Below are 288,358 nucleotides of genomic sequence, written 5' to 3'. Positions count from 1 at the left end.
AATCCTCAATCTTCATTCCTCAATCCTCAATCCTCAATCCTCAATCCTCATTCTTCAATCCTCAATACCCAATCCTCAATCTTCAATCCTCAATACTCAATCCTCAATTCTCAATCCTCAATCCTCGGTCCTCAGACCTCAAACATCAATACTCAACCCTCAGTCCTCGTCCTCAATCCACAACCCTCAATCCTCAATCCTCAATCTTCAATCATCAATATACAATCTTCTGTCCTCAATCGTCAATACTCAATTATCAATCCTCAATCCTCAATGTTCAATCCGCGATACCCAATCCTCAAAGTTCAATCCTCAATCCTCAATTCTCAACCCTCAATCCTCAGTCCTCAGTCCTCAAACCTCAATCCTCAACCCTCAGCACTCATCCTCAATCCTCAATCCTCAATCCTCAATCCTCAATCTTCAATCCACAATACTCAATCTTCAATCCTCAATCCTCAGCCCTCAAACCTCAATTCTGAATCCTCAATCCTGAATCCTCAATCTTCGGCCCTCAGTCCTCAACAATCAGTTGTCAATCCTCAATCCTCAATAGAATATCCTTAATTCACAGTTTTCAATACTCAATACTCAATCTGCAATCTTCAAACCTCTATCCACAAACATCAATTCTCATCACTCAACCCTCAACACTCAGTCCTCAATATTCAATCCTCAATTCTCAATCCTCAATCCTCAATCGTCAATCGTGAATCCTCAATACTCAATATTCAATCCTCAATCCTCAATCCTCTATCCTCAATCCTCATTCTTCAATCCTCAACACCCAATCCTCAATCCTCAATCCTCAACTCTCAATCCCCAATCCTCAATCTTCAATCCTCATTCTTCAATCGTCAATACCCAATACTCAATCTTCAATCCTCAGTCGTCAATCCTCAGTTCTCAATCCTCAATCCTCAATTCTCAATCCTCAATCCTCGGTCCTCAGACCTCAAAGATCAATACTCAACCCTCAGTCCTCGTCCTCAATCCACAACCCTCAATCCTCAATCCTCAACCTTCAATCATCAATATACAATCTTCAGTCCTCAATCCTCAATACTCAATTATCAATCCTCAATCCTCACTGTTCAATCCGCGATACCCAATCCTCAAAGTTCAATCCTCAATGCTCAATCCTCAATTCTCAACCCTCAATCCTCAGTCCTCAGTTCTCATACCTCAATCCTCAACCCTCAGCCCTCATCCTCAATCCTCAACCCTCAATCCTCAATCTTCAATCCTCAATCCTCAACCCTCAATACTCAATCTTCAATCCTCAATCCTCAGTCATCAAACCTCAATTCTGAATCCTCAATCCTGAATCCTCAACCTTCAATCCTCGATACCCAATCCTCAATCTTCAATCCTCAATCCTCAATCCTCAATCCTCAATCCACAATCCTCAATCTTCAATCCTCAATACTCAATCTTCAATCCTCAATCCTCAATCCTCAATCCTCAATCCTCAATGCTCAATCATCAATCCTCAATCTTCAATCCTCAATACTCAATGTGCAATCCTCAATCCTCAATCCGGAATCCTCAATCCTCATTCTTCAATCCTCAATACCGTATCCTCAATCTTCAATCCTCAATCCTGAATCCTCAATTCTCAATCCTGAATTCCCAATCCTCATGCTTCAAACATGAATACTCAACGCTCAGTCCTCGTCCTCAATCCACAACCGTCAATCCTCAATCTTCAATCATCAATATTCAATCCTCAATACTCAATCCGCGATCCTCAATCCTCATCCCTCAATCCTCAATGTTCAATGCTCAATACCCAATCCTCAATCTTCAATCCTCAATCCTCAATCCTCAATCCTCAAACCTCAATACTCAGTCCTCAAATCTCAATCCTGAATCCTCAATCCTGAATCTTAATTCTTCGGCCCTCAGTCCTCAACAATGAGTTGTCAATCCTCAATCCTCAATAGAATATCCTCAGTTCCGTGTTTTCAATACGCAATACTCAATCTGCAATCTTCAAGTCTCTATCCACAAACATTAATTCTCATCACTCAACCCTCAGCACTCAGTACCCTGTACTCAATCTTCAATCCTCAATCCTCAACCCTCAATCCTCAATCCTCAATCTTCAATCCTCAATACTCAATCTTCAATCCTCAATCCTCAATCCTCAATCCTCAATCTTCATTCCTCAATCCTCAATCCTCAATCCTCAATCCTCATTCTTCAATCCTCAATACCCTATCCTCAATCTTCAATCCTCAATACTCCATCCTCAATTCTCAATCCTCAATCCTCGGTCCTCAGACCTCAAACATCAATACTCAACCCTCAGTCCTCGTCCTCAATCCACAACCCTCAGTCCTCAACCCTCAATCTTCAATCATCAATATACAATCTTCAGTCCTCAATCGTCAATACTCAATTATCAATCCTCAATCCTCAATGTTCAATCCGCGATACCCAATCCTCAAAGTTCAATCCTCAACACTCAATCCTCAATCCTCAATCCTCAATCCTCAATCCTCAATCCTCAATCCTCAATCCTCAGTCCCCAAACCTCGATCATCAATCTTCAATCCTCAATCCTCAATCCTCAATCCTCAATCCTCAATCCTCAATCCTCAATCCTCAATCCTCAATCCTCAGTCCCCAAACCTCAATCATCAATCTTCAACCCTCAATACTCAATCTTCAATCCTCAATACTCAATCTTCAATCCTCAATCCTCAATCCTCAATCCTCAATCCTCATTCCTCAATCCTCAATCCTCAATCCTCAGTCCTCATTCTTCAATCCTCAATACCCAATCCTCTATCTTCAATCCTCAATTCTCAATCCTCAATTCTCAATCCTCAATCCTCGGTCCTCAGACCTCAAACATCAATACTCAACCCTCTGTCCTCGTCCTCAATCCACAACCCTCAATCCTCAATCATCAATCTTCAATCATCAATATACAATCTTCAGTCCTCAATCGTCAATACTCAATTATCAATCCTCAATCCTCAATGTTCAATCCGCGATACCCAATCCTCAAAGTTCAATCCTCAATACTCAATCCTCAATCCTCAATCCTCAATCCTCAATCCTCAATCCTCAATCCTCAATCCTCAGTCCTCAAACCTCAATCCTGAATCCTCAATCCTGAATCCTCAATCTTCGGCCCACAGTCCTCAACAATGGGTTGTCAATCCTCAATCCTCAATAGAATATCCTCAGTTCAGAGGTTTCAATACGCAATACTCAATCTGCAATCTTCAAACCTCTATCCACAAACATCAATTCTCATCACTCAACCCTCAACACTCAGTACTCAATGTTCAATCCTCAATCCTCAATCCTCAATCCTCAATCGTCAATCTTCAATCCTCAATACTCTATCCCCAATTCTCAATCCTCAATCCTCAGTCCTCAGTCCTCAAACCTCAATCCTCAACCCTCAGCCCTCATCGTCAATCCTCAAACCTCAACCCTCAATCCTCAATCTTCAATCCTCAGTAGTCAATATCCAATCCTCAATCCTCAACTCTCAATCCTCAATCCTCAATCCTCGATCCTCAATCCTCAATCCTCAATCGTCAATCTCCAATCCTGAATATTCAACCTTCAATCCCCAATCCTCAATCTTCAATCCTCAATCCTCTATCCTCAATTTTCAATAGTCAATCCTCAATCTTCAATCCTCATTCTTCAATCCTCAATACCCAATACTCAATCTTCAATCCTCAATCCTCAATCCTGAATTCTCAATCCTCAATCCTTAGTCCTCTATCCTCAAACCTCAATCCTCAACCCTCAGCCCTCATCGTCAATCCCCAATCCTCAATCCTCAATCCTCAATCCTCAATCCTCAATCCTCAATCCTCAATCCTCAATCCTCAATACTCAATCCTCAATCCTCAATCCTCAATCGTCAGCATTCAATCCTCAATACTCAATCTTCAATACACAATCCTCAATCCTCAATACTCATTCCTCAATCCTCATTCTTCAATCCTCAATACCCAATCCTCAATCTTCAATCCTCAATCCTCAATCTTCAATCCTCAATACTCCATCTTCAATCCTCAATCCTCAGTCCTCAAACCTCAATTATGAATCCTCAATCCTGAACCCTCTATCTTCGGCCCTCAGACCTCAACAATCAATTGTCAATCCTCAATCCTCAATAGAATATCCTCAGTTCTGAGTTTTCAATACGCAATACTCAATCTGCAATCTTCAAACCTCTATCCACAAACATCAATTCTCATCACTCAACCCTCAACACTCAGTACTCAATGTTCAATCCTCAATCCTCAATCCTCAATCCTCAATCGTCAATCTTCAATCCTCAGTCCCAAATCCTCAATCTTCAATCTTCAATCCTCAATACTCAATCTTCAATCCTCTATCCTCAGTCCTCAAACCTCAATTCTGAATCCTCAATCCTGAATTCTCAATCTACGGCCCTCAGTCCTCAACAATCAGTTGTCAATCCTCAATACTCAATAGAATATCCTCAATTCACAGTTTTCAATACTCAATACTCAATCTGCGATATTCAAACCTCTATCCACAGACATCAATTCTCATCACTCAACCCTCAACACTCAGTCCTCAGTATTCAATCCTCAATCCTCAATCCTTAATCCTCATTCTTCAATCCTCAATAAGCAATCCTCAATCTTCAATCCTCAATCCTCAATCCTCAATTCTCAATAGTCAATCCTCAATCTTCTATCCTCATTCTTCAATCCTCCATACCCAATACTCAACCTTCAATCCTCAATCCTCAATCCTCAATTCTCAATCTTCAATCCTTAGTCCTCAATCCTCAAACCTCAATCCTCAACCCTCAGCCCTCATCGTCAATCCCCAATCCTCAATCCTCAATCCTCAATCCTCAATCCTCGATCCTCAATCTTCAATCCTCAGTCCCAAATCCTCAATCTTCAATCCTCAATCCTCAACCCTCAATCTTCAATCCTCAATCCTCAATTCTCGATCCTCAATACTCAATCCTCAGTCGTCAATGTCCAATCCTGAATACTCAATCTTCAATCCTCAATCCTCAATTCTCAATCCCCAACACTCAATCCTCAATCCTCAATCCTCAATCCTCATACTTCGATCCTCAATACCCAATCCTCAATCTTCGATCCTCAGTCCTCAATCTTCAATCATCAATATTCAATCTTCAATCCTCAATCCTCAATCCTCAATCCTTAATCCTCAGCCCTCAATGTTCAATCCGCAATACCCAATCTTCAATCTTCAATCCTCAATCCTCAATCCTCAATCTTCAATATTCAATCCTCAATTCTCAGTCCTCAAACCTCAATCCTGAATCCGCAATCCTGAATCCTCAATCTTCAGCCCTCAGTCCTCAACAATCAGTTATCAATCCTCAATCCTCAATAGCATATCATCAATTCACAGCTTTCAATACTCAATACTCAAACTGCAATCTTCAAATCTCTATCCACAAACATCAATTCTCATCACTCAACCCTCAACACTGAGTCCCCAATCCTAAATCTCCAATCCTCAATCCTCAATCCTCAATCCTCAGTCCTCAAACCTCATTCCTGAATCCTCAATCCTGAATCCTCAACCTTCAGCCCTGAGTCCTAACAGTCAGTTGTCAGTCCTCAATCCTCAATAGAACATCCTCAATTCACAGTTTTCAATACTCAATACTCAATCTGCAATCTTCAGATCTCTATACACAAACGTCAATTCTCATCACTCAACCCTCTATACTCAGTCCCCAATCCTCAATCTTCAAACCTCAACCCTCAATCCTCAATCCTCAATCCTCAATCCTCAGTCCTCAAACCTCAATCTTCAATCCTCAATACTCAATCTTCAATCCTCAATCCTCAATTCTCAATCCTGAATCCTCAATCTTCAATCCTCAATCCCCAATCCGCAATCTTCAATCCTCAATCCTCAATCCTCAATCCTTAATCCTCAATCTGCAATCCTCTATACTCAATCTTCAATCCTCAATCCTCAATCCTCAATACTCAATCCTCAATCCTCAATCCTCGATACTGAATCTGCAATCCTCAATCCTCAATCCTCAATCCTCAATACTCATTCTTCAATCCTCAATACCGAATCCTCAATCTTCAGTCCTCAATCCTCAATCCTCAATTCTCAATCCTGAATCCTCAGTCCTCATACTTCAAACATCAATACTCGACCCTCAGTCCTCGTCCTCAATCCACAACCCTCAATCCTCAATCCACAATCTTCAATTATCAATATTCAGTCTTCAATCCTCAATCCTCAATCCTCAATCCTCATCCCTCAATCCTCAATGTTCAATTCTCAATACCCAATCCTCAGTCTTCAATCCTCCATCCTCAATCCTCAATCCTCAATCGTCAATCCTCGATCCTCAATCTTCAATCCTCAGTCCCAAATCCTCAACCTTCAATCCTCAATCCTCAACCCTCAATCTTCAATCCTCAATACTCAAACTTCAATCCTCAATCCTCAATCCTCAATCGTCAGTCTTCAATCCTCAATTCTCAATCTTCAATCCTCAATCCTCAATCCTCAATCCTCAACCCTCATTCTTCAATCCTCAATACCCAGTCCTCAATCTCCAATTCTCGATCCTCAATCCTAAATTCTCAATCCACAATCCTCAGTCCTCAGTCCTCAAACCTCAATCCTCAACCATCTAGCACTCATCCTAAATCCTCAATGCTCATTCCTCAATCCTCAATCTTCAATCCACAATCCTCAATCTTCAATCCTCAATACTCAATCTTCAATCCTCAATCCTCAGTCCCCAAACCTCAATTCTGAATCCTCAATCCCGAATTCTCAGTCTACGGCCCTCAGTCCTCAACAGTCAGCTGTCAATCCTCAATACTGAATAGAATATCCTCAATTCACAGTTTTCAATACTCAATACTCAATCTGCAATCTTCAAACCTCTACCCACAAACATCAATTCTCATCACTCAACCCTCAACACTCAGTCCTCAATATTCAATCCTCAATTCTGAATCCTCAATCCTCAATGGTCAATCGTCAATCCTCAATACTCAATATTCAATCCTCAATCCTCAATCCTCAATCCTCAATCCTCATTCTTCAATCCTCAATACCCAATACTCAATCATCAATCCTCAATCCTCAATCCTCAACTCTCAATCCCCAATCCTCAATCTTCAATCCTCATTCTTCAATCGTCAATACCCAATACACAATCTTCAATCCTCAGTCCTCAATCCACAATCCTGAATCCTCAATCCTCAGTCCTCAGTCCTCAACAATCAGATGTCAATCCTCAATCCTCAATAGAATATCATCATTTCACAGTTTTCAATACTCAATACTCAACCTGCAATCTTCAAATCTCTATCCACAAACATCAATTCTCATCACTCAACCCTCAATACTCAGTCCCCAATCCTCAATCTTCAAACCTCAATGTTCAATCCGCGATACCCAATCCTCAATGTTCAATCCTCAATACTCAATCCTCAATCCTCAATCCCCAATCCTCAATCCACAATCCTCAACCTTCATTCCTCAATACTGAATCTTCAATCCTCAGTCTTCAATCCTCAATCCTCAATCCTCATTCTTCAATCCTCAATACCCAATCCTCAATCTTCTATCCTCAATCCTCAATCCTCAATTCTCAATCCTCAATGCTCGATCCTCAGATCTCAAAAATCAATACTCAACCCTCAATCGTCAGTCTTCATTCCTCAATACTCAATCTTCAATCCTCAATCCTCTATCCTCAATCCTCAATACTCATTCTTCAATCCTCAATACCCAGTGCTCAATCATCAATCCTCAATCCTCAATCCTCAATTCTCAATCCTCAATCCTCAGTCCTCAGTCCTCAAACCTCAATCCTCAATCCTCAGCCCTCATCCTCAATCCTCAATCCTCAATCTTCAATCCTCAGTGCTCAATCCTCAATACTCAACCTTCAATCCTCAATACTCAGTCCTCAAACCTCAATTCTGAATCCTCAATCCTATATCCTCAATCTTCAATCCTCAATCCCCAATCCTCAATCTTCAATCCTCAATCCTCAACCCCAATCCTCAATCCTCAATCTTCAATCCCCATTACTCAATCTTCAATCCTCAATCCTCAATCCTCAATCCTCAATCCTCAATACTCAATGCTCAATCCTCAATCTTCGATCGTCAATACTCAATCTGCAATCCTCAATCCTCAATCCTCAATCCTCAATCCTCGTTCTTCAATCCTCAATACCGAATCCTCAATCTTCAATCCTCAATCCTCAATCATCAATCCTGAATCCTCAATCCTCATACTTCAAACATCAATACTCAAACCTCAGTCCTCGACCTCAATCCACAACCCTCAATCCTCAATCCTCAATCTTCAATCCTCAATCCTCAATCCTCAATACTCAATCTTCAATCCTCAATCCTCAGTCCTCAAACCTCAATTCTGAATCCTCTGTCCTGAATCCTCAATCTTCAATCCTCAATAACCAATCCTCAATCTTCAATCCTCAATCCTCAATCCTCAATCCTCATTCCCCATCCCTCAATTCTCAATGTTCAATCCTCAATACCCAATCCTCAGTCTTCAATCCTCCATCCTCAATCCTCAATCCTCAATCGTCAATCCTCGATCCTCAATCTTCAATCCTCAGTCCCAAATCCTCAACCTTCAATCCTCAATCCTCAACCCTCAATCTTCAATCCTCAATACTCAAACTTCAATCCTCAATCCTCAATCCTCAATCGTCAGTCTTCAATCCTCAATTTCCAATCTTCAATCCTCAATCCTCAATCCTCAATCCTCAACCCTCATTCTTCAATCCTCAATACCCAATCCTCAATCTCCAATTCTCGATCCTCAATCCTCAATTCTCAATCCACAATCCTCAGTCCTCAGTCCTCAAACCTCAATCCTCAACCCTCTAGCACTCATCCTCAATCCTCAATCCTCATTCCTCAATCCTCAATCTTCAATCCACAATCCTCAATCTTCAATCCTCAATAGTCAATCTTCAATCCTCAATCCTCAGTCCTCAAACCTCAATTCTGAATCCTCAATCCTGAATTCTCAGTCTACGGACCTCAGTCCTCAACAATCAGCTGTCAATCCTCAATACTGAATAGAATATCCTCAATTCACAGTTTTCAATACTCAATACTCAATCTGCAATCTTCAAACCTCTACCCACAAACATCAATTCTCATCACTCAACCCTCAACACTCAGTCCTCAATATTCAATCCTCAATTCTCAATCCTCAATCCTCAATGGTCAATCGTCAATCCTCAATACTCAATATTCAATCCTCAATCCTCAATCCTCAATCCTCAATCCTCATTCTTCAATCCTCAATACCCAATACTCAATCATCAATCCTCAATCCTCAATCCTCAACTCTCAATCCCCAATCCTCAATCTTCAATCCTCATTCTTCAATCGTCAATACCCAATACACAATCTTCAATCCTCAGTCCTCAATCCTCAATCCTGAATCCTCAACCCTCAGTCCTCAGTCCTCAACAATCAGATGTCAATCCTCAATCCTCAATAGAATATCATCATTTCACAGTTTTCAATACTCAATACTCAACCTGCAATCTTCAAATCTTTATCCACAAACATCAATTCTCATCACTCAACCCTCAATACTCAGTCCCCAATCCTCAATCTTCAAACCTCAATGTTCAATCCGCGATACCCTATCCTCAATGTTCAATCCTCAATACTCAATCCTCAATCCTCAATCCTCGATCCTCAATCCTCAATCCTCAATCCTCAGCCCCCAAACCTCAATCCTCAATCTTCAATCCTCAATACTCAATCTTCAATCCTCAATACTCAACCTTCAGACATCAGACCTCAACAATCAGTCGTCAATCCTCAATCCTCAATAGAATATCCTCAATTCACAGTTTTCAATACTCACTACTCAATCTGCAATCTTCAGATCTCTACCCACAAACAACGATTCTCATCACTCAACCCTCAATACTCAGACCCCAACCCTCAATCTTCAAACCTAAATCCTCAATCCTCTACCATCAATCCTCAATTTTCAATCCTCAATACCCAATCTTCAATCCTCAGTCATCGATACTCCATCCTCAATCCTCAATCCTCAATCGTCAATCTCCAATCCTGAATACTCAACCTTCAATCCTCAATCCTCAATCCTCAATCTTCAATCCCCAATCCTCAGTCTACAATCCTCAATACCCAATCCTCAATCTTCAATCCTCAATCCTCAATCCTCAATTCTCAATCCTCAATCCTCAGTCCTCAGTCCTCAAACCTCAATCCTCGAACCTCAGACCTCATCGTCAATCCTCAATCGTCAATCCTCAATATTCAATCCTCAATACTCAATTTTCAATCCTCAATCCTCAATTCGCAATCCTCAATACTCAATTCTCAATCGTCAATTCTCAATCCCCAATCCTCAATCTTCAATCCTCAATCCTCAACCCTCAATCCTCAATCCTCAATCTTCAATCCTCAATACTCAATCTTCAATCCTCAATCCTCAATCCTCAATCCCCAATCCTCAATCCACAATCCTCAACCTTCATTCCTCAATACTGAATCTTCAATCCTCAGTCTTCAATCCTCAATCCTCAATCCTCATTCTTCAATCCTCAATACCCAATCCTCAATCTTCTATCCTCAATCCTCAATCCTCAATTCTCAATCCTCAATGCTCGATCCTCAGATCTCAAACATCAATACTCAACCCTCAATCGTCAGTCTTCATTCCTCAATACTCAATCTTCAATCCTCAATCCTCTATCCTCAATCCTCAATCCTCATTCTTCAATCCTCAATACCCAATGCTCAATCATCAATCCTCAATCCTCAATCCTCAATTCTCAATCCTCAATCCTCAGTCCTCAGTCCTCAAACCTCAATCCTCAATCCTCAGCCCTCATCCTCAATCCTCAATCCTCAATCTTCAGTCCTAAGTGCTCAATCCTCAATACTCAACCTTCAATCCTCAATACTCAGTCCTCAAACCTCAATTCTGAATCCTCAATCCTATATCCTCAATCTTCAATCCTCAATCCCCAATCCTCAATCTTCAATCCTCAATCCTCAACCCCAATCCTCAATCCTCAATCTTCAATCCCCATTACTCAATCTTCAATCCTCAATCCTCAATCCTCAATCCTCAATCCTCAATACTCAATGCTCAATCCTCAATCTTCGATCGTCAATACTCAATCTGCAATCCTCAATCCTCAATCCTCAATCCTCAATCCTCGTTCTTCAATCCTCAATACCGAATCCTCAATCTTCAATCCTCAATCCTCAATCATCAATCCTGAATCCTCAATCCTCATACTTCAAACATCAATACTCAAACCTCAGTCCTCGACCTCAATCCACAACCCTCAATCCTCAATCCTCAATCTTCAATCCTCAATCCTCAATCCTCAATACTCAATCTTCAATCCTCAATCCTCAGTCCTCAAACCTCAATTCTGAATCCTCTGTCCTGAATCCTCAATCTTCAATCCTCAATAACCAATCCTCAATCTTCAATCCTCAATCCTCATTCTTCAATCCTCAATACCCAATCCTCAATCTCCAATTCTCGATCCTCAATCCTCAATTCTCAATCCACAATCCTCAGTCCTCAGTCCTCAAACCTCAATCCTCAACCCTCTAGCACTCATCCTCAATCCTCAATCCTCATTCCTCAATCCTCAATCTTCAATCCACAATCCTCAATCTTCAATCCTCAATACTCAATCTTCAATCCTCAATCCTCAGTCCTCAAACCTCAATTCTGAATCCTCAATCCTGAATTCTCAGTCTACGGCCCTCAGTCCTCAACAATCAGCTGTCAATCCTCAATACTGAATAGAATATCCTCAATTCACAGTTTTCAATACTCAATACTCAATCTGCAATCTTCAAACCTCTACCCACAAACATCAATTCTCATCACTCAACCCTCAACACTCAGTCCTCAATATTCAATCCTCAATTCTCAATCCTCAATCCTCAATGGTCAATCGTCAATCCTCAATACTCAATATTCAATCCTCAATCCTCAATCCTCAATCCTCAATCCTCATTCTTCAATCCTCAATACCCAATACTCAATCATCAATCCTCAATCCTCAATCCTCAACTCTCAATCCCCAATCCTCAATCTTCAATCCTCATTCTTCAATCGTCAATACCCAATACACAATCTTCAATCCTCAGTCCTCAATCCTCAATCCTGAATCCTCAACCCTCAGTCCTCAGTCCTCAACAATCAGATGTCAATCCTCAATCCTCAATAGAATATCATCATTTCACAGTTTTCAATACTCAATACTCAACCTGCAATCTTCAAATCTTTATCCACAAACATCAATTCTCATCACTCAACCCTCAATACTCAGTCCCCAATCCTCAATCTTCAAACCTCAATGTTCAATCCGCGATACCCTATCCTCAATGTTCAATCCTCAATACTCAATCCTCAATCCTCAATCCTCGATCCTCAATCCTCAATCCTCAATCCTCAGCCCCCAAACCTCAATCCTCAATCTTCAATCCTCAATACTCAATCTTCAATCCTCAATACTCAACCTTCAGACATCAGACCTCAACAATCAGTCGTCAATCCTCAATCCTCAATAGAATATCCTCAATTCACAGTTTTCAATACTCACTACTCAATCTGCAATCTTCAGATCTCTACCCACAAACAACGATTCTCATCACTCAACCCTCAATACTCAGACCCCAACCCTCAATCTTCAAACCTAAATCCTCAATCCTCTACCATCAATCCTCAATTTTCAATCCTCAATACCCAATCTTCAATCCTCAGTCATCGATACTCCATCCTCAATCCTCAATCCTCAATCGTCAATCTCCAATCCTGAATACTCAACCTTCAATCCTCAATCCTCAATCCTCAATCTTCAATCCCCAATCCTCAGTCTACAATCCTCAATACCCAATCCTCAATCTTCAATCCTCAATCCTCAATCCTCAATTCTCAATCCTCAATCCTCAGTCCTCAGTCCTCAAACCTCAATCCTCGAACCTCAGACCTCATCGTCAATCCTCAATCGTCAATCCTCAATATTCAATCCTCAATACTCAATTTTCAATCCTCAATCCTCAATTCGCAATCCTCAATACTCAATTCTCAATCGTCAATTCTCAATCCCCAATCCTCAATCTTCAATCCTCAATCCTCAACCCTCAATCCTCAATCCTCAATCTTCAATCCTCAATACTCAATCTTCAATCCTCAATCCTCAATCCTCAATCCCCAATCCTCAATCCACAATCCTCAACCTTCATTCCTCAATACTGAATCTTCAATCCTCAGTCTTCAATCCTCAATCCTCAATCCTCATTCTTCAATCCTCAATACCCAATCCTCAATCTTCTATCCTCAATCCTCAATCCTCAATTCTCAATCCTCAATGCTCGATCCTCAGATCTCAAACATCAATACTCAACCCTCAATCGTCAGTCTTCATTCCTCAATACTCAATCTTCAATCCTCAATCCTCTATCCTCAATCCTCAATCCTCATTCTTCAATCCTCAATACCCAATGCTCAATCATCAATCCTCAATCCTCAATCCTCAATTCTCAATCCTCAATCCTCAGTCCTCAGTCCTCAAACCTCAATCCTCAATCCTCAGCCCTCATCCTCAATCCTCAATCCTCAATCTTCAGTCCTAAGTGCTCAATCCTCAATACTCAACCTTCAATCCTCAATACTCAGTCCTCAAACCTCAATTCTGAATCCTCAATCCTATATCCTCAATCTTCAATCCTCAATCCCCAATCCTCAATCTTCAATCCTCAATCCTCAACCCCAATCCTCAATCCTCAATCTTCAATCCCCATTACTCAATCTTCAATCCTCAATCCTCAATCCTCAATCCTCAATCCTCAATACTCAATGCTCAATCCTCAATCTTCGATCGTCAATACTCAATCTGCAATCCTCAATCCTTAATCCTCAATCCTCAATCCTCGTTCTTCAATCCTCAATACCGAATCCTCAATCTTCAATCCTCAATCCTCAATCATCAATCCTGAATCCTCAATCCTCATACTTCAAACATCAATACTCAAACCTCAGTCCTCGACCTCAATCCACAACCCTCAATCCTCAATCCTCAAGCTTCAATCCTCAATCCTCAATCCTCAATACTCAATCTTCAATCCTCAATCCTCAGTCCTCAAACCTCAATTCTGAATCCCCTGCCTGAATCCTCAATCTTCAATCCTCAATAACCAATCCTCAATCTTCAATCCTCAATCCTCAATCCTCAATTCTCGATCCTCAATCCTCAATCCTCAATCGTCAATTCTCAATCCTCAATCCTCAGTCCTCAGTCCTCGATACACAATCTTCAATTCTCAATCCTCAGCCATCAATCCTCAAACCTCATTCTTCAATCCTCAATACCCAATCCTCAATCTTCAATCCTCAATCCTAAATCCTCAATTCTCAAACCTCAATCCTCAGTCCTCGGTCCTCAAACTTCAATCCTCAACCCTGAGCCCTCATCCTGAATCCTCAATCCTCAATCTTCAATCCTCAATCCTCAGTCCTCAAACCTCAATTCTGAATGCTCAATCCTGAATCCTCAATCTTCAATCATCAATCCTCAATACACAATCCTCAATCCTCAATCTTCATTCCTCAATACTCAATCCTCAATCCTCAATCCTCATTCTTCAATCCTCAATACCCAATCCTCAATCTTCAGTCCTCAGTCCTCAATGCTCAATTCTCAATCCTCAATCCTCAGTCCTCAGTCCTCAAACCTCAATCCTCAACCCTCAGCCCTCATCGTCAATCCTCAATCCTCAATCCTCAATCTTCAATCCTCAATACTCAATTTTCAATCCTCAATCCTCAATTCTCAATCCTCAATACTCAATTCTCAATCGTGAATTCTCAATCCCCAATCCTCAATCTTCAATCCTCAATCCTCAATCCTCAATCCTCAATCCTCAATCTTCAATCCTCAATACTCAATCATCAATCCTCAATCCTCAATCCTCAATCCCCAATCCTCAATCCTCAATCCTCAACCTTCATTCCTCAATACTCAATCTTCAATCCTCAGTCCTCAATCCTCAATCCTCAATCCTCATTCTTCAATCCTCAATACCCAATCCTCAATCTTCAATCCTCAATCCTCAATCCTCAATTCTCAATCCTCAATGCTCGATCCTCAGACCTCAAACATCAATACTCAACCCTCAATCGTCAGCCTTTATTCCTCAATACTCAATCTTCAATCCTCAATCCTCAAGCCTCAATCCTCAATCCTCATTCTTCAATCCTCAATAACCAATGCTCAATCATCAATCCTCAATCCTCAATCCTCAATTCTCTATCCTCAATTCTCAGTCCTCAGTCCTCAAACCTCAATCCTCAATCCTCAGCCCTCACCCTCAATCCTCAATCCTCAATCTTCAATCCTCAATCCTCAATCCTCAATACTCAATCTTCAATCCTCAATACTCAGTCCTCAAACCTCAATTCTGAATCCTCAATCCTAAATCCTCAATCTTCAATCCTCAATCCCCAATCCTCAATCTTCAATCCTCAATCCTCATTCCTCAATCCTCAATCCTCAATATTCAATCGTCAATACTCAATCTTCAATCAACAACGTGCTACGGCTATGGCTATGTCTGCTATGGTTATTGCTATAGCTACTACGGCTATGGCTATGGCTGCTAAGACTATGGCTATGGCTACCGCTGCTGTGGCTATGGCTATGTATGCTATGGCTACGGCTATGGCTACGGCTATGGCTGATATGGCTATGTCTATCGCTTGTATGGCTATGGCTACGTCTCCTATGGCTATCGCTATGCGTGCTATGGCTATGGCTATGGCTGCTATGGTTATGGCTATAGCTGCTATGGCTATGGCTCTGGCTGCTATAGCAATGGCTATGGCTGCTTTGGGTATGGCTATAGCTGCTATGGCTATGGCTATGGCTGCTATGGCTATGGCTATGGCTGCTCTGGCTATGGCTGTGGCCATGTCTGCTAGGGCTATGGCTATGGCTGCTATGGCTATGGCTACGGCTGCAATGGCTATCGCTATGACGGCTATGGCTATGGCTACGGCTGCTATGGCTATGGCTATGGCTGCAATAGCTTTGGCTGTGGCTACTATGGCTATGGCTATGGCTATGGCTCCTATGGATATGGCTATGGCTGCTATGGCCGTGGCGATGGCTGCTGTGGCTATGGCTATAACTGCTATGGCTATGGCATTGGCTACTGTGGCTATGGCTATGTTTATGGCTGCTGTGGCTGTGGCTACGGCTGCTGTGGCTGTCGTTATGCGTGCTATGGCTATGGCTATGGCTGCTCTGGCTATGGTTATGGCTGCTATGGCTATCGCTATTTGTGCTACGCCTATGGCTATGTCTGCTATGGTTATTGCTATAGCTACTACGGCTATGGCTATGGCTGCTGAGACCATGGCTATGGCTACCGCTGCTGTGGCTATGGCTATAGCTGCTATGGCTATGGCTCTGGCTGCTATGGCTATGGCTATGGCTATGACTGCTATAGCTATGGCTATGGCAACGGCTGCTATGGCTATGGCTATGGCGGCTATGGCAATGGCTACGGCTGCTCTGGCTATGGCTATGGCCATGGCTGCTATGCCTATGGCAATGGCTATGGCTGCTATGGCTATGGCTGCTATAGCTGCTATGGCTATGGCATTGGCTATGGCTCCTATGGATACGGCTATGGCTGCTATGGCCACGGCTATGGCTGCTATGGCTATGGCTATGGCTGCTTTGGCTATGGCTACAACTGCTATAGCTACGGCTCAGGCTGCTATGGCTATGCCTGCTATGTCTGTGGCTATGGCTGCTGTGGCTATGGCTGCTATAGCTATGGCTATGGCTGCTAATGCTATGACTATGGCTGCGGCTGCTATGGCTATGAGTATGTCTGCTATGGCGGTGGCTATGGCTATGGCTGCTATAGCTATGGCTATGGCTATGGCTGCTATGGCTATGACTATGTCTGCTATGGCGGTGGCTATGGCTATGGCTGCTATGGCTATGTCTATGGTTGCTATGGCTATGGCTGTGGCTATTGCTGCAATGGATACAGCTATGGCTCCTATGGCTATGGCTATGGCTGCTATGGCTATGGCTTTGGCTGCTATGGCTATGGCTATGGCTGCCGTGACTATGGCGATCTCTATGGCAGCAATAGCTTTGGCTGTGGCTGCAATGGCTATGGCTGTGGCTGCTATGGCTGCTATGGCCATGGCTATTACTGCTATGTCTATGGCTGCTATGGCTATGACTGTGGCTGCATTAGCTTTGGCTGTGGCTGTGTCTGCTATGGCTATGGCTATGGCTATGTCTATGGCTGCGGCTGCCATGGCTATGGCTATGTCTGGTATGGCTGTGGCTATGGCTGTGGCTGCTATAGCTATGGCTATGGCAACGGCTGCTATGGCTATGGCTATGGCGGCTATGGCAATGGCTACGGCTGCTCTGGCTATGGCTATGGCCATGGCTGCTATGCCTATGGCAATGGCTATGGCTGCTATGGCTATGGCTGCTATAGCTGCTATGGCTATGGCTTTGGCTATGGCACCTATGGATATGGCTATGGCTGCTATGGCCATGGCTATGACTGCTATGGCTATGGCTATGGCTGCTTTGGCTATGGCTACAGCTGCTATAGCTACTGCTCTGGCTGCTATGGCTATGTCTATGGTTGCTATGGCTATGGCTGTGGCTATTGCTGCAATGGATATAGCTATGGCTCCTATGGCTATGGCTATGGCTGCTACGTCTATGGCCGGTATAGCTATGCGTATGGCTGCTACCGCTATGGCTATAACTGCTATGGCTATGGCTTTGACAAAGGCTGCTATGGCTATGTCTATGGCTGCTATGACTATGGCTGCTATGGCTATGGCTATGGCTGCTATGACTGTGGCTATGGATATGGCTGCTGTGGCTAATGCTATGGCGGCTATGGCTATGGCTACTATGGCTATGACTATGGGTGCTATGGCTATGGCTACGGCTGCTATGGCTATCGCTATGCGTGCTATGGCTGTGGCTATGGCTGCTATGGCTTTGGCTATGGCTATGGCTGCTATGGGTATGGCTATGGCTGCTCTGGCTATGGCTAGGGCCATGGCTGCTGTGGCTATGGCTATGGATGCTATGGCTATGGCTACGGCTGCTATGGCTATCGCTATGACTGCCTTGGCTATGGCTATGGCTGCTTTGGGTATGGCTATAGCTGCTATGGCTATGGCTCTGGCTGCTTTGGGTATGGCTATAGCTGCTACGGCTATGACAATGGCTGCTACGGCTATGGCTACGGCTGCTATGGCTATGGCTACGGCTGCTGTGGCAGTCGCTATGCGTGCTATGGCTATGGCTATGGCTGCTATGGCTATAGCTATGGCTGCTATGGCTTCTATGGCTATTGCTAGTGCTGCTATGGCTATGGCTATGGATATGGATATGGCTATGCCTGCGATGGCTACGGCTATGGCTGCTATGGCTATGGCTACTGCTGCTATGGCTATGGCTGTGGCTGCTATGGCTATGGCTACGGCTGCTATGGCTATGGCTGCGCCTGCTATGGCTATCGCTATGAGTGCTATTGCTATGGCTATGGCTGCTATGGCTATGACTATGGCTGCTATGGCTGCTATGGCTATGGCTATTGCTGGTATGGGTATTGCTATGGCTATGGCTATGACTGCTATGTCTATGGCTATGGCTGCTAGGGCTGCTATGGCTATGACTATTGCTGCTATGGATATGGCTATGACTATGGCTGATATGGCTATGGCTATGGCTGCTATGGCCATGGCTATTACTGCTATGTCTATGGCTGCAATGGCTATGACTATGGCTGCATTAGCTTTGACTGTGGCTATGTCTGCTATGGCTATGGCTATGGCTATGGCTGTGGCTATTGCTGCTATGGATATAGCTATGGCTCCTATGGCTATGGCTATGGCTGCTACGTCTATAGCTGGTATAGCAATGCGTATGGCTGCTACGGCTATCGCTATAACTGCTATGGCTATGGCATTGGCTGCTCTGGCTATGGCTATGGATATGGCTGCTATGTCTATGGCTATGACTGATATGGCTATGACCATGTCTGGTATGGCTCCTATGGCTATGGCTATGGCTATGGCTACTATGGTTATGGCTATAGCTGCTATGGCTATGGCTCTGGCTGCTATGGCAATGGCTATGGCTGCTTTGGGTATGGCTATAGCTGCTATGGCTATTCCTATGGCTGCTATGGCTATGGCTATGGCTGCTCTGGCTATGGCTATGGCCATGTCTGCTTGGGCTATGGCTATGGCTGCTATGGCTATGGCTACGGCTGCTATGGCTACCGCTATGACTGCTATGGCTATGGCTATGGCTGCTATGGCTATGGCTATGGCTGCAATAGCTTTGGCAATGGCTGCTTCTGGTATGGCTATAGCTGCTATGGCTATGGCTCCGGCTGCTATGGCTATTTCTATGACTGCTATTGCTATGGCTGCAATGGCTATGGCTATGGCTACGGCTGCTATGGCTATGGCTATGGCTGCAATGTCCATGGCAATGGCTGCTATGTCTATGGCTGGTATAGCTATGCCTATGGCTGCTACGGCTATGGCTATAACTGCTGTGGCAATGGCATTGGCTGCTTTGGCTATGGCTATGGCTATGTCTGCTCTGGCTATGGCTATGTCTTCCCTGGCTATGGCTATGGCTGCTGTGGCTATGGCTATGGCTATGGCAATGGCTGCTATTGCTATGGCTATGGCTGCTGTGGATATGGCTATGGCTATGACAGTGGCTGCTATGGCTATGGCTACGGCTGCTATGGCTATCGCTATGACTGCTGTGGCTATGGCTATGGCTGCTATGGCTATGGCTATGGCTGCAATAGCTTTGGCAGTGGCTTCTATGGCTATGGCTATGGCTGCTATGTCTATGGCTATGACTGCTATGACTATGGCTATGGCTATGGCTGCTATGGCTATGGCCATGGCTGGTATGGCTATGGCCTTGGCTACGGTTATGGCTGATATGGCCGCTATGGCTATGGCTATGCATGCTATTGCTATCGCTAATGCTGCAAAGGCAATGGCTATGGCTACGGCTATGGCTGTGGCTGCTATGGCTATGGCTATGGCTGCTCTGGCTATGGCTGTGGCCATGGCTGCTAGGGCTACGGCTATGGCTGCTATGGCTATGGCTACGGCTGCTATGGCTATGGCTGCGGCTGCTATGGCTATCGCTATGCGTGCTATTGCTATGGCTATCGCTGCTATGGCTATGGCTATGGCTGCTATGGCTATGGCTATGGCTGCTTTGGATATGGCTGCTATAGCTATGGCTATGGCTGATATGGCTATGGCTATAGCTGCTATGGCTATGGGTATGGATGCTTTGGCTATGGCTATGGCTGATATGGCTATGGCTATGGCTGCTATGGCTATGGCTACGGCAGCTATGGCTGTCGCTATGCGTGCTATGGCTATGGCTATGGCTGCTATGGCTATGGCTATGGATACTTTGGCTATGGCTAAAGCTGCTATGGGTATGACTATAGCTGCTATTGCTATGGCTATGGCTGCTATGGCTATGGCTATGGCTGCTATGGCTATGGCGATGGCTGCTATGCCTATGGCTATGGCAGCTATGACTATGGCTATGGATGCTATGGCAATGGCTACGGATGCTTTGGCTATGGCTATGGATGACATGGCTATGGCTGCGGCTGCTATGGCTATCGCTATGCTTGCTACTGCTATGGCTATGGCTATGGCTCTTGCTGCTATGGCTACTGCTATGGCTATGGCTATGACTGCTTCGGATATGGCTACAGCTGCTATAGCTACGGCTCTGGCTGCTATGGCTATGCCTGCTATGGCTGTGGCTATGGCTGCTGTGGCTATGGCTGCTATAGCTATGGCTATGGCTGCTAATGCTATGACTATGGCAGCGGCTGCTATGGCTATGGCTATGTCTGCTATGGCTGTGGCTATGACTATGGCTGCTATAGTTATGGCTATGGCAGTGGCTGCTATGGCTATGGCTGCGGCTGCTATGGCTATCGCTATGCGTGCTATTGCTATGGCTATCGCTGCTATGGCTATGGCTATGGCTGCTATGGCTATGGCTATGGCTGCTTTGGATATGGCTGCTATAGCTATAGCTATGGCAGATATGGCTGTGGCTATAGCTGCTATGGCTATGGGTATGGATGCTTTGGCTATGGCTATGGCTGCTATGGCTATGGCTATGGCCATGTCTGCTTGGGCTATGGCTATGGCTGCTATGGCTATGGCTACGGCTGCTATGGCTACCGCTATGACTGCTATGGCTATGGCTATGGGTGCTATGGCTATGGCTATGGCTGCAATAGCTTTGGCAATGGCTGCTTCTGGTATGGCTATAGCTGCTATGGCTATGGCTCCGGCTGCTATGGCTATTTCTATGACTGCTATTGCTATGGCTGCAATGGCTATGGCTATGGCTACGGCTGCTATGGCTATGGCTATGGCTGCAATGTCCATGGCAATGGCTGCTATGTCTATGGCTGGTATAGCTATGCCTATGGCTGCTACGGCTATGGCTATAACTGCTGTGGCAATGGCATTGGCTGCTTTGGCTATGGCTATGGCTATGTCTGCTCTGGCTATGGCTATGTCTTCCCTGGCTATGGCTATGGCTGCTGTGGCTATGGCTATGGCTATGGCAATGGCTGCTATTGCTATGGCTATGGCTGCTGTGGATATGGCTATGGCTATGACAGTGGCTGCTATGGCTATGGCTACGGCTGCTATGGCTATCGCTATGACTGCTGTGGCTATGGCTATGGCTGCTATGGCTATGGCTATGGCTGCAATAGCTTTGGCAGTGGCTTCTATGGCTATGGCTATGGCTGCTATGGCTATGGCTATGACTGCTATGACTATGGCTATGGCTATGGCTGCTATGGCTATGGCCATGGCTGGTATGGCTATGGCCTTGGCTACGGTTATGGCTGATATGGCCGCTATGGCTATGGCTATGCATGCTATTGCTATCGCTAATGCTGCAAAGGCAATGGCTATGGCTACGGCTATGGCTGTGGCTGCTATGGCTATGGCTATGGCTGCTCTGGCTATGGCTGTGGCCATGACTGCTAGGGCTACGGCTATGGCTGCTATGGCTATGGCTACGGCTGCTATGGCTATGGCTGCGGCTGCTATGGCTATCGCTATGCGTGCTATTGCTATGGCTATCGCTGCTATGGCTATGGCTATGGCTGCTATGGCTATGGCTATGGCTGCTTTGGATATGGCTGCTATAGCTATGGCTATGGCTGATATGGCTATGGCTATAGCTGCTATGGCTATGGGTATGGATGCTTTGGCTATGGCTATGGCTGATATGGCTATGGCTATGGCTGCTATGGCTATGGCTACGGCAGCTATGGCTGTCGCTATGCGTGCTATGGCTATGGCTATGGCTGCTATGGCTATGGCTATGGATACTTTGGCTATGGCTAAAGCTGCTATGGGTATGACTATAGCTGCTATTGCTATGGCTATGGCTGCTATGGCTATGGCTATGGCTGCTATGGCTATGGCGATGGCTGCTATGCCTATGGCTATGGCAGCTATGACTATGGCTATGGATGCTATGGCAATGGCTACGGATGCTTTGGCTATGGCTATGGATGACATGGCTATGGCTGCGGCTGCTATGGCTATCGCTATGCTTGCTACTGCTATGGCTATGGCTATGGCTCTTGCTGCTATGGCTACTGCTATGGCTATGGCTATTGCTGCTATGGTTACTGCTAAGGCTACGGCTATGGCTGCTATGGCCATGGCTATGGCTATGTCTCCTATGGATATGGCTATGGCTGCTATGGCCATGGCTATGGCTGCTATGGCTATGGCTATGACTGCTTCGGATATGGCTACAGCTGCTATAGCTACGGCTCTGGCTGCTATGGCTATGCCTGCTATGGCTGTGGCTATGGCTGCTGTGGCTATGGCTGCTATAGCTATGGCTATGGCTGCTAATGCTATGACTATGGCAGCGGCTGCTATGGCTATGGCTATGTCTGCTATGGCTGTGGCTATGACTATGGCTGCTATAGTTATGGCTATGGCAGTGGCTGCTATGGCTATGGCGGCGGCTGCTATGGCTATCGCTATGCGTGCTATTGCTATGGCTATCGCTGCTATGGCTATGGCTATGGCTGCTATGGCTATGGCTATGGCTGCTTTGGATATGGCTGCTATAGCTATGGCTATGGCTGATATGGCTGTGGCTATAGCTGCTATGGCTATGGGTATGGATGCTTTGGCTATGGCTATGGCTGCTATGGCTATGGCTACGGCTGCTATGGCTATCGCTATGACTGCTGTGGCTATGACTATGGCTGCTATGGATATGGCTATAGCTGCAATAGCTTTGGCAGTGGCTTCTATGGCTATGGCTATGGCTGCTATGGCTATGGCTATGACTGCTATGACTATGGCTATGGCTGTGGCTGCTATGGCTATGGCCATGGCTGGTATGGCTATGGCCTTGGCTACGGTTATGGCTGATATGGCCGCTATGGCTATGGCTATGCCTGCTATTGCTATCGCTAATGCTGCAATGGCAATGGCTATGGCTACGGCTATGGCTGTGGCTGCTATGGCTATGGCTATGGCTGCTCTGGCTATGGCTGTGGCCATGGCTGCTAGGGCTACGGCTATGGCTGCTATGGCTATGGCTACGGCTGCTATGGCTATGGCTGCGGCTGCTATGGCTATCGCTATGCGTGCTATTGCTATGGCTATCGCTGCTATGGCTATGGCTATGGCTGCTATGGCTATGGCTATGGCTGCTTTGGATATGGCTGCTATAGCTATGGCTATGGCTGATATGGCTATGGCTATAGCTGCTATGGCTATGGGTATGGATGCTTTGGCTATGGCTATGGCTGATATGGCTATGGCTATGGCTGCTATGGCTATGGCTACGGCAGCTATGGCTGTCGCTATGCGTGCTATGGCTATAGCTATGGCTGCTATGGCTATGGCTATGGATACTTTGGCTATGGCTAAAGCTGCTATGGCTATGACTATAGCTGCTATTGCTATGGCTATGGCTGCTATGGCTATGGCTATGGCTGCTATGGCTGTGGCGATGGCTGCTATGCCTATGGCTATGGCTGCTATGACTATGGCTATGGATGCTATGGCAATGGCTACGGATGCTTTGGCTATGGCTATGGATGACATGGCTATGGCTGCGGCTGCTATGGCTATCGCTATGCTTGCCACTGCTATGGCTATGGCTGCTATGGCTACTGCTATGGCTATGGCTATTGCTGCTATGGTTACTGCTAAGGCTACGGCTATGGCTGCTATGGCCATGGCTATGGCTGCTATGGCTATGGCTATGGCTGCTATGGCTGCCACGGCTATGGCTGTTGCTGCTAAGGCTATGGCTATGGCTATGGCTGTGGCTATGGCTGCTATGGCTATGGCTATTGCTGCTATGGCTATGGCTATGGCTGCTATGGCTGCTATGGCTATGGCTATGGCTGCTTTGGGTATGGCTATAGCTGGCAATGGCTATGGCTATGGCTGCTATGGCTATGGCTATGGCTGCTCTGGCTATGGCTGTGGCCATGGCTGCTAGGGCTACGGCTATGGCTGCTATGGCTATGGCTACGGCTGCTATTTCTGCTATGGCTATGGCTATGGCTATGGCTACTATGGTTATGGCTATAGCTGCTATGGCTATGGCTCTGGCTGCTATGGCAATGGCTATGGCTGCTTTGGGTATGGCTATAGCTGCTATGGCTATGGATATGGCTGCTATGGCTATGGCTCTGGCTGCTCTGGCTATGGCTGTGGCCATGGCTGCTGGGGCTATGGCTATGGCTGCTATGGCTATGGCTACGGCTGCTATTGCTGTCGCTATGACGGCTGTGGCTATGGCTACGGCTGCTATGGCTATGGCTATGGCTGCAATAGCTTTGGCTGTGGCTATTATCGCTATGGCTATGGCTTTGGCTACTATGGTTATGGCTATTGCTATGGCTGCTATGGCTGTGGCTATGGCTACTATAGCTATGGCTATGGCTATGGCTGCTATGGCTATGGCAATGTCAGCCATGGCTCTGGCTTTGGCTATGGCTGGTACAGCTATAGTTATGGCTATGGCTGCTATGGCTATGGCTATGCCCATGGCTGCTGTGGCTATGGCTATGGCTACTATGGCTATGGCCATGACTGCTCTGGCTGCTATGGCTATGGCTATTGTTGCTACGGCTATGGCTATGGCTATGGCTGCTAGGGCTATGGCTATGGCTGCTATGGCTATGGCTACGGCTGCTATGGCTGCCGCTATGACGGCTGTGGCTATGGCTACGGCTGCTATGGCTATGGCTATGGCTGCTTTGGATATGGCTGCTATAGCTATGGCTATGGCTGATATGGGTGTGGCTATAGCTGCTATGGCTATGGGTATGGATGCTTTGGCTATGGCTATGGCTGCTATGGCTATGGCTATGGCCATGTCTGCTTGGGCTATGGCTATGGCTGCTATGGCTATGGCTACGGCTGCTATGGCTACCGCTATGACTGCTATGGCTATGGCTATGGCTGCTATGGCTATGGCTATGGCTGCAATAGCTTTGGCAATGGCTGCTTCTGGTATGGCTATAGCTGCTATGGCTATGGCTCCGGCTGCTATGGCTATTTCTATGACTGCTATTGCTATGGCTGCAATGGCTATGGCTATGGCTACGGCTGCTATGGCTATGGCTATGGCTGCAATGTCCATGGCAATGGCTGCTATGTCTATGGCTGGTATAGCTATGCCTATGGCTGCTACGGCTATGGCTATAACTGCTGTGGCAATGGCATTGGCTGCTTTGGCTATGGCTATGGCTATGTCTGCTCTGGCTATGGCTATGTCTTCCCTGGCTATGGCTATGGCTGCTGTGGCTATGGCTATGGCTATGGCAATGGCTGCTATTGCTATGGCTATGGCTGCTGTGGATATGGCTATGGCTATGACAGTGGCTGCTATGGCTATGGCTACGGCTGCTATGGCTATCGCTATGACTGCTGTGGCTATGGCTATGGCTGCTATGGCTATGGCTATGGCTGCAATAGCTTTGGCAGTGGCTTCTATGGCTATGGCTATGGCTGCTATGGCTATGGCTATGACTGCTATGACTATGGCTATGGCTATGGCTGCTATGGCTATGGCCATGGCTGGTATGGCTATGGCCTTGGCTACGGTTATGGCTGATATGGCCGCTATGGCTATGGCTATGCATGCTATTGCTATCGCTAATGCTGCAAAGGCAATGGCTATGGCTACGGCTATGGCTGTGGCTGCTATGGCTATGGCTATGGCTGCTCTGGCTATGGCTGTGGCCATGGCTGCTAGGGCTACGGCTATGGCTGCTATGGCTATGGCTACGGCTGCTATGGCTATGGCTGCGGCTGCTATGGCTATCGCTATGCGTGCTATTGCTATGGCTATCGCTGCTATGGCTATGGCTATGGCTGCTATGGCTATGGCTATGGCTGCTTTGGATATGGCTGCTATAGCTATGGCTATGGCTGATATGGCTATGGCTATAGCTGCTATGGCTATGGGTATGGATGCTTTGGCTATGGCTATGGCTGATATGGCTATGGCTATGGCTGCTATGGCTATGGCTACGGCAGCTATGGCTGTCGCTATGCGTGCTATGGCTATGGCTATGGCTGCTATGGCTATGGCTATGGATACTTTGGCTATGGCTAAAGCTGCTATGGGTATGACTATAGCTGCTATTGCTATGGCTATGGCTGCTATGGCTATGGCTATGGCTGCTATGGCTATGGCGATGGCTGCTATGCCTATGGCTATGGCAGCTATGACTATGGCTATGGATGCTATGGCAATGGCTACGGATGCTTTGGCTATGGCTATGGATGACATGGCTATGGCTGCGGCTGCTATGGCTATCGCTATGCTTGCTACTGCTATGGCTATGGCTATGGCTCTTGCTGCTATGGCTACTGCTATGGCTATGGCTATTGCTGCTATGGTTACTGCTAAGGCTACGGCTATGGCTGCTATGGCCATGGCTATGGCTATGTCTCCTATGGATATGGCTATGGCTGCTATGGCCATGGCTATGGCTGCTATGGCTATGGCTATGACTGCTTCGGATATGGCTACAGCTGCTATAGCTACGGCTCTGGCTGCTATGGCTATGCCTGCTATGGCTGTGGCTATGGCTGCTGTGGCTATGGCTGCTATAGCTATGGCTATGGCTGCTAATGCTATGACTATGGCAGCGGCTGCTATGGCTATGGCTATGTCTGCTATGGCTGTGGCTATGACTATGGCTGCTATAGTTATGGCTATGGCAGTGGCTGCTATGGCTATGGCTGCGGCTGCTATGGCTATCGCTATGCGTGCTATTGCTATGGCTATCGCTGCTATGGCTATGGCTATGGCTGCTATGGCTATGGCTATGGCTGCTTTGGATATGGCTGCTATAGCTATGGCTATGGCTGATATGGCTGTGGCTATAGCTGCTATGGCTATGGGTATGGATGCTTTGGCTATGGCTATGGCTGCTATGGCTATGGCTACGGCTGCTATGGCTATCGCTATGACTGCTGTGGCTATGACTATGGCTGCTATGGATATGGCTATAGCTGCAATAGCTTTGGCAGTGGCTTCTATGGCTATGGCTATGGCTGCTATGGCTATGGCTATGGCTGCTGTGGATATGGCTATGGCTATGACAGTGGCTGCTATGGCTATGGCTACGGCTGCTATGGCTATCGCTATGACTGCTGTGGCTATGGCTATGGCTGCTATGGCTATGGCTATGGCTGCAATAGCTTTGGCAGTGGCTTCTATGGCTATGGCTATGGCTGCTATGGCTATGGCTATGACTGCTTTGGATATGGCTGCTATAGCTATGGCTATGGCTGATATGGCTATGGCTATAGCTGCTATGGCTATGGGTATGGATGCTTTGGCTATGGCTATGGCTGCTATGGCTGCCACGGCTATGGCTGTTGCTGCTAAGGCTATGGCTATGGCTATGGCTGTGGCTATGGCTGCTATGGCTATGGCTATTGCTGCTATGGCTATGGCTATGGCTGCTATGGCTGCTATGGCTATGGCTATGGCTGCTTTGGGTATGGCTATAGCTGGCAATGGCTATGGCTATGGCTGCTATGGCTATGGCTATGGCTGCTCTGGCTATGGCTGTGGCCATGGCTGCTAGGGCTACGGCTATGGCTGCTATGGCTATGGCTACGGCTGCTATGGCTGCTATGGCTATGGCTATGGCTATGGCTACTATGGTTATGGCTATAGCTGCTATGGCTATGGCTCTGGCTGCTATGGCAATGGCTATGGCTGCTTTGGGTATGGCTATAGCTGCTATGGCTATGGATATGGCTGCTATGGCAATGGCTCTGGCTGCTCTGGCTATGGCTGTGGCCATGGCTGCTGGGGCTATGGCTATGGCTGCTATGGCTATGGCTACGGCTGCTATTGCTGTCGCTATGACGGCTGTGGCTATGGCTACGGCTGCTATGGCTATGGCTATGGCTGCAATAGCTTTGGCTGTGGCTATTATCGCTATGGCTATGGCTATGGCTACTATGGTTATGGCTATTGCTATGGCTGCTATGGCTGTGGCTATGGCTACTATAGCTATGGCTATGGCTATGGCTGCTATGGCTATGGCAATGTCAGCCATGGCTCTGGCTTTGGCTATGGCTGGTACAGCTATAGTTATGGCTATGGCTGCTATGGCTATGGCTATGCCCATGGCTGCTGTGGCTATGGCTATGGCTACTATGGCTATGGCCATGACTGCTCTGGCTGCTATGGCTATGGCTATTGTTGCTACGGCTATGGCTATGGCTATGGCTGCTAGGGCTATGGCTATGGCTGCTATGGCTATGGCTACGGCTGCTATGGCTGCCGCTATGACGGCTGTGGCTATGGCTACGGCTGCTATGGCTATGGCTGCAATAGCTTTGGCTGTGGCTACTATCGCTGTGGCTATGGCTATGGCTACTATGGTTATGGCTATTGCTATGGCTGCTATGGCTGTGGCTATGGCTACTATGGCTATGGCTATGGCTACGGCTGCTATGGCTATGGCTATTGCTGCTATGGCTATGGCAATGTCTGCCGTGGCTCTGGCTTTGGCTATGGCTGGTACAGCTATAGCTATGGCTATGGCTGCTATGGCTATGGCTATGCCCATGGCTGCTGTGGCTATGGCTATGGCTACTATGGCTATGGCCATGACTGCTCTGGCTGCTATGGCTATGGCTATTGTCGCTACGGCTATGGCTATGGCTATGGCTGCTAGGGCTGTGGCTATGGCTGCTATGGCTATGGCTACTGCTGCTATGGCTGTCGCTATGACGGCTGTGGCTATGGCTACGGCTGCTATGGTTATGGCTATGGCTGCAATAGCTTTGGCTGTGGCTACTATCGCTATGGCTATGGCTATGGCTACTATGGTTATGGCTATTGCTATGGCTGCTATGGCTGTGGCTATGGCTACTATGGCTATGGCTATGGCTATGGCTGCTATGGGTATGGCTATGGCTGCTATGGCTATGGCAATGTCTGCCATGGCTCTGGCTTTGGCTATGGCTGGTACAGCTATAGCTATGGCTATGGCTGCTATGGCTATGGCTATGCCCATGGCTGCTGTGGCTATAGCTATGGCTACTATGGCTATGGCCATGACTGCTCTGCCTGCTATGGCTATGGCTATTGTTGCTACGGCTATGGCTATGGCTATGGCTATGGCTGCTATGGCTATGGCTATGGCTGCTATGGCTATGGCTACGGCTGCTATGGTTGTCGCTATGACGGCTGTGGCTATGGCTACGGCTGCTATGGCTATGGCTATGGCTGCAATAGCTTTGGCTGTGGCTACTATCGCTATAGCTATGGCTATGGCTACTATGGTTATGGCTATTGCTATGGCTGCTATGGCTGTGGCTATGGCTACTATGGCTATGGCTGTGGCTATGGCTGCTATGGCTATGGCTATGGCTGCTATGGCTATGGCAATGTCTGCCTTGGCTCTGGCTTTGGCTATGGCTGGTACAGCTATAGCTATGGCTATGGCTGCTATGGCTATGGCTATGCCCATGGCAGCTGTGGCTATGGCTATGGCTACTATGGCTATGTCCATGACTGTTCTGGCTGCTATGGCTATGGCTATTGTTGCTACGGCTATGGCTATGGCTATGGCTATGGCTGCTATGTCTATGGCTATGACTGGTATGGCTATGACCATGTCTGGTATGGCTCCTATGGCTATGGCTATGGCTATGGCTACTATGGTTATGGCTATAGCTGCTATGGCTATGGCTATGGCTGCTCTGGCTACGGCTATGGCCATGTCTGCTTGGGCTATGGCTATGGCTGCTATGGCTATGGCTACGGCTGCTATGGCTACCGCTATGACTGCTATGGCTATGGCTATGGCTGCTATGGCTATGGCTATGGCTGCAATAGCTTTTGCAATGGCTGCTTCGGGTATGGCTATAGCTGCTATGGCTATGGCTCCGGCTGCAATGGCTATTTCTATGACTGCTATTGCTATGGCTGCAATGGCTATGGCTATGGCTACGGCTGCTATGGCTATGGCTATGGCTGCAATGTCCATGGCAATGGCTGCTATGTCTATGGCTGGTGTAGCTATGCCTATGGCTGCTACGGCTATGGCTATAACTGCTGTGGCAATGGCATTGGCTGCTTTGGCTATGGCTATGGCTATGTCTGCTCTGGCTATGGCTATGTCTTCCCTGGCTATGGCTATGGCTGCTGTGGCTATGGCTATGGCTATGGCAATGGCTGCTATTGCTATGGCTATGGCTGCTGTGGATATGGCTATGGCTATGACAGTGGCTGCTATGGCTATGGCTACGGCTGCTATGGCTATCGCTATGACTGCTGTGGCTATGGCTATGGCTGCTATGGCTATGGCTATGACTGCTATGACTATGGCTATGGCTATGGCTGCTATGGCTATGGCCACGGCTGGTATGGCTATGGCCTTGGCTACGGTTATGGCTGATATGGCCGCTATGGCTATGGCTATGCCTGCTATTGCTATCGCTAATGCTGCAATGGCAATGGCTATGGCTACGGCTATGGCTGTGGCTGCTATGGCTATGGCTATGGCTGCTCTGGCTATGGCTGTGGCCATGGCTGCTAGGGCTACGGCTATGGCTGCTATGGCTATGGCTACGGCTGCTATGGCTATGGCTGCGGCTGCTATGGCTATCGCTATGCGTGCTATTGCTATGGCTATCGCTGCTATGGCTGTGGCTATGACTGCTATGGCTATGGCTATGGCTGCTTTGGATATGGCTGCTATAGCTATGGCTATGGCTGCTCTGGCTATGGCTGTGGCCATGGCTGCTAGGGCTACGGCTATGGCTGCTATGGCTATGGCTATGGATACTTTGGCTATGGCTAAAGCTGCTATGGCTATGACTATAGCTGCTATTGCAATGGCTATGGCTGCTATGGCTATGGCTATGGCTGCTATGGCTATGGCGATGGCTGCTATGCCTATGGCTATGGCTGCTATGACTATGGCTATGGATGCTATGGCAATGGCTACGGATGCTTTGGCTATGGCTATGGATGACATGGCTATGGCTGCGGCTGCTATGGCTATCGCTATGCTTGCTACTGCTATGGCTATGGCTGCTATGGTGACTGCTATGCCTATGGCTATTGCTGCTATGGTTCCTGCTAAGGCTACGGCTATGGCTGCTATGGCCATGGCTATGGCTGCTATGGCTATGGCTATGGCTGCTATGGCTGCCATGGCTATGGCTGTTGCTGCTAAGGCTATGGCTATGGCTATGGCTGTGGCTATGGCTTCTATGGCTATGGCTATGGCTGCTATGGCTATGGCTATGGCTGCTATGGCTGCTATGGCTATGGCTATGGCTGCTTTGGGTATGGCTATAGCTGCAATGGCTATGGCTATGGCTGCTATGGCTATGGCTATGGCTGCTCTGGCTATGGCTGTGGCCATGGCTGCTAGGGCTACGGCTATGGCTGCTATGGCTATGGCTACGGCTGCTATGGCTATGGCTGCGGCTGCTATGGCTATCGCTATGCGTGCTATTGCTATGGCTATCGCTGCTATGGCTATGGCTATGGCTGCTATGGCTATGGCTATGGCTGCTTTGGATATGGCTGCTATAGCTATGGCTATGGCTGATATGGCTATGGCTATAGCTGCTATGGCTATGGGTATGGATGCTTTGGCTATGGCTATGGCTGATATGGCTATGGCTATGGCTGCTATGGCTATGGCTACGGCAGCTATGGCTGTCGCTATGCGTGCTATGGCTATGGCTATGGCTGCTATGGCTATGGCTATGGATACTTTGGCTATGGCTAAAGCTGCTATGGCTATGACTATAGCTGCTATTGCTATGGCTATGGCTGCTATGGCTATGGCTATGGCTGCTATGGCTATGGCGATGGCTGCTATGCCTATGGCTATGGCAGCTATGACTATGGCTATGGATGCTATGGCAATGGCTACGGATACTTTGGCTATGGCTATGGATGACATGGCTATGGCTGCGGCTGCTATGGCTATCGCTATGCTTGCTACTGCTATGGCTATGGCTGCTATGGCTATGGCTATGGCTGCTATGGCTGCTATGGCTATGGCTATTGCTGCTATAGCTACTGCTATGGCTATGGCTCTTGCTGCTATGGCTACTGCTATGGCTATGGCTATTGCTGCTATGGTTACTGCCAAGGCTACGGCTATGGCTGCTATGGCCATGGCTATGGCTGCTGGGGCTGCTATGGCGATGAATATTGTTGCTATGGCTATGGCTATGGCTATGGCTATGGCTATGTCTCCTATGGATATGGCTATGGCTGCTATGGCCATGGCTATGGCTGCTATGGCTATAGCTATGACTGCTTTGGCTATGGCTACAGCTGCTATAGCTACGGCTCTGGCTGCTATGGCTATGCCTGCTATGGCTGTGGCTATGGCTGCTATGGCAATGGCTACGGATGCTTTGGCTATGGCTATGGATGACATGGCTATGGCTGCGGCTGCTATGGCTATCGCTATGCTTGCTACTGCTATGGCTATGGCTGCTATGGCTATGGCTATGGCTGCTATGGCTGCTATGGCTATGGCTATTGCTGCTATAGCTACTGCTATGGCTATGGCTCTTGCTGCTATGGCTACTGCTATGGCTATGGCTATTGCTGCTATGGTTACTGCTAAGGCTACGGCTATGGCTGCTATGGCCATGGCTATGGCTGCTGGGGCTGCTATGGCGATGAATATTGTTGCTATGGCTATGGCTATGGCTATGGCTATGGCTATGTCTCCTATGGATATGGCTATGGCTGCTATGGCCATGGCTATGGCTGCTATGGCTATGGCTATGACTGCTTTGGCTATGGCTACAGCTGCTATAGCTACGGCTCTGGCTGCTATGGCTATGCCTGCTATGGCTGTGGCTATGGCAGCTGTGGCTATGGCTGCTATAGCTATGGCTATGGCTGCTAATGCTATGACTATGGCTGCGGCTGCTATGGTTATGGCTATGTCTGCTATGGCTACCGCTATGACTGCTATGGCTATGGCTATGGCTGCTATGGCTATGGCTATGGCTGCAATAGCTTTGGCAATGGCTGCTTCGGGTATGGCTATAGCTGCTATGGCTATGGCTCCGGCTGCTATGGCTATTTCTATGACTGCTATTGCTATGGCTGCAATGGCTATGGCTATGGCTACGGCTGCTATGGCTATGGCTATGGCTGCAATGTCCATGGCAATGGCTGCTATGTCTATGGCTGGTATAGCTATGCCTATGGCTGCTACGGCTATGGCTATAACTGCTGTGGCAATGGCATTGGCTGCTTTGGCTATGGCTATGGCTATGTCTGCTCTGGCTATGGCTGTGTCTTCCCTGGCTATGGCTATGGCTGCTGTGGCTATGGCTATGGCTAGGGCAATGGCTGCTATTGCTATGACTATGGCTGCTGTGGATATGGCTATGGCTATGGCAGTGGCTGCTATGGCTATGGCTGCGGCTGCTATGGCTATCGCTATGCGTGCTATTGCTATGGCTATCGCTGCTATGGCTATGGCTATGGCTGCTACGGCTATGGCTATGGCTGCTTTGGATATGGCTGCTATAGCTATGGCTATGGCTGATATGGCTATGGCTATAGCTGCTATGGCTATGGGTATGGATGCTTTGGCTATGGCTATGGCTGATATGGCTATGGCGATGGCTGCTATGCCTATGGCTATGGCAGCTATGACTATGGCTATGGATGCTATGGCAATGGCTACGGATGCTTTGGCTATGGCTATGGATGACATGGCTATGGCTGCGGCTGCTATGGCTATCGCTATGCTTGCTACTGCTATGGCTATGGCTGCTATGGCTACTGCTATGGCTATGGCTATTGCTGCTATGGTTACTGCTAAGGCTACGGCTATGGCTGCTATGGCCATGGCTATGGCTGCTATGGCTATGGCTATGGCTGCTATGGCTGCCATGGCTATGGCTGTTGCTGCTAAGGCTATGGCTATGGCTATGGCTGTGGCTATGGCTTCTATGGCTATGGCTATGGCTGCTATGGCTATGGCTATGGCTGCTATGGCTGCTATGGCTATGGCTATGGCTGCTTTGGGTATGGCTATAGCTGCAATGGCTATGGCTCTGGCTGCTATGGCTATGGCTATGGCTGCTCTGGCTATGGCTGTGGCCATGGCTGCTAGGGCTACGGCTATGGCTGCTATGGCGATGGCTACGGCTGCTATGGCTATGGCTGCGGCTGCTATGGCTATCGCTATGCGTGCTATTACTATGGCTATCGCTGCTATGGCTATGGCTATGGCTGCTATGGCTATGGCTATGGCTGCTTTGGATATGGCTGCTATAGCTATGGCTATGGCTGATATGGCTATGGCTATAGCTGCTATGGCTATGGGTATGGATGCTTTGGCTATGGCTATGGCTGATATGGCTATGGCTATGGCTGCTATGGCTATGGCTACGGCAGCTATGGCTGTCGCTATGCGTGCTATGGCTATGGCTATGGCTGCTATGGCTATGGCTATGGATACTTTGGCTATGGCTAAAGCTGCTATGGCTATGACTATAGCTGCTATTGCTATGGCTATGGCTGCTATGGCTATGGCTATGGCTGCTATGGCTATGCCTGCTATGGCTGTGGCTATGGCTGCTGTGGCTATGGCTGTGTCTTCCCTGGCTATGGCTATGGCTGCTATGGCTATGGCTATGGCTGCTATGGCTATGGCTTTGGCTGCTATGGCTATGGCTACGGCTGCTATGGCTACCGCTATGACTGCTATGGCTATGGCTATGGCTGCTATGGCTATGGCTATGGCTGCAATAGCTTTGGCAATGGCTGCTTCGGGTATGGCTATAGCTGCTATGGCTATGGCTCCGGCTGCTATGGCTATTTCAATGACTGCTATTGCTATGGCTGCAATGGCTATGGCTATGGCTACGGCTGCTATGGCTATGGCTATGGCTGCAATGTCCATGGCAATGGCTGCTATGTCTATGGCTGGTATAGCTATGCCTATGGCTGCTACGGCTATGGCTATAACTGCTGTGGCAATGGCATTGGCTGCTTTGGCTATGGCTATGGCTATGTCTGCTCTGGCTATGGCTATGTCTTCCCTGGCTATGGCTATGGCTGCTGTGGCTATGGCTATGGCTATGGCAATGGCTGCTATTGCTATGGCTATGGCTGCTGTGGATATGGCTATGGCTATGGCAGTGGCTGCTATGGCTATGGCTACGGCTGCTATGGCTATCGCTATGGCTGCTGTGGCTATGGCTATGGCTGCTATGGCTATGGCTATGGCTGCAATAGCTTTGGCAGTGGCTTCTATGGCTATGGCTATGGCTGCTATGGCTATGGCTACGGCTGCTATTGCTGTCGCTATGACGGCTGTGGCTATGGCTACGGCTGCTATGGCTATGGCTATGGCTGCAATAGCTTTGGCTGTGGCTATTATCGCTATGGCTATGGCTATGGCTACTATGGTTATGGCTATTGCTATGGCTGCTATGGCTGTGGCTATGGCTACTATAGCTATGGCTATGGCTATGGCTGCTATGGCTATGGCAATGTCAGCCATGGCTCTGGCTTTGGCTATGGCTGGTACAGCTATAGTTATGGCTATGGCTGCTATGGCTATGGCTATGCCCATGGCTGCTGTGGCTATGGCTATGGCTACTATGGCTATGGCCATGACTGCTCTGGCTGCTATGGCTATGGCTATTGTTGCTACGGCTATGGCTATGGCTATGGCTGCTAGGGCTATGGCTATGGCTGCTATGGCTATGGCTACGGCTGCTATGGCTGCCGCTATGACGGCTGTGGCTATGGCTACGGCTGCTATGGCTATGGCTGCAATAGCTTTGGCTGTGGCTACTATCGCTGTGGCTATGGCTATGGCTACTATGGTTATGGCTATTGCTATGGCTGCTATGGCTGTGGCTATGGCTACTATGGCTATGGCTATGGCTACGGCTGCTATGGCTATGGCTATTGCTGCTATGGCTATGGCAATGTCTGCCGTGGCTCTGGCTTTGGCTATGGCTGGTACAGCTATAGCTATGGCTATGGCTGCTATGGCTATGGCTATGCCCATGGCTGCTGTGGCTATGGCTATGGCTACTATGGCTATGGCCATGACTGCTCTGGCTGCTATGGCTATGGCTATTGTCGCTACGGCTATGGCTATGGCTATGGCTGCTAGGGCTGTGGCTATGGCTGCTATGGCTATGGCTACTGCTGCTATGGCTGTCGCTATGACGGCTGTGGCTATGGCTACGGCTGCTATGGTTATGGCTATGGCTGCAATAGCTTTGGCTGTGGCTACTATCGCTATGGCTATGGCTATGGCTACTATGGTTATGGCTATTGCTATGGCTGCTATGGCTGTGGCTATGGCTACTATGGCTATGGCTATGGCTATGGCTGCTATGGCTATGGCTATGGCTGCTATGGCTATGGCAATGTCTGCCATGGCTCTGGCTTTGGCTATGGCTGGTACAGCTATAGCTATGGCTATGGCTGCTATGGCTATGGCTATGCCCATGGCTGCTGTGGCTATAGCTATGGCTACTATGGCTATGGCCATGACTGCTCTGCCTGCTATGGCTATGGCTATTGTTGCTACGGCTATGGCTATGGCTATGGCTATGGCTGCTATGGCTATGGCTATGGCTGCTATGGCTATGGCTACGGCTGCTATGGTTGTCGCTATGACGGCTGTGGCTATGGCTACGGCTGCTATGGCTATGGCTATGGCTGCAATAGCTTTGGCTGTGGCTACTATCGCTATAGCTATGGCTATGGCTACTATGGTTATGGCTATTGCTATGGCTGCTATGGCTGTGGCTATGGCTACTGTGGCTATGGCTGTGGCTATGGCTGCTATGGCTATGGCTATGGCTGCTATGGCTATGGCAATGTCTGCCTTGGCTCTGGCTTTGGCTATGGCTGGTACAGCTATAGCTATGGCTATGGCTGCTATGGCTATGGCTATGCCCATGGCTGCTGTGGCTATGGCTATGGCTACTATGGCTATGTCCATGACTGTTCTGGCTGCTATGGCTATGGCTATTGTTGCTACGGCTATGGCTATGGCTATGGCTATGGCTGCTATGTCTATGGCTATGACTGATATGGCTATGACCATGTCTGGTATGGCTCCTATGGCTATGGCTATGGCTATGGCTACTATGGTTATGGCTATAGCTGCCATGGCTATGGCTATGGCTGCTCTGGCTACGGCTATGGCCATGTCTGCTTGGGCTATGGCTATGGCTGCTATGGCTATGGCTACGGCTGCTATGGCTACCGCTATGACTGCTATGGCTATGGCTATGGCTGCTATGGCTATGGCTATGGCTGCAATAGCTTTTGCAATGGCTGCTTCGGGTATGGCTATAGCTGCTATGGCTATGGCTCCGGCTGCTATGGCTATTTCTATGACTGCTATTGCTATGGCTGCAATGGCTATGGCTATGGCTACGGCTGCTATGGCTATGGCTATGGCTGCAATGTCCATGGCAATGGCTGCTATGTCTATGGCTGGTGTAGCTATGCCCATGGCTGCTACGGCTATGGCTATAACTGCTGTGGCAATGGCATTGGCTGCTTTGGCTATGGCTATGGCTATGTCTGCTCTGGCTATGGCTATGTCTTCCCTGGCTATGGCTATGGCTGCTGTGGCTATGGCTATGGCTGCTATGGCTATGGCTATGACTGCTATGACTATGGCTATGGCTATGGCTGCTATGGCTATGGCCATGGCTGGTATGGCTATGGCTATGGCAATGGCTGCTATTGCTATGGCTATGGCTGCTGTGGATATGGCTATGGCTATGACAGTGGCTGCTATGGCTATGGCTACGGCTGCTATGGCTATCGCTATGACTGCTGTGGCTATGGCTATGGCTGCTATGGCTATGGCTATGACTGCTATGACTATGGCTATGGCTATGGCTGCTATGGCTATGGCCATGGCTGGTATGGCTATGGCCTTGGCTACGGTTATGGCTGATATGGCCGCTATGGCTATGGCTATGCCTGCTATTGCTATCGCTAATGCTGCAATGGCAATGGCTATGGCTACGGCTATGGCTATGACTGCTATGGCTATGGCTATGGCTGCTTTGGATATGGCTGCTATAGCTATGGCTATGGCTGCTCTGGCTATGGCTGTGGCCATGGCTGCTAGGGCTACGGCTATGGCTGCTATGGCTATGGCTATGGATACTTTGGCTATGGCTAAAGCTGCTATGGCTATGACTATAGCTGCTATTGCTATGGCTATGGCTGCTATGGCTATGGCTATGGCTGCTATGGCTATGGCGATGGCTGCTATGCCTATGGCTATGGCTGCTATGACTATGGCTATGGATGCTATGGCAATGGCTACGGATGCTTTGGCTATGGCTATGGATGACATGGCTATGGCTGCGGCTGCTATGGCTATCGCTATGCTTGCTACTGCTATGGCTATGGCTGCTATGGTTACTGCTATGCCTATAGCTATTGCTGCTATGGTTCCTGCTAAGGCTACGGCTATGGCTGCTATGGCCATGGCTATGGCTGCTATGGCTATGGCTATGGCTACTATGGCTGCCATGGCTATGGCTGTTGCTGCTAAGGCTATGGCTATGGCTATGGCTGTGGCTATGGCTTCTATGGCTATGGCTATGGCTGCTATGGCTATGGCTATGGCTGCTTTGGGTATGGCTATAGCTGCAATGGCTATGGCTATGGCTGCTATGGCTATGGCTATGGCTGCTCTGGCTATGGCTGTGGCCATGGCTGCTAGGGCTACGGCTATGGCTGCTATGGCTATGGTTACGGCTGCTATGGCTATGGCTGCGGCTGCTATGGCTATCGCTATGCGTGCTATTGCTATGGCTATCGCTGCTATGGCTATGGCTATGGCTGCTATGGCTATGGCTATGGCTGCTTTGGATATGGCTGCTATAGCTATGGCTATGGCTGATATGGCTATGGCTATAGCTGCTATGGCTATGGGTATGGATGCTTTGGCTATGGCTATGGCTGATATGGCTATGGCTATGGCTGCTATGGCTATGGCTACGGCAGCTATGGCTGTCGCTATGCGTGCTATGGCTATGGCTATGGCTGCTATGGCTATGGCTATGGATACTTTGGCTATGGCTAAAGCTGCTATGGCTATGACTATAGCTGCTATTGCTATGGCTATGGCTGCTATGGCTATGGCTATGGCTGCTATGGCTATGGCGATGGCTGCTATGCCTATGGCTATGGCAGCTATGACTATGGCTATGGATGCTATGGCAATGGCTACGGATACTTTGGCTATGGCTATGGATGACATGGCTATGGCTGCGGCTGCTATGGCTATCGCTATGCTTGCTACTGCTATGGCTATGGCTGCTATGGCTATGGCTATGGCTGCTATGGCTGCTATGGCTATGGCTATTGCTGCTATAGCTACTGCTATGGCTATGGCTCTTGCTGCTATGGCTACTGCTATGGCTATGGCTATTGCTGCTATGGTTACTGCCAAGGCTACGGCTATGGCTGCTATGGCCATGGCTATGGCTGCTGGGGCTGCTATGGCGATGAATATTGTTGCTATGGCTATGGCTATGGCTATGGCTATGGCTATGTCTCCTATGGATATGGCTATGGCTGCTATGGCCATGGCTATGGCTGCTATGGCTATAGCTATGACTGCTTTGGCTATGGCTACAGCTGCTATAGCTACGGCTCTGGCTGCTATGGCTATGCCTGCTATGGCTGTGGCTATGGCTGCTATGGCAATGGCTACGGATGCTTTGGCTATGGCTATGGATGACATGGCTATGGCTGCGGCTGCTATGGCTATCGCTATGCTTGCTACTGCTATGGCTATGGCTGCTATGGCTATGGCTATGGCTGCTATGGCTGCTATGGCTATGGCTATTGCTGCTATAGCTACTGCTATGGCTATGGCTCTTGCTGCTATGGCTACTGCTATGGCTATGGCTATTGCTGCTATGGTTACTGCTAAGGCTACGGCTATGGCTGCTATGGCCATGGCTATGGCTGCTGGGGCTGCTATGGCGATGAATATTGTTGCTATGGCTATGGCTATGGCTATGGCTATGGCTATGTCTCCTATGGATATGGCTATGGCTGCTATGGCCATGGCTATGGCTGCTATGGCTATGGCTATGACTGCTTTGGCTATGGCTACAGCTGCTATAGCTACGGCTCTGGCTGCTATGGCTATGCCTGCTATGGCTGTGGCTATGGCAGCTGTGGCTATGGCTGCTATAGCTATGGCTATGGCTGCTAATGCTATGACTATGGCTGCGGCTGCTATGGTTATGGCTATGTCTGCTATGGCTGTGGCTATGACTATGGCTGCTATAGTTATGGCTATGGCTATGGCTGCTATGGCTATGGCTGGTACAGCTATAGCTATGGCTATGGCTGCTATGGCTATGGCTATGCCCATGGCTGCTGTGGCTATGGCTATGGCTACTATGGCTATGGCTATGACTGCTCTGGCTGCTATGGCTATGGCTATTGTTGCTACGGCTATGGCTATGGCTATGGCTATGGCTGCTATGGCTATGGCTTTGGCTGCTATGGCTATGGCTACGGCTGCTATGGCTACCGCTATGACTGCTATGGCTATGGCTATGGCTGCTATGGCTATGGCTATGGCTGCAATAGCTTTGGCAATGACTGCTTCGGGTATGGCTATAGCTGCTATGGCTATGGCTCCGGCTGCTATGGCTATTTCTATGACTGCTATTGCTATGGCTGCAATGGCTATGGCTATGGCTACGGCTGCTATGGCTATGGCTATGGCTGCAATGTCCATGGCAATGGCTGCTATGTCTATGGCTGGTATAGCTATGCCTATGGCTGCTACGGCTATGGCTATAACTGCTGTGGCAATGGCATTGGCTGCTTTGGCTATGGCTATGGCTATGTCTGCTCTGGCTATGGCTGTGTCTTCCCTGGCTATGGCTATGGCTGCTGTGGCTATGGCTATGGCTAGGGCAATGGCTGCTATTGCTATGACTATGGCTGCTGTGGATATGGCTATGGCTATGGCAGTGGCTGCTATGGCTATGGCTGCGGCTGCTATGGCTATCGCTATGCGTGCTATTGCTATGGCTATCGCTGCTATGGCTATGGCTATGGCTGCTATGGCTATGGCTATGGCTGCTTTGGATATGGCTGCTATAGCTATGGCTATGGCTGATATGGCTATGGCTATAGCTGCTATGGCTATGGGTATGGATGCTTTGGCTATGGCTATGGCTGATATGGCTATGGCGATGGCTGCTATGCCTATGGCTATGGCAGCTATGACTATGGCTATGGATGCTATGGCAATGGCTACGGATGCTTTGGCTATGGCTATGGATGACATGGCTATGGCTGCGGCTGCTATGGCTATCGCTATGCTTGCTACTGCTATGGCTATGGCTGCTATGGCTACTGCTATGGCTATGGCTATTGCTGCTATGGTTACTGCTAAGGCTACGGCTATGGCTGCTATGGCCATGGCTATGGCTGCTATGGCTATGGCTATGGCTGCTATGGCTGCCATGGCTATGGCTGTTGCTGCTAAGGCTATGGCTATGGCTATGGCTGTGGCTATGGCTTCTATGGCTATGGCTATGGCTGCTATGGCTATGGCTATGGCTGCTATGGCTGCTATGGCTATGGCTATGGCTGCTTTGGGTATGGCTATAGCTGCAATGGCTATGGCTATGGCTGCTATGGCTATGGCTATGGCTGCTCTGGCTATGGCTGTGGCCATGGCTGCTAGGGCTACGGCTATGGCTGCTATGGCGATGGCTACGGCTGCTATGGCTATGGCTGCGGCTGCTATGGCTATCGCTATGCGTGCTATTACTATGGCTATCGCTGCTATGGCTATGGCTATGGCTGCTATGGCTATGGCTATGGCTGCTTTGGATATGGCTGCTATAGCTATGGCTATGGCTGATATGGCTATGGCTATAGCTGCTATGGCTATGGGTATGGATGCTTTGGCTATGGCTATGGCTGATATGGCTATGGCTATGGCTGCTATGGCTATGGCTACGGCAGCTATGGCTGTCGCTATGCGTGCTATGGCTATGGCTATGGCTGCTATGGCTATGGCTATGGATACTTTGGCTATGGCTAAAGCTGCTATGGCTATGACTATAGCTGCTATTGCTATGGCTATGGCTGCTATGGCTATGGCTATGGCTGCTATGGCTATGCCTGCTATGGCTGTGGCTATGGCTGCTGTGGCTATGGCTGTGTCTTCCCTGGCTATGGCTATGGCTGCTATGGCTATGGCTATGGCTGCTATGGCTATGGCTTTGGCTGCTATGGCTATGGCTACGGCTGCTATGGCTACCGCTATGACTGCTATGGCTATGGCTATGGCTGCTATGGCTATGGCTATGGCTGCAATAGCTTTGGCAATGGCTGCTTCGGGTATGGCTATAGCTGCTATGGCTATGGCTCCGGCTGCTATGGCTATTTCAATGACTGCTATTGCTATGGCTGCAATGGCTATGGCTATGGCTACGGCTGCTATGGCTATGGCTATGGCTGCAATGTCCATGGCAATGGCTGCTATGTCTATGGCTGGTATAGCTATGCCTATGGCTGCTACGGCTATGGCTATAACTGCTGTGGCAATGGCATTGGCTGCTTTGGCTATGGCTATGGCTATGTCTGCTCTGGCTATGGCTATGTCTTCCCTGGCTATGGCTATGGCTGCTGTGGCTATGGCTATGGCTATGGCAATGGCTGCTATTGCTATGGCTATGGCTGCTGTGGATATGGCTATGGCTATGGCAGTGGCTGCTATGGCTATGGCTACGGCTGCTATGGCTATCGCTATGGCTGCTGTGGCTATGGCTATGGCTGCTATGGCTATGGCTATGGCTGCAATAGCTTTGGCAGTGGCTTCTATGGCTATGGCTATGGCTGCTATGGCTATGGCAATGTCAGCCATGGCTCTGGCTTTGGCTATGGCTGGTACAGCTATAGTTATGGCTATGGCTGCTATGGCTATGGCTATGCCCATGGCTGCTGTGGCTATGGCTATGGCTACTATGGCTATGGCCATGACTGCTCTGGCTGCTATGGCTATGGCTATTGTTGCTACGGCTATGGCTATGGCTATGGCTGCTAGGGCTATGGCTATGGCTGCTATGGCTATGGCTACGGCTGCTATGGCTGCCGCTATGACGGCTGTGGCTATGGCTACGGCTGCTATGGCTATGGCTGCAATAGCTTTGGCTGTGGCTACTATCGCTGTGGCTATGGCTATGGCTACTATGGTTATGGCTATTGCTATGGCTGCTATGGCTGTGGCTATGGCTTCTATGGCTATGGCTATGGCTACGGCTGCTATGGCTATGGCTATTGCTGCTATGGCTATGGCAATGTCTGCCGTGGCTCTGGCTTTGGCTATGGCTGGTACAGCTATAGCTATGGCTATGGCTGCTATGGCTATGGCTATGCCCATGGCTGCTGTGGCTATGGCTATGGCTACTATGGCTATGGCCATGACTGCTCTGGCTGCTATGGCTATGGCTATTGTCGCTACGGCTATGGCTATGGCTATGGCTGCTAGGGCTGTGGCTATGGCTGCTATGGCTATGGCTACTGCTGCTATGGCTGTCGCTATGACGGCTGTGGCTATGGCTACGGCTGCTATGGTTATGGCTATGGCTGCAATAGCTTTGGCTGTGGCTACTATCGCTATGGCTATGGCTATGGCTACTATGGTTATGGCTATTGCTATGGCTGCTATGGCTGTGGCTATGGCTACTATGGCTATGGCTATGGCTATGGCTGCTATGGCTATGGCTATGGCTGCTATGGCTATGGCAATGTCTGCCATGGCTCTGGCTTTGGCTATGGCTGGTACAGCTATAGCTATGGCTATGGCTGCTATGGCTATGGCTATGCCCATGGCTGCTGTGGCTATAGCTATGGCTACTATGGCTATGGCCATGACTGCTCTGCCTGCTATGGCTATGGCTATTGTTGCTACGGCTATGGCTATGGCTATGGCTATGGCTGCTATGGCTATGGCTATGGCTGCTATGGCTATGGCTACGGCTGCTATGGTTGTCGCTATGACGGCTGTGGCTATGGCTACGGCTGCTATGGCTATGGCTATGGCTGCAATAGCTTTGGCTGTGGCTACTATCGCTATAGCTATGGCTATGGCTACTATGGTTATGGCTATTGCTATGGCTGCTATGGCTGTGGCTATGGCTACTGTGGCTATGGCTGTGGCTATGGCTGCTATGGCTATGGCTATGGCTGCTATGGCTATGGCAATGTCTGCCTTGGCTCTGGCTTTGGCTATGGCTGGTACAGCTATAGCTATGGCTATGGCTGCTATGGCTATGGCTATGCCCATGGCTGCTGTGGCTATGGCTATGGCTACTATGGCTATGTCCATGACTGTTCTGGCTGCTATGGCTATGGCTATTGTTGCTACGGCTATGGCTATGGCTATGGCTATGGCTGCTATGTCTATGGCTATGACTGATATGGCTATGACCATGTCTGGTATGGCTCCTATGGCTATGGCTATGGCTATGGCTACTATGGTTATGGCTATAGCTGCCATGGCTATGGCTATGGCTGCTCTGGCTACGGCTATGGCCATGTCTGCTTGGGCTATGGCTATGGCTGCTATGGCTATGGCTACGGCTGCTATGGCTACCGCTATGACTGCTATGGCTATGGCTATGGCTGCTATGGCTATGGCTATGGCTGCAATAGCTTTTGCAATGGCTGCTTCGGGTATGGCTATAGCTGCTATGGCTATGGCTCCGGCTGCTATGGCTATTTCTATGACTGCTATTGCTATGGCTGCAATGGCTATGGCTATGCCTACGGCTGCTATGGCTATGGCTATGGCTGCAATGTCCATGGCAATGGCTGCTATGTCTATGGCTGGTGTAGCTATGCCTATGGCTGCTACGGCTATGGCTATAACTGCTGTGGCAATGGCATTGGCTGCTTTGGCTATGGCTATGGCTATGTCTGCTCTGGCTATGGCTATGTCTTCCCTGGCTATGGCTATGGCTGCTGTGGCTATGGCTATGGCTGCTATGGCTATGGCTATGACTGCTATGACTATGGCTATGGCTATGGCTGCTATGGCTATGGCCATGGCTGGTATGGCTATGGCTATGGCAATGGCTGCTATTGCTATGGCTATGGCTGCTGTGGATATGGCTATGGCTATGACAGTGGCTGCTATGGCTATGGCTACGGCTGCTATGGCTATCGCTATGACTGCTGTGGCTATGGCTATGGCTGCTATGGCTATGGCTATGACTGCTATGACTATGGCTATGGCTATGGCTGCTATGGCTATGGCCATGGCTGGTATGGCTATGGCCTTGGCTACGGTTATGGCTGATATGGCCGCTATGGCTATGGCTATGCCTGCTATTGCTATCGCTAATGCTGCAATGACAATGGCTATGGCTACGGCTATGGCTATGACTGCTATGGCTATGGCTATGGCTGCTTTGGATATGGCTGCTATAGCCATGGCTATGGCTGCTCTGGCTATGGCTGTGGCCATGGCTGCTAGGGCTACGGCTATGGCTGCTATGGCTATGGCTATGGATACTTTGGCTATGGCTAAAGCTGCTATGGCTATGACTATAGCTGCTATTGCTATGGCTATGGCTGCTATGGCTATGGCTATGGCTGCTATGGCTATGGCGATGGCTGCTATGCCTATGGCTATGGCTGCTATGACTATGGCTATGGATGCTATGGCAATGGCTACGGATGCTTTGGCTATGGCTATGGATGACATGGCTATGGCTGCGGCTGCTATGGCTATCGCTATGCTTGCTACTGCTATGGCTATGGCTGCTATGGTTACTGCTATGCCTATAGCTATTGCTGCTATGGTTCCTGCTAAGGCTACGGCTATGGCTGCTATGGCCATGGCTATGGCTGCTATGGCTATGGCTATGGCTACTATGGCTGCCATGGCTATGGCTGTTGCTGCTAAGGCTATGGCTATGGCTATGGCTGTGGCTATGGCTTCTATGGCTATGACTATGGCTGCTATGGCTATGGCTATGGCTGCTTTGGGTATGGCTATAGCTGCAATGGCTATGGCTATGGCTGCTATGGCTATGGCTATGGCTGCTCTGGCTATGGCTGTGGCCATGGCTGCTAGGGCTACGGCTATGGCTGCTATGGCTATGGCTACGGCTGCTATGGCTATGGCTGCGGCTGCTATGGCTATCGCTATGCGTGCTATTGCTATGGCTATCGCTGCTATGGCTATGGCTATGGCTGCTATGGCTATGGCTATGGCTGCTTTGGATATGGCTGCTATAGCTATGGCTATGGCTGATATGGCTATGGCTATAGCTGCTATGGCTATGGGTATGGATGCTTTGGCTATGGCTATGGCTGATATGGCTATGGCTATGGCTGCTATGGCTATGGCTACGGCAGCTATGGCTGTCGCTATGCGTGCTATGGCTATGGCTATGGCTGCTATGGCTATGGCTATGGATACTTTGGCTATGGCTAAAGCTGCTATGGCTATGACTATAGCTGCTATTGCTATGGCTATGGCTGCTATGGCTATGGCTATGGCTGCTATGGCTATGGCGATGGCTGCTATGCCTATGGCTATGGCAGCTATGACTATGGCTATGGATGCTATGGCAATGGCTACGGATACTTTGGCTATGGCTATGGATGACATGGCTATGGCTGCGGCTGCTATGGCTATCGGTATGCTTGCTACTGCTATGGCTATGGCTGCTATGGCTATGGCTATGGCTGCTATGGCTGCTATGGCTATGGCTATTGCTGCTATAGCTACTGCTATGGCTATGGCTCTTGCTGCTATGGCTACTGCTATGGCTATGGCTATTGCTGCTATGGTTACTGCTAAGGCTACGGCTATGGCTGCTATGGCCATGGCTATGGCTGCTGGGGCTGCTATGGCGATGAATATTGTTGCTATGGCTATGGCTATGGCTATGGCTATGGCTATGTCTCCTATGGATATGGCTATGGCTGCTATGGCCATGGCTATGGCTGCTATGGCTATGGCTATGACTGCTTTGGCTATGGCTACAGCTGCTATAGCTACGGCTCTGGCTGCTATGGCTATGCCTGCTATGGCTGTGGCTATGGCTGCTATGGCAATGGCTACGGATGCTTTGGCTATGGCTATGGATGACATGGCTATGGCTGCGGCTGCTATGGCTATCGCTATGCTTGCTACTGCTATGGCTATGGCTGCTATGGCTACTGCTATGGCTATGGCTATTGCTGCTATGGTTACTGCTAAGGCTACGGCTATGGCTGCTATGGCCATGGCTATGGCTGCTATGGCTATGGCTATGGCTGCTATGGCTGCCATGGCTATGGCTGTTGCTGCTAAGGCTATGGCTATGGCTATGGCTGTGGCTATGGCTTCTATGGCTATGGCTATGGCTGCTATGGCTATGGCTATGGCTGCTATGGCTGCTATGGCTATGGCTATGGCTGCTTTGGGTATGGCTATAGCTGCAATGGCTATGGCTATGGCTGCTATGGCTATGGCTATGGCTGCTCTGGCTATGGCTGTGGCCATGGCTGCTAGGGCTACGGCTATGGCTGCTATGGCTATGGCTACGGCTGCTATGGCTATGGCTGCGGCTGCTATGGCTATCGCTATGCGTGCTATTGCTATGGCTATCGCTGCTATGGCTATGGCTATGGCTGCTATGGCTATGGCTATGGCTGCTTTGGATATGGCTGCTATAGCTATGGCTATGGCTGATATGGCTATGGCTATAGCTGCTATGGCTATGGGTATGGATGCTTTGGCTATGGCTATGGCTGATATGGCTATGGCTATGGCTGCTATGGCTATGGCTACGGCAGCTATGGCTGTCGCTATGCGTGCTATGGCTATGGCTATGGCTGCTATGGCTATGGCTATGGATACTTTGGCTATGGCTAAAGCTGCTATGGCTATGACTATAGCTGCTATTGCTATGGCTATGGCTGCTATGGCTATGGCTATGGCTGCTATGGCTATGCCTATTATGGCTGTGGCTATGGCTGCTGTGGCTATGGCTGTGTCTTCCCTGGCTATGGCTATGGCTGCTATGGCTATGGCTATGGCTGCTATGGCTATGGCTTTGGCTGCTATGGCTATGGCTACGGCTGCTATGGCTACCGCTATGACTGCTATGGCTATGGCTATGGCTGCTATGGCTATGGCTATGGCTGCAATAGCTTTGGCAATGGCTGCTTCGGGTATGGCTATAGCTGCTATGGCTATGGCTCCGGCTGCTATGGCTATTTCAATGACTGCTATTGCTATGGCTGCAATGGCTATGGCTATGGCTACGGCTGCTATGGCTATGGCTATGGCTGCAATGTCCATGGCAATGGCTGCTATGTCTATGGCTGGTATAGCTATGCCTATGGCTGCTACGGCTATGGCTATAACTGCTGTGGCAATGGCATTGGCTGCTTTGGCTATGGCTATGGCTATGTCTGCTCTGGCTATGGCTATGTCTTCCCTGGCTATGGCTATGGCTGCTGTGGCTATGGCTATGGCTGCTATGGCTATGGCTATGACTGCTATGACTATGGCTATGGCTATGGCTGCTATGGCTATGGCCATGGCTGGTATGGCTATGGCTATGGCAATGGCTGCTATTGCTATGGCTATGGCTGCTGTGGATATGGCTATGGCTATGACAGTGGCTGCTATGGCTATGGCTACGGCTGCTATGGCTATCGCTATGACTGCTGTGGCTATGGCTATGGCTGCTATGGCTATGGCTATGACTGCTATGACTATGGCTATGGCTATGGCTGCTATGGCTATGGCCATGGCTGGTATGGCTATGGCCTTGGCTACGGTTATGGCTGATATGGCCGCTATGGCTATGGCTATGCCTGCTATTGCTATCGCTAATGCTGCAATGGCAATGGCTATGGCTACGGCTATGGCTATGACTGCTATGGCTATGGCTATGGCTGCTTTGGATATGGCTGCTATAGCTATGGCTATGGCTGCTCTGGCTATGGCTGTGGCCATGGCTGCTAGGGCTACGGCTATGGCTGCTATGGCTATGGCTATGGATACTTTGGCTATGGCTAAAGCTGCTATGGCTATGACTATAGCTGCTATTGCTATGGCTATGGCTGCTATGGCTATGGCTATGGCTGCTATGGCTATGGCGATGGCTGCTATGCCTATGGCTATGGCTGCTATGACTATGGCTATGGATGCTATGGCAATGGCTACGGATGCTTTGGCTATGGCTATGGATGACATGGCTATGGCTGCGGCTGCTATGGCTATCGCTATGCTTGCTACTGCTATGGCTATGGCTGCTATGGTTACTGCTATGCCTATAGCTATTGCTGCTATGGTTCCTGCTAAGGCTACGGCTATGGCTGCTATGGCCATGGCTATGGCTGCTATGGCTATGGCTATGGCTACTATGGCTGCCATGGCTATGGCTGTTGCTGCTAAGGCTATGGCTATGGCTATGGCTGTGGCTATGGCTTCTATGGCTATGGCTATGGCTGCTATGGCTATGGCTATGGCTGCTTTGGGTATGGCTATAGCTGCAATGGCTATGGCTATGGCTGCTATGGCTATGGCTATGGCTGCTCTGGCTATGGCTGTGGCCATGGCTGCTAGGGCTACGGCTATGGCTGCTATGGCTATGACTACGGCTGCTATGGCTATGGCTGCGGCTGCTATGGCTATCGCTATGCGTGCTATTGCTATGGCTATCGCTGCTATGGCTATGGCTATGGCTGCTATGGCTATGGCTATGGCTGCTTTGGATATGGCTGCTATAGCTATGGCTATGGCTGATATGGCTATGGCTATAGCTGCTATGGCTATGGGTATGGATGCTTTGGCTATGGCTATGGCTGATATGGCTATGGCTATGGCTGCTATGGCTATGGCTACGGCAGCTATGGCTGTCGCTATGCGTGCTATGGCTATGGCTATGGCTGCTATGGCTATGGCTATGGATACTTTGGCTATGGCTAAAGCTGCTATGTCTATGACTATAGCTGCTATTGCTATGGCTATGGCTGCTATGGCTATGGCTATGGCTGCTATGGCTATGGCGATGGCTGCTATGCCTATGGCTATGGCAGCTATGACTATGGCTATGGATGCTATGGCAATGGCTACGGATACTTTGGCTATGGCTATGGATGACATGGCTATGGCTGCGGCTGCTATGGCTATCGCTATGCTTGCTACTGCTATGGCTATGGCTGCTATGGCTATGGCTATGGCTGCTATGGCTGCTATGGCTATGGCTATTGCTGCTATAGCTACTGCTATGGCTATGGCTCTTGCTGCTATGGCTACTGCTATGGCTATGGCTATTGCTGCTATGGTTACTGCTAAGGCTACGGCTATGGCTGCTATGGCCATGGCTATGGCTGCTGGGGCTGCTATGGCGATGAATATTGTTGCTATGGCTATGGCTATGGCTATGGCTATGGCTATGTCTCCTATGGATATGGCTATGGCTGCTATGGCCATGGCTATGGCTGCTATGGCTATGGCTATGACTGCTTTGGCTATGGCTACAGCTGCTATAGCTACGGCTCTGGCTGCTATGGCTATGCCTGCTATGGCTGCGGCTATGGCTGCTATGGCAATGGCTACGGATGCTTTGGCTATGGCTATGGATGACATGGCTATGGCTGCGGCTGCTATGGCTATCGCTATGCTTGCTACTGCTATGGCTATGGCTGCTATGGCTACTGCTATGGCTATGGCTATTGCTGCTATGGTTACTGCTAAGGCTACGGCTATGGCTGCTATGGCCATGGCTATGGCTGCTATGGCTATGGCTATGGCTGCTATGGCTGCCATGGCTATGGCTGTTGCTGCTAAGGCTATGGCTATGGCTATGGCTGTGGCTATGGCTTCTATGGCTATGGCTATGGCTGCTATGGCTATGGCTATGGCTGCTATGGCTGCTATGGCTATGGCTATGGCTGCTTTGGGTATGGCTATAGCTGCAATGGCTATGGCTATGGCTGCTATGGCTATGGCTATGGCTGCTCTGGCTATGGCTGTGGCCATGGCTGCTAGGGCTACGGCTATGGCTGCTATGGCTATGGCTACGGCTGCTATGGCTATGGCTGCGGCTGCTATGGCTATCGCTATGCGTGCTATTGCTATGGCTATCGCTGCTATGGCTATGGCTATGGCTGCTATGGCTATGGCTATGGCTGCTTTGGATATGGCTGCTATAGCTATGGCTATGGCTGATATGGCTATGGCTATAGCTGCTATGGCTATGGGTATGGATGCTTTGGCTATGGCTATGGCTGATATGGCTATGGCTATGGCTGCTATGGCTATGGCTACGGCAGCTATGGCTGTCGCTATGCGTGCTATGGCTATGGCTATGGCTGCTATGGCTATGGCTATGGATACTTTGGCTATGGCTAAAGCTGCTATGGCTATGACTATAGCTGCTATTGCTATGGCTATGGCTGCTATGGCTATGGCTATGGCTGCTATGGCTATGCCTATTATGGCTGTGGCTATGGCTGCTGTGGCTATGGCTGTGTCTTCCCTGGCTATGGCTATGGCTGCTATGGCTATGGCTATGGCTGCTATGGCTATGGCTTTGGCTGCTATGGCTATGGCTACGGCTGCTATGGCTACCGCTATGACTGCTATGGCTATGGCTATGGCTGCTATGGCTATGGCTATGGCTGCAATAGCTTTGGCAATGGCTGCTTCGGGTATGGCTATAGCTGCTATGGCTATGGCTCCGGCTGCTATGGCTATTTCAATGACTGCTATTGCTATGGCTGCAATGGCTATGGCTATGGCTACGGCTGCTATGGCTATGGCTATGGCTGCAATGTCCATGGCAATGGCTGCTATGTCTATGGCTGGTATAGCTATGCCTATGGCTGCTACGGCTGTGGCTATAACTGCTGTGGCAATGGCATTGGCTGCTTTGGCTATGGCTATGGCTATGTCTGCTCTGGCTATGGCTATGTCTTCCCTGGCTATGGCTATGGCTGCTGTGGCTATGGCTATGGCTATGGCAATGGCTGCTATTGCTATGGCTATGGCTGCTGTGGATATGGCTATGGCTATGGCAGTGGCTGCTATGGCTATGGCTACGGCTGCTATGGCTATCGCTATGGCTGCTGTGGCTATGGCTATGGCTGCTATGGCTATGGCTATGGCTGCAATAGCTTTGGCAGTGGCTTCTATGGCTATGGCTATGGCTGCTATGGCTATGGCTATGACTGCTATGACTATGGCTATGGCTATGGCTGCTATGGCTATGGCCATGGCTGGTATGGCTATGGCCTTGGCTACGGTTATGGCTGATATGGCCGCTATGGCTATGGCTATGCCTGCTATTGCTATCGCTAATGCTGCAATGGCAATGGCTATGGCTACGGCTATGGCTGTGGCTGCTATGGCTATGGCTATGGCTGCTCTGGCTATGGCTGTGGCCATGGCTGCTAGGGCTACGGCTATGGCTGCTATGGCTATGGCTACGGCTGCTATGGCAATGGCTGCGGCTGCTATGGCTATCGCTATGCGTGCTATTGCTATGGCTATCGCTGCTATGGCTATGGCTATGGCTGCTATGGCTATGGCTATGGCTGCTTTGGATATGGCTGCTATAGCTATGGCTATGGCTGATATGGCTATGGCTATAGCTGCTATGGCTATGGGTATGGATGCTTTGGCTATGGCTATGGCTGATATGGCTATGGCTATGGCTGCTATGGCTATGGCTACGGCAGCTATGGCTGTCGCTATGCGTGCTATGGCTATAGCTATGGCTGCTATGGCTATGGCTATGGATACTTTGGCTATGGCTAAAGCTGCTATGGCTATGACTATAGCTGCTATGGCTATGGGTATGGATGCTTTGGCTAGGCTATGGCTGATATGGCTATGGCGATGGCTGCTATGCCTATGGCTATGGCAGCTATGACTATGGCTATGGATGCTATGGCAATGGCTACGGATGCTTTGGCTATGGCTATGGATGACATGGCTATGGCTGCGGCTGCTATGGCTATCGCTATGCTTGCTACTGCTATGGCTATGGCTGCTATGGCTACTGCTATGGCTATGGCTATTGCTGCTATGGTTACTGCTAAGGCTACGGCTATGGCTGCTATGGCCATGGCTATGGCTGCTATGGCTATGGCTATGGCTGCTATGGCTGCCATGGCTATGGCTGTTGCTGCTAAGGCTATGGCTATGGCTATGGCTGTGGCTATGGCTTCTATGGCTATGGCTATGGCTGCTATGGCTATGGCTATGGCTGCTATGGCTGCTATGGCTATGGCTATGGCTGCTTTGGGTATGGCTATAGCTGCAATGGCTATGGCTATGGCTGCTATGGCTATGGCTATGGCTGCTCTGGCTATGGCTGTGGCCATGGCTGCTAGGGCTACGGCTATGGCTGCTATGGCTATGGCTACGGCTGCTATGGCTATGGCTGCGGCTGCTATGGCTATCGCTATGCGTGCTATTGCTATGGCTATCGCTGCTATGGCTATGGCTATGGCTGCTATGGCTATGGCTATGGCTGCTTTGGATATGGCTGCTATAGCTATGGCTATGGCTGATATGGCTATGGCTATAGCTGCTATGGCTATGGGTATGGATGCTTTGGCTATGGCTATGGCTGATATGGCTATGGCTATGGCTGCTTTGGATATGGCTGCTATAGCTATGGCTATGGCTGATATGGCTATGGCTATAGCTGCTATGGCTATGGGTATGGATGCTTTGGCTATGGCTATGGCTGATATGGCTATGGCTATGGCTGCTATGGCTATGGCTACGGCAGCTATGGCTGTCGCTATGCGTGCTATGGCTATAGCTATGGCTGCTATGGCTATGGCTATGGATACTTTGGCTATGGCTAAAGCTGCTATGGCTATGACTATAGCTGCTATTGCTATGGCTATGGCTGCTATGGCTATGGCTATGGCTGCTATGGCTATGGCGATGGCTGCTATGCCTATGGCTATGGCTGCTATGACTATGGCTATGGATGCTATGGCAATGGCTACGGATGCTTTGGCTATGGCTATGGATGACATGGCTATGGCTGCGGCTGCTATGGCTATCGCTATGCGTGCTATTGCTATGGCTATAGCTGCTATGGCTATGGCTCTGGCTGCTATGGCAATGGCTATGGCTGCTTTGGGTATGGCTATAGCTGCTATGGCTATGGATATGGCTGCTATGGCTATGGCTCTGGCTGCTCTGGCTATGGCTGTGGCCATGGCTGCTGGGGCTATGGCTATGGCTGCTATGGCTATGGCTACGGCTGCTATTGCTGTCGCTATGACGGCTGTGGCTATGGCTACGGCTGCTATGGCTATGGCTATGGCTGCAATAGCTTTGGCTGTGGCTATTATCGCTATGGCTATGGCTATGGCTACTATGATTATGGCTATTGCTATGGCTGCTATGGCTGTGGCTATGGCTACTATAGCTATGGCTATGGCTATGGCTGCTATGGCTATGGCAATGTCAGCCATGGCTCTGGCTTTGGCTATGGCTGGTACAGCTATAGTTATGGCTATGGCTGCTATGGCTATGGCTATGCCCATGGCTGCTGTGGCTATGGCTATGGCTACTATGGCTATGGCCATGACTGCTCTGGCTGCTATGGCTATGGCTATTGTTGCTACGGCTATGGCTATGGCTATGGCTGCTAGGGCTATGGCTATGGCTGCTATGGCTATGGCTACGGCTGCTATGGCTGCCGCTATGACGGCTGTGGCTATGGCTACGGCTGCTATGGCTATGGCTGCAATAGCTTTGGCTGTGGCTACTATCGCTGTGGCTATGGCTATGGCTACTATGGTTATGGCTATTGCTATGGCTGCTATGGCTGTGGCTATGGCTACTATGGCTATGGCTATGGCTACGGCTGCTATGGCTATGGCTATTGCTGCTATGGCTATGGCAATGTCTGCCGTGGCTCTGGCTTTGGCTATGGCTGGTACAGCTATAGCTATGGCTATGGCTGCTATGGCTATGGCTATGCCCATGGCTGCTGTGGCTATGGCTATGGCTACTATGGCTATGGCCATGACTGCTCTGGCTGCTATGGCTATGGCTATTGTCGCTACGGCTATGGCTATGGCTATGGCTGCTAGGGCTGTGGCTATGGCTACTATGGTTATGGCTATTGCTATGGCTGCTATGGCTGTGGCTATGGCTACTATGGCTATGGCTATGGCTATGGCTGCTATGGCTATGGCTATGGCTGCTATGGCTATGGCAATGTCTGCCATGGCTCTGGCTTTGGCTATGGCTGGTACAGCTATAGCTATGGCTATGGCTGCTATGGCTATGGCTATGCCCATGGCTGCTGTGGCTATGGCTATGGCTACTATGGCTATGGCCATGACTGCTCTGGCTGCTATGGCTATGGCTATTGTTGCTACGGCTATGGCTATGGCTATGGCTGCTAGGGCTATGGCTATGGCTGCTATGGCTATGGCTACGGCTGCAATGGCTGCCGCTATGACGGCTGTGGCTATGGCTACGGCTGCTATGGCTATGGCTGCAATAGCTTTGGCTGTGGCTACTATCGCTGTGGCTATGGCTATGGCTACTATGGTTATGGCTATTGCTATGGCTGCTATGGCTGTGGCTATGGCTACTATGGCTATGGCTGTGGCTATGGCTGCTATGGCTATGGCTATGGCTGCTATGGCTATGGCAATGTCTGCCTTGGCTCTGGCTTTGGCTATGGCTGGTACAGCTATAGCTATGGCTATGGCTGCTATGGCTATGGCTATGCCCATGGCTGCTGTGGCTATGGCTATGGCTACTATGGCTATGTCCATGACTGTTCTGGCTGCTATGGCTATGGCTATTGTTGCTACGGCTATGGCTATGGCTATGGCTATGGCTGCTATGGCTATGGCTATGGCTGCTATGGCTATGGCTATGGCTGGTGTGACTATGGCGATGGCTATGGCAGCAATAGCTTTGGCTGTGGCTACAATGGCTATGGCTGTGGCTGCTATGGCTGCTATGGCCATGGCTATTACTGCTATGTCTATGGCTGCAATGGCTATGACTATGGCTGCATTAGCTTTGACTGTGGCTATGTCTGCTATGGCTATGGCTATGGCTATGGCTGTGGCTATTGCTGCTATGGATATAGCTATGGCTCCTATGGCTATGGCTATGGCTGCTACGTCTATAGCTGGTATAGCAATGCGTATCGCTGCTACGGCTATCGCTATAACTGCTATGGCTATGGCATTGGCTGCTCTGGCTATGGCTATGGATATGGCTGCTATGTCTATGGCTATGACTGATATGGCTATGACCATGTCTGGTATGGCTCCTATGGCTATGGCTATGGCTATGGCTACTATGGTTATGGCTATAGCTGCTATGGCTATGGCTATGGCTGCTCTGGCTACGGCTATGGCCATGTCTGCTTGGGCTATGGCTATGGCTGCTATGGCTATGGCTACGGCTGCTATGGCTACCGCTATGACTGCTATGGCTATGGCTATGGCTGCTATGGCTATGGCTATGGCTGCAATAGCTTTTGCAATGGCTGCTTCGGGTATGGCTATAGCTGCTATGGCTATGGCTCCGGCTGCTATGGCTATTTCTATGACTGCTATTGCTATGGCTGCAATGGCTATGGCTATGGCTACGGCTGCTATGGCTATGGCTATGGCTGCAATGTCCATGGCAATGGCTGCTATGTCTATGGCTGGTGTAGCTATGCCTATGGCTGCTACGGCTATGGCTATAACTGCTGTGGCAATGGCATTGGCTGCTTTGGCTATGGCTATGGCTATGTCTGCTCTGGCTATGGCTATGTCTTCCCTGGCTATGGCTATGGCTGCTGTGGCTATGGCTATGGCTATGGCAATGGCTGCTATTGCTATGGCTATGGCTGCTGTGGATATGGCTATGGCTATGACAGTGGCTGCTATGGCTATGGCTACGGCTGCTATGGCTATCGCTATGACTGCTGTGGCTATGGCTATGGCTGCTATGGCTATGGCTATGACTGCTATGACTATGGCTATGGCTATGGCTGCTATGGCTATGGCCATGGCTGGTATGGCTATGGCCTTGGCTACGGTTATGGCTGATATGGCCGCTATGGCTATGGCTATGCCTGCTATTGCTATCGCTAATGCTGCAATGGCAATGGCTATGGCTACGGCTATGGCTGTGGCTGCTATGGCTATGGCTATGGCTGCTCTGGCTATGGCTGTGGCCATGGCTGCTAGGGCTACGGCTATGGCTGCTATGGCTATGGCTACGGCTGCTATGGCTATGGCTGCGGCTGCTATGGCTATCGCTATGCGTGCTATTGCTATGGCTATCGCTGCTATGGCTATGGCTATGACTGCTATGGCTATGGCTATGGCTGCTTTGGATATGGCTGCTATAGCTATGGCTATGGCTGCTCTGGCTATGGCTGTGGCCATGGCTGCTAGGGCTACGGCTATGGCTGCTATGGCTACGGCTATGGATACTTTGGCTATGGCTAAAGCTGCTATGGCTATGACTATAGCTGCTATTGCTATGGCTATGGCTGCTATGGCTATGGCTATGGCTGCTATGGCTATGGCGATGGCTGCTATGCCTATGGCTATGGCTGCTATGACTATGGCTATGGATGCTATGGCAATGGCTACGGATGCTTTGGCTATGGCTATGGATGACATGGCTATGGCTGCGGCTGCTATGGCTATCGCTATGCTTGCTACTGCTATGGCTATGGCTGCTATGGTTACTGCTATGCCTATGGCTATTGCTGCTATGGTTCCTGCTAAGGCTACGGCTATGGCTGCTATGGCCATGGCTATGGCTGCTATGGCTATGGCTATGGCTGCTATGGCTGCCATGGCTATGGCTGTTGCTGCTAAGGCTATGGCTATGGCTATGGCTGTGGCTATGGCTTCTATGGCTATGGCTATGGCTGCTATGGCTATGGCTATGGCTGCTATGGCTGCTATGGCTATGGCTATGGCTGCTTTGGGTATGGCTATAGCTGCAATGGCTATGGCTATGGCTGCTATGGCTATGGCTATGGCTGCTCTGGCTATGGCTGTGGCCATGGCTGCTAGGGCTACGGCTATGGCTGCTATGGCTATGGCTACGGCTGCTATGGCTATGGCTGCGGCTGCTATGGCTATCGCTATGCGTGCTATTGCTATGGCTATCGCTGCTATGGCTATGGCTATGGCTGCTATGGCTATGGCTATGGCTGCTTTGGATATGGCTGCTATAGCTATGGCTATGGCTGATATGGCTATGGCTATAGCTGCTATGGCTATGGGTATGGATGCTTTGGCTATGGCTATGGCTGATATGGCTATGGCTATGGCTGCTATGGCTATGGCTACGGCAGCTATGGCTGTCGCTATGCGTGCTATGGCTATGGCTATGGCTGCTATGGCTATGGCTATGGATACTTTGGCTATGGCTAAAGCTGCTATGGCTATGACTATAGCTGCTATTGCTATGGCTATGGCTGCTATGGCTATGGCTATGGCTGCTATGGCTATGCCTGCTATGGCTGTGGCTATTGCTGCTGTGGCTATGGCTGTGTCTTCCCTGGCTATGGCTATGGCTGCTATGGCTATGGCTATGGCTGCTATGGCTATGGCTTTGGCTGCTATGGCTATGGCTACGGCTGCTATGGCTACCGCTATGACTGCTATGGCTATGGCTATGGCTGCTATGGCTATGGCTATGGCTGCAATAGCTTTGGCAATGGCTGCTTCGGGTATGGCTATAGCTGCTATGGCTATGGCTCCGGCTGCTATGGCTATTTCTATGACTGCTATTGCTATGGCTGCAATGGCTATGGCTATGGCTACGGCTGCTATGGCTATGGCTATGGCTGCAATGTCCATGGCAATGGCTGCTATGTCTATGGCTGGTATAGCTATGCCTATGGCTGCTACGGCTATGGCTATAACTGCTGTGGCAATGGCATTGGCTGCTTTGGCTATGGCTATGGCTATGTCTGCTCTGGCTATGGCTATGTCTTCCCTGGCTATGGCTATGGCTGCTGTGGCTATGGCTATGGCTATGGCAATGGCTGCTATTGCTATGGCTATGGCTGCTGTGGATATGGCTATGGCTATGGCAGTGGCTGCTATGGCTATGGCTACGGCTGCTATGGCTATCGCTATGGCTGCTGTGGCTATGGCTATGGCTGCTATGGCTATGGCTATGGCTGCAATAGCTTTGGCAGTGGCTTCTATGGCTATGGCTATGGCTGCTATGGCTATGGCTATGACTGCTATGACTATGGCTATGGCTATGGCTGCTATGGCTATGGCCATGGCTGGTATGGCTATGGCCTTGGCTACGGTTATGGCTGATATGGCCGCTATGGCTATGGCTATGCCTGCTATTGCTATCGCTAATGCTGCAATGGCAATGGCTATGGCTACGGCTATGGCTGTGGCTGCTATGGCTATGGCTATGGCTGCTCTGGCTATGGCTGTGGCCATGGCTGCTAGGGCTACGGCTATGGCTGCTATGGCTATGGCTACGGCTGCTATGGCTATGGCTGCGGCTGCTATGGCTATCGCTATGCGTGCTATTGCTATGGCTATCGCTGCTATGGCTATGGCTATGGCTGCTATGGCTATGGCTATGGCTGCTTTGGATATGGCTGCTATAGCTATGGCTATGGCTGATATGGCTATGGCTATAGCTGCTATGGCTATGGGTATGGATGCTTTGGCTATGGCTATGGCTGATATGGCTATGGCTATGGCTGCTATGGCTATGGCTACGGCAGCTATGGCTGTCGCTGTGCGTGCTATGGCTATAGCTATGGCTGCTATGGCTATGGCTATGGATACTTTGGCTATGGCTAAAGCTGCTATGGCTATGACTATAGCTGCTATTGCTATGGCTATGGCTGCTATGGCTATGGCTATGGCTGCTATGGCTATGGCGATGGCTGCTATGCCTATGGCTATGGCTGCTATGACTATGGCTATGGATGCTATGGCAATGGCTACGGATTCTTTGGCTATGGCTATGGATGACATGGCTATGGCTGCGGCTGCTATGGCTATCGCTATGCTTGCTACTGCTATGGCTATGGCTGCTACGGCTACTGCTATGGCTATGGCTATTGCTGCTATGGTTACTGCTAAGGCTACGGCTATGGCTGCTATGGCCATGGCTATGGCTGCTATGGCTATGGCTATGGCTGCTATGGCTGCCATGGCTATGGCTGTTGCTGCTAAGGCTATGGCTATGGCTATGGCTGTGGCTATGGCTTCTATGGCTATGGCTATGGCTGCTATGGCTATGGCTATGGCTGCTATGCCTGCTATGGCTATGGCTATGGCTGCTTTGGGTATGGCTATAGCTGCAATGGCTATGGCTACGGCTGCTATGGCTATGGCTATGGCTGCTCTGGCTATGGCTGTGGCCACGGCTGCCAGGGCTACGGCTATGGCTGCTATGGCTATGGCTACGGCTGCTATGGCTATGGCTGCGGCTGCTATGGCTATCGCTATGCGTGCTATTGCTATGGCTATCGCTGCTATGGATATGGCTATGGCTGCTATGGCTATGGCTATGGCTGCTTTGGATATGGCTGCTATAGCTATGGCTATGGCTGATATGGCTATGGCTATAGCTGCTATGGCTATGGGTATGGATGCTTTGGCTATGGCTATGGCTGATATGGCTATGGCTATGGCTGCTATGGCTATGGCTACGGCAGCTATGGCTGTCGCTATGCGTGCTATGGCTATGGCTATGGCTGCTATGGCTATGGCTATGGATACTTTGGCTATGGCTAAAGCTGCTATGGCTATGACTATAGCTGCTATTGCTATGGCTATGGCTGCTATGGCTATGGCTATGGCTGCTATGGCTATGGCGATGGCTGCTATGCGTATGGCTATGGCAGCTATGACTATGGCTATGGATGCTATGGCAATGGCTACGGATGCTTTGGCTATGGCTATGGATGACATGGCTATGGCTGCGGCTGCTATGGCTATCGCTATGCTTGCTACTGCTATGGCTATGGCTGCTATGGCTATGGCTATGGCTGCTATGGCTGCTATGGCTATGGCTATTGCTGCTATAGCTACTGCTATGGCTATGGCTCTTGCTGCTATGGCTACTGCTATGGCTATGGCTATTGCTGCTATGGTTACTGCTAAGGCTACGGCTATGGCTGCTATGGCCATGGCTATGGCTGCTGGGGCTGCTATGGCGATGAATATTGTTGCTATGGCTATGGCTATGGCTATGGCTATGGCTATGTCTCCTATGGATATGGCTATGGCTGCTATGGCCATGGCTATGGCTGCTATGGCTATGGCTATGACTGCTTTGGCTATGGCTACAGCTGCTATAGCTACGGCTCTGGCTGCTATGGCTATGTCTGCTATGGCTGTGGCTATGACTATGGCTGCTATAGTTATGGCTATGGCTATGGCTGCTATGGCTATGGCTGGTACAGCTATAGCTATGTCTATGGCTGCTATGGCTATGGCTATGCCCATGGCTGCTGTGGCTATGGCTATGGCTACTATGGCTATGGCTATGACTGCTCTGGCTGCTATGGCTATGGCTATTGTTGCTACGGCTATGGCTATGGCTATGGCTATGGCTGCTATGGCTATGGCTTTGGCTGCTATGGCTATGGCTATGGCTGCTGTGACTATGGCGATGGCTATGGCTACTATGGTTATGACTATAGCTGCTATGGCTATGGCTCTGGCTGCTATGGCAATGGCTATGGCTGCTTTGGGTATGGCTATAGCTGCTATGGCTATGGCTATGGCTGCTATGGCTATGGCTATGGCTGCTCTGGCTATGGCTGTTGCCATGGCTGCTAGGGCTATGGCTATGGCTGCTATGGCTATGACTACGGCTGCAATGGCTATCGCTATGACGGCTATGGCTATGGCTACGGCTGCTATGGCTATGGCTATGGCTGCTGTGACTATGGCGATGGCTATGGCAGCAATAGCTTTGGATGTGGCACCAATGGCTATGGCTGTGGCTGCTATAGCAGCTATGGCCTTGGCTATTACTGCTATGTCTATGGCTGCAATGGCTATGACTATGGCTTCATTAGCTTTGGCTGTGGCTATGTCTGCTATGGCTATGGCTATGGCTATGGGTATGGCTATTATGGCTATGGCTATAGCTGCTATGGCTATGGCTCCGGCTGCTATGGCTATGGCTATTGCTATGCCTGGGTATGGATACAGCTGCTATGGTTATGGCTCTGGCTGCTATGGCTATGGCTATGGCTGCGGCTGCTATGGCTATGGCTATGTCTGCTATGGCTGTGGCTCTGGCTATGGCTGCTATAGCTATGGCTATGGATATGTCTGCTATGGCTATGGCTATGGCGGCTATGGCTATGGCTACGTCAGCTATGGCTATTGTTATGGCTGCAATGGCTACGGCTATGGCTGCTATGGCTATGGCAATGGCTATGACTGCTATGGCTATGGCTGCTATGGCTGCTATGGCTACACGTATGGCTATGGCTCCTATGGATATGGCTATGGCTGCTATGGCCATGGCTATGGCTGCTATGGCTATGGCTATGGCTGCTTTGGCTATGGCTACAGCTACTATAGCTACGGCTCTGGCTGCTATGGCTATGCCTGCTATGGCTGTGGCTATGGCTGCTGTGGCTATGGCTGCTACAGCTATGGCTATGGCTGCTAATGCTATGACTATTGCTGCTATGGCTATGGCTATGGCTATGTCTGCTCTGGCTATGGCTATGGCTGCTATGGCTACGGCTATGGCTGCTGTAGCCGCTATGGCTATGGCTATGCCTGCTATTTCTGTCGCTAATGCTGCAATGGCAATGGCAATGGCTACGGCTATGGCTATGGCTGCTATGGCTATGGCTATGGCTGGTCTGGCTATGGCTATTGCCATGGCTGCTATGGCTATGGCTATGGCTGCTATGGCTCCTATGGCTATGGCTATGGCTGTGGCTACTATGGTTATGGCTACAGCTGCTATGGCTATGGCTCTGGCTGCTATGGCAATGACTATGGCTGCTTTGGGTATGGCTATAGCCGCTATGGCTATTCCTATGGCTGCTATGACTATGGCTATGGCCATGGCTGCTAGGGCTTTGGCTATGGCTGATATGGCTATGTCTATCGCTGGTATGGCTATGGCTACGGCTCCTATGGCTATCGCTATGCGTGCTATGGCTATGGCTATGGCTGCTATGGCTATGGCTATGTCTGCTATGGCTATGGGTATGGCTGCTATGAATATGGCTATTGATGCCATGGCTATGGCTATGGCTGCTCTGGCTATGGTAATGGCTGCTATGGCTATCGCTATGCGTGCTACGGCTATGGCTATGTCTGCTATGGTTATTGCTATAGCTACTACGGCTATGGCTATGGCTTCTAAGGCTATGGCTATGGCTACCGCTGCTGTGGCTATGGCTATGGATGCTATGGCTACGGCTATGGCTACGGCTATGGCTGATATGGCCGCTATGGCTATGGCTATGCCTGCTATTGCTATCGCTAATGCTGCAATGGCAATGGCTATGGCTACGGCTATGGCTATGACTGCTATGGCTATGGCAATGGCTGCTCTGGCTATGGCTATGGCCATGGCTGCTATGGCTATGGCTATGGCTGCTATGGCTATCGCTATGCGTGCTATGGCTATGGCTATGGCTGCTATGGCTATGGCTATGGCTGCTATGGCTGCTATGGCTATGGCTATGGCTATGGCTACTATGGTTATGGCTATAGCTGCTATGGCTATGTCTCTGGCTGCTATGGCAATGGCTATGTCTGCTTTGGGTATGGCTATAGCTGCTATGGCTATGGCAATGGCTGCTATGGGTGTGGCTACGGCTGCTCTGGCTATGGCTATTGCCATGGCTGCTATGGCTATGGCTATGGCTGCTATGGCTCCTATGGCTATGGCTATGGCTGTGGCTACTATGGCTATGGCTACAGCTGCTATGGCTACGGCTCTGGCTGCTATGGCAATGACTATGGCTGCTTTGGGTATGGCTATAGCCGCTATGGCTATTCCTAGGGCTGCTATGACTATGGCTATGGCCATGGCTGCTAGGGCTTTGGCTATGGCTGATATGGCTATGTCTATCGCTGGTATGGCTATGGCTACGGCTCCTATGGCTAGCGCTATGCGTGCTATGGCTATGGCTATGGCTGCTATGGCTATGGCTATGTCTGCTATGGCTATGGGTATGGCTGCTATGAATATGGCTATTGATGCCATGGCTATGGCTATGGCTGCTCTGGCTATGGTAATGGCTGCTATGGCTATCGTTATGCGTGCTACGGCTATGGCTATGTCTGCTATGGTTATTGCTATAGCTACTACGGCTATGGCTATGGCTGCTAAGGCTATGGCTATGGCTACCGCTGCTGTGGCTATGGCTATGGATGCTATGGCTACGGCTATGGCTACGGCTATGGCTGATATGGCCGCTATGGCTATGGCTATGCCTGCTATTGCTATCGCTAATGCTGCAATGGCAATGGCTATGGCTACGGCTATGGCTATGACTGCTATGGCTATGGCAATGGCTGCTCTGGCTATGGCTATGGCCATGGCTGCTATGGCTATGGCTATGGCTGCTATGGCTATCGCTATGCGTGCTATGGCTATGGCTATGGCTGCTATGGCTATGGCTATGGCTGCTATGGCTGCTATGGCTATGGCTATGGCTATGGCTACTATGGTTATGGCTATAGCTGCTATGGCTATGTCTCTGGCTGCTATGGCAATGGCTATGTCTGCTTTGGGTATGGCTATAGCTGCTATGGCTATGGCAATGGCTGCTATGGGTGTGGCTACGGCTGCTCTGGCTATGGCTATTGCCATGGCTGCTATGGCTATGGCTATGGCTGCTATGGCTCCTATGGCTATGGCTATGGCTGTGGCTACTATGGTTATGGCTACAGCTGCTATGGCTACGGCTCTGGCTGCTATGGCAATGACTATGGCTGCTTTGGGTATGGCTATAGCCGCTATGGCTATTCCTAGGGCTGCTATGACTATGGCTATGGCCATGGCTGCTATGGCTATGGCTATGTCTGCTATGGCTATGGGTATGGCTGCTATGAATATGGCTATTGATGCCATGGCTATGGCTATGGCTGCTCTGGCTATGGTAATGGCTGCTATGGCTATCGCTATGCGTGCTACGGCTATGGCTATGTCTGCTATGGTTATTGCTATGGCTGCTATGGCTATGGCTATGGCTGCTATGGCTATGGCTATGTCTGCTATGGCTATGGGTATGGCTGCTATGAATATGGCTATTGATGCCATGGCTATGGCTATGACTGCTATGGCTATGGCAATGGCTGCTCTGGCTATGGCTATGGCCATGGCTGCTATGGCTATGGCTATGGCTGCTATGGCTATCGCTATGCGTGCTATGGCTATGGCTATGGCTGCTATGGCTATGGCTATGGCTGCTATGGCTGCTATGGCTATGGCTATGGCTATGGCTACTATGGTTATGGCTATAGCTGCTATGGCTATGTCTCTGGCTGCTATGGCAATGGCTATGTCTGCTTTGGGTATGGCTATAGCTGCTATGGCTATGGCAATGGCTGCTATGGGTGTGGCTACGGCTGCTCTGGCTATGGCTGTGGCCATGGCTGCTAGGGCTATGGCTATGGCTGCTATGGCTATGGCTACGGCTGCAATGGCTGTCGCTATGACGGCTATGGCTGTGGCTACGGCTGCTATGGCTATGGCTATGGCTTCAATAGCTTTGGCTGTGGCTACTATGGCTATGGCTATGGCTATGGCTACTATGGTTATGGCTATTGCTATGGCTGCTATGGCTGTGGCTATGGCTACTATGGCTATGGCTATGGCTATGGCTGCTATGGCTATGTCTATGGCTGCTTTGGGTATGGCTATAGCAGCTATGGCTATGGCTATGGCTTCTATGGCTATGGCTATGGCTGCTATGGCTATGGCTATGACTGCTATGACTATGGCTATGGCTATGGCTGCTATGGCTATGGCTATGGCTATGTCTGCTATGGCTGGTATGGCTATGAATATCGCTGCTATAGCTTTGGCTGTGGCTACTATGCCTGTGGCTTTTGTTGCTATGGCTATGGCCATGACTGGTATGGCTATGGCCATGGCTACGGCTATGGCTGATATGGCCGCTATGGCTATGGCTATGCCTGCTATTGCAATCGCTAATGCTGCAATGGCAACGGCTATGGCTACGGCTATGGCTATGGCTGCTATGGCTATGGCAATGGCTGCTCTGGCTATGGCTATGGCCATGGCTGCTATGGCTATGGCTATGGCTGCTATGGCTATGGCTATGTCTATGTCTGCTATGGCTGCTATGGCTATTAATATCGCTGCTATATCTTTGGCTGTGGCTACTATGGCTATGGCTATAGTTGTTATGGCTATGGCTATGGCTATGGCTGCTATGGATGCTATGGCTATGGCTATGGCTGCTATGGCTATGGCTATGGCTGCTATGGCTGCCATGGCTATGGCTATTGCTGCTAAGGCTATGGCTATGGCTATGGCTGTGGCTATGGCTTCTATGGCTATGGCTATGGCTGCTAAGGCTATGGCTATGGCTGCTATGGCTGCTATGGCTATGGCTATGGCTGCTTTGGGTATGGCTATAGCTGCAATGGCTATGGCTATGGCTGCTATGGCTATGGCTATGGCTGCTCTGGCTATGGCTGTGGCCATGGCTGCTAGGGCTACGGCTATGGCTGCTATGGCTATGGCTACGGCTGCTATGGCTATGGCTGCGGCTGCTATGGCTATCGCTATGCGTGCTATTGCTATGGCTATCGCTGCTATGGCTATGGCTATGGCTGCTATGGCTATGGCTATAGCTGCTTTGGATATGGCTGCTATAGTTATGGCTATGGCTGATATGGCTATGGCTATAGCTGCTATGGCTATGGGTATGGATGCTTTGGCTATGGCTATGGCTGATATGGCTATGGCTATGGCTGCTATGGCTATGGCCACGGCAGCTATGGCGGTCGCTATGCGTGCTATGGCTATGGCTATGGCTGCTATGGCTATGGCTATGGATACTTTGGCTATGGCTAAAGCTGCTATGGCTATGACTATAGCTGCTATTGCTATGGCTATGGCTGCTATGGCTATGGCTATGGCTGCTATGGCTATGGCGATGGCTGCTATGCCTATGGCTATGGCAGCTATGACTATGGCTATGGATGCTATGGCAATGGCTACGGATGCTTTGGCTATGGCTATGGATGACATGGCTATGGCTGCGGCTGCTATGGCTATCGCTATGCTTGCTACTGCTATGGCTATGGCTGCTATGGCTATGGCTATGGCTGCTATGGCTGCTATGGCTATGGCTATTGCTGCTATGGTTACTGCTAAGGCTACGGCTATGGCTGCTATGACCATGGCTATGGCTGCTATGGCTATGGCTATGGCTGCTATGGCTGCCATGGCTATGGCTGTTGCTGCTAAGGCTATGGCTATGGCTATGGCTGTGGCTATGGCTTCTATGGCTATGGCTATTGCTGCTATGGCTATGGCTATGGCTGCTATGGCTGCTATGGCTATGGCTATGGCTGGTTTGGGTATGGCTATAGCTGCAATGGCTATGGCTATGGCTGCTATGGCTATGGCTATGGCTGCTCTGGCTATGGCTGTGGCCATGGCTGCTAGGGCTACGGCTATGGCTGCTATGGCTATGGCTACGGCTGCTATGGCTGCTATGGCTATGGCTATGGCTATGGCTACTATGGTTATGGCTATAGCTGCTATGGCTATGGCTCTGGCTGCTATGGCAATGGCTATGGCTGCTTTGGGTATGGCTATAGCTGCTATGGCTATGGATATGGCTGCTATGGCTGTGGCTCTGGCTGCTCTGGCTATGGCTGTGGCCATGGCTGCTGGGGCTATGGCTATGGCTGCTATGGCTATGGCTACGGCTGCTATTGCTGTCGCTATGACGGCTGTGGCTATGGCTACGGCTGCTATGGCTATGGCTATGGCTATGGCTACTATGGTTATGGCTATTGCTATGGCTGCTATGGCTGTGGCTATGGCTACTATAGCTATGGCTATGGCTATGGCTGCTATGGCTATGGCAATGGCTGCTCTGGCTATGGCTATGGCCATGGCTGCTATGGCTATGGCTATGGCTGCTATGGCTATGGCTATGCCCATGGCTGCTGTGGCTATGGCTATGGCTACTATGGCTATGGCCATGACTGCTCTGGCTGCTATGGCTATGGCTATTGTTGCTACGGCTATGGCTATGGCTATGGCTGCTAGGGCTATGGCTATGGCTGCTATGGCTATGGCTACGGCTGCTATGGCTGCCGCTATGACGGCTGTGGCTATGGCTACGGCTGCTATTGCTATGGCTGCAATAGCTTTGGCTGTGGCTACTATCGCTGTGGCTATGGCTATGGCTACTATGGTTATGGCTATTGCTATGGCTGCTATGGCTGTGGCTATGGCTACTATGGCTATGGCTATGGCTACGGCTGCTATGGCTATGGCTATTGCTGCTATGGCTATGGCAATGTCTGCCGTGGCTCTGGCTTTGGCTATGGCTGGTACAGCTATAGCTATGGCTATGGCTGCTATGGCTATGGCTATGCCCATGGCTGCTGTGGCTATGGCTATGGCTACTATGGCTATGGCCATGACTGCTCTGGCTGCTATGGCTATGGCTATTGTCGCTACGGCTATGGCTATGGCTATGGCTGCTAGGGCTGTGGCTATGGCTGCTATGGCTATGGCTACGGCTGCTATGGCTGTCGCTATGACGGCTGTGGCTATGGCTACGGCTGCTATGGCTATGGCTATGGCTGCTTTGGGTATGGCTATAGCTGCAATGGCTATGGCTACGGCTGCTATGGCTATGGCTATGGCTGCTCTGGCTATGGCTGTGGCCACGGCTGCCAGGGCTACGGCTATGGCTGCTATGGCTATGGCTACGGCTGCTATGGCTATGGCTGCGGCTGCTATGGCTATCGCTATGCGTGCTATTGCTATGGCTATCGCTGCTATGGCTATGGCTATGGCTGCTATGGCTATGGCTATGGCTGCTTTGGATATGGCTGCTATAGCTATGGCTATGGCTGATATGGCTATGGCTATAGCTGCTATGTCTGTGGGTATGGATGCTTTGGCTATGGCTATGGCTGATATGGCTATGGCTATGGCTGCTATGGCTATGGCTACGGCAGCTATGGCTGTCGCTATGCGTGCTATGGCTATGGCTATGGCTGCTATGGCTATGGCTATGGATACTTTGGCTATGGCTAAAGCTGGTATGGCTATGACTATAGCTGCTGTTGCTATGGCTATGGCTGCTATGGCCATGGCTATGGTTGCTATGGCTATGGCGATGGCTGCTATGCCTATGGCTATGGCAGCTATGACTATGGCTATGGATGCTATGGCAATGGCTACGGATGCTTTGGCTACGGCTATGGATGACATGGCTATGGCTGCGGCTGCTATGGCTATCGCTATGCTTGCTACTGCTATGGCTATGGCTGCTATGGCTATGGCTATGGCTGCTATGGCTGCTATGGCTATGGCTATTGCTGCTATAGCTACTGCTATGGCTATGGCTCTTGCTGCTATGGCTACTGCTATGGCTATGGCTGCTATAGTTATGGCTCTGGCTATGGCTGCTATGGCTATGGCTGGTACAGCTATGGCTATGCCTATGGCTGCTATGGCTATGGCTATGCCCATGGCTGCTGTGGCTATGGCTATGGCTACTATGGCTATGGCTATGACTGCTCTGGCTGCTATGGCTATGGCTATTGTTGCTACGGCTATGGCTATGGCTATGGCTATGGCTGCTATGGCTATGGCTTTGGCTGCTATGGCTACGGATATGGCTGCTGTGACTATGGCGATGGCTATGGCTACTATGGTTATGACTATAGCTGCTATGGCTATGGCTCTGGCTGCTATGGCAATGGCTATGGCTGCTTTGGGTATGGCTATAGCTGCTATGGCTATGGCTATGGCTGCTATGGCTATGGCTATGGCTGCTCTGGCTATGGCTGTGGCCATGGCTGCTAGGGCTATGGCTATGGCTGCTATGGCTATGACTACGGCTGCAATGGCTATCGCTATGACGGCTATGGCTATGGCTACGGCTGCTATGGCTATGGCTATGGCTGCTGTGACTATGGCGATGGCTATGGCAGCAATAGCTTTGGATGTGGCTCCAATGGCTATGGCTGTGGCTGCTATAGCAGCTATGGCCTTGGCTATTACTGCTATGTCTATGGCTGCAATGGCTATGACTATGGCTTCATTAGCTTTGGCTGTGGCTATGTCTGCTATGGCTATGGCTATGGCTATGGCTATGGCTATTATGGCTATGGCTATAGCTGCTATGGCTATGGCTCCGGCTGCTATGGCTATGGCTATTGCTATGCCTGGGTATGGATACAGCTGCTATGGTTATGGCTCTGGCTGCTATGGCTATGGCTATGGCTGCGGCTGCTATGGCTATGGCTATGTCTGCTATGGCTGTGGCTCTGGCTATGGCTGCTATAGCTATGGCTATGGATATGTCTGCTATGGCTATGGCTATGGCGGCTATGGCTATGGCTACGTCAGCTATGGCTATTGTTATGGCTGCAATGGCTACGGCTATGGCTGCTATGGCTATGGCAATGGCTATGACTGCTATGGCTATGGCTGCTATGGCTGCTATGGCTACACGTATGGCTATGGCTCCTATGGATATGGCTATGGCTGCTATGGCCATGGCTATGGCTGCTATGGCTATGGCTATGGCTGCTTTGGCTATGGCTACAGCTACTATAGCTACGGCTCTGGCTGCTATGGCTATGCCTGCTATGGCTGTGGCTATGGCTGCTGTGGCTATGGCTGCTACAGCTATGGCTATGGCTGCTAATGCTATGACTATTGCTGCTATGGCTATGGCTATGGCTATGTCTGCTCTGGCTATGGCTATGGCTGCTATGGCTACGGCTATGGCTGCTATAGCCGCTATGGCTATGGCTATGCCTGCTATTTCTGTCGCTAATGCTGCAATGGCAATGGCAATGGCTACGGCTATGGCTATGGCTGCTATGGCTATGGCTATGGCTGGTCTGGCTATGGCTATTGCCATGGCTGCTATGGCTATGGCTATGGCTGCTAGGGCTCCTATGGCTATGGCTATGGCTGTGGCTACTATGGTTATGGCTACAGCTGCTATGGCTATGGCTCTGGCTGCTATGGCAATGACTATGGCTGCTTTGGGTATGGCTATAGCCGCTATGGCTATTCCTATGGCTGCTATGACTATGGCTATGGCCATGGCTGCTAGGGCTTTGGCTATGGCTGATATGGCTATGTCTATCGCTGGTATGGCTATGCCTACGGCTCCTATGGCTATCGCTATGCGTGCTATGGCTATGGCTATGGCTGCTATGGCTATGGCTATGTCTGCTATGGCTATGGGTATGGCTGCTATGAATATGGCTATTGATGCCATGGCTATGGCTATGGCTGCTCTGGCTATGGTAATGGCTGCTATGGCTATCGCTATGCGTGCTACGGCTATGGCTATGTCTGCTATGGTTATTGCTGTAGCTACTACGGCTATGGCTATGGCTGCTAAGGCTATGGCTATGGCTACCGCTGCTGTGGCTATGGCTATGGATGCTATGGCTACGGCTATGGCTACGGCTATGGCTGATATGGCCGCTATGGCTATGGCTATGCCTGCTATTGCTATCGCTAATGCTGCAATGGCAATGGCTATGGCTACGGCTATGGCTATGACTGCTATGGCTATGGCAATGGCTGCTCTGGCTATGGCTATGGCCATGGCTGCTATGGCTATGGCTATGGCTGCTATGGCTATCGCTATGCGTGCTATGGCTATGGCTATGGCTGCTATGGCTATGGCTATGGCTGCTATGGCTGCTATGGCTATGGCTATGGCTATGGCTACTATGGTTATGGCTATAGCTGCTATGGCTATGTCTCTGGCTGCTATGGCAATGGCTATGTCTGCTTTGGGTATGGCTATAGCTGCTATGGCTATGGCAATGGCTGCTATGGGTGTGGCTACGGCTGCTCTGGCTATGGCTGTGGCCATGGCTGCTAGGGCTATGGCTATGGCTGCTATGGCTATGGCTGTGGCCATGGCTGCTAGGGCTATGGCTATGGCTGCTATGGCTATGGCTACGGCTGCAATGGCTATCGCTATGACGGCTATGGCTGTGGCTACGGCTGCTATGGCTATGGCTATGGCTTCAATAGCTTTGGCTGTGGCTACTATGGCTATGGCTATGGCTATGGCTACTATGGTTATGGCTATTGCTATGGCTGCTATGGCTGTGGCTATGGCTACTATGGCTATGGCTATGGCTATGGCTGCTATGGCTATGTCTATGTCTGCTTTGGGTATGGCTATAGCTGCTATGGCTATGGCTATGGCTTCTATGGCTATGGCTATGGCTGCTATGGCTATGGCTATGACTGCTATGACTATGGCTATGGCTATGGCTGCTATGGCTATGGCTATGGCTATGTCTGCTATGGCTGGTATGGCTATGAATATCGCTGCTATAGCTTTGGCTGTGGCTACTATGCCTGTGACTTTTGTTGCTATGGCTATGGCCATGTCTGGTATGGCTATGGCCATGGCTACGGCTATGGCTGATATGGCCGCTATGGCTATGGCTATGCCTGCTATTGCAATCGCTAATGCTGCAATGGCAACGGCTATGGCTACGGCTATGGCTATGGCTGCTATGGCTATGGCAATGGCTGCTCTGGCTATGGCTATGGCCATGGCTGCTATGGCTATGGCTATGGCTGCTATGGCTATGGCTATGTCTATGTCTGCTATGGCTGCTATGGCTATTAATATCGCTGCTATATCTTTGGCTGTGGCTACTATGGCTATGGCTATAGTTGCTATGGCTATGGCTATGGCTATGGCTGATATGGCTGCTATGGCTATGGCTATGGCTGCTATGGCTATGGCTATGGCTGCTATGGCTGCCATGGCTATGGCTATTGCTGCTAAGGCTATGGCTATGGCTATGGCTGTGGCTATGGCTTCTATGGCTATGGCTATGGCTGCTAAGGCTATGGCTATGGCTGCTATGGCTGCTATGGCTATGGCTATGGCTGCTTTGGGTATGGCTATAGCTGCAATGGCTATGGCTATGGCTGCTATGGCTATGGCTATGGCTGCTCTGGCTATGGCTGTGGCCATGGCTGCTAGGGCTACGGCTATGGCTGCTATGGCTATGGCTACGGCTGCTATGGCTATGGCTGCGGCTGCTATGGCTATCGCTATGCGTGCTATTGCTATGGCTATCGCTGCTATGGCTATGGCTATGGCTGCTATGGCTATGGCTATGGCTGCTTTGGATATGGCTGCTATAGTTATGGCTATGGATGATATGGCTATGGCTATAGCTGCTATGGCTATGGGTATGGATGCTTTGGCTATGGCTATGGCTGATATGGCTATGGCTATGGCTGCTATGGCTATGGCTACGGCAGCTATGGCGGTCGCTATGCGTGCTATGGCTATGGCTATGGCTGCTATGGCTATGGCGATGGCTGCTATGCCTATGGCTATGGCAGCTATGACTATGGCTATGGATGCTATGGCAATGGCTACGGATGCTTTGGCTATGGCTATGGATGACATGGCTATGGCTGCGGCTGCTATGGCTATCGCTATGCTTGCTACTGCTATGGCTATGGCTGCTATGGCTATGGCTATGGCTGCTATGGCTGCTATGGCTATGGCTATTGCTGCTATGGTTACTGCTAAGGCTACGGCTATGGCTGCTATGGCCATGGCTATGGCTGCTATGGCTATGGCTATGGCTGCTATGGCTGCCATGGCTATGGCTGTTGCTGCTAAGGCTATGGCTGTGGCTATGGCTTCTATGGCTATGGCTATTGCTGCTATGGCTATGGCTATGGCTGCTATGGCTGCTATGGCTATGGCTATGGCTGCTTTGGGTATGGCTATAGCTGCAATGGCTATGGCTATGGCTGCTATGGCTATGGCTATGGCTGCTCTGGCTATGGCTGTGGCCATGGCTGCTAGGGCTACGGCTATGGCTGCTATGGCTATGGCTACGGCTGCTATGGCTGCTATGGCTATGGCTATGGCTATGGCTACTATGGTTATGGCTATAGCTGCTATGGCTATGGCTCTGGCTGCTATGGCAATGGCTATGGCTGCTTTGGGTATGGCTATAGCTGCTATGGCTATGGATATGGCTGCTATGGCTATGGCTCTGGCTGCTCCGGCTATGGCTGTGGCCATGGCTGCTGGGGCTATGGCTATGGCTGCTATGGCTATGGCTACGGCTGCTATTGCTGTCGCTATGACGGCTGTGGCTATGGCTACGGCTGCTATGGCTATGGCTATGGCTGCAATAGCTTTGGCTGTGGCTACTATCGCTATGGCTATGGCTATGGCTACTATGGTTATGGCTATTGCTATGGCTGCTATGGCTGTGGCTATGGCTACTATAGCTATGGCTATGGCTATGGCTGCTATGGCTATGGCAATGTCAGCCATGGCTCTGGCTTTGGCTATGGCTGGTACAGCTATAGCTATGGCTATGGCTGCTATGGCTATGGCTATGCCCATGGCTGCTGTGGCTATGGCTATGGCTACTATGGCTATGGCCATGACTGCTCTGGCTGCTATGGCTATGGCTATTGTTGCTACGGCTATGGCTATGGCTATGGCTGCTAGGGCTATGGCTATGGCTACGGCTGCTATGGCTGCCGCTATGACGGCTGTGGCTATGGCTACGGCTGCTATTGCTATGGCTGCAATAGCTTTGGCTGTGGCTACTATCGCTGTGGCTATGGCTATGGCTACTATGGTTATGGCTATTGCTATGGCTGCTATGGCTGTGGCTATGGCTACTATGGCTATGGCTATGGCTACGGCTGCTATGGCTATGGCTATTGCTGCTATGGCTATGGCAATGTCTGCCGTGGCTCTGGCTTTGGCTATGTCTGGTACAGCTATAGCTATGGCTATGGCTGCTATGGCTATGGCTATGCCCATGGCTGCTGTGGCTATGGCTATGGCTACTATGGCTATGGCCATGACTGCTCTTGCTGCTATGGCTATGGCTATTGTCGCTATGGCTATGGCTATGGCTATGGCTGCTATGGCTATGGCTATGGCTGCTATGGCTATGGCTACGGCTGCTATGGTTGTCGCTATGACGGCTGTGGCTATGGCTACGGCTGCTATGGCTATGGCTATGGCTGCAATAGCTTTGGCTGTGGCTACTATCGCTATAGCTATGGCTATGGCTACTATGGTCATGGCTATTGCTATGGCTGCTATGGCTGTGGCTATGGCTAATATGGCTATGGCTGTGGCTATGGCTGCTATGGCTATGGCTATGGCTGCTATGGCTATGGCAATGTCTGCCTTGGCTCTGGCTTTGGCTATGGCTGGTACAGCTATAGCTATGGCTATGGCTGCTATGGCTATGGCTATGCCCATGGCTGCTCTGGCTATGGCTATGGCTACTATGGCTATGTCCATGACTGCTCTGGCTGCTATGGCTATGGCTATTGTTGCTACGGCTATGGCTATGGCTATGGCTATGGCTGCTATGGCTATGGCTATGGCTGCTATGGCTATGGCTATGGCAGCTATGACTATGGCTATGGATGCTATGGCAATGGCTACGGATGCTTTGGCTATGGCTATGGATGACATGGCTATGGCTGCGGCTGCTATGGCTATCGCTATGCTTGCTACTGCTATGGCTATGGCTGCTATGGCTACTGCTATGGCTATGGCTATTGCTGCTATGGTTCCTGCTAAGGCTACGGCTATGGCTGCTATGGCCATGGCTATGGCTGCTATGGCTATGGCTATGGCTGCTATGGCTGCCATGGCTATGGCTGTTGCTGCTAAGGCTATGGCTATGGCTATGGCTGTGGCTATGGCTTCTATGGCTATGGCTATGGCTGCTATGGCTATGGCTATGGCTGCTATGGCTGCTATGGCTATGGCTATGGCCGCTTTGGGTATGGCTATAGCTGCAATGGCTATGGCTATGGCTGCTATGGCTATGGCTATGGCTGCTCTGGCTATGGCTGTGGCCATGGCTGCTAGGGCTACGGCTATGGCTGCTATGGCTATGGCTACGGCTGCTATGGCTATGGCTGCGGCTGCTATGGCTATCGCTATGCGTGCTATTGCTATGGCTATCGCTGCTATGGCTATGGCTATGGCTGCTATGGCTATGGCTATGGCTGCTATGGCTACTGCTATGGCTATGGCTATTGCTGCTATGGTTACTGCTAAGGCTACGGCTATGGCTGCTATGGCCATGGCTATGGCTGCTATGGCTATGGCTATGGATACTTTGGCTATGGCTAAAGCTGGTATGGCTATGACTATAGCTGCTATTGCTATGGCTATGGCTGCTATGGCTATGGCTATGGTTGCTATGGCTATGGCGATGGCTGCTATGCCTATGGCTATGGCAGCTATGACTATGGCTATGGATGCTATGGCAATGGCTACGGATGCTTTGGCTACGGCTATGGATGACATGGCTATGGCTGCGGCTGCTATGGCTATCGCTATGCTTGCTACTGCTATGGCTATGGCTGCTATGGCTATGGCTATGGCTGCTATGGCTGCTATGGCTATGGCTATTGCTGCTATAGCTACTGCTATGGCTATGGCTCTTGCTGCTATGGCTACTGCTATGGCTATGGCTATTGCTGCTATGGTTACTGCTAAGGCTACGGCTATGGCTGCTATGGCCATGGCTATGGCTGCTGGGGCTGCTATGGCGATGAATATTGCTGCTATGGCTATGGCTATGGCTATGGCTATGGTTATGTCTCCTATGGATATGGCTATGGCTGCTATGGCCATGGCTATGGCTGCTATGGCTATGGCTATGACTGCTTTGGCTATGGCTACAGCTGCTATAGCTACGGCTCTGGCTGCTATGGCTATGTCTGCTATGGCTGTGGCTATGACTATGGCTGCTATAGTTATGGCTATGGCTATGGCTGCTATGGCTATGGCTGGTACAGCTATAGCTATGTCTATAGCTGCTATGGTTATGGCTATGCCCATGGCTGCTGTGGCTATGGCTATGGCTACTATGGCTATGGCTATGACTGCTCTGGCTGCTATGGCTATGGCTATTGTTGCTACGGCTATGGCTATGGCTATGGCTATGGCTGCTATGGCTATGGCTTTGGCTGCTATGGCTATGGCTATGGCTGCTGTGACTATGGCGATGGCTATGGCTACTATGGTTATGACTATAGCTGCTATGGCTATGGCTCTGGCTGCTATGGCAATGGCTATGGCTGCTTTGGGTATGGCTATAGCTGCTATGGCTATGGCTATGGCTGCTATGGCTATGGCTATGGCTGCTCTGGCTATGGCTGTGGCCATGGCTGCTAGGGCTATGGCTATGGCTGCTATGGCTATGACTACGGCTGCAATGGCTATCGCTATGACGGCTATGGCTATGGCTGCGGCTGCTATGGCTATGGCTATGGCTGCTGTGACTATGGCGATGGCTATGGCAGCAATAGCTTTGGATGTGGCTCCAATGGCTATGGCTGTGGCTGCTATAGCAGCTATGGCCTTGGCTATTACTGCTATGTCTATGGCTGCAATGGCTATGACTATGGCTTCATTAGCTTTGGCTGTGGCTATGTCTGCTATGGCTATGGCTATGGCTATGGCTATGGCTATTATGGCTATGGCTATAGCTGCTATGGCTATGGCTCCGGCTGCTATGGCTATGGCTATTGCTATGCCTGGGTATGGATACAGCTGCTATGGTTATGGCTCTGGCTGCTATGGCTATGGCTATGGCTGCGGCTGCTATGGCTATGGCTATGTCTGCTATGGCTGTGGCTCTGGCTATGGCTGCTATAGCTATGGCTATGGATATGTCTGCTATGGCTATGGCTATGGCGGCTATGGCTATGGCTACGTCAGCTATGGCTATTGTTATGGCTGCAATGGCTACGGCTATGGCTGCTATGGCTATGGCAATGGCTATGGCTGCTATGGCTATGGCTGCTATGGCTGCTATGGCTATGCGTATGGCTATGGCTCCTATGGATATGGCTATGGCTGCTATGGCCATTGCTATGGCTGCTATGGCTATGGCTATGGCTGCTTTGGCTATGGCTACAGCTACTATAGCTACGGCTCTGGCTGCTATGGCTATGCCTGCTATGGCTGTGGCTATGGCTGCTGTGGCTATGGCTGCTACAGCTATGGCTATGGCTGCTAATGCTATGACTACTGCTGCTATGGCTATGGCTATGGCTATGTCTGCTCTGGCTATGGCTATGGCTGCTATGGCTGCGGCTATGGCTGCTATAGCCGCTATGGCTATGGCTATGCCTGCTATTTCTGTCGCTAATGCTGCAATGGCAATGGCAATGGCTACGGCTATGGCTATGGCTGCTATGGCTATGGCTATGGCTGGTCTGGCTATGGCTATTGCCATGGCTGCTATGGCTATGGCTATGGCTGCTATGGCTCCTATGGCTATGGCTATGGCTGTGGCTACTATGGTTATGGCTACAGCTGCTATGGCTATGGCTCTGGCTGCTATGGCAATGACTATGGCTGCTTTGGGTATGGCTATAGCCGCTATGGCTATTCCTATGGCTGCTATGACTATGGCTATGGCCATGGCTGCTAGGGCTTTGGCTATGGCTGATATGGCTATGTCTATCGCTGGTATGGCTATGGCTACGGCTCCTATGGCTATCGCTATGCGTGCTATGGCTATGGCTATGGCTGCTATGGCTATGGCTATGTCTGCTATGGCTATGGGTATGGCTGCTATGAATATGGCTATTGATGCCATGGCTATGGCTATGGCTGCTCTGGCTATGGTAATGGCTGCTATGGCTATCGCTATGCGTGCTACGGCTATGGCTATGTCTGCTATGGTTATTGCTATAGCTACTACGGCTATGGCTATGGCTGCTAAGGCTATGGCTATGGCTACCGCTGCTGTGGCTATGGCTATGGATGCTATGGCTACGGCTATGGCTACGGCTATGGCTGATATGGCCGCTATGGCTATGGCTATGCCTGCTATTGCTATCGCTAATGCTGCAATGGCAATGGCTATGGCTACGGCTATGGCTATGACTGCTATGGCTATGGCAATGGCTGCTCTGGCTATGGCTATGGCCATGGCTGCTATGGCTATGGCTATGGCTGCTATGGCTATCGCTATGCGTGCTATGGCTATGGCTATGGCTGCTATGGCTATGGCTATGGCTGCTATGGCTGCTATGGCTATGGCTATGGCTATGGCTACTATGGTTATGGCTATAGCTGCTATGGCTATGTCTCTGGCTGCTATGGCAATGGCTATGGCTGCTTTGGGTATGGCTATAGCTGCTATGGCTATGGCAATGGCTGCTATGGCTGTGGCTACGGCTGCTCTGGCTATGGCTGTGGCCATGGCTGCTAGGGCTATGGCTATGGCTGCTATGGCTATGGCTACGGCTGCAGTGGCTATCGCTATGACGGCTATGGCTGTGGCTACGGCTGCTATGGCTATGGCTATGGCTTCAGTAGCTTTGGCTGTGGCTACTATGGCTATGGCTATGGCTATGGCTACTATGGTTATGGCTATTGCTATGGCTGCTATGGCTGTTGGTATGGCTACTATCGCTATGGATATGGCTATGGCTGCTATGGCTATGGCTATGGCTGCTTTGGGTATGGCTATAGCTGCTATGGCTATGGCTATGGCTTCTATGGCTATGGCTATGGCTGCTATGGCTATGGCTATGACTGCTATGACTATGGCTATGGCTATGGCTGCTATGGCTAAGGCTATGGCTATGTCTGCTATGGCTGGTATGGCTATGAATATCACTGCTATAGCTTTGGCTGTGGCTACTATGCCTGTGGCTTTTGTTGCTATGGCTATGGCCATGACTGGTATGGCTATGGCCATGGCTACGGCTATGGCTGATATGGCCGCTATGGCTATGGCTATGCCTGCTATTGCAATCGCTAATGCTGCAATGGCAACGGCTATGGCTACGGCTATGGCTATGGCTGCTATGGCTATGGCAATGGCTGCTCTGGCTATGGCTATGGCCATGGCTGCTATGGCTGTGGCTATGGCTGCTATGGCTATGGCTATGTCTATGTCCTCTATGGCTGCTATGGCTATTAATATCGCTGCTATATCTTTGGCTGTGGCTACTATGGCTATGGCTATAGTTGCTATGGCTATGGCTATGGCTATGGCTGCTATGGCTGGTATGGCTATGGCTATGGCTGCTATGGCTATGGCTATGGCTGCTATGGCTGCCATGGCTTTGGCTATTGCTGCTAAGGCTATGGCTATGGCTATGGCTGTGGCTATGGCTTCTATGGCTATGGCTATGGCTGCTATGGCTATGGCTATGGCTGCTATGGCTGCTATGGCTATGGCTATGGCTGCTTTGGGTATGGCTATAGCTGCAATGGCTATGGCTATGGCTGCTATGGCTATGGCTATGGCTGCTCTGGCTATGGCTGTGGCCATGGCTGCTATGGCTATGGCTATGACTGCTATGACTATGGCTATGGCTATGGCTGCTATGGCTATGGCTATGGCTATGGCTATGGCTATGTCTGCTATGGCTGGTATGGCTATGAATATCGCTGCTATAGCTTTGGCTGTGGCTACTATGCCTGTGGCTTTTGTTGCTATGGCTATGGCCATGACTGGTATGGATATGGCCATGGCTACGGCTATGGCTGATATGGCCGCTATGGCTATGGCTATGCCTGCTATTGCAATCGCTAATGCTGCAATGGCAACGGCTATGGCTACGGCTATGGCTATGGCTGCTATGGCTATGGCAATGGCTGCTCTGGCTATGGCTATGGCCATGGCTGCTATGGCTGTGGCTATGGCTGCTATGGCTATGGCTATGTCTATGTCTGCTATGGCTGCTATGGCTATTAATATCGCTGCTATATCTTTGGCTATGGCTGCTATGGCCATGGCTATGGCTGCTATGGCTATGGCTATGACTGCTTTGGCTATGGCTACAGCTGCTATAGCTACGGCTCTGGCTGCTATGGCTATGCCTGCTATGGCTGTGGCTATGGCTGCTGTGGCCATGGCTGCTATAGCTATGGCTATGGCTGCTAATGCTATGACTATGGCTGCGGCTGCTATGGCTATGGCTATGTCTGCTATGGCTGTGGCTATGACTATGGCTGCTATAGTTATGGCTATGGCTATGGCTGCTATGGCTATGGCTGGTACAGCTATAGCTATGGCTATGGCTGCTATGGCTATGTCTATGCCCATGGCTGCTGTGGCTATGGCTATGGCTACTATGCCTATGGCTATGACTGCTCTGGCTGCAATGGCTATGGCTATTGTTGCTACTGCTATGGCTATGGCTATGGCTATGGCTGCTATGGCTATGGCTATGGCTGCTATGGCTGCCATGGCTTTGGCTATTGCTGCTAAGGCTATGGCTATGGCTATGGCTATGGCTATGGCTGCTATGGCTATGGCTATGGCTGCTCTGGCTATGGCTGTGGCCATGGCTGCTAGGGCTATGGCTATGGCTGCTATGGCTATGACTACGGCTGCAATGGCTATCGCTATGACGGCTATGGCTATGGCTACGGCTGCTATGGCTATGGCTATGGCTGCTGTGACTATGGCGATGGCTATGGCAGCAATAGCTTTGGATATGGCTCCAATGGCTATGGCTGTGGCTGCTATGGCAGCTATGGCCATGGCTATTACTGCTATGTCTATGGCTGCAATGGCTATGACCATGGCTTCATTAGCTTTGGCTGTGGCTATGTCTGCTATGGCTATGGCTATGGCTATGGCTATGGCTATTATGGCTATGGCTATAGCTGCTATGGCTATGGCTCTGGCTGCTACGGCTATGGCTATGGCTGCGGCTGCTATGGCTATGGCTATGTCTGCTATGGATGTGGCTCTGGCTATGGCTGCTATAGCTATGGCTATGGATATGTCTGCTATGGCTATGGCTATGGCGGCTATGGCTATGGCTACGTCTGCTATGGCTATTGTTATGGCTGCAATGGCTACGTCTATGGCTGCTATGGCTATGGCAATGGCTATGGCTGCTATGTCTATGGCTGCTATGGCTGCTATGGCTATGCCTATGGCTATGGCTCCTATGGATATGGCTATGGCTGCTATGGCCATGGCTATGGCTGCTATGGCTATGGCTATGGCTGCTTTGGCTATGGCTACAGCTACTATAGCTACGGCTCTGGCTGCTATGGCTATGCCTGCTATGGCTGTGGCTATGGCTGCTGTGGCTATGGCTGCTACAGCTATGGCTATGGCTGCTAATGCTATGACTATTGCTGCTATGGCTATGGCTATGGCTATGTCTGCTCTGGCTATGGCTATGGCTGCTATGGCTACGGCTATGGCTGCTATAGCCGCTATGGCTATGGCTATGCCTGCTATTTCTGTCGCTAATGCTGCAATGGCAATGGCAATGGCTACGGCTATGGCTATGGCTGCTATGGCTATGGCTATGTCTGGACTGGCTATGGCTGTTGCCATGGCTGCTATGGCTTTGGCTATGGCTGCTATGGCTCCTATGGCTATGGCTATGGCTGTGGCTACTATGGTTATGGCTACAGCTGCTATGGCTATGGCTCTGGCTGCTATGGCAATGACTATGGCTGCTTTGGGTATGGCTATAGCCGCTATGGCTATTCCTATGGCTGCTATGACTATGGGTATGGCCATGGCTGCTAGGGCTTTGGCTATGGCTGATATGGCTATGTCTATCGCTGGTATGGCTATGGCTACGGCTCCTATGGCTATCGCTATGCGTGCTATGGCTATGGCTATGGCTGCTATGGCTATGGTTATGTCTGCTATGGCTATGGGTGTGGCTGCTATGAATATGGCTATTGATGCCATGGCTATGGCTATGGCTGCTCTGGCTATGGTAATGGCTGCTATGGCTATCGCTATGCGTGCTACGGCTATGGCTATGTCTGCTATGGTTATTGCTATAGCTACTACGGCTATGGCTATGGCTGCTAAGGCTATGGATATGGCTACCGCTGCTGTGGCTATGGCTATGGATGCTATGGTCACGGCTATGGCTACGGCTATGGCTGATATGGCCGCTATGGCTATGGCTATGCCTGGTATTGCTATCGCTAATGCTGCACTGGCAATGGCTATGGCTACGGCTATGGCTATGACTGCTATGGCTATGGCAATGGCTGCTCTGGCTATGGCTATGGCCATGGCTGCTATGGCTATGGCTATGGCTGCTATGGCTATCGCTATGCGTGCTATCGCTATGGCTATGGCTGCTATGGCTATGGCTATGGCTGCTATGGCTATGGCTATGACTGCTATGACTATGGCTATGGCTATGGCTGCTATGGCTATGGCTACGGCTGCTATGGCTATGGCTATGGCTGCAATCGCTTTGGCTGTGGCTACTATGGCAATGGCTATGGCTATGGCTACTATGGTTATGGCTATTGCTATGGCTGCTATGGCTGTGGCTATGGCTACTATGGCTATGGCTATGGCTATGGCTATGGCTATGGCTATGGCTACGGCTGCGGCTGCTATGGCTATGGCTATGTCTGCTATGGCTGTGGCTATGGCTATGGCTGCTATAGCTATGCCTATGGCTATGGCTGCTGTGGCTATGGCTATGCCGGCTATGGCTGTGGCTACGGCAGCTCTGGCCATGGCTATGGCCATGGCTGCTATGGCTATGGCAATGGCTATGGCTGCTATGGCTATGGCTGCTATAGCTGCTATGGCTATGGCTGTGGCTATGGCTCCTATGGATATGGCTATGGCTGCTATGGCCATGGCTATGACTGCTATGGCTATGGCTATGGCTGCTTTGGCTATGGCTACAGCTGCTGTAGCTACGGCTCTGGCTGCTATGGCTATGCCTGCTATGGCTGTGGCTATGGCTGCTAAGGCTATGGCTATGGCTACCGCTGCTGTGGCTATGGCTATGGATGCTATGGCTACGGCTATGGCTACGGCTATGGCTGATATGGCTATGTCTATCGCTGCTATGGTTATGGCTACGGCTGCTATGGCTATCGCTATGCGTGCTATGGCTATGGCTATGGCTGCTATGGCTATGGCTATGGCTGCAATAGCTTTGGCTACGGCTGCTTTGGGTACGGCTATAGCTGCTTTGGCTATGGCTCTGGCTGCTATGGCTATGGCTCTGGCTGCTATGGCTATGACTGCTATGGCTATGGCTATGGCTATGGCTGCTATGTCTATGGCTATGACTGCTATGGCTATGGCCATGGCTGGTACAGCTATAGCTATGGCCATGGCTGCTATGGCTATGGCTATGCCCATGGCTGCTGTGGCTATGGCTATGGCTACTATGGCTATGGCTATGGCTGCTATGGCTGCCATGGCTATGGCTATTGCTGCTAAGGCTGTGGCTATGGCTATGTCTATGGCTATGGCTTCTATCGCTATTGCTATGGCTGCTATCGCTATGGCTATGACTGCTATGACTATGGCTATGGCTATGGCTAATATGGCTATGGCTATGGCTATGCCTGCTATGGCTGCTTTGGCTATGAATATCGCTGCTATAGCTTTGGCTGTGGCTACTATGGCTGTGGCTATTGTTGCTATGGCAATGGCCATGGCTGGTATGGCTATGGCCATGGCTACGGCTATGGCTGATATGGACGCTATGGCTATGGCTATGCCTGCTATTGCTATCGCTATTGCTGCAATGGCAATGGCTATGGCTGCTCTGTCTATGGCTATGGCCATGGCTGCTATTGCTATGGCTATGGCTGCTATGGCTATCGCTATGCGTGCTATGGCTATGGCTATGGCTGCTATGGCTATGGCTATGGCTGCTATGGCTGCTATGGCTATGGCTATGGCTATGGCTACTATGGTTATGGCTACAGCTGCTATGGCTATGGCTCTGGCTGCTATGGCAATGGCTATGGCTGCTTTGGGTATGGCTATAGCTGCTATGGCTGTGGCTATGGCTGCTATGGCTATGGCTATGGCTGCTCTGGCTATGGCTGTGGCCATGGCTGCTATGGCTATGGCTCTGGCTGCTATGGCTATGCCTACGGCTGCAATGGCTATCGCTATGACGGCTATGGCTATGGTTACGGCTGCTATGGCTATGGCTATGGCTGCAATAGCTTTGGCTGTGGCTACTATGGCTATGGCTATGGCTATGGCTACTATGGCTATAGCTATTGCTACGGCTGCTATGGCTGTGGCTATGGCTACTATGGCTATGGCTATGGCTACGGTTGCTATGGCTATGGCTATGGCTGCTACGGCTATGGCAATGTCTGCTATGGCTGTGGCTTTGTTTTGGCTGGTACAGCTATACCTATGGCTATGTCTACTATGGCTATGGCTATGCCCATGGCTGCTGTGGCTATGGCTATGGCTGCTATGGCTATGGCTATGACTGCTCCGGCTGCTATGGCTATGGCTATTGTTGCTACGGCTAGGCTATGGCTATGGCTATGGCTCCTATGGATATGGATATGGCTGCTATGGCTATGGCTATGGCTACGGCTGCTATGGCTATGGCTATGGCTGCAATGTCCATGGCAATGGCTGCTATGTCTATGGCTGGTATAGCTATGCCTTTGGCTGCTACGGCTATCGCTATAACTGCTATGGCTGTGGCATTGGCTGCTGTTGCTATGGCTATGGCTATGTCTGCTCTGGCTATGGCTATCGCTGCTGTTACTATGGCTATGGCTATGAAATGGCTGCTATGGCTATGGCTATGGCTGCTGTGGCTATGGCTATGGCTATGACAATGGCTTCTATGGCTATGGCTATGGCTGCTATGTCTATGGCTGCTATGGCTATGGCTATCGCTCCTATGGCTGTGGCTATGCCTATGGCTGCTGTGGCTGATGCTATGGCTGCTATGGCTATGGCTATGTCTACTATGGCTATGACTATGGCTGCTATGGCTATGGCTATGTCTGCTATGGCTATGGGTATGGCTGCTATGAATATGGCTATTGCTGCCATGGATATGGCTATGGCTGCTCTGGCTATGGTTATGGCTGCTATGGCTAACGCTATGCGTGTTACGGCTATGGCTATGTCTGCTATGGTTATTGCTATAGCTACTACGGCTATGGTTATGGCTGCTAAGACTATGGCAATGGCTACCGCTGCTGTGGCTATGGCTATGGATGCTATGGCTACGGCTATGGCTACGGCTATGGCTGATATGGCTATGTCTATCGCTGCTAAGGCTATGGCTATGGCTATGGCTATGACTATGGCTTCTATGGCTATGGCCATGGCTGCTATGGCTATGGCTATGGCTGCTATGGCTATGGCTATGTCTATGTCTGCTATGGCTGCTATGGCTATTAATATCGCTGCTATATCTTTGGCTGTGGCTACTATGGCTATGGCTATTGTTGCTATGGCTATGGCTATGGCTATGGCTGCTATGGCTGCTATGGCTATGGCTATGGCTGCTATGGCTATGGCTATGGATGCTATGGCTGCCATGGCTATGGCTATTGCTGCTAAGGCTATGGCTATGGCTATGGCTGTGGCTATGGCTTCTATGGCTATGGCTATGGCTGCTATGGCTATGGCTATGGCTGCTATGGCTGCTATGGCTATGGCTATGGCTGCTTTGGGTATGGCTATAGCTGCAATGGCTATGGCTATGGCTGCTATGGCTATGGCTATGGCTGCTCTGGCTATGGCTGTGGCCATGGCAGCTAGGGCTACGGCTATGGCTGCTATGGCTATGGCTACGGCTGCTATGGCTATGGCTGCGGCTGCTATGGCTATCGCTATGCGTGCTATTGCTATGGCTATCGCTGCTATGGCTATGGCTATGGCTGCTATGGCTATGGCTATGGCTGCTTTGGATATGGCTAAAGCTGCTATGGCTATGACTATAGCTGCTATTGCTATGGCTATGGCTGCTATGGCTATGGCTATGGCTGCTATGGCTATGGCGATGGCTGCTATGCCTATGGCTATGGCTGCTATGACTATGGCTATGGATGCTATGGCAATGGCTACGGATGCTTTGGCTATGGCTATGGATGACATGGCTATGGCTGCGGCTGCTATGGCTATCGCTATGCTTGCTACTGCTATGGCTATGGCTGCTATGGCTATGGCTATGGCTGCTATGGCTGCTATGGCTATGGCTATTGCTGCTATAGCTACTGCTATGGCTATGGCTCTTGCTGCTATGGCTACTGCTATGGCTATGGCTATTGCTGCTATGGTTACTGCTAAGGCTACGGCTATGGCTGCTATGGCCATGGCTATGGCTGCTATGGCTATGGCTATGGCTGCTATGGCTGCCATGGCTATGGCTATTGCTGCTAAGGCTATGGCTATGGCTATGGCTGTGGCTATGGCTTCTATGTCTATGGCTATGGCTGCTATGGCTATGGCTATGGCTATGGCTGCTATAGCTATGCCTATGGCTATGGCTGCTGTGGCTATGGCTATGCCGGCTATGGCTATGGCTACGGCAGCTCTGGCCATGGCTATGGCCATGGCTGCTATGGCTATGGCAACGGCTATGGCTGCTATGGCTATGGCTATGGCTGCTATGGCTGCCATGGCTATGGCTATTGCTGCTAAGGCTATGGCTATGGCTATGGCTGTGGCTATGGCTGCTATGGCCATGGCTATGACTGCTATGGCTATGGCTATGGCTGCTTTGGCTATGGCTACAGCTGCTATAGCTACGGCTCTGGCTGCTATGGCTATGCCTGCTATGGCTGTGGCTATGGCTGCTAAGGCTATGGCTATGGCTACCGCTGCTGTGGCTATGGCTATGGATGCTATGGCTACGGCTATGGCTACGGCTATGGCTGATATGGCTATGTCTACCGCTGCTATGGTTATGGCTACGGCTGCTGTGGCTATCGCTATGCGTGCTATGGCTATGGCTATGGCTGCTATGGCTATGGCTATGGCTGCTATGGCTGCTATGGCTATGGCTATGTCTATGTCTGCTATGGCTGCTATGGCTATGAATATCGCTGCTATAGCTTTGGCTGTGGCTACTATGGCTATGGCTATAGTTGCTATGGCTATGGCTATGGCTATGGCTGCTATGGCTGCTATGGCTATGGCTATGGCTGCTATGGCTATGGCTATGGCTGCTATGGCTGCCATGGCTATGGCTATTGCTGCTAAGGCTATGGCTATGGCTATGGCTATGGCTATGGCTTCTATGGCTATGGCTATGGCTGCTATGGCTATGGCTATGACTGCTATGACTATGGCTATGGCTATGGCTGCTATGGCTATGGCTATGGCTATGTCTGCTATGGCTGCTATGGCTATGAATATCGCTCCTATAGCTTTGGCTGTGGCTACTATGCCTGTGGCTATAGCTGCTATGGCTTTGGCTCCGGCTGCTATGGCTATGGCTCTGGCTGCTATGGCTATGGCTGCTATGGCTATGGCTACGGCTACGGCTGCTATGGCTATGGCTATGGCTGCAATGTCCATGGCAATGGCTGCTATGTATATGGCTGGTATAGCTATGCCTATGGCTGCTACGGCTATGCCTGTGGCTGCTATGGCTGCCATGGCTATGGCCATGGCTGCTATGGCTATGGTTATGGCTGCTATGACTATGGCTATGGCTATGGCTGCTATGGCTATGGCTATGGCTGCAATTGCTTTGGCTACGGCTGCTTTGGGTACGGCTATAGCTGCTTTGGCTATGGCTCTGGCTGCTATGGCTATGGCTCTGGCTGCTATGGCTATGGCTGCTATGGCTATGGCTATGGCTGCTATGTCTATGGCTATGACTGCTATGGCTATGGCCATGGCTGGTATGGCTGTGGCTTTGGCTATGGCTGGTTTAGCTATAGCTATGGCCATGGCTGGTACAGCTATAGCTATGGCCATGGCTGCTATGGCTATGGCTATGCCCATGGCTGCTGTGGCTATGGTTATGGCTACTATGGCTATGGCTATGGCTGCTATGGCTGCCATGGCTATGGCTATTGCTGCTAAGGCTGTGGCTATGGCTATGTCTATGGCTATGGCTTCTATCGCTATTGCTATGGCTGCTATGGCTATGGCTATGACTGCTATGACTATGGCTATGGCTATGGCTAATATGGCTATGGCTATGGCTATGTCTGCTATGGCTGCTATGGCTATGAATATCGCTGCTATAGCTTTGGCTGTGGCTACTATGGCTGTGGCTATTGTTGCTATGGCAATGGCCATGGCTGGTATGGCTATGGCCATGGCTACGGCTATGGCTGATATGGACGCTATGGCTATGGCTATGCCTGCTATTGCTATCGCTATTGCTGCAATGGCAATGGCTATGGCTGCTCTGTCTATGGCTATGGCCATGGCTGCTATGGCTATGGCTATGGCTGCTATGGCTATCGCTATGCGTGCTATGGCTATGGCTATGGCTGCTATGGCTATGGCTATGGCTGCTATGGCTGCTATGGCTATGGCTATGGCTATGGCTACTATGGTTATGGCTACAGCTGCTATGGATATGGCTCTGGCTGCTATGGCAATGGCTATGGCTGCTTTGGGTATGGCTATAGCTGCTATGGCTGTGGCTATGGCTGCTATGGCAATGGCCATGGCTGGTATGGCTATGGCCATGGCTACGGCTATGGCTGATATGGCCGCTATGGCTATGGCTATGCCTGCTATTGCTATCGCTAATGCTGCAATGGCAATGGCTATGGCTGCTCTGGCTATGGCTATGGCCATGGCTGCTATGGCTATGGCTATGGCTGCTATGGCTATGGCTATGGCTGCTATGGCTGCTATGGTTTTGGCTATTGTTGCTAAGGCTATGGCTATGGCTATGGCTATGGCTTCTATGGCTATGGCTATGGCTGCTATGGCTATGGCTATGGCTGCCATGACTATGGCTATGGCTATGGCTGCTATGGCTGTGGCTATGGCTATGTCTGCTATGGCTGCTATGGCTATGAATATCGCTGCTATAGCTTAGGCTGTGGCTACTATGGCTGTGGCTATAGTTGCTATGGCTATGGCTATGGCTATAGTTGCTATGGCTGCTACGGCTATGACTATGGTTGCTATGGCTATGGCTATGTCTGCTATGGCTGTGGCTATGGCTATGGCTGCTATAGCTATGGCTATGGCTATGGCTGCTACGGCTATGGCTACGGCTGCTATGGCTATGGCTACGGCTGCTATGGCAGTCGCTATATGTGCTATGGCTATGGCTATGGCTGCTATGGTTACAGCTATGGCTGCTATCGCTGCTATGGCTATTGTTATTGCTGCTATGGCTATGGCTATGGCTATGGATATGGCTATGCCTGCGATGGCTACGGCTATGGCTGCTATGGCTATGGCTACGGCTGCTTTGGCTATGGCTACGGCTGCTATGGCTATGGCTGCGCCTGCTATGGCTATCGCTATGCGTGCTATTGCTATGGCTATGGATGCTATGGCAATGGCTATGGATGCTTTGGCTATGGCCATGGATGACATGGCTATGGCTGCTGCTGCTATGGCTATCGCTGTGCGTGCTATTGCTATGGCTATGGCTGCTATGGCTATGGCTATTGCTGCTATGGCTATGGCGATGGCTGCTATGCCTATGGCTATGGATGCTTTGGCTATGGCTATGGATGACATGGCTATGGCTGCTGCTGCTATGGCTATCGCTATGCGTGCTATTGCTATGGCTATGGCTGCTATGGCTATGTCTATGGCTGCTATGGCTGTGGCTATGGCTATGGCTGCTGTGGCTATGGCATTGGCTATGGCTCGTATGGCTATGGCTATGGCTGCTATGGCTATGCCTATGGCTGCTATGGTAATGGCTGCTATAGTTATGGCTATGGCTGCTAATGCTTTGGCTACGGCTATGGCTCCTATGGATAAGGCTACGGCTGCAATGGCTATCGCTATGACGGCTATGGCTATGGCTACGGCTGCTATGGCTATGGCTATGGCTGCAATAGCTTTGGCTGTGGCTACTATGGCTATGGCTATGGCTATTGTTACTATGGTTATGGCTATTGCTATGGCTGCTATGGCTGTGGCTATGGCTACTATGGCTATGGCTATGGCTATGGCTATGGCTATGGCTACGGCTGCTATGGCTATGGCTATGGCTGCAATAGCTTTGGCTGTGGCTACTATGGCTATGGCTATGGCTATTGTTACTATGGTTATGGCTATTGCTATGACTGCTATGGCTGTGGCTATGGCTACTATGGCTATGGCTATGGCTATGGCTATGGCTATGGCTATGGCTACGGCTGCGGCTGCTATGGCTATGGCTATGTCTGCTATGGCTATGGCTATGGCTGCTATGGCTATGGCTATGTCTGCTATGGCTGCTATGGCTATGGCTATGGCTGCTCTGGCTATGGCTATGGCCATGGCTGCTATGGCTATGGCTATGGCTGCTATGGCTATCGCTATGCGTGCTATGGCTATGGCTATGGCTGCTACGGCTATGGCTATGGCTGCTATGGCTATGGCTATGACTGCTATGTCTATGGCTATGACTGCTATGGCTATGGCCATGGCTGGTATGGCTGTGGCTTTGGCTATGGCTGGTACAGCTATAGCTATGGCCATGGCTGGTACAGCTATAGCTATGGCCATCGCTGCTATGGCTATGGCTATGCCGATGGCTGCTGTGGCTATGGCTATGGCTACTATGGCTATGGCTATGGCTGCTATGGCTGCCATGGCTATGGCTATTGCTGCTAAGGCTGTGGCTATGGCTATGTCTATGGCTATGGCTTCTATCGCTATGGCTATGGCTGCTATGGTTATGGCTATGACTGCTATGACTATGGCTATGGCTATGGCTAATATGGCTCTGGTTATGGCTATGTCTGCTATGGCTGCTATGGCAATGAATATCGCTGCTATAGCTTTGGCTGTGGCTACTATGGCTGTGGCTATTGTTGCTATGGCAATGGCCATGGCTGGTATGGCTATGGCCATGGCTACGGCTATGGCTGATATGGCCGCTATGGCTATGGCTATGCCTGCTATTGCTATCGCTAATGCTGCAATGGCAATGGCTATGGCTGCTCTGGCTATGGCTATGGCCATGGCTGCTATGGCTATGGCTATGGCCGCTATGGCTATGGCTATGCCTGCTATTGCTATCGCTAATGCTGCAATGGCAATGGCTATGGCTGCTCTGGCTATGGCTATGGCCATGGCTGCTATGGCTATGGCTATGGCTGCTATGGCTATGCCTATGGCTGCTGTGGCTGATGCTATGGCTGCTATGGCTATGGCTATGTCTACTATGGCTATGACTATGGCTGCTATGGCTATGGCTATATCTGCTATGGCTACGGGTATGGCTGCTATGAATATGGCTATTGCTGCCATGGCTATGGCTATGTCTGCTCTGGCTATGGTTATGGATGCTATGGCTATCGCTATGCGTGCTACGGCTATGGCTATGTCTGCTGTGGTTATTGCTATAGCTACTACAGCTATGGCTATGGCTGCTAAGACTATGGCTATGGCTACCGCTGCTGTGGCTATGGCTATGGATGCTATGGCTACGGCTATGGCTACGGCTATGGCTACTATGGTTATGGCTATTGCTATGACTGCTATGGCTGTGCTTATGGCTACTATGGCTATGGCTATGGCTATGGCTATGGCTATGGCTATGGCTACGGCTGCGGCTGCTATGGCTATGGCTATGGCTGCTATGGCTATGGCTATGGCTATGGCTGCTATGGCTGCTATGGCTATGAATATCGCTGCTATAGCTTTAGCTGTGGCTACTGTGGCTGTGGCTATTGTTGCTATGGCTATGGCCATGGCTGGTATGGCTATGGCCATGGCTACGGCTATGGCTGATATGGCTGCTATGGCTATCGCTATGCGTGCTATGGCTATGGCTATGGCTGCTACGCCTATGGCTATGGCTGCTATGGCTGCTATGGCTATGGCTATGGCTGCTTTGGGTATGGCTATAGCTGCTATGGCTATGGCTATGGCTGCTATGGCTATGGCTATGGCTGCTCTGGCTATGGCTGTGGCCATGGCTGCTAGGGCTATGGCTATGGCTGCTATGGCTATGGCTACGGCTGCAATGGCTATCGCTATGACGGCTATGGCTATCGCTACGGCTGCTATGGCTATGGCTATGGCTGCAATAGCTTTGGCTGTGGCTACTATGGCTATGGCTATGGCTATGGCTACTATGGTTATGGCTATTGCTATCACTGCTATGGCTGTGGCTATGGCTACTATGGCTACGGCTATGGCTATGGCTATGGCTATGGCTATGGCTACGGCTGCGGCGGCTATGGCTATGGCTATGTCTGCTATGGCTGTGGCTATGGCTATGGCTGCTATAGCTATGGCAATGGCTATGGCTGATATGGCTATGGCTGCTATAGCTGCTATGGCTATGGTTGTGGCTATGGCTCCTATGGATATGGCTATGGCTGCTGTGGCCATGGCTATGGCTGCTATGGATATGGCTATGGCTGCTTTGGCTATGGCTACAGCTGCTATAGCTACGGCTCCGGCTGCAATGGTTATGCCTGCTATGGCTGTGGCTATGGCTGCTAAGGCTATGGGTATGGCTACCGCTGCTGTGGCTATGGCTATGGATGCTATGGCTACGGCTATGGCTACGGCTATGGCTGATATGGCTATGCCTATCGCTGCTATGGCTATGGCTACGGCTGCTATGGCTATCGCTATGCGTGCTATGGCTATGGCTATGGCTGCTATGGCTATGGCTATGTCTGCTATGGCTGTGGCTATGGCTATGGCTGCTATAGCTATGGCTATGTCTATGGCTGCTATGGCTATGGCTATGGCGGCTATGGCTAAGGCTACGGCTGCTATGGCTATTGTTATGGCTGCAATGGCTACGGCTATGGCTGCTATGGCTATGGCAATGGCTATGGCTGCTATGGCTGCTATGGCTATGGCTATGGCTATGGCTCCTATGGATATGGCTATGGCTGCTATGGCTATGGCTATGGCTACGGCTGCTATGGCTATGGCTATGGCTGCAATGTCCATGGCAATGGCTGCTATGTCTATGGCTGGTATAGCTATGCCTTTGGCAGCTACGGCTATCGCTATAACTGCTATGGCTGTGGCATTGGCTGCTGTGGCTATGGCTATGGCTATGTCTGCTCTGGCTATGGCTATCGCTGCTGTTACTATGGCTATGGCTATGAAATGGCTGCTATGGCTATGGCTATGGCTGCTGTGGCTATGGCTATGGCTATGACAATGGCTTCTATGGCTATGGCTATGGCTGCTATGTCTATGGCTGCTATGGCTATGGCTATCGCTGCTATGGCTGTGGCTATGCCTATGGCTGCTGTGGCTGATGCTATGGCTGCTATGGCTATGGCTATGTCTACTATGGCTATGACTATGGCTGCTATGGCTATGGCTATGTCTGCTATGGCTATGGGTATGGCTGCTATGAATATGGCTATTGCTGCCATGGCTATGGCTATGGCTGCTCTGGCTATGGTTATGGCTGCTATGGCTAACGCTATGCGTGCTACGTCTATGGCTATGTCTGCTATGGTTATTGCTATAGCTACTACGGCTATGGCTATGGCTGCTAAGACTATGGCAATGGCTACGGCTGCTATGGCTATCGCTATGCGTGCTATGGCTGTGGCTATGGCTGCTATGGCTTTGGCTATGGCTATGGCTGCTATGGGTATGGCTATGGCTGCTCTGGCTATGGCTAGGGCCATGGCTGCTGTGGCTATGGCTATGGATGCTATGGCTATGGCTACGGCTGCTATGGCTATCGCTATGACTGCCTTGGCTATGGCTATGGCTGCTTTGGGTATGGCTATAGCTGCTATGGCTATGGCTCTGGCTGCTTTGGGTATGGCTATAGCTGCTGTGGCTATGACTATGGCTGCTAAGGCTATGGCTATGGCTATGGCTCCTATGGCTACGGCCACGGTTGCTATGGCTGTCGCTATGCGTGCTATGGCTACGGCTATGGCTGCTATGGCTATGACTACGGCTTCTATGGCTGCTACGGCTATGGCTATATCTGCTAAGGCTATGGCATTGGCTGCTGTGGCTATGGCTATGGCTATGACAATGGCTGCAATGGCTATGGCTATGGCTGCCATGTCTATGGCTGGTATTGCTATGCCTATGGCTGCTACGGCTATGGCTATAACTGCTATGGCTATGGCATTGGCTACTGTGGCTATAGCTTTGGTTATGGCTGCTGTGGCTGTGGCTACAGCTGCTGTGGCTGTCGTTATGCGTGCTGTGGCTATGGCTATGGCTGCAATGGCTATGGCTATGGCTATGGCTACGGCTGCGGCGGCTATGGCTATGGCTATGTCTGCTATGGCTGTGGCTATGGCTATGGCTGCTATAGCTATGGCAATGGCTATGGCTGATATGGCTATGGCTGCTATAGCTGCTATGGCTATGGTTGTGGCTATGGCTCCTATGGATATGGCTATGGCTGCTGTGGCCATGGCTATGGCTGCTATGGATATGGCTATGGCTGCTTTGGCTATGGCTACAGCTGCTATAGCTACGGCTCCGGCTGCAATGGTTATGCCTGCTATGGCTGTGGCTATGGCTGCTAAGGCAATGGCTATGGCTACCGCTGCTGTGGCTATGGCTATGGATGCTATGGCTACGGCTATGGCTACGGCTATGGCTGATATGGCTATGCCTATCGCTGCTATGGCTATGGCTACGGCTGCTATGGCTATCGCTATGCGTGCTATGGCTATGGCTATGGCTGCTATGGCTATGGCTATGTCTGCTATGGCTGTGGCTATGGCTATGGCTGCTATAGCTATGGCTATGTCTATGGCTGCTATGGCTATGGCTATGGCGGCTATGGCTAAGGCTACGGCTGCTATGGCTATTGTTATGGCTGCAATGGCTACGGCTATGGCTGCTATGGCTATGGCAATGGCTATGGCTGCTATGGCTGCTATGGCTATGGCTATGGCTATGGCTCCTATGGATATGGCTATGGCTGCTATGGCTATGGCTATGGCTACGGCTGCTATGGCTATGGCTATGGCTGCAATGTCCATGGCAATGGCTGCTATGTCTATGGCTGGTATAGCTATGCCTTTGGCAGCTACGGCTATCGCTATAACTGCTATGGCTGTGGCATTGGCTGCTGTGGCTATGGCTATGGCTATGTCTGCTCTGGCTATGGCTATCGCTGCTGTTACTATGGCTATGGCTATGAAATGGCTGCTATGGCTATGGCTATGGCTGCTGTGGCTATGGCTATGGCTATGACAATGGCTTCTATGGCTATGGCTATGGCTGCTATGTCTATGGCTGCTATGGCTATGGCTATCGCTGCTATGGCTGTGGCTATGCCTATGGCTGCTGTGGCTGTCGTTATGCGTGCTGTGGCTATGGCTATGGCTGCAATGGCTATGGCTATGGCTGCTATAGCTCTGGCTATTGCTGGTATGGCAATGGCTATGGCTATGGCTGATATGGCTATGGCTGCTATGGCTATGGCTATGGCTGCTATGGCTGTGGCTATGGCTACTATGGCTATGGCTATGGCTATGGCTGCTATGGCTATGGCTATGGCTGCTCTGGCTATGGCTAGGGCCATGGCTGCTATGGCTATGGCTATGGATGCTATGGCTATGGCTACGGCTGCTATGGCTATCGCTATGACTGCTATGTCTACGGCTATGGCTGCTATGGCTATGGCTATGGCTTCTATGGCTGCTGCGGCTATGGCTATATCTGCTAAGGCTATGACATTGGCTGCTGCGGCTATGGCTATGGCTATGACAATGGCTGCAGTGCCTACGGCTATGGCTGGTACGTCTATGGCTGGTATAGCTATGCGTATGGCTGCTACGGCTATGGCTATAGCTGCTATGGCTATGGCATTGCCTGCTGTGGCTATGGCTATGGCTATGGCAATGGCTGCTATGGCTATGGCTATGGCTGCTATGTCTATGGCTGGTATTGCTATGCCTATTGCTGCTACGGCTATGGCTATAACTGCTATTGCTATGGCATTGGCTACTCTGGCTATGGCTATGTTTATGGCTGCTGTGGCTGTGGCTACGGCTGCTGTGGCTGTCGTTATGCGTGCTGTGGCTATGGCTATGGCTGCAATGGCTATGGCTATGGCTGCTAGGGCTCTGGCTATTGCTGCTATGGCAATGGCTATGGCTATGGCTGATATGGCTATGGCTGTGGCTGTTATAGCTATGGCCACGGTTGCTATGGCTGTCGCTATGCGTGCTATGGCTATGTCTATGGCTGCTATGGCTATGGCTATGGCTATGGCTGCTATGGATATAGCTATGGCTGCTATGGCTCAGGCAATGGCTACGGCTGCTATGGCTATCGCTGTGGCTGCTATGGCTATGGCTGCTATGGCTATGGCTATGTCTGCTATGGCTGTGGCTATGGCTATGGCTGCTATAGCTATGGCTATGTCTATGGCTGCTATGGCTATGGCTATGGCGGCTATGGCTAAGGCTACGGCTGCTGTGGCTATTGTTATGGCTGCAATGGCTACGGCTATGGCTGCTATGGCTATGGCAATGGCTATGGCTGCTATGGCTGCTATGGCTATGGCTATGGCTATGGCTCCTATGGATATGGCTATGGCTGCTATGGCTATGGCTATGGCTACGGCTGCTATGGCTATGGCTATGGCTGCAATGTCCATGGCAATGGCTGCTATGTCTATGGCTGGTATAGCTATGCCTTTGGCAGCTACGGCTATCGCTATAACTGCTATGGCTGTGGCATTGGCTGCTGTGGCTATGGCTATGGCTATGTCTGCTCTGGCTATGGCTATCGCTGCTGTTACTATGGCTATGGCTATGAAATGGCTGCTATGGCTATGGCTATGGCTGCTGTGGCTATGGCTATGGCTATGACAATGGCTTCTATGGCTATGGCTATGGCTGCTATGTCTATGGCTGCTATGGCTATGGCTATCGCTGCTATGGCTGTGGCTATGCCTATGGCTGCTGTGGCTGATGCTATGGCTGCTATGGCTATGGCTATGTCTACTATGGCTATGACTATGGCTGCTATGGCTATGGCTATGTCTGCTATGGCTATGGGTATGGCTGCTATGAATATGGCTATTGCTGCCATGGCTATGGCTATGGCTGCTCTGGCTATGGTTATGGCTGCTATGGCTAACGCTATGCGTGCTACGTCTATGGCTATGTCTGCTATGGTTATTGCTATAGCTACTACGGCTATGGCTATGGCTGCTAAGACTATGGCAATGGCTACGGCTGCTATGGCTATCGCTATGCGTGCTATGGCTGTGGCTATGGCTGCTATGGCTTTGGCTATGGCTATGGCTGCTATGGGTATGGCTATGGCTGCTCTGGCTATGGCTAGGGCCATGGCTGCTGTGGCTATGGCTATGGATGCTATGGCTATGGCTACGGCTGCTATGGCTATCGCTATGACTGCCTTGGCTATGGCTATGGCTGCTTTGGGTATGGCTATAGCTGCTATGGCTATGGCTCTGGCTGCTTTGGGTATGGCTATAGCTGCTGTGGCTATGACTATGGCTGCTAAGGCTATGGCTATGGCTATGGCTCCTATGGCTACGGCCACGGTTGCTATGGCTGTCGCTATGCGTGCTATGGCTACGGCTATGGCTGCTATGGCTATGACTACGGCTTCTATGGCTGCTACGGCTATGGCTATATCTGCTAAGGCTATGGCATTGGCTGCTGTGGCTATGGCTATGGCTATGACAATGGCTGCAATGGCTATGGCTATGGCTGCCATGTCTATGGCTGGTATTGCTATGCCTATGGCTGCTACGGCTATGGCTATAACTGCTATGGCTATGGCATTGGCTACTGTGGCTATAGCTTTGGTTATGGCTGCTGTGGCTGTGGCTACAGCTGCTGTGGCTGTCGTTATGCGTGCTGTGGCTATGGCTATGGCTGCAATGGCTATGGCTATGGCTGCTATAGCTCTGGCTATTGCTGGTATGGCAATGGCTATGGCTATGGCTGATATGGCTATGGCTGCTATGGCTAGGGCTATGGCTGCTATGGCTGTGGCTATGGCTACTATGGCTATGGCTATGGCTATGGCTATGGCTGCTATGGCTATGGCTATGGCTGCTCTGGCTATGGCTAGGGCCATGGCTGCTATGGCTATGGCTATGGATGCTATGGCTATGGCTACGGCTGCTATGGCTATCGCTATGACTGCTATGGCTACGGCTATGGCTGCTATGGCTATGGCTATGGCTTCTATGGCTGCTGCGGCTATGGCTATATCTGCTAAGGCTATGACATTGGCTGCTGCGGCTATGGCTATGGCTATGACAATGGCTGCAGTGCCTACGGCTATGGCTGGTACGTCTATGGCTGGTATAGCTATGCGTATGGCTGCTACGGCTATGGCTATAGCTGCTATGGCTATGGCATTGCCTGCTGTGGCTATGGCTATGGCTATGGCAATGGCTGCTATGGCTATGGCTATGGCTGCTATGTCTATGGCTGGTATTGCTATGCCTATTGCTGCTACGGCTATGGCTATAACTGCTATTGCTATGCCATTGGCTACTCTGGCTATGGCTATGTTTATGGCTGCTGTGGCTGTGGCTACGGCTGCTGTGGCTGTCGTTATGCGTGCTGTGGCTATGGCTATGGCTGCAATGGCTATGGCTATGGCTGCTAGGGCTCTGGCTATTGCTGCTATGGCAATGGCTATATCTATGGCTGATATGGCTATGGCTGTGGCTGTTATGGCTATGGCCACGGTTGCTATGGCTGTCGCTATGCGTGCTATGGCTATGTCTATGGCTGCTATGGCTATGGCTATGGCTATGGCTGCTATGGATATAGCTATGGCTGCTATGGCTCAGGCAATGGCTACGGCTGCTATGGCTATCGCTGTGGCTGCTATGGCTATGGCTATGTCTGCTATGGCTATGGCTATGGCTGCTTTGGCTATGGCTGCTATAGCTATGGCTATGGCTGATATGGCTATTGTTATGGCTGCAATGGCTACGGCTATGGCTGCTATGGCTATGGCAATGGCTATGGCTGCTATGACTGCTATGGCTACGGCTATGGCTGCTCTGGCTATGGCTATGGCTATGGCTATGGCTATGGCTATTATGGCTATGACTATAGCTGCTATGGCTATGGCTCCGGCTGCTATGCATATGGCTATTGCTATGCCTGGGTATGGATATAGCAGCTATGGTTATGGCTCTGGCTGCTATGGCTATGGCTATGGCTGCGGCTGCTATGGCTATGGCTATGTCTGCTATGGCTGTGGCTATGGCTATGGCTGCTATGGCTATGGCTATGTCTATGGCTGCTATGGCTATGGCTATGGCGGCTATGGCTATGGCTACGGCTGCTATGGCTATTGTTATGGCTGCAATGGCTACGGCTATGGCTGCTATGGCTATGGCAATGGCTATGGCTGCTATGACTGCTATGGCTACGGCTATGGCTATGGCTCCTATGGATATGGCTATGTCTGCTATGGCTATGGCTATGGCTACGGCTGCTATGGCTATGGCTATGGCTACGGCTGCCAAGGCTATCGCTGTGGCTGCTATGGCTATGGCTATGTCTGCTATGGCTATGGCTATGGCTGCTATGGCTGCTATGGCTATGGCTATGTCTGCTATGGCTGCTATGGCTATGAATATCGCTGCTATAGCTTTGGCTGTGGCTACTATGGCTGTGGCTATTGTTGCTATCGCTATGGCCATGGCTGGTATGGCTATGGCCATGGCTACGGTTGCCATGGCTATCGCTGTGGCTGCTATGGCTATGGCTATGCCTGCTATGGCTATGGCTATGGCTGCTATGGCTATTACTATAGCTGCTAAGGCTATGGCTAAGGCTATGGCTCCTATTGATATGGCTATGGCTGCTATGGCCGTGGCGATGGCTGCTGTGGCTATGGCTATGGCTGCTATGGCTATGGCTATGGCTGCTACGGCTATGACAATGGCTGCTACGGCTATGGCTACGGCTGCTATGGCTATGGCTACGGCTGCTGTGGCAGTCGCTATGCGTGCTATGTCTATGGCTATGGCTGCTAGGGCTGCTATGGCTATGACTATTGCTGCTATGGATATGGCTATGACTATGGCTGATATGGCTATGGCTATGGCTGCTATGGCCATGGCTATTACTGCTATGTCTATGGCTGCAATGGCTATGACTATGGCTGCATTAGCTTTGACTGTGGCTATGTCTGCTATGGCTATGGCTATGGCTATGGCTGTGGCTATTGCTGCTATGGATATAGCTATGGCTCCTATGGCTATGGCTATGGCTGCTACGTCTATAGCTGGTATAGCAATGCGTATGGCTGCTACGGCTATCGCTATAACTGCTATGGCTATGGCATTGGCTGCTCTGGCTATGGCTATGGATATGGCTGCTATGTCTATGGCTATGACTAATATGGCTATGACCATGTCTGGTATGGCTCCTATGGCTATGGCTATGGCTATGGCTACTATGGTTATGGCTATAGCTGCTATGGCTATGGCTCTGGCTGCTATGGCAATGGCTATGGCTGCTTTGGGTATGGCTATAGCTGCTATGGCTATTCCTATGGCTGCTATGGCTATGGCTATGGCTGCTCTGGCTATGGCTATGGCCATGTCTGCTTGGGCTATGGCTATGGCTGCTATGGCTATGGCTACGGCTGCTATGGCTACCGCTATGACTGCTATGGCTATGGCTATGGCTGCTATGGCTATGGCTATGGCTGCAATAGCTTTGGCAATGGCTGCTTCTGGTATGGCTATAGCTGCTATGGCTATGGCTCCGGCTGCTATGGCTATTTCTATGACTGCTATTGCTATGGCTGCAATGGCTATGGCTATGGCTACGGCTGCTGTGGCAATGGCATTGGCTGCTTTGGCTATGGCTATGGCTATGTCTGCTCTGGCTATGGCTATGTCTTCCCTGGCTATGGCTATGGCTGCTGTGGCTATGGCTATGGCTATGGCAATGGCTGCTATTGCTATGGCTATGGCTGCTGTGGATATGGCTATGGCTATGACAGTGGCTGCTATGGCTATGGCTACGGCTGCTATGGCTATCGCTATGACTGCTGTGGCTATGGCTGTGGCTGCTATGGCTATGGCTATGGCTGCAATAGCTTTGGCAGTGGCTTCTATGGCTATGGCTATGGCTGCTATGGCTATGGCTATGACTGCTATGACTATGGCTATGGCTATGGCTGCTATGGCTATGGCCATGGCTGGTATGGCTATGGCCTTGGCTACGGTTATGGCTGATATGGCCGCTATGGCTATGGCTATGCATGCTATTGCTATCGCTAATGCTGCAAAGGCAATGGCTATGGCTACGGCTATGGCTGTGGCTGCTATGGCTATGGCTATGGCTGCTCTGGCTATGGCTGTGGCCATGGCTGCTAGGGCTACGGCTATGGCTGCTATGGCTATGGCTACGGCTGCTATGGCTATGGCTGCGGCTGCTATGGCTATCGCTATGCGTGCTATTGCTATGGCTATCGCTGCTATGGCTATGGCTATGGCTGCTATGGCTATGGCTATGGCTGCTTTGGATATGGCTGCTATAGCTATGGCTATGGCTGATATGGCTATGGCTATAGCTGCTATGGCTATGGGTATGGATGCTTTGGCTATGGCTATGGCTGATATGGCTATGGCTATGGCTGCTATGGCTATGGCTACGGCAGCTATGGCTGTCGCTATGCGTGCTATGGCTATGGCTATGGCTGCTATGGCTATGGCTATGGATACTTTGGCTATGGCTAAAGCTGCTATGGGTATGACTATAGCTGCTATTGCTATGGCTATGGCTGCTATGGCTATGGCTATGGCTGCTATGGCTATGGCGATGGCTGCTATGCCTATGGCTATGGCAGCTATGACTATGGCTATGGATGCTATGGCAATGGCTACGGATGCTTTGGCTATGGCTATGGATGACATGGCTATGGCTGCGGCTGCTATGGCTATCGCTATGCTTGCTACTGCTATGGCTATGGCTATGGCTCTTGCTGCTATGGCTACTGCTATGGCTATGGCTATTGCTGCTATGGTTACTGCTAAGGCTACGGCTATGGCTGCTATGGCCATGGCTATGGCTATGTCTCCTATGGATATGGCTATGGCTGCTATGGCCATGGCTATGGCTGCTATGGCTATGGCTATGACTGCTTTGGCTATGGCTACAGCTGCTATAGCTACGGCTCTGGCTGCTATGGCTATGCCTGCTATGGCTGTGGCTATGGCTGCTGTGGCTATGGCTGCTATAGCTATGGCTATGGCTGCTAATGCTATGACTATGGCAGCGGCTGCTATGGCTATGGCTATGTCTGCTATGGCTGTGGCTATGACTATGGCTGCTATAGTTATGGCTATGGCAGTGGCTGCTATGGCTATGGCTGCGGCTGCTATGGCTATCGCTATGCGTGCTATTGCTATGGCTATCGCTGCTATGGCTATGGCTATGGCTGCTATGGCTATGGCTATGGCTGCTTTGGATATGGCTGCTATAGCTATGGCTATGGCTGATATGGCTGTGGCTATAGCTGCTATGGCTATGGGTATGGATGCTTTGGCTATGGCTATGGCTGCTATGGCTATGGCTACGGCTGCTATGGCTATCGCTATGACTGCTGTGGCTATGACTATGGCTGCTATGGATATGGCTATAGCTGCAATAGCTTTGGCAGTGGCTTCTATGGCTATGGCTATGGCTGCTATGGCTATGGCTATGACTGCTATCACTATGGCTATGGCTATGGCTGCTATGGCTATGGCCATGGCTGGTATGGCTATGGCCTTGGCTACGGTTATGGCTGATATGGCCGCTATGGCTATGGCTATGCCTGCTATTGCTATCGCTAATGCTGCAATGGCAATGGCTATGGCTACGGCTATGGCTGTGGCTTCTATGGCTATGGCTATGGCTGCTCTGGCTATGGCTGTGGCCATGGCTGCTAGGGCTACGGCTATGGCTGCTATGGCTATGGCTACGGCTGCTATGGCTATGGCTGCGGCTGCTATGGCTATCGCTATGCGTGCTATTGCTATGGCTATCGCTGCTATGGCTATGGCTATGGCTGCTATGGCTATGGCTATGGCTGCTTTGGATATGGCTGCTATAGCTATGGCTATGGCTGATATGGCTATGGCTATAGCTGCTATGGCTATGGGTATGGATGCTTTGGCTATGGCTATGGCTGATATGGCTATGGCTATGGCTGCTATGGCTATGGCTACGGCAGCTATGGCTGTCACTATGCGTGCTATGGCTATAGCTATGGCTGCTATGGCTATGGCTATGGATACTTTGGCTATGGCTAAAGCTGCTATGGCTATGACTATAGTTGCTATTGCTATGGCTATGGCTGCTATGGCTATGGCTATGGCTGCTATGGCTATGGCGATGGCTGCTATGCCTATGGCTATGGCTGCTATGACTATGGCTATGGATGCTATGGCAATGGCTACGGATGCTTTGGCTATGGCTATGGATGACATGGCTATGGCTGCGGCTGCTATGGCTATCGCTATGCTTGCTACTGCTATGGCTATGGCTGCTATGGCTACTGCTATGGCTATGGCTATTGCTGCTATGGTTACTGCTAAGGCTACGGCTATGGCTGCTATGGCCATGGCTATGGCTGCTATGGCTATGGCTATGGCTGCTATGGCTGCCACGGCTATGGCTGTTGCTGCTAAGGCTATGGCTATGGCTATGGCTGTGGCTATGGCTGCTATGGCTATGGCTATTGCTGCTATGGCTATGGCTATGGCTGCTATGGCTGCTATGGCTATGGCTATGGCTGCTTTGGGTATGGCTATAGCTGGCAATGGCTATGGCTATGGCTGCTATGGCTATGGCTATGGCTGCTCTGGCTATGGCTGTGGCCATGGCTGCTAGGGCTACGGCTATGGCTGCTATGGCTATGGCTACGGCTGCTATGGCTGCTATGGCTATGGCTATGGCTATGGCTACTATGGTTATGGCTATAGCTGCTATGGCTATGGCTCTGGCTGCTATGGCAATGGCTATGGCTGCTTTGGGTATGGCTATAGCTGCTATGGCTATGGATATGGCTGCTATGGCTATGGCTCTGGCTGCTCTGGCTATGGCTGTGGCCATGGCTGCTGGGGCTATGGCTATGGCTGCTATGGCTATGGCTACGGCTGCTATTGCTGTCGCTATGACGGCTGTGGCTATGGCTACGGCTGCTATGGCTATGGCTATGGCTGCAATAGCTTTGGCTGTGGCTATTATCGCTATGGCTATGGCTATGGCTACTATGGTTATGGCTATTGCTATGGCTGCTATGGCTGTGGCTATGGCTACTATAGCTATGGCTATGGCTATGGCTGCTATGGCTCTGGGTATGGATGCTTTGGCTATGGCTATGGCTGATATGGCTATGGCTATGGCTGCTATGGCTATGGCTACGGCAGCTATGGCTGTCGCTATGCGTGCTATGGCTATGGCTATGGCTGCTATGGCTATGGCTATGGATACTTTGGCTATGGCTAAAGCTGCTATGGCTATGACTATAGCTGCTATTGCTATGGCTATGGCTGCTATGGCTATGGCTATGGCTGCTATGGCTATGCCTGCTATGGCTGTGGCTATGGCTGCTGTGGCTATGGCTGTGTCTTCCCTGGCTATGGCTATGGCTGCTATGGCTATGGCTATGGCTGCTATGGCTATGGCTTTGGCTGCTATGGCTATGGCTACGGCTGCTATGGCTACCGCTATGACTGCTATGGCTATGGCTATGGCTGCTATGGCTATGGCTATGGCTGCAATAGCTTTGGCAATGGCTGCTTCGGGTATGGCTATAACTGCTATGGCTATGGCTCCGGCTGCTATGGCTATTTCTATGACTGCTATTGCTATGGCTGCAATGGCTATGGCTATGGCTACGGCTGCTATGGCTATGGCTATGGCTGCAATGTCCATGGCAATGGCTGCTATGTCTATGGCTGGTATAGCTATGCCTATGGCTGCTACGGCTATGGCTATAACTGCTGTGGCAATGGCATTGGCTGCTTTGGCTATGGCTATGGCTATGTCTGCTCTGGCTATGGCTATGTCTTCCCTGGCTATGGCTATGGCTGCTGTGGCTATGGCTATGGCTATGGCAATGGCTGCTATTGCTATGTCTATGGCTGCTGTGGATATGGCTATGGCTATGGCAGTGGCTGCTATGGCTATGGCTACGGCTGCTATGGCTATCGCTATGGCTGCTGTGGCTATGGCTATGGCTGCTATGGCTATGGCTATGGCTGCAATAGCTTTGGCAGTGGCTTCTATGGCTATGGCTATGGCTGCTATGGCTATGGCTATGACTGCTATGACTATGGCTATGGCTATGGCTGCTATGGCTATGGCCATGGCTGGTATGGCTATGGCCTTGGCTACGGTTATGGCTGATATGGCCGCTATGGCTATGGCTATGCCTGCTATTGCTATCGCTAATGCTGCAATGGCAATGGCTATGGCTACGGCTATGGCTGTGGCTGCTATGGCTATGGCTATGGCTGCTCTGGCTATGGCTGTGGCCATGGCTGCTAGGGCTACGGCTATGGCTGCTATGGCTATGGCTACGGCTGCTATGGCTATGGCTGCGGCTGCTATGGCTATCGCTATGCGTGCTATTGCTATGGCTATCGCTGCTATGGCTATGGCTATGGCTGCTATGGCTATGGCTATGGCTGCTTTGGATATGGCTGCTATAGCTATGGCTATGGCTGATATGGCTATGGCTATAGCTGCTATGGCTATGGGTATGGATGCTTTGGCTATGGCTATGGCTGATATGGCTATGGCTATGGCTGCTATGGCTATGGCTACGGCAGCTATGGCTGTCGCTATGCGTGCTATGGCTATAGCTATGGCTGCTATGGCTATGGCTATGGATACTTTGGCTATGGCTAAAGCTGCTATGGCTATGACTATAGCTGCTATTGCTATGGCTATGGCTGCTATGGCTATGGCTATGGCTGCTATGGCTATGGCGATGGCTGCTATGCCTATGGCTATGGCTGCTATGACTATGGCTATGGATGCTATGGCAATGGCTACGGATTCTTTGGCTATGGCTATGGATGACATGGCTATGGCTGCGGCTGCTATGGCTATCGCTATGCTTGCTACTGCTATGGCTATGGCTGCTATGGCTACTGCTATGGCTATGGCTATTGCTGCTATGGTTACTGCTAAGGCTACGGCTATGGCTGCTATGGCCATGGCTATGGCTGCTATGGCTATGGCTATGGCTGCTATGGCTGCCATGGCTATGGCTGTTGCTGCTAAGGCTATGGCTATGGCTATGGCTGTGGCTATGGCTTCTATGGCTATGGCTATGGCTGCTATGGCTATGGCTATGGCTGCTATGCCTGCTATGGCTATGGCTATGGCTGCTTTGGGTATGGCTATAGCTGCAATGGCTATGGCTATGGCTGCTATGGCTATGGCTATGGCTGCTCTGGCTATGGCTGTGGCCACGGCTGCCAGGGCTACGGCTATGGCTGCTATGGCTATGGCTACGGCTGCTATGGCTATGGCTGCGGCTGCTATGGCTATCGCTATGCGTGCTATTGCTATGGCTATCGCTGCTATGTCTATGGCTATGGCTGCTATGGCTATGGCTATGGCTGCTTTGGATATGGCTGCTATAGCTATGGCTATGGCTGATATGGCTATGGCTATAGCTGCTATGGCTATGGGTATGGATGCTTTGGCTATGGCTATGGCTGATATGGCTATGGCTATGGCTGCTATGGCTATGGCTACGGCAGCTATGGCTGTCGCTATGCGTGCTATGGCTATGGCTATGGCTGCTATGGCTATGGCTATGGATACTTTGGCTATGGCTAAAGCTGGTATGGCTATGACTATAGCTGCTATTGCTATGGCTATGGCTGCTATGGCTATGGCTATGGTTGCTATGGCTATGGCGATGGCTGCTATGCCTATGGCTATGGCAGCTATGACTATGGCTATGGATGCTATGGCAATGGCTACGGATGCTTTGGCTACGGCTATGGATGACATGGCTATGGCTGCGGCTGCTATGGCTATCGCTATGCTTGCTACTGCTATGGCTATGGCTGCTATGGCTATGGCTATGGCTGCTATGGCTGCTATGGCTATGGCTATTGCTGCTATAGCTACTGCTATGGCTATGGCTCTTGCTGCTATGGCTACTGCTATGGTTATGGCTATAGCTGCTATGGCTATGGCTCTGGCTGCTATGGCAATGGCTATGACTGCTTTGGGTATGGCTATAGCTGCTATGGCTATTCCTATGGCTGCTATGGCTATGGCTATGGCTGCTCTGGCTACGGCTATGGCCATGTCTGCTTGGGCTATGGCTATGGCTGCTATGGCTATGGCTACGGCTGCTATGGCTACCGCTATGACTGCTATGGCTATGGCTATGGCTGCTATGGCTATGGCTATGGTTGCAATAGCTTTGGCAATGGCTGCTTCGGGTATGGCTATAGCTGCTATGGCTATGGCTCCGGCTGCTATGGCTATTTCTATGACTGCTATTGCTATGGCTGCAATGGCTATGGCTATGGCTACGGCTGCTATGGCTATGGCTATGGCTGCAATGTCCATGGCAATGGCTGCTATGTCTATGGCTGGTGTAGCTATGCCTATGGCTGCTACGGCTATGGCTATAACTGCTGTGGCAATGGCATTGGCTGCTTTGGCTATGGCTATGGCTATGTCTGCTCTGGCTATGGCTATGTCTTCCCTGGCTATGGCTATGGCTGCTGTGGCTATGGCTATGGCTATGGCAATGGCTGCTATTGCTATGGCTATGGCTGCTGTGGATATGGCTATGGCTATGACAGTGGCTGCTATGGCTATGGCTGCGGCTGCTATGGCTATCGCTATGACTGCTGTGGCTATGGCTATGGCTGCTATGGCTATGGCTATGACTGCTATGACTATGGCTATGGCTATGGCTGCTATGGCTATGGCCATGGCTGGTATGGCTATGGCCTTGGCTACGGTTATGGCTGATATGGCCGCTATGGCTATGGCTATGCCTGCTATTGCTATCGCTAATGCTGCAATGGCAATGGCTATGGCTACGGCTATGGCTGTGGCTGCTAAGGCTATGGCTATGGCTGCTCTGGCTATGGCTGTGGCCATGGCTGCTAGGGCTACGGCTATGGCTGCTATGGCTATGGCTACGGCTGCTATGGCTATGGCTGCGGCTGCTGTGGCTATCGCTATGCGTGCTATTGCTATGGCTATCGCTGCTATGGCTATGGCTATGGCTGCTATGGCTATGGCTATGGCTGCTTTGGATATGGCAGCTATAGCTATGGCTATGGCTGATATGGCTATGGCTATAGCTGCTATGGCTATGGGTATGGATGCTTTGGCTATGGCTATGTCTGCTCTGGCTATGGCTATGTCTTCCCTGGCTATGGCTATGGCTGCTGTGGCTATGGCTATGGCTATGGCAATGGCTGCTATTGCTATGGCTATGGCTGCTGTGGATATGGCTATGGCTATGACAGTGGCTGCTATGGCTATGGGTATGGATGCTTTGGCTATGGCTATGGCTGATATGGCTATGGCTATGGCTGCTATGGCTATGGCTACGGCAGCTATGGCTGTCGCTATGCGTGCTATGGCTATAGCTATGGCTGCTATGGCTATGGCTATGGATACTTTGGCTATGGCTAAAGCTGCTATGGCTATGACTATAGCTGCTATTGCTATGGCTATGGCTGCTATGGCTATGGCTATGGCTGCTATGGCTATGGCGATGGCTGCTATGCCTATGGCTATGGCTGCTATGACTATGGCTATGGATGCTATGGCAATGGCCACGGATTCTTTGGCTATGGCTATGGATGACATGGCTATGGCTGCGGCTGCTATGGCTATCGCTATGCTTGCTACTGCTATGGCTATGGCTGCTATGGCTACTGCTATGGCTATGGCTATTGCTGCTATGGTTACTGCTAAGGCTACGGCTATGGCTGCTATGGCCATGGCTATGGCTGCTATGGCTATGGCTATGGCTGCTATGGCTGCCATGGCTATGGCTGTTGCTGCTAAGGCTATGGCTATGGCTATGGCTGTGGCTATGGCTTCTATGGCTATGGCTATGGCTGCTATGGCTATGGCTATGGCTGCTATGCCTGCTATGGCTATGGCTATGGCTGCTTTGGGTATGGCTATAGCTGCAATGGCTATGGCTACGGCTGCTATGGCTATGGCTATGGCTGCTCTGGCTATGGCTGTGGCCACGGCTGCCAGGGCTACGGCTATGGCTGCTATGGCTATGGCTACGGCTGCTATGGCTATGGCTGCGGCTGCTATGGCTATCGCTATGCGTGCTATTGCTATGGCTATCGCTGCTATGGATATGGCTATGGCTGCTATGGCTATGGCTATGGCTGCTTTGGATATGGCTGCTATAGCTATGGCTATGGCTTATATGGCTATGGCTATAGCTGCTATGGCTATGGGTATGGATGCTTTGGCTATGGCTATGGCTGATATGGCTATGGCTATGGCTGCTATGGCTATGGCTACGGCAGCTATGGCTGTCGCTATGCGTGCTATGGCTATGGCTATGGCTGCTATGGCTATGGCTATGGATACTTTGGCTATGGCTAAAGCTGCTATGGCTATGACTATAGCTGCTATTGCTATGGCTATGGCTGCTATGGCTATGGCTATGGCTGCTATGGCTATGGCGATGGCTGCTATGCGTATGGCTATGGCAGCTATGACTATGGCTATGGATGCTATGGCAATGGCTACGGATGCTTTGGCTATGGCAATGGATGACATGGCTATGGCTGCGGCTGCTATGGCTATCGCTATGCTTGCTACTGCTATGGCTATGGCTGCTATGGCTATGGCTATGGCTGCTATGGCTGCTATGGCTATGGCTATTGCTGCTATAGCTACTGCTATGGCTATGGCTCTTGCTGCTATGGCTACTGCTATGGCTATGGCTATTGCTGCTATGGTTACTGCTAAGGCTACGGCTATGGCTGCTATGGCCATGGCTATGGCTGCTGGGGCTGCTATGACGATGAATATTGTTGCTATGGCTATGGCTATGGCTATGGCTATGGCTATGTCTCCTATGGATATGGCTATGGCTGCTATGGCCATGGCTATGGCTGCTATGGCTATGGCTATGACTGCTTTGGCTATGGCTACAGCTGCTATAGCTACGGCTCTGGCTGCTATGGCTATGTCTGCTATGGCTGTGGCTATGACTATGGCTGCTATAGTTATGGCTATGGCTATGGCTGCTATGGCTATGGCTGGTACAGCTATAGCTATGTCTATGGCTGCTATGGCTATGGCTATGCCCATGGCTGCTGTGGCTATGGCTATGGCTACTATGGCTATGGCTATGACTGCTCTGGCTGCTATGGCTATGGCTATTGTTGCTACGGCTATGGCTATGGCTATGGCTATGGCTGCTATGGCTATGGCTTTGGCTGCTATGGCTATGGCTATGGCTGCTGTGACTATGGCGATGGCTATGGCTACTATGGTTATGACTATAGCTGCTATGGCTATGGCTCTGGCTGCTATGGCAATGGCTATGGCTGCTTTGGGTATGGCTATAGCTGCTATGGCTATGGCTATGGCTGCTATGGCTATGGCTATGGCTGCTCTGGCTATGGCTGTGGCCATGGCTGCTAGGGCTATGGCTATGGCTGCTATGGCTATGACTACGGCTGCAATGGCTATCGCTATGACGGCTATGGCTATGGCTACGGCTGCTATGGCTATGGCTATGGCTGCTGTGACTATGGCGATGGCTATGGCAGCAATAGCTTTGGATGTGGCTCCAATGGCTATGGCTGTGGCTGCTATAGCAGCTATGGCCTTGGCTATTACTGCTATGTCTATGGCTGCAATGGCTATGACTATGGCTTCATTAGCTTTGGCTGTGGCTATGTCTGCTATGGCTATGGCTATGGCTATGGCTATGGCTATTATGGCTATGGCTATAGCTGCTATGGCTATGGCTCCGGCTGCTATGGCTATGGCTATTGCTATGCCTGGGTATGGATACAGCTGCTATGGTTATGGCTCTGGCTGCTATGGCTATGGCTATGGCTGCGGCTGCTATGGCTATGGCTATGTCTGCTATGGCTGTGGCTCTGGCTATGGCTGCTATAGCTATGGCTATGGATATGTCTGCTATGGCTATGGCTATGGCGGCTATGGCTATGGCTACGTCAGCTATGGCTATTGTTATGGCTGCAATGGCTACGGCTATGGCTGCTATGGCTATGGCAATGGCTATGACTGCTATGGCTATGGCTGCTATGGCTGCTATGGCTACACGTATGGCTATGGCTCCTATGGATATGGCTATGGCTGCTATGGCCATGGCTATGGCTGCTATGGCTATGGCTATGGCTGCTTTGGCTATGGCTACAGCTACTATAGCTACGGCTCTGGCTGCTATGGCTATGCCTGCTATGGCTGTGGCTATGGCTGCTGTGGCTATGGCTGCTACAGCTATGGCTATGGCTGCTAATGCTATGACTATTGCTGCTATGGCTATGGCTATGGCTATGTCTGCTCTGGCTATGGCTATGGCTGCTATGGCTACGGCTATGGCTGCTATAGCCGCTATGGCTATGGCTATGCCTGCTATTTCTGTCGCTAATGCTGCAATGGCAATGGCAATGGCTACGGCTATGGCTATGGCTGCTATGGCTATGGCTATGGCTGGTCTGGCTATGGCTATTGCCATGGCTGCTATGGCTATGGCTATGGCTGCTATGGCTCCTATGGCTATGGCTATGGCTGTGGCTACTATGGTTATGGCTACAGCTGCTATGGCTATGGCTCTGGCTGCTATGGCAATGACTATGGCTGCTTTGGGTATGGCTATAGCCGCTATGGCTATTCCTATGGCTGCTATGACTATGGCTATGGCCATGGCTGCTAGGGCTTTGGCTATGGCTGATATGGCTATGTCTATCGCTGGTATGGCTATGGCTACGGCTCCTATGGCTATCGCTATGCGTGCTATGGCTATGGCTATGGCTGCTATGGCTATGGCTATGTCTGCTATGGCTATGGGTATGGCTGCTATGAATATGGCTATTGATGCCATGGCTATGGCTATGGCTGCTCTGGCTATGGTAATGGCTGCTATGGCTATCGCTATGCGTGCTACGGCTATGGCTATGTCTGCTATGGTTATTGCTATAGCTACTACGGCTATGGCTATGGCTGCTAAGGCTATGGCTATGGCTACCGCTGCTGTGGCTATGGCTATGGATGCTATGGCTACGGCTATGGCTACGGCTATGGCTGATATGGCCGCTATGGCTATGGCTATGCCTGCTATTGCTATCGCTAATGCTGCAATGGCAATGGCTATGGCTACGGCTATGGCTATGACTGCTATGGCTATGGCAATGGCTGCTCTGGCTATGGCTATGGCCATGGCTGCTATGGCTATGGCTATGGCTGCTATGGCTATCGCTATGCGTGCTATGGCTATGGCTATGGCTGCTATGGCTATGGCTATGGCTGCTATGGCTGCTATGGCTATGGCTATGGCTATGGCTACTATGGTTATGGCTATAGCTGCTATGGCTATGGGTATGGATGCTTTGGCTATGGCTATGGCTGATATGGCTATGGCTATGGCTGCTATGGCTATGGCTACGGCAGCTATGGCTGTCGCTATGCGTGCTATGGCTATAGCTATGGCTGCTATGGCTATGGCTATGGATACTTTGGCTATGGCTAAAGCTGCTATGGCTATGACTATAGCTGCTATTGCTATGGCTATGGCTGCTATGGCTATGGCTATGGCTGCTATGGCTATGGCGATGGCTGCTATGCCTATGGCTATGGCAGCTATGACTATGGCTATGGATGCTATGGCAATGGCTACGGATGCTTTGGCTATGGCTATGGATGACATGGCTATGGCTGCGGCTGCTATGGCTATCGCTATGCTTGCTACTGCTATGGCTATGGCTATGGCTCTTGCTGCTATGGCTACTGCTATGGCTATGGCTATTGCTGCTATGGTTACTGCTAAGGCTACGGCTATGGCTGCTATGGCCATGGCTATGGCTATGTCTCCTATGGATATGGCTATGGCTGCTATGGCCATGGCTATGGCTGCTATGGCTATGGCTATGACTGCTTTGGCTATGGCTACAGCTGCTATAGCTACGGCTCTGGCTGCTATGGCTATGCCTGCTATGGCTGTGGCTATGGCTGCTGTGGCTATGGCTGCTATAGCTATGGCTATGGCTGCTAATGCTATGACTATGGCAGCGGCTGCTATGGCTATGGCTATGTCTGCTATGGCTGTGGCTATGACTATGGCTGCTATAGTTATGGCTATGGCAGTGGCTGCTATGGCTATGGCTGCGGCTGCTATGGCTATCGCTATGCGTGCTATTGCTATGGCTATCGCTGCTATGGCTATGGCTATGGCTGCTATGGCTATGGCTATGGCTGCTTTGGATATGGCTGCTATAGCTATGGCTATGGCTGATATGGCTGTGGCTATAGCTGCTATGGCTATGGGTATGGATGCTTTGGCTATGGCTATGGCTGCTATGGCTATGGCTACGGCTGCTATGGCTATCGCTATGACTGCTGTGGCTATGACTATGGCTGCTATGGATATGGCTATAGCTGCAATAGCTTTGGCAGTGGCTTCTATGGCTATGGCTATGGCTGCTATGGCTATGGCTATGACTGCTATCACTATGGCTATGGCTATGGCTGCTATGGCTATGGCCATGGCTGGTATGGCTATGGCCTTGGCTACGGTTATGGCTGATATGGCCGCTATGGCTATGGCTATGCCTGCTATTGCTATCGCTAATGCTGCAATGGCAATGGCTATGGCTACGGCTATGGCTGTGGCTTCTATGGCTATGGCTATGGCTGCTCTGGCTATGGCTGTGGCCATGGCTGCTAGGGCTACGGCTATGGCTGCTATGGCTATGGCTACGGCTGCTATGGCTATGGCTGCGGCTGCTATGGCTATCGCTATGCGTGCTATTGCTATGGCTATCGCTGCTATGGCTATGGCTATGGCTGCTATGGCTATGGCTATGGCTGCTTTGGATATGGCTGCTATAGCTATGGCTATGGCTGATATGGCTATGGCTATAGCTGCTATGGCTATGGGTATGGATGCTTTGGCTATGGCTATGGCTGATATGGCTATGGCTATGGCTGCTATGGCTATGGCTACGGCAGCTATGGCTGTCACTATGCGTGCTATGGCTATAGCTATGGCTGCTATGGCTATGGCTATGGATACTTTGGCTATGGCTAAAGCTGCTATGGCTATGACTATAGTTGCTATTGCTATGGCTATGGCTGCTATGGCTATGGCTATGGCTGCTATGGCTATGGCGATGGCTGCTATGCCTATGGCTATGGCTGCTATGACTATGGCTATGGATGCTATGGCAATGGCTACGGATGCTTTGGCTATGGCTATGGATGACATGGCTATGGCTGCGGCTGCTATGGCTATCGCTATGCTTGCTACTGCTATGGCTATGGCTGCTATGGCTACTGCTATGGCTATGGCTATTGCTGCTATGGTTACTGCTAAGGCTACGGCTATGGCTGCTATGGCCAAGGCTATGGCTGCTATGGCTATGGCTATGGCTGCTATGGCTGCCACGGCTATGGCTGTTGCTGCTAAGGCTATGGCTATGGCTATGGCTGTGGCTATGGCTGCTATGGCTATGGCTATTGCTGCTATGGCTATGGCTATGGCTGCTATGGCTGCTATGGCTATGGCTATGGCTGCTTTGGGTATGGCTATAGCTGGCAATGGCTATGGCTATGGCTGCTATGGCTATGGCTATGGCTGCTCTGGCTATGGCTGTGGCCATGGCTGCTAGGGCTACGGCTATGGCTGCTATGGCTATGGCTACGGCTGCTATGGCTGCTATGGCTATGGCTATGGCTATGGCTACTATGGTTATGGCTATAGCTGCTATGGCTATGGCTCTGGCTGCTATGGCAATGGCTATGGCTGCTTTGGGTATGGCTATAGCTGCTATGGCTATGGATATGGCTGCTATGGCTATGGCTCTGGCTGCTCTGGCTATGGCTGTGGCCATGGCTGCTGGGGCTATGGCTATGGCTGCTATGGCTATGGCTACGGCTGCTATTGCTGTCGCTATGACGGCTGTGGCTATGGCTACGGCTGCTATGGCTATGGCTATGGCTGCAATAGCTTTGGCTGTGGCTATTATCGCTATGGCTATGGCTATGGCTACTATGGTTATGGCTATTGCTATGGCTGCTATGGCTGTGGCTATGGCTACTATAGCTATGGCTATGGCTATGGCTGCTATGGCTCTGGGTATGGATGCTTTGGCTATGGCTATGGCTGATATGGCTATGGCTATGGCTGCTATGGCTATGGCTACGGCAGCTATGGCTGTCGCTATGCGTGCTATGGCTATGGCTATGGCTGCTATGGCTATGGCTATGGATACTTTGGCTATGGCTAAAGCTGCTATGGCTATGACTATAGCTGCTATTGCTATGGCTATGGCTGCTATGGCTATGGCTATGGCTGCTATGGCTATGCCTGCTATGGCTGTGGCTATGGCTGCTGTGGCTATGGCTGTGTCTTCCCTGGCTATGGCTATGGCTGCTATGGCTATGGCTATGGCTGCTATGGCTATGGCTTTGGCTGCTATGGCTATGGCTACGGCTGCTATGGCTACCGCTATGACTGCTATGGCTATGGCTATGGCTGCTATGGCTATGGCTATGGCTGCAATAGCTTTGGCAATGGCTGCTTCGGGTATGGCTATAGCTGCTATGGCTATGGCTCCGGCTGCTATGGCTATTTCTATGACTGCTATTGCTATGGCTGCAATGGCTATGGCTATGGCTACGGCTGCTATGGCTATGGCTATGGCTGCAATGTCCATGGCAATGGCTGCTATGTCTATGGCTGGTATAGCTATGCCTATGGCTGCTACGGCTATGGCTATAACTGCTGTGGCAATGGCATTGGCTGCTTTGGCTATGGCTATGGCTATGTCTGCTCTGGCTATGGCTATGTCTTCCCTGGCTATGGCTATGGCTGCTGTGGCTATGGCTATGGCTATGGCAATGGCTGCTATTGCTATGTCTATGGCTGCTGTGGATATGGCTATGGCTATGGCAGTGGCTGCTATGGCTATGGCTACGGCTGCTATGGCTATCGCTATGGCTGCTGTGGCTATGGCTATGGCTGCTATGGCTATGGCTATGGCTGCAATAGCTTTGGCAGTGGCTTCTATGGCTATGGCTATGGCTGCTATGGCTATGGCTATGACTGCTATGACTATGGCTATGGCTATGGCTGCTATGGCTATGGCCATGGCTGGTATGGCTATGGCCTTGGCTACGGTTATGGCTGATATGGCCGCTATGGCTATGGCTATGCCTGCTATTGCTATCGCTAATGCTGCAATGGCAATGGCTATGGCTACGGCTATGGCTGTGGCTGCTATGGCTATGGCTATGGCTGCTCTGGCTATGGCTGTGGCCATGGCTGCTAGGGCTACGGCTATGGCTGCTATGGCTATGGCTACGGCTGCTATGGCTATGGCTGCGGCTGCTATGGCTATCGCTATGCGTGCTATTGCTATGGCTATCGCTGCTATGGCTATGGCTATGGCTGCTATGGCTAGCTATGGCTATGGCTGCTTTGGATATGGCTGCTATAGCTATGGCTATGGCTGATATGGCTATGGCTATAGCTGCTATGGCTATGGGTATGGATGCTTTGGCTATGGCTATGGCTGATATGGCTATGGCTATGGCTGCTATGGCTATGGCTACGGCAGCTATGGCTGTCGCTATGCGTGCTATGGCTATAGCTATGGCTGCTTATGGCTATGGCTATGGATACTTTGGCTATGGCTAAAGCTGCTATGGCTATGACTATAGCTGCTATTGCTATGGCTATGGCTGCTATGGCTATGGCTATGGCTGCTATGGCTATGGCGATGGCTGCTATGCCTATGGCTATGGCTGCTATGACTATGGCTATGGATGCTATGGCAATGGCTACGGATTCTTTGGCTATGGCTATGGATGACATGGCTATGGCTGCGGCTGCTATGGCTATCGCTATGCTTGCTACTGCTATGGCTATGGCTGCTATGGCTACTGCTATGGCTATGGCTATTGCTGCTATGGTTACTGCTAAGGCTACGGCTATGGCTGCTATGGCCATGGCTATGGCTGCTATGGCTATGGCTATGGCTGCTATGGCTGCCATGGCTATGGCTGTTGCTGCTAAGGCTATGGCTATGGCTATGGCTGTGGCTATGGCTTCTATGGCTATGGCTATGGCTGCTATGGCTATGGCTATGGCTGCTATGCCTGCTATGGCTATGGCTATGGCTGCTTTGGGTATGGCTATAGCTGCAATGGCTATGGCTATGGCTGCTATGGCTATGGCTATGGCTGCTCTGGCTATGGCTGTGGCCACGGCTGCCAGGGCTACGGCTATGGCTGCTATGGCTATGGCTACGGCTGCTATGGCTATGGCTGCGGCTGCTATGGCTATCGCTATGCGTGCTATTGCTATGGCTATCGCTGCTATGTCTATGGCTATGGCTGCTATGGCTATGGCTATGGCTGCTTTGGATATGGCTGCTATAGCTATGGCTATGGCTGATATGGCTATGGCTATAGCTGCTATGGCTATGGGTATGGATGCTTTGGCTATGGCTATGGCTGATATGGCTATGGCTATGGCTGCTATGGCTATGGCTACGGCAGCTATGGCTGTCGCTATGCGTGCTATGGCTATGGCTATGGCTGCTATGGCTATGGCTATGGATACTTTGGCTATGGCTAAAGCTGGTATGGCTATGACTATAGCTGCTATTGCTATGGCTATGGCTGCTATGGCTATGGCTATGGTTGCTATGGCTATGGCGATGGCTGCTATGCCTATGGCTATGGCAGCTATGACTATGGCTATGGATGCTATGGCAATGGCTACGGATGCTTTGGCTACGGCTATGGATGACATGGCTATGGCTGCGGCTGCTATGGCTATCGCTATGCTTGCTACTGCTATGGCTATGGCTGCTATGGCTATGGCTATGGCTGCTATGGCTGCTATGGCTATGGCTATTGCTGCTATAGCTACTGCTATGGCTATGGCTCTTGCTGCTATGGCTACTGCTATGGTTATGGCTATAGCTGCTATGGCTATGGCTCTGGCTGCTATGGCAATGGCTATGACTGCTTTGGGTATGGCTATAGCTGCTATGGCTATTCCTATGGCTGCTATGGCTATGGCTATGGCTGCTCTGGCTACGGCTATGGCCATGTCTGCTTGGGCTATGGCTATGGCTGCTATGGCTATGGCTACGGCTGCTATGGCTACCGCTATGACTGCTATGGCTATGGCTATGGCTGCTATGGCTATGGCTATGGCTGCAATAGCTTTGGCAATGGCTGCTTCGGGTATGGCTATAGCTGCTATGGCTATGGCTCCGGCTGCTATGGCTATTTCTATGACTGCTATTGCTATGGCTGCAATGGCTATGGCTATGGCTACGGCTGCTATGGCTATGGCTATGGCTGCAATGTCCATGGCAATGGCTGCTATGTCTATGGCTGGTGTAGCTATGCCTATGGCTGCTACGGCTATGGCTATAACTGCTGTGGCAATGGCATTGGCTGCTTTGGCTATGGCTATGGCTATGTCTGCTCTGGCTATGGCTATGTCTTCCCTGGCTATGGCTATGGCTGCTGTGGCTATGGCTATGGCTATGGCAATGGCTGCTATTGCTATGGCTATGGCTGCTATGGATATGGCTATGGCTATGACAGTGGCTGCTATGGCTATGGCTACGGCTGCTATGGCTATCGCTATGACTGCTGTGGCTATGGCTATGGCTGCTATGGCTATGGCTATGACTGCTATGACTATGGCTATGGCTATGGCTGCTATGGCTATGGCCATGGCTGGTATGGCTATGGCCTTGGCTACGGTTATGGCTGATATGGCCGCTATGGCTATGGCTATGCCTGCTATTGCTATCGCTAATGCTGCAATGGCAATGGCTATGGCTACGGCTATGGCTGTGGCTGCTATGGCTATGGCTATGGCTGCTCTGGCTATGGCTGTGGCCATGGCTGCTAGGGCTACGGCTATGGCTGCTATGGCTATGGCTACGGCTGCTATGGCTATGGCTGCGGCTGCTGTGGCTATCGCTATGCGTGCTATTGCTATGGCTATCGCTGCTATGGCTATGGCTATGGCTGCTATGGCTATGGCTATGGCTGCTTTGGATATGGCAGCTATAGCTATGGCTATGGCTGATATGGCTATGGCTATAGCTGCTATGGCTATGGGTATGGATGCTTTGGCTATGGCTATGGCTGATATGGCTATGGCGATGGCTGCTTATGCCTATGGCTATGGCAGCTATGACTATGGCTATGGATGCTATGGCAATGGCTACGGATGCTTTGGCTATGGCTATGGATGACATGGCTATGGCTGCGGCTGCTATGGCTATCGCTATGCTTGCTACTGCTATGGCTATGGCTGCTATGGCTACTGCTATGGCTATGGCTATTGCTGCTATGGTTACTGCTAAGGCTACGGCTATGGCTGCTATGGCCATGGCTATGGCTGCTATGGCTATGGCTATGGCTGCTATGGCTGCCATGGCTATGGCTGTTGCTGCTAAGGCTATGGCTATGGGCTATGGCTGTGGCTATGACTTCTATGGCTATGGCTATGGCTGCGATGGCTATGGCTATGGCTGCTATGGCTGCTATGGCTATGGCTATGGCTGCTTTGGGTATGGCTATAGCTGCAATGGCTATGGCTATGGCTGCTATGGCTATGGCTATGGCTGCTCTGGCTATGGCTGTGGCCATGGCTGCTAGGGCTACGGCTATGGCTGCTATGGCTATGGCTACGGCTGCTATGGCTATGGCTGCGGCTGTTATGGCTATCGCTATGCGTGCTATTGCTATGGCTATCGCTGCTATGGCTATGGCTATGGCTGCTATGGCTATGGCTATGGCTGCTTTGGATATGGCTGCTATAGCTATGGCTATGGCTGATATGGCTATGGCTATAGCTGCTATGGCTATGGGTATGGATGCTTTGGCTATGGCTATGGCTGATATGGCTATGGCTATGGCTGCTTTGGATATGGCTGCTATAGCTATGGCTATGGCTGATATGGCTATGGCTATAGCTGCTATGGCTATGGGTATGGATGATTTGGCTATGGCTATGGCTGATATGGCTATGGCTATGGCTGCTATGGCTATGGCTACGGCAGCTATGGCTGTCGCTATGCGTGCTATGGCTATAGCTATGGCTGCTATGGCTATGGCTATGGATACTTTGGCTATGGCTAAAGCTGCTATGGCTATGACTATAGCTGCTATTGCTATGGCTATGGCTGCTATGGCTATGGCTATGGCTGCTATGGCTATGGCGATGGCTGCTATGCCTATGGCTATGGCTGCTATGACTATGGCTATGGATGCTATGGCAATGGCCACGGATTCTTTGGCTATGGCTATGGATGACATGGCTATGGCTGCGGCTGCTATGGCTATCGCTATGCTTGCTACTGCTATGGCTATGGCTGCTATGGCTACTGCTATGGCTATGGCTATTGCTGCTATGGTTACTGCTAAGGCTACGGCTATGGCTGCTATGGCCATGGCTATGGCTGCTATGGCTATGGCTATGGCTGCTATGGCTGCCATGGCTATGGCTGTTGCTGCTAAGGCTATGGCTATGGCTATGGCTGTGGCTATGGCTTCTATGGCTATGGCTATGGCTGCTATGGATATGGCTATGGCTGCTATGCCTGCTATGGCTATGGCTATGGCTGCTTTGGGTATGGCTATAGCTGCAATGGCTATGGCTACGGCTGCTATGGCTATGGCTATGGCTGCTCTGGCTATGGCTGTGGCCACGGCTGCCAGGGCTACGGCTATGGCTGCTATGGCTATGGCTACGGCTGCTATGGCTATGGCTGCGGCTGCTATGGCTATCGCTATGCGTGCTATTGCTATGGCTATCGCTGCTATGGATATGGCTATGGCTGCTATGGCTATGGCTATGGCTGCTTTGGATATGGCTGCTATAGCTATGGCTATGGCTTATATGGCTATGGCTATAGCTGCTATGGCTATGGGTATGGATGCTTTGGCTATGGCTATGGCTGATATGGCTATGGCTATGGCTGCTATGGCTATGGCTACGGCAGCTATGGCTGTCGCTATGCGTGCTATGGCTATGGCTATGGCTGCTATGGCTATGGCTATGGATACTTTGGCTATGGCTAAAGCTGCTATGGCTATGACTATAGCTGCTATTGCTATGGCTATGGCTGCTATGGCTATGGCTATGGCTGCTATGGCTATGGCGATGGCTGCTATGCGTATGGCTATGGCAGCTATGACTATGGCTATGGATGCTATGGCAATGGCTACGGATGCTTTGGCTATGGCAATGGATGACATGGCTATGGCTGCGGCTGCTATAGCTATCGCTATGCTTGCTACTGCTATGGCTATGGCTGCTATGGCTATGGCTATGGCTGCTATGGCTGCTATGGCTATGGCTATTGCTGCTATAGCTACTGCTATGGCTATGGCTCTTGCTGCTATGGCTACTGCTATGGCTATGGCTATTGCTGCTATGGTTACTGCTAAGGCTACGGCTATGGCTGCTATGGCCATGGCTATGGCTGCTGGGGCTGCTATGACGATGAATATTGTTGCTATGGCTATGGCTATGGCTATGGCTATGGCTATGTCTCCTATGGATATGGCTATGGCTGCTATGGCCATGGCTATGGCTGCTATGGCTATGGCTATGACTGCTTTGGCTATGGCTACAGCTGCTATAGCTACGGCTCTGGCTGCTATGGCTATGTCTGCTATGGCTGTGGCTATGACTATGGCTGCTATAGTTATGGCTATGGCTATGGCTGCTATGGCTATGGCTGGTACAGCTATAGCTATGTCTATGGCTGCTATGGCTATGGCTATGCCCATGGCTGCTGTGGCTATGGCTATGGCTACTATGGCTATGGCTATGACTGCTCTGGCTGCTATGGCTATGGCTATTGTTGCTACGGCTATGGCTATGGCTATGGCTATGGCTGCTATGGCTATGGCTTTGGCTGCTATGGCTATGGCTATGGCTGCTGTGACTATGGCGATGGCTATGGCTACTATGGTTATGACTATAGCTGCTATGGCTATGGCTCTGGCTGCTATGGCAATGGCTATGGCTGCTTTGGGTATGGCTATAGCTGCTATGGCTATGGCTATGGCTGCTATGGCTATGGCTATGGCTGCTCTGGCTATGGCTGTGGCCATGGCTGCTAGGGCTATGGCTATGGCTGCTATGGCTATGACTACGGCTGCAATGGCTATCGCTATGACGGCTATGGCTATGGCTACGGCTGCTATGGCTATGGCTATGGCTGCTGTGACTATGGCGATGGCTATGGCAGCAATAGCTTTGGATGTGGCTCCAATGGCTATGGCTGTGGCTGCTATAGCAGCTATGGCCTTGGCTATTACTGCTATGTCTATGGCTGCAATGGCTATGACTATGGCTTCATTAGCTTTGGCTGTGGCTATGTCTGCTATGGCTATGGCTATGGCTATGGCTATGGCTATTATGGCTATGGCTATAGCTGCTATGGCTATGGCTCCGGCTGCTATGGCTATGGCTATTGCTATGCCTGGGTATGGATACAGCTGCTATGGTTATGGCTCTGGCTGCTATGGCTATGGCTATGGCTGCGGCTGCTATGGCTATGGCTATGTCTGCTATGGCTGTGGCTCTGGCTATGGCTGCTATAGCTATGGCTATGGATATGTCTGCTATGGCTATGGCTATGGCAGCTATGGCTATGGCTACGTCTGCTATGGCTATTGTTATGGCTGCAATGGCTACGGCTATGGCTGCTATGGCTATGGCAATGGCTATGACTGCTATGGCTATGGCTGCTATGGCTGCTATGGCTACACGTATGGCTATGGCTCCTATGGATATGGCTATGGCTGCTATGGCCATGGCTATGGCTGCTATGGCTATGGCTATGGCTGCTTTGGCTATGGCTACAGCTACTATAGCTACGGCTCTGGCTGCTATGGCTATGCCTGCTATGGCTGTGGCTATGGCTGCTGTGGCTATGGCTGCTACAGCTATGGCTATGGCTGCTAATGCTATGACTATTGCTGCTATGGCTATGGCTATGGCTATGTCTGCTCTGGCTATGGCTATGGCTGCTATGGCTACGGCTATGGCTGCTATAGCCGCTATGGCTATGGCTATGCCTGCTATTTCTGTCGCTAATGCTGCAATGGCAATGGCAATGGCTACGGCTATGGCTATGGCTGCTATGGCTCCTATGGCTATGGCTATGGCTGTGGCTACTATGGTTATGGCTACAGCTGCTATGGCTATGGCTCTGGCTGCTATGGCAATGACTATGGCTGCTTTGGGTATGGCTATAGCCGCTATGGCTATTCCTATGGCTGCTATGACTATGGCTATGGCCATGGCTGCTAGGGCTTTGGCTATGGCTGATATGGCTATGTCTATCGCTGGTATGGCTATGGCTACGGCTCCTATGGCTATCGCTATGCGTGCTATGGCTATGGCTATGGCTGCTATGGCTATGGCTATGTCTGCTATGGCTATGGGTATGGCTGCTATGAATATGGCTATTGATGCCATGGCTATGGCTATGGCTGCTCTGGCTATGGTAATGGCTGCTATGGCTATCGCTATGCGTGCTACGGCTATGGCTATGTCTGCTATGGTTATTGCTATAGCTACTACGGCTATGGCTATGGCTGCTAAGGCTATGGCTATGGCTACCGCTGCTGTGGCTATGGCTATGGATGCTATGGCTACGGCTATGGCTACGGCTATGGCTGATATGGCCGCTATGGCTATGGCTATGCCTGCTATTGCTATCGCTAATGCTGCAATGGCAATGGCTATGGCTACGGCTATGGCTATGACTGCTATGGCTATGGCAATGGCTGCTCTGGCTATGGCTATGGCCATGGCTGCTATGGCTATGGCTATGGCTGCTATGGCTATCGCTATGCGTGCTATGGCTATGGCTATGGCTGCTATGGCTATGGCTATGGCTGCTATGGCTGCTATGGCTATGGCTATGGCTATGGCTACTATGGTTATGGCTATAGCTGCTATGGCTATGGGTATGGATGCTTTGGCTATGGCTATGGCTGATATGGCTATGGCTATGGCTGCTATGGCTATGGCTACGGCAGCTATGGCTGTCGCTATGCGTGCTATGGCTATAGCTATGGCTGCTATGGCTATGGCTATGGATACTTTGGCTATGGCTAAAGCTGCTATGGCTATGACTATAGCTGCTATTGCTATGGCTATGGCTGCTATGGCTATGGCTATGGCTGCTATGGCTATGGCGATGGCTGCTATGCCTATGGCTATGGCTGCTATGACTATGGCTATGGATGCTATGGCAATGGCTACGGATTCTTTGGCTATGGCTATGGATGACATGGCTATGGCTGCGGCTGCTATGGCTATCGCTATGCTTGCTACTGCTATGGCTATGGCTGCTATGGCTACTGCTATGGCTATGGCTATTGCTGCTATGGTTACTGCTAAGGCTACGGCTATGGCTGCTATGGCCATGGCTATGGCTGCTATGGCTATGGCTATGGCTGCTATGGCTGCCATGGCTATGGCTGTTGCTGCTAAGGCTATGGCTATGGCTATGGCTGTGGCTATGGCTTCTATGGCTATGGCTATGGCTGCTATGGCTATGGCTATGGCTGCTATGCCTGCTATGGCTATGGCTACGGCTGCTTTGGGTATGGCTATAGCTGCAATGGCTATGGCTACGGCTGCTATGGCTATGGCTATGGCTGCTCTGGCTATGGCTGTGGCCACGGCTGCCAGGGCTACGGCTATGGCTGCTATGGCTATGGCTACGGCTGCTATGGCTATGGCTGCGGCTGCTATGGCTATCGCTATGCGTGCTATTGCTATGGCTATCGCTGCTATGGATATGGCTATGGCTGCTATGGCTATGGCTATGGCTGCTTTGGATATGGCTGCTATAGCTATGGCTATGGCTGATATGGCTATGGCTATAGCTGCTATGGCTATGGGTATGGATGCTTTGGCTATGGTTATGGCTGATATGGCTATGGCTATGGCTGCTATGGCTATGGCTATGGCTATGGCTATGGCTGCTATGGCTATGGCTTTGGCTGCTATGGCTATGGCTATGGCTGCTGTGACTATGGCGATGGCTATGGCTACTATGGTTATGACTATAGCTGCTATGGCTATGGCTCTGGCTGCTATGGCAATGGCTATGGCTGCTTTGGGTATGGCTATAGCTGCTATGGCTATGGCTATGGCTGCTATGGCTATGGCTATGGCTGCTCTGGCTATGGCTGCGGCCATGGCTGCTAGGGCTATGGCTATGGCTGCTATGGCTATGACTACGGCTGCAATGGCTATCGCTATGACGGCTATGGCTATGGCTACGGCTGCTATGGCTATGGCTATGGCTGCTGTGACTATGGCGATGGCTATGGCAGCAATAGCTTTGGATGTGGCTCCAATGGCTATGGCTGTGGCTGCTATAGCAGCTATGGCCTTGGCTATTACTGCTATGTCTATGGCTGCAATGGCTATGACTATGGCTTCATTAGCTTTGGCTGTGGCTATGTCTGCTATGGCTATGGCTATGGCTATGGCTATGGCTATTATGGCTATGGCTATAGCTGCTATGGCTATGGCTCCGGCTGCTATGGCTATGGCTATTGCTATGCCTGGGTATGGATACAGCTGCTATGGTTATGGCTCTGGCTGCTATGGCTATGGCTATGGCTGCGGCTGCTATGGCTATGGCTATGTCTGCTATGGCTGTGGCTCTGGCTATGGCTGCTAAAGCTATGGCTATGGATATGTCTGCTATGGCTATGGCTATGGCGGCTATGGCTATGGCTACGTCAGCTATGGCTATTGTTATGGCTGCAATGGCTACGGCTATGGCTGCTATGGCTATGGCAATGGCTATGACTGCTATGGCTATGGCTGCTATGGCTGCTATGGCTACACGTATGGCTATGGCTCCTATGGATATGGCTATGGCTGCTATGGCCATGGCTATGGCTGCTATGGCTATGGCTATGGCTGCTTTGGCTATGGCTACAGCTACTATAGCTACGGCTCTGGCTGCTATGGCTATGCCTGCTATGGCTGTGGCTATGGCTGCTGTGGCTATGGCTGCTACAGCTGTGGCTATGGCTGCTAATGCTATGACTATTGCTGCTATGGCTATGGCTATGGCTATGTCTGCTCTGGCTATGGCTATGGCTGCTATGGCTACGGCTATGGCTGCTATAGCCGCTATGGCTATGGCTATGCCTGCTATTTCTGTCGCTAATGCTGCAATGGCAATGGCAATGGCTACGGCTATGGCTATGGCTGCTATGGCTATGGCTATGGCTGGTCTGGCTATGGCTATTGCCATGGCTGCTATGGCTATGGCTATGGCTGCTATGGCTCCTATGGCTATGGCTATGGCTGTGGCTACTATGGTTATGGCTACAGCTGCTATGGCTATGGCTCTGGCTGCTATGGCAATGACTATGGCTGCTTTGGGTATGGCTATAGCCGCTATGGCTATTCCTATGGCTGCTATGACTATGGCTATGGCCATGGCTGCTAGGGCTTTGGCTATGGCTGATATGGCTATGTCTATCGCTGGTATGGCTATGGCTACGGCTCCTATGGCTATCGCTATGCGTGCTATGGCTATGGCTATGGCTGCTATGGCTATGGCTATGTCTGCTATGGCTATGGGTATGGCTGCTATGAATATGGCTATTGATGCCATGGCTATGGCTATGGCTGCTCTGGCTATGGTAATGGCTGCTATGGCTATCGCTATGCGTGCTACGGCTATGGCTATGTCTGCTATGGTTATTGCTATAGCTACTACGGCTATGGCTATGGCTGCTAAGGCTATGGCTATGGCTACCGCTGCTGTGGCTATGGCTATGGATGCTATGGCTACGGCTATGGCTACGGCTATGTCTGATATGGCCGCTATGGCTATGGCTATGCCTGCTATTGCTATCGCTAATGCTGCAATGGCAATGGCTATGGCTACGGCTATGGCTATGACTCCTATGGCTATGGCAATGGCTGCTCTGGCTATGGCTATGGCCATGGCTGCTATGGCTATGGCTATGGCTGCTATGGCTATCGCTATGCGTGCTATGGCTATGGCTATGGCTGCTATGGCTATGGCTATGGCTGCTATGGCTGCTATGGCTATGGCTATGGCTATGGCTACTATGGTTATGGCTATAGCTGCTATGGCTATGTCTCTGGCTGCTATGGCAATGGCTATGTCTGCTTTGGGTATGGCTATAGCTGCTATGGCTATGGCAATGGCTGCTATGGGTGTGGCTACGGCTGCTCTGGCTATGGCTATTGCCATGGCTGCTATGGCTATGGCTATGGCTGCTATGGCTCCTATGGCTATGGCTATGGCTGTGGCTACTATGGTTATGGCTACAGCTGCTATGGCTATGGCTCTGGCTGCTATGGCAATGACTATGGCTGCTTTGGGTATGGCTATAGCCGCTATGGCTATTCCTAGGGCTGCTATGACTATGGCTATGGCCATGGCTGCTAGGGCTTTGGCTATGGCTGATATGGCTATGTCTATCGCTGGTATGGCTATGGCTACGGCTCCTATGGCTAGCGCTATGCGTGCTATGGCTATGGCTATGGCTGCTATGGCTATGGCTATGTCTGCTATGGCTATGGGTATGGCTGCTATGAATATGGCTATTGATGCCATGGCTATGGCTATGGCTGCTATGGCTATGGCTATGGCTGCTCTGGCTATGGCTGTGGCCACGGCTGCCAGGGCTACGGCTATGGCTGCTATGGCTATGGCTACGGCTGCTATGGCTATGGCTGCGGCTGCTATGGCTATCGCTATGCGTGCTATTGCTATGGCTATCGCTGCTATGGCTATGGCTATGGCTGCTATGGCTATGGCTATGGCTGCTTTGGATATGGCTGCTATAGCTATGGCTATGGCTGATATGGCTATGGCTATAGCTGCTATGGCTGTGGGTATGGATGCTTTGGCTATGGCTATGGCTGATATGGCTATGGCTATGGCTGCTATGGCTATGGCTACGGCAGCTATGGCTGTCGCTATGCGTGCTATGGCTATGGCTATGGCTGCTATGGCTATGGCTATGGATACTTTGGCTATGGCTAAAGCTGGTATGGCTATGACTATAGCTGCTGTTGCTATGGCTATGGCTGCTATGGCCATGGCTATGGTTGCTATGGCTATGGCGATGGCTGCTATGCCTATGGCTATGGCAGCTATGACTATGGCTATGGATGCTATGGCAATGGCTACGGATGCTTTGGCTACGGCTATGGATGACATGGCTATGGCTGCGGCTGCTATGGCTATCGCTATGCTTGCTACTGCTATGGCTATGGCTGCTATAGCTATGGCTATGGCTGCTATGGCTGCTATGGCTATGGCTATTGCTGCTATAGCTACTGCTATGGCTATGGCTCTTGCTGCTATGGCTACTGCTATGGCTATGGCTATTGCTGCTATGGTTACTGCTAAGGCTACGGCTATGGCTGCTATGGCCATGGCTATGGCTGCTGGGGCTGCTATGGCGATGAATATTGTTGCTATGGCTATGGCTATGGCTATGGCTATGGCTATGTCTCCTATGGATATGGCTATGGCTGCTATGGCCATGGCTATGGCTGCTATGGCTATGGCTATGACTGCTTTGGCTATGGCTACAGCTGCTATAGCTACGGCTCTGGCTGCTATGGCTATGTCTGCTATGGCTGTGGCTATGACTATGGCTGCTATAGTTATGGCTATGGCTATGGCTGCTATGGCTATGGCTGGTACAGCTATAGCTATGTCTATGGCTGCTATGGCTATGGCTATGCCCATGGCTGCTGTGGCTATGGCTATGGCTACTATGGCTATGGCTATGACTGCTCTGGCTGCTATGGCTATGGCTATTGTTGCTACGGCTATGGCTATGGCTATGGCTATGGCTGCTATGGCTATGGCTTTGGCTGCTATGGCTATGGCTATGGCTGCTGTGACTATGGCGATGGCTATGGCTACTATGGTTATGACTATAGCTGCTATGGCTATGGCTCTGGCTGCTATGGCAATGGCTATGGCTGCTTTGGGTATGGCTATAGCTGCTATGGCTATGGCTATGGCTGCTATGGCTATGGCTATGGCTGCTCTGGCTATGGCTGTGGCCATGGCTGCTAGGGCTATGGCTATGGCTGCTATGGCTATGACTACGGCTGCAATGGCTATCGCTATGACGGCTATGGCTATGGCTACGGCTGCTATGGCTATGGCTATGGCTGCTGTGACTATGGCGATGGCTATGGCAGCAATAGCTTTGGATGTGGCTCCAATGGCTATGGCTGTGGCTGCTATAGCAGCTATGGCCTTGGCTATTACTGCTATGTCTATGGCTGCAATGGCTATGACTATGGCTTCATTAGCTTTGGCTGTGGCTATGTCTGCTATGGCTATGGCTATGGCTATGGCTATGGCTATTATGGCTATGGCTATAGCTGCTATGGCTATGGCTCCGGCTGCTATGGCTATGGCTATTGCTATGCCTGGGTATGGATACAGCTGCTATGGTTATGGCTCTGGCTGCTATGGCTATGGCTATGGCTGCGGCTGCTATGGCTATGGCTATGTCTGCTATGGCTGTGGCTCTGGCTATGGCTGCTATAGCTATGGCTATGGATATGTCTGCTATGGCTATGGCTATGGCGGCTATGGCTATGGCTACGTCAGCTATGGCTATTGTTATGGCTGCAATGGCTACGGCTATGGCTGCTATGGCTATGGCAATGGCTATGACTGCTATGGCTATGGCTGCTATGGCTGCTATGGCTACACGTATGGCTATGGCTCCTATGGATATGGCTATGGCTGCTATGGCCATGGCTATGGCTGCTATGGCTATGGCTATGGCTGCTTTGGCTATGGCTACAGCTACTATAGCTACGGCTCTGGCTGCTATGGCTATGCCTGCTATGGCTGTGGCTATGGCTGCTGTGGCTATGGCTGCTACAGCTGTGGCTATGGCTGCTAATGCTATGACTATTGCTGCTATGGCTATGGCTATTGCTATGTCTGCTCTGGCTATGGCTATGGCTGCTATGGCTATGGCTATGGCTGCTATGGCTCCTATGGCTATGGCTATGGCTGTGGCTACTATGGTTATGGCTACAGCTGCTATGGCTATGGCTCTGGCTGCTATGGCAATGACTATGGCTGCTTTGGGTATGGCTATAGCCGCTATGGCTATTCCTATGGCTGCTATGACTATGGCTATGGCCATGGCTGCTAGGGCTTTGGCTATGGCTGATATGGCTGTGTCTATCGCTGGTATGGCTATGGCTACGGCTCCTATGGCTATCGCTATGCGTGCTATGGCTATGGCTATGGCTGCTATGGCTATGGCTATGTCTGCTATGGCTATGGGTATGGCTGCTATGAATATGGCTATTGATGCCATGGCTATGGCTATGGCTGCTCTGGCTATGGTAATGGCTGCTATGGCTATCGCTATGCGTGCTACGGCTATGGCTATGTCTGCTATGGTTATTGCTATAGCTACTACGGCTATGGCTATGGCTGCTAAGGCTATGGCTATGGCTACCGCTGCTGTGGCTATGGCTATGGATGCTATGGCTACGGCTATGGCTACGGCTATGGCTGATATGGCCGCTATGGCTATGGCTATGCCTGCTATTGCTATCGCTAATGCTGCAATGGCAATGGCTATGGCTACGGCTATGGCTATGACTGCTATGGCTATGGCAATGGCTGCTCTGGCTATGGCTATGGCCATGGCTGCTATGGCTATGGCTATGGCTGCTATGGCTATCGCTATGCGTGCTATGGCTATGGCTATGGCTGCTATGGCTATGGCTATGGCTGCTATGGCTGCTATGGCTATGGCTATGGCTATGGCTACTATGGTTATGGCTATAGCTGCTATGGCTATGTCTCTGGCTGCTATGGCAATGGCTATGTCTGCTTTGGGTATGGCTATAGCTGCTATGGCTATGGCAATGGCTGCTATGGGTGTGGCTACGGCTGCTCTGGCTATGGCTGTGGCCATGGCTGCTAGGGTATGGCTATGGCTGCTATGGCTATGGCTACGGCTGCAATGGCTATCGCTATGACGGCTATGGCTGTGGCTACGGCTGCTATGGCTATGGCTATGGCTTCAATAGCTTTGGCTGTGGCTACTATGGCTATGGCTATGGCTATGGCTACTATGGTTATGGCTATTGCTATGGCTGCTATGGCTGTGGCTATGGCTACTATGGCTATGGCTATGGCTATGGCTGCTATGGCTATGTCTATGGCTGCTTTGGGTATGGCTATAGCTGCTATGGCTATGGCTATGGCTTCTATGGCTATGGCTATGGCTGCTATGGCTATGGCTATGACTGCTATGACTATGGCTATGGCTATGGCTGCTATGGCTATGGCTATGGCTATGTCTGCTATGGCTGGTATGGCTATGAATATCGCTGCTATAGCTTTGGCTGTGGCTACTATGCCTGTGACTTTTGTTGCTATGGCTATGGCCATGTCTGGTATGGCTATGGCCATGGCTACGGCTATGGCTGATATGGCCGCTATGGCTATGGCTATGCCTGCTATTGCAATCGCTAATGCTGCAATGGCAACGGCTATGGCTACGGCTATGGCTATGGCTGCTATGGCTATGGCAATGGCTGCTCTGGCTATGGATATGGCCATGGCTGCTATGGCTATGGCTAAGGCTGCTATGGCTATGGCTATGTCTATGTCTGCTATGGCTGCTATGGCTATTAATATCGCTGCTATATCTTTGGCTGTGGCTACTATGGCTATGGCTATAGTTGCTATGACTATGGCTATGGCTATGGCTGCTATGGCTGCTATGGCTATGGCTATGGCTGCTATGGCTATGGCTATGGCTGCTATGGCTGCCATGGCTATGGCTATTGCTGCTAAGGCTATGGCTATGGCTATGGCTGTGGCTATGGCTTCTATGGCTATGGCTATGGCTGCTAAGGCTATGGCTATGGCTGCTATGGCTGCTATGGCTATGGCTATGGCTGCTTTGGGTATGGCTATAGCTGCAATGGCTATGGCTATGGCTGCTATGGCTATGGCTATGGCTGCTCTGGCTATGGCTGTGGCCATGGCTGCTAGGGCTACGGCTATGGCTGCTATGGCTATGGCTACGGCTGCTATGGCTATGGCTGCGGCTGCTATGGCTATCGCTATGCGTGCTATTGCTATGGCTATCGCTGCTGTGGCTATGGCTATGGCTGCTATGGCTATGGCTATGGCTGCTTTGGATATGGCTGCTATAGTTATGGCTATGGATGATATGGCTATGGCTATAGCTGCTATGGCTACGGCTATGGCTGCTATGGCCATGGCTATGGCTGCTATGGCTATGGCTATGGCTGCTATGGCTGCCATGGCTATGGCTGTTGCTGCTAAGGCTATGGCTATGGCTATGGCTGTGGCTATGGCTTCTACGGCTATGGCTATTGCTGCTATGGCTATGGCTATGGCTGCTATGGCTGCTATGGCTATGGCTATGGCTGCTTTGGGTATGGCTATAGCTGCAATGGCTATGGCTATGGCTGCTATGGCTATGGCTATGGCTGCTCTGGCTATGGCTGTGGCCATGGCTGCTAGGGCTACGGCTATGGCTGCTATGGCTATGGCTACGGCTGCTATGGCTGCTATGGCTATGGCTATGGCTATGGCTACTATGGTTATGGCTATAGCTGCTATGGCTATGGCTCTGGCTGCTATGGCAATGGCTATGGCTGCTATGGCTGCCATGGCTATGGCTGTTGCTGCTAAGGCTATGGCTATGGCTATGGCTGTGGCTATGGCTTCTACGGCTATGGCTATTGCTGCTATGGCTATGGCTATGGCTGCTATGGCTGCTATGGCTATGGCTCTGGCTGCTCTGGCTATGGCTGTGGCCATGGCTGCTGGGGCTATGGCTATGGCTGCTATGGCTATGGCTACGGCTGCTATTGCTGTCGCTATGACGGCTGTGGCTATGGCTACGGCTGCTATGGCTATGGCTATGGCTGCAATAGCTTTGGCTGTGGCTACTATCGCTATGGCTATGGCTATGGCTACTATGGTTATGGCTATTGCTATGGCTGCTATGGCTGTGGCTATGGCTACTATAGCTATGGCTATGGCTATGGCTGCTATGGCTATGGCAATGTCAGCCATGGCTCTGGCTTTGGCTATGGCTGGTACAGCTATAGCTATGGCTATGGCTGCTATGGCTATGGCTATGCCCATGGCTGCTGTGGCTATGGCTATGGCTACTATGGCTATGGCCATGACTGCTATGGCTGCTATGGCTATGGCTATTGTTGCTACGGCTATGGCTATGGCTATGGCTGCTAGGGCTATGGCTATGGCTACGGCTGCTATGGCTGCCGCTATGACGGCTGTGGCTATGGCTACGGCTGCTATTGCTATGGCTGCAATAGCTTTGGCTGTGGCTACTATCGCTGTGGCTATGGCTATGGCTACGGCTGCTATGGTTGTCGCTATGACGGCTGTGGCTATGGCTACGGCTGCTATGGCTATGGCTATGGCTGCAATAGCTTTGGCTGTGGCTACTATCGCTATAGCTATGGCTATGGCTACTATGGTCATGGCTATTGCTATGGCTGCTATGGCTGTGGCTATGGCTACTATGACTATGGCTGTGGCTATGGCTGCTATGGCTATGGCTATGGCTGCTATGGCTATGGCAATGTCTGCCTTGGCTCTGGCTTTGGCTATGGCTGGTACAGCTATAGCTATGGCTATGGCTGCTATGGCTATGGCTATGCCCATGGCTGCTCTGGCTATGGCTATGGCTACTATGGCTATGTCCATGACTGCTCTGGCTGCTATGGCTATGGCTATTGTTGCTACGGCTATGGCTATGGCTATGGCTGTGGCTGCTATGGCTATGGCTATGGCTGCTATGGCTATGGCTATGGCTGGTGTGACTATGGCGATGGCTATGGCAGCAATAGCTTTGGCTGTGGCTACAATGGCTACGGCTGTGGCTGCTATGGCTGCTATGGCCATGGCTATTACTGCTATGTCTATGGCTGCAATGGCTATGACTATGGCTGCATTAGCTTTGACTGTGTCTATGTCTGCTATGGCTATGGCTATGGCTATGGCTGTGGCTATTGCTGCTATGGATATAGCTATGGCTCCTATGGCTATGGCTATGGCTGCTACGTCTATAGCTGGTATAGCAATGCGTATCGCTGCTACGGCTATCGCTATAACTGCTATGGCTATGGCATTGGCTGCTCTGGCTATGGCTATGGATATGGCTGCTATGTCTATGGCTATGACTGATATGGCTATGACCATGTCTGGTATGGCTCCTATGGCTATGGCTATGGCGATTGGTGCTATGCCTATGGCTATGGCAGCTATGACTATGGCTATGGATGCTATGGCAATGGCTACGGATGCTTTGGCTATGGCTATGGATGACATGGCTATGGCTGCGGCTGCTATGGCTATCGCTATGCTTGCTACTGCTATGGCTATGGCTGCTATGGCTATGGCTATGGCTGCTATGGCTGCTATGGCTATGGCTATTGCTGCTATGGTTACTGCTAAGGCTACGGCTATGGCTGGTATGGCCATGGCTATGGCTGCTCTGGCTATGGCTGTGGCCATGGCTGCTAGGGCTACGGCTATGTCTGCTATGGCTATGGCTACGGCTGCTATGGCTGCTATGGCTATGGCTATGGCTATGGCTACTATGGTTATGGCTATAGCTGCTATGGCTATGGCTCTGGCTGCTATGGCAATGGCTATGGCTGCTTTGGGTATGGCTATAGCTGCTATGGCTATGGATATGGCTGCTATGGCTATGGCTCTGGCTGCTCTGGCTATGGCTGTGGCCATGGCTGCTGGGGCTATGGCTATGGCTGCTATGGCTATGGCTACGGCTGCTATTGCTGTCGCTATGACGGCTGTGGCTATGGCTACGGCTGCTATGGCTATGGCTATGGCTGCAGTAGCTTTGGCTGTGGCTACTATCGCTATGGCTATGGCTATGGCTACTATGGTTATGGCTATTGCTATGGCTGCTATGGCTGTGGCTATGGCTACTATAGCTATGGCTATGGCTATTGCTGCTATGGCTATGGCAATGTCTGCCGTGGCTCTGGCTTTGGCTATGGCTGGTACAGCTATAGCTATGGCTATGGCTGCTATGGCTATGGCTATGCCCATGGCTGCTGTGGCTATGGCTATGGCTACTATGGCTATGGCCATGACTGCTCTGGCTGCTATGGCTATGGCTATTGTCGCTACGGCTATGGCTATGGCTATGGCTGCTAGGGCTGTGGCTATGGCTGCTATGGCTATGGCTACGGCTGCTATGGCTGTCGCTATGACGGCTGTGGCTATGGCTACGGCTGCTATGGTTATGGCTATGGCTGCAATAGCTTTGGCTGTGGCTACTATCGCTATGGCTATGGCTATGGCTACTATGGTTATGGCTATTGCTATGGCTGCTATGGCTGTGGCTATGGCTACTATGGCTATGGCTATGGCTATGGCTGCTATGGCTATGGCTATGGCTGCTATGGCTATGGCAATGTCTGCCATGGCTCTGGCTTTGGCTATGGCTGGTACAGCTATAGCTATGGCTATGGCTGCTATGGCTATGGCTATGCCCATGGCTGCTGTGGCTATAGCTATGGCTACTATGGCTATGGCCATGACTGCTCTGCCTGCTATGGCTATGGCTATTGTTGCTACGGCTATGGCTATGGCTATGGCTATGGCTGCTATGGCTATGGCTATGGCTGCTATGGCTATGGCTACGGCTGCTATGGTTGTCGCTATGACGGCTGTGGCTATGGCTACGGCTGCTATGGCTATGGCTATGGCTGCAATAGCTTTGGCTGTGGCTACTATCGCTATAGCTATGGCTATGGCTACTATGGTTATGGCTATTGCTATGGCTGCTATGGCTGTGGCTATGGCTACTATAGCTATGGCTGTGGCTATGGCTGCTATGGCTATGGCTATGGCTGCTATGGCTATGGCAATGTCTGCCTTGGCTCTGGCTTTGGCTATGGCTGGTACAGCTATAGCTATGGCTATGGCTGCTATGGCTATGGCTATGCCCATGGCTGCTGTGGCTATGGCTATGGCTACTATGGCTATGTCCATGACTGCTCTGGCTGCTATGGCTATGGCTATGGCTATGGCTGCTATGGCTATGGCTATGGCTGCTATGGCTATGGCTATGGCTGGTGTGACTATGGCGATGGCTATGGCAGCAATAGCTTTGGCTGTGGCTACAATGGCTATGGCTGTGGCTGCTATGGCTGCTATGGCCATGGCTATTACTGCTATGTCTATGGCTGCAATGGCTATGACTATGGCTGCATTAGCTTTGACTGTGGCTATGTCTGCTATGGCTATGGCTATGGCTATGCCTGTGGCTATTGCTGCTATGGATATAGCTATGGCTCCTATGGCTATGGCTATGGCTGCTACGTCTATAGCTGGTATAGCAATGCGTATCGCTGCTACGGCTATCGCTATAACTGCTATGGCTATGGCATTGGCTGCTCTGGCTATGGCTATGGATATGGCTGCTATGCCTATGGCTATGACTGATATGGCTATGACCATGTCTGGTATGGCTCCTATGGCTATGGCTATGGCTATGGCTACTATGGTTATGGCTATAGCTGCTATGGCTATGGCTCTGGCTGCTATGGCAATGGCTATGACTGCTTTGGGTATGGCTATAGCTGCTATGGCTATTCCTATGGCTGCTATGGCTATGGCTATGGCTGCTCTGGCTACGGCTATGGCCATGTCTGCTTGGGCTATGGCTATGGCTGCTATGGCTATGGCTACGGCTGCTATGGCTACCGCTATGACTGCTATGGCTATGGCTATGGCTGCTATGGCTATGGCTATGGCTGCAATAGCTTTGGCAATGGCTGCTTCGGGTATGGCTATAGCTGCTATGGCTATGGCTCCGGCTGCTATGGCTATTTCTATGACTGCTATTGCTATGGCTGCAATGGCTATGGCTATGGCTACGGCTGCTATGGCTATGGCTATGGCTGCAATGTCCATGGCAATGGCTGCTATGTCTATGGCTGGTATAGCTATGCCTATGGCTGCTACGGCTATGGCTATAACTGCTGTTGCAATGGCATTGGCTGCTTTGGCTATGGCTATGGCTATGTCTGCTCTGGCTATGGCTATGTCTTCCCTGGCTATGGCTATGGCTGCTGTGGCTATGGCTAAAGCTGCTATGGCTATGACTATAGCTGCTATTGCTATGGCTATGGCTGCTATGGCTATGGCTATGGCTGCTATGGCTATGGCGATGGCTGCTATGCCTATGTCTATGGCTGCTATGACTATGGCTATGGATGCTATGGCAATGGCTACGGATGCTTTGGCTATGGCTATGGATGACATGGCTATGGCTGCGGCTGCTATGGCTATCGCTATGCTTGCTACTGCTATGGCTATGGCTGCTATGGCTACTGCTATGGCTATGGCTATTGCTGCTATGGTTCCTGCTAAGGCTACGGCTATGGCTGCTATGGCCATGGCTATGGCTGCTATGGCTATGGCTATGGCTGCTATGACTGCCATGGCTATGGCTGTTGCTGCTAAGGCTATGGCTATGGCTATGGCTGTGGCTATGGCTTCTATGGCTATGGCTATGGCTGCTATGGCTATGGCTATGGCTGCTATGGCTGCTATGGCTATGGCTATGGCTGCTTTGGGTATGGCTATAGCTGCAATGGCTATGGCTATGGCTGCTATGGCTATGGCTATGACTGCTATGACTATGGCTATGGCTATGGCTGCTATGGCTATGGCTATGGCTATGTCTGCTATGGCTGGTATGGCTATGAATATCGCTGCTATAGCTTTGGCTGTGGCTACTATGCCTGTGGCTTTTGTTGCTATGGCTATGGCCATGACTGGTATGGCTATGGCCATGGCTACGGCTATGGCTGATATGGCCGCTATGGCTATGGCTATGCCTGCTATTGCAATCGCTAATGCTGCAATGGCAACGGCTATGGCTACGGCTATGGCTATGGCTGCTATGGCTATGGCAATGGCTGCTCTGGCTATGGCTATGGCCATGGCTGCTATGGCTATGGCTATGGCTGCTATGGCTATGGCTATGTCTATGTCTGCTATGGCTGCTATGGCTATTAATATCGCTGCTATATCTTTGGCTGTGGCTACTATGGCTATGGCTATAGTTGCTATGGCTATGGCTATGGCTATGGCTGCTATGGCTGCTATGGCTATGGCTATGGCTGCTATGGCTATGGCTATGGCTGCTATGGCTGCCATGGCTATGGCTATTGCTGCTAAGGTTATGGCTATGGCTATGGCTGTGGCTATGGCTTCTATGGCTATGGCTATGGCTGCTAAGGCTATGGCTATGGCTGCTATGGCTGCTATGGCTATGGCTATGGCTGCTTTGGGTATGGCTATAGCTGCAATGGCTATGGCTATGGCTGCTATGGCTATGGCTATGGCTGCTCTGGCTATGGCTGTGGCCATGGCTGCTAGGGCTACGGCTATGGCTGCTATGGCTATGGCTACGGCTGCTATGGCTATGGCTGCGGCTGCTATGGCTATCGCTATGCGTGCTATTGCTATGGCTATCGCTGCTATGGCTATGGCTATGGCTGCTATGCCTATGGCTATGGCAGCTATGACTATGGCTATGGATGCTATGGCAATGGCTACGGATGCTTTGGCTATGGCTATGGATGACATGGCTATGGCTGCGGCTGCTATGGCTATGGCTGGTATGGCTATGAATATCGCTGCTATAGCTTTGGCTGTGGCTACTATGCCTGTGGCTTTTGTTGCTATGGCTATGGCCATGACTGGTATGGCTATGGCCATGGCTACGGCTATGGCTGATATGGCCGCTATGGCTATGGCTATGCCTGCTATTGCAATCGCTAATGCTGCAATGGCAACGGCTATGGCTACGGCTATGGCTATGGCTGCTATGGCTATGGCAATGGCTGCTCTGGCTATGGCTATGGCCATGGCTGCTATGGCTATGGCTATGGCTGCTATGGCTATGGCTATGTCTATGTCTGCTATGGCTGCTATGGCTATTAATATCGCTGCTATATCTTTGGCTGTGGCTACTATGGCTATGGCTATAGTTGCTATGGCTATGGCTATGGCTATGGCTGCTATGGCTGCTATGGCTATGGCTATGGCTGCTATGGCTATGGCTATGGCTGCTATGGCTGCCATGGCTATGGCTATTGCTGCTAAGGTTATGGCTATGGCTATGGCTGTGGCTATGGCTTCTATGGCTATGGCTATGGCTGCTAAGGCTATGGCTATGGCTGCTATGGCTGCTATGGCTATGGCTATGGCTGCTTTGGGTATGGCTATAGCTGCAATGGCTATGGCTATGGCTGCTATGGCTATGGCTATGGCTGCTCTGGCTATGGCTGTGGCCATGGCTGCTAGGGCTACGGCTATGGCTGCTATGGCTATGGCTACGGCTGCTATGGCTATGGCTGCGGCTGCTATGGCTATCGCTATGCGTGCTATTGCTATGGCTATCGCTGCTATGGCTATGGCTATGGCTGCTATGGCTATGGCTATGGCTGCTTTGGATATGGCTGCTATAGTTATGGCTATGGCTGATATGGCTATGGCTATAGCTGCTATGGCTATGGGTATGGATGCTTTGGCTATGGCTATGGCTGATATGGCTATGGCTATGGCTGCTATGGCTATGGCTACGGCAGCTATGGCGGTCGCTATGCGTGCTATGGCTATGGCTATGGCTGCTATGGCTATGGCTATGGATACTTTGGCTATGGTTAAAGCTGCTATGGCTATGACTATAGCTGCTATTGCTATGGCTATGGCTGCTATGGCTATGGCTATGGCTGCTATGGCTATGGCGATGGCTGCTATGCCTATGGCTATGGCAGCTATGACTATGGCTATGGATGCTATGGCAATGGCTACGGATGCTTTGGCTATGGCTATGGATGACATGGCTATGGCTGCGGCTGCTATGGCTATGGCTGCTATGGCTATGGCTATGGCTGCTATGGCTGCTATGGCTATGGCTATTGCTGCTATGGTTACTGCTAAGGCTACGGCTATGGCTGCTATGGCCATGGCTATGGCTGCTATGGCTATGGCTATGGCTGCTATGGCTGCCTTGGCTATGGCTGTTGCTGCTAAGGCTATGGCTATGGCTATGGCTGTGGCTATGGCTTCTATGGCTATGGCTATTGCTGCTATGGCTATGGCTATGGCTGCTATGGCTGCTATGGCTATGGCTATGGCTGCTTTGGGTATGGCTATAGCTGCAATGGCTATGGCTATGGCTGCTATGGCTATGGCTATGGCTGCTCTGGCTATGGCTGTGGCCATGGCTGCTAGGGCTACGGCTATGGCTGCTATGGCTATGGCTACGGCTGCTATGGCTGCTATGGCTATGGCTATGGCTATGGCTACTATGGTTATGGCTATAGCTGCTATGGCTATGGCTCTGGCTGCTATGGCAATGGCTATGGCTGCTTTGGGTATGGCTATAGCTGCTATGGCTATGGATATGGCTGCTATGGCTATGGCTCTGGCTGCTCTGGCTATGGCTGTGGCCATGGCTGCTGGGGCTATGGCTATGGCTGCTATGGCTATGGCTACGGCTGCTATTGCTGTCGCTATGACGGCTGTGGCTATGGCTACGGCTAATATGGCTATGGCTATGGCTGCAATAGCTTTGGCTGTGGCTACTATCGCTATGGCTATGGCTATGGCTACTATGGTTATGGCTATTGCTATGGCTGCTATGGCTGTGGCTATGGCTACTATAGCTATGGCTATGGCTATGGCTGCTATGGCTATGGCAATGTCAGCCATGGCTCTGGCTTTGGCTATGGCTGGTACAGCTATAGCTATGGCTATGGCTGCTATGGCTATGGCTATGCCCATGGCTGCTGTGGCTATGGCTATGGCTACTATGGCTATGGCCATGACTGCTCTGGCTGCTATGGCTATGGCTATTGTTGCTACGGCTATGGCTATGGCTATGGCTGCTAGGGCTATGGCTATGGCTGCTATGGCTATGGCTACGGCTGCTATGGCTGCCGCTATGACGGCTGTGGCTATGGCTACGGCTGCTATGGCTATGGCTGCAATAGCTTTGGCTGTGGCTACTATCGCTGTGGCTATGGCTATGGCTACTATGGTTATGGCTATTGCTATGGCTGCTATGGCTGTGGCTATGGCTACTATGGCTATGGCTATGGCTACGGCTGCTATGGCTATGGCTATTGCTGCTATGGCTATGGCAATGTCTGCCGTGGCTCTGGCTTTGGCTATGGCTGGTACAGCTATAGCTATGGCTATGGCTGCTATGGCTATGGCTATGCCCATGGCTGCTGTGGCTATGGCTATGGCTACTATGGCTATGGCCATGACTGCTCTGGCTGCTATGGCTATGGCTATTGTCGCTACGGCTATGGCTATGGCTATGGCTGCTAGGGCTGTGGCTATGGCTGCTATGGCTATGGCTACGGCTGCTATGGCTGTCGCTATGACGGCTGTGGCTATGGCTACGGCTGCTATGGTTATGGCTATGGCTGCAATAGCTTTGGCTGTGGCTACTATCGCTATGGCTATGGCTATGGCTACTATGGTTATGGCTATTGCTATGGCTGCTATGGCTGTGGCTATGGCTACTATGGCTATGGCTATGGCTATGGCTGCTATGGCTATGGCTATGGCTGCTATGGCTATGGCAATGTCTGCCATGGCTCTGGCTTTGGCTATGGCTGGTACAGCTATAGCTATGGCTATGGCTGCTATGGCTATGGCTATGCCCATGGCTGCTGTTGCTATAGCTATGGCTACTATGGCTATGGCCATGACTGCTCTGCCTGCTATGGCTATGGCTATTGTTGCTACGGCTATGGCTATGGCTGTGGCTATGGCTACTATGGCTATGGCTGTGGCTATGGCTGCTATGGCTATGGCTATGGCTGCTATGGCTATGGCAATGTCTGCCTTGGCTCTGGCTTTGGCTATGGCTGGTACAGCTATAGCTATGGCTATGGCTGCTATGGCTATGGCTATGCCCATGGCTGCTGTGGCTATGGCTATGGCTACTATGGCTATGTCCATGACTGCTCTGGCTGCTATGGCTATGGCTATTGTTGCTACGGCTATGGCTATGGCTATGGCTATGGCTGCTATGGCTATGGCTATGGCTGCTATGGCTATGGCTATGGCTGGTGTGACTATGGCGATGGCTATGGCAGCAATAGCTTTGGCTGTGGCTACAATGGCTATGGCTGTGGCTGCTATGGCTGCTATGGCCATGGCAATTACTGCTATGTCTATGGCTGCAATGGCTATGACTATGGCTGCATTAGCTTTGACTGTGGCTATGTCTGCTATGGCTATGGCTATGGCTATGGCTGTGGCTATTGCTGCTATGGATATAGCTATGGCTCCTATGGCTATGGCTATGGCTGCTACGTCTATAGCTGGTATAGCAATGCGTATCGCTGCTACGGCTATCGCTATAACTGCTATGGCTATGGCATTGGCTGCTCTGGCTATGGCTATGGATATGGCTGCTATGTCTATGGCTATGACTGATATGGCTATGACCATGTCTGGTATGGCTCCTATGGCTATGGCTATGGCGATGGCTGCTATGCCTATGGCTATGGCAGCTATGACTATGGCTATGGATGCTATGGCAATGGCTACGGATGCTTTGGCTATGGCTATGGATGACATGGCTATGGCTGCGGCTGCTATGGCTATCGCTATGCTTGCTACTGCTATGGCTATGGCTGCTATGGCTATGGCTATGGCTGCTATGGCTGCTATGGCTATGGCTATTGCTGCTATGGTTACTGCTAAGGCTACGGCTATGGCTGCTATGGCCATGGCTATGGCTGCTCTGGCTATGGCTGTGGCCATGGCTGCTAGGGCTACGGCTATGGCTGCTATGGCTATGGCTACGGCTGCTATGGCTGCTATGGCTATGGCTATGGCTATGGCTACTATGGTTATGGCTATAGCTGCTATGGCTATGGCTCTGGCTGCTATGGCAATGGCTATGGCTGCTTTGGGTATGGCTATAGCTGCTATGGCTATGGATATGGCTGCTATGGCTATGGCTCTGGCTGCTCTGGCTATGGCTGTGGCCATGGCTGCTGGGGCTATGGCTATGGCTGCTATGGCTATGGCTACGGCTGCTATTGCTGTCGCTATGACGGCTGTGGCTATGGCTACGGCTGCTATAGCTATGGCTATGGCTGCAATAGCTTTGGCTGTGGCTACTATCGCTATGGCTATGGCTATGGCTACTATGGTTATGGCTATTGCTATGGCTGCTATGGCTGTGGCTATGGCTACTATAGCTATGGCTATGGCTATTGCTGCTATGGCTATGGCAATGTCTGCCGTGGCTCTGGCTTTGGCTATGGCTGGTACAGCTATAGCTATGGCTATGGCTGCTATGGCTATGGCTATGCCCATGGCTGCTGTGGCTATGGCTATGGCTACTATGGCTATGGCCATGACTGCTCTGGTTGCTATGGCTATGGCTATTGTCGCTACGGCTATGGCTATGGCTATGGCTGCTAGGGCTGTGGCTATGGCTGCTATGGCTATGGCTACGGCTGCTATGGCTGTCGCTATGACGGCTGTGGCTATGGCTACGGCTGCTATGGTTATGGCTATGGCTGCAATAGCTTTGGCTGTGGCTACTATCGCTACGGCTATGGCTATGGCTACTATGGTTATGGCTATTGCTATGGCTGCTATGGCTGTGGCTATGGCTACTATGGCTATGGCTATGGCTATGGCTGCTATGGCTATGGCTATGGCTGCTATGGATATGGCAATGTCTGCCATGGCTCTGGCTTTGGCTATGGCTGGTACAGCTATAGCTATGGCTATGGCTGCTATGGCTATGGTTATGCCCATGGCTGCTGTGGCTATAGCTATGGCTACTATGGCTATGGCCATGACTGCTCTGCCTGCTATGGCTATGGCTATTGTTGCTACGGCTATGGCTATGGCTATGGCTATGGCTGCTATGGCTATGGCTATGGCTGCTATGGATATGGCTACGGCTGCTATGGTTGTCGCTATGACGGCTGTGGCTATGGCTACGGCTGCTATGGCTATGGCTATGGCTGCAATAGCTTTGGCTGTGGCTACTATCGCTATAGCTATGGCTATGGCTACTATGGTTATGGCTATTGCTATGGCTGCTATGGCTGTGGCTATGGCTACTATGGCTATGGCTGTGGCTATGGCTGCTATGGCTATGGCTATGGCTGCTATGGCTATGGCAATGTCTGCCTTGGCTCTGGCTTTGGCTATGGCTGGTACAGCTATAGCTATGGCTATGGCTGCTATGGCTATGGCTATGGCTGCTCTGGCTATGGCTGTGGCCATGGCTGCTAGGGCTACGGCTATGGCTGCTATGGCTATGGCTACGGCTGCTATGGCTATGGCTGCGGCTGCTATGGCTACCGCTATGCGTGCTATTGCTATGGCTATCGCTGCTATGGCTATGGCTATGGCTGTTATGGCTATGGCTATGGCTGCTTTGGATATGGCTGCTATAGCTATGGCTATGGCTGCTCTGGCTATGGCTGTGGCCATGGCTGCTAGGGCTACGGCTATGGCTGCTATGGCTATGGCTATGGATACTTTGGCTATGGCTAAAGCTGCTATGGCTATGACTATAGCTGCTATTGCTATGGCTATGGCTGTTATGGCTATGGCTATGGCTGCTATGGCTATGGCGATGGCTGCTATGCCTATGGCTATGGCTGCTATGACTATGGCTATGGATGCTATGGCAATGGCTACGGATGCTTTGGCTATGGCTATGGATGACATGGCTATGGCTGCGGCTGCTATGGCTATCGCTATGCTTGCTACTGCTATGGCTATGGCTGCTATGGCTACTGCTATGGCTATGGCTATTGCTGCTATGGTTCCTGCTAAGGCTACGGCTATGGCTGCTATGGCCATGGCTATGGCTGCTATGGCTATGGCTATGGCTGCTATAGCTGCCATGGCTATGGCTGTTGCTGCTAAGGCTATGGCTATGGCTATGGCTGTGGCTATGGCTTCTATGGCTATGGCTATGGCTGCTATGGCTATGGCTATGGCTGCTATGGCTGCTATGGCTATGGCTATGGCTGCTTTGGGTATGGCTATAGCTGCAATGGCTATGGCTATGGCTGCTATGGCTATGGCTATAGCTGCTCTGGCTATGGCTGTGGCCATGGCTGCTAGGGCTACGGCTATGGCTGCTATGGCTATGGCTACGGCTGCTATGGCTATGGCTGCGGCTGCTATGGCTATCGCTATGCGTGCTATTGCTATGGCTATCGCTGCTATGGCTATGGCTATGGCTGCTATGGCTATGGCTATGGCTGCTTTGGATATGGCTGCTATAGCTATGGCTATGGCTGATATGGCTATGGCTATAGCTGCTATGGCTATGGGTATGGATGCTTTGGCTATGGCTATGGCTGATATGGCTATGGCTATGGCTGCTATGGCTATGGCTACGTCAGCTATGGCTGTCGCTATGCATGCTATGGCTATGGCTATGGCTGCTATGGCTATGGCTATGGATACTTTGGCTATGGCTAAAGCTGCTATAGCTATGACTATAGCTGCTATTGCTATGGCTATGGCTGCTATGGCTATGGCTATGGCTGCTATGGCTATGGCGATGGCTGCTATGCCTATGGCTATGGCAGCTATGACTATGGCTATGGATGCTATGGCAATGGCTACGGATGCTTTGGCTATGGCTATGGATGACATGGCTATGGCTGCGGCTGCTATGGCTATCGCTATGCTTGCTACTGCTATGGCTATGGCTGCTATGGCTATGGCTATGGCTGCTATGGCTGCTATGGCTATGGCTATTGCTGCTATAGCTACTGCTATGGCTATGGCTCTTGCTGCTATGGCTACTGCTATGGCTATGGCTATTGCTGCTATGGTTACTGCTAAGGCTACGGCTATGGCTGCTATGGCCATGGCTATGGCTCCTGGGGCTGCTATGGCGATGAATATTGTTGCTATGGCTATGGCTATGGCTATGGCTATGGCTATGTCTCCTATGGATATGGCTATGGCTGCTATGGCCATGGCTATGGCTGCTATGGCTATGGCTATGCCTGCTTTGGCTATGGCTACAGCTGCTATAGCTACGGCTCTGGCTGCTATGGCTATGCCTGCTATGGCTGTGGCTATGGCTGCTATGGCAATGGCTACGGATGCTTTGGCTATGGCTATGGATGACATGGCTATGGCTGCGGCTGCTATGGCTATCGCTATGCTTGCTACTGCTATGGCTATGGCTGCTATGGCTATGGCTATGGCTGCTATGGCTGCTATGGCTATGGCTATGGCTGCTATGGCTATGGCTATGGCTGCTTTGGATATGGCTGCTATAGCTATGGCTATGGCTGCTCTGGCTATGGCTGTGGCCATGGCTGCTAGGGCTACGGCTATGGCTGCTATGGCTATGGCTATGGATACTTTGGCTATGGCTAAAGCTGCTATGGCTATGACTATAGCTGCTATTGCTATGGCTATGGCTGCTATGGCTATGGCTATGGCTGCTATGGCTATGGCGATGGCTGCTATGCCTATGTCTATGGCTGCTATGACTATGGCTATGGATGCTATGGCAATGGCTACGGATGCTTTGGCTATGGCTATGGATGACATGGCTATGGCTGCGGCTGCTATGGTTATCGCTATGCTTGCTACTGCTATGGCTATGGCTGCTATGGCTACTGCTATGGCTATGGCTATTGCTGCTATGGTTCCTGCTAAGGCTACGGCTATGGCTGCTATGGCCATGGCTATGGCTGCTATGGCTATGGCTATGGCTGCTATGGCTGCCATGGCTATGGCTGTTGCTGCTAAGGCTATGGCTATGGCTATGGCTGTGGCTATGGCTTCTATGGCTATGGCTATGGCTGCTATGGCTATGGCTATGGCTGCTATGGCTGCTATGGCTATGGCTATGGCTGCTTTGGGTATGGCTATAGCTGCAATGGCTATGGCTATGGCTGCTATGGCTATGGCTATGACTGCTATGACTATGGCTATGGCTATGGCTGCTATGGCTATGGCTATGGCTATGTCTGCTATGGCTGGTATGGCTATGAATATCGCTGCTATAGCTTTGGCTGTGGCTACTATGCCTGTGGCTTTTGTTGCTATGGCTATGGCCATGACTGGTATGGCTATGGCCATGGCTACGGCTATGGCTGATATGGCCGCTATGGCTATGGCTATGCCTGCTATTGCAATCGCTAATGCTGCAATGGCAACGGCTATGGCTACGGCTATGGCTATGGCTGCTATGGCTATGGCAATGGCTGCTCTGGCTATGGCTATGGCCATGGCTGCTATGGCTATGGCTATGGCTGCTATGGCTATGGCTATGTCTATGTCTGCTATGGCTGCTATGGCTATTAATATCGCTGCTATATCTTTGGCTGTGGCTACTATGGCTATGGCTATAGTTGCTATGGCTATGGCTATGGCTATGGCTGCTATGGCTGCTATGGCTATGGCTATGGCTGCTATGGCTATGGCTATGGCTGCTATGGCTGCCATGGCTATGGCTATTGCTGCTAAGGTTATGGCTATGGCTATGGCTGTGGCTATGGCTTCTATGGCTATGGCTATGGCTGCTAAGGCTATGGCTATGGCTGCTATGGCTGCTATGGCTATGGCTATGGCTGCTTTGGGTATGGCTATAGCTGCAATGGCTATGGCTATGGCTGCTATGGCTATGGCTATGGCTGCTCTGGCTATGGCTGTGGCCATGGCTGCTAGGGCTACGGCTATGGCTGCTATGGCTATGGCTACGGCTGCTATGGCTATGGCTGCGGCTGCTATGGCTATCGCTATGCGTGCTATTGCTATGGCTATCGCTGCTATGGCTATGGCTATGGCTGCTATGGCTATGGCTATGGCTGTTTTGGATATGGCTGCTATAGTTATGGCTATGGCTGATATGGCTATGGCTATAGCTGCTATGGCTATGGGTATGGATGCTTTGGCTATGGCTATGGCTGATATGGCTATGGCTATGGCTGCTATGGCTATGGCTACGGCAGCTATGGCGGTCGCTATGCGTGCTATGGCTATGGCTATGGCTGCTATGGCTATGGCTATGGATACTTTGGCTATGGCTAAAGCTGCTATGGCTATGACTATAGCTGCTATTGCTATGGCTATGGCTGCTATGGCTATGGCTATGGCTGCTATGGCTATGGCGATGGCTGCTATGCCTATGGCTATGGCAGCTATGACTATGGCTATGGATGCTATGGCAATGGCTACGGATGCTTTGGCTATGGCTATGGATGACATGGCTATGGCTGCGGCTGCTATGGCTATCGCTATGCTTGCTACTGCTATGGCTATGGCTGCTATGGCTATGGCTATGGCTGCTATGGCTGCTATGGCTATGGCTATTGCTGCTATGGTTACTGCTAAGGCTACGGCTATGGCTGCTATGGCCATGGCTATGGCTGCTATGGCTATGGCTATGGCTGCTGTGGCTGCCATGGCTATGGCTGTTGCTGCTAAGGCTATGGCTATGGCTATGGCTGTGGCTATGGCTTCTATGGCTATGGCTATTGCTGCTATGGCTATGGCTATGGCTGCTATGGCTGCTATGGCTATGGCTATGGCTGCTTTGGGTATGGCTATAGCTGCAATGGCTATGGCTATGGCTGCTATGGCTATGGCTATGGCTGCTCTGGCTATGGCTGTGGCCATGGCTGCTAGGGCTACGGCTATGGCTGCTATGGCTATGGCTACGGCTGCTATGGCTGCTATGGCTATGGCTATGGCTATGGCTACTATGGTTATGGCTATAGCTGCTATGGCTATGGCTCTGGCTGCTATGGCAATGGCTATGGCTGCTTTGGGTATGGCTATAGCTGCTATGGCTATGGATATGGCTGCTATGGCTATGGCTCTGGCTGCTCTGGCTATGGCTGTGGCCATGGCTGCTGGGGCTATGGCTATGGCTGCTATGGCTATGGCTACGGCTGCTATTGCTGTCGCTATGACGGCTGTGGCTATGGCTACGGCTGCTATGGCTATGGCTATGGCTGCAATAGCTTTGGCTGTGGCTACTATCGCTATGGCTATGGCTATGGCTACTATGGTTATGGCTATTGCTATGGCTGCTATGGCTGTGGCTATGGCTACTATAGCTATGGCTATGGCTATTGCTGCTATGGCTATGGCAATGTCTGCCGTGGCTCTGGCTTTGGCTATGGCTGGTACAGCTATAGCTATGGCTATGGCTGCTATGGCTATGGCTATGCCCATGGCTGCTGTGGCTATGGCTATGGCTACTATGGCTATGGCCATGACTGCTCTGGCTGCTATGGCTATGGCTATTGTCGCTACGGCTATGGCTATGGCTATGGCTGCTAGGGCTGTGGCTATGGCTGCTATGGCTATGGCTACGGCTGCTATGGCTGTCGCTATGACGGCTGTGGCTATGGCTACGGCTGCTATGGTTATGGCTATGGCTGCAATAGCTTTGGCTGTGGCTACTATCGCTATGGCTATGGCTATGGCTACTATGGTTATGGCTATTGCTATGGCTGCTATGGCTGTGGCTATGGCTACTATGGCTATGGCTATGGCTATGGCTGCTATGGCTATGGCTATGGCTGCTATGGCTATGGCAATGTCTGCCATGGCTCTGGCTTTGGCTATGGCTGGTACAGCTATAGCTATGGCTATGGCTGCTATGGCTATGGCTATGCCCATGGCTGCTGTTGCTATAGCTATGGCTACTATGGCTATGGCCATGACTGCTCTGCCTGCTATGGCTATGGCTATTGTTGCTACGGCTATGGCAATGGCTATGGCTATGGCTGCTATGGCTATGGCTATGGCTGCTATGGCTATGGCTACGGCTGCTATGGTTGTCGCTATGACGGCTGTGGCTATGGCTACGGCTGCTATGGCTATGGCTATGGCTGCAATAGCTTTGGCTGTGGCTACTATCGCTATAGCTATGGCTATGGCTACTATGGTCATGGCTATTGCTATGACTGCTATGGCTGTGGCTATGGCTACTATGGCTATGGCTGTGGCTATGGCTGCTATGGCTATGGCTATGGCTGCTATGGCTATGGCAATGTCTGCCTTGGCTCTGGCTTTGGCTATGGCTGGTACAGCTATAGCTATGGCTATGGCTGCTATGGCTATGGCTATGCCCATGGCTGCTGTGGCTATGGCTATGGCTACTATGGCTATGTCCATGACTGCTCTGGCTGCTATGGCTATGGCTATTGTTGCTACGGCTATGGCTATGGCTATGGCTATGGCTGCTATGGCTATGGCTATGGCTGCTATGGCTATGGCTATGGCTGGTGTGACTATGGCGATGGCTATGGCAGCAATAGCTTTGGCTGTGGCTACAATGGCTATGGCTGTGGCTGCTATGGCTGCTATGGCCATGGCAATTACTGCTATGTCTATGGCTGCTATGGCTATGGCTATGGCTGCTCTGGCTATGGCTGTGGCCATGGCTGCTAGGGCTACGGCTATGGCTGCTATGGCTATGGCTACGGCTGCTATGGCTATGGCTGCGGCTGCTATGGCTATCGCTATGCGTGCTATTGCTATGGCTATCGCTGCTATGGCTATGGCTATGGCTGCTATGGCTATGGCTATGGCTGCTTTGGATATGGCTGCTATAGTTATGGCTATGGCTGATATGGCTATGGCTATAGCTGCTATGGCTATGGGTATGGATGCTTTGGCTATGGCTATGGCTGATATGGCTATGGCTATGGCTGCTATGGCTATGGCTACGGCAGCTATGGCGGTCGCTATGCGTGCTATGGCTATGGCTATGGCTGCTATGGCTATGGCTATGGATACTTTGGCTATGGTTAAAGCTGCTATGGCTATGACTATAGCTGCTATTGCTATGGCTATGGCTGCTATGGCTATGGCTATGGCTGCTATGGCTATGGCGATGGCTGCTATGCCTATGGCTATGGCAGCTATGACTATGGCTATGGATGCTATGGCAATGGCTACGGATGCTTTGGCTATGGCTATGGATGACATGGCTATGGCTGCGGCTGCTATGGCTATGGCTGCTATGGCTATGGCTATGGCTGCTATGGCTGCTATGGCTATGGCTATTGCTGCTATGGTTACTGCTAAGGCTACGGCTATGGCTGCTATGGCCATGGCTATGGCTGCTATGGCTATGGCTATGGCTGCTATGGCTGCCTTGGCTATGGCTGTTGCTGCTAAGGCTATGGCTATGGCTATGGCTGTGGCTATGGCTTCTATGGCTATGGCTATTGCTGCTATGGCTATGGCTATGGCTGCTATGGCTGCTATGGCTATGGCTATGGCTGCTTTGGGTATGGCTATAGCTGCAATGGCTATGGCTATGGCTGCTATGGCTATGGCTATGGCTGCTCTGGCTATGGCTGTGGCCATGGCTGCTAGGGCTACGGCTATGGCTGCTATGGCTATGGCTACGGCTGCTATGGCTGCTATGGCTATGGCTATGGCTATGGCTACTATGGTTATGGCTATAGCTGCTATGGCTATGGCTCTGGCTGCTATGGCAATGGCTATGGCTGCTTTGGGTATGGCTATAGCTGCTATGGCTATGGATATGGCTGCTATGGCTATGGCTCTGGCTGCTCTGGCTATGGCTGTGGCCATGGCTGCTGGGGCTATGGCTATGGCTGCTATGGCTATGGCTACGGCTGCTATTGCAGTCGCTATGACGGCTGTGGCTATGGCTACGGCTAATATGGCTATGGCTATGGCTGCAATAGCTTTGGCTGTGGCTACTATCGCTATGGCTATGGCTATGGCTACTATGGTTATGGCTATTGCTATGGCTGCTATGGCTGTGGCTATGGCTACTATAGCTATGGCTATGGCTATGGCTGCTATGGCTATGGCAATGTCAGCCATGGCTCTGGCTTTGGCTATGGCTGGTACAGCTATAGCTATGGCTATGGCTGCTATGGCTATGGCTATGCCCATGGCTGCTGTGGCTATGGCTATGGCTACTATGGCTATGGCCATGACTGCTCTGGCTGCTATGGCTATGGCTATTGTTGCTACGGCTATGGCTATGGCTATGGCTGCTAGGGCTATGGCTATGGCTGCTATGGCTATGGCTACGGCTGCTATGGCTGCCGCTATGACGGCTGTGGCTATGGCTACGGCTGCTATGGCTATGGCTGCAATAGCTTTGGCTGTGGCTACTATCGCTGTGGCTATGGCTATGGCTACTATGGTTATGGCTATTGCTATGGCTGCTATGGCTGTGGCTATGGCTACTATGGCTATGGCTATGGCTACGGCTGCTATGGCTATGGCTATTGCTGCTATGGCTATGGCAATGTCTGCCGTGGCTCTGGCTTTGGCTATGGCTGGTACAGCTATAGCTATGGCTATGGCTGCTATGGCTATGGCTATGCCCATGGCTGCTGTGGCTATGGCTATGGCTACTATGGCTATGGCCATGACTGCTCTGGCTGCTATGGCTATGGCTATTGTCGCTACGGCTATGGCTATGGCTATGGCTGCTAGGGCTGTGGCTATGGCTGCTATGGCTATGGCTACGGCTGCTATGGCTGTCGCTATGACGGCTGTGGCTATGGCTACGGCTGCTATGGTTATGGCTATGGCTGCAATAGCTTTGGCTGTGGCTACTATCGCTATGGCTATGGCTATGGCTACTATGGTTATGGCTATTGCTATGGCTGCTATGGCTGTGGCTATGGCTACTATGGCTATGGCTATGGCTATGGCTGCTATGGCTATGGCTATGGCTGCTATGGCTATGGCAATGTCTGCCATGGCTCTGGCTTTGGCTATGGCTGGTACAGCTATAGCTATGGCTATGGCTGCTATGGCTATGGCTATGCCCATGGCTGCTGTTGCTATAGCTATGGCTACTATGGCTATGGCCATGACTGCTCTGCCTGCTATGGCTATGGCTATTGTTGCTACGGCTATGGCTATGGCTGTGGCTATGGCTACTATGGCTATGGCTGTGGCTATGGCTGCTATGGCTATGGCTATGGCTGCTATGGCTATGGCAATGTCTGCCTTGGCTCTGGCTTTGGCTATGGCTGGTACAGCTATAGCTATGGCTATGGCTGCTATGGCTATGGCTATGCCCATGGCTGCTGTGGCTATGGCTATGGCTACTATGGCTATGTCCATGACTGCTCTGGCTGCTATGGCTATGGCTATTGTTGCTACGGCTATGGCTATGGCTATGGCTATGGCTGCTATGGCTATGGCTATGGCTGCTATGGCTATGGCTATGGCTGGTGTGACTATGGCGATGGCTATGGCAGCAATAGCTTTGGCTGTGGCTACAATGGCTATGGCTGTGGCTGCTATGGCTGCTATGGCCATGGCAATTACTGCTATGTCTATGGCTGCAATGGCTATGACTATGGCTGCATTAGCTTTGACTGTGGCTATGTCTGCTATGGCTATGGCTATGGCTATGGCTGTGGCTATTGCTGCTATGGATATAGCTATGGCTCCTATGGCTATGGCTATGGCTGCTACGTCTATAGCTGGTATAGCAATGCGTATCGCTGCTACGGCTATCGCTATAACTGCTATGGCTATGGCATTGGCTGCTCTGGCTATGGCTATGGATATGGCTGCTATGTCTATGGCTATGACTGATATGGCTATGACCATGTCTGGTATGGCTCCTATGGCTATGGCTATGGCGATGGCTGCTATGCCTATGGCTATGGCAGCTATGACTATGGCTATGGATGCTATGGCAATGGCTACGGATGCTTTGGCTATGGCTATGGATGACATGGCTATGGCTGCGGCTGCTATGGCTATCGCTATGCTTGCTACTGCTATGGCTATGGCTGCTATGGCTATGGCTATGGCTGCTATGGCTGCTATGGCTATGGCTATTGCTGCTATGGTTACTGCTAAGGCTACGGCTATGGCTGCTATGGCCATGGCTATGGCTGCTCTGGCTATGGCTGTGGCCATGGCTGCTAGGGCTACGGCTATGGCTGCTATGGCTATGGCTACGGCTGCTATGGCTGCTATGGCTATGGCTATGGCTATGGCTACTATGGTTATGGCTATAGCTGCTATGGCTATGGCTCTGGCTGCTATGGCAATGGCTATGGCTGCTTTGGGTATGGCTATAGCTGCTATGGCTATGGATATGGCTGCTATGGCTATGGCTCTGGCTGCTCTGGCTATGGCTGTGGCCATGGCTGCTGGGGCTATGGCTATGGCTGCTATGGCTATGGCTACGGCTGCTATTGCTGTCGCTATGACGGCTGTGGCTATGGCTACGGCTGCTATAGCTATGGCTATGGCTGCAATAGCTTTGGCTGTGGCTACTATCGCTATGGCTATGGCTATGGCTACTATGGTTATGGCTATTGCTATGGCTGCTATGGCTGTGGCTATGGCTACTATAGCTATGGCTATGGCTATTGCTGCTATGGCTATGGCAATGTCTGCCGTGGCTCTGGCTTTGGCTATGGCTGGTACAGCTATAGCTATGGCTATGGCTGCTATGGCTATGGCTATGCCCATGGCTGCTGTGGCTATGGCTATGGCTACTATGGCTATGGCCATGACTGCTCTGGTTGCTATGGCTATGGCTATTGTCGCTACGGCTATGGCTATGGCTATGGCTGCTAGGGCTGTGGCTATGGCTGCTATGGCTATGGCTACGGCTGCTATGGCTGTCGCTATGACGGCTGTGGCTATGGCTACGGCTGCTATGGTTATGGCTATGGCTGCAATAGCTTTGGCTGTGGCTACTATCGCTACGGCTATGGCTATGGCTACTATGGTTATGGCTATTGCTATGGCTGCTATGGCTGTGGCTATGGCTACTATGGCTATGGCTATGGCTATGGCTGCTATGGCTATGGCTATGGCTGCTATGGCTATGGCAATGTCTGCCATGGCTCTGGCTTTGGCTATGGCTGGTACAGCTATAGCTATGGCTATGGCTGCTATGGCTATGGTTATGCCCATGGCTGCTGTGGCTATAGCTATGGCTACTATGGCTATGGCCATGACTGCTCTGCCTGCTATGGCTATGGCTATTGTTGCTACGGCTATGGCTATGGCTATGGCTATGGCTGCTATGGCTATGGCTATGGCTGCTATGGATATGGCTACGGCTGCTATGGTTGTCGCTATGACGGCTGTGGCTATGGCTACGGCTGCTATGGCTATGGCTATGGCTGCAATAGCTTTGGCTGTGGCTACTATCGCTATAGCTATGGCTATGGCTACTATGGTTATGGCTATTGCTATGGCTGCTATGGCTGTGGCTATGGCTACTATGGCTATGGCTGTGGCTATGGCTGCTATGGCTATGGCTATGGCTGCTATGGCTATGGCAATGTCTGCCTTGGCTCTGGCTTTGGCTATGGCTGGTACAGCTATAGCTATGGCTATGGCTGCTATGGCTATGGCTATGCCCATGGCTGCTGTGGCTATGGCTATGGCTACTATGGCTATGTCCATGACTGCTCTGGCTGCTATGGCTATGGCTATTGTTGCTACGGCTATGGCTATGGCTATGGCTATGGCTGCTATGGCTATGGCTATGGCTGCTATGGCTATGGCTATGGCTGGTGTGACTATGGCGATGGCTATGGCAGCAATAGCTTTGGCTGTGGCTACAATGGCTATGGCTGTGGCTGCTATGGCTGCTATGGCCATGGCTATTACTGCTATGTCTATGGCTGCAATGGCTATGACTATGGCTGCATTAGCTTTGACTGTGGCTATGTCTGCTATGGCTATGGCTATGGCTATGGCTGTGGCTATTGCTGCTATGGATATAGCTATGGCTCCTATGGCTATGGCTATGGCTGCTACGTCTATAGCTGGTATAGCAATGCGTATCGCTGCTACGGCTATCGCTATAACTGCTATGGCTATGGCATTGGCTGCTCTGGCTATGGCTATGGATATGGCTGCTATGTCTATGGCTATGACTGATATGGCTATGACCATGTCTGGTATGGCTCCTATGGCTATGGCTATGGCTATGGCTACTATGGTTATGGCTATAGCTGCTATGGCTATGTCTCTGGCTGCTATGGCAATGGCTATGACTGCTTTGGGTATGGCTATAGCTGCTATGGCTATTCCTATGGCTGCTATGGCTATGGCTATGGCTGCTCTGGCTACGGCTATGGCCATGTCTGCTTGGGCTATGGCTATGGCTGCTATGGCTATGGCTACGGCTGCTATGGCTACCGCTATGACTGCTATGGCTATGGCTATGGCTGCTATGGCTATGGCTATGGCTGCAATAGCTTTGGCAATGGCTGCTTCGGGTATGGCTATAGCTGCTATGGCTATGGCTCCGGCTGCTATGGCTATTTCTATGACTGCTATTGCTATGGCTGCAATGGCTATGGCTATGGCTACGGCTGCTATGGCTATGGCTATGGCTGCAATGTCCATGGCAATGGCTGCTATGTCTACGGCTGGTATAGCTATGCCTATGGCTGCTACGGCTATGGCTATAACTGCTGTGGCAATGGCATTGGCCGCTTTGGCTATGGCTATGGCTATGTCTGCTCTGGCTATGGCTATGTCTTCCCTGGCTATGGCTATGGCTGCTGTGGCTATGGCTATGGCTATGGCAATGGCTGCTATTGCTATGGCTATGGCTGCTGTGGATATGGCTATGGCTATGACAGTGGCTGCTATGGCTATGGCTACGGCTGCTATGGCTATCGCTATGACTGCTGTGGCTATGGCTATGGCTGCTATGGCTATGGCTATGACTGCTATGACTATGGCTATGGCTATGGCTGCTATGGCTATGGCCATGGCTGGTATGGCTATGGCCTTGGCTACGGTTATGGCTGATATGGCCGCTATGGCTATGGCTATGCCTGCAATTGCTATCGCTAATGCTGCAATGGGAATGGCTATGGCTACGGCTATGGCTGTGGCTGCTATGGCTATGGCTATGGCTGCTCTGGCTATGGCTGTGGCCATGGCTGCTAGGGCTACGGCTATGGCTGCTATGGCTATGGCTACGGCTGCTATGGCTATGGCTGCGGCTGCTATGGCTACCGCTATGCGTGCTATTGCTATGGCTATCGCTGCTATGGCTATGGCTATGGCTGTTATGGCTATGGCTATGGCTGCTTTGGATATGGCTGCTATAGCTATGGCTATGGCTGCTCTGGCTATGGCTGTGGCCATGGCTGCTAGGGCTACGGCTATGGCTGCTATGGCTATGGCTATGGATACTTTGGCTATGGCTAAAGCTGCTATGGCTATGACTATAGCTGCTATTGCTATGGCTATGGCTGTTATGGCTATGGCTATGGCTGCTATGGCTATGGCGATGGCTGCTATGCCTATGGCTATGGCTGCTATGACTATGGCTATGGATGCTATGGCAATGGCTACGGATGCTTTGGCTATGGCTATGGATGACATGGCTATGGCTGCGGCTGCTATGGCTATCGCTATGCTTGCTACTGCTATGGCTATGGCTGCTATGGCTACTGCTATGGCTATGGCTATTGCTGCTATGGTTCCTGCTAAGGCTACGGCTATGGCTGCTATGGCCATGGCTATGGCTGCTATGGCTATGGCTATGGCTGCTATAGCTGCCATGGCTATGGCTGTTGCTGCTAAGGCTATGGCTATGGCTATGGCTGTGGCTATGGCTTCTATGGCTATGGCTATGGCTGCTATGGCTATGGCTATGGCTGCTATGGCTGCTATGGCTATGGCTATGGCTGCTTTGGGTATGGCTATAGCTGCAATGGCTATGGCTATGGCTGCTATGGCTATGGCTATAGCTGCTCTGGCTATGGCTGTGGCCATGGCTGCTAGGGCTACGGCTATGGCTGCTATGGCTATGGCTACGGCTGCTATGGCTATGGCTGCGGCTGCTATGGCTATCGCTATGCGTGCTATTGCTATGGCTATCGCTGCTATGGCTATGGCTATGGCTGCTATGGCTATGGCTATGGCTGCTTTGGATATGGCTGCTATAGCTATGGCTATGGCTGATATGGCTATGGCTATAGCTGCTATGGCTATGGGTATGGATGCTTTGGCTATGGCTATGGCTGATATGGCTATGGCTATGGCTGCTATGGCTATGGCTACGTCAGCTATGGCTGTCGCTATGCGTGCTATGGCTATGGCTATGGCTGCTATGGCTATGGCTATGGATACTTTGGCTATGGCTAAAGCTGCTATAGCTATGACTATAGCTGCTATTGCTATGGCTATGGCTGCTATGGCTATGGCTATGGCTGCTATGGCTATGGCGATGGCTGCTATGCCTATGGCTATGGCAGCTATGACTATGGCTATGGATGCTATGGCAATGGCTACGGATGCTTTGGCTATGGCTATGGATGACATGGCTATGGCTGCGGCTGCTATGGCTATCGCTATGCTTGCTACTGCTATGGCTATGGCTGCTATGGCTATGGCTATGGCTGCTATGGCTGCTATGGCTATGGCTATTGCTGCTATAGCTACTGCTATGGCTATGGCTCTTGCTGCTATGGCTACTGCTATGGCTATGGCTATTGCTGCTATGGTTACTGCTAAGGCTACGGCTATGGCTGCTATGGCCATGGCTATGGCTCCTGGGGCTGCTATGGCGATGAATATTGTTGCTATGGCTATGGCTATGGCTATGGCTATGGCTATGTCTCCTATGGATATGGCTATGGCTGCTATGGCCATGGCTATGGCTGCTATGGCTATGGCTATGCCTGCTTTGGCTATGGCTACAGCTGCTATAGCTACGGCTCTGGCTGCTATGGCTATGCCTGCTATGGCTGTGGCTATGGCTGCTATGGCAATGGCTACGGATGCTTTGGCTATGGCTATGGATGACATGGCTATGGCTGCGGCTGCTATGGCTATCGCTATGCTTGCTACTGCTATGGCTATGGCTGCTATGGCTATGGCTATGGCTGCTATGGCTGCTATGGCTATGGCTATGGCTGCTATGGCTATGGCTATGGCTGCTTTGGATATGGCTGCTATAGCTATGGCTATGGCTGCTCTGGCTATGGCTGTGGCCATGGCTGCTAGGGCTACGGCTATGGCTGCTATGGCTATGGCTATGGATACTTTGGCTATGGCTAAAGCTGCTATGGCTATGACTATAGCTGCTATTGCTATGGCTATGGCTGCTATGGCTATGGCTATGGCTGCTATGGCTATGGCGATGGCTGCTATGCCTATGTCTATGGCTGCTATGACTATGGCTATGGATGCTATGGCAATGGCTACGGATGCTTTGGCTATGGCTATGGATGACATGGCTATGGCTGCGGCTGCTATGGTTATCGCTATGCTTGCTACTGCTATGGCTATGGCTGCTATGGCTACTGCTATGGCTATGGCTATTGCTGCTATGGTTCCTGCTAAGGCTACGGCTATGGCTGCTATGGCCATGGCTATGGCTGCTATGGCTATGGCTATGGCTGCTATGGCTGCCATGGCTATGGCTGTTGCTGCTAAGGCTATGGCTATGGCTATGGCTGTGGCTATGGCTTCTATGGCTATGGCTATGGCTGCTATCGCTATGGCTATGGCTGCTATGGCTGCTATGGCTATGGCTATGGCTGCTTTGGGTATGGCTATAGCTGCAATGGCTATGGCTATGGCTGCTATGGCTATGGCTATGACTGCTATGACTATGGCTATGGCTATGGCTGCTATGGCTATGGCTATGGCTATGTCTGCTATGGCTGGTATGGCTATGAATATCGCTGCTATAGCTTTGGCTGTGGCTACTATGCCTGTGGCTTTTGTTGCTATGGCTATGGCCATGACTGGTATGGCTATGGCCATGGCTACGGCTATGGCTGATATGGCCGCTATGGCTATGGCTATGCCTGCTATTGCAATCGCTAATGCTGCAATGGCAACGGCTATGGCTACGGCTATGGCTATGGCTGCTATGGCTATGGCAATGGCTGCTCTGGCTATGGCTATGGCCATGGCTGCTATGGCTATGGCTATGGCTGCTATGGCTATGGCTATGTCTATGTCTGCTATGGCTGCTATGGCTATTAATATCGCTGCTATATCTTTGGCTGTGGCTACTATGGCTATGGCTATAGTTGCTATGGCTATGGCTATGGCTATGGCTGCTATGGCTGCTATGGCTATGGCTATGGCTGCTATGGCTATGGCTATGGCTGCTATGGCTGCCATGGCTATGGCTATTGCTGCTAAGGTTATGGCTATGGCTATGGCTGTGGCTATGGCTTCTATGGCTATGGCTATGGCTGCTAAGGCTATGGCTATGGCTGCTATGGCTGCTATGGCTATGGCTATGGCTGCTTTGGGTATGGCTATAGCTGCAATGGCTATGGCTATGGCTGCTATGGCTATGGCTATGGCTGCTCTGGCTATGGCTGTGGCCATGGCTGCTAGGGCTACGGCTATGGCTGCTATGGCTATGGCTACGGCTGCTATGGCTATGGCTGCGGCTGCTATGGCTATCGCTATGCGTGCTATTGCTATGGCTATCGCTGCTATGGCTATGGCTATGGCTGCTATGGCTATGGCTATGGCTGTTTTGGATATGGCTGCTATAGTTATGGCTATGGCTGATATGGCTATGGCTATAGCTGCTATGGCTATGGGTATGGATGCTTTGGCTATGGCTATGGCTGATATGGCTATGGCTATGGCTGCTATGGCTATGGCTACGGCAGCTATGGCGGTCGCTATGCGTGCTATGGCTATGGCTATGGCTGCTATGGCTATGGCTATGGATACTTTGGCTATGGCTAAAGCTGCTATGGCTATGACTATAGCTGCTATTGCTATGGCTATGGCTGCTATGGCTATGGCTATGGCTGCTATGGCTATGGCGATGGCTGCTATGCCTATGGCTATGGCAGCTATGACTATGGCTATGGATGCTATGGCAATGGCTACGGATGCTTTGGCTATGGCTATGGATGACATGGCTATGGCTGCGGCTGCTATGGCTATCGCTATGCTTGCTACTGCTATGGCTATGGCTGCTATGGCTATGGCTATGGCTGCTATGGCTGCTATGGCTATGGCTATTGCTGCTATGGTTACTGCTAAGGCTACGGCTATGGCTGCTATGGCCATGGCTATGGCTGCTATGGCTATGGCTATGGCTGCTGTGGCTGCCATGGCTATGGCTGTTGCTGCTAAGGCTATGGCTATGGCTATGGCTGTGGCTATGGCTTCTATGGCTATGGCTATTGCTGCTATGGCTATGGCTATGGCTGCTATGGCTGCTATGGCTATGGCTATGGCTGCTTTGGGTATGGCTATAGCTGCAATGGCTATGGCTATGGCTGCTATGGCTATGGCTATGGCTGCTCTGGCTATGGCTGTGGCCATGGCTGCTAGGGCTACGGCTATGGCTGCTATGGCTATGGCTACGGCTGCTATGGCTGCTATGGCTATGGCTATGGCTATGGCTACTATGGTTATGGCTATAGCTGCTATGGCTATGGCTCTGGCTGCTATGGCAATGGCTATGGCTGCTTTGGGTATGGCTATAGCTGCTATGGCTATGGATATGGCTGCTATGGCTATGGCTCTGGCTGCTCTGGCTATGGCTGTGGCCATGGCTGCTGGGGCTATGGCTATGGCTGCTATGGCTATGGCTACGGCTGCTATTGCTGTCGCTATGACGGCTGTGGCTATGGCTACGGCTGCTATGGCTATGGCTATGGCTGCAATAGCTTTGGCTGTGGCTACTATCGCTATGGCTATGGCTATGGCTACTATGGTTATGGCTATTGCTATGGCTGCTATGGCTGTGGCTATGGCTACTATAGCTATGGCTATGGCTATTGCTGCTATGGCTATGGCAATGTCTGCCGTGGCTCTGGCTTTGGCTATGGCTGGTACAGCTATAGCTATGGCTATGGCTGCTATGGCTATGGCTATGCCCATGGCTGCTGTGGCTATGGCTATGGCTACTATGGCTATGGCCATGACTGCTCTGGCTGCTATGGCTATGGCTATTGTCGCTACGGCTATGGCTATGGCTATGGCTGCTAGGGCTGTGGCTATGGCTGCTATGGCTATGGCTACGGCTGCTATGGCTGTCGCTATGACGGCTGTGGCTATGGCTACGGCTGCTATGGTTATGGCTATGGCTGCAATAGCTTTGGCTGTGGCTACTATCGCTATGGCTATGGCTATGGCTACTATGGTTATGGCTATTGCTATGGCTGCTATGGCTGTGGCTATGGCTACTATGGCTATGGCTATGGCTATGGCTGCTATGGCTATGGCTATGGCTGCTATGGCTATGGCAATGTCTGCCATGGCTCTGGCTTTGGCTATGGCTGGTACAGCTATAGCTATGGCTATGGCTGCTATGGCTATGGCTATGCCCATGGCTGCTGTTGCTATAGCTATGGCTACTATGGCTATGGCCATGACTGCTCTGCCTGCTATGGCTATGGCTATTGTTGCTACGGCTATGGCTATGGCTATGGCTATGGCTGCTATGGCTATGGCTATGGCTGCTATGGCTATGGCTACGGCTGCTATGGTTGTCGCTATGACGGCTGTGGCTATGGCTACGGCTGCTATGGCTATGGCTATGGCTGCAATAGCTTTGGCTGTGGCTACTATCGCTATAGCTATGGCTATGGCTACTATGGTCATGGCTATTGCTATGACTGCTATGGCTGTGGCTATGGCTACTATGGCTATGGCTGTGGCTATGGCTGCTATGGCTATGGCTATGGCTGCTATGGCTATGGCAATGTCTGCCTTGGCTCTGGCTTTGGCTATGGCTGGTACAGCTATAGCTATGGCTATGGCTGCTATGGCTATGGCTATGCCCATGGCTGCTGTGGCTATGGCTATGGCTACTATGGCTATGTCCATGACTGCTCTGGCTGCTATGGCTATGGCTATTGTTGCTACGGCTATGGCTATGGCTATGGCTATGGCTGCTATGGCTATGGCTATGGCTGCTATGGCTATGGCTATGGCTGGTGTGACTATGGCGATGGCTATGGCAGCAATAGCTTTGGCTGTGGCTACAATGGCTATGGCTGTGGCTGCTATGGCTGCTATGGCCATGGCAATTACTGCTATGTCTATGGCTGCAATGGCTATGACTATGGCTGCATTAGCTTTGACTGTGGCTATGTCTGCTATGGCTATGGCTATGGCTATGGCTGTGGCTATTGCTGCTATGGATATAGCTATGGCTCCTATGGCTATGGCTATGGCTGCTACGTCTATAGCTGGTATAGCAATGCGTATCGCTGCTACGGCTATCGCTATAACTGCTATGGCTATGGCATTGGCTGCTCTGGCTATGGCTATGGATATGGCTGCTATGTCTATGGCTATGACTGATATGGCTATGACCATGTCTGGTATGGCTCCTATGGCTATGGCTATGGCGATGGCTGCTATGCCTATGGCTATGGCAGCTATGACTATGGCTATGGATGCTATGGCAATGGCTACGGATGCTTTGGCTATGGCTATGGATGACATGGCTATGGCTGCGGCTGCTATGGCTATCGCTATGCTTGCTACTGCTATGGCTATGGCTGCTATGGCTATGGCTATGGCTGCTATGGCTGCTATGGCTATGGCTATTGCTGCTATGGTTACTGCTAAGGCTACGGCTATGGCTGCTATGGCCATGGCTATGGCTGCTCTGGCTATGGCTGTGGCCATGGCTGCTAGGGCTACGGCTATGGCTGCTATGGCTATGGCTACGGCTGCTATGGCTGCTATGGCTATGGCTATGGCTATGGCTACTATGGTTATGGCTATAGCTGCTATGGCTATGGCTCTGGCTGCTATGGCAATGGCTATGGCTGCTTTGGGTATGGCTATAGCTGCTATGGCTATGGATATGGCTGCTATGGCTATGGCTCTGGCTGCTCTGGCTATGGCTGTGGCCATGGCTGCTGGGGCTATGGCTATGGCTGCTATGGCTATGGCTACGGCTGCTATTGCTGTCGCTATGACGGCTGTGGCTATGGCTACGGCTGCTATGGCTATGGCTATGGCTGCAATAGCTTTGGCTGTGGCTACTATCGCTGTGGCTATGGCTATGGCTACTATGGTTATGCCTATTGCTATGGCTGCTATGGCTGTGGCAATGGCTACTATAGCTATGGCTATGGCTATTGCTGCTATGGCTATGGCAATGTCTGCCGTGGCTCTGGCTTTGGCTATGGCTGGTACAGCTATAGCTATGGCTATGGCTGCTATGGCTATGGCTATGCCCATGGCTGCTGTGGCTATGGCTATGGCTACTATGGCTATGGCCATGACTGCTCTGGTTGCTATGGCTATGGCTATTGTCGCTACGGCTATGGCTATGGCTATGGCTGCTAGGGCTGTGGCTATGGCTGCTATGGCTATGGCTACGGCTGCTATGGCTGTCGCTATGACGGCTGTGGCTATGGCTACGGCTGCTATGGTTATGGCTATGGCTGCAATAGCTTTGGCTGTGGCTACTATCGCTACGGCTATGGCTATGGCTACTATGGTTATGGCTATTGCTATGGCTGCTATGGCTGTGGCTATGGCTACTATGGCTATGGCTGTGGCTATGGCTGCTATGGCTATGGCTATGGCTGCTATGGCTATGGCAATGTCTGCCTTGGCTCTGGCTTTGGCTATGGCTGGTACAGCTATAGCTATGGCTATGGCTGCTATGGCTATGGCTATGCCCATGGCTGGTGTGGCTATGGCTATGGCTACTATGGCTATGCCCATGACTGCTCTGGCTGCTATGGCTATGGCTATTGTTGCTACGGCTATGGCTATGGCTATGGCTATGGCTGCTATGGCTATGGCTATGGCTGCTATGGCTATGGCTATGGCTGGTGTGACTATGGCGATGGCTATGGCAGCAATAGCTTTGGCTGTGGCTACAATGGCTATGGCTGTGGCTGCTATGGCTGCTATGGCCATGGCTATTACTGCTATGTCTATGGCTGCAATGGCTATGACTATGGCTGCATTAGCTTTGACTGTGGCTATGTCTGCTATGGCTATGGCTATGGCTATGGCTGTGGCTATTGCTGCTATGGATATAGCTATGGCTCCTATGGCTATGGCTATGGCTGCTACGTCTATAGCTGGTATAGCAATGCGTATCGCTGCTACGGCTATCGCTATAACTGCTATGGCTATGGCATTGGCTGCTCTGGCTATGGCTATGGATATGGCTGCTATGTCTATGGCTATGACTGATATGGCTATGACCATGTCTGGTATGGCTCCTATGGCTATGGCTATGGCTATGGCTACTATGGTTATGGCTATAGCTGCTATGGCTATGTCTCTGGCTGCTATGGCAATGGCTATGACTGCTTTGGGTATGGCTATAGCTGCTATGGCTATTCCTATGGCTGCTATGGCTATGGCTATGGCTGCTCTGGCTACGGCTATGGCCATGTCTGCTTGGGCTATGGCTATGGCTGCTATGGCTATGGCTACGGCTGCTATGGCTACCGCTATGACTGCTATGGCTATGGCTATGGCTGCTATGGCTATGGCTATGGCTGCAATAGCTTTGGCAATGGCTGCTTCGGGTATGGCTATAGCTGCTATGGCTATGGCTCCGGCTGCTATGGCTATTTCTATGACTGCTATTGCTATGGCTGCAATGGCTATGGCTATGGCTACGGCTGCTATGGCTATGGCTATGGCTGCAATGTCCATGGCAATGGCTGCTATGTCTACGGCTGGTATAGCTATGCCTATGGCTGCTACGGCTATGGCTATAACTGCTGTGGCAATGGCATTGGCCGCTTTGGCTATGGCTATGGCTATGTCTGCTCTGGCTATGGCTATGTCTTCCCTGGCTATGGCTATGGCTGCTGTGGCTATGGCTATGGCTATGGCAATGGCTGCTATTGCTATGGCTATGGCTGCTGTGGATATGGCTATGGCTATGACAGTGGCTGCTATGGCTATGGCTACGGCTGCTATGGCTATCGCTATGACTGCTGTGGCTATGGCTATGGCTGCTATGGCTATGGCTATGACTGCTATGACTATGGCTATGGCTATGGCTGCTATGGCTATGGCCATGGCTGGTATGGCTATGGCCTTGGCTACGGTTATGGCTGATATGGCCGCTATGGCTATGGCTATGCCTGCAATTGCTATCGCTAATGCTGCAATGGCAATGGCTATGGCTACGGCTATGGCTGTGGCTGCTATGGCTATGGCTATGGCTGCTCTGGCTATGGCTGTGGCCATGGCTGCTAGGGCTACGGCTATGGCTGCTATGGCTATGGCTACGGCTGCTATGGCTATGGCTGCGGCTGCTATGGCTACCGCTATGCGTGCTATTGCTATGGCTATCGCTGCTATGGCTATGGCTATGGCTGTTATGGCTATGGCTATGGCTGCTTTGGATATGGCTGCTATAGCTATGGCTATGGCTGCTCTGGCTATGGCTGTGGCCATGGCTGCTAGGGCTACGGCTATGGCTGCTATGGCTATGGCTATGGATACTTTGGCTATGGCTAAAGCTGCTATGGCTATGACTATAGCTGCTATTGCTATGGCTATGGCTGCTATGGCTATGGCTATGGCTGCTATGGCTATGGCGATGGCTGCTATGCCTATGGCTATGGCTGCTATGACTATGGCTATGGATGCTATGGCAATGGCTACGGATGCTTTGGCTATGGCTATGGATGACATGGCTATGGCTGCGGCTGCTATGGCTATCGCTATGCTTGCTACTGCTATGGCTATGGCTGCTATGGCTACTGCTATGGCTATGGCTATTGCTGCTATGGTTCCTGCTAAGGCTACGGCTATGGCTGCTATGGCCATGGCTATGGCTGCTATGGCTATGGCTATGGCTGCTATGGCTGCCATGGCTATGGCTGTTGCTTCTAAGGCTATGGCTATGGCTATGGCTGTGGCTATGGCTTCTATGGCTATGGCTATGGCTGCTATGGCTATGGCTATGGCTGCTATGGCTGCTATGGCTATGGCTATGGCTGCTTTGGGTATGGCTATAGCTGCAATGGCTATGGCTATGGCTGCTATGGCTATGGCTATAGCTGCTCTGGCTATGGCTGTGGCCATGGCTGCTAGGGCTACGGCTATGGCTGCTATGGCCATGGCTACGGCTGCTATGGCTATGGCTGCGGCTGCTATGGCTATCGCTATGCGTGCTATTGCTATGGCTATCGCTGCTATGGCTATGGCTATGGCTGCTATGGCTATGGCTATGGCTGCTTTGGATATGGCTGCTATAGCTATGGCTATGGCTGATATGGCTATGGCTATAGCTGCTATGGCTATGGGTATGGATGCTTTGGCTATGGCTATGGCTGATATGGCTATGGCTATGGCTGCTATGGCTATGGCTACGTCAGCTATGGCTGTCGCTATGCGTGCTATGGCTATGGCTATGGCTGCTATGGCTATGGCTATGGATACTTTGGCTATGGCTAAAGCTGCTATAGCTATGACTATAGCTGCTATTGCTATGGCTATGGCTGCTATGGCTATGGCTATGGCTGCTATGGCTATGGCGATGGCTGCTATGCCTATGGCTATGGCAGCTATGACTATGGCTATGGATGCTATGGCAATGGCTACGGATGCTTTGGCTATGGCTATGGATGACATGGCTATGGCTGCGGCTGCTATGGCTATCGCTATGCTTGCTACTGCTATGGCTATGGCTGCTATGGCTATGGCTATGGCTGCTATGGCTGCTATGGCTATGGCTATTGCTGCTATAGCTACTGCTATGGCTATGGCTCTTGCTGCTATGGCTACTGCTATGGCTATGGCTATTGCTGCTATGGTTACTGCTAAGGCTACGGCTATGGCTGCTATGGCCATGGCTATGGCTGCTGGGGCTGCTATGGCGATGAATATTGTTGCTATGGCTATGGCTATGGCTATGGCTATGGCTATGTCTCCTATGGATATGGCTATGGCTGCTATGGCCATGGCTATGGCTGCTATGGCTATGGCTATGCCTGCTTTGGCTATGGCTACAGCTGCTATAGCTACGGCTCTGGCTGCTATGGCTATGCCTGCTATGGCTGTGGCTATGGCTGCTATGGCAATGGCTACGGATGCTTTGGCTATGGCTATGGATGACATGGCTATGGCTGCGGCTGCTATGGCTATCGCTATGCTTGCTACTGCTATGGCTATGGCTGCTATGGCTATGGCTATGGCTGCTATGGCTGCTATGGCTATGGCTATTGCTGCTATAGCTACTGCTATGGCTATGGCTCTTGCTGCTATGGCTACTGCTATGGGAATGGCTATTGCTGCTATGGTTACTGCTAAGGCTACGGCTATGGCTGCTATGGCCATGGCTATGGCTGCTGGGGCTGCTATGGCGATGAATATTGTTGCTATGGCTATGGCTATGGCTATGGCTATGGCTATGTCTCCTATGGATATGGCTATGGCTGCTATGGCCATGGCTATGGCTGCTATGGCTATGGCTATGACTGCTTTGGCTATGGCTACAGCTGCTATAGCTACGGCTCTGGCTGCTATGGCTATGCCTGCTATGGCTGCGGCTATGGCTGCTGTGGCTATGGCTGCTATAGCTATGGCTATGGCTGCTAATGCTATGACTATGGCTGCGGCTGCTATGGCTATGGCTATGTCTGCTATGGCTGTGGCTATGACTATGGCTGCTATAGTTATGGCTATGGCTATGGCTGCTATGGCTATGGCTGGTACAGCTATAGCTATGGCTATGGCTGCTATGGCTATGGCTATGCCCATGGCTGCTGTGGCTATGGCTATGGCTACTATGGCTATGGCTATGACTGCTCTGGCTGCTATGGCTATGGCTATCGCTGCTATGGCTATGGCTATGGCTGCTATGGCTATGGCTATGGCTGCTTTGGATATGGCTGCTATAGCTATGGCTATGGCTGATATGGCTATGGCTATAGCTGCTATGGCTATGGGTATGGATGCTTTGGCTATGGCTATGGCTGCTATGGCTATGGCTACGGCTGCTATGGCTATCGCTATGACTGCTGTGGCTATGGCTATGGCTGCTATGGCTATGGCTATGGCTGCAATAGCTTTGGCAGTGGCTTCTATGGCTATGGCTATGGCTGCTATGGCTATGGCTATGACTGCTATGACTATGGCTATGGCTATGGCTGCTATGGCTATGGCCATGGCTGGTATGGCTATGGCCTTGGCTACGGTTATGGCTGATATGGCCGCTATGGCTATGGCTATGCCTGCTATTGCTATCGCTAATGCTGCAATGGCAATGGCTATGGCTACGGCTATGGCTGTGGCTGCTATGGCTATGGCTATGGCTGCTCTGGCTATGGCTGTGGCCACGGCTGCTAGGGCTACGGCTATGGCTGCTATGGCTATGGCTACGGCTGCTATGGCTATGGCTGCGGCTGCTATGGCTATCGCTATGCGTGCTATTGCTATGGCTATCGCTGCTATGGCTATGGCTATGGCTGCTATGGCTATGGCTATGGCTGCTTTGGATATGGCTGCTATAGCTATGGCTATGGCTGATATGGCTATGGCTATAGCTGCTATGGCTTTGGGTATGGATGCTTTGGCTATGGCTATGGCTGATATGGCTATGGCGATGGCTGCTATGCCTATGGCTATGGCAGCTATGGCTATGGCTATGGATGCTATGGCAATGGCTACGGATGCTTTGGCTATGGCTATGGATGACATGGCTATGGCTGCGGCTGCTATGGCTATGGCTATGCTTGCTACTGCTATGGCTATGGCTGCTATGGCTACTGCTATGGCTATGGCTATTGCTGCTATGGTTACTGCTAAGGCTACGGCTATGGCTGCTATGGCCATGGCTATGGCTGCTATGGCTATGGCTATGGCTGCTAGGGCTACGGCTATGGCTGCTATGGCTATGGCTACGGCTGCTATGGCTATGGCTGCGGCTGCTATGGCTATCGCTATGCGTGCTATTGCTATGGCTATCGCTTGTATGGCTATGGCTATGTCTGCTATGGCTATGGCTACGGCAGCTATGGCTGTCGCTATGCGTGCTATGGCTATGGCTATGGCTGCTATGGCTATGGCTATGGATACTTTGGCTATGGCTAAAGCTGCTATGGCTATGACTATAGCTGCTATTGCTATGGCTATGGGTGCTATGGCTATGGCTATGGCTGCTATGGCTATGCCTGCTATGGCTGTGGCTATGGCTGCTGTGGCTATGGCTGTGTCTTCCCTGGCTATGGCTATGGCTGCTATGGCTATGGCTATGGCTGCTATGGCTATGGCTTTGGCTGCTATGGCTATGGCTACGGCTGCTATGGCTACCGCTATGACTGCTATGGCTATGGCTATGGCTGCTATGGCTATGGCTATGGCTGCAATAGCTTTGGCAATGGCTGCTTCGGGTATGGCTATAGCTGCTATGGCTATGGCTCCGGCTGCTATGGCTATTTCTATGACTGCTATTGCTATGGCTGCAATGGCTATGGCTATGGCTACGGCTGCTATGGCTATGGCTATGGCTGCAATGTCCATGGCGATGGCTGCTATGTCTATGGCTGGTATAGCTATGCCTATGGCTGCTACGGCTATGGCTATAACTGCTATGGCAATGGCATTGGCTGCTTTGGCTATGACTATGGCTATGTCTGCTCTGGCTATGGCTATGTCTTCCCTGGCTATGGCTATGGCTGCTGTGGCTATGGCTATGGCTATGGCAATGGCTGCTATTGCTATGGCTATGGCTGCTGTGGATATGGCTATGGCTATGGCAGTGGCTGCTATGGCTATGGCTACGGCTGCTATGGCTATCGCTATGACTGCTGTGGCTATGGCTATGGCTGCTATGGCTATGGCTATGGCTGCAACAGCTTTGGCAGTGGCTTCTATGGCTATGGCTATGGCTGCTATGGTTATGGCTATGCCCATGGCTGCTGTGGCTATGGCTATGGCTACTATGGCTATGGCTATGACTGCTCTGGCTGCTATGGCTATGGCTATTGTTGCTACGGCTATGGCTATGGCTATGGCTATGGCTGCTATGGCTATGGCTTTGGCTGCTATGGCTATGGCTATGGCTGCTGTGACTATGGCGATGGCTATGGCTACTATGGTTATGACTATAGCTGCTATGGCTATGGCTCTGGCTGCTATGGCAATGGCTATGGCTGCTTTGGGTATGGCTATAGCTGCTATGGCTATGGCTATGGCTGCTATGGCTATGGCTATGGCTGCTCTGGCTATGGCTGTGGCCATGGCTGCTAGGGCTATGGCTATGGCTGCTATGGCTATGACTACGGCTGGAATGGCTATCGCTATGACGGCTATGGCTATGGCTGCGGCTGCTATGGCTATGGCTATAGCTGCTGTGACTATGGCGATGGCTATGGCAGCAATAGCTTTGGATGTGGCTCCAATGGCTATGGCTGTGGCTGCTATAGCAGCTATGGCCTTGGCTATTACTGCTATGTCTATGGCTGCAATGGCTATGACTATGGCTTCATTAGCTTTGGCTGTGGCTATGTCTGCTATGGCTATGGCTATGGCTATGGCTATGGCTATTATGGCTATGGCTATAGCTGCTATGGCTATGGCTCCGGCTGCTATGGCTATGGCTATTGCTATGCCTGGGTATGGATACAGCTGCTATGGTTATGGCTCTGGCTGCTATGGCTATGGCTATGGCTGCGGCTGCTATGGCTATGGCTATGTCTGCTTTGGCTGTGGCTCTGGCTATGGCTGCTATAGCTATGGCTATGGATATGTCTGCTATGGCTATGGCTATGGCGGCTATGGCTATGGCTACGTCAGCTATGGCTATTGTTATGGCTGCAATGGCTACGGCTATGGCTGCTATGGCTATGGCAATGGCTATGGCTGCTATGGCTATGGCTGCTATGGCTGCTATGGCTATGCGTATGGCTATGGCTCCTATGGATATGGCTATGGCTGCTATGGCCATTGCTATGGCTGCTATGGCTATGGCTATGGCTGCTTTGGCTATGGCTACAGCTACTATAGCTACGGCTCTGGCTGCTATGGCTATGCCTGCTATGGCTGTGGCTATGGCTGCTGTGGCTATGGCTGCTACAGCTATGGCTATGGCTGCTAATGCTATGACTATTGCTGCTATGGCTATGGCTATGGCTATGTCTGCTCTGGCTATGGCTATGGCTGCTATGGCTGCGGCTATGGCTGCTATAGCCGCTATGGCTATGGCTATGCCTGCTATTTCTGTCGCTAATGCTGCAATGGCAATGGCAATGGCTACGGCTATGGCTATGGCTGCTATGGCTATGGCTATGGCTGGTCTGGCTATGGCTATTGCCATGGCTGCTATGGCTATGGCTATGGCTGCTATGGCTCCTATGGCTATGGCTATGGCTGTGGCTACTATGGTTATGGCTACAGCTGCTATGGCTATGGCTCTGGCTGCTATGGCAATGACTCTGGCTGCTTTGGGTATGGCTATAGCCGCTATGGCTATTCCTATGGCTGCTATGACTATGGCTATGGCCATGGCTGCTAGGGCTTTGGCTATGGCTGATATGGCTATGTCTATCGCTGGTATGGCTATGGCTACGGCTCCTATGGCTATCGCTATGCGTGCTATGGCTATGGCTATGGCTGCTATGGCTATGGCTATGTCTGCTATGGCTATGGGTATGGCTGCTATGAATATGGCTATTGATGCCATGGCTATGGCTATGGCTGCTCTGGCTATGGTAATGGCTGCTATGGCTATCGCTATGCGTGCTACGGCTATGGCTATGTCTGCTATGGTTACTGCTATAGCTACTACGGCTATGGCTATGGCTGCTAAGGCTATGGCTATGGCTATGTCTGCTCTGGCTATGGCTATCGCTGCTGTTACTATGGCTATGGCTCTGAAATGGCTGCTATGGCTATGGCTATGGCTGCTGTGGCTATGGCTATGGCTATGACAATGGCTTCTATGGCTATGGCTATGGCTGCTATGTCTATGGCTGCTATGGCTATGGCTATCGCTCCTATGGCTGTGGCTATGCCTATGGCTGCTATGGCTATGGCTATGTCTGCTATGGCTGCTATGGCTATGAATATCGCTGCTATAGCTTTGGCTGTGGCTACTATGGCTGTGGCTATTGTTGCTATGGCTATGGCTATGAAATGGCTGCTATGGCTATGGCTATGACTGCTATGACTATGGCTATGGCTATGGCTGCTATGGCTATGGCTATGGCTATGTCTGTTATGGCTGCTATGGCTATGGCTATGTCTGCTATGGCTGCTATGGCTATGAATATCGCTGCTATAGCTTTGGCTGTGGCTACTATGGCTGTGGCTATTGTTGCTATGGCTATGGCCATGGCTGGTATGGCTATGGCCATGGCTACGGCTATGGCTGATATGGCCGCTATGGCTATGGCTTTGCCTGCTATTGCTATCGCTAATGCTGCAATGGCAATGGCTATGGCTACGGCTATGGCTATGGCTGCTATGGCTATGGCTATGGCTGCTCTGGCTATGGCTATGGCAATGGCTGCTATGGCTATGGCTATGGCTGCTATGGCTATCGCTATGCGTGCTATGGCTGTGGCTATGGCTGCTATGGCTATGGCTATGGCTGCTATGGCTGCTATGGCTATGGCTATGGCTGCTTTGGGTATGGCTATAGCTGCTATGGCTATGGCTATGGCTGCTATGGCTATGGCTATGGCTGCTCTGGCTATGGCTGTGGCCATGGCTGCTAGGGCTATGGCTATGGCTGCTATGGCTGTGGCTACGGCTGCAATGGCTATCGCTATGACGGCTATGGCTATGGCTACGGCTGCTATGGCTATGGCTATGGCTGCAATAGCTTTGGCTGTGGCTACTATGGCTATGGCTATGGCTATGGCTACTATGGTTATGGCTATTGCTATGACTGCTATGGCTGTGGCTATGGCTACTATGGCTATGGCTATGGCTATGGCTATGGCTATGGCTATGGCTACGGCTGCGGCTGCTATGGCTATGGCTATGTCTGCTATGGCTATGGCTATGGCTGCTATGGCTATGGCTATGTCTGCTATGGTTGCTATGGCTATGGCTATGGCTGCTCTGGCTATGGCTATGGCCATGGCTGCTATGGCTATGGCTATGGCTGCTATGTCTATCGCTATGCGTGCTATGGCTATGGCTATGGCTGCTACGGCTATGGCTATGGCTGCTATGGCTATGGCTATGGCTGCTATGTCTATGGCTATGACTGCTATGGCTATGGCCATGGCTGGTATGGCTGTGGCTTTGGCTATGGCTGGTACAGCTATAGCTATGGCCATGGCTGGTACAGCTATAGCTATGGCCATGGCTGCTATGGCTATGGCTATGCCCATGGCTGCTGTGGCTATGGCTATGGCCACTATGGCTATGGCTATGGCTGCTATGGCTGCCATGGCTATGGCTATTGTTGCTAAGGCTGTGGCTATGGCTATGTCTATGGCTATGGCTTCTATCGCTATGGCTATGGCTGCTATGGTTATGGCTATGACTGCTATGACTATGGCTATGGCTATGGCTAATATGGCTATGGTTATGGCTATGTCTGCTATGGCTGCTATGGCAATGAATATCGCTGCTATAGCTTTGGCTGTGGCTACTATGGCTGTGGCTATTGTTGCTATGGCAATGGCCATGGCTGGTATGGCTATGGCCATGGCTACGGCTATGGCTGATATGGCCGCTATGGCTATGGCTTTGCCTGCTATTGCTATCGCTAATGCTGCAATGGCAATGGCTATGGCTACGGCTATGGCAATGGCTGCTATAGTTATGGCTATGGCTGCTAATGCTTTGGCTACGGCTATGGCTCCTATGGATAAGGCTATGCCTGCTATGGTTATGACTATGTCTGCTATGGCTATGGCTATGGCTGCTATGGCTATGTCTATTGCTGCTATGTCTGTGGCTATGGATATGGCTGCTGTGGCTATGGCATTGGCTATGGCTCGTATGGCTATGCCTATGGCTGCTATGGCTATGGCTATGGCTCCTATGGCTATGGCTATGGCTGCTTTGGCTATGGCTGCTATAGCTATGGCTATGGCTGATATGGCTATGGCTATAGCTGCTATGGCTATGGCTATGGATGCTTTGGCTATGGCTATGGCTGATATGGCTATGGCTTTGGCTGCTTTGGCTATGGCTACGGCTGCTATGGCTGTCGCTATGCGTGCTATGGCTATGACTATGCCTGCTATGGCTATGGCTATGGCTGCTATGGCTGCTATGGCTATGGCTATGGCTGCTGTGACTATGGCGATCGCTATGGCAGCAATAGCTTTGGCTGTGGCTACAATGGGTATGGCTGTGGCTGCTATGTCTGCTATGGCTATGGCTATGGCTATGGCTATGGCTATTATGGCTATGGCTATAGCTGCTATGGCTATGGCTCCGGCTGCTATGGCTATGGCTATGTCTGCTATGGCTGTGGCTATGGCTATGGCTGCTATAGCTATGGCTATGACTATGCCTGCTATGGCTATGGCTATGGCTGCTATGGCTGCTATGGCTATGGCTATGGCTGCTGTGACTATGGCGATGGCTATGGCAGCAATAGCTTTGGCTGTGGCTACAATTGGTATGGCTGTGGCTGCTATGTCTGCTATGGCTATGGCTATGGCTATGGCTATGGCTATTATGGCTATGGCTATAGCTGCTATGGCTATGGCTCCGGCTGCTATGGCTATGGCTATTGCTATGCCTGGGTATGGATATAGCTGCTATGGTTATGGCTCTGGCTGCTATGGCTATGGCTATGGCGGCTATGGCTATGGCTACGGCTGCTATGGCTATTCCTATGGCTGCTATGACTATGGCTATGGCCATGGCTGCTAGGGCTTTGGCTATGGCTGATATGGCTATGTCTATCGCTGGTATGGCAATGGCTACGGCTCCTATGGCTATCGCTATGCGTGCTATGGCTATGGCTATGGCTGCTATGGCTATGGCTATGTCTGCTATGGCTATGGGTATGGCTGCTATGAATATGGCTATTGATGCCATGGCTATGGCTATGGCTGCTCTGGCTATGGTAATGGCTGCTATGGCTATCGCTATGCGTGCTACGGCTATGGCTATGTCTGCTATGGTTACTGCTATAGCTACTACGGCTATGGCTATGGCTGCTAAGGCTATGGCTATGGCTATGTCTGCTCTGGCTATGGCTATCGCTGCTGTTACTATGGCTATGGCTATGAAATGGCTGCTATGGCTATGGCTATGGCTGCTGTGGCTATGGCTATGGCTATGACAATGGCTTCTATGGCTATGGCTATGGCTGCTATGTCTATGGCTGCTATGGCTATGGCTATCGCTCCTATGGCTGTGGCTATGCCTATGGCTGCTATGGCTATGGCTATGTCTGCTATGGCTGCTATGGCTATGAATATCGCTGCTATAGCTTTGGCTGTGGCTACTATGGCTGTGGCTATTGTTGCTATGGCTATGGCTATGAAATGGCTGCTATGGCTATGGCTATGACTGCTATGACTATGGCTATGGCTATGGCTGCTATGGCTATGGCTATGGCTATGTCTGTTATGGCTGCTATGGCTATGGCTATGTCTGCTATGGCTGCTATGGCTATGAATATCGCTGCTATAGCTTTGGCTGTGGCTACTATGGCTGTGGCTATTGTTGCTATGGCTATGGCCATGGCTGGTATGGCTATGGCCATGGCTACGGCTATGGCTGATATGGCCGCTATGGCTATGGCTTTGCCTGCTATTGCTATCGCTAATGCTGCAATGGCAATGGCTATGGCTACGGCTATGGCTATGGCTGCTATGGCTATGGCTATGGCTGCTCTGGCTATGGCTATGGCAATGGCTGCTATGGCTATGGCTATGGCTGCTATGGCTATCGCTATGCGTGCTATGGCTGTGGCTATGGCTGCTATGGCTATGGCTATGGCTGCTATGGCTGCTATGGCTATGGCTATGGCTGCTTTGGGTATGGCTATAGCTGCTATGGCTATGGCTATGGCTGCTATGGCTATGGCTATGGCTGCTCTGGCTATGGCTGTGGCCATGGCTGCTAGGGCTATGGCTATGGCTGCTATGGCTGTGGCTACGGCTGCAATGGCTATCGCTATGACGGCTATGGCTATGGCTACGGCTGCTATGGCTATGGCTATGGCTGCAATAGCTTTGGCTGTGGCTACTATGGCTATGGCTATGGCTATGGCTACTATGGTTATGGCTATTGCTATGACTGCTATGGCTGTGGCTATGGCTACTATGGCTATGGCTATGGCTATGGCTATGGCTATGGCTATGGCTACGGCTGCGGCTGCTATGGCTATGGCTATGTCTGCTATGGCTATGGCTATGGCTGCTATGGCTATGGCTATGTCTGCTATGGTTGCTATGGCTATGGCTATGGCTGCTCTGGCTATGGCTATGGCCATGGCTGCTATGGCTATGGCTATGGCTGCTATATCTATCGCTATGCGTGCTATGGCTATGGCTATGGCTGCTACGGCTATGGCTATGGCTGCTATGGCTATGGCTATGGCTGCTATGTCTATGGCTATGACTGCTATGGCTATGGCCATGGCTGGTATGGCTGTGGCTTTGGCTATGGCTGGTACAGCTATAGCTATGGCCATGGCTGGTACAGCTATAGCTATGGCCATGGCTGCTATGGCTATGGCTATGCCCATGGCTGCTGTGGCTATGGCTATGGCCACTATGGCTATGGCTATGGCTGCTATGGCTGCCATGGCTATGGCTATTGTTGCTAAGGCTGTGGCTATGGCTATGTCTATGGCTATGGCTTCTATCGCTATGGCTATGGCTGCTATGGTTATGGCTATGACTGCTATGACTATGGCTATGGCTATGGCTAATATGGCTATGGTTATGGCTATGTCTGCTGTGGCTGCTATGGCAATGAATATCGCTGCTATAGCTTTGGCTGTGGCTACTATGGCTGTGGCTATTGTTGCTATGGCAATGGCCATGGCTGGTATGGCTATGGCCATGGCTACGGCTATGGCTGATATGGCCGCTATGGCTATGGCTTTGCCTGCTATTGCTATCGCTAATGCTGCAATGGCAATGGCTATGGCTACGGCTATGGCAATGGCTGCTATAGTTATGGCTATGGCTGCTAATGCTTTGGCTACGGCTATGGCTCCTATGGATAAGGCTATGCCTGCTATGGTTATGACTATGTCTGCTATGGCTATTGCTATGGCTGCTATGGCTATGTCTATTGCTGCTATGTCTGTGGCTATGGATATGGCTGCTGTGGCTATGGCATTGGCTATGGCTCGTATGGCTATGCCTATGGCTGCTATGGCTATGGCTATGGCTCCTATGGCTATGGCTATGGCTGCTTTGGCTATGGCTGCTATAGCTATGGCTATGGCTGATATGGCTATGGCTATAGCTGCTATGGCTATGGCTATGGATGCTTTGGCTATGGCTATGGCTGATATGGCTATGGCTTTGGCTGCTTTGGCTATGGCTACGGCTGCTATGGCTGTCGCTATGCGTGCTATGGCTATGACTATGCCTGCTATGGCTATGGCTATGGCTGCTATGGCTGCTATGGCTATGGCTATGGCTGCTGTGACTATGGCGATCGCTATGGCAGCAATAGCTTTGGCTGTGGCTACAATGGGTATGGCTGTGGCTGCTATGTCTGCTATGGCTATGGCTATGGCTATGGCTATGGCTATTATGGCTATGGCTATAGCTGCTATGGCTATGGCTCCGGCTGCTATGGCTATGGCTATGTCTGCTATGGCTGTGGCTATGGCTATGGCTGCTATAGCTATGGCTATGACTATGCCTGCTATGGCTATGGCTATGGCTGCTATGGCTGCTATGGCTATGGCTATGGCTGCTGTGACTATGGCGATGGCTATGGCAGCAATAGCTTTGGCTGTGGCTACAATTGGTATGGCTGTGGCTGCTATGTCTGCTATGGCTATGGCTATGGCTATGGCTATGGCTATTATGGCTATGGCTATAGCTGCTATGGCTATGGCTCCGGCTGCTATGGCTATGGCTATTGCTATGCCTGGGTATGGATATAGCTGCTATGGTTATGGCTCTGGCTGCTATGGCTATGGCTATGGCGGCTATGGCTATGGCTACGGCTGCTATGGCTATTCCTATGGCTGCTATGACTATGGCTATGGCCATGGCTGCTAGGGCTTTGGCTATGGCTGATATGGCTATGTCTATCGCTGGTATGGCAATGGCTACGGCTCCTATGGCTATCGCTATGCGTGCTATGGCTATGGCTATGGCTGCTATGGCTATGGCTATGCCTGCTATGGCTATGGGTATGGCTGCTATGAATATGGCTATTGATGCCATGGCTATGGCTATGGCTGCTCTGGCTATGGTAATGGCTGCTATGGCTATCGCTTTGCGTGCTACGGCTATGGCTATGTCTGCTATGGTTATTGCTATAGCTACTACGGCTATGGCTATGGCTGCTAAGGCTATGGCTATGGCTACCGCTGCTGTGGCTATGGCTATGGATGCTATGGCTACGGCAATGGCTACGGCTATGGCTGATATGGCCGCTATGGCTATGGCTATGCCTGCTATTGCTATCGCTAATGCTGCAATGGCAATGGCTATGGCTACGGCTATGGCTATGACTGCTATGGCTATGGCAATGGCTGCTCTGGCTATGGCTATGGCCATGGCTGCTATGGCTATGGCTATGGCTGCTGTGGCTATCGCTATGCGTGCTATGGCTATGGCTATGGCTGCTATGGCTATGGCTATGGCTGCTATGGCTGCTATGGCTATGGCTATGGCTATGGCTACTATGGTTATGGCTATAGCTGCTATAGCTATGTCTCTGGCGGCTATGGCAATGGCTACGGCTGCTTTGGGTATGGCTATAGCTGCTATGGCTATGGCTATGGCTGCTATGGCTGTGGCTATGGCTGCTCTGGCTATGGCTGTGGCCATGGCTGCTAGGGCTATGGCTATGGCTGCTACGGCTATGGCTACGGCTGCAATGGCTATCGCTATGACGGCTATGGCTGTGGCTACGGCTACTATGGTTATGGCTATTGCTATGGCTGCTTTGGGTATGGCTATAGCTGCTATGGCTATGGCTATGGCTTCTATGGCTATGGCTATGGCTGCTATGGCTATGGCTATGACTGCTATGACTATGGCTATGGCTATGGATGCTATGGCTATGGCTACGGCTATGGCTGATATGGCCGCTATGGCTATGGCTATGCCTGCTATTGCAATCACTAATGCTGCAATGGCAACGGCTATGGCTACGGCTATGGCTATGGCTGCTATGGCTATGGCAATGGCTGCTCTGGCTATGGCTATGGCCATGGCTGCTATGGCTATGGCTATGGCTGCTATGGCTATGGCTATGTCTATGTCTGCTATGGCTGCTATGGCTATTAATATCGCTGCTATATCTTTGGCTGTGGCTACTATGGCTATGGCTATTGTTGCTATGGCTATGGCTATGGATGCTATGGCTGCCATGGCTATGGCTATTGCTGCTAAGGCTATGGCTATGGCTATGGCTGTGGCTATGGCTTCTATGGCTATGGCTATGGCTGCTATGGCTATGGCTATGGCTGCTATGGCTGCTATGGCTATGGCTATGGCTGCTTTGGGTATGGCTATAGCTGCAATGGCTATGGCTATGGCTGCTATGGCTATGGCTATGGCTGCTCTGGCTATGGCTGTGGCCATGGCTGCTAGGGCTACGGCTATGGCTGCTATGGCTATGGCTACGGCTGCTATGGCTATGGCTGCGGCTGCTATGGCTATCGCTATGCGTGCTATTGCTATGGCTATCGCTGCTATGGCTATGGCTATGGCTGCTATGGCTATGGCTATGGCTGCTTTGGATATGGCTAAAGCTGCTATGGCTATGACTATAGCTGCTATTGCTATGGCTATGGCTGCTATGGCTATGGCTATGGCTGCTATGGCTATGGCGATGGCTGCTATGCCTATGGCTATGGCTGCTATGACTATGGCTATGGATGCTATGGCAATGGCTACGGATGCTTTGGCTATGGCTATGGATGACATGGCTATGGCTGCGGCTGCTATGGCTATCGCTATGCTTGCTACTGCTATGGCTATGGCTGCTATGGCTATGGCTATGGCTGCTATGGCTGCTATGGCTATGGCTATTGCTGCTATAGCTACTGCTATGGCTATGGCTCTTGCTGCTATGGCTACTGCTATGGCTATGGCTATTGCTGCTATGGTTACTGCTAAGGCTACGGCTATGGCTGCTATGGCCATGGCTATGGCTGCTATGGCTATGGCTATGGCTGCTATGGCTGCCATGGCTATGGCTATTGCTGCTAAGGCTATGGCTATGGCTATGGCTGTGGCTATGGCTTCTATGTCTATGGCTATGGCTGCTATGGCTATGGCTATGGCTATGGCTGCTATAGCTATGCCTATGGCTATGGCTGCTGTGGCTATGGCTATGCCGGCTATGGCTATGGCTACGGCAGCTCTGGCCATGGCTATGGCCATGGCTGCTATGGCTATGGCAACGGCTATGGCTGCTATGGCTATGGCTATGGCTGCTATGGCTGCCATGGCTATGGCTATTGCTGCTAAGGCTATGGCTATGGCTATGGCTGTGGCTATGGCTGCTATGGCCATGGCTATGACTGCTATGGCTATGGCTATGGCTGCTTTGGCTATGGCTACAGCTGCTATAGCTACGGCTCTGGCTGCTATGGCTATGCCTGCTATGGCTGTGGCTATGGCTGCTAAGGCTATGGCTATGGCTACCGCTGCTGTGGCTATGGCTATGGATGCTATGGCTACGGCTATGGCTACGGCTATGGCTGATATGGCTATGTCTACCGCTGCTATGGTTATGGCTACGGCTGCTGTGGCTATCGCTATGCGTGCTATGGCTATGGCTATGGCTGCTATGGCTATGGCTATGGCTGCTATGGCTGCTATGGCTATGGCTATGTCTATGTCTGCTATGGCTGCTATGGCTATGAATATCGCTGCTATAGCTTTGGCTGTGGCTACTATGGCTATGGCTATAGTTGCTATGGCTATGGCTATGGCTATGGCTGCTATGGCTGCTATGGCTATGGCTATGGCTGCTATGGCTATGGCTATGGCTGCTATGGCTGCCATGGCTATGGCTATTGCTGCTAAGGCTATGGCTATGGCTATGGCTATGGCTATGGCTTCTATGGCTATGGCTATGGCTGCTATGGCTATGGCTATGACTGCTATGACTATGGCAATGGCTATGGCTGCTATGGCTATGGCTATGGCTATGTCTGCTATGGCTGCTATGGCTATGAATATCGCTCCTATAGCTTTGGCTGTGGCTACTATGCCTGTGGCTATAGCTGCTATGGCTTTGGCTCCGGCTGCTATGGCTATGGCTCTGGCTGCTATTGCTATGGCTGCTATGGCTATGGCTACGGCTACGGCTGCTATGGCTATGGCTATGGCTGCAATGTCCATGGCAATGGCTGCTATGTATATGGCTGGTATAGCTATGCCTATGGCTGCTACGGCTATGCCTGTGGCTGCTATGGCTGCCATGGCTATGGCCATGGCTGCTATGGCTATGGCTATGGCTGCTATGACTATGGCTATGGCTATGGCTGCTATGGCTATGGCTATGGCTGCAATAGCTTTGGCTACGGCTGCTTTGGGTACGGCTATAGCTGCTTTGGCTATGGCTCTGGCTGCTATGGCTATGGCTCTGGCTGCTATGGCTATGGCTGCTATGGCTATGGCTATGGCTGGTATGTCTATGGCTATGACTGCTATGGCTATGGCCATGGCTGGTATGGCTGTGGCTTTGGCTATGGCTGGTACAGCTATAGCTATGGCCATGGCTGGTACAGCTATAGCTATGGCCATGGCTGCTATGGCTATGGCTATGACTATAGCTGCTATTGCTATGGCTATGGCTGCTATGGCTATGGCTATGGCTGCTATGGCTATGGCGATGGCTGCTATGCCTATGGCTATGGCTGCTATGACTATGGCTATGGATGCTATGGCAATGGCTACGGATGCTTTGGCTATGGCTATGGATGACATGGCTATGGCTGCGGCTGCTATGGCTATCGCTATGCTTGCTACTGCTATGGCTATGGCTGCTATGGCTATGGCTATGGCTGCTATGGCTGCTATGGCTATGGCTATTGCTGCTATAGCTACTGCTATGGCTATGGCTCTTGCTGCTATGGCTACTGCTATGGCTATGGCTATTGCTGCTATGGTTACCGCTAAGGCTACGGCTATGGCTGCTATGGCCATGGCTATGGCTGCTATGGCTATGGCTATGGCTGCTATGGCTGCCATGGCTATGGCTATTGCTGCTAAGGCTATGGCTATGGCTATGGCTGTGGCTATGGCTTCTATGTCTATGGCTATGGCTGCTATGGCTATGGCTATGGCTATGGCTGCTATAGCTATGCCTATGGCTATGGCTGCTGTGGCTATGGCTATGCCGGCTATGGCTATGGCTACGGCAGCTCTGGCCATGGCTATGGCCATGGCTGCTATGGCTATGGCAACGGCTATGGCTGCTATGGCTATGGCTATGGCTGCTATGGCTGCCATGGCTATGGCTATTGCTGCTAAGGCTATGGCTATGGCTATGGCTATGGCTGTGGCTATGGCTGCTATGGCCATGGCTATGACTGCTATGGCTATGGCTATGGCTGCTTTGGCTATGGCTACAGCTGCTATAGCTACGGCTCTGGCTGCTATGGCTATGCCTGCTATGGCTGTGGCTATGGCTGCTAAGGCTATGGCTATGGCTACCGCTGCTGTGGCTATGGCTATGGATGCTATGGCTACGGCTATGGCTACGGCTATGGCTGATATGGCTATGTCTACCGCTGCTATGGTTATGGCTACGGCTGCTGTGGCTATCGCTATGCGTGCTATGGCTATGGCTATGGCTGCTATGGCTATGGCTATGGCTGCTATGGCTGCTATGGCTATGGCTATGTCTATGTCTGCTATGGCTGCTATGGCTATGAATATCGCTGCTATAGCTTTGGCTGTGGCTACTATGGCTATGGCTATAGTTGCTATGGCTATGGCTATGGCTATGGCTGCTATGGCTGCTATGGCTATGGCTATGGCTGCTATGGCTATGGCTATGGCTGCTATGGCTGCCATGGCTATGGCTATTGCTGCTAAGGCTATGGCTATGGCTATGGCTATGGCTATGGCTTCTATGGCTATGGCTATGGCTGCTATGGCTATGGCTATGACTGCTATGAATATGGCAATGGCTATGGCTGCTATGGCTATGGCTATGGCTATGTCTGCTATGGCTGCTATGGCTATGAATATCGCTCCTATAGCTTTGGCTGTGGCTACTATGCCTGTGGCTATAGCTGCTATGGCTTTGGCTCCGGCTGCTATGGCTATGGCTCTGGCTGCTATGGCTATGGCTGCTATGGCTATGGCTACGGCTACGGCTGCTATGGCTATGGCTATGGCTGCAATGTCCATGGCAATGGCTGCTATGTATATGGCTGGTATAGCTATGCCTATGGCTGCTACGGCTATGCCTGTGGCTGCTATGGCTGCCATGGCTATGGCCATGGCTGCTATGGCTATGGCTATGGCTGCTATGACTATGGCTATGGCTATGGCTGCTATGGCTATGGCTATGGCTGCAATAGCTTTGGCTACGGCTGCTTTGGGTACGGCTATAGCTGCTTTGGCTATGGCTCTGGCTGCTATGGCTATGGCTCTGGCTGCTATGGCTATGGCTGCTATGGCTATGGCTATGGCTGCTATGTCTATGGCTATGACTGCTATGGCTATGGCCATGGCTGGTATGGCTGTGGCTTTGGCTATGGCTGGTACAGCTATAGCTATGGCCATGGCTGGTACAGCTATAGCTATGGCCATGGCTGCTATGGCTATGGCTATGACTATAGCTGCTATTGCTATGGCTATGGCTGCTATGGCTATGGCTATGGCTGCTATGGCTATGGCGATGGCTGCTATGCCTATGGCTATGGCTGCTATGACTATGGCTATGGATGCTATGGCAATGGCTACGGATGCTTTGGCTATGGCTATGGATGACATGGCTATGGCTGCGGCTGCTATGGCTATCGCTATGCTTGCTACTGCTATGGCTATGGCTGCTATGGCTATGGCTATGGCTGCTATGGCTGCTATGGCTATGGCTATTGCTGCTATAGCTACTGCTATGGCTATGGCTCTTGCTGCTATGGCTACTGCTATGGCTATGGCTATTGCTGCTATGGTTACCGCTAAGGCTACGGCTATGGCTGCTATGGCCATGGCTATGGCTGCTATGGCTATGGCTATGGCTGCTATGGCTGCCATGGCTATGGCTATTGCTGCTAAGGCTATGGCTATGGCTATGGCTGTGGCTATGGCTTCTATGTCTATGGCTATGGCTGCTATGGCTATGGCTATGGCTATGGCTGCTATAGCTATGCCTATGGCTATGGCTGCTGTGGCTATGGCTATGCCGGCTATGGCTATGGCTACGGCAGCTCTGGCCATGGCTATGGCCATGGCTGCTATGGCTATGGCAACGGCTATGGCTGCTATGGCTATGGCTATGGCTGCTATGGCTGCCATGGCTATGGCTATTGCTGCTAAGGCTATGGCTATGGCTATGGCTATGGCTGTGGCTATGGCTGCTATGGCCATGGCTATGACTGCTATGGCTATGGCTATGGCTGCTTTGGCTATGGCTACAGCTGCTATAGCTACGGCTCTGGCTGCTATGGCTATGCCTGCTATGGCTGTGGCTATGGCTGCTAAGGCTATGGCTATGGCTACCGCTGCTGTGGCTATGGCTATGGATGCTATGGCTACGGCTATGGCTACGGCTATGGCTGATATGGCTATGTCTACCGCTGCTATGGTTATGGCTACGGCTGCTGTGGCTATCGCTATGCGTGCTATGGCTATGGCTATGGCTGCTATGGCTATGGCTATGGCTGCTATGGCTGCTATGGCTATGGCTATGTCTATGTCTGCTATGGCTGCTATGGCTATGAATATCGCTGCTATAGCTTTGGCTGTGGCTACTATGGCTATGGCTATAGTTGCTATGGCTATGGCTATGGCTATGGCTGCTATGGCTGCTATGGCTATGGCTATGGCTGCTATGGCTATGGCTATGGCTGCTATGGCTGCCATGGCTATGGCTATTGCTGCTAAGGCTATGGCTATGGCTATGGCTATGGCTATGGCTTCTATGGCTATGGCTATGGCTGCTATGGCTATGGCTATGACTGCTATGAATATGGCAATGGCTATGGCTGCTATGGCTATGGCTATGGCTATGTCTGCTATGGCTGCTATGGCTATGAATATCGCTCCTATAGCTTTGGCTGTGGCTACTATGCCTGTGGCTATAGCTGCTATGGCTTTGGCTCCGGCTGCTATGGCTATGGCTCTGGCTGCTAGGGCTATGGCTGCTATGGCTATGGCTACGGCTACGGCTGCTATGGCTATGGCTATGGCTGCAATGTCCATGGCAATGGCTGCTATGTATATGGCTGGTATAGCTATGCCTATGGCTGCTACGGCTATGCCTGTGGCTGCTATGGCTGCCATGGCTATGGCCATGGCTGCTATGGCTATGGCTATGGCTGCTATGACTATGGCTATGGCTATGGCTGCTATGGCTATGGCTATGGCTGCAATAGCTTTGGCTACGGCTGCTTTGGGTACGGCTATAGCTGCTTTGGCTATGGCTCTGGCTGCTATGGCTATGGCTCTGGCTGCTATGGCTATGGCTGCTATGGCTATGGCTATGGCTGCTATGTCTATGGCTATGACTGCTATGGCTATGGCCATGGCTGGTATGGCTGTGGCTTTGGCTATGGCTGGTACAGCTATAGCTATGGCCATGGCTGGTACAGCTATAGCTATGGCCATGGCTGCTATGGCTATGGCTATGCCCATGGCTGCTGTGGCTATGGCTATGGCTACTATGGCTATGGCTATGGCTGCTATGGCTGCCATGGCTATGGCTATTGCTGCTAAGGCTGTGGCTATGGCTATGTCTATGGCTATGGCTTCTATCGCTATTGCTATGGCTGCTATGGCTATGGCTATGACTGCTATGACTATGGCTATGGCTATGGCTAATATGGCTATGGCTATGGCTATGTCTGCTATGGCTGCTATGGCTATGAATATCGCTGCTATAGCTTTGGCTGTGGCTACTATGGCTGTGGCTATTGTTGCTATGGCAATGGCCATGGCTGGTATGGCTATGGCCATGGCTACGGCTATGGCTGATATGGACGCTATGGCTATGGCTATGCCTGCTATTGCTATCGCTATTGCTGCAATGGCAATGGCTATGGCTGCTCTGTCTATGGCTATGGCCATGGCTGCTATGGCTATGGCTATGGCTGCTATGGCTATCGCTATGCGTGCTATGGCTATGGCTATGGCTGCTATGGCTATGGCTATGACTGCTATGGCTGCTATGGCTATGGCTATGGCTATGGCTACTATGGTTATGGCTACAGCTGCTATGGATATGGCTCTGGCTGCTATGGCAATGGCTATGGCTGCTTTGGGTATGGCTATAGCTGCTATGGCTGTGGCTATGGCTGCTATGGCTATGGCTATGGCTGCTCTGGCTATGGCTGTGGCCATGGCTGCTAGGGCTATGGCTATGGCTGCTATGGCTATGCCTACGGCTGCAATGGCTACCGCAATGACGGCTATGGCTATGGCTACGGCTTCTATGGCTATGGCTATGGCTGCAATAGCTTCGGCTGTGGCTACTATGTCTATGGCTATGGCTATGGCTACTATGGTTATAGCTATTGCTACGGCTGCTATGGCTGTGGCTATGGCTACTATGGCTATGGCTATGGCTACGGTTGCTATGGCTATGGCTATGGCTGCTACGGCTATGGCAATGTCTGCTATGGCTGTGGCTTTGTTTTGGCTGGTACAGCTATACCTATGGCTATGGCTACTATGGCTATGGCTATGCCCATGGCTGCTGTGGCTATGGCTATGGCTGCTATGGCTATGGCTATGACTGCTCTGGCTATGGCTATGGCCATGGCTGCTATGGCTATGGCTATGGCTGCTATGGCTATGGCTATGGCTACGGCTATGGCTACTATGGTTATGGCTATTGCTATGACTGCTATGGCTGTGCTTATGGCTACTATGGCTATGGCTATGGCTATGGCTATGGCTATGGCTATGGCTACGGCTGCGGCTGCTATGGCTATGGCTATGGCTGCTATGGCTATGGCTATGGCGGCTATGGCTATGGCTACGGCTGCTATGGCTATTGTTACGGCTGCAATGTCTACGGCTATGGCTGCTATGGCTATGGCAATGGCTATGGCTGCTATGGCTGCTATGGCTATGGCTATGGCTATGGCTCCTATGGATATGGCTATGGCTGCTATGGCTATGCCTATGGCTGCGGCTGCTGTGGCTATGGCTATGGCTGCAATGTCCATGGCAATGGCTGCTATGTCTATGGCTGGTATAGCAATGCCTATGGCTGCTACGGCTATGGCTATAACTGCTATGGCTGTGGCATTGGCTGCTGTGGCTATGGCTATGGCTATGTCTGCTCTGGCTATGGCTATCGCTGCTGTTACTATGGCTATGGCTATGAAATGGCTGCTATGGCTATGGCTATGGCTGCTATGGCTACGGCTATGGCTACGGCTATGGCTGATATGGCTATGTCTATCGCTGGTATGGCTATTGCTACGGCTCCTATGGCTATCGCTATGCGTGCTATGGCTATGGCTATGGCTGCTATGGCTATGGCTATGGCTGCTATGGCTGCCATGGCTATGGCTATTGCTGCTAAGGCTATGGCTCCTATGGATATGGCTATGGCTGCTATGGCCATGGCTATGTCTGCTATGGCTATGGCTATGGCTGCTATGGCTATGGCAATGGCTGCTCTGGCTATGGCTATGGCCATGGCTGCTATGGCTATGGCTATGGCTGCTATGGCTATGGCTATGTCTATGTCTGCTATGGCTGCTATGGCTATTAATATCGCTGCTATATCTTTGGCTGTGGCTACTATGGCTATGGCTATTGTTGCTATGGCTATGGCTATGGATGCTATGGCTGCCATGGCTATGGCTATTGCTGCTAAGGCTATGGCTATGGCTATGGCTGTGGCTATGGCTTCTATGGCTATGGCTATGGCTGCTATGGCTATGGCTATGGCTGCTATGGCTGCTATGGCTATGGCTATGGCTGCTTTGGGTATGGCTATAGCTGCAATGGCTATGGCTATGGCTGCTATGGCTATGGCTATGGCTGCTCTGGCTATGGCTGTGGCCATGGCTGCTAGGGCTACGGCTATGGCTGCTATGGCTATGGCTACGGCTGCTATGGCTATGGCTGCGGCTGCTATGGCTATCGCTATGCGTGCTATTGCTATGGCTATCGCTGCTATGGCTATGGCTATGGCTGCTATGGCTATGGCTATGGCTGCTTTGGATATGGCTAAAGCTGCTATGGCTATGACTATAGCTGCTATTGCTATGGCTATGGCTGCTATGGCTATGGCTATGGCTGCTATGGCTATGGCGATGGCTGCTATGCCTATGGCTATGGCTGCTATGACTATGGCTATGGATGCTATGGCAATGGCTACGGATGCTTTGGCTATGGCTATGGATGACATGGCTATGGCTGCGGCTGCTATGGCTATCGCTATGCTTGCTACTGCTATGGCTATGGCTGCTATGGCTATGGCTATGGCTGCTATGGCTGCTATGGCTATGGCTATTGCTGCTATAGCTACTGCTATGGCTATGGCTCTTGCTGCTATGGCTACTGCTATGGCTATGGCTATTGCTGCTATGGTTACTGCTAAGGCTACGGCTATGGCTGCTATGGCCATGGCTATGGCTGCTATGGCTATGGCTATGGCTGCTATGGCTGCCATGGCTATGGCTATTGCTGCTAAGGCTATGGCTATGGCTATGGCTGTGGCTATGGCTTCTATGTCTATGGCTATGGCTGCTATGGCTATGGCTATGGCTATGGCTGCTATAGCTATGCCTATGGCTATGGCTGCTGTGGCTATGGCTATGCCGGCTATGGCTATGGCTACGGCAGCTCTGGCCATGGCTATGGCCATGGCTGCTATGGCTATGGCAACGGCTATGGCTGCTATGGCTATGGCTATGGCTGCTATGGCTGCCATGGCTATGGCTATTGCTGCTAAGGCTATGGCTATGGCTATGGCTGTGGCTATGGCTGCTATGGCCATGGCTATGACTGCTATGGCTATGGCTATGGCTGCTTTGGCTATGGCTACAGCTGCTATAGCTACGGCTCTGGCTGCTATGGCTATGCCTGCTATGGCTGTGGCTATGGCTGCTAAGGCTATGGCTATGGCTACCGCTGCTGTGGCTATGGCTATGGATGCTATGGCTACGGCTATGGCTACGGCTATGGCTGATATGGCTATGTCTACCGCTGCTATGGTTATGGCTACGGCTGCTGTGGCTATCGCTATGCCTGCTATGGCTATGGCTATGGCTGCTATGGCTATGGCTATGGCTGCTATGGCTGCTATGGCTATGGCTATGTCTATGTCTGCTATGGCTGCTATGGCTATGAATATCGCTGCTATAGCTTTGGCTGTGGCTACTATGGCTATGGCTATAGTTGCTATGGCTATGGCTATGGCTATGGCTGCTATGGCTGCTATGGCTATGGCTATGGCTGCTATGGCTATGGCTATGGCTGCTATGGCTGCCATGGCTATGGCTATTGCTGCTAAGGCTATGGCTATGGCTATGGCTATGGCTATGGCTTCTATGGCTATGGCTATGGCTGCTATGGCTATGGCTATGACTGCTATGACTATGGCAATGGCTATGGCTGCTATGGCTATGGCTATGGCTATGTCTGCTATGGCTGCTATGGCTATGAATATCGCTCCTATAGCTTTGGCTGTGGCTACTATGCCTGTGGCTATAGCTGCTATGGCTTTGGCTCCGGCTGCTATGGCTATGGCTCTGGCTGCTATTGCTATGGCTGCTATGGCTATGGCTACGGCTACGGCTGCTATGGCTATGGCTATGGCTGCAATGTCCATGGCAATGGCTGCTATGTATATGGCTGGTATAGCTATGCCTATGGCTGCTACGGCTATGCCTGTGGCTGCTATGGCTGCCATGGCTATGGCCATGGCTGCTATGGCTATGGCTATGGCTGCTATGACTATGGCTATGGCTATGGCTGCTATGGCTATGGCTATGGCTGCAATAGCTTTGGCTACGGCTGCTTTGGGTACGGCTATAGCTGCTTTGGCTATGGCTCTGGCTGCTATGGCTATGGCTCTGGCTGCTATGGCTATGGCTGCTATGGCTATGGCTATGGCTGCTATGTCTATGGCTATGACTGCTATGGCTATGGCCATGGCTGGTATGGCTGTGGCTTTGGCTATGGCTGGTACAGCTATAGCTATGGCCATGGCTGGTACAGCTATAGCTATGGCCATGGCTGCTATGGCTATGGCTATGACTATAGCTGCTATTGCTATGGCTATGGCTGCTATGGCTATGGCTATGGCTGCTATGGCTATGGCGATGGCTGCTATGCCTATGGCTATGGCTGCTATGACTATGGCTATGGATGCTATGGCAATGGCTACGGATGCTTTGGCTATGGCTATGGATGACATGGCTATGGCTGCGGCTGCTATGGCTATCGCTATGCTTGCTACTGCTATGGCTATGGCTGCTATGGCTATGGCTATGGCTGCTATGGCTGCTATGGCTATGGCTATTGCTGCTATAGCTACTGCTATGGCTATGGCTCTTGCTGCTATGGCTACTGCTATGGCTATGGCTATTGCTGCTATGGTTACCGCTAAGGCTACGGCTATGGCTGCTATGGCCATGGCTATGGCTATGGCTGCTATGGCTGCCATGGCTATGGCTATTGCTGCTAAGGCTATGGCTATGGCTATGGCTGTGGCTATGGCTTCTATGTCTATGGCTATGGCTGCTATGGCTATGGCTATGGCTATGGCTGCTATAGCTATGCCTATGGCTATGGCTGCTGTGGCTATGGCTATGCCGGCTATGGCTATGGCTACGGCAGCTCTGGCCATGGCTATGGCCATGGCTGCTATGGCTATGGCAACGGCTATGGCTGCTATGGCTATGGCTATGGCTGCTATGGCTGCCATGGCTATGGCTATTGCTGCTAAGGCTATGGCTATGGCTATGGCTATGGCTGTGGCTATGGCTGCTATGGCCATGGCTATGACTGCTATGGCTATGGCTATGGCTGCTTTGGCTATGGCTACAGCTGCTATAGCTACGGCTCTGGCTGCTATGGCTATGCCTGCTATGGCTGTGGCTATGGCTGCTAAGGCTATGGCTATGGCTACCGCTGCTGTGGCTATGGCTATGGATGCTATGGCTACGGCTATGGCTACGGCTATGGCTGATATGGCTATGTCTACCGCTGCTATGGTTATGGCTACGGCTGCTGTGGCTATCGCTATGCGTGCTATGGCTATGGCTATGGCTGCTATGGCTATGGCTATGGCTGCTATGGCTGCTATGGCTATGGCTATGTCTATGTCTGCTATGGCTGCTATGGCTATGAATATCGCTGCTATAGCTTTGGCTGTGGCTACTATGGCTATGGCTATAGTTGCTATGGCTATGGCTATGGCTATGGCTGCTATGGCTGCTATGGCTATGGCTATGGCTGCTATGGCTATGGCTATGGCTGCTATGGCTGCCATGGCTATGGCTATTGCTGCTAAGGCTATGGCTATGGCTATGGCTATGGCTATGGCTTCTATGGCTATGGCTATGGCTGCTATGGCTATGGCTATGACTGCTATGAATATGGCAATGGCTATGGCTGCTATGGCTATGGCTATGGCTATGTCTGCTATGGCTGCTATGGCTATGAATATCGCTCCTATAGCTTTGGCTGTGGCTACTATGCCTGTGGCTATAGCTGCTATGGCTTTGGCTCCGGCTGCTATGGCTATGGCTCTGGCTGCTATGGCTATGGCTGCTATGGCTATGGCTACGGCTACGGCTGCTATGGCTATGGCTATGGCTGCAATGTCCATGGCAATGGCTGCTATGTATATGGCTGGTATAGCTATGCCTATGGCTGCTACGGCTATGCCTGTGGCTGCTATGGCTGCCATGGCTATGGCCATGGCTGCTATGGCTATGGCTATGGCTGCTATGACTATGGCTATGGCTATGGCTGCTATGGCTATGGCTATGGCTGCAATAGCTTTGGCTACGGCTGCTTTGGGTACGGCTATAGCTGCTTTGGCTATGGCTCTGGCTGCTATGGCTATGGCTCTGGCTGCTATGGCTATGGCTGCTATGGCTATGGCTATGGCTGCTATGTCTATGGCTATGACTGCTATGGCTATGGCCATGGCTGGTATGGCTGTGGCTTTGGCTATGGCTGGTACAGCTATAGCTATGGCCATGGCTGGTACAGCTATAGCTATGGCCATGGCTGCTATGGCTATGGCTATGCCCATGGCTGCTGTGGCTATGGCTATGGCTACTATGGCTATGGCTATGGCTGCTATGGCTGCCATGGCTATGGCTATTGCTGCTAAGGCTGTGGCTATGGCTATGTCTATGGCTATGGCTTCTATCGCTATTGCTATGGCTGCTATGGCTATGGCTATGACTGCTATGACTATGGCTATGGCTATGGCTAATATGGCTATGGCTATGGCTATGTCTGCTATGGCTGCTATGGCTATGAATATCGCTGCTATAGCTTTGGCTGTGGCTACTATGGCTGTGGCTATTGTTGCTATGGCAATGGCCATGGCTGGTATGGCTATGGCCATGGCTACGGCTATGGCTGATATGGACGCTATGGCTATGGCTATGCCTGCTATTGCTATCGCTATTGCTGCAATGGCAATGGCTATGGCTGCTCTGTCTATGGCTATGGCCATGGCTGCTATGGCTATGGCTATGGCTGCTATGGCTATCGCTATGCGTGCTATGGCTATGGCTATGGCTGCTATGGCTATGGCTATGACTGCTATGGCTGCTATGGCTATGGCTATGGCTATGGCTACTATGGTTATGGCTACAGCTGCTATGGATATGGCTCTGGCTGCTATGGCAATGGCTATGGCTGCTTTGGGTATGGCTATAGCTGCTATGGCTGTGGCTATGGCTGCTATGGCTATGGCTATGGCTGCTCTGGCTATGGCTGTGGCCATGGCTGCTAGGGCTATGGCTATGGCTGCTATGGCTATGCCTACGGCTGCAATGGCTACCGCAATGACGGCTATGGCTATGGCTACGGCTTCTATGGCTATGGCTATGGCTGCAATAGCTTCGGCTGTGGCTACTATGTCTATGGCTATGGCTATGGCTACTATGGTTATAGCTATTGCTACGGCTGCTATGGCTGTGGCTATGGCTACTATGGCTATGGCTATGGCTACGGTTGCTATGGCTATGGCTATGGCTGCTACGGCTATGGCAATGTCTGCTATGGCTGTGGCTTTGTTTTGGCTGGTACAGCTATACCTATGGCTATGGCTACTATGGCTATGGCTATGCCCATGGCTGCTGTGGCTATGGCTATGGCTGCTATGGCTATGGCTATGACTGCTCTGGCTATGGCTATGGCCATGGCTGCTATGGCTATGGCTATGGCTGCTATGGCTATGGCTATGGCTACGGCTATGGCTACTATGGTTATGGCTATTGCTATGACTGCTATGGCTGTGCTTATGGCTACTATGGCTATGGCTATGGCTATGGCTATGGCTATGGCTATGGCTACGGCTGCGGCTGCTATGGCTATGGCTATGGCTGCTATGGCTATGGCTATGGCGGCTATGGCTATGGCTACGGCTGCTATGGCTATTGTTACGGCTGCAATGTCTACGGCTATGGCTGCTATGGCTATGGCAATGGCTATGGCTGCTATGGCTGCTATGGCTATGGCTATGGCTATGGCTCCTATGGATATGGCTATGGCTGCTATGGCTATGCCTATGGCTGCGGCTGCTGTGGCTATGGCTATGGCTGCAATGTCCATGGCAATGGCTGCTATGTCTATGGCTGGTATAGCAATGCCTATGGCTGCTACGGCTATGGCTATAACTGCTATGGCTGTGGCATTGGCTGCTGTGGCTATGGCTATGGCTATGTCTGCTCTGGCTATGGCTATCGCTGCTGTTACTATGGCTATGGCTATGAAATGGCTGCTATGGCTATGGCTATGGCTGCTATGGCTACGGCTATGGCTACGGCTATGGCTGATATGGCTATGTCTATCGCTGGTATGGCTATTGCTACGGCTCCTATGGCTATCGCTATGCGTGCTATGGCTATGGCTATGGCTGCTATGGCTATGGCTATGGCTGCTATGGCTGCCATGGCTATGGCTATTGCTGCTAAGGCTATGGCTCCTATGGATATGGCTATGGCTGCTATGGCCATGGCTATGTCTGCTATGGCTACGGCTATGGCTGCTTTGGCTATGGCTACAGCTGCTGTGGCTATGGCTATGGATGCTATGGCTACGGCTATGGCTACGGCTATGGCTGATATGGCTATGTCTATCGCTGCTATGGCTATGGCTACTGCTGCTATGGCTATCGCTATGCGTGCTATGGCTATGGCTATGGCTGCTATGGCTATGGCTATGGCTGCTATGGCTGCTATGGTTTTGGCTATTGCAGCTAAGGCTATGGCTATGGCTATGGCTATGGCTTCTATGGCTATGGCTATGGCTGCTATGGCTATGGCTATGGCTGCCATGACTATGGCTATGGCTATGGCTGCTATGGCTATGGCTATGGCTATGTCTGCTATGGCTGCTATGGCTATGAATATCGCTGCTATAGCTTAGGCTATGGCTACTATGGCTGTGGCTATAGTTGCTATGGCTATGGCTATGGCTATAGTTGCTATGGCTGCTATGGCTATGACTATGGTTGCTATGGCTATGGCTATGTCTGGTATGGCTGTGGCTATGGCTGTGGCTGCTATAGCTGTGGCTATGGCTATGGCTGCTACGGCTATGTCTACGGCTGCTATGGCTATGGCTACGGCTGCTATGGCAGACGCTATATGTGCTATGGCTATGGCTATGGCTGCTATGGTTATAGCTATGGCTGCTATGGCTGCTATGGCTATTGCTATTGCTGCTATGGCTATGGCTATGGCTATGGATATGGCTATGCCTGCGATGGCTACGGCTATGGCTGCTATGGCTATGGCTACGGCTGCTATGGCTATGGCTACGGCTGCTATGGCTATGGCTGCGCCTGCTATGGCTATCGCTATGCGTGCTATTGCTATGGCTATGGATGCTATGGCAATGGCTATGGATGCTTTGGCTATGGCTATGGATGACATGGCTATGGCTGCTGCTGCTATGGCTATCGCTATGCGTGCTATTGCTATGGCTATGGCTGCTATGGCTATGGCTATGGCTGCTATGGCTATGGCTGCGCCTGCTATGGCTATCGCTATGCGTGCTATTGCTATGGCTATGGATGCTATGGCAATGGCTATGGATGCTTTGGCTATGGCTATGGATGACATGGCTATGGCTGCTGCTGCTATGGCTATCGGTATGCGTGCTATTGCTATGGCTATGGCTGCTATGGCTATGTCTATGGCTGCTATGGCTGTGGCTATGGCTATGGCTGCTGTGGCTATGGCATTGGCTATGGCTCGTATGGCTATGGCTATGGCTGCTATGGCTATGCCTATGGCTGCTATGGTAATGGCTGCTATAGTTATGGCTATGGCTGCTAATGCTTTGGCTACGGCTATGGCTCCTATGGATAAGGCTATGCCTGCTATGGTTATGACTATGTCTGCCATGGCTATGGCTATGGCTGCTATGGCTATGTCTATTGCTGCTATGTCTGTGGCTATGGATATGGCTGCTGTGGCTATCGCTATGCGTGCTATGGCTATGGCTATGGCTGCTATGGCTATGGCTATGGCTGCTATGGCTGCTATGGCTATGGCTATGGCTGCTTTGGGTATGGCTATAGCTGCTATGGCTATGGCTATGGCTGCTATGGCTATGGCTATGGCTGCTCTGGCTATGGCTGTGGCCATGGCTGCTAGGGCTATGGCTATGGCTGCTATGGCTATGGCTACGGCTGCAATGGCTATCGCTATGACGGCTATGGCTATGGCTACGGCTGCTATGGCTATGGCTATGGCTGCAATAGCTTTGGCTGTGGCTACTATGGCTATGGCTATGGCTATTGTTACTATGGTTATGGCTATTGCTATGACTGCTATGGCTGTGGCTATGGCTACTATGGCTATGGCTATGGCTATGGCTATGGCTATGGCTATGGCTACGGCTGCGGCTGCTATGGCTATGGCTATGTCTGCTATGGCTATGGCTATGGCTGCTATGGCTATGGCTATGTCTGCTATGGCTGCTATGGCTATGGCTATGGCTGCTCTGGCTATGGCTATGGCCATGGCTGCTATGGCTATGGCTATGGCTGCTATGGCTATCGCTATGCGTGCTATGGCTATGGCTATGGCTGCTACGGCTATGGCTATGGCTGCTATGGCTATGGCTATGACTGCTATGTCTATGGCTATGACTGCTATGGCTATGGCCATGGCTGGTATGGCTGTGGCTTTGGCTATGGCTGGTACAGCTATAGCTATGGCCATGGCTGGTACAGCTATAGCTATGGCCATGGCTGCTATGGCTATGGCTATGCCCATGGCTGCTGTGGCTATGGCTATGGCTACTATGGCTATGGCTATGGCTGCTATGGCTGCCATGGCTATGGCTATTGCTGTTAAGGCTGTGGCTATGGCTATGTCTATGGCTATGGCTTCTATCGCTATGGCTATGGCTGCTATGGTTATGGCTATGACTGCTATGACTATGGCTATGGCTATGGCTAATATGGCTCTGGTTATGGCTATGTCTGCTATGGCTGCTATGGCAATGAATATCGCTGCTATAGCTTTGGCTGTGGCTACTATGGCTGTGGCTATTGTTGCTATGGCAATGGCCATGGCTGGTATGGCTATGGCCATGGCTACGGCTATGGCTGATATGGCCGCTATGGCTATGGCTATGCCTGCTATTGCTATCGCTAATGCTGCAATGGCAATGGCTATGGCTGCTCTGGCTATGGCTATGGCCATGGCTGCTATGGCTATGGCTATGGCCGCTATGGCTATGGCTATGCCTGCTATTGCTATCGCTAATGCTGCAATGGCAATGGCTATGGCTGCTCTGGCTATGGCTATGGCCATGGCTGCTATGGCTATGGCTATGGCTGCTATGGCTATGCCTATGGCTGCTGTGGCTGATGCTATGGCTGCTATGGCTATGGCTATGTCTACTATGGCTATGACTATGGCTGCTGTGGCTATGGCTATGGATGCTATGGCTACGGCTATGGCTACGGCTATGGCTACTATGGTTATGGCTATTGCTATGACTGCTATGGCTGTGCTTATGGCTACTATGGCTATGGCTATGGCTATGGCTATGGCTATGGCTATGGCTACGGCTGCGGCTGCTATGGCTATGGCTATGGCTGCTATGGCTATGGCTATGGCGGCTATGGCTATGGCTACGGCTGCTATGGCTATTGTTACGGCTGCAATGTCTACGGCTATGGCTGCTATGGCTATGGCAATGGCTATGGCTGCTATGGCTGCTATGGCTATGGCTATGGCTATGGCTCCTATGGATATGGCTATGGCTGCTATGGCTATGCCTATGGCTGCGGCTGCTGTGGCTATGGCTATGGCTGCAATGTCCATGGCAATGGCTGCTATGTCTATGGCTGGTATAGCAATGCCTATGGCTGCTACGGCTATGGCTATAACTGCTATGGCTGTGGCATTGGCTGCTGTGGCTATGGCTATGGCTATGTCTGCTCTGGCTATGGCTATCGCTGCTGTTACTATGGCTATGGCTATGAAATGGCTGCTATGGCTATGGCTATGGCTGCTATGGCTACGGCTATGGCTACGGCTATGGCTGATATGGCTATGTCTATCGCTGGTATGGCTATTGCTACGGCTCCTATGGCTATCGCTATGCGTGCTATGGCTATGGCTATGGCTGCTATGGCTATGGCTATGGCTGCTATGGCTGCCATGGCTATGGCTATTGCTGCTAAGGCTATGGCTCCTATGGATATGGCTATGGCTGCTATGGCCATGGCTATGTCTGCTATGGCTACGGCTATGGCTGCTTTGGCTATGGCTACAGCTGCTGTGGCTATGGCTATGGATGCTATGGCTACGGCTATGGCTACGGCTATGGCTGATATGGCTATGTCTATCGCTGCTATGGCTATGGCTACTGCTGCTATGGCTATCGCTATGCGTGCTATGGCTATGGCTATGGCTGCTATGGCTATGGCTATGGCTGCTATGGCTGCTATGGTTTTGGCTATTGCAGCTAAGGCTATGGCTATGGCTATGGCTATGGCTTCTATGGCTATGGCTATGGCTGCTATGGCTATGGCTATGGCTGCCATGACTATGGCAATGGCTATGGCTGCTATGGCTATGGCTATGGCTATGTCTGCTATGGCTGCTATGGCTATGAATATCGCTGCTATAGCTTAGGCTATGGCTACTATGGCTGTGGCTATAGTTGCTATGGCTATGGCTATGGCTATAGTTGCTATGGCTGCTATGGCTATGACTATGGTTGCTATGGCTATGGCTATGTCTGGTATGGCTGTGGCTATGGCTGTGGCTGCTATAGCTGTGGCTATGGCTATGGCTGCTACGGCTATGGCTACGGCTGCTATGGCTATGGCTACGGCTGCTATGGCAGACGCTATATGTGCTATGGCTATGGCTATGGCTGCTATGGTTATAGCTATGGCTGCTATGGCTGCTATGGCTATTGCTATTGCTGCTATGGCTATGGCTATGGCTATGGATATGGCTATGCCTGCGATGGCTACGGCTATGGCTGCTATGGCTATGGCTACGGCTGCTATGGCTATGGCTACGGCTGCTATGGCTATGGCTGCGCCTGCTATGGCTATCGCTATGCGTGCTATTGCTATGGCTATGGATGCTATGGCAATGGCTATGGATGACATGGCTATGGCTGCTGCTGCTATGGCTATCGCTATGCGTGCTATTGCTATGGCTATGGCTGCTATGGCTATGTCTATGGCTGCTATGGCTGTGGCTATGGCTATGGCTGCTGTGGCTATGGCATTGGCTATGGCTCGTATGGCTATGGCTATGGCTGCTATGGCTATGCCCATGGCTGCTATGGCAATGGCTGCTATAGTTATGGCTATGGCTGCTAATGCTTTGGCTACGGCTATGGCTCCTATGGATAAGGCTATGCCTGCTATGGTTATGACTATGTCTGCTATGGCAATGGCTATGGCTGCTATACCTATGTCTATTGCTGCTATGTCTGTGGCTATGGATATGGCTGCTGTGGCTATGGCATTGGCTATGCCTCGTATGGCTATGCCTATGGCTGCTATGGCTATGGCTATCGCTGCTATGGCTGTGGCTATGCCTATGGCTGCTGTGGCTGATGCTATGGCTGCTATGGCTAAGGCTATGTCTACTATGGCTATGACTATGGCTGCTATGGCTATGGCTATGTCTGCTATGGCTATGGTTATGGCTGCTATGGTTATAGCTATGGCTGCTATGGCTGCTATGGCTATTGCTATTGCTGCTATGGCTATGGCTATGGCTATGGATATGGCTATGCCTGCGGTGGCTACGGCTATGGCTGCTATGGCTATGGCTACGGCTGCTATGGCTATGGCTACGGCTGCTATTGCTATGGCTGCGCCTGCTATGGCTATCGCTATGCGTGCTATTGCTATGGCTATGGATGCTATGGCAATGGCTATGGATGCTTTGGCTATGGCTATGGATGACATGGCTATGGCTGCTGCTGCTATGGCTATCGCTATGCGTGCTATTGCTATGGCTATGGCTGCTATGGCTATGGCTATGGCTGCTATGGCTATGGCGATGGCTGCTATGCCTATGGCTATGACTGCTATGGCTATGGCTATGGATGCTATGGCAATGGCTATGGATGCTTTGGCTATGGCTATGGATGACATGGCTATGGCTGCTGCTGCTATGGCTATCGCTATGCGTGCTATTGCTATGGCTATGGCTGCTATGGCTATGTCTATGGCTGCTATGGCTGTGGCTATGGCTATGGCTGCTGTGGCTATGGCATTGGCTATGGCTCGTATGGCTATGGCTATGGCTGCTATGGCTATGCCTATGGCTGCTATGGCAATGGCTGTTATAGTTATGGCTATGGCTGCTAATGCTTTGGCTACGGCTATGGCTCCTATGGATAAGGCTATGCCTGCTATGGTTATGACTATGTCTGCTATGGCTATGGCTATGGCTGCTATGGCTATGTCTATTGCTGCTATGTCTGTGGCTATGGATATGGCTGCTGTGGCTATGGCATTGGCTATGGCTCGTTTGGCTATGCCTATGGCTGCTATGGCTATGGCTATCGCTGCTATGGCTGTGGCTATGCCTATGGCTGCTGTGGCTGATGCTATGGCTGCTATGGCTATGGCTATGTCTACTATGGCTATGACTATGGCTGCTATGGCTATGGCTATGTCTGCTATGGCTATGGTTATGGCTGCTATGAATATGGCTATTGCTGCCATGGCTATGGCTATGGCTGCTCTGATTATGGTTATGGCTGCTATGGCTATCGCTATGCGTGCTACAGCTATGGCTATGTCTGCTATGGTTATTGCTATAGCTACTACGGCTATGGCTATGGCTGCTAAGACAATGGCTATGGCTACCGCTGCTGTGGCTATGGCTATGGATGCTATGGCTACGGCTATGGCTACGGCTATGGCTGATATGGCTATGTCTATCGCTGCTAAGGCTATGGCTATGGCTATGGCTATGACTATGGCTTCTATGGCTATGGCTATGGCTGCTATGGCTATGGCTATGACTGCTATGACTATGGCTATGGCTATGGCTGCTATGGCTATGGCTATGGCTATGGCTATGTCTGCTATGGCTGCTATGGCTATGAATATCGCTGCTATAGCTTTGGCTGTGGCTACTATGGCTGTGGCTACTGTTGCTATGGCTATGGCCATGGCTGGTATGGCTATGGCCATGGCTACGGCTATGGCTGATATGGCTGCTATGGCTATCGCTATGCGTGCTATGGCTATGGCTATGGCTGCTATGGCTATGGCTATGGCTGCTATGGCTGCTATGGCTATGGCTATGGCTGCTTTGGGTATGGCTATAGCTGCTATGGCTATGGCTATGGCTGCTATGGCTATGGCTATGGCTGCTCTGGCTATGGCTGTGGCCATGGCTGCTAGGGCTATGGCTATGGCTGCTATGGCTATGGCTACGGCTGCAATGGCTATCGCTATGACGGCTATGGCTATGGCTACGGCTGCTATGGCTATGGCTATGGCTGCAATAGCTTTGGCTGTGGCTACTATGGCTATGGCTATGGCTATGGCTACTATGGGTATGGCTATTGCTATGACTGCTATGGCTGTGGCTATGGCTACTATGGCTATGGCTATGGCTATGGCTATGGCTATGGCTACGGCTGCGGCTGCTATGGCTATGGCTATGTCTGCTATGGCTGTGGCTATGGCTATGGCTGCTATAGCTATGCCTATGGCTATGGCTGCTGTGGCTATGGCTATGGCGGCTATGGCTATGGCTACGGCAGCTCTGGCTATGGCTATGGCCATGGCTGCTATGGCTATGGCAATGGCTATGGCTGCTATGGCTATGGCTGCTATAGCTGCTATGGCTATGGCTGTGGCTATGGCTCTTATGGATATGGCTATGGCTGCTATGGCCATGGCTATGGCTGCTATGGATATGGCTATGGCTGCTTTGGCTATGGCTACAGCTGCTATAGCTACGGCTCTGGCTGCTATGGTTATGCCTGCTATGGCTGTGGCTATGGCTGCTAAGGCTATGGCTATGGCTACCGCTGCTGTGGCTATGCCTATGGCTGCTGTGGCTGATGCTATGGCTGCTATGGCTATGGCTATGTCTACTATGGCTATGACTATGGCTGCTATGGCTATGGCTATGTCTGCTACGGCTATGGGTATGGCTGCTATGGCAATCGCTATGCGTGCTATGGCTATGGCTATGGCTGCTACGGCTATGGCTATGGCTGCTATGGCTATGGCTATGGCTGCTATGTCTATGGCTATGACTTCTATGGCTATGGCTATGGCCATGGCTGCTATGGCTATGGCTATGGCTGCTATGGCAATCGCTATGCGTGCTATGGCTATGGCTATGGCTGCTACGGCTATGGCTATGGCTGCTATGGCTATGGCTATGGCTGCTATGTCTATGGCTATGACTTCTATGGCTATGGCCATGGCTGGTATGGCTGTGGCTTTGGCTATGGCTGGTACAGCTATAGCTATGGCCATGTCTGGTACAGCTATAGCTATGTCCATGGCTGCTATGGCTATGGCTATGCCCATGGCTGCTGTGGCTATAGCTATGGCTACTATGGCTATGGCTATGGCTGCTATGGCCGCCATGGCTATGGCTATTGCTGCTAAGGCTGTGGCTATGGCTATGTCTATGGCTATGGCTTCTATCGCTATGGCTATGGCTGCTATGGCTATGGCTATGACTGCTATGACTATGGCTATGGCTATGGCTAATATGGCTATGGTTATGGCTATGTCTGCTATGGCTGCTATGGCAATGAATATCGCTGCTATAGCTTTGGCTGTGGCTACTATGGCTGTGGCTATTGTTGCTATGGCAATGGCCATGGCTGGTATGGCTATGGCCATGGCTACGGCTATGGCTGATATGGCCGCTATGGCTATGGCTATGCCTGCTATTGCTATCGCTAATGCTGCAATGGCAATGGCTATGGCTGCTCTGGCTATGGCTATGGCCATGGCTGCTATGGCTATGGCTATGGCTGCTATGGCTATCGCTATGCGTGCTATGGCTATGGCTATGGCTGCTATGGCTATGGCTATTGCTGCTATGGCTGCTACGGCTATGGCTATGGCTATGGCTACTATGGTTATGGCTATAGCTGCTATGGCTATGGCTCTGGCTGCTATGGCAATGGCTATGGCTGCTTTGGGTATGGCTATAGCTGCTATGGCTGTGGCTATGGCTGCTATGGCTATGGCTATGGCTGCTCTGGCTATGGCTGTGGCCATGGCTGCTAGGGCTATGGCTATGGCTGCTATGGCTATGCCTACGGCTGCAATGGCTATCGCTATGACGGCTATGGCTATGGCTACGGCTGCTATGGCTATTGCTATGGCTGCAATAGCTTTGGCTGTGGCTACTATGGCTATGGCTATGGCTATGGCTACTATGGTTATAGTTATTGCTACGGCTGCTATGGCTGTGGCTATGACTACTATGGCTATTGCTATGGCTATGGCTGCTATGGCTATGGCTATGGCTGCTACGGCTATGGCAATGTCTGCTATGGCTGTGTCTTTGTTTTGGCTGGTACAGCTATACCTATGGCTATGGCTACTATGGCTATGGCTATGCCCATGGCTGCTGTGGCTATGGCTATGGCTGCTATGGCTATGGCTACGGCTGCTATGGCTATGGCTGCGCCTGCTATGGCTATCGCTATGCGTGCTATTGCTATGGCTATGGATGCTATGGCAATGGCTATGGATGCTTTGGCTATGGCTATGGATGACATGGGTATGGCTGCTGCTGCAATGGCTATCGCTATGCGTGCTATTGCTATGGCTATGGCTGCTATGGCTATGGCTACGGCTGCTATGGCTATGGCGATGGCTGCTATGCCTATGGCTATGGCTGCTATGGCTATGGCTATGGATGCTATGGCAATGGCTATGGATGCTTTGTCTATGGCTATGGATGACATGGCTATGGCTGCTGCTGCTATGGCTATCGCTATGCGTGCTATTGCTATGGCTATGGCTGCTATGGCTATGTCTATGGCTGCTATGGCTGTGGCTATGGCTATGGTTTCTCTGGCTATGGCATTGGCTATGGCTCGTATGGCTATGGCTATGGCTGCTATGGCTATGCCTATGGCTGCTATGGCAATGGCTGCTATAGTTATGGCTATGGCTGCTAATGCTTTGGCTACGGCTATGGCTCCTATGGATAAGGCTATGCCTGCTATGGTTATGACTATGTCTGCTATGGCTATGGCTATGGCTGCTATGGCTATGTCTATTGCTGCTATGTCTGTGGCTATGGCTGTGGCTGCTGTGGCTATGGCATTGGCTATGGCTCGTATGGCTACGCCTATGGCTGCTATGGCTATGGCTATGGCTGCTATGGCTATGGCTATGGCTACTTTTGCTATGGCTGCTATAGCTATGGCTATGGCTGATATGGCTATGGCTATAGCTGCTATGGCTATGGCTATGGATGCTTTGGCTATGGCTATGGCTGATATGGCTATGGCTTTGGCTACTTTGGCTATGGCTACTGCTGCTATGGCTGTCGCTATGCGTGCTATGGCTATGACTATGGCTGCTATGGCTATGGCTATGGCTGCTATGGCTGCTATGGCTATGGCTATGGCTGCTGTGACTATGGCGATGGCTATGGCAGCAATAGCTTTGGCTGTGGCTACAATGGGTATGGCTGTGGCTGCTATGTCTGCTATGGCTATGGCTATGGCTATGGCTATGGCTATTATGGCAATGGCTATAGCTGCTATGGCTATGGCTCCGGCTGCTATGCATATGGCTATTGCTATGCCTGGGTATGGATATAGCAGCTATGGTTATGGCTCTGGCTGCTATGGCTATGGCTATGGCTGCGGCTGCTATGGCTATGGCTATGTCTGCTATGGCTGTGGCTATGGCTATGGCTGCTATAGCTATGGCTATGTCTATGGCTGCTATGGCTATGGCTATGGCGGCTATGGCTATGGCTACGGCTGCTATGGCTATTGTTATGGCTGCAATGGCTACGGCTATGGCTGCTATGGCTATGGCTATGGCTGCTCTGGCTATGGCTGTGGCCATGGCTGCTAGGGCTATGGCTATGGCTGCTATGGCTATGGCTACGGCTGCAATGGCTATCGCTATGACGGCTATGGCTATGGCTACGGCTGCTATGGCTATGGCTATGGCTGCAATAGCTTTGGCTGTGGCTACTATGGCTATGGCTATGGCTATGGCTACTATGGTTATGGCTATTGCTATGACTGCCATGGCTGTGGCTGCGGCTGCGGCTGCTATGGCTGTGGCCATGGCTGCTAGGGCTATGGCTGGTATAGCTATGCCTATGGCTGCTACGGCTATGGCTATAACTGCTATGGCTGTGGCATTGGCTGCTGTGGCTATGGCTATGGCTATGTCTGCTCTGGCTATGACTATCGCTGCTGTTACTATGGCTATGGCTATGAAATGGCTGCTATGGCTATGGCTATGGCTGCTGTGGCTATGGCTATGGCTATGACAATGGCTTCTATGGCTATGGCTATGGCTGCTATGTCTATGGCTGCTATGGCTATGGCTATCGCTGCTATGGCTGTGGCTATGCCTATGGGTGCTGTGGCTGATGCTATGGCTGCTATGGCTATGGCTATGTCTACTATGGCTATGACTATGGCTGCTATGACTATGGCTATGTCTGCTATGGCTATGGGCATGGCTGCTATGAATATGGCTATTGCTGCCATGGCTATGGCTATGGCTGCTATGGCTACGGCTATGGCTGCTTTGGCTATGGCTACAGCTGCTATGTCTATGGCTGCTATGGCTATGGCTATCGCTGCTATGGCTGTGGCTATGCCTATGGGTGCTGTGGCTGATGCTATGGCTGCTATGGCTATGGCTATGTCTACTATGGCTATGACTATGGCTGCTATGACTATGGCTATGTCTGCTATGGCTATGGGCATGGCTGCTATGAATATGGCTATTGCTGCCATGGCTATGGCTATGGCTGCTATGGCTACGGCTATGGCTGCTTTGGCTATGGCTACAGCTGCTATAGCTACGGCTCTGGCTGCTATGGCTATGCCTGCTATGGCTGTGGCTATGGCTGCTGTGGCTATGGCTGCTATAGCTATGGCTATGGCTGCTAATGCTATGACTATGGCTGCTATGGCTATGGCTATTGCTGCTATGGCTATAGCTACGGCTGCTATGGCTATGGCTACGGCTGCTATGGCTATGGCTGCGCCCGCTATGGCTATCGCTATGCGTGCTATTGCTATGGCTATGGATGCTATGGCTATGGCTATGGCTGCCATGGCTGCTATGGCTATTGCTATTGCTGCTATGGCTATGGCTATGGCTATGGATATGGCTATGCCTGCGATGGCTACGGCTATGGCTGCTATGGCTATAGCTACGGCTGCTATGGCTATGGCTACGGCTGCTATGGCTATGGCTGCGCCCGCTATGGCTATCGCTATGCGTGCTATTGCTATGGCTATGGATGCTATGGCTATGGCTATGGCTGCCATGGCTGCTATGGCTATTGCTATTGCTGCTATGGCGATGGCTATGGCTATGGCTATGCCTGCGATGGCTACGGATATGGCTCCTATGGATACAGCTATGGCTGCTATGGTTATGTCTACGGCTGCTATGGCTATTGCTATGTCTGCGTTGGCTATGTCTACAGCTGCTATAGCTACGACTATGGCTGCTGTGGCTATGGATGCTGTGGCTGCTGTGGCTGTCGCTATGGCTGCAATGGCTATGGCTATGGCTGCGGCTGCTACGGCTATGGCTATGTCTGCTATGGCTGTGGCTATGGCCATGGCTGCTATAGCTATGGCTATGGCTATGGCTGCTATGGCTACGGCTATGGCGGCTATGGCTATGGCTACGGCTGCTATGGCTATCGTTATGGCTGCAATGGCTACGGCTATGGCTGCTATGGCTATGGCTGCGGCTGCTGTGGCTATCGGTATGCGTGCTATTACTATGGCTATGGCTGCTATGACTATGGCTACGGCTATGTCTATGGCTGCTATGGCTATGGCTATGGCTGCTATGTCTATGGCTGGTATAGCTATGCCTATGGCTGCTACGGCTGTGGCTATAACTGCTATGGCTATGTCTTTGGCTGCTGTGGCTATGGCTATTCCTGCTATGGCTATGGCTATGGCAGCTATGGCTACGGCTGCTATGGCTATCGCTGCTGCTGCTATGGCTATCGCTATGCGTGCTATTGCTATGGCTATGGCTGCTATGGCTATGGCTATGGCTGCTATGGTTATGGCTGTGGCTGCTTTGGATATGGCCGCTATAGCTATGGCTATGGCTGATATGGCTATGGCTATAGCTGCAATGGCTATGGGTATGGATGCTTTGGCTATGGCTATGGCTGATATGGCTATGGCTATGGCTGCTATGGCTATGGCTATGGCTGTTTTGGCTATGGCTGCTATAGCTATGGCTGTGCTTGATATGGCTATGGCTATAGCTGCCATGGCTATGGCTATGGATGCTTTGGTGATGGCTATGGCTGATATGGCTATGGCCATGGCTGCTATGGCTATGGCTGTGGCTGCTATGGCTATGGCTAGGCTGCTATGGCTATCGCTATGCGTGCTATTGCTATGGCTATGGCTCCTATAGCTATGCCTATGGCTGCTATGGCTATGGCTATTGCTGCTTTGGGTATGGCTATAGCTGCTATGGCTATGGCTCTGGCTGCTATGGCTATGGCTCTGGCTGCTATGGCTATGGCTGCTATGGCTATGGCTATGGCTGCGGCTGCTATGGCTATGGCTATGGCTGCAATGTCCATGGCAATGGCTGCTATGTCTATGACTGGTATAGCTATGCCTATGGCTGCTACGGCTATGGCTATAACTGCTATGGCTGTGGCATTGGCTGCTGTGGCTATGGCTATGGCTATGTCTGCTCTGGCTATGGCTATCGCTGCTGTTACTATGGCTATGGCTATGAAATGGCTGCTATGGCTATGGCTATGGCTGCTATGGCTACGGCTATGGCTGCTATGGCTGCTATGGTTTTGGCTATTGCTGCTAAGCCTATGGCTATGGCTATGGCTATGGCTTCTATGGCTATGGCTATGGCTGCTATGGCTATGGCTAAGGCTGCCATGACTATGGCTATGGCTATGGCTGCTATGGCTATGGCTATGGCTATGTCTGCTATGGCTGCTATGGCTATGAATATCGCTGCTATAGCTTAGGCTATGGCTACTATGGCTGTGGCTATAGTTGCTATGACTATGGCTATGGCTATAGTTGCTATGGCTGCTATGGCTATGACTATGGTTGCTATGGCTATGGCTATGTCTGGTATGGCTGTGGCTATGGCTGTGGCTGCTATAGCTATGGCTATGGCTATGGCTGCTACGGCTATGGCTACGGCTGCTATGGCTATGGCTACGGCTGCTATGGCAGACGCTATATGTGCTATGGCTATGGCTATGGCTGCTATGGCAATGGCTATGGATGCTTTGGCTATGGCTATGGATGACATGGCTATGGCTGCTGCTGCTATGGCTATCGCTATGCGTGCTATTGCTATGGCTATGGCTGCTATGGCTATGGCTATGGCTGCTATGGCTATGGCGATGGCTGCTATGCCTATGGCTATGGCTGCTATGGCTATGGCTATGGATGCTATGGCAATGGCTATGGATGCTTTGGCTATGGCTATGGATGACATGGCTATGGCTGCTGCTGCTATGGCTATCGCTATGCGTGCTATTGCTATGGCTATGGCTGCTATGGCTATGTCTATGGCTGCTATGGCTGTGGCTATGGCTATGGCTGCTGTGGCTATGGCATTGGCTATGGCTCGTATGGCTATGGCTATGGCTGCTATGGCTATGCCTATGGCTGCTATGGCAATGGCTGCTATCGTTATGGCTATGGCTGCTAATGCTTTGGCTACGGCTATGGCTCCTATGGATAAGGCTATGCCTGCTATGGTTATGACTATGTCTGCTATGGCAATGGCTATGGCTGCTATAGCTATGTCTATTGCTGCTATGTCTGTGGCTATGGATATGGCTGCTGTGGCTATGGCATTGGCTATGGCTCGTATGGCTATGCCTATGGCTGCTATGGCTATGGCTATCGCTGCTATGGCTGTGGCTATGCCTATGGCTGCTGTGGCTGATGCTATGGCTGCTATGGCTATGGCTATGTCTACTATGGCTATGACTATGGCTGCTATGGCTATGGCTATGTCTGCTATGGCTATGGTTATGGCTGCTATGGTTATAGCTATGGCTGCTATGGCTGCTATGGCTATTGCTATTGCTGCTATGGCTATGGCTATGGCTATGGATATGGCTATGCCTGCGGTGGCTACGGCTATGGCTGCTATGGCTATGGCTACGGCTGCTATGGCTATGGCTACGGCTGCTATGGCTATGGCTGCGCCTGCTATGGCTATCGCTATGCGTGCTATTGCTATGGCTATGGATGCTATGGCAATGGCTATGGATGCTTTGGCTATGGCTATGGATGACATGGCTATGGCTGCTGCTGCTATGGCTATCGCTATGCGTGCTATTGCTATGGCTATGGCTGCTATGGCTATGGCTATGGCTGCTATGGCTATGGCGATGGCTGCTATGCCTATGGCTATGACTGCTATGGCTATGGCTATGGATGCTATGGCAATGGCTATGGATGCATTGGCTATGGCTATGGATGACATGGCTATGGCTGCTGCTGCTATGGCTATCGCTATGCGTGCTATTGCTATGGCTATGGCTGCTATGGCTATGTCTATGGCTGCTATGGCTGTGGCTATGGCTATGGCTGCTGTGGCTATGGCATTGGCTATGGCTCGTATGGCTATGGCTATGGCTGCTATGGCTATGCCTATGGCTGCTATGGCAATGGCTGTTATAGTTATGGCTATGGCTGCTAATGCTTTGGCTACGGCTATGGCTCCTATGGTTATGACTATGTCTGCTATGGCTATGGCTATGGCTGCTATGGCTATGTCTATTGCTGCTATGTCTGTGGCTATGGATATGGCTGCTGTGGCTATGGCATTGGCTATGGCTCGTATGGCTATGCCTATGGCTGCTATGGCTATGGCTATCGCTGCTATGGCTGTGGCTATGCCTATGGCTGCTGTGGCTGATGCTATGGCTGCTATGGCTATGGCTATGTCTACTATGGCTATGACTATGGCTGCTATGGCTATGGCTATGTCTGCTATGGCTATGGTTATGGCTGCTATGAATATGGCTATTGCTGCCATGGCTATGGCTATGGCTGCTCTGGCTATGGTTATGGCTGCTATGGCTATCGCTATGCGTGCTACAGCTATGGCTATGTCTGCTATGGTTATTGCTATAGCTACTACGGCTATGGCTATGGCTGCTAAGACTATGGCTATGGCTACCGCTGCTGTGGCTATGGCTATGGATGCTATGGCTACGGCTATGGCTACGGCTATGGCTGATATGGCTATGTCTATCGCTGCTAAGGCTATGGCTATGGCTATGGCTATGACTATGGCTTCTATGGCTATGGCTATGGCTGCTATGGCTATAGCTATGACTGCTATGACTATGGCTATGGCTATGGCTGCTATGGCTATGGCTATGGCTATGTCTGCTATGGCTGCTATGGCTATGAATATCGCTGCTATAGCTTTGGCTGTGGCTACTATGGCTGTGGCTATTGTTGCTATGGCTATGGCCATGGCTGGTATGGCTATGGCCATGGCTACGGCTATGGCTGATATGGCTGCTATGGCTATCGCTATGCGTGCTATGGCTATGGCTATGGCTGCTATGGCTATGGCTATGGCTGCTATGGCTGCTATGGCTATGGCTATGGCTGCTTTGGGTATGGCTATAGCTGCTATGGCTATGGCTATGGCTGCTATGGCTATGGCTATGGCTGCTCTGGCTATGGCTGTGGCCATGGCTGCTAGGGCTATGGCTATGGCTGCTATGGCTATGGCTACGGCTGCAATGGCTATCGCTATGACGGCTATGGCTATGGCTACGGCTGCTATGGCTATGGCTATGGCTGCAATAGCTTTGGCTGTGGCTACTATGGCTATGGCTATGGCTATGGCTACTATGGTTATGGCTATTGCTATGACTGCTATGGCTGTGGCTATGGCTACTATGGCTATGGCTATGGCTATGGCTATGGCTATGGCTATGGCTACGGCTGCGGCTGCTATGGCTATGGCTATGTCTGCTATGGCTGTGGCTATGGCTATGGCTGCTATAGCTATGCCTATGGCTATGGCTGCTGTGGCTATGGCTATGGCGGCTATGGCTATGGCTACGGCAGCTCTGGCTATGGCTATGGCCATGGCTGCTATGGCTATGGCAATGGCTATGGCTGCTATGGCTATGGCTGCTATAGCTGCTATGGCTATGGCTGTGGCTATGGCTCCTATGGATATGGCTATGGCTGCTATGGCCATGGCTATGGCTGCTATGGATATGGCTATGGCTGCTTTGGCTATGGCTACAGCTGCTATAGCTACGGCTCTGGCTGCTATGGTTATGCCTGCTATGGCTGTGGCTATGGCTGCTAAGGCTATGGCTATGGCTACCGCTGCTGTGGCTATGGCTATGGATGCTATGGCTACGGCTATGGCTACGGCTATGGCTGATATGGCTATGCCTATCGCTGCTATGGCTATGGCCACGGCTGCTATGGCTATCGCTATGCGTGCTATGGCTATGGCTATGGCTGCTATGGCTATGGCTATGTCTGCTATGGCTGTGGCTATGGCTATGGCTGCTATAGCTATGGCTATGTCTATGGCTCCTATGGATATGGCTATGGCTGCTATGGCTATGGCTATGGCTACGGCTGCTATGGCTATGGCTATGGCTGCAATGTCCATGGCAATGGCTGCTATGTCTATGGCTGGTATAGCTATGCCTATGGCTGCTACGGCTATCGCTATAACTGCTATGGCTGTGGCATTGGCTGCTGTGGCTATGGCTATGGCTATGTCTGCTCTGGCTATGGCTATCGCTGCTGTTACTATGGCTATGGCTATGAAATGGCTGCTATGGCTATGGCTATGGCTGCTGTGGCTATGGCTATGGCTATGACAATGGCTTCTATGGCTATGGCTATGGCTGCTATGTCTATGGCTGCTATGGCTATGGCTACCGCCGCTATGGCTGTGGCTATGCCTATGGCTGCTGTGGCTGATGCTATGGCTGCTATGGCTATGGCTATGTCTACTATGGCTATGACTATGGCTGCTATGGCTATGGCTATGTCTGCTACGGCTATGGGTATGGCTGCTATGGCAATCGCTATGCGTGCTATGGCTATGGCTATGGCTGCTACGGCTATGGCTATGGCTGCTATGTCTATGGCTATGACTTCTATGGCTATGGCTATGGCTATGCCTGCGATGGCTACGGATATGGCTCCTATCGATACAACTATGGCTGCTATGGTTATGTCTACGGCTGCTATGGCTATGGCTATGTCTGCGTTAGCTATGGCTACAGCTGCTATAGCTACAACTATGGCTGCTGTGGCTATGGATGCTGTGACTGTCGTTATGCGTGCTGTGGCTATGGCAATGGCTGCAATGGCTATGGCTATGCTAGCTATGGCTCTGGCTATTGCTGCTATGGCAATGGCTATGGCTATGGCTGATATGGCTATGGCTGTGGCTGTTATGGCTATGGCAATGGCTACGGCTGCCATGGCTATCGCTGTGGCTGCTATGGCTATGGCTATGTCTGCTATGGCTATGGCTATGGCTGCTATTGCTATTACTATGGCTGCTAAGGCTATGGCTAAGGCTATGGCTCCTATGGATATGGCTATGGCTGCTATGGCCGTGGCGATGGCTGCTGTGGCTATGGCTACGGCTGCTATGGCTATGGCTATGGCTGCTATGGCTATGACTATGGCTGCTACGGCTATGGCTACGGCAGCTATGGCTATGGCTACGGCTGCTGTGGCAGTCGCTATGCGTGCTATGTCTATGGCTATGGCTGCTATGGCTATAGCTATGGCTGCTATGGCTGCTATGGCTATTGCTATTGCTGCTATGGCTATGGCTATGGCTATGGATATGGCTATGCCTGCGATGGCTACGGCTATGGCTGCTATGGCTATGGCTACGGCTGCTATGGCTATGGCTGTGGCTGCTATGGCTATGGCTACGGCTGCTATGGCTATGGCTGCGCCCGCTATGGCTATCGCTATGCGTGCTATTGCTATGGCTATGGCTGCTATGGCTATGACTATGGCTGCTATGGCTGCTATGGCTATGGCTATTGCTGCTATGGGTACTGCTATGGCTATGGCTATGACTGCTATGGCTATGGCTATGGCTGCTATGGTTGCTATGCCTATGGCTACGGCTGCTATGGCTATGGCTGCGCCCGCTATGGCTGTCGCTATGCGTGCTATGGCTATGGCTATGGCTGCAATGGCTATGGCTATGGCTGCCATGGCTGCTATGGCTATTGCTATTGCTGCTATGGCGATGGCTATGGCTATGGCTATGCCTGCGATGGCTACGGATATGGCTCCTATGGATACAGCTATGGCTGCTATGGTTATGTCTACGGCTGCTATGGCTATTGCTATGTCTGCGTTGGCTATGGCTACAGCTGCTATAGCTACGACTATGGCTGCTGTGGCTATGGATGCTGTGGCTGCTGTGGCTGTCGCTATGGCTGCAATGGCTATGGCTATGGCTGCGGCTGCTACGGCTATGGCTATGTCTGCTATGGCTGTGGCTATGGCCATGGCTGCTATAGCTATGGCTATGGCTATGGCTGCTATGGCTACGGCTATGGCGGCTATGGCTATGGCTACGGCTGCTATGGCTATCGTTATGGCTGCAATGGCTACGGCTATGGCTGCTATGGCTATGGCTGCGGCTGCTGTGGCTATCGGTATGCGTGCTATTACTATGGCTATGGCTGCTATGACTATGGCTACGGCTATGTCTATGGCTGCTATGGCTATGGCTATGGCTGCTATGTCTATGGCTGGTATAGCTATGCCTATGGCTGCTACGGCTGTGGCTATAACTGCTATGGCTATGTCTTTGGCTGCTGTGGCTATGGCTATTCCTGCTATGGCTATGGCTATGGCAGCTATGGCTACGGCTGCTATGGCTATCGCTGCTGCTGCTATGGCTATCGCTATGCGTGCTATTGCTATGGCTATGGCTGCTATGGCTATGGCTATGGCTGCTATGGTTATGGCTATGGCTGCTTTGGATATGGCCGCTATAGCTATGGCTATGGCTGATATGGCTATGGCTATAGCTGCAATGGCTATGGGTATGGATGCTTTGGCTGTGGCTATGGCTGATATGGCTATGGCTATGGCTGCTATGGCTATGGCTATGGCTGTTTTGGCTATGGCTGCTATAGCTATGGCTGTGCTTGATATGGCTATGGCTATAGCTGCCATGGCTATGGCTATGGATGCTTTGGTGATGGCTATGGCTGATATGGCTATGGCCATGGCTGCTATGGCTATGGCTGTGGCTGCTATGGCTATGGCTAGGCTGCTATGGCTATCGCTATGCGTGCTATTGCTATGGCTATGGCTCCTATAGCTATGCCTATGGCTGCTATGGCTATGGCTATTGCTGCTTTGGGTATGGCTATAGCTGCTATGGCTATGGCTCTGGCTGCTATGGCTACGGCTCTGGCTGCTATGGCTATGGCTATGGCTCTGGCTGCTATGGCTACGGCTCTGGCTGCTATGGCTATGGCTGCTATGGCTATGGCTATGGCTACGGCTGCTATGGCTATGGCTATGGCTGCAATGTCCATGGCAACGGCTGCTATGTCTATGGCTGGTATAGCTATGCCTATGGCTGCTACGGCTATGGCTATAACTGCTATGGCTGTGGCATTGGCTGCTGTGGCTATGGCTATGGCTATGTCTGCTCTGGCTATTTGCTATCGCTGCTGTTACTATGTCTATAGCTATGAAATGGCTGCTATGGCTATGGCCATGGCTGGTATGGCTATGGCCATGGCTACGGCTACGGCTGATATGGCCGCTATGGCTATGGCTATGCCTGCTATTGCTATCGCTAATGCTGCAATGGCAATGGCTATGGCTACGGCTATGGCTATGGCTGCTATGGCTATGGCAATGGCTACGGCTGCCATGGCTATCGCTGTGGCTGCTATGGCTATGGCTATGCCTGCTATGGCTATGGCTATGGCTGCTATGGCTATTACTATGGCTGCTATGGCTATGGCTATGGCTGCTATGGCTGCTATGGCTATTGCTATTACTGCTATGGCTACGGCTGCTATGGCTATGGCTGCGGCTGCTATGGCTGGCGCTATGCGTGCTATTGCTATGGCTATGGCTACTATGGCTATGCCTATGGCTGCTATGGCTATGGCTGCTTTGGGTATGTCTGCTATAGCTATGGCTATGGCTGATATGGCTATGGCTATAGCTGCTATGGCTGTGGCTATGGCTATGGCTGCTGTGGCTATGGCATTGGCTATGGCTCGTATGGCTATGGCTATGGCTGCTATGGCTATTACTATGGCTGCTAAGGCTATGGCTAAGGCTATGGCTCCTATTGATATGGCTATGGCTGCTATGGCCGTGGCGATGGCTGCTGTGGGTATGGCTATGGCTGCTATGGCTATGGCTATGGCTGCTATGGCTATGATTATGGCTGCTACGGCTATGGCTACGGCTGCTATTGCTATGGCTACGGCTGCTGTGGCAGTCGCTATGCGTGCTATGGCTATGGCTATGGCTGCTATGGCTATAGCTATGGCTGCTATGGCTGCTATGGCTATTGCTATTGCTGCTATGGCTATGGCTATGGCTATGGATATGGCTATGCCTGCGATGGCTACGGCTATGGCTGCTATGGCTATGGCTACGGCTGCTATGGCTATGGCTGTGGCTGCTATGGCTATGGCTACGGCTGCTATGGCTATGGCTGCGCCCGCTATGGCTGTCGCTATGCGTGCTATTGCTATGGCTATGGCTGCTATGGCTATGACTATTGCTGCTATGGCTGCTATGGCTATGGCTATTGCTGCTATGGGTACTGCTATGGCTATGGCTATGACTGCTATGGCTATGGCTACGGCTGCTATGGCTATTGCTATGTCTGCGTTAGCTATGGCTACAGCTGCTATAGCTACGACTATGGCTGCTGTGGCTGCTGTGGCTGTCGATATGGCTGCAATGGCTATGGCTATGGCTGCGGCTGCTACGGCTATGGCTATGTCTGCTATGGCTGTGGCTATGGCCATGGCTGCTATAGCTATGGCTATGGCTATGGCTGCTATGGCTATGGATATGGCGGCTATGGCTATGGCTACGGCTGCTATGGCTATCGTTATGGCTGCAATGGCTGCGGTTATGGCTGCTATGGCTATGGCTGCGGCTGCTATGGCTATCGGTATGCGTGCTATTACTATGGCTATGGCTGCTATGACTATGGCTATGGCTATGTCTATGGCTGCTATGGCTATGGCTATGGCTGCTATGTCTATGGCTGGTATAGCTATGCCTATGGCTGCTACGGCTATGGCTATAACTGCTATGGCTATGTCATTGGCTGCTCTGGCTATGGCTATTCCTGCTATGGCTATGGCTATGGCAGCTATGGCTACGGCTGCTATGGCTATGGCTGCTGCTGCTATGGCTATCGCTATGCGTGCTATTGCTATGGCTATGGCTGCTATGGCTATGGCTATGGCTGCTATGGTTATGGCTATGGCTGCTTTGGATATGGCCGCTATAGCTATGGCTATGGCTGATATGGCTATGGCTATAGCTGCAATGGCTGTGGGTATGGATGCTTTGGCTATGGCTATGGCTGATATGGCTATGGCTATGGCTGCTACGGCTATGGCTATGGCTGTTTTGACTATGGCTGCTATAGCTATGGCTGTGCTTGATATGGCTATGGCTATAGCTGCCATGGCTATGGCTATGGATGCTTTGGCGATGGCTATGGCTGATATGGCTATGGCTATGGCTGCTGTGGCTATGGCTACGGCTGCTATGGCTGTCGCTATGCGTGCTATGGCTATGACTATGGCTGCTATGGCTATGGCTATGGCTGCTATGGCTGCTATGGCTATTGCTATTACTGCTATGGCTACGGCTGCTATGGCTATGGCTGCGGCTGCTATGGCTGTCGCTATGCGTGCTATTGCTATGGCTATGGCTACTATGGCTATGCCTATGGCTGCTATGGCTATGGCTGCTTTGGGTATGGCTGCTATAGCTATGGCTATGGCTGATATGGCTATGGCTACGGCAGCTATGGCTGTCGCTATGCGTGCTATGGCTATGGCTATGGCTGCTATGACTGTTACGGCTATGGCTATATCTGCTAAGGCTATGGCATTGGCTGCTGTGGCTATGGCTATGGCTATGGCAATAGCTGCTATGGCTATGGCTATGGCTGCTATGTCTATGGCTGGTATTGCTATGCCTACGGCTGCTACGGCTATGGCTATAACTGCTATGGCTATGGCATTGGCTACTGTGGCTATGGCTATGTTTATGGCTGCTGTGGCTGTGGCTATGGCTATGGCTGCTATGGATATAGCTATGGCTGCTATGGCTGCTATGGCTGCTATGGCTATTGCTATTGCTGCTATGGCTATGGCTATGGCTGATATGGCTATGGCTATGGCAGCTATGGCTATTACTATGGCTGCTAAGGCTATGGCTATGGCTATGGCTCCTATGGATATGGCTATTGCTGCTATAGCCGTGGCGATGGCTGCTGTGGCTATGGCTATGGCTGCTATGGCTATGGCTATGGCTGCTATGGCTATGACTATGGCTGCTACGGCTATGGCTACGGCTGCTATGGCTATGGCTACGGCTGCTATGGCAGTCGCTATGCGTGCTATGACTATGGCTATGGCTGCTATGGTTATAGCTATGGCTGCTATGGCTGCAATGGCTATTGCTATTGCTGCTATGGCTATGGCTATGGCTATGGATATGGCTACGCCTGCGATGGCTACGGCTATGGCTGCTATGGCTATGGCTACGGCTGCTATGGCTATGGCTACGGCTGCTATGGCTATGGCTGCGCCTGCTGTGGCTATCGCTATGCGTGCTATTGCTATGGCTATGGCTGCTGTGGCTATGACTATGGCTGCTATGGCTGTGGCTATGGCTACTTTGGCTATGGCTGCGGCTGCTGTGGCTGTCGTTATGCGTGCTGTGGCTATGGCTATGGCTGCAATGGCTATGGCTATGTCTGCTATGGCTCTGGCTATTGCTGCTATGGCAATGGCTATGGCTATGGCTGATATTGCTATGGCTGTGGCTGTTATGGCTATGGCCACGGTTGCTATGGCTGTCGCTATGCATGCTATGGTTATGTCTATGGCTGCTATGGCTATGGCTATGGCTATGGCTGCTATGGATATAGCTATGGCTGCTATGGCTATGGCAATGGCTACGGCTGCTATGGCTATGGCTATGGCTGCTATGGCTATGGCTATGGCAGCTATGGCTACGGCTGCTATGGCTATAGCTGCGGCTGCTATGGCTATCGCTATGCGTGCTATTGCTATGGCTATGGCTGCTATGGCTATGGCTATGGCTGCTATGGCTATGGCGATGGCTGCTATGCCTATGGCTATGGCTGCTATGGCTATGGCTATGGATGCTATGGCAATGGCTATGGATGCTTTGGCTATGGCTATGGATGACATGGCTATGGCTGCGGCTGCTATGCCTATCGCTATGCGTGCTATTGCTATGGCTATGGCTGCTATGGCCATGTCTATGGCTGCTATGGCTGTGGCAATGGCTATGGCTGCTGTGGCTATGGCATTGGCTATGGCTCGTATGGCTATGGCTATGGCTGCTATGGCTATGCCTATGGCTGCTATGCCAATGTCTGCTATAGTTGTGGCTATGGCTGCTAATGCTTTGGCTACGGCTATGGCTCCTATGGATAAGGCTATGCCTGCTATGGTTATGACTATGTCTGCTATGGCTATGGCTATGGCTGCTATGGCTATGTCTATTGCTGCTATGTCTGTGGCTATGGCTATGGCTGCTGTGGCTATGGCATTGGCTATGGCTCGTATGGCTATGCCTATGGCTGCTATGGCTATGGCTATGGCTGCTATGGCTATGGCTATGGCTGCTTTGGCTATGGCTGCTATAGCTATGGCTATGGCTATGGCTGATATGGCTATGGCTATAGCTGCAATGGCTATGGCTATGGATGCTTTGGCTATGGCTATGGCTGATATGGCTATGGCTTTGGCTGCTTTGGCTATGGCTACGGCTGCTATGGCTGTCGCTATGCGTGCTATGGCTATGACTATGGCTGCTATGGCTATGGCTATGGCTGCTATGGCTATTGCTATTGCTGCTATGGCTATGGCTATGGCTATGGATATGGCTATGCCTGCGATGGCTACGGCTATGGCTGCTATGGCTATGGATACGGCTGCTATGGCTATGGCTGTGGCTGCTATGGCTATGGCTACGGCTGCTATGGCTATGGCTGCGCCCGCTATGGCTATCGCTATGCGTGCTATTGCTATGGCTATGGCTGCTATGGCTATGACTATGGCTGCTATGGCTGCTATGGCTATGGCTATTTCTGCTATGGGTACTGCTATGGCTATGGCTATGACTGCTATGGCTATGGCTATGGCTGCTAGGGCTGCTATGGCTATGACTATTGCTGCTATGGATATGGCTATGACTATGGCTGATATGGCTATGGCTATGGCTGCTATGGCTATGGCTATGGCTATGGCTATTGCCTATGGCTGTGGCTATGGCTACTATGGCTATGGCTATGGCTATGCCAGCGATGGCTATGTCTATGGTTGCTGTAGCTATTGCGTCTATCTGCTATGGCTATGGCTACGGCTGCTATGGCTGTCGCTATGCGTGCTATGGCTATGGCTACGGCTGCTATGGCTATGGCTGCGGCTGCTATGGCTGTCGCTATGCGTGCTATTGCTATGGCTATGGCTACTATGGCTATGCCTATGGCTGCTATAGCTATGGCTGCTTTGGGTATGGCTGCTATAGCTATGGCTATGGCTGATATGGCTATGGCTATAGCTGCTATGGCTATGGGTATGGGTGCTTTGGCTATGGCTATGGCTGATATGGCTATGGCTATGGCTGCTATGGCTATGGCTACGGCAGCTATGGCTGTCGCTATGCGTGCTATGGCTATGGCTATGGCTGCTATGACTGTTACGGCTATGGCTATATCTGCTAAGGCTATGGCATTGGCTGCTGTGGCTATGGCTATGGCTATGACAATGGCTGCAATGCCTACAGCTATGGCTGCTACGTCTATGGCTGGTGTAGCTATGCGTATGGCTGCTACGGCTATGGCTATAACTGCTATGGCTATGGCATTGCCTGCTGTGGCTATGGCTATGGCTATGGCAATAGCTGCTATGGCTATGGCTATGGCTGCTATGTCTATTCCTGGTATTGCTATGCCTATGGCTGCTACGGCTATGGCTATAACTGCTATGGCTATGGCATTGGCTGCTGTGGCTATGGCTATGGCTGCTGTGGCTATGGCATTGGCTATGGCTCGTATGGCTATGGCTATGGCTGCTATGGCTATTACTATGGCTGCTAAGGCTATGGCTATGGCTATGGCTCCTATGGATATGGCTATTGCTGCTATAGCCGTGGCGATGTCTGCTGTGGCTATGGCTATGGCTGCTATGGCTATGTCTATGGCTGCTATGGCTATGATTATGGCTGCTACGGCTGTGGCTACGGCTGCTATTGCTATGGCTACGGCTGCTGTGGCAGTCGCTATGCGTGCTATGGCTATGGCTATGGCTGCTATGGCTATAGCTATGGCTGCTATGGCTGCTATGGCTATGGCTATGGCTATGGATATGGCTATGCCTGCGATGGCTACGGCTATGGCTGCTATGGCTATGGATACGGCTGCTATGGCTATGGCTGTGGCTGCTATGGCTATGGCTACGGCTGCCATGGCTATGGCTGCGCCCGCTATGGCTATCGCTATGCGTGCTATTGCTATGGCTATGGCTGCTATGGCTATGACTATGGCTGCTATGGCTGGTATGGCTATTGCTATTGCTGCTATGGGTACTGCTATGGCTATGGCTATGACTGCTATGGCTATGGCTATGGCTGCTAGGGCTGCTATGGCTATGACTATTGCTGCTATGGATATGGCTATGACTATGGCTGATATGGCTATGGCTATGGCTGCTATGGCTATGGCTATGGCTATGGCTATTGCCTATGGCTGTGGCTATGGCTACTATGGCTATGGCTATGGCTATGCCAGCGATGGCTATGTCTATGGTTGCTGTAGCTATTGCGTCTATCTGCTATGGCTATGGTTACGGCTGCTATGGCTGTCGCTATGCGTGCTATGGCTATGGCTATGGCTGCTATGGCTATGGCTATGGCTGCCATGGCTGCTATGGCTATTGCTATTGCTGCTATGGCGATGGCTATGGCTATGGCTATGCCTGCGATGGCTACGGATATGGCTCCTATGGATACAGCTATGGCTGCTATGGTTATGTCTACGGCTGCTATGGCTATTGCTATGTCTGCGTTAGCTATGGCTACAGCTGCTATAGCTACGACTATGGCTGCTACGGCTATGGCTATAACTGCTATGGCTGTGGCATTGGCTGCTGTGGCTATGGCTATGGCTATGTCTGCTCTGGCTATGGCTATCGCTGCTGTTACTATGGCTATGGCTATGAAATGGCTGCTATGGCTATGGCCATGGCTGGTATGGCTATGGCCATGGCTACGGCTATGGCTGATATGGCCGCTATGGCTATGGCTATGCCTGCTATTGCTATCGATAATGCTGCAATGGCAATGGCTATGGCTACGGCTATGGCTATGGCTGCTATGGCTATGGCAATGGCTACGGCTGCCATGGCTATCGCTGTGGCTGCTATGGCTATGGCTATGCCTGCTATGGCTATGGCTATGGCTGCTATGGCTATTACTATGGCTGCTATGGCTATGGCTATGGCTGCTATGGCTGCTATGGCTATTGCTATTACTGCTATGGCTACGGCTGCTATGGCTATGGCTGCGGCTGCTATGGCTGTCGCTATGCGTGCTATTGCTATGGCTATGGCTACTATGGCTATGCCTATGGCTGCTATGGCTATGGCTGCTTTGGGTATGGCTGCTATAGCTATGGCTATGGCTGATATGGCTATGGCTACGGCAGCTATGGCTGTCGCTATGCGTGCTATGGCTATGGCTATGGCTGCTATGACTGTTACGGCTATGGCTATATCTGCTAAGGCTATGGCATTGGCTGCTGTGGCTATGGCTATGGCTATGGCAATAGCTGCTATGGCTATGGCTATGGCTGCTATGTCTATGGCTGGTATTGCTATGCCTACGGCTGCTACGGCTATGGCTATAACTGCTATGGCTATGGCATTGGCTACTGTGGCTATGGCTCTGTTTATGGCTGCTGTGGCTGTGGCTATGGCTATGGCTGCTATGGATATAGCTATGGCTGCTATGGCTGCTATGGCTGCTATGGCTATTGCTATTGCTGCTATGGCTATGGCTATGGCGGATATGGCTATGGCTATGGCAGCTATGGCTATTACTATGGCTGCTAAGGCTATGGCTATGGCTATGGCTCCTATGGATATGGCTATTGCTGCTATAGCCGTGGCGATGGCTGCTGTGGCTATGGCTATGGCTGCTATGGCTATGGCTATGGCTGCTATGGCTATGACTATGGCTGCTACGGCTATGGCTACGGCTGCTATGGCTATGGCTACGGCTGCTATGGCAGTCGCTATGCGTGCTATGACTATGGCTATGGCTGCTATGGTTATAGCTATGGCTGCTATGGCTGCAATGGCTATTGCTATTGCTGCTATGGCTATGGCTATGGCTATGGATATGGCTACGCCTGCGATGGCTACGGCTATGGCTGCTATGGCTATGGCTACGGCTGCTATGGCTATGGCTACGGCTGCTATGGCTATCGCTATGCGTGCTATTGCTATGGCTATGGCTGCTATGGCTTTGGCTATGGCTGCTATGGCTATGGCGATGGCTGCTATGCCTATGGCTATGGCTGCTATGGCTATGGCTATGGATGCTATGGCAATGGCTATGGATGCTTTGGCTATGGCTATGGATGACATGGCTATGGCTGCGGCTGCTATGCCTATCGCTATGCGTGCTATTGCTATGGCTATGGCTGCTATGGCCATGTCTATGGCTGCTATGGCTGTGGCAATGGCTATGGCTGCTGTGGCTATGGCATTGGCTATGGCTCGTATGGCTATGGCTATGGCTGCTATGGCTATGCCTATGGCTGCTATGCCAATGTCTGCTATAGTTGTGGCTATGGCTGCTAATGCTTTGGCTACGGCTATGGCTCCTATGGATAAGGCTATGCCTGCTATGGTTATGACTATGTCTGCTATGGCTATGGCTATGGCTGCTATGGCTATGTCTATTGCTGCTATGTCTGTGGCTATGGCTATGGCTGCTGTGGCTATGGCATTGGCTATGGCTCGTATGGCTATGCCTATGGCTGCTATGGCTATGGCTATGGCTGCTATGGCTATGGCTATGGCTGCTTTGGCTATGGCTGCTATAGCTATGGCTATGGCTATGGCTGATATGGCTATGGCTATAGCTGCAATGGCTATGGCTATGGATGCTTTGGCTATGGCTATGGCTGATATGGCTATGGCTTTGGCTGCTTTGGCTATGGCTACGGCTGCTATGGCTGTCGCTATGCGTGCTATGGCTATGACTATGGCTGCTATGGCTATGGCTATGGCTGCTATGGCTATTGCTATTGCTGCTATGGCTATGGCTATGGCTATGGATATGGCTATGCCTGCGATGGCTACGGCTATGGCTGCTATGGCTATGGATACGGCTGCTATGGCTATGGCTGTGGCTGCTATGGCTATGGCTACGGCTGCTATGGCTATGGCTGCGCCCGCTATGGCTATCGCTATGCGTGCTATTGCTATGGCTATGGCTGCTATGGCTATGACTATGGCTGCTATGGCTGCTATGGCTATGGCTATTTCTGCTATGGGTACTGCTATGGCTATGGCTATGACTGCTATGGCTATGGCTATGGCTGCTAGGGCTGCTATGGCTATGACTATTGCTGCTATGGATATGGCTATGACTATGGCTGATATGGCTATGGCTATGGCTGCTATGGCTATGGCTATGGCTATGGCTATTGCCTATGGCTGTGGCTATGGCTACTATGGCTATGGCTATGGCTATGCCAGCGATGGCTATGTCTATGGTTGCTGTAGCTATTGCGTCTATCTGCTATGGCTATGGCTACGGCTGCTATGGCTGTCGCTATGCGTGCTATGGCTATGGCTACGGCTGCTATGGCTATGGCTGCGGCTGCTATGGCTGTCGCTATGCGTGCTATTGCTATGGCTATGGCTACTATGGCTATGCCTATGGCTGCTATAGCTATGGCTGCTTTGGGTATGGCTGCTATAGCTATGGCTATGGCTGATATGGCTATGGCTATAGCTGCTATGGCTATGGGTATGGGTGCTTTGGCTATGGCTATGGCTGATATGGCTATGGCTATGGCTGCTATGGCTATGGCTACGGCAGCTATGGCTGTCGCTATGCGTGCTATGGCTATGGCTATGGCTGCTATGACTGTTACGGCTATGGCTATATCTGCTAAGGCTATGGCATTGGCTGCTGTGGCTATGGCTATGGCTATGACAATGGCTGCAATGCCTACAGCTATGGCTGCTACGTCTATGGCTGGTGTAGCTATGCGTATGGCTGCTACGGCTATGGCTATAACTGCTATGGCTATGGCATTGCCTGCTGTGGCTATGGCTATGGCTATGGCAATAGCTGCTATGGCTATGGCTATGGCTGCTATGTCTATTCCTGGTATTGCTATGCCTATGGCTGCTACGGCTATGGCTATAACTGCTATGGCTATGGCATTGGCTGCTGTGGCTATGGCTATGGCTGCTGTGGCTATGGCATTGGCTATGGCTCGTATGGCTATGGCTATGGCTGCTATGGCTATTACTATGGCTGCTAAGGCTATGGCTATGGCTATGGCTCCTATGGATATGGCTATTGCTGCTATAGCCGTGGCGATGTCTGCTGTGGCTATGGCTATGGCTGCTATGGCTATGTCTATGGCTGCTATGGCTATGATTATGGCTGCTACGGCTATGGCTACGGCTGCTATTGCTATGGCTACGGCTGCTGTGGCAGTCGCTATGCGTGCTATGGCTATGGCTACGGCTGCCATGGCTATCGCTGTGGCTGCTATGGCTATGGCTATGCCTGCTATGGCTATGGCTATGGCTGCTATGGCTATTACTATGGCTGCTATGGCTATGGCTATGGCTGCTATGGCTGCTATGGCTATTGCTATTACTGCTATGGCTACGGCTGCTATGGCTATGGCTGCGGCTGCTATGGCTGTCGCTATGCGTGCTATTGCTATGGCTATGGCTACTATGGCTATGCCTATGGCTGCTATGGCTATGGCTGCTTTGGGTATGGCTGCTATAGCTATGGCTATGGCTGATATGGCTATGGCTACGGCAGCTATGGCTGTCGCTATGCGTGCTATGGCTATGGCTATGGCTGCTATGACTGTTACGGCTATGGCTATATCTGCTAAGGCTATGGCATTGGCTGCTGTGGCTATGGCTATGGCTATGGCAATAGCTGCTATGGCTATGGCTATGGCTGCTATGTCTATGGCTGGTATTGCTATGCCTACGGCTGCTACGGCTATGGCTATAACTGCTATGGCTATGGCATTGGCTACTGTGGCTATGGCTCTGTTTATGGCTGCTGTGGCTGTGGCTATGGCTATGGCTGCTATGGATATAGCTATGGCTGCTATGGCTGCTATGGCTGCTATGGCTATTGCTATTGCTGCTATGGCTATGGCTATGGCTGATATGGCTATGGCTATGGCAGCTATGGCTATTACTATGGCTGCTAAGGCTATGGCTATGGCTATGGCTCCTATGGATATGGCTATTGCTGCTATAGCCGTGGCGATGGCTGCTGTGGCTATGGCTATGGCTGCTATGGCTATGGCTATGGCTGCTATGGCTATGACTATGGCTGCTACGGCTATGGCTACGGCTGCTATGGCTATGGCTACGGCTGCTATGGCAGTCGCTATGCGTGCTATGACTATGGCTATGGCTGCTATGGTTATAGCTATGGCTGCTATGGCTGCAATGGCTATTGCTATTGCTGCTATGGCTATGGCTATGGCTATGGATATGGCTACGCCTGCGATGGCTACGGCTATGGCTGCTATGGCTATGGCTACGGCTGCTATGGCTATGGCTACGGCTGCTATGGCTATGGCTGCGCCTGCTGTGGCTATCGCTATGCGTGCTATTGCTATGGGTATGGCTGCTGTGGCTATGACTATGGCTGCTATGGCTGTGGCTATGGCTACTTTGGCTATGGCTGCGGCTGCTGTGGCTGTCGTTATGCGTGCTGTGGCTATGGCTATGGCTGCAATGGCTATGGCTATGTCTGCTATGGCTCTGGCTATTGCTGCTATGGCAATGGCTATGGCTATGGCTGATATTGCTATGGCTGTGGCTGTTATGGCTATGGCCACGGTTGCTATGGCTGTCGCTATGCATGCTATGGTTATGTCTATGGCTGCTATGGCTATGGCTATGGCTATGGCTGCTATGGATATAGCTATGGCTGCTATGGCTATGGCAATGGCTACGGCTGCTATGGCTATGGCTATGGCTGCTATGGCTATGGCTATGGCAGCTATGGCTACGGCTGCTATGGCTATAGCTGCGGCTGCTATGGCTATCGCTATGCGTGCTATTGCTATGGCTATGGCTGCTATGGCTTTGGCTATGGCTGCTATGGCTATGGCGATGGCTGCTATGCCTATGGCTATGGCTGCTATGGCTATGGCTATGGATGCTATGGCAATGGCTATGGATGCTTTGGCTATGGCTATGGATGACATGGCTATGGCTGCGGCTGCTATGCCTATCGCTATGCGTGCTATTGCTATGGCTATGGCTGCTATGGCCATGTCTATGGCTGCTATGGCTGTGGCAATGGCTATGGCTGCTGTGGCTATGGCATTGGCTATGGCTCGTATGGCTATGGCTATGGCTGCTATGGCTATGCCTATGGCTGCTATGCCAATGTCTGCTATAGTTGTGGCTATGGCTGCTAATGCTTTGGCTACGGCTATGGCTCCTATGGATAAGGCTATGCCTGCTATGGTTATGACTATGTCTGCTATGGCTATGGCTATGGCTGCTATGGCTATGTCTATTGCTGCTATGTCTGTGGCTATGGCTATGGCTGCTGTGGCTATGGCATTGGCTATGGCTCGTATGGCTATGCCTATGGCTGCTATGGCTATGGCTATGGCTGCTATGGCTATGGCTATGGCTGCTTTGGCTATGGCTGCTATAGCTATGGCTATGGCTATGGCTGATATGGCTATGGCTATAGCTGCAATGGCTATGGCTATGGATGCTTTGGCTATGGCTATGGCTGATATGGCTATGGCTTTGGCTGCTTTGGCTATGGCTACGGCTGCTATGGCTGTCGCTATGCGTGCTATGGCTATGACTATGGCTGCTATGGCTATGGCTATGGCTGCTATGGCTATTGCTATTGCTGCTATGGCTATGGCTATGGCTATGGATATGGCTATGCCTGCGATGGCTACGGCTATGGCTGCTATGGCTATGGATACGGCTGCTATGGCTATGGCTGTGGCTGCTATGGCTATGGCTACGGCTGCTATGGCTATGGCTGCGCCCGCTATGGCTATCGCTATGCGTGCTATTGCTATGGCTATGGCTGCTATGGCTATGACTATGGCTGCTATGGCTGCTATGGCTATGGCTATTTCTGCTATGGGTACTGCTATGGCTATGGCTATGACTGCTATGGCTATGGCTATGGCTGCTAGGGCTGCTATGGCTATGACTATTGCTGCTATGGATATGGCTATGACTATGGCTGATATGGCTATGGCTATGGCTGCTATGGCTATGGCTATGGCTATGGCTATTGCCTATGGCTGTGGCTATGGCTACTATGGCTATGGCTATGGCTATGCCAGCGATGGCTATGTCTATGGTTGCTGTAGCTATTGCGTCTATCTGCTATGGCTATGGCTACGGCTGCTATGGCTGTCGCTATGCGTGCTATGGCTATGGCTACGGCTGCTATGGCTATGGCTGCGGCTGCTATGGCTGTCGCTATGCGTGCTATTGCTATGGCTATGGCTACTATGGCTATGCCTATGGCTGCTATAGCTATGGCTGCTTTGGGTATGGCTGCTATAGCTATGGCTATGGCTGATATGGCTATGGCTATAGCTGCTATGGCTATGGGTATGGGTGCTTTGGCTATGGCTATGGCTGATATGGCTATGGCTATGGCTGCTATGGCTATGGCTACGGCAGCTATGGCTGTCGCTATGCGTGCTATGGCTATGGCTATGGCTGCTATGACTGTTACGGCTATGGCTATATCTGCTAAGGCTATGGCATTGGCTGCTGTGGCTATGGCTATGGCTATGACAATGGCTGCAATGCCTACAGCTATGGCTGCTACGTCTATGGCTGGTGTAGCTATGCGTATGGCTGCTACGGCTATGGCTATAACTGCTATGGCTATGGCATTGCCTGCTGTGGCTATGGCTATGGCTATGGCAATAGCTGCTATGGCTATGGCTATGGCTGCTATGTCTATTCCTGGTATTGCTATGCCTATGGCTGCTACGGCTATGGCTATAACTGCTATGGCTATGGCATTGGCTGCTGTGGCTATGGCTATGGCTGCTGTGGCTATGGCATTGGCTATGGCTCGTATGGCTATGGCTATGGCTGCTATGGCTATTACTATGGCTGCTAAGGCTATGGCTATGGCTATGGCTCCTATGGATATGGCTATTGCTGCTATAGCCGTGGCGATGTCTGCTGTGGCTATGGCTATGGCTGCTATGGCTATGTCTATGGCTGCTATGGCTATGATTATGGCTGCTACGGCTATGGCTACGGCTGCTATTGCTATGGCTACGGCTGCTGTGGCAGTCGCTATGCGTGCTATGGCTATGGCTATGGCTGCTATGGCTATAGCTATGGCTGCTATGGCTGCTATGGCTATGGCTATGGCTATGGATATGGCTATGCCTGCGATGGCTACGGCTATGGCTGCTATGGCTATGGATACGGCTGCTATGGCTATGGCTGTGGCTGCTATGGCTATGGCTACGGCTGCCATGGCTATGGCTGCGCCCGCTATGGCTATCGCTATGCGTGCTATTGCTATGGCTATGGCTGCTATGGCTATGACTATGGCTGCTATGGCTGGTATGGCTATTGCTATTGCTGCTATGGGTACTGCTATGGCTATGGCTATGACTGCTATGGCTATGGCTATGGCTGCTAGGGCTGCTATGGATATGGCTATGACTATGGCTGATATGGCTATGGCTATGGCTGCTATGGCTATGGCTATGGCTATGGCTATTGCCTATGGCTGTGGCTATGGCTACTATGGCTATGGCTATGGCTATGCCAGCGATGGCTATGTCTATGGTTGCTGTAGCTATTGCGTCTATCTGCTATGGCTATGATTACGGCTGCTATGGCTGTCGCTATGCGTGCTATGGCTATGGCTATGGCTGCTATGGCTATGGCTATGGCTGCCATGGCTGCTATGGCTATTGCTATTGCTGCTATGGCGATGGCTATGGCTATGGCTATGCCTGCGATGGCTACGGATATGGCTCCTATGGATACAGCTATGGCTGCTATGGTTATGTCTACGGCTGCTATGGCTATTGCTATGTCTGCGTTAGCTATGGCTACAGCTGCTATAGCTACGACTATGGCTGCTACGGCTATGGCTATAACTGCTATGGCTGTGGCATTGGCTGCTGTGGCTATGGCTATGGCTATGTCTGCTCTGGCTATGGCTATCGCTGCTGTTACTATGGCTATGGCTATGAAATGGCTGCTATGGCTATGGCCATGGCTGGTATGGCTATGGCCATGGCTACGGCTATGGCTGATATGGCCGCTATGGCTATGGCTATGCCTGCTATTGCTATCGATAATGCTGCAATGGCAATGGCTATGGCTACGGCTATGGCTATGGCTGCTATGGCTATGGCAATGGCTACGGCTGCCATGGCTATCGCTGTGGCTGCTATGGCTATGGCTATGCCTGCTATGGCTATGGCTATGGCTGCTATGGCTATTACTATGGCTGCTATGGCTATGGCTATGGCTGCTATGGCTGCTATGGCTATTGCTATTACTGCTATGGCTACGGCTGCTATGGCTATGGCTGCGGCTGCTATGGCTGTCGCTATGCGTGCTATTGCTATGGCTATGGCTACTATGGCTATGCCTATGGCTGCTATAGCTATGGCTGCTTTGGGTATGGCTGCTATAGCTATGGCTATGGCTGATATGGCTATGGCTATAGCTGCTATGGCTATGGGTATGGGTGCTTTGGCTGTCGCTATTCGTGCTATGGCTATGGCTATGGCTGCTATGACTGTTACGGCTATGGCTATATCTGCTAAGGCTATGGCATTGGCTGCTGTGGCTATGGCTATGGCTATGACAATGGCTGCAATGCCTACAGCTATGGCTACTACGTCTATGGCTGGTGTAGCTATGCGTATGGCTGCTACGGCTATGGCTATAACTGCTATGGCTATGGCATTGCCTGCTGTGGCTATGGCTATGGCTATGGCAATAGCTGCTATGGCTATGGCTATGGCTGCTATGGCTATGGCTGGTATTGCTATGCCTATGGCTGCTACGGCTATGGCAATAACTGCTATGGCTATGGCATTGGCTACTGTGGCTATGGCTATGTTTATGTCTGCTGTGGCTGTGGCTATGGCTATGGCTGCTATGGATATAGCTATGGCTGCAATGGCTGCTATGGCTGCTGTGGCTATTGCTATTGCTGCTATGGCTATGGCTATGGCTGATATGGCTATGGCCATGGCAGCTGTGGCTATTACTATGGCTGCTAAGCCTATGGCTATGGCTATGGCTCCTATGGATATGGCTATTGCTGCTATAGCCGTGGCGATGGCTGCTGTGGCTATGGCTATGTCTGCTATGGCTATGGCTATGGCTGCTATGGCTATGACTATGGCTGCTACGGCTATGGCTACGGCTGCTATGGCTATGGCTACGGCTGCTATGGCAGTCGCTATGCGTGCTATGACTATGGCTATGGCTGCTATGGTTATAGCTATGGCTGCTATGGCTGCAATGGCTATTGCTATTGCTGCTATGGCTATGGCTATGGCTATGGATATGAGTACGCCTGCGATGGCTACGGCTATGGCTGCTATGGCTATGGCTACGGCTGCTATGGCTATGGCTACGGCTGCTATGGCTATGGCTGCGCCTGCTGTGGCTATCGCTATGCGTGCTATTGCTATGGCTATGGCTGCTGTGGCTATGACTATGGCTGCTATGGCTGCTATGGCTATGACTATTGCTGCTATGGATATGGCTATGACTATGGCTGATATGGCTATGGCTATGGCTGCTGTGGCTATGTCTATGGCTATGGCTATGGCTGATATTGCTATGGCTGTGGCTGTTATGGCTATGGCCACGGTTGCTATGGCTGTCGCTATGCATGCTATGGCTATGTCTATGGCTGCTATGGCTATGGCTATGGCTATGGCTGCTATGGCTGCTATGGCTATTGCTATTGCTGCTATGGCGATGGCTATGGCTATGGCTATGCCTGCGATGGCTACGGATATGGCTCCTATGGATACAGCTATGGCTGCTATGGTTATGTCTACGGCTGCTATGGCTATTGCTATGTCTGCGTTAGCTATGGCTACAGCTGCTATAGCTACGACTATGGCTGCTGTGGCTATGGATGCTGTGGCTGCTGTGGCTGTCGCTATGGCTGCAATGGCTATGGCTATGGCTGCGGCTGCTACGGCTATGGCTATGTCTGCTATGGCTGTGGCTATGGCCATGGCTGCTATAGCTATGGCTATGGCTATGGCTGCTATGGCTATGGCTATGGCGGCTATGGCTATGGCTACGGCTGCTATGGCTATCGTTATGGCTGTAATGGCTGCGGCTATGGCTGCTATGGCTATGTCTGCGGCTGCTATGGCTATCGGTGTGCGTGCTATTACTATGGCTATGGCTGCTATGACTATGGCTATGGCTATGTCTATGGCTGCTATGGCTATGGCTATGGCTGCTATGTCTATGGCTGGTATAGCTATGCCTATGGCTGCTACGGCTATGGCTATAACTGCTATGGCTATGTCATTGGCTGCTCTGGCTATGGCTATTCCTGCTATGGCTATGGCTATGGCAGCTATGGCTACGGCTGCTATGGCTATGGCTGCTGCTGCTATGGCTATCGCAATGCGTGCTATTGCTATGGCTATGGCTGCTATGGCTATGGCTATGGCTGCTATGGTTATGGCTATGGCTGCTTTGGATATGGCCGCTATAGCTATGGCTATGGCTGATATGGCTATGGCTATAGCTGCAATGGCTATGGGTATGGATGCATTGGCTATGGCTATGGCTGATATGGCTATGGCTTTGGCTGCTATGGCTATGACTATGGCTGTTTTGTCTATGGCTGCTATAGCTATGGCTGTGCTTGATATGGCTATGGCTATAGCTGCCATGGCTATGGCTATGGATGCTTTGGCGATGGCTATGGCTGATATGGCTATGGCTATGGCTGCCATTGCTATGGCTACGGCTGCTCTGGCTGTCGCAATGCGTGCTATGGCTATGACTATGGCTGCTATGGCCATGGCTATGGCTGCTATGGCTGCTATGGCTATTGCTATTACTGCTATGGCTACGGCTGCTATGGCTATGGCTGCGGCTGCTATGGCTGTCGCTATGCGTGCTATTGCTATGGCTATAGCTACTATGGCTATGCCTATGGCTGCTATGGCTATGGCTGCTTTGGGTATGGCTGCTATAGCTATGGCTATGGCTGATATGGCTATGGCTATAGATGCTATGGCTATGGGTATGGGTGCTTTGGCTATGGCTATGGCTGATATGGCTATGGCTATGGCTGCTATGGCTATGGCTACGGCAGCTATGGCTGTCGCTATGCGTGCTATGGCTATGGCTATGGCTGCTATGACTGTTACGGCTATGGCTATATCTGCTAAGGCTATGGCATTGGCTGCTGTGGCTATGTCTATGGCTATGACAATGGCTGCAATGCCTACGGCTATGGCTGCTACGTCTATGGCTGGTGTAGCTATGCGTGTGGCTGCTACGGCTATGGCTATAACTGCTATGGCTATGGCATTGCCTGCTGTGGCTATGGCTATGGCTATGGCAATAGCTGCTATGGCTATGGCTATGGCTGCTATGTCTATGACTGGTATTGCTATGCCTATGGCTGCTACGGCTATGGCTATAACTGCTATGGCTATGGCATTGGCTACTGTGGCTATGGCTATGTTTATGGCTGCTGTGGCTGTGACTATGGCTATGGCTGCTATGGATATAGCTATGGCTGCTATGGCTATGGCTGCGCCTGCTGTGGCTATCGCTATGCGTGCTATTGCTATGGCTATGGCTGCTGTGGCTATGACTATGGCTGCTATGGCTGCTATGGCTATGACTATTGCTGCTATGGATATGGCTATGACTATTGCTGCTATGGATATGGCTATGACTATGGCTGATATGGCTATGGCTATGGCTGCTATGGCTATGGCTATGGCTATGGCTATTGCTGCTTTGGCTGTGGCTATGGCTACCTTGGCTATGGCTGCGGCTGCTGTGGCTGTCGTTATGCGTGCTGTGGCTATGTCTATGGCTGCAATGGCTATGGCTATGTCTGCTATGGCTCTGGCTATTGCTGCTATGGCAATGGCTATGGCTATGGCTGATATTGCTATGACTGTGACTGTTATGGCTATGGCCACGGTTGCTATGGCTGTCGCTATGCATGCTATGGCTATGTCTATGGCTGCTATGGCTATGGCTATGGCTATGGCTGCTATGGATATAGCTATGGCTGCTATGGCTATGGCACTGGCTACGGCTGCTATGGCTATGGCTATGGCTGCTATGGCTATGGCTATGGCAGCCATGGCTACGGCTGCTATGGGTATAGCTGCGGCTGCTATGGCTATCGCTATGCGTGCTATTGCTATGGCTATGGCTGCTATGGCTATGGCGATGGCTGCTATGCCTATGGCTATGGCTGCTATGGCTATGGCTATGGATGCTATGGCAATGGCTATGGATGCTTTGGCTATGGCTATGGATGACATGGCTATGGCTGCGGCTGCTATGGCTATCGCTATGCGTGCTGTTGCTATGGCTATGGCTGCTATGGCCATGTCTATGGCTGCTATGGCTGTGGCTATGGCCATGGCTGCTGTGGCTATGGCATTGGCTATGGCTCGTATGGCTATGGCTATGGCTGCTATGGCTATGCCTATGGCTGCTATGCCAATGACTGCTATAGTTATGGCTATGGCTGCTAATGCTTTGGCTACGGCTATGGCTCCTATGGATAAGGCTATGCCTGCTATGGTTATGACTATGTCTGCTATGGCTATGGCTATGGCTGCTATGGCTATGTCTATTGCTGCTATGTCTGTGGCTATGGCTATGGCTGCTGTGGCTATGGCATTGGCTATGGCTCGTATGGCTATGCCTATGGCTGCTATGGCTATGGCTATGGCTGCTATGGCTATGGCTATGGCTGCTTTGGCTATGGCTGCTATAGCTATGGCTATGGCTGATATGGCTATGGCTATAGCTGCTATGGCTATGGCTATGGATGCTTTGGCTATGGCTATGGCTGATATGGCTATGGCTTTGGCTGCTTTGGCTATGGCTACGGCTGCTATGGCTGTCGCTATGCGTGCTATGGCTATGACTATGGCTGCTTTGGCTATGGCTATGGCTGCGGCTGCTATGGCTATGGCTATGTCTGCTATGGCTGTGGCTATGGCTATGGCTGCTATAGCTATGGCTATGGCTATGGCTCCTATGGCTGTGGCTATGGCGGCTATGGCTATGGCTACTGCTGCTATGGCTATTGTTATGGCTGCAATGGCTACGGCTATGGCTGCTATGGCAATGGCAATGGCTATGGCTGCTATGGCTGCTATGGCTATGGCTATGGCTATGGCTTCTATGGATATGGCTATGGCTGCTATGGCCGTGGCGATGGCTCCTGTGGCTATGGCTATGGCTGCTATGGCTATGGCTATGGCTGCTATGGCTATGACTATGGCTGCTACGGCTATGGCTACGGCTGCTATGGGTATGGCTACGGCTGCTGTGGCAGTCGCTATGCGTGCTATGGCTATGGCTATGGCTGCTATGGCTATAGCTATGGCTGCTATGGCTGCTATGGCTATTGCTATTGCTGCTATGGCTATGGCTATGGCTATGGATATGGCTATGCCTGCGATGGCTACGGCTATGGCTGCTATGGCTATGGCTACTGCTGCTATGGCTATGGCTGTGGCTGCTATGGCTATGGCTACGGCTGCTATGGCTATGGCTGCGCCTGCTATGGCTATCGCTATGCGTGCTATTGCTATGGCTATGGCTGCTATGGCTATGACTATGGCTGCTATGGCTGCTATGGCTATAGCTATTGCAGCTATGGGTACTGCTATGGCTATGGCTATGACTGCTATGTCTATGGCTATGGCTGCTAGGGCTGCTATGGCTATGACTATTGCTGCTATGGATATGGCTATGACTATGGCTGATATGGCTATGGCTATGGCTGCGGCTGCTATGGCTATCGGTATGCGTGCTATTACTATGGCTATGGCTGCTATGACTATGGCTATGGCTATGTCTATGGCTGCTATGGCTATGGCTATGGCTGCTATGTCTATGGCTGGTATAGCTATGCCTATGGCTGCTACGGCTATGGCTATAACTGCTATGGCTATGTCATTGGCTGCTCTGGCTATGGCTATTCCTGCTATGGCTATGGCTATGGCAGCTATGGCTACGGCTGCTATGGCTATGGCTGCTGCTGCTATGGCTATCGCTATGCGTGCTATTGCTATGGCTATGGCTGCTATGGCTATGGCTATGGCTGCTATGGTTATGGCTATGGCTGCTTTGGATATGGCCGCTATAGCTATGGCTATGGCTGATATGGCTATGGCTATAGCTGCAATGGCTATGGGTATGGATGCTTTGGCTATGGCTATGGCTGATATGGCTATGGCTATGGCTGCTATGGCTATGGCTATGGCTGTTTTGGCTATGGCTGCTATAGCTATGGCTGTGCTTGATATGGCTATGGCTATAGCTGCCATGGCTATGGCTATGGATGCTTTGGCGATGGCTATGGCTGATATGGCTATGGCTATGGCTGCTGTGGCTGTGGCTACGGCTGCTATGGCTGTCGCTATGCGTGCTATGGCTATGACTATGGCTGCTATGGCTATGGCTATGGCTGCTATGGCTGCTATGGCTATTGCTATTACTGCTATGGCTACGGCTGCTATGGCTATGGCTGCGGCTGCTATGGCTGTCGCTATGCGTGCTATTGCTATGGCTATGACTACTATGGCTATGCCTATGGCTGCTATGGCTATGGCTGCTTTGGGTATGGCTGCTATAGCTATGGCTATGGCTGATATGGCTATGGCTATATCTGCTATGGCTATGGGTATGGGTGCTTTGGCTATGGCTATGGCTGATATGGCTATGGCTATGGCTGCTATGGCTATGGCTACGGCAGCTATGGCTGTCGCTATGCGTGCTATGGCTATGGCTATGGCTGCTATGACTGTTACGGCTATGGCTATATCTGCTAAGGCTATGGCATTGGCTGCTGTGGCTATGGCTATGGCTATGACAATGGCTGCAATGCCTACGGCTATGGCTGCTACGTCTATGGCTGGTATAGCTATGCGTATGGCTGCTACGGCTATGGCTATAACTGCTATGGCTATGGCATTGCCTGCTGTGGCTATGGCTATGGCTATGGCAATAGCTGCTATGGCTATGGCTATGGCTGCTATGTCTATGGCTGGTATTGCTATGCCGATGGCTGCTACGGCTATGGCTATAACTGCTATGGCTATGGCATTGGCTACTGTGGCTATGGCTATGTTTATGGCTGCTGTGGCTGTGGCTATGGCTATGGCTGCTATGGATATAGCTATGGCTGCTATGGCTGCTATGGCTGCTATGGCTATTGCTATTGCTGCTATGGCTATGGCTACGGCTGATATGGCTATGGCTATGGCAGCTATGGCTATTACTATGGCTGCTAAGGCTATGGCTATGGCTATGGCTCCTATGGATATGGCTATTGCTGCTATAGCCGTGGCGATGGCTGCTGTGGCTATGGCTATGGCTGCTATGGCTATGGCTATGGCTGCTATGGCTATGACTATGGCTGCTACGGCTATGGCTACGGCTGCTATGGCTATGGCTACGGCTGCTATGGCAGTCGCTATGCGTGCTATGACTATGGCTATGGCTGCTATGGTTATAGCTATGGCTGCTATGGCTGCAATGGCTATTGCTATTGCTGCTATGGCTATGGCTATGGCTATGGATATGGCTACGCCTGCGATGGCTACGGCTATGGCTGCTATGGCTATGGCTACGGCTGCTATGGCTATGGCTACGGCTGCTATGGCTATGGCTGCGCCTGCTGTGGCTATCGCTATGCGTGCTATTGCTACGGCTATGGCTGCTGTGGCTATGACTATGGCTGCTATGGCTGTGGCTATGGCTACTTTGGCTATGGCTGCGGCTGCTGTGGCTGTCGTTATGCGTGCTGTGGCTATGGCTATGGCTGCAATGGCTATGGCTATGTCTGCTATGGCTCTGGCTATTGCTGCTATGGCAATGGCTATCGCTATGGCTGATATTGCTATGGCTGTGGCTGTTATGGCTATGGCCACGGTTGCTATGGCTGTCGCTATGCATGCTATGGTTATGTCTATGGCTACTATGGCTATGGCTATGGCTATGGCTGCTATGGATATAGCTATGGCTGCTATGGCTATGGCAATGGCTACGGCTGCTATGGCTATGGCTATGGCTGCTATGGCTATGGCTATGGCAGCTATGGCTACGGCTGCTATGGCTATAGCTGCGGCTGCTATGGCTATCGCTATGCGTGCTATTGCTATGGCTATGGCTGCTATGGCAGTGGCTATGGCTATGGCTGATATTGCTATGGCTGTGGCTGTTATGGCTATGGCCACGGTTGCTATGGCTGTCGCTATGCATGCTATGGTTATGTCTATGGCTGCTATGACTATGGCTATGGCTATGGCTGCTATGGATATAGCTATGGCTGCTATGGCTATGGCAATGGCTACGGCTGCTATGCCTATGGCTATGGCTGCTATGGCTATGGCTATGGATGCTATGGCAATGGCTATGGATGCTTTGGCTATGGCTATGGATGACATGGCTATGGCTGCGGCTGCTATGGCTATCGCTATGCGTGCTATTGCTATGGCTATGGCTGCTATGGCCATGTCTATGGCTGCTATGGCTGTGGCTATGGCTATGGCTGCTGTGGCTATGGCATTGGCTATGGCTCGTATGACTATGGCTATGGCTGCTATGGCTATGCCTATGGCTGCTATGCCAATGCCTGCTATAGTTGTGGCTATGGCTGCTAATGCTTTGGCTACGGCTATGGCTCCTATGGATAAGGCTATGCCTGCTATGGTTATGACTATGTCTGCTATGGCTATGGCTATGGCTGCTATGGCTATGTCTATTGCTGCTATGTCTGTGGCTATGGCTATGGCTGCTGTGGCTATGGCATTGGCTATGGCTCGTATGGCTATGCCTATGGCTGCTATGGCTATGGCTATGGCTGCTATGGCTATGGCTATGGCTGCTTTGGCTATGGCTGCTATAGCTATGGCTATGGCTGATATGGCTATGGCTATAGCTGCTATGGCTATGGCTATGGATGCTTTGGCTATGGCTATGGCTGATATGGCTATGGCTTTGGCTGCTTTGGCTATGGCTACGGCTGCTATGGCTGTCGCTATGCGTGCTATGGCTATGACTATGGCTGCTATGGCTATGGCTATGGCTGCTATGGCTGCTATGGCTATGGCTATGGCTGCTGTGACTATGGCGATGGCTATGGCAGCAATAGCTTTGGCTGTGGCTACAATGGGTATGGCTGTGGCTGCTATGTCTGCTATGGCTATGGCTAAGGCTATGGCTATGGCTATTATGGCTATGGCTATAGCTGCTATGGCTATGGCTCCGGCTGCTATGGCTGTGGCTATTGCTATGCCTGGGTATGGATATAGCTGCTATGGTTATGGCTCTGGCTGCTATGGCTATGGCTATGGCTGCGGCTGCTATGGCTATGGCTATGTCTGCTATGGCTGCGGCTATGGCTATGGCTGCTATAGCTATGGCTATGGCTATGGCTGCTATGGCTATGGCTATGGCGGCTATGGCTATGGCTACGGCTGCTATGGCTATGGCCATGGCCATGGCTGCTATGGCTATGGCTATAGCTGCTATGGCTATCGCTATGCGTGCTATGGCTATGGCTATGGCTGCTATGGCTATGGCTATGGCTGCTATGGCTGCTATGGCTATGGCTATGGCTGCTTTGGGTATGGCTATAGCTGCTATGGCTATGGCTATGGCTGCTATGGCTATGGCTATGGCTGCTCTGGCTATGGCTGTGGCCATGGCTGCTAGGGCTATGGCTATGGCTGCTATGGCTATGGCTACGGCTGCAATGGCTATCGCTATGACGGCTATGGCTATGGCTACGGCTGCTATGGCTATGGCTATGTCTGCAATAGCTTTGGCTGTGGCTACTATGGCTATGGCTATGGCTATGGCAACTATGGTTATGGCTATTGCTATGGCTGCTATGGCTGTGGCTATGGCTACTATGGCTATGGCTATGACTATGGCTATGGCTATGGCTGCGGCTGCTATGGCTATGGCTATGTCTGCTATGGCTGTGGCTATGGCTATGGCTGCTATAGCTGTGGCTATGGCTATGGCTGCTGTGGCTATGGCTAAGGCGGCTATGGCTATGGCTACGGCAGCTCTGGCTATGGCTATGGCAATGGCTATGGCTGCTATGGCTGTGGCTGCTATAGCTGCTATGGCTATGGCTGTGGCTATGGCTCCTATGGATATGGCTATGGCTGCTATGGCCATGGCTATGGCGGCTATGGCTATGGCTACGGCTGCTATGGCTATTGTTATGGCTGCAATGGCTACGGCTATGGCTGCTATGGCCATGGCAATGGCTATGGCTGCTATGGCTGCTATGGCTATGGCTATGGCTATGGCTCCTACGGATATGGCTATGGCTGCTATGGCCATGGCTATGGCTGCAATGGCTATGGCTATGGCTGCTTTGGCTATGGCTACAGCTGCTCTGGCTATGGTTATGACTGCTATGGCTATCACTATGCGTGCTACGGCTATGGCTATGTCTGCTATGGTTATTGCTATAGCTACTACGGCTATGGCTATGGCTGCTAAGACTATGGCTATGGCTACCGCTGCTGTGGCTATGGCTATGGATGCTATGGCTGTGGCTATGGCTATGGCTGCTATAGCTATGGCTATGGCCATGGCTGCTAGGGCTATGGCTATGGCTGCTATGGCTATGGCTACGGCTATGGCTGATATGGCTATGTCTATCGCTGGTATGGCTGTGGCTACGGCTCCTATGGCTATCGCTATGCGTGCTATGGCTGTGGCTATGGCTGCTATGGCTATGGCTATGGCTGCTATGGCTGCCATGGCTATGGCTACTGCTGCTAAGGCTATGGCTATGGCTATGGCTATGGCTATGGCTTCTATGGTCATGGCTATGGCTGCTATGGCTATGGCTATGGCTGCTTTGGCAATGGCTACAGCTGCTATAGCTACGGCTCTGGCTGCTATGGCTATGCCTGCTATGGCTGTGGCTATGGCTGCTGTGGCTATGGCTGTTATAGCTATGGCTACGGCTGCTAATGCTATGACTATGGCTGCTATGGCTATGGCTATTGCTGCTATGGCTATGGCTATGGCAATGGCTGATGTGGCTATGGCTATGGCTGTGGCTGCTATGGCTATGGCTAGGCTGCTATGGCTATCGCTTTGCGTGCTATTGCTATGGCTATGGCTCCTGTAGCTATGCCTATGGCTGCTATGGCTATGGCTATTGCTGCTTTGGGTATGGCTATAGCTGCTATGGCTATGGCTCTGGCTGCTATGGCTATGGCTCTGGCTGCTACGGCTATGGCTACGGCTGCTATTGCTATGGCTACGGCTGCTGTGGCAGTCGCTATGCGTGCTATGGCTATGGCTATGGCTGCTATGGCTATTGCTATTGCTGCTATGGCTATGGCTATGGCTATGGATATGGCTATGCCTGCGATGGCTACGGCTATGGCTGCTATGGCTATGGCTACGGCTGCTATGGCCATGGCTGTGGCTGCTATGGCTATGGCTACGGCTGCTATGGCTATGGCTGCGCCCGCTATGGCTATCGCTATGCGTGCTATTGCTACGGCTATGGCTGCTATGGCTATGACTATGGCTGCTATGGCTACTATGGCTATGGCTATTGCTGCTATGGGTACTGCTATGGCTATGGCTATGACTGCTATGGCTATGGCTATGGCTGCTAGGGCTGCTATGGCTATGACTATTGCTGCTATGGATATGGCTATGACTATGGCTGATATGGCTATGGCTATGGCTGCTATGGCTATGGCTATGGCTATGTCTATTGCCTATGGCTGTGGCTATGGCTACTATGGCTATGGCTATGGCTATGCCAGCGATGGCTATGACTATGGTTGCTGTAGCTATTGCGTCTATCTGTTATGGCTATGGCTACGGCTGCCTGGGCTGTCGCTATGCGTGCTATGGCTATGGCTATGGCTGCTATGGCTCTGGCTATGGCTGCTATGGCTGCTATGGCAATTGCTATTGCTGCTATGGCGATGGCTATGGCTATGGCTATGCCTGCGATGGCTACGGATATGGCTCCTATGGATACAGCTATGGCTGCTATGGTTATGTCTACGGCTGCTATGGCTATTGCTATGTCTGCGTTAGCTATGGCTACAGCTGCTATAGCTACGACTATGGCTGCTGTGGCTATGGATGCTGTGGCTGCTGTGGCTGTCGCTATGGCTGCAATGGCTATGGCTATGACTGCGGCTGCTACGGCTATGGCTATGTCTGCTATGGCTGTGGCTATGGCCATGGCTGCTATAGCTATGGCTATGGCTATGGCTGCTATGGCTATGGCTATGGCGGCTATGGCTATGGCTACGGCTGCTATGGCTATCGTTATGGCTGCAATGGCTACGGCTATGGCTGCTATGGCTATGGCTGCGCCTGCTATGGCTATCGGTATGCGTGCTATTACTATGGCTATGGCTGCTATGACTATGGCTATGGCTATGTCTATGGCTGCTATGGCTATGGCTATGGCTGCTATGTCTATGGCTGGTATAGCTATGCCTATGGCTGCTACGGCTATGGCTATTACTGCTATGGCTATGTCATTGGCTGCTCTGGCTATGGCTATTCCTGCTATGGCTATGGATATGGCAGCTATGGCTACGGCTGCTATGGCTATGGCTGCTGCTGCTATGGCTATCGCTATGCGTGCTATTGCTATGGCTATGGCTGCTATGGCTATGGCTATGCCTGCTATGGTTATGGCTATGGCTGATATGGCTATGGCTATGGCTGCTATGGCTATGGCTATGGCTGTTTTGGCTATGGCTGCTATAGCTATGGCTGTGCTTGATATGGCTATGGCTATAGCTGCCATGGCTATGGCTGCTGCTGCTATGGCTATCGCTATGCGTGCTATTGCTATGGCTATGGATGCTTTGGCGATGGCTATGGCTGATATGGCTATGGCTATGGCTGCTGTGGCTGTGGCTACGGCTGCTATGGCTGTCGCTATGCGTGCTATGGCTAGACTATGGCTGCTATGGCTATGGCTATGGCTGCTATGGCTGCTATGGCTATTGCTATTACTGCTATGGCTACGGCTGCTATGGCTATGGCTGCGGCTGCTATGGCTGTCGCTATGCGTGCTATTGCTATGGCTATGGCTACTATGGCTATGCCTATGGCTGCTATGGCTATGGCTGCTTTGGGTATGGCTGCTATAGCTATGGCTATGGCTGATATGGCTATGGCTATATCTGCTATGGCTATGGGTATGGGTGCTTTGGCTATGGCTATGGCTGATATGGCTATGGCTATGGCTGCTATGGCTATGGCTACGGCAGCTATGGCTGTCGCTATGCGTGCTATGGCTATGGCTATGGCTGCTATGACTGTTACGGCTATGGCTATATCTGCTAAGGCTATGGCATTGGCTGCTGTGGCTATGGCTATGGCTATGACAATGGCTGCAATGCCTACGGCTATGGCTGCTACGTCTATGGCTGGTATAGCTATGCGTATGGCTGCTACGGCTATGGCTATAACTGCTATGGCTATGGCATTGCCTGCTGTGGCTATGGCTATGGCTATGGCAATAGCTGCTATGGCTATGGCTATGGCTGCTATGTCTATGGCTGGTATTGCTATGCCGATGGCTGCTACGGCTATGGCTATAACTGCTATGGCTATGGCATTGGCTACTGTGGCTATGGCTATGTTTATGGCTGCTGTGGCTGTGGCTATGGCTATGGCTGCTATGGATATAGCTATGGCTGCTATGGCTGCTATGGCTGCTATGGCTATTGCTATTGCTGCTATGGCTATGGCTATGGCTGATATGGCTATGGCTATGGCAGCTATGGCTATTACTATGGCTGCTAAGGCTATGGCTATGGCTATGGCTCCTATGGATATGGCTATTGCTGCTATAGCCGTGGCGATGGCTGCTGTGGCTATGGCTATGGCTGCTATGGCTATGGCTATGGCTGCTATGGCTATGACTATGGCTGCTACGGCTATGGCTACGGCTGCTATGGCTATGGCTACGGCTGCTATGGCAGTCGCTATGCGTGCTATGACTATGGCTATGGCTGCTATGGTTATAGCTATGGCTGCTATGGCTGTGGCTATGGCTACTTTGGCTATGGCTGCGGCTGCTGTGGCTGTCGTTATGCGTGCTGTGGCTATGGCTATGGCTGCAATGGCTATGGCTATGTCTGCTATGGCTCTGGCTATTGCTGCTATGGCAATGGCTATCGCTATGGCTGATATTGCTATGGCTGTGGCTGTTATGGCTATGGCCACGGTTGCTATGGCTGTCGCTATGCATGCTATGGTTATGTCTATGGCTACTATGGCTATGGCTATGGCTATGGCTGCTATGGATATAGCTATGGCTGCTATGGCTATGGCAATGGCTACGGCTGCTATGGCTATGGCTATGGCTGCTATGGCTATGGCTATGGCAGCTATGGCTACGGCTGCTATGGCTATAGCTGCGGCTGCTATGGCTATCGCTATGCGTGCTATTGCTATGGCTATGGCTGCTATGGCAGTGGCTATGGCTATGGCTGATATTGCTATGGCTGTGGCTGTTATGGCTATGGCCACGGTTGCTATGGCTGTCGCTATGCATGCTATGGTTATGTCTATGGCTGCTATGACTATGGCTATGGCTATGGCTGCTATGGATATAGCTATGGCTGCTATGGCTATGGCAATGGCTACGGCTGCTATGCCTATGGCTATGGCTGCTATGGCTATGGCTATGGATGCTATGGCAATGGCTATGGATGCTTTGGCTATGGCTATGGATGACATGGCTATGGCTGCGGCTGCTATGGCTATCGCTATGCGTGCTATTGCTATGGCTATGGCTGCTATGGCCATGTCTATGGCTGCTATGGCTGTGGCTATGGCTATGGCTGCTGTGGCTATGGCATTGGCTATGGCTCGTATGGCTATGGCTATGGCTGCTATGGCTATGCCTATGGCTGCTATGCCAATGTCTGCTATAGTTGTGGCTATGGCTGCTAATGCTTTGGCTACGGCTATGGCTCCTATGGATAAGGCTATGCCTGCTATGGTTATGACTATGTCTGCTATGGCTATGGCTATGGCTGCTATGGCTATGTCTATTGCTGCTATGTCCGTGGCTATGGCTATGGCTGCTGTGGCTATGGCATTGGCTACTGTGGCTATGGCTATGTTTATGGCTGCTGTGGCTGTGGCTATGGCTATGGCTGCTATGGATATAGCTATGGCTGCTATGGCTGCTATGGCTGCTATGGCTATTGCTATTGCTGCTATGGCTATGGCTATGGCTGATATGGCTATGGCTATGGCAGCTATGGCTATTACTATGGCTGCTAAGGCTATGGCTATGGCTATGGCTCCTGTGGATATGGCTATTGCTGCTATAGCCGTGGCGATGGCTGCTGTGGCTATGGCTGTGGCTGCTATGGCTATGGCTATGGCTGCTATGGCTATGACTATGGCTGCTACGGCTATGGCTACGGCTGCTATGGCTATGGCTACGGCTGCTATGGCTATGGCTGCGCCTGCTATGGCTATCGCTATGCGTGCTATTGCTATGGCTATGGCTGCTGTGGCTATGACTATTGCTGCTATGGATATGGCTATGACTATGGCTGATATGGCTATGGCTATGGCTGCTATGGCTATGGCTATGGCTATGGCTATTGCTGCTATGGCTGTGGCTATGGCTACTTTGGATATGGCTATGGCTGCTATGGGCGTGGCGATGGCTCCTGTGGCTATGGCTATGGCTGCTATGGCTATGGCTATGGCTGCTATGGCTATGACTATGGCTGCTACGGCTATGGCTACGGCTGCTATGGGTATGGCTACGGCTGCTGTGGCAGTCGCTATGCGTGCTATGGCTATGGCTATGGCTGCTATGGCTATAGCTATGGCTGCTATGGCTGCTATGGCTATTGCTATTGCTGCTATGGCTATGGCTATGGCTATGGATATGGCTATGCCTGCGATGGCTACGGCTATGTCTGCTATGGCTATGGCTACTGCTGCTATGGCTATGGCTGTGGCTGCTATGGCTATGGCTACGGCTGCTATGGCTATGGCTGCGCCTGCTATGGCTATCGCTATGCGTGCTATTGCTATGGCTATGGCTGCTATGGCTATGACTATGGCTGCTATGGCTGCTATGGCTATAGCTATTGCTGCTATGGGTACTGCTATGGCTATGGCTATGACTGCTATGTCTATGGCTATGGCTGCTAGGGCTGCTATGGCCATGACTATTGCTGCTATGGATATGGCTATGACTATGGCTGATATGGCTATGGCTATGGCTGCGGCTGCTATGGCTATCGGTATGCGTGCTATTACTATGGCTATGGCTGCTATGACTATGGCTATGGCTATGTCTATGGCTGCTATGGCTATGGCTATGGCTGCTATGTCTATGGCTGGTATAGCTATGCCTATGGCTGCTACGGCTATGGCTATAACTGCTATGGCTATGTCATTGGCTGCTCTGGCTATGGCTATTCCTGCTATGGCTATGGCTATGGCAGCTATGGCTACGGCTGCTATGGCTATGGCTGCTGCTGCTATGGCTATCGCTATGCGTGCTATTGCTATGGCTATGGCTGCTATGGCTATGGCTATGGCTGCTATGGTTATGGCTATGGCTGCTTTGGATATGGCCGCTATAGCTATGGCTATGGCTGATATGGCTATGGCTATAGCTGCAATGGCTATGGGTATGGATGCTTTGGCTATGGCTATGGCTGATATGGCTATGGCTATGGCTGCTATGGCTATGGCTATGGCTGTTTTGGCTATGGCTGCTATAGCTATGGCTGTGCTTGATATGGCTATGGCTATAGCTGCCATGGCTATGGCTATGGATGCTTTGGCGATGGCTATGGCTGATATGGCTATGGCTATGGCTGCTGTGGCTGTGGCTACGGCTGCTATGGCTGTCGCTATGCGTGCTATGGCTATGACTATGGCTGCTATGGCTATGGCTATGGCTGCTATGGCTGCTATGGCTATTGCTATTACTGCTATGGCTACGGCTGCTATGGCTATGGCTGCGGCTGCTATGGCTGTCGCTATGCGTGCTATTGCTATGGCTATGACTACTATGGCTATGCCTATGGCTGCTATGGCTATGGCTGCTTTGGGTATGGCTGCTATAGCTATGGCTATGGCTGATATGGCTATGGCTATATCTGCTATGGCTATGGGTATGGGTGCTTTGGCTATGGCTATGGCTGATATGGCTATGGCTATGGCCGCTATGGCTATGGCTACGGCAGCTATGGCTGTCGCTATGCGTGCTATGGCTATGGCTATGGCTGCTATGACTGTTACGGCTATGGCTATATCTGCTAAGGCTATGGCATTGGCTGCTGTGGCTATGGCTATGGCTATGACAATGGCTGCAATGCCTACGGCTATGGCTGCTACGTCTATGGCTGGTATAGCTATGCGTATGGCTGCTACGGCTATGGCTATAACTGCTATGGCTATGGCATTGCCTGCTGTGGCTATGGCTATGGCTATGGCAATAGCTGCTATGGCTATGGCTATGGCTGCTATGTCTATGGCTGGTATTGCTATGCCGATGGCTGCTACGGCTATGGCTATAACTGCTATGGCTATGGCATTGGCTACTGTGGCTATGGCTATGTTTATGGCTGCTGTGGCTGTGGCTATGGCTATGGCTGCTATGGATATAGCTATGGCTGCTATGGCTGCTATGGCTGCTATGGCTATTGCTATTGCTGCTATGGCTATGGCTATGGCTGATATGGCTATGGCTATGGCAGCTATGGCTATTACTATGGCTGCTAAGGCTATGGCTATGGCTATGGCTCCTATGGATATGGCTATTGCTGCTATAGCCGTGGCGATGGCTGCTGTGGCTATGGCTATGGCTGCTATGGCTATGGCTATGGCTGCTATGGCTATGACTATGGCTGCTACGGCTATGGCTACGGCTGCTATGGCTATGGCTACGGCTGCTATGGCAGTCGCTATGCGTGCTATGACTATGGCTATGGCTGCTATGGTTATAGCTATGGCTGCTATGGCTGTGGCTATGGCTACTTTGGCTATGGCTGCGGCTGCTGTGGCTGTCGTTATGCGTGCTGTGGCTATGGCTATGGCTGCAATGGCTATGGCTATGTCTGCTATGGCTCTGGCTATTGCTGCTATGGCAATGGCTATCGCTATGGCTGATATTGCTATGGCTGTGGCTGTTATGGCTATGGCCACGGTTGCTATGGCTGTCGCTATGCATGCTATGGTTATGTCTATGGCTACTATGGCTATGGCTATGGCTATGGCTGCTATGGATATAGCTATGGCTGCTATGGCTATGGCAATGGCTACGGCTGCTATGGCTATGGCTATGGCTGCTATGGCTATGGCTATGGCAGCTATGGCTACGGCTGCTATGGCTATAGCTGCGGCTGCTATGGCTATCGCTATGCGTGCTATTGCTATGGCTATGGCTGCTATGGCAGTGGCTATGGCTATGGCTGATATTGCTATGGCTGTGGCTGTTATGGCTATGGCCACGGTTGCTATGGCTGTCGCTATGCATGCTATGGTTATGTCTATGGCTGCTATGACTATGGCTATGGCTATGGCTGCTATGGATATAGCTATGGCTGCTATGGCTATGGCAATGGCTACGGCTGCTATGCCTATGGCTATGGCTGCTATGGCTATGGCTATGGATGCTATGGCAATGGCTATGGATGCTTTGGCTATGGCTATGGATGACATGGCTATGGCTGCGGCTGCTATGGCTATCGCTATGCGTGCTATTGCTATGGCTATGGCTGCTATGGCCATGTCTATGGCTGCTATGGCTGTGGCTATGGCTATGGCTGCTGTGGCTATGGCATTGGCTATGGCTCGTATGGCTATGGCTATGGCTGCTATGGCTATGCCTATGGCTGCTATGCCAATGTCTGCTATAGTTGTGGCTATGGCTGCTAATGCTTTGGCTACGGCTATGGCTCCTATGGATAAGGCTATGCCTGCTATGGTTATGACTATGTCTGCTAAGGCTATGGCTATGGCTGCTATGGCTATGTCTATTGCTGCTATGTCCGTGGCTATGGCTATGGCTGCTGTGGCTATGGCATTGGCTATGGCTCGTATGGCTATGCCTATGGCTGCTATGGCTATGGCTATGGCTGCTATGGCTATGGCTATGGCTGCTTTGGCTATGGCTGCTATAGCTATGGCTATGGCTGATATGGCTATGGCTATAGCTGCTATGGCTATGGCTATGGATGCTTTGGCTATGGCTATGGCTGATATGGCTATGGCTTTGGCTGCTTTGGCTATGGCTACGGCTGCTATGGCTGTCGCTATGCGTGCTATGGCTATGACTATGGCTGCTATGGCTATGGCTATGGCTGCTATGGCTGCTATGGCTATGGCTATGGCTGCTGTGACTATGGCGATGGCTATGGCAGCAATAGCTTTGGCTGTGGCTACAATGGGTATGGCTGTGGCTGCTATGTCTGCTATGGCTATGGCTAAGGCTATGGCTATGGCTATTATGGCTATGGCTATAGCTGCTATGGCTATGGCTCCGGCTGCTATGGCTGTGGCTATTGCTATGCCTGGGTATGGATATAGCTGCTATGGTTATGGCTCTGGCTGCTATGGCTATGGCTATGGCTGCGGCTGCTATGGCTATGGCTATGTCTGCTATGGCTGCGGCTATGGCTATGGCTGCTATAGCTATGGCTATGGCTATGGCTGCTATGGCTATGGCTATGGCGGCTATGGCTATGGCTACGGCTGCTATGGCTATGGCCATGGCCATGGCTGCTATGGCTATGGCTATAGCTGCTATGGCTATCGCTATGCGTGCTATGGCTATGGCTATGGCTGCTATGGCTATGGCTATGGCTGCTATGGCTGCTATGGCTATGGCTATGGCTGCTTTGGGTATGGCTATAGCTGCTATGGCTATGGCTATGGCTGCTATGGCTATGGCTATGGCTGCTCTGGCTATGGCTGTGGCCATGGCTGCTAGGGCTATGGCTATGGCTGCTATGGCTATGGCTACGGCTGCAATGGCTATCGCTATGACGGCTATGGCTATGGCTACGGCTGCTATGGCTATGGCTATGTCTGCAATAGCTTTGGCTGTGGCTACTATGGCTATGGCTATGGCTATGGCAACTATGGTTATGGCTATTGCTATGGCTGCTATGGCTGTGGCTATGGCTACTATGGCTATGGCTATGGCTATGGCTATGGCTATGGCTGCGGCTGCTATGGCTATGGCTATGTCTGCTATGGCTGTGGCTATGGCTATGGCTGCTATAGCTGTGGCTATGGCTATGGCTGCTGTGGCTATGGCTAAGGCGGCTATGGCTATGGCTACGGCAGCTCTGGCTATGGCTATGGCAATGGCTATGGCTGCTATGGCTATGGCTGCTATAGCTGCTATGGCTATGGCTGTGGCTATGGCTCCTATGGATATGGCTATGGCTGCTATGGCCATGGCTATGGCGGCTATGGCTATGGCTACGGCTGCTATGGCTATTGTTATGGCTGCAATGGCTACGGCTATGGCTGCTATGGCCATGGCAATGGCTATGGCTGCTATGGCTGCTATGGCTATGGCTATGGCTATGGCTCCTACGGATATGGCTATGGCTGCTATGGCCATGGCTATGGCTGCAATGGCTATGGCTATGGCTGCTTTGGCTATGGCTACAGCTGCTCTGGCTATGGTTATGACTGCTATGGCTATCACTATGCGTGCTACGGCTATGGCTATGTCTGCTATGGTTATTGCTATAGCTACTACGGCTATGGCTATGGCTGCTAAGACTATGGCTATAGCTACCGCTGCTGTGGCTATGGCTATGGATGCTATGGCTGTGGCTATGGCTATGGCTGCTATAGCTATGGCTATGGCCATGGCTGCTAGGGCTATGGCTATGGCTGCTATGGCTATGGCTACGGCTATGGCTGATATGGCTATGTCTATCGCTGGTATGGCTGTGGCTACGGCTCCTATGGCTATCGCTATGCGTGCTATGGCTGTGGCTATGGCTGCTATGGCTATGGCTATGGCTGCTATGGCTGCCATGGCTATGGCTACTGCTGCTAAGGCTATGGCTATGGCTATGGCTATGGCTATGGCTTCTATGGTCATGGCTATGGCTGCTATGGCTATGGCTATGGCTGCTTTGGCAATGGCTACAGCTGCTATAGCTACGGCTCTGGCTGCTATGGCTATGCCTGCTATGGCTGTGGCTATGGCTGCTGTGGCTATGGCTGTTATAGCTATGGCTACGGCTGCTAATGCTATGACTATGGCTGCTATGGCTATGGCTATTGCTGCTATGGCTATGGCTATGGCAATGGCTGATGTGGCTATGGCTATGGCTGTGGCTGCTATGGCTATGGCTAGGCTGCTATGGCTATCGCTATGCGTGCTATTGCTATGGCTATGGCTCCTGTAGCTATGCCTATGGCTGCTATGGCTATGGCTATTGCTGCTTTGGGTATGGCTATAGCTGCTATGGCTATGGCTCTGGCTGCTATGGCTATGGCTCTGGCTGCTATGACTATGGCTGCTACGGCTATGGCTACGGCTGCTATTGCTATGGCTACGGCTGCTGTGGCAGTCGCTATGCGTGCTATGGCTATGGCTATGGCTGCTATGGCTATAGCTATGGCTGCTATGGCTGCTATGGCTATTGCTATTGCTGCTATGGCTATGGCTATGGCTATGGATATGGCTATGCCTGCGATGGCTACGGCTATGGCTGCTATGGCTATGGCTACGGCTGCTATGGCCATGGCTGTGGCTGCTATGGCTATGGCTACGGCTGCTATGGCTATGGCTGCGCCCGCTATGGCTATCGCTATGCGTGCTATTGCTACGGCTATGGCTGCTATGGCTATGACTATGGCTGCTATGGCTACTATGGCTATGGCTATTGCTGCTATGGGTACTGCTATGGCTATGGCTATGACTGCTATGGCTATGGCTATGGCTGCTAGGGCTGCTATGGCTATGACTATTGCTGCTATGGATATGGCTATGACTATGGCTGATATGGCTATGGCTATGGCTGCTATGGCTATGGCTATGGCTATGTCTATTGCCTATGGCTGTGGCTATGGCTACTATGGCTATGGCTATGGCTATGCCAGCGATGGCTATGACTATGGTTGCTGTAGCTATTGCGTCTATCTGTTATGGCTATGGCTACGGCTGCCTGGGCTGTCGCTATGCGTGCTATGGCTATGGCTATGGCTGCTATGGCTCTGGCTATGGCTGCTATGGCTGCTATGGCAATTGCTATTGCTGCTATGGCGATGGCTATGGCTATGGCTATGCCTGCGATGGCTACGGATATGGCTCCTATGGATACAGCTATGGCTGCTATGGTTATGTCTACAGCTGCTATGGCTATTGCTATGTCTGCGTTAGCTATGGCTACAGCTGCTATAGCTACGACTATGGCTGCTGTGGCTATGGATGCTGTGGCTGCTGTGGCTGTCGCTACGGCTGCTATGGCTATGGCTACGGCTGCTATGGCAGTCGCTATGCGTGCTATGACTATGGCTATGGCTGCTATGGTTATAGCTATGGCTGCTATGGCTGTGGCTATGGCTACTTTGGCTATGGCTGCGGCTGCTGTGGCTGTCGTTATGCGTGCTGTGGCTATGGCTATGGCTGCAATGGCTATGGCTATGTCTGCTATGGCTCTGGCTATTGCTGCTATGGCAATGGCTATCGCTATGGCTGATATTGCTATGGCTGTGGCTGTTATGGCTATGGCCACGGTTGCTATGGCTGTCGCTATGCATGCTATGGTTATGTCTATGGCTACTATGGCTATGGCTATGGCTATGGCTGCTATGGATATAGCTATGGCTGCTATGGCTATGGCAATGGCTACGGCTGCTATGGCTATGGCTATGGCTGCTATGGCTATGGCTATGGCAGCTATGGCTACGGCTGCTATGGCTATAGCTGCGGCTGCTATGGCTATCGCTATGCGTGCTATTGCTATGGCTATGGCTGCTATGGCAGTGGCTATGGCTATGGCTGATATTGCTATGGCTGTGGCTGTTATGGCTATGGCCACGGTTGCTATGGCTGTCGCTATGCATGCTATGGTTATGTCTATGGCTGCTATGACTATGGCTATGGCTATGGCTGCTATGGATATAGCTATGGCTGCTATGGCTATGGCAATGGCTACGGCTGCTATGCCTATGGCTATGGCTGCTATGGCTATGGCTATGGATGCTATGGCAATGGCTATGGATGCTTTGGCTATGGCTATGGATGACATGGCTATGGCTGCGGCTGCTATGGCTATCGCTATGCGTGCTATTGCTATGGCTATGGCTGCTATGGCCATGTCTATGGCTGCTATGGCTGTGGCTATGGCTATGGCTGCTGTGGCTATGGCATTGGCTATGGCTCGTATGGCTATGGCTATGGCTGCTATGGCTATGCCTATGGCTGCAATGCCAATGTCTGCTATAGTTGTGGCTATGGCTGCTAATGCTTTGGCTACGGCTATGGCTCCTATGGATAAGGCTATGCCTGCTATGGTTATGACTATGTCTGCTAAGGCTATGGCTATGGCTGCTATGGCTATGTCTATTGCTGCTATGTCCGTGGCTATGGCTATGGCTGCTGTGGCTATGGCATTGGCTATGGCTCGTATGGCTATGCCTATGGCTGCTATGGCTATGGCTATGGCTGCTATGGCTATGGCTATGGCTGCTTTGGCTATGGCTGCTATAGCTATGGCTATGGCTGATATGGCTATGGCTATAGCTGCTATGGCTATGGCTATGGATGCTTTGGCTATGGCTATGGCTGATATGGCTATGGCTTTGGCTGCTTTGGCTATGGCTACGGCTGCTATGGCTGTCGCTATGCGTGCTATGGCTATGACTATGGCTGCTATGGCTATGGCTATGGCTGCTATGGCTGCTATGGCTATGGCTATGGCTGCTGTGACTATGGCGATGGCTATGGCAGCAATAGCTTTGGCTGTGGCTACAATGGGTATGGCTGTGGCTGCTATGTCTGCTATGGCTATGGCTAAGGCTATGGCTATGGCTATTATGGCTATGGCTATAGCTGCTATGGCTATGGCTCCGGCTGCTATGGCTGTGGCTATTGCTATGCCTGGGTATGGATATAGCTGCTATGGTTATGGCACTGGCTGCTATGGCTATGGCTATGGCTGCGGCTGCTATGGCTATGGCTATGTCTGCTATGGCTGCGGCTATGGCTATGGCTGCTATAGCTATGGCTATGGCTATGGCTGCTATGGCTATGGCTATGGCGGCTATGGCTATGGCTACGGCTGCTATGGCTATGGCCATGGCCATGGCTGCTATGGCTATGGCTATAGCTGCTATGGCTATCGCTATGCGTGCTATGGCTATGGCTATGGCTGCTATGGCTATGGCTATGGCTGCTATGGCTGCTATGGCTATGGCTATGGCTGCTTTGGGTATGGCTATAGCTGCTATGGCTATGGCTATGGCTGCTATGGCTATGGCTATGGCTGCTCTGGCTATGGCTGTGGCCATGGCTGCTAGGGCTATGGCTATGGCTGCTATGGCTATGGCTACGGCTGCAATGGCTATCGCTATGACGGCTATGGCTATGGCTACGGCTGCTATGGCTATGGCTATGTCTGCAATAGCTTTGGCTGTGGCTACTATGGCTATGGCTATGGCTATGGCAACTATGGTTATGGCTATTGCTATGGCTGCTATGGCTGTGGCTATGGCTACTATGGCTATGGCTATGGCTATGGCTATGGCTATGGCTGCGGCTGCTATGGCTATGGCTATGTCTGCTATGGCTGTGGCTATGGCTATGGCTGCTATAGCTGTGGCTATGGCTATGGCTGCTGTGGCTATGGCTAAGGCGGCTATGGCTATGGCTACGGCAGCTCTGGCTATGGCTATGGCAATGGCTATGGCTGCTATGGCTATGGCTGCTATAGCTGCTATGGCTATGGCTGTGGCTATGGCTCCTATGGATATGGCTATGGCTGCTATGGCCATGGCTATGGCGGCTATGGCTATGGCTACGGCTGCTATGGCTATTGTTATGGCTGCAATGGCTACGGCTATGGCTGCTATGGCCATGGCAATGGCTATGGCTGCTATGGCTGCTATGGCTATGGCTATGGCTATGGCTCCTACGGATATGGCTATGGCTGCTATGGCCATGGCTATGGCTGCAATGGCTATGGCTATGGCTGCTTTGGCTATGGCTACAGCTGCTCTGGCTATGGTTATGACTGCTATGGCTATCACTATGCGTGCTACGGCTATGGCTATGTCTGCTATGGTTATTGCTATAGCTACTACGGCTATGGCTATGGCTGCTAAGACTATGGCTATGGCTACCGCTGCTGTGGCTATGGCTATGGATGCTATGGCTGTGGCTATGGCTATGGCTGCTATAGCTATGGCTATGGCCATGGCTGCTAGGGCTATGGCTATGGCTGCTATGGCTATGGCTACGGCTATGGCTGATTTGGCTATGTCTATCGCTGGTATGGCTGTGGCTACGGCTCCTATGGCTATCGCTATGCGTGCTATGGCTGTGGCTATGGCTGCTATGGCTATGGCTATGGCTGCTATGGCTGCCATGGCTATGGCTACTGCTGCTAAGGCTATGGCTATGGCTATGGCTATGGCTATGGCTTCTATGGTCATGGCTATGGCTGCTATGGCTATGGCTATGGCTGCTTTGGCAATGGCTACAGCTGCTATAGCTACGGCTCTGGCTGCTATGGCTATGCCTGCTATGGCTGTGGCTATGGCTGCTGTGGCTATGGCTGTTATAGCTATGGCTACGGCTGCTAATGCTATGACTATGGCTGCTATGGCTATGGCTATTGCTGCTATGGCTATGGCTATGGCAATGGCTGATGTGGCTATGGCTATGGCTGTGGCTGCTATGGCTATGGCTAGGCTGCTATGGCTATCGCTATGCGTGCTATTGCTATGGCTATGGCTCCTGTAGCTATGCCTATGGCTGCTATGGCTATGGCTATTGCTGCTTTGGGTATGGCTATAGCTGCTATGGCTATGGCTCTGGCTGCTATGGCTATGGCTCTGGCTGCTATGACTATGGCTGCTACGGCTATGGCTACGGCTGCTATTGCTATGGCTACGGCTGCTGTGGCAGTCGCTATGCGTGCTATGGCTATGGCTATGGCTGCTATGGCTATAGCTATGGCTGCTATGGCTGCTATGGCTATTGCTATTGCTGCTATGGCTATGGCTATGGCTATGGATATGGCTATGCCTGCGATGGCTACGGCTATGGCTGCTATGGCTATGGCTACGGCTGCTATGGCCATGGCTGTGGCTGCTATGGCTATGGCTACGGCTGCTATGGCTATGGCTGCGCCCGCTATGGCTATCGCTATGCGTGCTATTGCTACGGCTATGGCTGCTATGGCTATGACTATGGCTGCTATGGCTACTATGGCTATGGCTATTGCTGCTATGGGTACTGCTATGGCTATGGCTATGACTGCTATGGCTATGGCTATGGCTGCTAGGGCTGCTATGGCTATGACTATTGCTGCTATGGATATGGCTATGACTATGGCTGATATGGCTATGGCTATGGCTGCTATGGCTATGGCTATGGCTATGTCTATTGCCTATGGCTGTGGCTATGGCTACTATGGCTATGGCTATGGCTATGCCAGCGATGGCTATGACTATGGTTGCTGTAGCTATTGCGTCTATCTGTTATGGCTATGGCTACGGCTGCCTGGGCTGTCGCTATGCGTGCTATGGCTATGGCTATGGCTGCTATGGCTCTGGCTATGGCTGCTATGGCTGCTATGGCAATTGCTATTGCTGCTATGGCGATGGCTATGGCTATGGCTATGCCTGCGATGGCTACGGATATGGCTCCTATGGATACAGCTATGGCTGCTATGGTTATGTCTACAGCTGCTATGGCTATTGCTATGTCTGCGTTAGCTATGGCTACAGCTGCTATAGCTACGACTATGGCTGCTGTGGCTATGGATGCTGTGGCTGCTGTGGCTGTCGCTATGGCTGCAATGGCTATGGCTATGACTGCGGCTGCTACGGCTATGGCTATGTCTGCTATGGCTGTGGCTATGGCCATGGCTGCTATAGCTATGGCTATGGCTATGGCTGCTATGGCTATGGCTATGGCGGCTATGGCTATGGCTACGGCTGCTATGGCTATCGTTATGGCTGCAATGGCTACGGCTATGGCTGCTATGGCTATGGCTGCGCCTGCTATGGCTATCGGTATGCGTGCTATTACTATGGCTATGGCTGCTATGACTATGGCTATGGCTATGTCTATGGCTGCTATGGCTATGGCTATGGCTGCTATGTCTATGGCTGGTATAGCTATGCCTATGGCTGCTACGGCTATGGCTATTACTGCTATGGCTATGTCATTGGCTGCTCTGGCTATGGCTATTCCTGCTATGGCTATGGATATGGCAGCTATGGCTACGGCTGCTATGGCTATGGCTGCTGCTGCTATGGCTATCGCTATGCGTGCTATTGCTATGGCTATGGCTGCTATGGCTATGGCTATGCCTGCTATGGTTATGGCTATGGCTGATATGGCTATGGCTATGGCTGCTATGGCTATGGCTATGGCTGTTTTGGCTATGGCTGCTATAGCTATGGCTGTGCTTGATATGGCTATGGCTATAGCTGCCATGGCTATGGCTGCTGCTGCTATGGCTATCGCTATGCGTGCTATTGCTATGGCTATGGATGCTTTGGCGATGGCTATGGCTGATATGGCTATGGCTATGACTGCTATGGCTATGGCTACGGCTGCTATGGCTGTCGCTATGCGTGCTATGGCTATGACTATGGCTGCTATGGCTATGGCTATGGCTGCTATGGCTGCTATGGCTATTGCTATTACTGCTATGGCTACGGCTGCTATGGCTATGGCTGCGGCTGCTATGGCTGTCGCTATGCGTGCTATTGCTATGGCTATGGCTACTATGGCTATGCCTATGGCTGCTATGGCTATGGCTGCTTTGGGTATGGCTGCTATAGCTATGGCTATGGCTGATATGGCTATGGCTATAGCTGCTATGGCTATGGGTATGGGTGCTTTGGCTATGGCTATGGCTGATATGGCTATGGCTATGGCTGCTATGGCTATGGCTACGGCAGCTATGGCTGTCGCTATGCGTGCTATGGCTATGGCTATGGCTGCTATGACTGTTACGGCTATGGCTATATCTGCTCAGGCTATGGCATTGGCTGCTGTGGCTATGGCTATGGCTACGACAATGGCTGCAATGCCTACGGCTATGGCTGCTACGTCTATGACTGGTATAGCTATGCGTATGGCTGCTACGGCTATGGCTATAACGGCTATGGCTATGGCATTGCCGGCTGTGGCTATGGCTATGGCTATGGCAATAGCTGCTATGGCTATGGCTATGGCTGCTATGTCTATGGCTGGTATTGCTATGCCTATGGCTGCTACGGCTATGGCTATAACTGCTATGGCTATGGCATTGGCTACTGTGGCTATGGCTATGTTTATGGCTGCTGTGGCTGTGGCTATGGCTATGGCTGCTATGGATATAGCTATGGCTGCTATGGCTGCTATGGCTGCTATGGCTAATGCTATTGCTGCTATGGCTATGGCTATGGCTGATATGGCTATGGCTATGGCAGCTATGGCTATTACTATGGCTGCTAAGGCTATGGCTATGGCTATGGCTCCTGTGGATATGGCTATTGCTGCTATAGCCGTGGCGATGGCTGCTGTGGCTATGGCTGTGGCTGCTATGGCTATGGCTATGGCTGCTATGGCTATGACTATGGCTGCTACGGCTATGGCTACGGCTGCTATGGCTATGGCTACGGCTGCTATGGCTATGGCTGCGCCTGCTATGGCTATCGCTATGCGTGCTATTGCTATGGCTATGGCTGCTGTGGCTATGACTATGGCTGCTATGGCTGCTATGGCTATGGCTATTGCTGCTATGGGTACTGCTATGGCTATGGCTATGACTGCTATGGCTATGGCTATGGCTGCTAGGGCTGCTATGGCTATGACTATTGCTGCTATGGATATGGCTATGACTATGGCTGATATGGCTATGGCTATGGCTGCTATGGCTATGGCTATGGCTATGGCTATTGCTGCTATGGCTGTGGCTATGGCTACTTTGGCTATGGCTACGGCTGCTGTGGCTGTCGTTATGCGTGCTGTGGCTATGGCTATGGCTGCAATGGCTATGGCTATGTCTGCTATGGCTCTGGCTATTGCTGCTATGGCAATGGCTATGGCTATGGCTGATAAGGCTATGGCTGAGGCTGTTATGGCTATGGCCACGGTTGCTATGGCTGTCGCTATGCATGCTATGGCTATTTCTATGGCTGCTATGGCTATGGCTATGGCAATGGCTGCTATGGATATAGCTATGGCTGCTATGGCTATGGCAATGGCTACGGCTGCTATGGCTGCGGCTATGGCTGCTATGGCTATGGCTACGGCTGCTATGGCTATGGCTACGGCTGCTATGGCTATGGCTGCGCCTGCTATGGCTATCGCTATGCGTGCTATTGCTATGGCTATGGCTGCTGTGGCTATGACTATGGCTGCTATGGCTGCTATGGCTATGGCTATTGCTGCTATGGGTACTGCTATGGCTATGGCTATGACTGCTATGGCTATGGCTATGGCTGCTAGGGCTGCTATGGCTATGACTATTGCTGCTATGGATATGGCTATGACTATGGCTGATATGGCTATGGCTATGGCTGCTATGGCTATGGCTATGGCTATGGCTATTGCTGCTATGGCTGTGGCTATGGCTAATTTGGCTATGGCTACGGGTGCTGTGGCTGTCGTTATGCGTGCTGTGGCTATGGCTATGGCTGCAATGGCTATCGCTATGTCTGCTATGGCCATGTCTATGGCTGCTATGGCTGTGTCTATGGCTATGGCTGCTGTGGCTAAGGCATTGGTTATGGCTCGTATGGCTATGGCTATGGCTGCTATGGCTATGCCTATGGCTGCTATGCCAATGGCTGCTATAGTTATGGCTATTGCTGCTAATGCTTTGGCTACGGCTATGGCTCCTATGGATAAGGCTATGCCTGCTATGGTTATGACTATGTCTGCTATGGCTATGGCTATGGCAGCTATGGCTATTACTATGGCTGCTAAGGCTATGGCTATGGCTATGGCTCCTGTGGATATGGCTATTGCTGCTATAGCCGTGGCGATGGCTGCTGTGGCTATGGCTGTGGCTGCTATGGCTATGGCTATGGCTGCTATGGCTATGACTATGGCTGCTACGGCTATGGCTACGGCTGCTATGGCTATGGCTACGGCTGCTATGGCTATGGCTGCGCCTGCTATGGCTATCGCTATGCGTGCTATTGCTATGGCTATGGCTGCTGTGGCTATGACTATGGCTGCTATGGCTGCTATGGCTATGGCTATTGCTGCTATGGGTACTGCTATGGCTATGGCTATGACTGCTATGGCTATGGCTATGGCTGCTAGGGCTGCTATGGCTATGACTATTGCTGCTATGGATATGGCTATGACTATGGCTGATATGGCTATGGCTATGGCTGCTATGGCTATGGCTATGGCTATGGCTATTGCTGCTATGGCTGTGGCTATGGCTACTTTGGCTATGGCTACGGCTGCTGTGGCTGTCGTTATGCGTGCTGTGGCTATGGCTATGGCTGCAATGGCTATGGCTATGTCTGCTATGGCTCTGGCTATTGCTGCTATGGCAATGGCTATGGCTATGGCTGATATGGCTATGGCTGTGGCTGTTATGGCTATGGCCACGGTTGCTATGGCTGTCGCTATGCATGCTATGGCTATTTCTATGGCTGCTATGGCTATGGCTATGGCTATGGCTGCTATGGATATAGCTATGGCTGCTATGGCTATGGCAATGGCTACGGCTGCTATGGCTACGGCTATGGCTGCTATGGCTATGGCTACGGCTGCTATGGCTATGGCTACGGCTGCTATGGCCATGGCTGTGGCTGCTATGGCTATGGCTACGGCTGCTATGGCTATGGCTGCGCCCGCTATGGCTATCGCTATGCGTGCTATTGCTACGGCTATGGCTGCTATGGCTATGACTATGGCTGCTATGGCTACTATGGCTATGGCTATTGCTGCTATGGGTACTGCTATGGCTATGGCTATGACTGCTATGGCTATGGCTATGGCTGCTAGGGCTGCTATGGCTATGACTATTGCTGCTATGGATATGGCTATGACTATGGCTGATATGGCTATGGCTATGGCTGCTATGGCTATGGCTATGGCTATGGCTATTGCCTATGGCTGTGGCTATGGCTACTATGGCTATGGCTATGGCTATGCCAGCGATGGCTATGACTATGGTTGCTGTAGCTATTGCGTCTATCTGTTATGGCTATGGCTACGGCTGCTATGGCTGTCGCTATGCGTGCTATGGCTATGGCTATGGCTGCTATGGCTCTGGCTATGGCTGCTATGGCTGCTATGGCAATTGCTATTGCTGCTATGGCGATGGCTATGGCTAAGGCTATGCCTGCGATGGCTACGGATATGGCTCCTATGGATACAGCTATGGCTGCTATGGTTATGTCTACGGCTGCTATGGCTATTGCTATGTCTGCGTTAGCTATGGCTACAGCTGCTATAGCTACGACTATGGCTGCTGTGGCTATGGCTGCTGTGGCTATGGATGCTGTGGCTGCTGTGGCTGTCGCTATGGCTGCAATGGCTATGGCTATGGCTGCGGCTGCTACGGCTATGGCTATGTCTGCTATGGCTGTGGCTATGGCCATGGCTGCTATAGCTATGGCTATGGCTATGGCTGCTATGGCTATGGCTATGGCGGCTATGGCTATGGCTACGGCTGCTATGGCTATCGTTATGGCTGCAATGGCTACGGCTATGGCTGCTATGGCTATGGCTGCGCCTGCTATGGCTATCGGTATGCGTGCTATTACTATGGCTATGGCTGCTATGACTATGGCTATGGCTATGTCTATGGCTGCTATGGCTATGGCTATGGCTGCTATGTCTATGGCTGGTATAGCTATGCCTATGGCTGCTACGGCTATGGCTATAACTGCTATGGCTATGTCATTGGCTGCTCTGGCTATGGCTATTCCTGCTATGGCTATGGATATGGCAGCTATGGCTACGGCTGCTATGGCTATGGCTGCTGCTGCTATGGCTATCGCTATGCGTGCTATTGCTATGTCTATGGCTGCTATGGCTATGGCTATGCCTGCTATGGTTATGGCTATGGCTGATATGGCTATGGCTATGGCTGCTATGGCTATGGCTATGGCTGTTTTGGCTATGGCTGCTATAGCTATGGCTGTGCTTGATATGGCTATGGCTATAGCTGCCATGGCTATGGCTGCTGCTGCTATGGCTATCGCTATGCGTGCTATTGCTATGGCTATGGATGCTTTGGCGATGGCTATGGCTGATATGGCTATGGCTATGACTGCTATGGCTATGGCTACGGCTGCTACGGCTGTCGCTATGCGTGCTATGGCTATGACTATGGCTACTATGGCTATGCCTATGCCTGCTATGGCTATGGCTGCTTTGGGTATGGCTGCTATAGCTATGGCTATGGCTGATATGGCTATGGCTATAGCTGCTATGGCTATGGGTATGGGTGCTTTGGCTATGGCTATGGCTGATATGGCTATGGCTATGGCTGCTATGGCTATGGCTATGGCTGCTATGACTGTTACGGCTATGGCTATATCTGCTCAGGCTATGGCATTGGCTGCTGTGGCTATGGCTATGGCTACGACAATGGCTGCAATGCCTACGGCTATGGCTGCTACGTCTATGGCTGGTATAGCTATGCGTATGGCTGCTACGGCTATGGCTATAACTGCTATGGCTATGGCATTGCCGGCTGTGGCTATGGCTATGGCTATGGCAATAGCTGCTATGGCTATGGCTATGGCTGCTATGTCTATGGCTGGTATTGCTATGCCTATGGCTGCTACGGCTATGGCTATAACTGCTATGGCTATGGCATTGGCTACTGTGGCTATGGCTATGTTTATGGCTGCTGTGGCTGTGGCTATGGCTATGGCTGCTATGGATATAGCTATGGCTGCTATGGCTGCTATGGCTGCTATGGCTATTGCTATTGCTGCTATGGCTATGGCTATGGCTGATATGGCTATGGCTATGGCAGCTATGGCTATTACTATGGCTGCTAAGGCTATGGCTATGGCTATGGCTCCTGTGGATATGGCTATTGCTGCTATAGCCGTGGCGATGGCTGCTGTGGCTATGGCTGTGGCTGCTATGGCTATGGCTATGGCTGCTATGGCTATGACTATGGCTGCTACGGCTATGGCTACGGCTGCTATGGCTATGGCTACGGCTGCTATGGCTATGGCTGCGCCTGCTATGGCTATCGCTATGCGTGCTATTGCTATGGCTATGGCTGCTGTGGCTATGACTATGGCTGCTATGGCTGCTATGGCTATGGCTATTGCTGCTATGGGTACTGCTATGGCTATGGCTATGACTGCTATGGCTATGGCTATGGCTGCTAGGGCTGCTATGGCTATGACTATTGCTGCTATGGATATGGCTATGACTATGGCTGATATGGCTATGGCTATGGCTGCTATGGCTATGGCTATGGCTATGGCTACTGCTGCTATGGCTGTGGCTATGGCTACTTTGGCTATGGCTACGGCTGCTGTGGCTGTCGTTATGCGTGCTGTGGCTATGGCTATGGCTGCAATGGCTATGGCTATGTCTGCTATGGCTCTGGCTATTGCTGCTATGGCAATGGCTATGGCTATGGCTGATATGGCTATGGCTGAGGCTGTTATGGCTATGGCCACGGTTGCTATGGCTGTCGCTATGCATGCTATGGCTATTTCTATGGCTGCTATGGCTATGGCTATGGCAATGGCTGCTATGGATATAGCTATGGCTGCTATGGCTATGGCAATGGCTACGGCTGCTATGGCTGCGGCTATGGCTGCTATGCCTATGGCTACGGCTGTTATGGCTATGGCTACGGCTGCTATGGCTATGGCTGCGCCTGCTATGGCTATCGCTATGCGTGCTATTGTTATGGCTATGGCTGCTGTGGCTATGACTATGGCTGCTATGGCTGCTATGGCTATGGCTATTGCTGCTATGGGTACTGCTATGGCTATGGCTATGACTGCTATGGCTATGGCTATGGCTGCTAGGGCTGCTATGGCTATGACTATTGCTGCTATGGATATGGCTATGACTATGGCTGATATGGCTATGGCTATGGCTGCTATGGCTATGGCTATGGCTATGGCTATTGCTGCTATGGCTGTGGCTATGGCTACTTTGGCTATGGCTACGGCTGCTGTGGCTGTCGTTATGCGTGCTGTGGCTATGGCTATGGCTGCAATGGCTATGGCTATGTCTGCTATGGCCATGTCTATGGCTGCTATGGCTGTGTCTATGGCTATGGCTGCTGTGGCTAAGGCATTGGCTATGGCTCGTATGGCTATGGCTATGGCTGCTATGGCTATGCCTATGGCTGCTATGCCAATGGCTGCTATAGTTATGGCTATGGCTGCTAATGCTTTGGCTACGGCTATGGCTCCTATGGATAAGGCTATGCCTGCTATGGTTATGACTATGTCTGCTATGGCTATGGCTATGGCAGCTATGGCTATTACTATGGCTGCTAAGGCTATGGCTATGGCTATGGCTCCTGTGGATATGGCTATTGCTGCTATAGCCGTGGCGATGGCTGCTGTGGCTATGGCTGTGGCTGCTATGGCTATGGCTATGGCTGCTATGGCTATGACTATGGCTGCTACGGCTATGGCTACGGCTGCTATGGCTATGGCTACGGCTGCTATGGCTATGGCTGCGCCTGCTATGGCTATCGCTATGCGTGCTATTGCTATGGCTATGGCTGCTGTGGCTATGACTATGGCTGCTATGGCTGCTATGGCTATGGCTATTGCTGCTATGGGTACTGCTATGGCTATGGCTATGACTGCTATGGCTATGGCTATGGCTGCTAGGGCTGCTATGGCTATGACTATTGCTGCTATGGATATGGCTATGACTATGGCTGATATGGCTATGGCTATGGCTGCTATGGCTATGGCTATGGCTATGGCTATTGCTGCTATGGCTGTGGCTATGGCTACTTTGGCTATGGCTACGGCTGCTGTGGCTGTCGTTATGCGTGCTGTGGCTATGGCTATGGCTGCAATGGCTATGGCTATGTCTGCTATGGCTCTGGCTATTGCTGCTATGGCAATGGCTATGGCTATGGCTGATATGGCTATGGCTGTGGCTGTTATGGCTATGGCCACGGTTGCTATGGCTGTCGCTATGCATGCTATGGCTATTTCTATGGCTGCTATGGCTATGGCTATGGCTATGGCTGCTATGGATATAGCTATGGCTGCTTTGGCTATGGCTGCTATAGCTATGGCTATGGCTGATATGGCTATGGCTATAGCTGCTATGGCTATGGCTATGGATGCTTTGGCTATGGCTATGGCTGATACGGCTATGGCTCTGGCTGCTTTGGCTATGGCTACGGCTGCTATGGCTGTCGCTATGCGTGCTATGGCTATGACTATGGCTGCTATGGCTGCTATGGCTATGGCTATGGCTGCTTTGGGTATGGCTGCTATAGCTATGGCTATGGCTGATATGGCTATGGCTATAGCTGCTATGGCTGCTTTGGGTATGGCTGCTATAGCTATGGCTATGGGTGATATGGCTATGGCTATAGCTGCTATGGCTATGGGTATGGGTGCTTTGGCTATGGCTATGGCTGATATGGCTATGGCTATGGCTGCTATGGCTATGGCTACGGCAGCTATGGCTGTCGCTATGCGTGCTATGGCTATGGCTATGGCTGCTATGACTGTTACGGCTATGGCTATATCTGCTAAGGCTATGGCATTGGCTGCGGTGGCTATAGCTATGGCTATGACAATGGCTGCAATGCCTACGGCTATGGCTGCTACGTCTATGGCTGGTATAGCTATGCGTATGGCTGCTACGGCTATGGCTATAACTGCTATGGCTATGGCATTGCCTGCTGTGGCTATGGCTATGGCTATGGCAATAGCTGCTATGGCTATGGCTGTGGCTGCTACGTCTATGGCTGGTATTGCTATGCCTATGGCTGCTACGGCTATGGCTATAACTGCTATGGCTATGGCATTGGCTACTGTGGCTATGGCTATGTTTATGGCTGCTGTGGCTGTGGCTATGGCTATGGCTGCTATGGATATAGCTATGGCTGCTATGGCTGCTATGGCTGCTATGGCTACTACTATTGCTGCTATGGCTATGGCTATGGCAGATATGGCTATGGCTATGGCAGCTATGGCTATTACTATGGCTGCTAAGGCTATGGCTATGGCTATGGCTCCTATAGATATGGCTATTGCTGCTATAGCCGTGGCGATGGCTACTTTGGCTATGGCTGCGGCTGCTGTGGCTGTCGTTATGCGTGCTGTGGCTATGGCTATGGCTGCAATGGCTATTGCTATTGCTGCTATGGCTATGGCTATGGCTATGGATATGGCTACGCCTGCGATGGCTACGGCTATGGCTGCTATGGCTATGGCTACGGCTGCTATGGCTATGGCTACGGCTGCTATGGCTATAGCTGCGCCTGCTATGGCTATCGCTATGCGTGCTATTGCTATGGCTATGGCTGCTGTGGCTATGACTATGGCTGCTATGGCTGCTATGGCTATGACTATTGCTGCTATGGATATGGCCATGACTATGGCTGATATGGCTATGGCTATGGCTGCTATGGCTATGGCTATGGCTATGGCTATTGCTGCTATGGCTGTGGCTATGGCTACTTTGGCTATGGCTGCGGCTGCTGTGGCTGTCGTTATGCGTGCTGTGGCTATGGCTATGGCTGCAATGGCTATGGCTATGTCTGCTATGGCTCTGGCTATTGCAGCTATGGCAATGGCTATGGCTATGGCTGATATTGCTATGGCTGTGGCTGTTATGGCTATGGCCGCGGTTGCTATGGCTGTCGCTATGCATGCTATGGCTATGTCTATGGCTGCTATGGCTATGGCTCAGGCTATGGCTGCTATGGATATAGCTATGGCTGCTATGGCTATGGCAATGGCTACGGCTGCTATGGCTATGGCTATGGCTGCTATGGCTATGGCTATGGCAGCTATGGCTACGGCTGCTATGGCTATAGCTGCGGCTGCTATGGCTATCGCTATGCGTGCTATTGCTATGGCTATGGCTGCTATGGCTATGGCTATGGCTGCTATGGCTATGGCTATCTCTGCTGTGGCTATGGCTATGGCTATGTCTGCTCTGGCTATGGCTACCGCTGCTGTGGCTATGGCTATGGATGCTACGGCTACGGCTATGGCTACGGCTATGGCTGATATGGCTATATCTATCGCTGGTATGACTATGGCTACGGCTCCTATGGCTATCGCTATGCGAGCTATGGCTATGGCTATGTCTGCTATGGCTGTGGTTATGGCTATGGCTGCTATAGCTGTGACTATGGCTATGGCTGCTGTGGCTATGGCTAAGGCAGCTATGGCTATGGCTACGGCAGCTCTGGCTATGGCTATGGCCATGGCTGCTATGGCTATGGCAATGGCTATGGCTGCTATGGCTATGGCTGCTATAGCTGCTATGGCTATGGCTGTGGCTATGGCTCCTATGGATATGGCTATGGCTGCTAATGCTATGACTATGGCTGCTATGGCTATGGCTATTGCTGCTATGGCTATGGCTATGGCAATGGCTGATGTGGCTATGGCTATGGCTGTGGCTGCTATGGTTATGGCTAGGCTGCCATGGCTATCGCTATGCGTGCTATTGCTATGGCTATGGCTCCTATAGCTATGCCTATGGCTGCTATGGCTATGGCTACGGCAGCTCTGGCTATGGCTATGGCCATGGCTGCTATGGCTACGGCAATGGCTATGGCTGCTATGGCTATGGCTGCTATAACTGCTATGGCTATGGCTGTGGCTATGGCTCCTATGGATATGGCTATGGCTGCTATGGCCATGGCTATGGCGGCTATGGCTATGGCTACGGCTGCTATGGCTATTGTTATGGCTGCAATGGCTACGGCTATGGCTGCTATGGCTATGGCAATGGCTATGGATGCTATGGCTGCTATGGCTATGGCTATGGCTATGGCTCCTATGGATATGGCTATGGCTGCTATGGCCATGGCTATGGCTGCTATGGCTATGGCTATGGCTGCTTTGGCTATGGCTACAGCTGCTATAGCTACGGCTCTGGCTGCTATGGCTATGCCTGCTATGGCTGTGGCTATGGCTGCTGTGGCTATGGCTGCTATAGCTATGGCTATGGCTGCTAATGCTATGACTATGGCTGCTATGGCTATGGCTATTGCTGCTATGGCTATGGCTATGGCAATGGCTGATGTGGCTATGGCTATGGCTGTGGCTGCTATGGCTATGGCTAGGCTGCCATGGCTATCGCTATGCGTGATATTGCTATGGCTATGGCTCCTATCGCTATGCCTATTGCTGCTATGGCTGTGGCTATTGCTGCTTTGGGTATGGCTATAGCTGCTATGGCTATGGCTCTGGCTGCTATGGCTATGGCTCTGGCTGCTATGGCTATGGCTGCTATAGCTATGGCTATGGCTACGGCTGCTATGGCTATGGCTACGGCTGCTATGGCTATGGCTATGGCTGCAATGTCCATGGCACTGGCTGCTATGTCTATGGCTGGTATAGCTATGCCTATGGCTGCTACGGCTATGGCTATAACTCCTATGGCTGTGGCATTGGCTGCTGTGGCTATGGCTATGGCTATGTCTGCTCTGGCTATGGCTATCGCTGCTGTTACTATGGCTATGGCTATGAAATGGCTGCTATGGCTATGGCTATGGCTGCTGTGGCTATGGCAATGGCTATGACAATGGCTTCTATGGCTATGGCTATGGCTGCTATGTCTATGGCTGCTATGGCTATGGCTATCGCTGCTATGGCTGTGGCTATGCCTATGGCTGCTGTGGCTGATGCTATGGCTGCTATTGCTATGGCTATGTCTACTATGGCTATGACTATGGCTGCTATGGCTATGGCTATGTCTGCTATGGCTATGGGCATGGCTGCTATGAATATGGCTATTGCTGACATGGCTATGGCTATGGCTGCTCTGGCTATGGTTATGACTGCTATGGCTATCACTATGCGTGCTATGGCTATGGCTATGGCTGCTATGGCTATGGCTATGGCTGCTATGGCTGCCATGGCTATGGCTATTGCTGCTAAGGCTATGGCTATGGCTATGGCTATAGCTATGGCTTCTATGGCCATGGCTATGGCTGCTATGGCTATGGCTATGGCTGCTTTGGCTATGGCTACAGCTGCTATAGCTACGGCTCTGGCTGCTGTGGCTATGGCTGCTATAGCTATGGCTACGGCTGCTAATGCTATGACTATGGCTGCTATGGCTATGGCTATTGCTGCTATGGCTATGGCTATGGCAATGGCTGATGTGGCTATGGCTATGGCTGTGGCTGCTATGGCTATGGCTAGGCTGCTATGGCTATCGCTATGCGTGCTATTGCTATGGCTATGGCTCCTGTAGCTATGCCTATGGCTGCTATGGCTATGGCTATTGCTGCTTTGGGTATGGCTATAGCTGCTATGGCTATGGCTCTGGCTGCTATGGCTATGGCTCTGTCTGCTATGGCTATGGCTGCTATGGCTATGGCTATGGCTACGGCTGCTATGGCTATGGCTATGGCTGCAATGTCCATGGCAATGGCTGCTATGTCTATGGCTGGTATAGCTATGCCTATGGCTGCTACGGCTATGTCTATAACTGATATGGCTGTGGCATTGGCTACTGTGGCTATGGCTATGGCTATGTCTGCTCTGGCTATGGCTATCGCTGCTGTTACTATGGCTATGGCTATGAAATGGCTGCTATGGCTATGGCCATGGCTGGTATGGCTATGGCCATGGCTACGGCTATGGCTGATATGGCCGCTATGGCTATGGCTATGCCTGCTATTGCTATCGCTAATGCTGCAATGGCAATGGCTATGGCTACGGCTATGGCTACGGCTGCTATGGCTATGGCAATGGCTACGGCTGCCATGGCTATCGCTGTGGCTGCTATGGCTATGGCTATGCCTGCTATGGCTATGGCTATGGCTGCTATGGCTATTACTATGGCTGCTAAGGCTATGGCTAAGGCTATGGCTCCTGTTGATATGGCTATGGCTGCTATGGCCGTGGCGATGGCTGCTATGGCTATAGCTATGGCTGCTATGGCTGCTATGGCTATTGCTATTGCTGCTATGGCTATGCCTATGGCTATGGATATGGCTATGCCTGCGATGGCTACGGCTATGGCTGCTATGGCTATGGCTACTGCTGCTATGGCTATGGCTGTGGCTGCTATGGCTATGGCTACGGCTGCTATGGCTATGGCTGCGCCTGCTATGGCTATCGCTATGCGTGCTATTGCTATGGCTATGGCTGCTATGGCTATGACAATGGCTGCTATGGCTGCTATGGCTATGGCTATTGCTGCTATGGGTACTGTTATGGCTATGGCTATGACTGCTATGTCTATCGCTATGGCTGCTGGGGCTGCTATGGCTATGACTACTGCTGCTATGGATATGGCTATGACTATGGCTGATATGGCTATGGCTATGGCTGCTATGGCTATGGCTATTGCTATGGCTACTGCTGCTATGGCTGTGGCTATGGCTATTTTGGCTATGGCTAAGGCTGTGCCAGCGATGGCTATGTCTATGGTTGCTGTAGCTATTGCGTCTATCTGCTATGGCTATGGCTACGGCTGCTATGGCTGTCGCTATGCGTGCTATGGCTATGGCTATGGCTGCTATGGCTATGGCTATGGCTGCTATGGCTGCTATGGCTATTGCTATTGCTGCTATGGCAATGGCTATGGCTATGGCTATGCCTGCGATGGCTACGGATATGGCTCCTATCGATACAGCTATGGCTGCTATGGTTATGTCTACGGCTGCTATGGCTATGGCTATGTCTGCGTTAGCTATGGCTACAGCAGCTATAGCTACGACTATGGCTGCTGTGGCTATGGATGCTGTGGCTGTCGTTATGCGTGCAGTGGCTATGGCTACGGCTGCTATGGCTATGGCTGCGCCTGCTATGGCTATCGCTATGCGTGCTATTGCTATGGCTATGGCTGCTATGGCTATGACTATGGCTGCTATGGCTGCTATGGCTATGGCTATTGCTGCTATGGGTACTGCAATGGCTATGGCTATGACTGCTATGGCTATGGCTATGGCTGCTGGGGCTGCTATGGCTATGACTACTGCTGCTATGGATATGGCTATGACTATGGCTGATATGGCTATGGCTATGGCTGCTATGGCTATGGCTATTGCTATGGCTACTGCTGCTATGGCTGTGGCTATGGCTACTTTGGCTATGGCTAAGGCTGTGCCAGCGATGGCTATGTCTATGGTTGCTGTAGCTATTGCGTCTATCTGCTATGGCTATGGCTACGGCTGCTATGGCTGTCGCTATGCGTGCTATGGCTATGGCTATGGCTGCTATGGCTATGGCTATGGCTGCTATGGCTGCTATGGCTATTGCTATTGCTGCTATGGCAATGGCTATGGCTATGGCTATGCCTGCGATTGCTACGGATATGGCTCCTATCGATACAGCTATGGCTGCTATGGTTATGTCTACGGCTGCTATGGCTATGGCTATGTCTGCGTTAGCTATGGCTCCAGCAGCTATAGCTACGACTATGGCTGCTGTGGCTATGGATGCTGTGGCTGTCGTTATGCGTGCCGTGGCTATGGCTACGGCTGCTATGGCTATGGCTGCGCCTGCTATGGCTATCGCTATGCGTGCTATTGCTATGGCTATGGCTGCTATGGCTATGACTATGGCTGCTATGGCTGCTATGGCTATGGCTATTGCTGCTATGGGTACTGCTATGGCTATGGCTATGACTGCTATGGCTATGGCTATGGCTGCTAGGGCTGCTATGGCTATGACTATTGCTGCTATGGATATGGCTATGACTATGGCTGATATGGCTATGGCTATGGCTGCTATGGCTATGGCTATGGCTATGGCTATTGCGGCTATGGCTGTGGCTATGGCTACTTTGGCTATGGCTACGGCTGCTGTGGCTGTCGTTATGCGTGATGTGTCTATGGCTATGGCTGCAATGGCTATGGCTATGTCTGCTATGGCTCTGGCTATTGCTGCTATGGCAATGGCTATGGCTATGGCTTATATGGTTATGGCTGTGGCTGTTATGGCTATGGCCACGGTTGCTATGGCTGTCGATATGCATGCTATGGCTATGTCTATGGCTGCTATGGCTATGGCTATGGCTGCTATGGCTATGGCCATGGCTACGACTGCTATGGCTATGGCTATGGCTGCAATGACCATGGCAATGGCTGCTATGTCTATGGCTGGTATAGCTATGCCTGTGGCTGCTACGGCTATGGCTATAACTGCTATGGCTATGGCATTGGCTGCTGTGGCTATGGCTATGGCTATGTCTGCTCTGGCTATGGCTATCGCTGCTGTGGCTATGGCTATGGCTATGAAATGCCTGCTATGGCTATGGCTATGGCTGCTGTGGCTATGGCTATGGCTATGACAATGGCTTCTATGGCTATGGCTATGGCTGCTATGTCTATTGCTGCTATGGCTATGGCTACCGCTGCTATGGCTGAGGCTATGCCTATGGCTGCTGTGGCTGATGCTATGGCTGCTATGGCTATGGCTATGGCTACTATGGCTAAGACTATGGCTGGTATGGCTATGGCTATGTCTGCTATGGCTATGGGTATGGCTGCTATGAATATGGCTATTGCTGCCATGGCTATGGCTATGGCTGCTCTGGCTATGGTTATGGCTGCTATGGCTATCGCTATGCGTGCTACGGCTATGGCTATGTCTGCTATGGTTATTGCTATAGGTACTACGGCTATGGCTATGGCTGCTAAGACTATGGCTATGGCTACCGCTGCTGTGGCTATGGCTATGAATGCTACGGCTACGGCTATGGCTACGACTATGGCTGATATGGCTATATCTATCGCTGGTATGGCTATGGCTACGGCTCCTATGGCTATCGCTATGCGAGCTATGGCTATGGCTATGGCTGCTATGGCTATGGCTATGGCTGCTATGGCTGCCATGGCTATGGCTATTGCTGCTAAGGCTATGGCTATGGCTATGGCTATGGCTATGGCTTCTATGGCTATGGCTATGGCTGCTATGGCTATGGCTATGACTGCTATGACTATGGCTATGGCTATGGCTGGTATGGCTATGGCTATGGCTATGTCTGCTCTGGCTATGGCTATCGCTGCTGTGGCTATGGCTATGGCTATGAAATGCCTGCTATGGCTATGGCTATGGCTGCTGTGGCTATGGCTATGGCTATGACAATGGCTTCTATGGCTATGGCTATGGCTGCTATGTCTATTGCTGCTATGGCTATGGCTACCGCTGCTATGGCTGAGGCTATGCCTATGGCTGCTGTGGCTGATGCTATGGCTGCTATGGCTATGGCTATGGCTACTATGGCTAAGACTATGGCTGGTATGGCTATGGCTATGTCTGCTATGGCTATGGGTATGGCTGCTATGAATATGGCTATTGCTGCCATGGCTATGGCTATGGCTGCTCTGGCTATGGTTATGGCTGCTATGGCTATCGCTATGCGTGCTACGGCTATGGCTGTCTGCTATGGTTATTGCTATAGGTACTACGGCTATGGCTATGGCTGCTAAGACTATGGCTATGGCTACCGCTGCTGTGGCTATGGCTATGAATGCTACGGCTACGGCTATGGCTACGACTATGGCTGATATGGCTATATCTATCGCTGGTATGGCTATGGCTACGGCTCCTATGGCTATCGCTATGCGAGCTATGGCTATGGCTATGGCTGCTATGGCTATGGCTATGGCTGCTATGGCTGCCATGGCTATGGCTATTGCTGCTAAGGCTATGGCTATGGCTATGGCTATGGCTATGGCTTCTATGGCTATGGCTATGGCTGCTATGGCTATGGCTATGACTGCTATGACTATGGCTATGGCTATGGCTGGTATGGCTATGGCTATGGCTATGTCTGCTATGAGTGCTATGGCTATGAATATCGCTGCTAAATCTTTGGCTGTGGCTACTATGGCTGTGGCTATTGTTGCTATGGCTATGGCCATAAGCGGGATGGCTATGGCCATGGCTACGGCTATGGCTGATATGGCCGCTATGGCTATGGCTATGCCTGCTATTGCTATCGCTAATGCTGCAATGGCAATGGCTATGGCTACGGCCATGGCTATGGCTGCTATGGCTATGGCTATGGCTGCTATGGCTATGGCTATGGCTGCTATGGCTGCTATGGCTATAGCTATGGCAGCTTTGGATATGGCTATAGCTGCTATGGCTATGGCTATGGCTGCTATGGCTATGGCTATGGCTGCTCTGGCTATGGCTGTGGCCATGGCTGCTAGGGCTATGGCTATGGCTGCTATGGCTATGGCTACGGCTGCTGTGGCTGTCGTTATGCGTGCTGTGGCTATGGCTATGGCTGGAATGGCTATGGCTATGGCTGCTATGGCCCTGGCTATTGCTGCTATGGCAATGGCTATGGCTATGGCTGATATGGCTATGGCTGTGGCTGTTATGGCTATGGCCACGGTTGCTATGGCTGTCGCTATGCGTGCTATGGCTATGTCTATGGCTGCTATGGCTATGGCTGTGGCTATGGCTGCTATGGATATAGCTATGGCTGCAATGGCTATGGCAATGGCTACGGCTGCCATGGCTATCGCTGTGGCTGCTATGGCTATGGCTATGCCTGCTATGGCTGTGGCTATGGCTGCTATGGCTATTACTATGGCTGCTAAGGCTATGGCTAAGGCTATGGCTCCTATTGATATGGCTATGGCTGCTATGGCCGTGGCGATGGCTGCTGTGGCTATGGCTATGCCTGCTATGGCTATGGCTATGGCTGCTATGGCTATTACTATGGCTGCTAAGGCTATGGCTAAGGCTATGGCTCCTATTGATATGGCTATGGCTGCTATGGCCGTGGCGATGGCTGCTGTGGCTATGGCTATGGCTGCTGTGGCTATGGCTATGGCTGCTATGGCTATGACTATGGCTGCTACGGCTATGGCTACGGCTGCTATGGCTATGGCTGCGCCTGCTATGGCTATCGCTATGCGTGCTATTGCTATGGCTATGGCTGCTATGGCTATGACTATGGCTGCTATGGCTGCTATGGCTATGGCTATTGCTGCTATGGGTACTGCTATGGCTATGGCTATGACTGCTATGGCTATGGCTATGGCTGCTAGGGCTGCTATGGCTATGACTATTGCTGCTATGGATATGGCTATGACTATGGCTGATATGGCTATGGCTATGGCTGCTATGGCTATGGCTATGGCTATGGCTATTGCTGCTATGGCTGTGTCTATGGCTACTTTGGCTATGGCTGTGGCTATGGCTACTTTGGCTATGGCTACGGCTGCTGTGGCTGTCGTTATGCGTGCTGAGTCTATGGCTATGGCTGCAATGGCTATAGCCATGTCTGCTATGGCTCTGGCTATTGCTGCTATGTCTGTGGCTATGGCTATGGCTATGGCTGCTATGGCTATGGCTATGGCTGCTATGGCTATGGCTATGGCTGCTCTGGGTATGGCTGTGGCCATGGCTGCTAGGGCTATGGCTATGGCAGCTATGGCTATGGCTACGGCTGCAATGGCTATCGCTATGACGGCTATGGCTATGGCTACGGCTGCTATGGCTATGGCTATGTCTGCAATAGCTTTGGCTGTGGCTACTATGGCTATGGCTATGGCTATGCCTACTATGGTTATGGCTATTGCTATGGCTGCTATGGCTGTGGCTATGGCTACTATGGCTATGGCTATGGCTATGGCTATGGCTATGGCTGCGGCTGCTATGGCTATGGCTATGTCTGCTATGGCTGTGGCTATGGCTATGGCTGCTATAGCTGTGGCTAGGGCTATAGCTGCTGTGGCTATGGCTAAGGCGGCTATGGCTATGGCTATGGCCATGGCTGCTATGGCTATGGCAATGGCTATGGCTGCTATGGCTATGGCTGCTATAGCTGCTATGGCTATGGCTGTGGCTATGGCTCCTATGGATATGGCTATGGCTGCTATGGCCATGGCTATGGCGGCTACGGCTATGGCTACGGCTGCTATGGCTATCGCTATGCGTGCTATTGCTATGGCTATGGCTGCTATGGCTATGGCTATGGCTGCTATGGCTATGGCGATGGCTGCTATGCCTATGGCTATGGCTGCTATGGCTATGGCTATGGATGCTATGGCAATGGCTATGGATGCTTTGGCTATGGCTATGGATGACATGGCTATGGCTGCGGCTGCTATGGCTATCGCTATGCGTGCTATTGCTATGGCTATGGCTGCTATGGCTATGTTTATGGCTGCTATGGCTGTGGCTATGGCTATGGCTGCTGTGGCTATGGCATTGGCTATGGCTCGTATGGCTATGGCTATGGCTGCTATGGCTATGCCTATGGCTGCTATGCCAATGGCTGCTATAGTTATGGCTATGGCTGCTAATGCTTTGGCTACGGCTATGGCTCCTATGGATAAGGCTATGCCTGCTATGGATATGACTATGTCTGCTATGGCTATGGCTATGGCTGCCTTGGCTATGTCTATTGCTGCTATGTCTGTGGCTATGGCTATGGCTATGGCTGCTTTGGCTATGTCTGCTATAGCTATGGCTATGGCTGATATGGCTATGACTATGGCTGCTATGACTATGGCTATGGCTGCTATGGCTGCTTTGGCTATGGCTATGGCTGCTGTGACTATGGCGATGGCTATGGCAGCAATAGCTTTGGCTGTGGCTACAATGGGTATGGCTGTGGCTGCTATGTCTGCTATTGCTATGGCTATGGCTATGGCTATGGCTTTTATGGCTATGGCTATAGCTGCTATGGCTATGGCTCCGGCTGCTATGGCTATGGCTATTGCTATGCCTGGGTATGGATATAGCTGCTATGGTTATGGCTCTGGCTGCTATGGCTATGGCTATGGCTGCGGCTGCTATGGCTATGGCTATGTCTGCTATGGCTGTGGCTATGGCTATGGTTGCTATAGCAATGGCTATGGCTATGGCTGCTATGGCTATGGCTATGGCGGCTATGGCTATGGCTACGGCTGCTATGGCTATTGTTATGGCTGCAATGGCTACGGCTATGGCTGCTATGGCTATGGCAATGGCTATGGCTGCTATGGCTATCGCTATGCCTGCTACGGCTATGGCTATGTCTGCTATGGTTATTGCGATAGGTACTCCGGCTATGGCTATGGCTGCTAAGACTATGGCTATGGCTATGAAATGGCTGCTATGGCTATGCCTATGGCTGCTGTGGCTGATGCTATGGCTGCTATGGCTATGGCTATGGCTACTATGGCTATGACTATGGCTGGTATGGCTATGGCTATGTCTGCTATGGCTATGGGTATGGCTGCTATGAATATGGCTATTGCTGCCATGGCTATGGCTATGGCTGCTCTGGCTATGGTTATGGCTGCTATGGCTATCGCTATGCCTGCTACGGCTATGGCTATGTCTGCTATGGTTATTGCGATAGGTACTCCGGCTATGGCTATGGCTGCTAAGACTATGGCTATGGCTACCGCTGCTGTGGCTATGGCTATGGATGCTACGGCTACGGCTATGGCTACGACTATGGCTGATATGGCTATATCTATCGCTGGTGTGGCTATGGCTACGGCTCCTATGGCTATCGCTATGCGAGCTATGGCTATGGCTATGGCTGGTATGTCTATGGCTATGGCTGCTATGGCTGCCATGGCTATGGCTATTGCTGCTAAGGCTATGGCTATGACTATGGCTGCTATGGCTGCTATGGCTATGGCTATTGCTGCTATGGGTACTGCTATGGCTATGGCTATGACTGCTATGGCTATGGCTATGGCTGCTAGGGCTGCTATGGCGATGACTATTGCTGCTATGGATATGGCTATGACTATGGCTGATATGGCTATGGCTATGGCTGCTATGGCTATGGCTATGGCTATGGCTATTGCTGCTATGGCTGTGGCTATGGCTACTTTGGCTACGGCTGTGGCTATGGCTACTTTGGCTATGGCTACGGCTGCTGTGGCTGTCGTTATGCGTGCTGTGTCTATGGCTATGGCTGCAATGGCTATAGCCATGTCTGCTATGGCTCTGGCTATTGCTGCTATGTCTGTGGCTATGGCTATGGCTATGGCTGCTATGGCTATGGCTATGGCTGCTATGGCTGCTATGGCTATAGCTATGGCTGCTTTGGGTATGGCTATAGCTGCTATGGCTATGGCTATGGCTGCTATGGCTATGGCTATGGCTGCTCTGGGTATGGCTGTGGCCATGGCTGCTAGGGCTATGGCTATGGCAGCTATGGCTATGGCTACGGCTGCAATGGCTATCGCTATGACGGCTATGGCTATGGCTACGGCTGCTATGGCTATGGCTATGTCTGCAATAGCTTTGGCTGTGGCTACTATGGCTATGGCTATGGCTATGCCTACTATGGTTATGGCTATTGCCATGGCTGCTATGGCTGTGGCTATGTCTACTATGGCTATGGCTATGGCTATGGCTATGGCTATGGCTGCGGCTGCTATGGCTATGGCTATGTCTGCTATGGCTGTGGCTATGGCTATGGCTGCTATAGCTGTAGCTAGGGCTATGGCTGCTGTGGCAATGGCTAAGGCGGCTATGGCTATGGCTATGGCCATGGCTGCTATGGCTATGGCAATGGCTATGGCTGCTACGGCTATGGCTGCTATAGCTGCTATGGCTATGGCTGTGGCTATGGCTCCTATGGATATGGCTATGGCTGCTATGGCCATGGCTATGGCGGCTACGGCTATGGCTACGGCTGCTATGGCTATTGTTATGGCTGCAATTGCTACGGCTATGGCTGCTATGGCTATGGCAATGGCTATGGCTGCTATGGCTGCTATGGCTATGGCTATGGCTATGGCTCCTATGGATATGGCTATGGCTGCTATGGCCATGGCTATGGCTGCTATGGCTATGGCTGCGGCTGCTATGGCTATCGCTATGCGTGCTATTGCTATGGCTATGGCTGCTATGGCTATGGCTATGGCTGCTATGGCTATGGCGATGGCTGCTATGCCTATGGCTATGGCTGCTATGGCTATGGCTATGGATGCTATGGCAATGGCTATGGATGCTTTGGCTATGGCTATGGATGACATGGCTATGGCTGCGGCTGCTATGGCTATCGCTATGCGTGCTATTGCTATGGCTATGGCTGCTATGGCTATGTTTATGGCTGCTATGGCTGTGGCTATGGCTATGGCTGCTGTGGCTATGGCATTGGCTATGGCTCGTATGGCTATGGCTATGGCTGCTATGGCTATGCCTATGGCTGCTATGCCAATGGCTGCTATAGTTATGGCTATGGCTGCTAATGCTTTGGCTACGGCTATGGCTCCTATGGATAAGGCTATGCCTGCTATGGATATGACTATGTCTGCTATGGCTATGGCTATGGCTGCTATGGCTATGTCTATTTCTGCTATGTCTGTGGCTATGGCTATGGCTATGGCTGCTTTGGCTATGGCTGCTATAGCTATGGCTATGGCTGATATGGCTATGACTATGGCTGCTATGACTATGGCTATGGCTGCTATGGCTGCTATGGCTATGGCTATGGCTGCTGTGACTATGGCGATGGCTATGGCAGCAATAGCTTTGGCTGTGGCTACAATGGGTATGGCTGTGGCTGCTATGTCTGCTATTGCTATGGCTATGGCTATGGCTATGGCTTTTATGGCTATGGCTATAGCTGCTATGGCTATGGCACCGGCTGCTATGGCTATGGCTATTGCTATGCCTGGGTATGGATATAGCTGCTATGGTTATGGCTCTGGCTGCTATGGCTATGACTATGGCTGCGGCTGCTATGGCTATGGCTATGTCTGCTATGGCTGTGGCTATGGCTATGGCTGCTATAGCTATGGCTATGGCTATGGCTGCTATGGCTATGGCTATGGCGGCTATGGCTATGGCTACGGCTGCTATGGCTATTGTTATGGCTGCAATGGCTACGGCTATGGCTGCTATGGCTATGGCAATGGCTATGGCTGCTATGGCTGCTATGGCCGTGGCTATGGCTATGGCTCCTATGGATATGGCTATGGCTGCTCTGGCTATGGCTATCGCTGCTGTGGCTATGGCTATGGCTATGAAATGGCTGCTATGGCTATGGCTATGGCTGCTGTGGCTATGGCTATGGCTATGACAATGGCTTCTATGGCTATGGCTATGGCTGCTATGTCTATGGCTGCTATGGCTATGGCTATCGCTGCTATGGCTGAGGCTATGCCTATGGCTGCTGTGGCTGATGCTATGGCTGCTATGGCTATGGCTATGGCTACTATGGCTATGACTATGGCTGGTATGGCTATGGCTATGTCTGCTATGGCTATGGGTATGGCTGCTATGAATATGGCTATTGCTGCCATGGCTATGGCTATGGCTGCTCTGGCTATGGTTATGGCTGCTATGGCTATCGCTATGCCTGCTACGGCTATGGCTATGTCTGCTATGGTTATTGCGATAGGTACTCCGGCTATGGCTATGGCTGCTAAGACTATGGCTATGGGTACCGCTGCTGTGGCTATGGCTATGGATGCTGCGGCTACGGCTATGGCTACGACTATGGCTGATATGGCTATATCTATCGCTGGTATGGCTATGGCTACGGCTCCTATGGCTATCGCTATGCGAGCTATGGCTATGGCTATGGCTGGTATGTCTATGGCTATGGCTGCTATGGCTGCCATGGCTATGGCTATTGCTGCTAAGGCTATGGCTATGGCTATGGCTATGGCTACGGCTTCTATGGCTATGGCTATGGCTGCTATGGCTATGGCTATGACTGCTATGACTATGGCTATGGCTATGGCTGGTATGGCTATGGCTATGGCTATGTCTGCTATGGCTGCTATGGCTATGAATATCGCTGCTATAGCTTTGGCTGTGGCTACTATGGCTGTGGCTATTGTTGCTATGGCTATGGCCATGGCCGGTATGGCTATGGCCATGGCTACGGCTATGGCTGATATGGCCGCTATGGCTATGGCTATGCCTGCTATTGCTATCGCTAATGCTGCAATGGCAATGGCTATGGCTACGGCTATGGCTATGGCTGCTATGGCTATGGCTATGGCTGCTATGGCTATGGCTATGGCTGCTATGGCTGCTATGGCTATAGCTATGGCTGCTTTGGGTATGGCTATAGCTGCTATGGCTATGGCTATGTCTGCTATGGCTATGGGTATGGCTGCTATGAATATGGCTATTGCTGCCATGGCTATGGCTATGGCTGCTCTGGCTATGGTTATGGCTGCTATGGCTATCGCTATGCGTGCTACGGCTATGGCTATGTCTGCTATGGTTATTGCTATAGGTACTACGGCTATGGCTATGGCTGCTAAGACTATGGCTGTGGCTACCGCTGCTGTGGCTATGGCTATGAATGCTACGGCTACGGCTATGGCTACGACTATGGCTGATATGGCTATATCTATCGCTGGTATGGCTATGGCTACGGCTCCTATGGCTATCGCTATGCGAGCTATGGCTATGGCTATGGCTGCTATGGCTATGGCTATGGCTGCTATGGCTGCCATGGCTATGGCTGTTGCTGCTAAGGCTATGGCTATGGCTATGGCTATGGCTATGGCTTCTATGGCTATCTCTATGGCTGCTATGGCTACGGCTATGACTGCTATGACTATGGCTATGGCTATGGCTGGTATGGCTATGGCTATGGCTATGTCTGCTATGGCTGCTATGGCTATGGCCATAAGCGGGATGGCTATGGCCATGGCTACGGCTATGGCTGATATGGCCGCTATGGCTATGGCTATGCCTGCTATTGCTATCGCTAATGCTGCAATGGCAATGGCTATGGCTACGGCTATGGCTATGGCTGCTATGGCTATAGCTATGGCTGCTATGGCTATGGCTATGGCTGCTATGGCTGCTATGGCTATAGCTATGGCAGCTTTGGATATGGCTATAGCTGCTATGGCTATGGCTATGGCTGCTATGGCTATGGCTATGGCTGCTCTGGCTATGGCTGTGGCCATGGCTGCTAGGGCTATGGCTATGGCTGCTATGGCTATGGCTACGGCTGCTGTGGCTGTCGTTATGCGTGCTGTTGCTATGGCTATGACTGGAATGGCTATGGCTATGGCTGCTATGGCTCTGGCTATTGCTGCTATGGCAATGGCTATGGGTATGGCTGATATGGCTATGGCTGTGGCTGTTATGGCTATGGCCACGGTTGCTATGGCTGTCGCTATGCGTGCTATGGCTATGTCTATGGCTGCTATGGCTATGGCTGTGGCTATGGCTGCTATGGATATAGCTATGGCTGCTATGGCTATGGCAATGGCTACGGCTGCCATGGCTATCGCTGTGGCTGCTATGGCTATGGCTATGCCTGCTATGGCTGTGGCTATGGCTGCTATGGCTATTACTATGGCTGCTAAGGCTATGGCTAAGGCTATGGCTCCTATTGATATGGCTATGGCTACTATGGCCGTGGCGATGGCTGCTGTGGCTATGGCTATGCCTGCTATGGCTATGGCTGTGGCTGCTATGGCTATTACTATGGCTGCTAAGGCTATGGCTCAGGCTATGGCTCCTATTGATATGGCTATGGCTGCTATGGCCGTGGCGATGGCTGCTGTGGCTATGGCTATGGCTGCTGTGGCTATGGCTATGGCTGCTATGGCTATGACTATGGCTGCTACGGCTATGGGTACGGCTGCTATGGCTATGGCTGCGCCTGCTATGGCTATCGCTATGCGTGCTATTGCTATGGCTATGGCTGCTATGGCTATGACTATGGCTGCTATGGCTGCTATGGCTATGGCTATTGCTGCTATGGGTACTGCTATGGCTATGGCTATCGCTGCTGTGGCTATGGCTATGGCTATGAAATGCCTGCTATGGCTATGGCTATGGCTGCTGTGGCTATGGCTATGGCTATGACAATGGCTCCTATTGATATGGCTATGGCTGCTATGGCCGTGGCGATGGCTGCTGTGGCTATGGCTATGGCTGCTGTGGCTATGGCTATGGCTGCTATGGCTATGACTATGGCTGCTACGGCTATGGCTACGGCTGCTATGGCTATGGCTGCGCCTGCTATGGCTATCGCTATGCGTGCTATTGCTATGGCTATGGCTGCTATGGCTATGACTATGGCTGCTATGGCTGCTATGGCTATGGCTATTGCTGCTATGGGTACTGCTATGGCTATGGCTATGACTGCTATGGCTATGGCTATGGCTGCTAGGGCTGCTATGGCTATGACTATTGCTGCTATGGATATGGCTATGACTATGGCTGATATGGCTATGGCTATGGCTGCTATGGCTATGGCTATGGCTATGGCTATTGCTGCTATGGCTGTGTCTATGGCTACTTTGGCTATGGCTGTGGCTATGGCTACTTTGGCTATGGCTACGGCTGCTGTGGCTGTCGTTATGCGTGCTGAGTCTATGGCTATGGCTGCAATGGCTATAGCCATGTCTGCTATGGCTCTGGCTATTGCTGCTATGTCTGTGGCTATGGCTATGGCTATGGCTGCTATGGCTATGGCTATGGCTGCTATGGCTATGGCTATGGCTGCTCTGGGTATGGCTGTGGCCATGGCTGCTAGGGCTATGGCTATGGCAGCTATGGCTATGGCTACGGCTGCAATGGCTATCGCTATGACGGCTATGGCTATGGCTACGGCTGCTATGGCTATGGCTATGTCTGCAATAGCTTTGGCTGTGGCTACTATGGCTATGGCTATGGCTATGCCTACTATGGTTATGGCTATTGCTATGGCTGCTATGGCTGTGGCTATGGCTACTATGGCTATGGCTATGGCTATGGCTATGGCTATGGCTGCGGCTGCTATGGCTATGGCTATGTCTGCTATGGCTGTGGCTATGGCTATGGCTGCTATAGCTGTGGCTAGGGCTATAGCTGCTGTGGCTATGGCTAAGGCGGCTATGGCTATGGCTATGGCCATGGCTGCTATGGCTATGGCAATGGCTATGGCTGCTATGGCTATGGCTGCTATAGCTGCTATGGCTATGGCTGTGGCTATGGCTCCTATGGATATGGCTATGGCTGCTATGGCCATGGCTATGGCGGCTACGGCTATGGCTACGGCTGCTATGGCTATCGCTATGCGTGCTATTGCTATGGCTATGGCTGCTATGGCTATGGCTATGGCTGCTATGGCTATGGCGATGGCTGCTATGCCTATGGCTATGGCTGCTATGGCTATGGCTATGGATGCTATGGCAATGGCTATGGATGCTTTGGCTATGGCTATGGATGACATGGCTATGGCTGCGGCTGCTATGGCTATCGCTATGCGTGCTATTGCTATGGCTATGGCTGCTATGGCTATGTTTATGGCTGCTATGGCTGTGGCTATGGCTATGGCTGCTGTGGCTATGGCATTGGCTATGGCTCGTATGGCTATGGCTATGGCTGCTATGGCTATGCCTATGGCTGCTATGCCAATGGCTGCTATAGTTATGGCTATGGCTGCTAATGCTTTGGCTACGGCTATGGCTCCTATGGATAAGGCTATGCCTGCTATGGATATGACTATGTCTGCTATGGCTATGGCTATGGCTGCCTTGGCTATGTCTATTGCTGCTATGTCTGTGGCTATGGCTATGGCTATGGCTGCTTTGGCTATGTCTGCTATAGCTATGGCTATGGCTGATATGGCTATGACTATGGCTGCTATGACTATGGCTATGGCTGCTATGGCTGCTTTGGCTATGGCTATGGCTGCTGTGACTATGGCGATGGCTATGGCAGCAATAGCTTTGGCTGTGGCTACAATGGGTATGGCTGTGGCTGCTATGTCTGCTATTGCTATGGCTATGGCTATGGCTATGGCTTTTATGGCTATGGCTATAGCTGCTATGGCTATGGC

The sequence above is a fragment of the Calliopsis andreniformis genome, unplaced genomic scaffold, assembly GCF_051401765.1.
Source record: "Calliopsis andreniformis isolate RMS-2024a unplaced genomic scaffold, iyCalAndr_principal scaffold0154, whole genome shotgun sequence".
In the NCBI taxonomy this organism is placed as follows: Eukaryota; Metazoa; Arthropoda; class Insecta; order Hymenoptera; family Andrenidae; genus Calliopsis; species Calliopsis andreniformis.
The sequence above is the reverse complement of the archived record's forward strand: the minus strand, read 5'-3'. Positions refer to the sequence as shown.